Genomic DNA, 240,788 nt, shown 5'->3' with positions numbered 1-240,788 from the left:
GAATAACCAAACCGCTTTTATAGAGAGGGGTAACGGAGTTTATGAAGAAAGAAACGCACTAAATCCCACATTGTGAGGCATACTGGTGAGCTTTTACTACAGCTATAAAGCAAACTCACTTCACAAATAAATATTTTGTAGCATATACAATTGTTCTTATAATTACACGTATAATAGTTTGAAAGTCATTAAAATGAAATATAGACTATTAATAAACGGTGAACTGTTGGCATCAATATTTTTTTTGGAAAAACAAAGAATAATAGAATAGTCGACTAAGTGGTCTATAAAACAAGAAAATGACTTTTTAACAAGTTTGGTCTCATAATCATGTTTTTTGTTTGAAAACAAGATAATTAAAATCATATCATAATACTGCTAGCTCTGTCAAGGAGTAAACTATCACATTTGTTTTTTTCACAAGGTGTTGAGACAAAGTCACACAACTGGTAGACCTTGACAAAACTACATTTGTTTTGAGAAAAAAAATTGGGTGCATAGTTAATTTATTCACTTTTTTAAATTTTTGTATCAAAAATGTTATTTTATACCCTACCAAGCAGATTGAGTGGCTAAATCTTACTGTGGATATACTTTATTTCCAGTTTGCGTCACTAGGTGATGGGCATTCAGACAGACTTTGCAGGTCATTATCATTACACAAACATTGTGAAACGCAGTCCTGTGCAGGGAGAATAGAAGGCCATTTCCGTACAGTGGGGCTCTCTTTGAAATTCCACCCTCCGCCTTTGTTGTGCACAGCGAGGGGCGGGAAGACAAACAGGTCCACATGTATAAAGAGATCATCCCAGGGCTGAGAGGCAGGAGACTTTCCAAGCATCGTGTCGAAACGCTGTGGAAACTTTGGGATTCAGGATTCAAGGCCACTTTGGACTTTGTCACTCGGTCGTTTTTTTTCAGCAAAACAGAAGGGATTTTCTGTCCGTGTGTTTGCAGCGCAACAGTGTTTACAGGGAGAATCATGAAGTTACCAGCGCATCGCTTCTTGGCTGTGTATCTCACGCTGTTTGGATACCTTGGGGACGTTTACGCGGGGACAGTCCTGATGAACTCCAACGCCATCAAAAACTTGCCCGGAGCTTCGGGTGGCAAAGGCACAAACACTGTCAGTCCGAGTCCGCGCACCTCACCCTCCGGTAGCGTGGGGCACAAATTACCCGTAGACACCTTGCAGGTAATTAACTTTCCCGTGCGTAAAAGTCAAGCCTGTGCGCCCCGAAAAAAAAGCTAGGTTTTAAGTAAGTTTTATAGGTAATATATCAACATTTCTATGACACGCTGCCTTTGTTCTTGTCATACTATAGCAGTCGGGTGTTTGCACGGATGATGAAGACTGCGGAGGTGATGAATTCTGCAACGACGTCCGAGGCGCCTGCCTGCCCTGCCGTAAGAGCCGGAAGCGTTGCGCACGGGACTCTATGTGTTGTGCAGGAAACCGCTGCAGCAACGGTAAGCAGAGGCATCCCATCCAAAATAAACACTAACAGTGAGAAGTTCCTGTTGGTATTCTCATAGCTCGGGAAAGTTTGCTTGTAGTCAGTATCTTGCATGCATATTTACTGATATCCATTCATTCTAATATGCCCATGTGCCGGATAACTTGACATCTACTGTGGTAAATACATACCCTAAATGCAGTTTTTCTTTTGCCCTTTGACCTAGGTGTTTGCCAAGCAAATGATATAGATGGTACCGATGCATCCATCATCACCGGCTTGCCCAAACACAACAACACCATGGAGCATCAGCCCAAGAGGCCACATGCTGTGAAAGGTGAGTGTCCTGCAAAGAATCAGCAGGCTTTTCTTGGTTCAAGTAACAACCCAAGAGACTTTCATAGAGGTCTGTTTCATGCAACATGTTTTCATCGCTCTCTTCCTTCTGTCTCCAGGCCAGGAGGGGGATACTTGCCTGAGATCTGCAGACTGCTCAGAGGGTCTGTGCTGCGCCAGACACTTCTGGTCTCGCATCTGCAAGCCTGTGCTGACGGAGGGCCAGGTGTGTACACGCCACCGCAGGAAAGGCACCCACGGCTTGGAGCTGTTCCAGCGCTGCGACTGTGGTGACGGTCTGGCTTGCCGACCAGAGAAAGGAGAGCGAGACCAAAGTGTCAGCAGGACTGCAGCCCGGAACCTACACACCTGTCAGAGACGCTGACATAAACGCGCGGACACACAGACAGAAATACACTCTCACACAGACACTGACACACAACCAGCAAACCCACATATCAGTGAGACACTGACCAACACTTCTCAACCTTGCATACACCAGAGATGCTGACATACAGACATAGACACCCAACACCTAAGACATTCTTTCCTGCCAAAGTTGCTGACTCAAACACAGCACCCGGAAGGATAGACATGATCCCTGGAAAAGTGATACACCCAGAGGGATGCAACAGTGCAAGGCGGACTGATCCAATTCCCCATCAACAGATGAGGAGTCGGAAGTTAGGAAGTGACATCTCAGAAGTCTTTGGAACATTGATTCATTTTCGTCGGTAATGGCAGAGCTGTTTTGTTTCTCTTTTTATGGAACTTCGAGCCTCAGTTATTGCAGTAAATTACTGTATTGTAAATATTATCCTGGAGGTGGCACTTAATTGAGCTATTGAATTCTGTCAACACCAGTATTATAAAGACATGGTGCTGCATGCATTGTAAATGTGTTATATATATTGTTTTATAAGAAAATGTTATATATAGAAAATTTGAATATATTTGTTTTTATTAAACATCATGTGATAACCTTACTCCTTCTTTCTGCCACTCATTTTTGACAGTATTTTTTCCCCTGCTCCACTGTGTTACAAAAGAAAAAAAACGGGGGAAACTGTTTCAGTGAGGATGTGTTGAATGTAATTTCTCCTGCAGTAGTTAGAGTCCGAACAATTTAGTCCAAATATTCACTTAAAGGTTGGTACGGTACGGGTGGGAAAAGTTTTCTGGCAAAAAAACAACCATCCCCCTCTGGAAAGCAAGAGTTATTTGAACAATCACTCAGTGGTGTTTAACTCAGAGCCCAATCAGTGGTTGAGGCTGAGTAGATGGTTTAAATGTTTGGCCCAGATATGCTTCTCAAACCCATTATACACAATTGCTGAGATATGTGCAGACACACACTCACAGAAAACATACTTACAACAAACATACTACTTTAATGAGTCATTACTGGAGCCTCAACAGGCCACATCCTGCTACGGAGGCAGAGGATGGTCCATCAGGGCGATGTCAGTTGAACATTAAAAACAGGACAGGATGCTGCTATATCAAATGATAACTGCAAGAGGGGTAATAAGTATGTATGTCCTGGTGAGTGTTTGCCACCTAACCCTTTGGTGTTGCTGGCTACTTTCTAATTATAACTTCCCGGCCTTCATGTGCAGCAGAGCAGATAGCTAGCTATCCAAGCTAAAGCCTCTAATTACTTCATCTTACTCAATCTACACTAGAATTCATGAAATGAGGTGCACCGCAGGACTTTTGGGTTTCTGTGATGCAACTCGAGAAAAAAAAGGGATCTTGGTTCTCAGTCTTTCCTGTTGCGCAGCACATCCCATTTCCCGGCTGTTGTGCAATGGATGTGCTGTAATGTGTAGGTTATGAATCCACCCAAATACACCTTGGTGTCTGTAATTAGACCTGTTTAGATTAGAAGATGGCAAAGAAATTACTGTACTTTCTGCTCGATTCTCGTGTCAGATCAAAAGGAGCATGAGACTCTCTTGATATCTGACCTGGCCAGATAACCTCTTTATCCGTTTTTACATCCATAGACATTAAATTGAAGCTTGTCTGTGGAAGACAAGGTTAGGTTTTGAGTGTCATTGAGGATCAGCCGTAATGACCCTATAAAATACAATTCAATGTTTAACAGCACATAAGACTACCAAAAAAGTACAAACAATAGTTAAAATTTTCTGTTTACATTTGCATCAGGAATAATAACATAATCATATAATATATGAACATGTAACACTGCCAGGAGCCATTCTGCTTGCAAAATGGGAACAATACTTATAATAGCATTATAATACTTTACAGTTTTGCTGATTATACTTTAAACAATCACTGAGGTTACTTGGATTTTGAATGCAGGACTTTAGCTTGTAATAGTGTTTTTACATTGTGGTATTGTTACTTTTGAATAGTTGTTGCGCCACTGTTGAGAATAGATGCATTGACAAGGAGGCAGGCAGACATACAGAGAGACACACTCCATTTAAACAATTTAGTGTCCATTCTTCAGAGTAATCAAGAGTAATGGGAGAATTGTCAGCAGTACAGTATACCATGCAGGCTCAGCCAAGTCATGTTTGTGGGGGTCCTGGAATCTTTGTGTGTGTGCGTATGTGTGAGCCTGTCATCATTACGCCAACCACAGACTAACACTGGCCACAGGCATGTGCCCAAACTCAAGGAAGGCCAGGGTGAGTGTGTGTGTGTGTGTGATACACAAACATAGCTACAGTACATTTAGTGGAATCCAGAGAAACAATAGCAACAACAACAGCATCCACGACAACACACACACACACACACACACACACACACACACCACACACACACACACACACACACACACACAAACACACACACACACATGCCCCCGCATGCCACCGAACAGCCATTACACATATACAAACACATTTACACATGTCCACACATGTCCACACTCACACCCACACACCCTTATATGGGTGAAGCTTGGGGTGTGAGAGGTTTGGAGTGACACCACACTCGCCCACACAATGGCATCCTAACCAGCAACATTTTGTGTTGTCATACCACAAGAATGAATCAGCATTTCCACTCAACGTGCATTTTCATGCTACTGTAGACTTTCAAAAACTGGAAAATTTTAACTACAACAAACATTTATATCAGCATCAAGTATGCATGCTATGATTCATGACAATGCTGAATTACGCTTGTAAAGTCTGTTTCCATTCTATGCATTTTATGTTTATTTTGTTTGCATAATCCAAACTTCAAATGAATCAGACTGTGATCTGACATTTATCAAGTGTATTTTGATAACACTTAACGAGCAATAAAACCCACAACGTATTTGTTTATACTGCTGTTCTAAAATCTGCTATCTCCCCTCACAATCTAAGAGTTACAATAAAGCTTTTCTCTGCTTGAGTACCTGGCATATCTGCTATTGTTATTCTAACAACGCTGCCAAACACCCTTGACAGACATCCCTGAGTTAACAAACCCATGAGTGAACCATCAGAGATGAAAGGGTAAAGAAATGAGGCAGTGTACACAGAGGCAATGCATGTTATTTTGTCAGATGAAAGAGATGGCATACTTCTTGAATGAGCATTCGGATCAAAACCAAGCTCTTATGTAAACAAAATTTCACAGGGAGGTGTCAGACTTCTGGGTGCTGGCAACAATCACTTCATAGAAAAGAAGCACAATGCTCACTATTCATCTTTGTGGGATGACAATCTGCCTGATTGAGCAATAAGGGGAAATCTATCTGTCCTTGGGAAATAATAATTAAACAAAGGACAACTCATAGAACACAATGCGTTGAGTGTGTGAATGCAGGTGGAGAACAGGTTTACTCCACTGATCTAACTTCTCGGTGATGTAAACACAACAGGGGAAACAAGGGTTTTCACAGAGTGAGGTGATGACGTATTGCACTTTAATTGGGTCTCAAGTTACGTTCCAGGTAATTCACCGGTGACAATTGTTTTCACTCACCTCCTGTGTATGTGTATATTGTATTTCCCCTCTCTTTGCCTCTGTATTTGCACAGATTTGAGCCCAATTTAAAGGCATAAGCTTTCATTCCAGGGGTGAGATAAGAAGATCAACATCACTAATGTCTGAGTGTTGCTAAGCTGGAGTCAGGATGTCTTTAGCTTAGCATAAAGGCTGGATGCAAGGAGGAACAGCAAGCGTGGCTCTGGCACCTGACACACACACTGGAACATTTGATTGTGTGTTGGAGGCATTTCATGACAAAGAATAATTTATCCATTTGTTGAGCACTTCTGTGCAGTGTCTCCAGCTACGGTGTAGTTTTCCCATATACGGCTAGTTAGCACAGGTTTTGTTTTGGTCTTTGTACAAAGCACAATGGCAACAACAAGAAGACAAGACGAGATGCTACACCCAGTGACCTCACCTGGCAGGTGTTCATCAAGGTCTAAAACCACAAATCGTTGAACAAACAAGAAACAATGTGTTGATTCATCTTTAGAAGTGTTGTTGGCATATTTTTGGCTATACCACAACAGCGGGGCCAGCCCTATAATCTAGAATGTCTCTGACTGACTGACTGAGTGATCATATTTCCACCATTGGTCAGCCGAGTGCCTAATCACTAAGTTGAAGTTTCTAGTGCAAACAGGTTCTATTAGGGGGTGTTTACAGCCTGCAGTGTTGCCAACTTAGCATATTGTCGCTAGATTTAGAGACTTTTTTCGAACAAGACTGGGTATAACACTGGGACATGGCTGGACCATGTACGGATGCCAACCAGGGGCTTAGGGCTATGCCTCTTGTTATGGGCAGTCTACCAAGCTGCTCTGGTTTCCTGGCTGCTCGGGAACTGCAGGGAAGTGGAGGAGCACTTCCAATACACTGAGCCTCGCCTCCATTATGGCAAATACACTACTTACATTACACGTATAATCATTACTAAAGGAGGCAGAGGAATAACTAAACATCTGACACACCGAGCAGAGAGAGCAGGAGAGTGATCACTAACTGCTAAAGAAACTAGCAGATCTGAAGAGCATATAAACAACAGAAACGTCAGCAGAAGAAATATTAAGAAATAAAGGGTTTCTGCCCACTGAAATGCTAGAGGGCTTTTAATTTCAGGCAGACTAGAGACAGACTTGAGACAGACTGTGCCAGACTATTTCTTCTTGCATATGACTCCCCCGAAAGAAGCATAATTTGGGAAATACGCTTCTTTCAGGGAGTGAGAGTGTTCTTCCCAAAATGTTGAACTGTTCTTTTTAAATATCAGCATCATCCTTGTGAAACATTTCCACTTAATCCGTGTGTGGGTCTCTCCCAGTGGGGACCTTGAGGCCCAGCCTGTCTCTCGCTGTTATCCCAGGGACAGTGCTGTGACACTGGGTTCACTCGCCAGGGGAGGCTCATGGATGACTGGTTTGATCCATCCTCATGTTCCTTCCATCTGCAGCTGACACCTCCTCTGTGGTTTCAGGTCTCTCTCTGATGATGTCATACCATGTTTGAGTCCCCATTTACCACATGAAGGAAACGCCGCTGCTCTGACTTCAGCTGTTAAGGCCCAAGGTTTGTAAGTTTGTTGGGCTAAAACAGAAATAAGTGGTTGTATTATGTTGAGCAAGCTGCCTGTTACAGTAACACTGAATGAAAGAGATACCTGACCACAATACCCTGTGTTTTGTTATGCTCTGCTGCCTTCTGAACTCATGCACTCATGTTTATTTTCCCTTTGCTGCTTGCTTCTATGTGCAAAGCCAGTGGTGGCGGGGCACAAGGACCATGTAGGCACTTCACTTCATCCCCCACCACCTGTATCCTTCAGGTGGATTCTCTCACTCTCTCCAGTCCCACCATGTGTAACATATCCCAGTGCTTACACAGCTGTGACCAATTCAGTGCAAACAAACAATCTGCCCATTGTTTATACAAATAATATCCCAATATGCGATGTCTGCCCACTCAGCCAGACAAGCAGGGAGCGAACAGATGCACCAGGAGGGGGGGCAGAGTTACAGCTGGGGATAAAAATGCCTACTCTTCATTATGGTTGGTCCAGAAGCTCGCTGCTGGCGGCCTGGGTCTTGGGCTAGGACAAGGGCCAAGGCCAGAGCTGGCTGAGCTCCTGGCTGCTATGTAAAGTCTGCCTCAGCCACAACCACATTGCGCAAAGCTGCTTCACACATATAATTTACTCATTATTCACGAAGTTTCGAACAAGTCAAAAAAATATATTGCAGAGTGAGAGAGTTGGTGGAAAACTAACATGGACTGAGTCGCTATTCAGTAAAAAATAAAGTTATATCCAGTTATATAACATTGAAAGATGGCAGGCTTATGGAGTCACAGTCAATTAGCACAGCTGATTGAATAGAGGTGACCGCAGAAACCTTATACTTTGAAAAATAACTTATAGTACTGAGGAGAGACAGTTTAACCAATGATTGGCAAACCCCAGTATGAGTGCACGGCATGAGTAGGCATTGGTGGTGACCATGCCTAATCCAGTATGCTCACAGCAGACAGACTACTTTTTATGAGGAGCAGGAAATAGGTGTCTCTGAGCCCTCAGTTCATTTCATAAAACATCCACAACAGGAGATGAGTCTGTCTGCCTGAGACATGGACAAATATCTCTGCTTAAGCACAAGCATCAAAAGTGCCGAATGTCGCGTAATGGCATACCTTTACTCAACAGGGAAACATCCTATCAGACAATGACACAGTAATGGTCCCAGCGCTTAAACCATTGTCCCATTAACAGTCATCAGGCCTTATTCAGAGCTTTTTTTTTGGCACTTGCAACCTCCTTTCATGCCCCCCCCCTCTCCCCTGCAGTCCATTTCTTCTCCTTCATCATCAAACTCTTTAATGTCCCTGCTTGTTTTTCCTCCTTTCAAAAACACTGTCTTTAACCCCACCAAAGAAAATGGCTGATGCAAAATCTCATTTGTGACTTTGCAAAGGTGGAGTCCGTGGTAATAGAATGAAAAGGAGGAGGCTGGGGCTTTGATCTCCCTTGGGGGCAAATGGATTGGATTGTCTTGCCCCTGCTGGTGGGGCTAAGCTGGGGACAGTGTGAGTCGCAGGGGGTCATATCAAAGGTAGTTATCTTCAGAGGGTCTTCTCAGTGGCACATTAGTACACTATCTAAATGTTGATTTGTTCACACCAACATCTGAGGAGCCCTAAATGAGCTGACAAAAGGAAACACCCAGTGAATGCAAATGAGCAAAGTGGTCAAGTTCACTTCTCTCTACAGATGTGTGCACAGCTCTTCACCTCCTCACTGTTAATTTTTACTATTAAGCCTGTCCCAAGCGGACAAGATAAAAAGTCTATAGATTAATTCCAAACAGCAAGATTTCCGCAAATTACAGCCTGACTCAAACCTTATTTATTTCGTTATGTACTGCCTGGTTCTTCCACTCACAGGACCAAACCTTAGTGGCGTAGTATGCTCATTGTCTATGTTGTGGGAAAGGAAATGATTGGGAACACCCTATAGCTGCAGCAAACAGCCATGTTGAGGTTGCTGACTGTGTGTGTGTTCCTACTTTGTGGGTGGGAAACATCATATTACTGTCACTCTCACAGCTGACATTAAGAGAAAGGTATAAATCACACAAACACACTCCAGCACCCAATGTCAGCCACAGCCAGAAACAAAGAACTAAGTTTATCGTGCATGACATCTTTTTCCCTAATTTGATAAACTGTGACATTGAAAGGATCCATTCACAAATACCCCTGCTGGTACAAACTGCAAACTACACATGCATCTGTTGAAGAGATTCCACTGTTGCATTAAACATCACCCTGAAGCCATAGGCTTCACACAGAAGAATAAGTGGGTATTTTTTTAAATTGTAGGAAAGGAAAAAAAAGGAACAATTCAAAAGTTTCTTTACAGTTGTGGTACTCTATATCTAATCATAATTTGAATGCCATAAGCTCTCAATATTCAGTGTCAATGCTGTTCTTCACCAAAAGAATACAGGAGTCAAAGGATATATTTCCATATTTATTATTTCAGAGGCTGCCAGGCTTGTTAGAGCAAATTCTCAGCAATAACCATAAAAGAGGGAAAATTAGACTCCTTGCCTGGTGTCACAGTTTGCCATTCTCTGTGTGCATGGCCCAAATGTGGGATTGCAAATAAGCATCTCTATTTTTAGGGACTTTAAGACCAGTAGCACCCGTCTGGGTCATTCCATATCATTAGAAACAGCTCCAGAGATGAACAAATTCTCCTGGCACTCAAATATAATTCTGGTCTTTAAGCCTATACTACCATGAAATCAAAGCCAAGCCTAAAACCTCTCTCCATCCTTGGTCTTATTTTTGTATCTCTACTGAAATTTGGGTTGACACGTTGATTGAAAATGCCCACTTCTTTGGTTATCTTGCGCATCAAATGTCCAACGCAGCACATTCCCAAGGGGCTTGAATCGCACTCAGAAGCCTCAGTCTAACCCCCTGTTACTGAAATGTACATTTCAGCCCTTCTCTATACTCAGTCATTAACCATGCTAGCTGTCTTTCAGGCTCTTTTCCCTGTCTTTGGCTGCTGGTAAATATTTGCTAGATGGGGATTGCATTCCAAATTGGTACTCCAGTGTCTCCTTTGCATAATAGTTGTTGTGAAGGCATCTATTGTCTCATTTAAACTGACCACATAGTGTATTTTGGTGATGTCGGCAAGAGTTGGCTTCTCTACAACCCTAATTAGCATTCCTTCCAGATAAAACAATGATCACTTGAATACGACTGAGCTAAGCTTGCAGGAAGTGATCTAAAGAGCTGATAGGAACCCATGATTACCAAGGAACTAACTCCAGTCCTCCATGCATAATGTTTTAATTCAACCTCACCCCCCACCACCTCATTTTGTCCCATCACTAATCTTGTCTTAAGTTATCTTCAAACTACCGCTTTGCCCTGCGGCTACAGGCCTTATCATTTATTGATTATGTCTCTTAGATTAAAGGACCTGCTTTCATTTCCACAAGAATGTGCCCCACTCTTTGTGTCCATATGGAAGCATTTGCCGGACAGATGGGTTGTTTTCCCCTCCAGACAAGGTCCCATTGGTCAGAAAGGGATTCACAGGGACTTGGTAAGTGATGGTGCTGTTGATATCCAATTGCTGCTGGCTTTGAAGTCCAACTACCAGGTGATCTGTATTTGATTATTAATAAGAGAGCGAGAGCAATGGAAAATGAGAAAGAAAAAAAATGAACAACTCTGAGTGAAACTGTGAAAAAAGTTGTGACAACACTACAGTGAAGCTGAAAATCTGAACATTAATCGCCCGCGCCAGTTTTACGACAAGTCATCTTAATTCCTCCAGACAATTCAGGGCTGTCAAATGGCTGCATAATACTACCTCAAACCCCCTCAAGCCTCCCAGACTTAATCCCATGTGCTGAGAAGCCGAACTGCCTGAATGTGGGTTACACACAAATGACGGACATTTTGTCTTGGGGTAATTACTAATATGCCACTGTTGTTGCCCAGGCTGCCTGTATCTGGGTTTTGGTTTAAATGTTGGGTTTACTCTCCCTGGGCTGTGTGGTTTGCAGCAGCTTAATCACAAAGCCACAAGAATCTCAGCCATTTTGATAGGAGCCAAACTGGGAAGGCTTCATATGTAACACTGTTTTTGCTAGTCCTACATATAGCAGCCTTTTCTGCAGAGTCAGCGGGGCGACTAAATTGAAATAGTACATGTTGACAAATTGAAAATGTGCAAATAAAATGAAAATAAACTGGAGGCAGTTATGGACTGTAAAAGGTTACGGATTGTAAATCTAATGAGCAAGAGCTGAGGTTTACTTGTGCAGGAATGGAAAGACATTTTTTTTAAAAGCTCATTTTTAATCCACATGGAGTGAAATCTATTTAACTTGTTATTTTAAGGACCTCAGCAATGGTGACGCTAATGCCGCACTATGACATAATGTTGCCATTTGGCATTGTTATTGGGCAGTTTCCTTGTTTTCTTGCTTGACAAACAGAGTCAGTGACAACAACTGGAGCATCTGGAGACAGTTTCCAGATCAGTTCCGGCTTTGGAATGTAAGATGAGTAAAAAACCAAAGCGTGGTTTAAAGATTAAAGAGAATAAACTGATAAAAGATCTTTGAATGGACAAAAAAACCACAAGCTTCTGTGAGATAACACAGATCAACAGTCTGTAAACAAGCAAACCTGAAGCTTGAGATAGACTTCAGCAAGTGTCCTGATCACACACGATATTTCCCAGCACACAGGTGTTTACAGTCCTGTCCAAACAACCTTGTTTACAAAAACAACAGCGTGAAAAAAGGATTGAAAAAAAAAAGTTACAGGCAACAAGGCAATTAACGCCTGTGTACCACGTCGAGTGCCTCAGCTCACTACTAATGGTTTGGGGCTGAGTACCAACTCTGCTTTTTATTGAGCGTTCTACTTGCAAGACGTCCAAATATTGCCACAAGGGAGGTTTTGAAACGTTGGCTCACTGGAGACACAGAGGCTTTTTTGTTGTGCTGTGCATGTAATTTACAATCAAACTTGCTACTGTTGACTCCCGTGGTGCAATCACATAAACTGACATTTTTCAACTTGGTGCACTTTGGATGTTGTGCAGGAGCTGTGAGACATTCAGCTGGGTGCCAAGAGTTTGGGCCCTCAGAGCTGCAGTTTTTCCACAGAGGAGAAGAGCTGATTCATTTGTAAAAAGCTAATTAGTGGCTCATGTATGATAGAGCTAAGGTGAATTTGTTTTCTTTATAATTTGAAGCACTTCAAGCTGCAGTTATGACAGGTGCTATTAAGTTTCGAGTTATTATTTTTGTCATAAATCCAGTTCAGTTATGACATTTCTCATGTTTGCCTTGTGCTTCAAGTTTCCCTCCCGTCATTTCACCACATGTTCAGTCCCTCTCTTCGCTGTTCCTCTCATCTCTGTCTCTCTTCGTCTTCCCTTCTTCCTCTTCTCCTTCCCTCTGATCTGTCACACACATTTTGAGGAAACTAACCCCTGTTCCTCAGAGATCTGTGAGTACATCGTGAGGAATGTGTGTCCTTCCTGACATTACAACGCTCTTTATCAACTAACAAGAGGAGTAGGAGGGGAGCGGGGAGGAAGAGAGGAGGATGTTGAGATGTTAAGAACGTTTTGGGAGCAGGAGGGAAAAAAAAGAGAGCTCTTTGTGGCCGCTTATCTGACAGGATATGAAGCAACTCAATGGCTTTGGCATTTGGCAAAATAGTTTCCTTCAATGGGCATTCACTACAAGAGGCATCCCCTGACATGAGGCCACATATGTCTGAGCAGCTGAGAGAGAGAGAGAGAGAGGGAGAGAGAGAGAGACAGAGAGAGAGAGAGAATTTCAGGAAGAGAAAAGACAGCCGGAGGCTGTTTTAGAAGTTCCGTATTTTGTTAATTGCCCATGATAAGATGCAGCAATTTGCCGGTAGTTGTGATGATTATCAATGGCAGCAATTTAACAGATGTTGGTGCACTGTTAGAGCTTTTAAACACATCAGTCTTTCCAGTGCTGGCTAAAGGACAGTTCTGACAAATTTCTGAATTCTGGAGCTGCACTATGAGCAAAGGAGCCAAATTGTTAATGGTTAAAAAACCAACTTTAATTCACTAATGTTTTTCCTACATGCACAAACACACACACACGCACACACACGCACACACACGCACACACACGCACACACACGCACACACACACAAACATGGTTTCTGAGTATTATTTTTGTTAATGGGATCTAAGGGGACATCGTTTTCCTGATGTGGTGTAATTGAAGCTGCTGTATTAAAGGGTTGTGTTCCTCTCCTGCTGCTGAGACACAAAGTAATGCAAACCCCATCCCAGTTATTAACCCAGGAAGTCCCCACGGTGCACTGCACTCTAATGAGAGAGGCCAGTGCGTATTTTATTTTTTTTCATTTAGATGTTGCCCTTTTGACCCCTGTGTAGCTTATCCAGTGCTCAGTGGTCCACCTCGGGCCCTGTGAGAAACTTTCTGTGTCTCAGATGACCCCTTTTTCATCTTTTTTTTTTTTTTTACCTTTTTCCCTTCGATGAAATTAAAGAAACGCCCATAAACTGCACTGCAAGTTCTCTACCCTATTTTCACACATTTCTGCTCTTCTGTTTAATCTTATATTATGTCCACTTTTGGAACAGTAAATATTTGAAAGTGAAAGGAACTAAAAGAGAGACTCTAAGGCTGATTTCAAACCCTTGGCTTTACCTTTTGAACTTCATGAGAAAGATACACAACAGATTTGCTGTCTTTAGGATTAGCCATGTCATCTCAGAGAAACGTGTTGATACCATCTCATTATGTGGTTCAAACATGATTTGTATCACAAGCAGTCCCCATTCTGTCATTTACTTACACTCCTATATCAAAATGTTTACACATTTCTTCGCCTTTCTTCTCTGTAGCCACAAAACACCCAACATATTTCATTAATTGTATCTGTAGGTTTACTCTGAGTTTTCTTTTTTAATCAATTGCACATAAACATTTTCCATCCATTAAGAATTGAAGTTTTCATTCGCCAACATTTGCAGATAAATCTAATTGGCACTGTCCACACCCCGCTCTCAACACAATAGGCCTTCTTCTCACAACACAACAGCTCCTTGTCTTTAAACAAATTAACACTAATGCATCTTAATGGGGTTGAAATTACAACCCCATGTTGCCCGAGGACAATTTCTGACAGGGACTCTTCTTGTTTTTCTCGATCGCACCAAACATCTGGAGTTTACCATAATGCACTTTTTATTGGTCCTCTGACTCTCCCTCCATTTTTCACCTGATTGGCTGTGTTTCTTACAGTGTACCTCCAGAGGAATGCCATCACTGTTGTGTATCCAAAGGAGAGATTAACTCTACAGCACTCAAAACACTTCTGATTTTCTCACACTGGGGAAAAAAAACAGTCGCAGTTGTATTGTCTCCTTTGCTTTGATGTAGGACGTTGAGCCCTGACGGACGTATAATATCATTTACAGTCAAAATCAGGGGTGGTCTTTCCTGTTGTTAACAGCTCACCCTCCTTTGTGTTCCACTGATTCCAAAAGACCAGATTTTTCTCAGGCTGTTGAACATTCACTGAATGGTTTAATTGCAAGCAGACTCAAAGAGATGGATATTTGAATCATGCTGAGTAAAATATGGCTCCATCTGGATTTGATAAGCCCATAAATGAATGCCATCTGATGCTGATTTTACACTTTACACTTCAAACAATTACATTAACTCCAGGGCACCTACTATACTTTGACTGTGGAGTGAAAAGGCACTAGACACGTGATTAGAAAATATGTAGTTTCATGTTGGAAATTCTTCATAGCTCCATTTGTATCAAGTTGGAAAAAGAATAAAAAACGTAACATGTTTGCTAAGAATAGAAAATCAGTGAAGGAAATTAGCTCCTTGATAAGCGAGAACCATTCTGATTTGTCTCAGGGCTGGGTAGTCTCATCCTCACAGAGAAGAGATTGAAGCGTTTCCACTTTTTAATACCAAAAACAGTTTTTACCCAATGTTTGGAGACAACAATTATATTTGCCAAAAGATCTACTGCAATCTCTGACTCAATAACATTTACACACCAATAACTCTGATCACAAGAGTTCATGAAATATGTGTCAAAACAGGTTTCAGAGGAAGCATGAATCTATAATTACATAGATGGTATAATTACGAATCAAGCGCATATACAATTCATGGTATAATTATGAACCTCTGCAGCTATAAGCCACTAATGAGAACTGGGAGTGAGGAGTTATTCAACACGCAGACAGCTAATTACTGTGTGGGCCTCGTTAATTGGTTATGCCCCCTGTTTAGAATGGGAGCGTGATCAGGTTGGCAGATTTATGGCGCAGTAGCACACGTACAAAACACTGAGGTTTTGAAGAAGCATGTTGTTTTTTGGGTATCTTTCAACTATGTTTCCCTGAAAAGGTATGAGAGAAACGTGACTGTGAGTGTGAGGGCTTGCCTACGTAGCACAGGGAATCTGGCTCGCAGTGACTGAAGTGACACAGATAGTTGTGAAATTTTGCACTTTTCCCCTTTTTTTTTTGTTTTACAACAAATGAGAATGATATAATCTGCCACTGTGTGTGATACTGAGACTTTCACACATGATAAGATGAAAAAAGCAGCCGTGCAGAAACAGCCAAACGATTAGCTTTGTGGTAGTAAAAGAGAGAGAGAGAGAGAGAGAGAGAGAAAAAAGCATTGGGATCACCAAAGCAGCTTGGTTTTGTATGGAAACAACTGTGGCTGGATGTTTGGTTCTCATGGAAGCCACATGACAGGGAGGTCATGAGAGAGACAGCAGGCCCGGCGCTGTGTGCGATCTCACCACACTCGTTCCCCACCGCACTTTTGATGTTTCCCTCCTCAACTTTTATCATTGGTCCTCCAGAGACCCCTACTCTCACTGTCAGGAAAGCAGACGCGCACACGCACGCACGCACACACACACACACACACACACACACACACACACACACACACACACACACACACACACACACACACACACACACACACACACACACACACACACACACACACACACAAACACACACTCCTTTCTTCCTTCTCCATCTGAGCAGAAGCTTGGCTACTGCCACCCATTTCCAGCTTCACAAAAGTATTTTAACAAGCAGAGAAATCATTTAGCGGACACTTTCCTGGATCATAAAACTCCAAATGATGGCTTTGGGATCCTGCGCTTTTATTGATCTGTGCTCTCCGATCAAATGTATACTTCCTGGGCCAGGCATGGTCAGCTTGGAAGAGAGGAAATGGGGGTGTGGGGGGTTGAGGATGACGATGGGGTGGAGGAGATGAAGTGGGGGGGGGTGCTCATGTGAGGCTGAAATGTGAGCCGGAGCCTGTGTCGCATTAGTCTTAACGGGCTGTGTGGCAGACGCACTGGCACCACAGAGCGGAGAAGACGGGTGGAGGAGGAGGACAAGGAGGAAGACGAGGGAGGCAAATTGCTGGACACCCGTATGCAGGAAAAGTATGTGGAGCTAAAGCAGCGGGAAGGAATGTCATCATCCCTATTGGAAAGTTTTCTGGCACCTCCCCACAAAAAAAAAAAGACACAACAGAGAGGGAGAATGTCGCTTATCCCTCGATCTAAGTCACCTTTGTACCCACAGCACACACATCATCACACATCCCTTGTCAGCCCATCATCCCACAGGGTCACGGTCAAGCTGGCGCTCCCTCTTTCTCTGTGTCATGTTGTCTCTCTCCTGCTCTGTAATTTCCTTTTTTTCCTCTCGTCTTTCCCGGAAAGAATGTGTCTCCTGTCGCTCCACCAGTCAGTGTCAGGGGGCTAAACAGCCCATTTGGTGTCTGACTCAGTTACGGAGTCCCAGAGGTGCCTGAAGGATTCCAAGAATTCCAGCTTTCGCACCCACAACTGTGACGCCACCTGAGGGAATGCCATAGAGATCATACCAGACACTTCCTGTACACACACTGGATTCATCTTCAAGCAGCAACATGAATCAGGGTGAAAAACAAATGAACTGCACATGAAACATGTCTCTGAGTGGAATATTGTGCAAAACACTCTTGCTGTGCGCATGGATGACTGTGAATGGAAGAAAGAGTGATGATGACAGAGAGGATGAAGGGGCAAGGGAGGCAGAGAGAGAGCAACATTGGAAAGGAGAGACAGAGCCAGAGCGAGAAGAGTGGAGGGGGTAATGACTAGGTCTGCTCAGGACAGAGGAGGCGACAGAGGGGGAAGCGTCTCCGATCGTCTCCTCGTGGCTCCTCTTTGGCGTCTGTGATCCTCGGACCCTTCACGCAATCTCCCTTATTACAAGGCTTCCCCTCTCCACACGGGCACCACTACAAAATGGAGCAATTACATTTAATTAGGCTGCAGAGGGTAGCTAGCCTGCCCCATCCCAAAACCTCAGAGAAGCGCAGACTTCAGGTAACACAACGGTCGGGGAGAACTTCAAAGAGATGCAAAATTACAGCGCCATTAGTGGAGCCACCACAGAACTGCTGTGAAGCCAGGGAATCATTTGACCCAGAGAGGTAGATTCAAAGGAGTTAAAACTGAAAAGCAGAGCAGCAGAGACAAAAACATCTCAACAGCCAAAGATTAAGGGGCAGACTGAGCACTTCTCTAAACATTGTTTGTGTTGTATGGGAGACTTGAAAAATTAAGGAGTCTTTACAATGCCTATTAGTTATCCCACACCCCTGTAGCCTCACTGGAAGGATGCTCTTTTGGGCCATGTGAAACATTTTGTGGTTTTACCATAAAAAAAACAAAACAAAAAAAAAACAAAACAACATTTTTGTTCCAAAACAAACAGACCAGGATTAAGTGTCCTAATAAACCATTCAAGCTGTCCTAGAAAGATGATATGTGAGGCAATCCCACTTTATCTGCCTGCTGTTTGTTGTGAAGGATTTTGGCTCACAGAGGGCATGATGGTCCTAAAAATTTTTATTGATGCTGACTCACTAGGCCTCCAACCAGGGTGGAAAATTCTGACTTGAATGCTGTTAGATCTGCTCCTGAGACAGAGGGACTCTTGTTTAAATGCACAGGTGAGGTGAGCTAACAAACAAACATGACTCATTCTGCGTTTTTCCAGTTTTTCCTGTTGGTTGTAATACAATTAAGGAGATTAAATAGAGTGATGAGTCAGGGCTTTTTGCAATGACATATGCACACGCACGCACACACATGCACGTACACACACACACAAACACACACACACACAAAATTAAAGGAAAAACCTGCAAAAATGAAGTGAAGGAACATAACAAATGCAAATGCTTCCATACAGGGCACAAAGGCCCTTTGTTTGGTGTGTGTTCTTGAGCCTTTTTCCAACTTTCTCATGTCGTCCTCCCTCCCAACAATCTCATCCAGCATCAGAAAACTGTGGGTGAAAACATAAACACACCGTGCAGGCCAACAGCAATTCATGCTGTCCCCACATAGTCACCACAGCCGTGACGGGTAGCTCTGTTCTTGAGGATGTGCAGCTCGTGCATCATTAGAACATCAAATGAGAGAATATCTTTTGGAAGAACAGTGTCCATCACTTAAGTAGAGTTCAGAGACGTCTAGGACGCATTCTTACGTCTCCTGGTGGCCCAGCTCCTTACTAAGACACCTTATGTTGGTGTTTGCCTTAATTTGTCACCCATCTGTATATTATTGCATGAGAACTAAACAATGGTAGATAGTTCTCTTTCTATTTACCATGTGGATTCTCCGCCATTGAAACGTTCTTTCACGCATGTTAATGTGTCTTTTGAGGTTAACTGCGACTCCATAAAGAAAGGGCCAGGTCTTTTTTTTCCCACCACAAATTAGTCTCATGCTGCGTCATGATTTACTGTCTCCGTTATAGTAATCACAACCAGATCTGCGCTCACCGTAGACTACAACTGCTGGAAACTTTGACAGACAGCCAGTCGTACTGTTGTCGCCTGTGTCACCAGGGCTCTGGGTATGAAAAAAAAAGCACCAGCCAAATGTATCCACCCAGTGGATTCAATATTTTGTTTTCTTCATGTGGTCAACGAGAACGAGTGATTATAGTAACATTCCTTATAAAATATAGAACAGAAATAGCCATAAAATAAGAAAATGGATACTTCAGCTTCAGAAACAAGACTATTGGAAAACACTTAGGTATGCAAGAAACACACTGGAACATTCAAACTAATGAGGAAGAAGATACTGAAGAGCGCTTTGTACAACAAAGAGTCTCCAATAACCCTGACAAGATAACTAAAATATTCTCAACAGATCTCGCAGGAAAAATGCTGCCTCCCCTTGATTAAATACAGTAGGCCTTGCACATACTCAGAACTTAAATGACACATTAACATTTCAAAGGGCTATTTATACTGAATTGTGAACCGTAAAAGCAACCCATATTCAACACAAAAACACATGAATTAAATGCTCCAGCAGGAACCTACATCTAAATATGAAAAATAACACCCTTGCTCTCACAGGAGTTACCTGTGTGTGACTTCAAGCTGAAAAAACAGCAGAAGGAAGTGTTGATTTATAGTGTGACTCACAGCGCAGTGCAAACCTTTGAGTTCGAGACGACACTGCGTCTCGCTCGTGTGTCCCAGGCTTTGCCGTGCTGCGGCTGGATCGTGACAACAACATGATAAGACCAAAAGAATTCCAGCGTTCATCAGCCGCTATCTGAACGAGGCCTGCCTCCACTTTAGGCAGCATGGATCTGTTTAAAGGGAATTTGAACTTAAACGCAGTGTCTGATGATGGGTGCAGCCTGTAGATACAGTGAGTGATATACATCTTTGGATAAGAGAAAGAGACACAAATAGATGAGAAGTCGGTGAAGTGGGACAAAGACAGGAGCAGTATCTTGTCTCTGAACGGTTCATGGAACACACCAAGGATATGAGGCATGTGGTGCCCAGCTGCGTTTAGCCTGAGGCAAGTCAAGTACTTCCTGGCAAGATGCAGTATATTGCTGCAATAGAGGTATTCCTAGAGCATCAGTGAGGACAAACTCATATATTCCTCTAATTACATACAATAGATCATCAAGATTAGTTTAGTTGAAGCTAAAATTTTGGCTGAAATCAAAAAATTATGAAATGGTATTCACTTCTCTGGGGGTACTGCTTCATGCCAAAGCCCACAGCCAAACATCCAAACAACGTCTGGCATGTTCCCCCCACAATACGTTCCTGAATGTGAGCAGACATCTAACCGCCTCCACAGCTGAGAGACAGCGCTGGCGCTCACTCATCTATGCAAGCATGTCATTGGTCACATGTGCATGGCATTAACAAAGACACAAACAAGGCAGGGGTGTACCACAACCCTATGATTAGGCTGATTTATGAAGATGTCAGAATGCACTCCACAAAAATATGATCCACTTTCCCTAAAAAGTGAAATGGATGAGGATTTAATCTATCGGCCTTTCTTGGTGACATCAAATTGCAAATTGCTCTGCATTATGGAGGCCACGGTGTTCTTTAAAGTGACGGCAGAGTTTGAAAGAAAGCTTAAATTTGAAAGAAACTCTCATCTAAGAAGACATTTTACAATCAGCACATCACTATGGCCACAAAGGTCATAAAACTTTGGGAATCCTTCTCAAACTGCTGAAGTGCCCTGACAATGACACCCTGCCTTGACAAAAGGCCTGACTGCAGCTCTCCATCACATCGCCGATCGATGAGATCTAGACAGACACAAAATACACTGCGGGCAGTATTGCCACAAGGCCCTACTGTATCATAAATCACAACTGAGACCACCATGCTACCAAACCACACCAGGCTTTGCTTTAGGCTACTTTTAATGGGAATCACTTATGCTCAAACCCCTGTAAATGATTAAGAGCTGAGGTCATGAGTGACATTTTACATGTCGACAGCGTCTCTTACCCTTAAACAGTTTTCAGATGCTGCTTTTCTGCATCACTTTCACTGATATCTTGAGAAATGTCTTTTGCTAAGAGATCCAGAGTTGATCCTACAGCTGTCCAACAGTCTGATGTGCAACTTTTATTCCCAGAAAACTGTAATTTAGTTTGCCACATTTTGCCACATTCGAAGATGTGCAATTTGGTTGTGTCAATATACGTTATTGCAGGATCATATCCAACCCTACCTCTTAACACGTCTTGCAGATTTTGAGAGGAACAAACCATAGCCCTGATTGGCCAAACTTAACAGCCGTGCTCCATGGGAACCTGGACCATACAGGTTGCATAACTCTCCCTCTCAAGAGGTCTCTCTCTATTTCTTTTTCTCCCTTGTCCTCCTTTCAGTAAACACCTCTACTTTGACAGGAGTGGCAATTTTCATCTCACTGATTGAAGACTAAAGCTGCTGCTGGTCCGCCACACAGACTCCTGCCCTGCCTTGCTCCCTCTCTCACTTTGTTCTATCAGTCATTTGAAAAGAACCTCCCCCATAATCTTAATCCTTCATGTCTCAAGGCCCCTTGAGAGCAGAGTCTGAGCCCTCAGTGTCTCCTCTGGCCTGTTTTCATTTGCTCTTGAAAAACTAAGCAGCAAAAGCGGCACAGTTTTAACTTATAAAAACTTCTTCAGTCACAAAGCTGTTTTTCCAGCAGCGTGACTTTGTGCACAAATCCCCACATGCAAGATAATAAGTATATTTATACTCATGGACAACAAACAAAACTTCACTAACTCAACCTTTAATGAGTTGACTGGTCACAATAACACAAAGAACCACTTCATTTCTCCTCTCTTAATCTGCCAGTAGCCTGTCCCTTTAATAGCACTGCTTAATTGTAATGACTGTGTCTGTTTGTCTTGGGATGAATGAGGCTCTTGGATAGAAGGGAGGCGGCAGGCCTAGACCACAGCAGTAAGGCTGGGCAGTGGTGACGACTAACAGCTCATCAGTATTGGAGACGGACGGCACCTCATCAAAGACTAAATCAACTAAACTGTCCCCCCACAGATTAGAGCCATGAGTGGCCGAAGCCTCGAAGCAATGACTTGGGATAATCTCAACCTCACCAAAGCCTTAACTAATATGAAGAGAAAACACAAAACTAACCACAGATTGTGTCTAGACGGAGCCTTAATCTACTCTGATGACTTATTCTAAGAACTTGCAGATGAACATAGTGACGTTACTGGTCTAGTTTAGGAAGACGATTACACATAGAGGCACACAGGCACCCCTAGCAAAATGCACACAAAACCTTTATGACAAATGATTTATGTCTATGGCACTTTTGTGTCAGAATACGACAGGCACAGAAATAAACAGACAACTAATATAAAATAAAGGTTTGTTGCACAAAAGCATGTCAGCAACTACTACAATCAGTTTTAAGATGACATGAGGTAAACAGTGACACACATAAGACAGTTCTGAGCTCCTCAAGCAGTTAATTTCAAACACTTGTAGCAAAAAGAGATTGCGTCTTGTTTTTAATCCAGACTTTAGAGTGCCTATTAAAGATGTGCCTCGGGACCCCAAAGCTCTGTGATATAGATTAGTTTCAGAAGAAGTCTTGAGAAAAAAAAAAAATCAATTATAAACTGAGCTGACCCTGAGGTGACTCACTATAAAAGTCAACTGGTGTCAAATTGGAGCAATTATCTACTTCTGGCTGGATCATTAATTTAGTGGAACTGGTTGTATTTTTACTTTTGTTTTTCTTTAGTTACATGGATGTATAAGGCAGCATGAGAATTGTTAGGTTTAATGGATGACATAATTCATTGTTGGCCAAACTGTTACGGTAAGTTAGTGGATGATCAGCCTCATACACAAATGATTTTAAATTTTTTGTCTTAAACTGGCTGAAAAAAAAAAAAGTAAGAAAATTCTTCATCTGATTAAAATGAACAAACAAAAAAACAAAAACACTACTTAATATTGATTCACTATTTTGTAGCTCAGGACCTGCCACAAACTTTAACAGAATACTTTCAAAGTTCAAAGGCACCTGCAAAGTTTTTCAGTTCATAATCTCTGCGTACAAACTTTTCCAAAATGAGGCTCGACATGTTCACGTGAACGCTACTAAAACATGTTCAGTACATGTAAATGAGGTAATATCAAACATTGACTGGCAAGAATGACAATATTACTACAATCTTACTCATTCTATAGCTACATTATTACCTGTTGCTTTTAAGGACACATACTGGCCTATGAGCCAAGTGGCATTTACAAAATATGAGGCATTCCCAGTGGCTGGAAGAGGTGGAATGAATAAACACTGTTTGTTTAGATGGACAGGAGAGCAGCTACAAAATAATAATTAGTTCTTAGGATAACTCCAGACTGTGGCATTCATTATGGCATGTGATGATAACACTATGTGTGATGAGAGGAGCAAAACAACATGTCTCCTTTGCATTTCCCCCACTGCCTCAGTTGATGTTCCTGCATGATGAAAGCATCCCATAATCCCGCTGGAATGACAGTGGACAAAACATGGATAAGAGCGGGGAGGAAATTGCAGTACAAACAGCCTGATGAGTGCCAGAGACACGGCCCAATGAGTATGGTCTGATCTGTGTTTGCACAGGACCGAAGCATGCAGATTGAAGCTCAAAGCCTTTGTGCGCGAGTGTGTGCGCTGCATTGAGCAACAAGTTGAGGTTGGAGTAACAACAGCGAGCGAGGCCAACAGGTGATTCAGGAGAAGACTCTCCTGCAGGGATGGATTCCCATGGGATTTGTGGCCAACTTTTTTCCCTTTGCCTGTTTCCTCTCATAGATCCCAGAGGTGTGATCAGAATGACTTTAACTAAGATCTGTTGTGGATTATTGACAGGCAGAATCTGACTCACAATAAACATCTCTTTTTTCACATGAGTTGAGCAAGGCACAAGGTTTTGGATGATAATCTTTTCTTCCTCTCAGAAAGCGTCTAATTGCATTGGCTGGCAAGCCCACACAGAATGGTATGCAGTTATGAATGGTGTGTGAACGCAGGTCGTTTTTATGTGAAGTGTATGTTTGCTTTCATATTGCATAGAATTTGCCCAATAACACTCACATCTGCTATTAACTAACCACAGAGTTACCTCAGGCAAAAATACAACATTTTAACTCTTTATGATCTAGTCTGGACAGCAATCAAATCTTAAAAAAAAAACAACAAAGAAGACTGCAATTTTTCTGCTCTAGAAATTAAATTGTAGGTTTAGAATTAAGAATTCAGCTCTCGTGGAGCACAGACATCCCAAACATCATATTAAATTGCTGTTTTTTGAACACTACATATAACCAGCCAGCCAGTGGCTATTCAAACTGTCCCAGACACCACAGACACAGATATTAAAAAGACATTCACATCCAAAATCATTGTTAGAGCAGCTGTAATAGGTGGATAGTGTCTATTCCCATGCTCGCATTGTCCCTCCACACACAGCCATGGCTAAATCAGTGGCGCCACAGCCGCAGAAGCAGGTAGTAATAAGGCTCTGGATGGTGGCCCATAGATGTGTTAGCTGATGTGTTACTCAGAGGGCCCCTATGAAAAGACCCCAGGCGCCTATCCCAGTGCCTGTCTCCACAGCACTAAGCGACCATTAGGCTGGATTTAAAGGGCAAGACATTTAGGCTGCTGTCATCTTCTGTCAGTCCACCACAGGGACCGCGCCGTGGTTAAACAGGCTCGTAAATAAACACCACACGCATACAAGCAGGGAGCTGGGCTGTGGTGCTGCTGCTGCTGGTGGTGGGGGAGTCGACCACAGGTTTGGACCGAGGCTCCTTTCAACGCCCCTCTCCCCACCCCCGCCAGCAGCTCCAAGATTGCCAGACCTAACCTTCAACTTCATAAGTCATCGACTAGACTGACGGCTCCCCACACAGTCACTCTGTCCCTGTCTTGCTTTCGCTCCTCCATCTTTCTGTCTCCTCCTCTCCCCCCACATAGACACTTTGCATCTGTCTCACACCGTCCGCTGGCTCTGCTCAGACGTAACAGCAGTGATGGAAAAACTGAGGGCTTCTTTCTGAGCAGCCCTGGGGTCTCATCACCCCTCCCTTCTCCTGTCTCTCCCCTGTCTGTCTTCTTCTGGAGTGGGGACCACACAGATGTTCCAAACCACATCCAAGCAGTCTGGCTGTGATGAGCACATTTGCACACAGAGTGTAAGCTAACAATCTGCCAACAGCTAAAATGTGTCTAACTATGGCCTAGAACTAATCTTTGTCTAAGACAACGGCCACTGGAACTAAAACTGAAGCTGCTTACGTAACTCTGGTAGACTTACTGGGAGACACACACATAACGGCAAATTATCACATGGAATATGGGATGAGCTGTTGCTTTGGAAACAGGGCGAACAACTTAATAGCTCTGGGTTGCCTGTTGAAGACTCTCAACTGTCAGCAGTAATGTTTTGATCATCAAAAATAAGACCAAGTATAACAATGTTTGCAGAAAGGCTTGTGCCTGAAATCACTCAAGAAATGAATATACTGAGCGAGAAAGCCGTGGATTAAGAATGTATTACAGTCAGGAACAGCTTAAATGGTGTGATTCAGTCAAACTCCACTGAATAAAGAGGAATATAATAAGAGTTACTGAATGCCACGTCCTCTTTGAGTAATCAGCCATCTTTACCAGCCTCACAGACATCAATGCAAGTATGTCTCAGCCCCTGTCATTTAAAACAGCTACTGTTTTAATGCACCAAAAACTAGTCAAACCCCTCAATTACTCCTCATGTGAATACTGTGTGTGTGTGTGTGTGTCTCTCTGTGAGAGTGTGTGTATGTGTGTGTGTGTGGCGTGCATACTCATCTGCAGTCTGTGGTTTGGTATGGTTTGGCGGGTGTGGGAAAGTGTGGTTAGAGCTATACTCACACAAATAGCGGTTTTCAGTGTGAGCAGACAGTGAAATTCTCATTTTAAGACAACAACACAGTGTGTACCTCGAGGCTCGCCAATGGCCAAACCGCACAATGTTTAAATCATTTTGGCTTAATTGCTTTTTAACAAGGCTCCCTACTGTGTTGACATTATACATTAACACTGTGGGTGCTGAAAGCTCGCAGTCTGACAAGTCTGGCCTCGTACAGCAGCGTCTGACTCAGAATAACACAGGAGAGGTTTTTGATGAAAAACTCCATCATGTGCTGTTTATAAAATCAACAACAATGGGCAGAAAAAAATCTCCAAAAGGTGTTAAATTCTATTTTATACACCCACACCTCATCACATCAAAATCACCTTTTAAAAAAAAAAATACTGGCTTCGTGTGCTAGAATAATGTCTCTACTGTGTCTAATAGACTGAGCTCTCATTGCTGACTTGCACTGCCGGCAGATATAGGCTGAGATATGATCTGACCTTGTAGCCAGTGATAGAGCGGTGCATGATACATGGTACAAACACAGGACTACCAGTCATAAACCCCTTCATTAGGAGAGCCAGACAGTGTGGAGCATGTATTTTACTACACACCCAACATTTCGGATAGAATATAACCTTTGGGCGGGATGTCGTAGGACACTGAGCTACACTGAGTGTGTGTGTGTGTGTGTGTGTGTGTGTGTGTGTGTGTGTGTGTGTGTGTGTGTGTGTATGACCTGTCTGTCAGCTAAACCTTACTTTGGGTTTTGAGTACATTTCCAAAATAACAATGTGCAGCATAGAAATTATAAAGCACTCAAGATGTACAATATATAGTTATGGAAACCTAAAAACCTCTGAGATGACTTCTAAAATGGCATTAAGTCAGATGGCACACGTTTTGCACACACGACGGCCGATGAAGGTATAGAAATGTCAAAACAAAAAATTCGGATACATCCTAATATCCTTGAATTAGTTTGAAAGCAGGTCCCCAGATAGCTCTGGCTGCGGTCATCGGGTGCCTATTTTGGAGAGGCACAGTCTTAAATAGCTGCAGGAAATGAGGAGATGATGATGGACTTGAATCTACCCTCTGCCTCAGCGCTGCTCTCTTAAAATAGGAGTGATCTGTTGTTCTCCACATGCCAGAAAGAGAGGAAAAAAATAATCAGAATGAAATAAATGTAAACAAATTAGGCAGGCAGGAGCAGCAACAAGTCTCTAATGTAAAACAATATCGTCATGACCATAATTATGTAGAGCAAAAGCATAAAAATCAATTAATTTAATGAATATTTGAGTAATATTTAATGGGCTGAAGAAGAAGAAGAAATTTAAAAAATGATAAAAAGATCAACATAAGCAACAAGAAAAAAAAAGTTGTCATGACATATGACTTATTTCAATCCAGCAACTATTTAATTACAGGTATTTTCATATTTGCTATTTTGGTCAAGAGAATCATCAGCATCGTTTACAGCATGTTGTCATTTATTAAAGTAATAAACCCTCACAAGATGAATAACCAGCCATAGTGCAGGGCTTCTATTGTCTGAAAAGAATAAAAGTCTAATATATTATCTTTAATTTCCACTCGGTCAGTACCACCTCTTTGTTAGTAATTTTCATCACTTCATTTGCCTCATTTCGCAGGCAGCTGTCAAGCCACAGCTGTGAGTTACAGGCGCCATCTTGTGGGCGTGTGTGTACAACATCTGTGTTCACATGAGGCTACAAATGCATCATGAATTAATTACATGCTTTCAGAGCATTCAGGGCACGTTCAAGGCCATGGTTTCCTTTTCTTTTCTTTTCTTTTTTATCATTTCACTCTGATAAAAAATTTCAAAATAAATGGGCAGTTAATATATGTAAATCTCTACATTATTTAATGTTCTTCTCTCAAATGCATCACAGAGTAAAAAGCTGGTAAAGTGAAGGCGAGGCAATGGTTTTATGTAACAATGACTAATGTGTCTGAAAGTAAATGGCACAGCATTTCTATGTCATCGAAATATTCATTATCACCTCTCTGCCGCTTCTCTTCTTAATGATGGGAAAATCAAATGTTGTGCAAAAAGTTTCTGTATGACTGACAGAAGGAATACCAAGTGACTGAGAGATAACCAACACGTCATAACTGACATTTAATAAATATAGAGTCACACATCAAGAGGAGCAAAGGCAAAGAAAATACTAGTGAATCTTTGGGACTGTTGCTGCTGCCAATGCTGGCGGGACAAAAAAGTACATAATATGATGCAAGGCCTGCATGGGAATAACTTGTGAGGAGTGATTTAATGCATTTTTGCTGCAAATACTTTGTTCCTTTAAAAAAAAGAGAAAGTATCCTTCATGATGTTCTTGCTGGCCATTTATCATTTCTCAGGGTCTCTCTCTGTGGGATTAACAGTTTTGGATGCTTCCACGGGGTCATGCAAGGATTCCTAAAGTTATTCTCAGCTGGCTTCTCCTGCTATCTCTCCGATCAGAGTTTCAACTCCACCGCACTCCCAAGGAAATCTAATTAGTAAGCAGTGATGTGCTGAAATGTGAAGAAGCTGGGTTAAGTGTAATCTTAACAGGTGGCTGAGCTGCAGGGCAAAACTGAAAAGGTGAGAGCCAAATTGATCACCAGTGAAATTAGTGCCCCCGAGAGAATTCACAGAATGTTTATGAATTGGACTTAAGTGTAGTTAATCAAGTTATGGCCGATGGGGTAGCTTTGATGAATTTAGCATCGATCAGGAAAGGGCAAAGCTCAGTAGCATCACTTGTCTGCCGGAGTAATGAACTATCGAGAGCAGAAACATCAGAACTTGATAAGCGCCTCTGCTGTGTAAGCACCAAAGAAAAGGGCACAAGAACAATACAGTATGTAAGCTCAACTGGCACTGACGAAGCAAGGACAATACATACCTGTGTCGCTGCTCCTCATCTTGAGTATGAGACTGACTGATGACTCTTAATGTTGTCTGTATCTTGGTAACTTTTAAAATGGAGGGTAGACCACCAGGATTTGTTTCTTCAGTGGTTTTGACTTCATGTCAGGTGGCGTCCTCTGTATTTAACAAAAATATATTCAAACAAAATTAACATCAATCAATCAATCAATCAACAAAATCTTTTGTATTAATCACCAAAGATCTAAACAACACTGATAATATTTTTTACAAAGTAACACAAAATCTGCGCTCTATCTCCCCTGATTTCCCAGTCTTACTCATTGTTGTCTGCTACAGTTCTATTAAAGGTGCATTGAAATCTGTATCTCATTTAACTTGCAAGTCACTTTTAAAGAAAAGAAAAGATTTGGACTGAAAGTCAAAATATTTCTGGTTGACAACATCAGTGAAAGATGCACTGCAGAGGAAACCTCATGCCTTCTCTACTGAAAACAGGGCTAAGAGAAAAAGAGACCAATTATCTATCTATCTATCTATCTATCTATCTATCTATCTATCTATCTATCTATCTATCTATCTATATCTATCTATCTATCTATCTATCTATCTATCTATCTATCTATAACAGAGCATTGTACTACTGAGAGCAGCTTAGCATTTAAAAGTTACTCAGTAATCACAGCATCCTGTATTGTACCTGCGTGTGTAACAACAGCCCGGAATCAGGAAACATAATAACACGCACCTTGTTTACCTACAAAGAAAATAATCAAAGCTTCAGCTTGTTAATAAGAAACCTTCACCCGACCGTTTTGCTGTTTATCAAAGAAATGACCCTTACACCAGATGGTGTATGTTTGATATAAACAGTAATGTACAGCTCCCTCTAATGTGGCTCCACTGTAATAACCAACCTGTGACCAGCCCCAGTCTCCTGCAGCATTGAACTATTCCCATCTGTCCCTGTGCTGGCTGCAGGGCAGACCTGATCTAGTTTAATGAGTAAAAAGCCAGAGTTCACTGAATAACAAAAATAATAACACACCGGATGCACGGTACGAGCTGTAATTTCCCCACTAGCTGTGGTGTGTGCTCACATAACACATTACCTCAGTATTTTGGGGGTCAGGATTATAAAATGTATGGTAATATGACTTTTTTTTTCATGCGTCTTTGTTTCCAGTTGTATTTATATCCTCAGCTGATTTTGCAAGAGTAAATAAATAAGTGACCTCTAATTTTATTTTGGAGATAGATTTTGGAGGAAACGAAGAGTCCTGCCCTTCAGGTCTGAGCATGCACTAAGCAGTGGTGACGGATAGGTATTATGAGGAGTTTCCTCCTGCCTCCGTTGGGGATTTGTGATAATCTCCTTTAGAATGAGTCATGGGTAGATTACCATATTGCCTGCTGTAGGCCAGGATATCCTATATAGGCTATGCTAATAGGTGAAACTCAGGAGGCTCGCTGGTGAACTTGGAATGAGAACAGTTCTTACCTGTACCTGGCAAGCACATTCCTGAGCAAGTGGAAATGGAATTAATGTATTAGCCACTCCCCCTGTGCACACAGAAAATCAAATCTTCATGCTTATGTTATGGCTTCAGCTATCAAACATCTCACACACATTTGACATGCAGTATTTACATATGATAAAAGTGTGGCTGCTGTATTTGCTCTTTCACACACACTCGTAGTAAAGACCAGCAAACATGAGTGTACAAATCAAATAGTAATCTTAATACTGTGTCTAATCTGTGAGTGATAATGCAAAGACTTTGGATTCCTTATGAAGACGCTTGTTTCATTCTGGACAATTATCAATGCAACAGTGATAATAGTGATAATAACGAGTTATACTCTTTGCAATAGTATCACGATTACATAAAAGTTTTTTTTTTTTTTTTACCCTTATGCTATCCAGAGTTTAAGCCTTCTGATATCAAATGCAATAAGATGGCATGAGAAATGTGTTCTTACAATGCCAGCAGGGAGTCATTACTCCACAGGGTTATTACGCATCAGAATACTGACACTTGTATATTTGAGAAAAGTAAAATCTGAATTCCAATTCCTATTGAGCTTATGGTCCTACTTTACATGCACTATGAATATTTGATTAAAAGGTGATTTAATATTGATGCATTTCTGTGAAGTTGCTCCCACTTCTTCTTCCTGTCAAATAGAATGTTAGCATATCAGGAGGTATGTGGCTCTATCTGCTGCAGAGATACTACATCCTCAGCAAGCAAATTAATTTGTTCACTTTTTAAAGAGGCGTCAGGCGTATCTGAATGAATGCAAGAGCTTGTTGCACTGATTAAACTAAGGGATAAAAACAAGGCCTCAAAAGGCCAATTAGAATAAGCAAGCTGTCACAAGCTAGCATAGAGAAAGAGCATGACCCTGTACCTTTGTTTGGTGCAAACATGGTACTAACTTTGCAGACTCCCCGGTGTATGAATAATCACACTCCATAAAACCTTTAGATTTATGAATCTCTGTGAAGCGCAGCAGTATTTCTGTGGCATGATTTACACCCAAAGGTCTATTACAGAATAACTGTTGCAGAAAATGACTTCACATAAACACAAACTGTGGCAGAACTTGTTTTGGAGAATGTATAAATACATTTAAATGAACCCTAATGTGAAGATTATATAAGGGGTACACAAATGCTGTTTGTGATCTGCTCATAAAGCTGAATTTTACATATCTGGTTTACTACGAAGCCTAGATCACTGTGACTATGACAATTTACAGACACTTTTTTATCAAACTATCGTGACCTCAACGATTCATTTTTGGAAAAACTCGAAATGCACCTGGACATTTGAATTCAGGTTACATCTAAAATCTTTTTTTTTGAGGAAGGTCACAAGAACTCTTTTTCAAATAGTCTAACCACTGCTGTTCTTAAACCACTGCTGTGTTTGATGACAGCAGTGCCTTGAGCTAAGCTAACGTTAGCACGCTAACATGCACACTTAGCTTAAAAATGCTGTGTTCAGTGGGTATGTTTACTTTATTCACCATCAATATTACAACAGATTTTGAGAAATGTGCAACCACTACAGATGTCAACCATCTGTGCAAACCGACTATTCATGCTTGGAATAACTACAAATGTACGTGCTTATCTGCAGTAATATTTCATCTTTACACGGTGGAACATTTGAAAGGAAAGTGACGTGAAGTATTTGGGGGTTAAAATGTCAGACCATTACAATGAAGTGCAGTTATTGTTACCAATGAGTAAATAATCTTGCCAAAATTTAAAGTGAAATCTAATGAAACTCAAGCTTTTCTAGGATGTATAAGGATGTCTTCAGAACCGAATAGTTGCAGTCAGCCTCAATGTCCTTCATCCCACTCACATTTTTGCCATCTTCCTTCAAAGGCAGGAGCTCTTGGCATTGTGAAAATGTTTTTAACATAGCGAACCAGATTCTGAAATTGAAATCTTGTCTTGCTACAGATTTGTGCTGGCTGGAGTTTTAAAAGACTGGATTTTTGTTTCTATAAACCTTATGCCTTCACATTATATTCTGTCTTTTATTAGGTTCAGATGTATTATTCAATTTGATCTCATTCCACTTTAATGTACCTGTTCTAGACTTTGTGGTGCCTGTGGTTCTTTGTAGATCACAGCAAATTAGGTCATTGCGTTGTTGCAAATTATCACTTAGTTTTTTCCGGCTTGTCTCTTGCCTATACAAGCCTTGTTTATGACAGACAACACTGATAGTGAACAGTAATGATCTGCTTAGACATTTTCTGAAGGTGTGCAACATTTCATCATCTATACACAGTATTGTTCTATAAATATTAAATGCAAATGACAAGTAAATCCCATTTGAGGAGACATTGGATTGTGGCTTCTCTCAAACCTTTCATTACCACAGGGATATATGTCCATTCTTAAAGCTGTAATTTAATCTACTGAATGAAATGATCAAAGTGAAGAGTAAAAAAAGGCTTGGGACATAATCCTTTGACAGATGGAAATGCTCAGTAGAAATGCTTCCATTATTTGTTCGGCCAGCTTAAATCCAATTCATCAGGAGGGTATTCCAAAAAGAGATTGGTGGGGTATGTCCTTGAGGGCACAGATGCATCTACTGCTAATTGTTTTTCTCTCTGGTTAAGACTGCTGATATTTTAGAATACGTTCTCATTTTAAGGCTTTGTTAAATAGTACAGACAAAGCTTTATGAGAAAATTGCAAAAACAACCCATGACATCAAGCACCATCTGCACTGAACAGGTTTTTATACAACGCTGTTCTGTCAGCAGTGGTAGTTCCTGTGAGTGCTAATGCAGCATGTAGCTGGTGGCGCTTGACAGACAGTGAACATGAGAGACCCGTCTTGTCTGTGCAGATCGAAAAAACGAATCCACATGTTTAACAGTTGAAAAAGACACTGCTAACAATTAAAACAGGCTGATATTTATGCTTTTTTTTGCAGGCCTTGCTGCCATTTATTTTTTTATTTTTCCATCAGCGTAGTGCAGAGGTTTGTTTTGATCCTTTAGGACACCAGGCTTGTTGTTGTGGGAACAAGGTTCCCTCCTGACCTATTTTCTGAGCAGCTTTTCAAGCTACTTCACTTTGGCATTCAGCTCCTGCTCCTTTGTGAACGTCAGCCTACAAAGAAGTCTGTGAACTTGATTGGCATTCTCACGGTTTGATTGACTGCAGGACACTTTTTGTAAATGTCATTCTGGATGTGTCAGATATGTCAATCTCTGATAAACCAAGAAAACAAATGAAGAGAATGTGCCAGAGATTTTCAGTGCCTTCTGTCTTTTTGGCTACAATCACTGCCATCTTTAAACACGTTTCTCTTTTTTTTCCTTCTTTTTTGCAGTTTGTGTTGACAGGTGAGAAAGTGCAAGAATGTCAGTTTCTCAGACTTCCCGGCATACTTCCCACTGCTTTTCAGTGATACAGTAGCTATCCATATCCCCATGTTTGGTGACCTGTCATTGTTCTTCTTTAAAGTGAAAGCCCACTGCACAGAGGAGGCCTCATTCTGACAGACCTCTCTCTGCAGACATTGTATTTTTATGAGCTTACTGTCGAGTTCTACTGCCGTGTGTTACCTTATATTCAACTTTCATGCCCGTTATGCAATTTAAGGACCGTATCTTCATAACCCCAGACGTTCTTCACATTTTCATAAAGACAAACAATGATGCACTTCAGTACTTTCAAAACTGTGAGCTGCAATTAACATTATCCATGCTGCTAGAGCACCTTGATGGAGGAAGTCGCACAAATAGTCAAGGCTTGCAATTATGCTTCACAATACACATTAAAATAGGTTAGAGCTTTATTTTTGAATGTAATACATTTCTTGGTCGCCATTTTCCCCACTTACTGGGTCCTGATGTGTCCGTTAATAAATTATCATGAACAGAGTGAATCTGAATCATGTAAAGGTGTTGAAAATATCACATTCTCTGGTTACAAATGTCCATATAAAAACACTGTGATCACTCTGTCATAATTCACTGTCAAAACACAACAATGAGTCGTGTGGGTATTATGTTTTTAATGTCATATGTTAAATTCTTCATCTCTGTTAGATACAAAATAGACAAAAATAATTTCATATATTTATCCAGAAATTTTCAAAAACATTGTCAAGTGATCACAACATAAAATAATCAATGACAATCTTGATTATTTGCAAGTAAAATTCTATTAGCAAAATAAGTTTCTTTTACTTTATCATAGACTATATAATCACAATTTCTTCATATGTTCACCATGATTTCTCTGTAAATATCTTGAACATTGTAGTGAAATTAATGACAATCTCTTTGTGATCTGTTTCGGGATGAAAAAAAAAAATTGAGGCTGAGAAAAGAAAGTTAAACATTGAATCACTCAACAAAAGAGGCCCATCTTCTGAGTTTAAAAAAAATTTAAATTAGGGTCACGGTTCACATAAAATCAAATTTTTCTTTGAGGCACTCATTGCCTTGCAGCTCTATGTTCCTGTCTGTAATAGCCCTGTCAGTGATAAATGCTCAGTAGAAATAAGCTTCAACATATTGTGGTTAAACAAAAACTGACTGTAAGTGCAATGGCTGGTGGTGGACAGTGATCGGAGCTTATCCAGTTGAGGCACACAATCATTTTTTTTAATAATCCTTTTCTAAACAAAAAAAACATGATAAAGATAGGAAAATAACAAAAAGATAAGTAATTTTCTGCATGGCCAGTCAGAGTTTTGTCATTGGTATGTGCAGGCTGTTCCAGGGTCCCATCCATAACTCCTCGTCGTCTGATAATGTGTGGTCACTGTGGGACTCCAGTGTCTCCCTACTGTTCTTGTGGTTGTCAACAGAAGTCTCTTGCTCCTCAGTCACACACGGGCCAATGCTGTTTCTGTCAATCAAGGCCTTGGCAATACCGGTTTTAGACCCAAAACTTTTAAGATCAGTGATGGTGGATCCCAGGGAGCCACAGGAGGACCGGGTGTTGAGGTTGACGTCCACGTTAGAGGGAACACATGTACCTGTTCCATTTTCTGTGTCGTTTCCTGAACCCTCAATGCTAATAACAGGCGGGGGTTCTTCGTGAGTCACACCTAACTTGTCTAGTTTTTTAAAATGCTTACTCAGACGGCACGGAGAGCCCAACTTCAGGTTGTTTGGGTGTAACAGCCTCCTAGTTCGGACGATAGTGCCATTTTGTGCGAGGTAGATATTCCCGTTGATGTTGCTGTGGCTGTTGGGGAGTCGGTTTCGCTGGGTGTCTGTGGTGCTCTCCTCTCCTGTGGAGGTGGTCTCATTCTCCCGATCTAGCACCAGCTTAAGTAGCTTCTTTCTCCCAGGCTGAGGAGGAGACAAGGTCAAGATAAATTTATAGTTTTTCCAGAAGGTGCAGTGCATGCCAGTTTCTCAACACAACCACTGCAGATAGATGGGTTGTACACCAGCTACTGAGAACCCAGTATTCACAGGGAAGATAATCTTTTTCTTTTGCAGAAATTATGCTGATGTATTTGAGGACTGAGGACTATAGTTTACTGAAATAAAAATGTGTCCTCAAACCTCATTAGTGAAAGCAAGAAAATACTGTCAATGGATCACGAAATGCTGTTATTACTGTAAAACAACTACAAATTATTGTTTTGCTAAAAATATTCATACTCTAATGTGAAGGTTCAGAAAATGAGAACAAATCCCAAATATCTGCAGTTCTGTGTAAGAGCTGATTTTTTCCACAGAAAGCAGTGATACTGTATATTCCTGAAAAGTAAAACTTTCAAAATCAGATGGAAACATTCAGTCAAAGCAGACACTACTGCAACATGCAAAATCTCACAGCAGAAACAAGAGCATGAAGTAAAGTAAAGGCATAAAAAGTCACTCAGGAAAGATCAAAGAGAAGAGTAAGTCAAAGATGTAAGAAAGAGAGCAAAATTCTCATATTTTGCAGCAGGAAAGCATCAAAGTTTTTCCTTGCTAAGGAGAAATGAGGAAATAGTGGATGTTTGAAACACTCTGTAGTGGCAAGTAATATTTCTTCACTCCCATGCAAGGGTAATTGATTTTATTCACTCTTACTTCACAGCGAACAATATATCTCTCTAGAAGGCAGTTGAGTTTCCTTCAGACTCTGAATCAGCATCTGACGTCGCCTTGGTTTCTCCTGAGTCCTTTGACGCACTGCTGGCCTCTGATCCGGAGCCACTGGCTGAGGATCTGTCAGAGGAGATGGCGTCCTCATCCACCTCGGTGATAGGGGACAGTCCTCCGTATGTCTCTAAAGAGGTGTCACCAATGCTTCTGACCTCAGAGCTGTACGTGGGACCAGTGTAGGGGGCAGAGGGCCCTGGGTCTCCAGACGCCACACTGGACCGCCTAGACGATGCTTCGTCGCTGAGCTCACTGGCCGACTCTCTGCTCTCATCAGCAGTCTCAGATTCTTCCTCATCCTCTTCTTCACTCTTCTCTGTGATTGTGTCCTCAGATCCGCGGCTCAGGATGGACTTTTGGGAACGCCGGCTGCCACTGGTGGACCGGGAACCCGCTGAACTCTCCACGCTACCCAGGGAGCTCTGATCGGTCATCTGACTGCCAGAAGAAGACCCTCTACTGGACTCAGACCCAGCTGTTTTCCTCTGGCTGGACCCACGAGAGGAAGACCCTTCACTCCCAGACTCTGCGTCGCTGGCTGTCCCTGTCCCTGACTCGACCTCACTGAGTTCCTCACTGGACTTCTCTGACGTGACTGCACTTCTTGATGATCTGGTTCTCTGTGATGACTTAGCGCTTGAGACAGATTCGCCACTGCTAGCGCTACCACTGCCACTCTCACTTGCGCTTTCACTTCCTCTGCTTCCACTCCCAGTGCCACTCCCACTCCCAGTGCCACTCCCACTCCCACTGCCACTCCCACTGCCACTTACGCCTGAAGCGCTGCTCCCCTTGCTGGCCTCAGTAGCGGATGATCTCATGGAAGAGCGGGCAGAAGACCCACTTTCTCCAGTGCTTCCCGAAGCCTCTTCCTCTTCAGACTCTTCATCAGAGTCTCTCTCTGTTCCTGAACCCTTTTCTGTGCTTGTTTCCTTCTCTGTTGCCGTACCTGTTCCTGATTCTGTTTCTTTCTCAGATTCAGAATCTTTCTCAGACTCTGACTCTTTCTCCGTTTCTGATTCTTTCTCTGTGGCCGATGACTTCTCTTCTGACTCGGACTCTTTATCTGACCCTGATTCTTTTTCAGTTCCAGATTCTTTCTCACTGACAGATTCCTTCTCAGTTTCTTCTCCTTCAGATTTGGACTTGCTTTCCTCATCAGAATCCCCCGGCTCTTCCTCAGGCTCTTCTTCTGAGTCCACAGTGCTTTCGTTGGCATCATCCCGGTCTAAATCTACTTTCAGGTAATCTCTGTCAACACTGCTTTTCTCTGAGGATTCCTCATCAGAGCCTTTCTCCTTACTGCTTCCACTTGCACCTGCCTCTGGCTCACTTTCTGTCACACTAATAGACACTTTGGATTTCCTTTCATCCTCACTGGTGACTTGTGAGGCCTCCTCGTCTCTCTCACTGCCTGTGGCCGAGCCACGACTCACACTACTCTGCGACTTCCTCCGGCGCTGCAACTTGTTGCCCAAGTTGATTTTCTTCAAAACTTTGCCAAGCCGGCTGCGGGTATCAGACTTGCTGTCGATTGGTCCCATAAGTGCTGGTCCGTCAGTCAGGCTCTCCTGGCTGTCAATACGCCGGGCTGACATCAGTTTGGCGTAATCCTTGTCCTTCTTCCCGGCGCCAAACATCTTGAACATTTTGGCTTTCTTCCATGGAGACGGGCCAGAGGGACCAGCATCAGATGGCTGTTCTCCTCCCTTGCTGGCTGCCAGGAGTTTGCTGAGTTTCATGACAGACTTCAGTTTCTTGGCAGCCTTAGAAGGCTCGCCCCCCTCTGCTGGCTCAGCTTGTTCGATTTCATCCTCTGGTGGCACGTCTCTAAATGCAACCTTCTTGGATGAACCTCTACCCCGCATGCCGCCACGGCCCCTGCCTCTGCCCCGGCCCTAAGACAGTCATATTTAATTCAGCAAATGTTTGTGATGATAAAGCCACACTGTTGAAATGTCACATAGGGTTGATCCCACTGTTTCAATAATACACATGACACACAACCCATTAAGGCAATATTGTCACTCTAAGGAAAGGTAATACCTCAGGGCCATGTGGACTGTAGTAATACCCATCATCTTCCATGATCACCTCTCCATACTCATCATACATGGGAGATATCAGCCTCCTCCGACTGCCGTACTGAGGAAGGTCATACCTGAGGAAAAAATGATGGTTAATATGCCTTTTAGAATTACAGTGGACTTACTTGAGCATTTACCAATAGTTTTAATGATTCTTAAACCTGTTTAACAGAGTGTAGCTAAAAAAATCAGCATGGAGAAATCAAATACCTGCTATGGGAATGAGAATGATAGGAGATTAAATACGCGCGTGACTTGGTTGGTAAACTAAAGGGTTATTTAACTGCATCTCCTATACCTTCCTCTGTTATATTTGGCTGGCACCGTTCATTACGCCTTTTTTTTTGTAGATTTTGCAGTCTTTGTTAAAATAGGCAGTAATTGTTGTAGTGCTTTGCTGCACGTCCTAGAAATCACTTTGCGTATTTCGAAGGATATAATGGAGAAAAAAAAATCATGAGGCTTCACAAAATATTCTCCACTGTGGGTAAAAACAGTGGAGTACATATTTGTCCTTGTTTGTCAAGGGAGTCTAATAAATTACAAGAATGCAAACATGTAATGTCCAAAGGCCAGTTAAAACAACTGAATAAAATCAAGTTGTATAACTCTACCAGTATGCTGCTTTGTCTGGCTACATGACTTTCATCAGTGGAAGAATGCACAGATTTTTTTCAACTTTCATTGAATTGAAAGACAAGGAAAAAGAGAGATTCAATCATTCATTCTATTATTTTGTTCTTTCAAGGTTGATGGCCAAATGTACAAAACGTGACCTGAAAACTGTGCAGAAGAAAAATTTTGAAAATATAAATCGTATATTAAAATACTGTCGACCATTGGGTATTCTCCATTAGTGAGGTGGATGGCCTTAATTGGCTTAGATCATTGATATTGAACATGTGAATTACTCTTCAGATTGTACAAGGGGGAGGGAAAGAGGTCGACGTCACGGTCACTCTGTTAACACGTGAGGGCCTGGTGATAGCTGGATTAAAAGCTTAACTGTTGTTAAAATGTGCCCCTCAATGCAAAGAGACACGGATCAAAGGTATCCGATCACAGTGATGGCACACTCACTGGCAACTGCAGCTTTTGCTATGAACTTTGTGACATACCATTAAAATATAATTACAGCCTGTTGCAAATGAAGGCTGGTGTGATTCAGACACAGTAATTAAAGTTATTAAAGATGACAGGAAAGGTAGGTCGGTGAGTGGATGCAGAGACAATTACAACACATTAACATTAGTCAGATTTTCTTTCAGCAATATCAGGTGTAAAAGCTTCTCGCTGTTTTGATAAACTTGTAGGGTAATTCCCCAGAGTGGTGCAAGTCACCTGCAAGAGAGTGGGAGCATTTAATGAATAACAATTACTGTGCAGCTGTTCCAGCTTTGAGTTCATGTTTTTCCTCTTTAGACCGTATGGGCAACGTAACAGGCAAGCCAAAACATCCTCTCTCCGCTAAACCATGGGAAAACACTTTCAGGCCCTCAGGTACCTGATTTAAGGCAGCATAAATGATCTCATTTGGTGGGAGAAGAGAGGATAAAAATTCTGATGTATGTAATGCTGAAGGGGCAGCATAAGTTATCCACATCATTTTAGTCTGAACATCTTTGAAATGCTCTTCATCCCCCAAGGACCTCAGCACTGGGAGCTGGAAGGCAAGGTCACGATAAATAGGTTGTAATGATGGAATTTTTTTTTTTTTCCCTTTAAATGAATCGATGGAGATCAGTTCCATGGATTAGAGTAAGACTGCAGAGAGATGAGACTATTATTGGGCTGCATGCTCACCCTTGGTCATAATTATAGTAGTCCTGTGTGTAGTAGTCTTGGCCCGGGTCAATACCTGACTCCATGGACAGTTCCTGCATTTCAGTGAGGCAGAAAAAAAAAAATTACTCAGCACTCTTTACAGAAAGACAGCGGAAGAAGAGCAGCAGGATCAGACAGGGTAAATATACAGCAGATTGACTACAATCCCTGCGAATTAAGAAAAGCAGTTTCTACCTCAGGTCTCAGAAGAGACGGTCTCAGCAGTTGCTGTTGCTGCCAAATATTAGTACAGAAGAAGGATAAGGTAATGGAAGGAAGGGATGCTCAAGAGAGACACAAACATAGGAAGAGTTCACTCTACACATTTCAGATTTAAAGCCAGAAAATGCAGGTCTCTCTCAAGTTTACTGCTAAATCTGTTATACACCATGGAGGAGCAAGGTGAAAATATGATGAAATATTGATGGAAATAAAGGAAAAAGAGGGAAGGAGTTAACCAAGCAGTGGAGTAAGAAGGTAAGAAATTGCAACAAAAACATAAAACGTCCTGCGTCTGTTGGATGTTAACATTTGAAGGTGACAAAAAGAGAGTTTAATGTCAAAATTGTCAGAGTCACAACAGAGTCACTTTGTTTGGTCTCTGATTATGTTTTTTTTCCCAACAGAGGAGAAAAACTCATCCAAATGCTTATCTGCCGTTTGACAGGAACATTGGAAAATACAACAGACTTTTGAACCAAACCTAAACTGTAATGTCAGTGTCAGAAGTCCTATCACCAGGATCTCATCTTAATCTCATTCAGTGTTTTCCATCAAGCGAGTTATAGATAAGAATAATAGGATATAAGCTGCCTCAAGCTGCCTTGAGAGTGACAAAAAGTCTTGGCACAACAATAAGATAAAAACACATCACAACAGGAATGCTTACCTGTCTGCCGTAGCCTCGCCTGCTGTGTGCCGCAGAAAGGAGAAAATAAGACAAATAATAAATATGGACTGACAGCAAAATATCAAGTGCTTTTAGATGAATTAAATGTTAAGTATACTTAAGGCTGGCGCGTCTACATTCTGCTGACCAGTGAGGAAATTGCAGCTTTACTTACTGTGCATTTTCATGTGTTAAATTAAAGAGTTGCAGATATTCTTCAGTTTTAAAGAGGGTGCCTAAGGCCACAATGTTATCACGCTGGTGTGGGCTGTTTTTTCTCCCGTTATCTCATCCAAACAGGGAGAAAAAAAAAGATACAATAAACGCAAATATCAAAGAGGCTGCGAAGATTGGAGTTTGAAAAAAGTCAGTGTTTACACAGACATATCTAGAGCATCTCCTAGTAGATATGAAACGGACATTGTGATTCATGGAGGAATTACTAACTCAAAGAAAGTTAATAAAATTGTCTTTGGTTATCACGTCATAATGTGCAATTTTCTCTCCACAGACGGCAATGTTTTTTTTTCTAAATTGAAGTTAAGTAAATCTTAGGAATTCCACTCTATCAAACAGATAAAAAAACAACAACTCAGAGCTGCTCTTGAAGGCAACGGTAGTGCATCTGCAGTGAATTCAGTACAAGTCAATGAGAAACGGGGAGTAATGGAGCAGCCCGACTGAAACCTCCAGGTTCACAAGCGTACAACTGTAACCTGTCTGGGCCCATAAATAATGACGACTTTCACACTCAGATATATGGCCAAGCAATGATGTGAGCTTCCTCTGGAGAGCTGTAATCTGTTATTATGGGCAGGGACCAGGGGACAGGGCAGAGCCATATGGCCACACCTCCCAGGCAGAGTGGATGATGGGAGTGGGATCTGATGGATGACCTATTGGCTTGGCTGCCGGCTACTGCTGCTTCATACAACATCAAGAAAAATGGCTCAGTTGACAGCAGCCATAGGAAGTTTGCACAAGAGAGGACTTGGGGGAAGATGTGTGATAAGGTAATGTTGTAGAAAAAGAGGTGGGAGAGGTGAGGTCAGAATTACAACAAGACTTGAATATTGAAGAAATCTGTGTATCATATCTATAATAGGGTGGATCTGGGCTCTTTATATAAGTAGCTCTTGAGTTTGTCACTGCAGATTTTTATGCACTTTAACCAGGTGTTATTATTCTGCTGCCAACAAATACATTCACCAACAAAACAAAGACAACTCATTAGGGCAGGAATCAGCTAAAGGTATAATGAAGCAACATTCTGAAGCAAAATCTTCAAGTGTTAGATGAGAAGTTGAATACCACTCTCATGTCTGTAAAAAAAATCTGAGGCTTCATCCAGCAACTAGCAGTTAGTTTAGCTTGACATAGGCTACATAATGGAAACAGGGGCAAGCCTTATTCTGTCCAAAGGAAACAACAAATGCATACTAGCACCTCGAAAGCTCAACAATACACTTTATATCTTGTTTCTTTAATCTGTACAAAACCAGAAGCAGAAAGCTGTGGATTTACAGAGGGTTATTTGCTGAACTATTTCTTAATCAAGTACAATCCCCTGTGAAAAAAAAAAAAAAGTTTGTTTAAATTTTAGTTTGATTTTTGTACAGAATAAATAACTAAAATAAATAAATAAAGATATAACATGTTATTTAGTGAGTTATTACAGGTGCTGGTAGGCAGATTTTCTTTCCTTCGAATGGAGCCTGGCTAGCTGTTTCCCTGTTTCTTTGTGCTAAGCTAAGCTAACCAGCTGTAGCTACACATTTACCGTACGGATATGGCAGTGATCTTCTCAGCAAACTCTCAGTAAAAAACCAAATGAATGTATTTCCCAAAATTACCAAATAAGAACTATTCCTTTAACAAAAACATAATGTGTAGTATATGTAGTATGTGGTGTTAGTGAAGGTCGATGTTTCATGCAACAAAGGATCTCTCTGATCAGCATTTTGTTTGTACTTGGATATTAGCTATATCTTACATTTTTGTACACCATATAGTCTTTGGTTTGTATTTTCTTGAACCCACTGTGCTGAGATCTGGTTTGGTGAGTCATCTTTAAAATTTCTCCATAATTTTATTCTTAAGCTATTTTTAAATCCTGGGTTTTGTGATTTTCCCTTAGAAAAGTGCTCTGGAAATAAAGTTTAGAAACACTTTAATCATCAAAATTGGGAAAATGTTACAATTCTTTTTCTCTTGTATTTTTTTTTTTTTCCATTCTGTTGCACTGAATTATCAGCCGGGACACAAAAGAGTTTGATAAAACCAATTGTAAAAAATGGAATATAAAGAATACCATCCATTCAAGCTTAATGCTTTTTGAGTTGAAAAAAACAGCATGTGAGCTGCTAGCCTCTTTACAAAAGAGATTACCCCATGTAGTGAACACAGAATACAGAATTAGCAAGCCTTCGATCTGCCCATCAAGGCAATGTGTGATGAATCAAACATTACATTTCTCTGGAAGGGAGGTATGCTAAGACCATTTTCCTTAGGGCATGGAGGGTGAAACAAACGAATGAAGGGTATGTGGGAGAAAGAGAGAGAAGAGAGGAAGCGAAAAACCTGAGCACAGAAAAAATGGAAGAGAGGGGACAGAGGCTGCATTGCAATGAGTGTAAAGAAGGTAATAGAATCTCCTGAGATCCACGAGGAAAGATTAACAAGAGGAGGCCACGGATTGGAAAGTATTAGAAATAACTACAGGGGGAGAAGAAGTGAGCGAGAGAAGCACAGACAAATGGGACAAGCAGAAGGTCAGAGGAATGGAAAAGGAAAGGAGAGGGTAACGGTAGTTGACAGTCCCACAGGCAGCGGCCCTAGTTAACGATTGATTGGTTCTCTAATTAGCCTTTTCCAGTGTGCAGCCAAACATCATAGTGACTACTTTATCATGCTGAGAGGATCTCTGCACACATGTGAACAGACAGGTCCCCCAGAGGTTGGCTCTCTTTAATCAACACGAGTCTGTTGGGGAACCAAAGTCAATGTATTTTTATAGGTGATGCTTTGTCCAGCATAAAAAGATGTTTTCACTTAGAAGTGTCTGGCCGCATCATATCTGCAATGAATTTTATTACATTTAAATTAAAGGATTTTCTGTAGTCTGTCTTTGTATAATATCTAATATTTTTTATTTCATGTAATGTTTGTTTCAGTGTATGCATTTCTAGATTTCTTTTTGTATATTGTCGAACATCTGTGAAGTTCTGTCTCACATTTATTCATCACTGCACATAGTTCCTGTTAAGTACACCCAAAAATGCAATATATCAGCTTAAATCACTGCAACAGGTTTATGAATACGTCTCATCAACAAATGTGTGATCATCCTTTCTGAATACTGTGAAGCTTATTTCACAGAATTTGCATACCTTTGGGAAATTCTTATGGTAATTTTCCCTCATTTGAAAAAACATCTAACATAATTTTTTCTTCTGCGTAATTTGGATTCTGCAGGAAGTAACAGCATCCTAAATTTTCATGCACTTATCCCGGTGAAGACGGAAAAGAGCAAATTCAAATTCAGCAGTATGCAGCCAGGAAACAGTTTGGGAAACAGACCTCAGGGATGTGGGATTTAAAAATTTTGGTGATTAGTAAAATTTAAATAAAAACAGTTTTGGTTATGAAATGTTAATGTTACGATTATGAACTTAAACAACATACTTATCACGTGATGAACTGACTAATCTGTGAACTCTGGGGTATATTTTACACTAGAATTGATCTCATAGTTCAGATCATTAAACCATACAAATAAAATAAGCCAAAGGTATTCTGTATATGCAAGCCTCTTTTCTGTTCTAATTCAAGCCCATAAGCATATTGTACAGTCAGTATGGCAGCACTGAGCACATTTCTTGGCAGGTGGCACTACAATTTGATTTTCACACAAAGTATTGAGTAAAAAAGCATTCTGTTACAGCTTATATAAAATACTACCAACTGTGCAAAAAAAAGAGAAGTATTTAGAAGTAACAAACAGGCATGGAAATGTAAAAATGGAAATAATGAGAGTTTGGAGACAAAGAGAAAAAGTCAGAAAACTGTGGACTGAGAGGAAAAGTGTTCGCTGTGTTCAGCAGTGTTTGGGCTGTTTGAGTTCAATTGGCTTGTCTGCTGAACCTCTGCTGCCATGTTCAGTTGACTCGTTCCATTTTCAGAACAGTTCATACTTGCTGTCGAGTTGATTTGGACTGCAGAGCTGGAGTTGGTTGTTTTTGGCGTGCTCTGCTCATCATAGGGATCAGAGCTTTGCAGTTTGTTAGCACCCTCTGATTCCTCAGTCACTTGCGGTTTCTTGTTAAACTTGGGCACCTTGCAATTTTTGTCTACTTGGCTGTACAGGTTGGCAACAGACCTCTCTATGTCGGCTAGATTCTGGATGTTTTTCAGGATCCCTTTAAGCTCCTTCCTCCCGACATCAGTTTGTGATGAGGCGAGAGGAGGGCGGTGTTTTCGTTCTGAAACAGGGCGAAGCGAGGACAGGGGAGGCAAAGACGTTGGAACGAACTGGACGATTGGGCGCGACTGATCGCTAGCAGGTGAGGGAGGGGGAGGAAGAGGTGGTGGAGGTGGGGGAGGAGGTAATCCGTCAGATAATCTGTCAGGTGGAGGAGAAGATGGAGGGGTATAGTAAGGTTCACGAGGGTGGGGGGTTGAAAGTGGAGAGAAAGGTGGACTAGAGGGAGGAGATGTGGGTGGGGGCGGTGGTTGTGGCCGCTGTGGAGGGGGAGGCGGAGGATTTTCTGGTGGGTCTGGTATGATCTCCACCATGATTTGACAAGGCTGCACTGTCATGTAGCTGGAGATGCTGGAACTGAATTTACGGAGGACAGGTGGAGTTGGCCTCTGGCTAGCCAGAGGCCATGACTCCTCTCCCTGAGAAATTAGAATACTGGGGGGCACGTCTCTACCTACAGATGTGGGGCTGTAGGGGTAATCCATGATGGAGAACAGGGTTTCTGAAGTCAGCTCTAGCATGTCATCGCTGTCTCTATCTCTGACAAGGATGGTAGAGAATGAGCCTTGGGAGTCTCTGTTTTGCTTGAGGGTTCGTTCCTGGAGGGCCTGTTGCTCAAACTGCCTGGCTTGCTCGCGGACCGACAACTTGGTCTCTTTGCTGCCACTCATTTGAGGCGTGTCTGAACTCTGTGGCCTTCGCTCGCCTCTCATGGCTGCTTGGAGTATCTGCAACTCCCAATCGTCCGGGTCCATGAGAGCTTGTCTCCTTGGCTCCTCGTAACCGTGCAGTCCACCATGAATGCGAGCGGGCATTGACCAGACATATCCTGACTCTGCCAAGTGGGAAGGAGAGAAGGAGAACCGTTTTCCAGACGGACTCTCCCCCCGTCTATAGACATCAGGACTGCTGAGGGGACTGTTGTCATCGTAGACAGGGTTGTGGGTCGTGAGTGGGTTGCAGTCAGAGAGGAAGGTCACGTTGCTCTCTGACTTGGGTAAGTTGACATGCAATGCTCCATTTCCACGGGCTGCAATGGCGCGACGGGCAAAGGTGCTAAAAATCCTTTGGTGGTCGGCCTCCTCAATGACAGACTTTTTAGCCCTGCCCCAGTGAAAGGTGGAGGTGAAAAGGAAAGAAAAAACTTGAAACAGGTGAAGATTGATGGTTTAAGGGCGAGCGAAGCAATGAAAAAAGGGTGAGGCGAAAGCAACAGTGCTATCAGGACTCTTAGTACTGTGACTTATTATGTTTAATTCAACAAAGCAATTGGTTTATTGATTTAAATTGCTCAACATAAGGATCAGTTGCAGCATAACAACATTTACAATGTTACGTGATCAAATACTGAAATAGTAACAATAGTATGTCCAGAGATACACCAAGCTTTGGTCCAAAGATACAGTATAATACAAATTCACAACATCCAACCATACTGGATGCATTGGTGCAATCAGTCACAGCACTAAGAGATGTGAAGAGATGTGGCGCATAGGACAGAACACAATAGGAGATGACTGTCTAATGGAAAGGTAGAGAGAGGACAGCTGTTATAGTGAAAGCTACTAAAGTGAAGTCCCTAAGGAAGCTTCACTTTTCCTGACTACATGGAAGTAAATGGATTTAACTAAAGTAAAAAAAAAAAACTAGAAAACCTTCCCAACTGCTACCACATCACCAAGGTCAATTAACAAAACAGGCATTACGAGGGTATTAACGATTAATGAAATCCTACCATTTTCATAAAGGTTAGGTACATACCATAATCATATCTACATATAGTCTGTTCATATGCTCAGCAAAAGCTATAAGCAAGAGGGAAAACAAAGATGCCACTCCCGTGCTATATTTACAAATGATATTGATCATATGCATGGACCTCATATGTTTTGGGATTACTTACTGCAGTCTGAATCCAGAGAGACAGGGGAATAGAGATGATGGAGAAGATAGAAACACAGACAGATGGTAAGAAGACTAAAGCAGAAATGTCAGAGGTGTTAACGAAAAATGAAGACAGGGAGGAAGTGTAAGCCCAAGGGTACATCGAGTTTCTGCATACTGAGGGGAAATACTGTACTGATTTATTCGCTGTGTGCCTCTGAGAGTATGCACAAACACAACACGTGCACAATCACTCATGCAAACACACTATCCTTCCTTGTGTTTCACACACGAGTTTCAAAGTGTTTTAATAGGGTTGTTTATAGGACCAGCTCCACTTACTCCTAGTGCAGGCTGGAAAACAACCCCTAAATAAACGATGCTCAGCTACAATACAATCCCCATGAGAGCTTTTCTCCTGCTACAGAATCAAAAGCTTCTGCTTGTTGTTGAGTGTTGGTCAACATTTGTCTCTTGTCTCAAGTTCTTTACAGCTTGCTATTAAATTTTCATTTTCTTTCTTTCTTCTTTCTTTTCTTTTTTAAAACAGCAATTGTGATGTTAGTAGCAGTATTGCTTTAACAGGCTGTAAATCAAAATTACGAAACCCAGCAGGGTCACCAGTTTCAATTCAGCCTCATTTACTCCACAAGCAACAGCATTTCATTACCTGAGTAGTATTTAACGTGAAAGCTGAAATCCGATCGTGCTGATGGCAAAATACTCTAGACATAGGCAAACTCTGGAAGTATTCAGTGTGGGTACTAATCAAAGGTTTAAAATAATTTAAAACAACATCAATTATTAAGCTCAGACCACAATGTGTATTTGTGTATTTCCAGTAAACTATGTGGCATTTTATGAACTTAAACACACTCTTACCTTGAGAAAGGGCTTTGCAAAAATGCATACACAGTCAAATTAGAAACACATCCATAAGCTAAAGTCTAATCACCAGCTGTGCTGCGGCATACAGAGTGGTTTGCAGACATCTAAAGTGGATCATGGTTTGAAAGCCAAAGAGCGGAGAGATCCATTGACGCAGTTACTAATATGTCTAAAGCAGCAGGTAGATTGGATGAAATTCAAAGAAAGGAACCTGCCGAGCACTATACAGCACCTGCTTGTCATGGGAAGAGGTGGGATGGGTGGGATAGGAAATGTATAATAAATGGTCAGGGTTGACTCACATGCTGCTGTCGCCCAGCTCTTCATAGAGGTTAGTGCTGGGAGCAACGGCAGGAGGTGCTTTCCCTCCCGGTGGTAGAGCCATCTGAATCCTAGCAGTTTTGGCACACTCTGCCTGTCGCCTGTGCAAAGTGTTAACATTTACAGTCACAAAGACATGTGATTGTAGTCCACATGGAAAAATACATGAAGAAAAAAACCCCACAACAAACATACAAAGAAAAATCAACCCAAAATACCAGCCTTTGTTGCTTTCACATTTAATGTAGTTAAGAATTTACTCCCTCTCTCTAGAGTGTGGTTAAAAAGTGAGCAGCGGCCAAACACATCAGTTATGCATGAAATCTCTACCATGAATTAACCATGTGTTTTCACACGGCATTTTATTGTAAAAAAGGCACATGCAGTAACTGATGGTAAAACTAAAGATGGTGTTATGTTCTGTCATGTCTAAAGAGATGTTGGGGATAGGGAAAAAAAACTTGGTATAGTGGTAGCTTGTATCTAGGCAGCATCTATTCTTGATATATATAAATATGTATATATATAAAAGGTTTGGACAGTTAAAAGCTGAAAAAATTTTTTTAAAGCAAACTTACAGAAATGAGCCATGATACATTATTTTAACCTAATTCACTTAACTATGAACCATTTCAATTCATCCAATTTCTTATGGCTGACATGCTAGCTAGCAATTGTTGGCTGCATGGTTGTCACACTGCAGCCATCTCAGTCTCCATGTGTCTACAGCATGAAAATCCAATATTCTCTGCCATTTTAGTCCTGGTCCAAGAAGGTTTTAGATTGCAAGGGGGCAGTGAAGTTATGATGATATAGATCAGTAACTCATATCATGAAGTCTCTTTTGATATCTAACATCTAAAAAGTTATTGTATATGTTTGCAATGCTAAATTGCTGTGAACTCTGTGTTTGTGGTGGCATGGCAGATTTCGATGTTTTGCCATGAAAGAGGAAGTTCTTGTAACTCAAATATACATTGTCCACTGCCCCAAACTTTACATGTTGGATAAGATTCCAGACCTGAAGACATTTACGTGCTAATATGAAGTTATAGTTATAGTTACAGCTATAGTTTCCACGCAGGAAATACCGTCTTACTCGTTAGTGCAGTGTCCGCAAAAATGTACAGCTGCGTGAACCAGCATCCCACCAGCACCCCTGACATGCATAAGGGTGTGAGGGCCCGGTCAACGCTGCTTGCAGATTTAAATTATACATAAGACACCAGTGAACTGATGGGGAACAAATCAGAAGGTTTACAGCAGAGTAATGAGTGTAACGTTAGAATTGAGTAAAAGGATGTTTAGTACACAGCTATGAGTCTGGTTGGCTTTGAGTTGATTTTTCATCAGATTTTGAAGAGAAACTGTTCTGCCAAATTGAACTTTCATTCTAGAAATACAAGATGAATCAGTGCTGCTTCCTGTCATTATGCTAGAGCCATTTCAAAAGCCTGGCATTAGATAGCGTCATCATCACACATGCAACCAATCTTTAAATAACTGAATGAACACACATTCTCTCTCTCTCACTCACTCACCCTCTCACACACACACACACACACACACACACACACACACACACACACACACACACACACACACACACACACACACACACACACACACACACACACACACACACACACACACACGAAGAAAAGGAATTATTACTTACTCTTTGAACCTGGTGATGGGTTTGGATGCAGCAGAAAGGAGAGGAGACAAGAAGAGAGTGAGATGGAGACAAAAAAGCTGCACATTTACATTATTTGGCAAAAGTGTAACTTTAATGCAATTTTAATGCCAGAAAGTATTTAATGTTGGCAGGTCTTTTTAAGACATGTTAGGGGAATAGTGAGCATTAGCCTATTCATGCAATCCTTACTCAGACAACATAAGATCTTTGTATAACATAGTATGTTAACGTATTCAAACACTAAACTGGAGAAACAGGAGAAAAACTTTCTGTATGTTCTCCAATTTCTATGCAAAGCAGGAAGCACTCAAGCCTCAAGCAGTGACTGCAGGGCTACAGGCAAAAGTAGCCATTGCTTTTAAGTGAATCTTCTTCACTTCATATCGCCATTACTTATTCACAACAAAAATTCAATTATTCCACATGAATAAACAGATTCATGTTTTAAATATAACATTCATTCCCAAATTTAGGCAACGGTGAATTATGTTGACACACAGAAATGAGAAAATGATTTCCTGAATCATTCGATTTTACCAAAGTAATGTCGCCACCAACAAAGCGCCATCTGCTATGACAGTTTGTGTGTTAGGTCTAATGTCACCATCAACAGCTTTCTGCTGTGTGTTTAGTCTATGCATTTGCATAAGGACAACCACTCCGCCCATCTGCCGTGAATAAACATTTCCCAAACATCACCGTTTATGGAACACTTGCAGCATACCAATGATTACAGCGGATAAGAACCCAACTCCTGCCAACTAAGAGTTCAGTTCCCTCACCAATGTGAACGATGCTTTTTATGTTCATATTTTTTGTAAACTGCACAGTGTGTGATGTGTGAATGAGAGCGATAAAGCTGGAGAGACAGAGGGAGCACTGTTTATTGCATGTGTGTCGGGCAGAGATGATTAAGTAGTGTGAAGACGCACTGTGACGGTCACAATTGGCTGTAGATATTTGTCACAAATGAGTGTTAATTAATCTGCTTTCACAGAGCCTGAGCAGGGAGATTAGCCCAGCAGAGTGCGCAGTCAGCATGTCTGATGAGAGAGAGAGGAAGTGAGAGATAGAGAGACACACACACACACAAAGGCAGCAAACAAGCGCTGTCACTTTATCTTAAATACGTGACAACAAATACACTTTTCAAAAAAGCTGTTAGTGGTTTTGCTGGCTCTATTCTAACAGGCCACAGGGTGGAGGATGTAAACAAAATTCAAACAATAAATATCTGATTTGTCTGTGAGGAGCAAAACTTTAACCAAAACCGAGCACAGCACATTATCTCCCAAGATAATGGTCTGCTTAATTAAAATATATTCCCCTCTTAATATCATGACAACCAGTTAAAGATGATTAATCGATTACAGAAGCCACTGATTACCACTGAGGCGAGAGTACTCACTGTTTGTAGGTGACCATGACGATGAGGATGGCGGGGATGCAGCAGAGGATGATGATGATGGCCAGAGCCAGGAGAGCTCCTTCTGTGTAGCCCACAGCCTGAGCCGCCTTCTTCACACTGGCCACAATGTCTGGAGAGCGGATTTCAAGGATGCGGCCTCCCTCGCCAAGGTACGGCTGGAACTCCTTGTTGATTTCCAGCACATTCCCATCCAGAAATCTGTAATAAATAAAAGAACAGGAGGAAAAATCCTGTAAACTCTTGAATATCATTTTTATGTTGAAGCTTCTATCATGAATATAGTTACAATATATCACATGATGAAATGAAAACAGCTTTATAGCAAGTTGTAGCTCAGTGTTTAGCTGTCTTGCCCTATAACTTGTTCACTCTCACCACATCCTTTTAGGTAGCAGGCAGCTGTTTCCTGTGAAAGAGCTCTAAAAACTCACCGTGCGCTACCTGCTCAGCAACAAATGGCAGACAGACACAATTACCGACCAACTGGTGAACACAGCGGAGCATTTGCTTAAATACCTCATTTGCTGAGAGACAATTATTTCAAGGTCAGTGACATCTGGTAATTTAGATCATCACATTTTGAGTGGCGCAAAAGCGACTGGGGATCGACACATAGTTCACACACATTTATTCTATCTTTAAGTGCAAATGATAACTACTGATGACAACTAAAAATAAATCAGCTAAACTCAGTGTGACCTTTCTACCAACATGTGTTGATTCACACTTTCAATTACAGACCTGTGGCAGAATTTGCATCTGTGTTGTAGTAAAATGGACATACATATGAGCAATCCACCCATTGTTGTTCCAGTGTTATTTTGGAACAATAACCAGGTGCTGCAAAGTGGCTTTCAAACATTCAGAATTACAAAGGAGAGAGCAGACCGCCACATTCAATTACTATCATTTTTGTTTTTCTATAGGTGAATAAATGAGTGGAGATGAAGGTTATTATCTGGCCTCTCTGGCAATATATCCTCTAGAGTTCTCAAATGGTGGCGAGTCCTATGTTCAAGGTGGCATAAGGACACTCAATAATGCAAGAACCCACTCAACATTGTTGTCTTTCTCTTTCCCCTCTGTGATCTGACAGCAAAGTCGCAGATATATAACATGCAATTACCCCACAACATTGACAGACATGCACTGCATGCATAAAGAAGCCTTTCTCCTCTATTCTAAATGGTTTTCCTGACAGTCTCTCTATCTAAAGAAGAAGATTCTTATTAAAGGGGGATGTAGCAAGCCTCTTTTAAAATTAGCTTGACTCTCTCTGAAGCTGCCACTTGTGATCAAGGCGATGGTCACTAGTTTTGGTTAAAAAAAAAAAAAAGACACCCTCCACTCAATCCCCAACTTAAAAAAGGCTGTGACATTCATCTGACGGTCAAAGACACTGGTGTAATGTTTATAGATTAATTCAGTTCACCCACAAATCACCTCTAAATGTCATTTGAGTGGGGAATTTCCACATGAACTGAAATTGTCCCACTCTCATTCCAAAGAGAGAAGGGAGGTTCCTTGGGAGCCACACACAAAAAAGAAAGGGCAGCAAACATATATATGTATAAGGAAAAATAAAGACAGAAGATGGTGTCAGACATCTCAATGGAAGGTAAGCAGGAGAGCATATTTGTAGAGTGAAGGGGACAACTGCTTCATATTGACTGGCAACTCTCATGCTCTGGTGGAGCTGTTTTTTTAAGATTGGTGTCAGATTGGCTTTTACAGAACGCTGAGAAACATAAAAAAGGTGAGTAAAAGATTGTCCTGTTGTGCTCGCTTGGGTCAAATTTTTTTTTCTTCTGATGAAGTGTCTGTTAAGCACTTTTTTCTGTGGTGTTTTAATATTATGAGAACATGGCCTCTCTGTGTCCAAACAGTATTTTATCAAACTGTTTCAGGCAGACCATGGTGACACAGGAATCGACTCTATCTCTGTCCCCAAATAAAAGGAGTAAGTCCAGAAATAATAAGAATAATAACAAAATGTATTACTGGCATATTACCATGCGCATGGAACAATCTCAAATGCGCTGACATTATGGATTGATGGGCTGATTGAAATACACCATGCTTTACTCAGACTTTGCCCATCCCTAACTTCGCCCCCTCCTGTTTGTCCCTTAAATCTGCCCCTTAACTTTGACATGTGACAGATTTGGTGCACCTGCAGGATAATCAAAGTCTTATAAAGAACGTAAAGGCAGTGAAAAGTGGAGACACTGTAGAAGAGGAAGCCAAGCAGAGCCTGAGAAAGAGATATTTGCTGACTCACTGTACGGACAGAGGGCAAAGAAAGACTGCCGGGAAAACATGCAGCACATCGGAGGCATTGGGATATCAATTTAAACCAAATGCTGGCTTGGACTTTGTGTAATAAAATTCTCCCACTCACTTGAAGAGCTCCTGGCGTGAAATAGCCCTGTTGGTGAGCGGGTCAATGGCGTACACCATCAGGTCCGACTTACTGTAGTCCTCTAGTTCAAAGCCATCGCCATGACGACGCGGCCCAATTGACTCTACAATCACCTTGGCACCTGGAATCTGGTCCTGGACGTGGCGCTCCAGAATACTGAAATGAACACAAAACCACTACTCAAACTCATAAAGAAAGCAATAAAGATGTAAATACTAAAAAGCAGTTAATGGCTAGACTTATATAAGCCAAAATCCAGTTCAAATTAGTTCAAATAATTTCTGGCACCTCTGTGCCCAAAGCAATATGAGAGCTACCAATCTTAAGTACTGCACTCTGGCAATGATTGTCCCATTGGGCAGCAGTTTGCCTCTCCACACTGGGCTCTTGGCAAAACAAGACTCTGATAATCCTTTTCAGGCAGGGAGAAATCCACACCTCAAATTACAGCCAATAAAGGAAAGCCTTGCTCTCTACCTTTGCCAAACAGGATAAACAGTTTGAGCACTCAGGTAAAATGGCTCTGGCTCATCACCAGCTCTGAGCAAAACCGCAGACCCTTCAAATGACATCAATGCAAAGAGCTTAACATGACTAATGTGTGTGTTTTTTCAGCCTAAACAGCAGTGTCACTTGTGTGGGAGAGACACAGCAAGCTCTTGAAAAACAACTATTAACACCCATTTGCCTTTCAGATGAACTAATTAGGCTAAACACTGTGCCCCAAGAGCTGCAGAAAGATGTTTCATGAATCTTTATCATTAATTAATTTGGATTAGAAAAACAGACTCTAGAGGATAGACTCACCTGTCTCATTGGTTAATCCACGATCTTAACTGTTTGATCATTGCTTAATGAACAACAAAAGATGAGTTTGTGGCACATCGATTTTTATTAGTCCATGTTCACTTTTAATAGTTGTTTGGCACAGCCGAAACACACACGGCACTCCAGTCCTCAAAAACAATTTTATTTACAAATGAAGGTGCCACCTTGAACCAAGTTCACCTCATATCATATTGGGCAAAACAATGCACAAAAACAGGCAATTCATTTTCAGTGTTAATTCTACCTATCAATCAATTAAAAAGGAATATTAGAGGGCAACAAAATGCACTGTAAAATAATATATTGAATGGATGAGGGTGGGAGAGGAGATGTGGTGACAGGGAACTGTTGGAAGAAATACTGTCAATTTTACCTTCTCATTACACAGTAGCTTGCTTTATCTAAAATTAGCACAAAAATGAACTCCTAGCAACACCGATATTGGTTTCGTGTCATTTAACAAAAGGGTAATTTGGTTTTACTTCCATATGTCAACCATGTTAAATGTTGTCTTACCTAATGAGCTGCTCCTTATTCTCTTCCACTAAAGTCGGGGGAACAGTGGATACAACAACTTGCATGTCCAATGCATTGACGACGGAAACCTGAGAAAGCAGAATAGCAGGAAGGAGAGAAAAAAGGACCAGGAAGTAAAGGAGAATATAGCAGAAAATAGAGATAAATAATGATTAGGCCAGTTATTCACAGGTCCTACGGTGAGCTTGGTCAACATACTCAAAAGCTTCTATCTGTGAACCAAATGAGACCTCCTAATTGCCTGCTTGTATTGGTGCCATGTGGCAAACTTAACAGTACCTAATTCTGATGCCACAGTTAAGTGCATAGGCAACAGTCTCTGTGCTCTGTAGCCAAATCTCCCATGCAGCTCCAGTGAAATTAGGTTTCCCCTTGAAAATTAACGAGCACCACGGTTAAGCACTCGCTGCTCTTTCATATCCAGGCAATGTCCCAGACCCTCCTTCTGTCTCGTTAGGGGCTTGTTAGCCAGACATATTTCAATGAAACGAAAAATAAGCCTGCCCACAGTCAAGACAGATGAGGACTGTACTGGGGGCAAAGCTGAGTCCAATCGCAGCGGTGACGTGGCGAAAATTATTGGGAAAAAGAAATGCACACTGAGACGAGAGATCCACATTTAGACAAATATACAGACACACAGAGACAGGTATGTTTATAGAGTTAATATAGTGAGATAGTTAATATATATGCCTGAAAAAGAGTCATCAGCCAGTGGCAGAGGCCACATGTTGACTGCAACCACAAAATGTAGTACTAAGTAAAGAAAATCATCAACCAGCCTCATAAAGAAATTCATATGAAGAAAAACTGACACAGACTTTCACTGTCTCTCACGTTTACAATATATGGTTGTGCTTCATAGCTGGCATCTGGTTGATATATTGACAGAAATATTGTTAAAACAGTCATTCATGTACATAATTCTACCTCATAAAACATTAAAACAAATAACATGTTAGAGGGGTACTCCAGTGATTTCGTATGCATACACCTCCATGAAATAGCAGGGCTTGAGAGAGAAATCAAAATGGTCAAAATCTGTGCAACAAAGGCCAAGTTATTCATATTTGTACTCACTCTCTAGGATGGATCTAACTTCACAACACTGGATATAATATAATATAATCTGAAAGTGCCTTGAAACGCAGACTTAAATAGAAGAATAATTCAACATTTTGGGAAAGACAATATTCGCTTTCTGGCAGAGAGGAAGAGGAAGAAGATCAATACCACTCTGATGTCTGTTAAATATAAGGCTACAGCTAGCAGTTGGTTACCTTAGCTTAGTATAAAGCGTGCAAACAGAGGTAAACAGCTAGCCTATCTCCAAGCCTGATTATCATTTTTCTGCCTTGTTTTTTGTATAGATGAAACAAATGAAATGAAATGTAATTACTGTGTTTTAGAGGGGCTGCCAGGTGGATTTTGTTACCTTCCGACAACGTCATGCAAACAGTTTCCTGCTGTTTCCAGCCTCTTTGCCATGTAAAGCTTACTGGCTGCTGGCTGCAGCGTCATCCTTTATCACAAAGACATGAGAGTAGCATCAATCTTTTCATCTAACTCTGCCAGGAATCGAATAAGTGCGTTTCCCAAAATGTCGAATGAGATGACTAAAGTGATGTAATTTCAGTAATTTTCTCAGACTTGACAAAGCTCCTCTAGAGCCACAGATGATATTATACAGCAGTTTTCACAGCCTGTGCAGCACTCCCCAGTGACTACTACACTGATTTTTATATGTAAAATTTTCCTTAATAAGGCTCCTCTGTATCGAGGTATTATTACTGGCATATCACCAACTAATCCTACACTTCAAACAATGTGTACCCCAGAGAGACCCTGCTGTGGAAGCCACACACAACACGCAATCAATATGCCACTTGTGTGACATGTAAGTCAAGGACGAACAGATTGTTCACCCCACACATCCAGTACATGTACACTATATGTAATGTATATATTTTATTGAACTTTTCAAACATGCATGTGCACCGTAAAAGGCACCTTACTGGATACTCACCACCACTTCGGCACTGCTGCTGAGACCTTTTCCGTAGTCGTCCGTGGCAATAACTTCAAACTTGAAGTAGGACCTGCGCATGTTTCGAAACATCATGGCCGATTTGATGATACCTGTGTAGGTCTCGATGACGAAGCTGTCCTGGCCCTCTGGTGTGGGAGGGATAATTAGACGGTATGCCATGGCACTGTAATTTCCGGTGTCCTTGTCAGTGGCCTATAACACACATGTACCACACACACATAAAACACCAGGAAAACATCAGTGTTGTGTGCTGAAAGCAATAAGAAAAAGTGAAACTAGTTATTCAGACCATAATGGAAAAAAAGTGGACTTCCTGAGACATTTCAGAGCCAGCATGCACCAACCACTGCTTCTGCTCTTCATCACGATGGTGGCTGTTTGGTTCCAAGCATATTGCACTTTTGGCCAGTTCCCAATCGGCAATACGACAGTACATAATTTGCCTTTGACAGTGGATGGGAAACACCTGCTGTGACATCAGTCAATTGGCCTGGCAGAGCAATATGCTTGAAAGACTAAAAAGAAATCACAGCGGTGGGGTTATCTTTCTTGTGTGATTTAGTGTCGATTTGCTCCTATGGTGCATCAACCTTGGTGTTACTCATCACACAATTATTCTGCAGACATATGACGAATCAAAATGATTCAATTCTCTCATAACAGACCATCAGAGCACTTCTTTTTTCTTGGGGGAAGCATTTCCTTTCATGCATCCATGATTTGTTCCCATAGTGTTAAGTTATGTTATGTCAGAGCAACTGATTTACAACCATTATAATGTTATAACCATTAACCATATAACCATAACCATTACAATAACTACAGCTGCCTGGAGGGGGAAACACTGATTGAGCATATTTCTATTTATTATTCACTCATCACAGCAAACCAATACAAGAGGTGAAAGAGTGGAGCTTTAACATTTTGTCCTTCCTGCTGGTGGAGATATTTGCTTATAATTTTTTTTCACATGCAGGTGTTCTGTTAAAGTAGCTGACAAGAGGGAAGAGAGCACCAGCTGGAGGCTCATAAATGATCTTTCTTGCTGCTGCAGCTTTACCCATTGTTACCAACTGTAAAAGGCTAAAGAGGAGGCAAGATTTCCCAACTTTATATTTAAATTGCTTTGTGTCTTTAAACCTGCAGTAACTATTTTTGTTTGACAACTTGGGGATAGAATATAGAATAGGATAGAACCAAGTTGTGAGCCAATATTAAGCCGATATAGAATACTTGTTAGCAATTTTTGCCTATTTGCTCCTCCATTAGATATGGAGCAATATTATCATTCATTTGGAGTCATGTTTTATTAACTCTCTTTTAGCTGGATAACTGGATCTTGCTCCACTATGTTCACCAGCTCGATGCTAACAGTGTCTGTCTGCCAACTGGTGCTGAACTAGTAACTAAAACCAAAGTTGTCGGCCAGACAACTAAAAAAAAGGGGTGAAAGTCAATTTAAATTTCTACAAAGCCAAGGGGAGCTGCAGTGTGATAACTCTCTGTCAGTTCGCCACTATGAGTGACGTCTTCAATATTAGACATCATCATCTGATACATTGTGCTTATATCAATATTGATTTTAGGTGCTTTGAATTGAAAATTTTAGCAATGGCTTCAATTTATTGTTGATTTTGGGACAAATAAATAAAAATGATTTCATCTTCAAAAACAACATAATTTATGAGGATCATAAACCGCATGAAGCTTGTCAGAACACTTTAGGCAAAACCTTTTTTTCTCCCATTGACCTCTGAGGCACAAGTTGCGAATGGCCACTGATCTCACTCTCAGGCATCAGTTTCAGAGTGCTTGTCTGTGGCGAGTGACACTGATTAATAGGAGCAATCTATTTTTTTTTCTCCAACTATTGGCAGTGGGGGGGCGCTGCAAATTCTCAATGAAAGGGCTGTATAAATCACCAGAGTGAGATATCCTCATCGGGTAAAGACAGTTTTCCTAAATACATATAAGAGGATCATATACTGAATGTAGGGCAAATGTTTTGAAAGCAGCTATGGAAACTGGGGGAAAAAGTGTCACTGAGTGAGGTTGGTTTGCAACCTGCCACAAGGCAACAAGCGGACATGTATGGATCCTGATGGTTTACATTAAAAACACTTCATAACACCAAAGAATGACTTTATGAAAGAGCTTTGAAAGCTTAAGGCATCTCCTAAATGGTCAAAAAGCTTTTCACAATGTTTAAGATAAGAGGCAGAAGCAGTGAAGGAGGGAGTCGAGAAAGAGTGGCAGTTATTTGGCTACCAATGAATCCTATTACTTACTGATGAAAAAACAGGGTGGAGTGAGTGCCACGTGGTGCAGGGTGTAATCATGTAATCAGACTGTTCTTCTGAACAGCACACTTAAACATTGTTAATGAAATATTTTTTTCATTAAACCTTTCCACACCACTGAAATTAGACTTTAGAAGGAAATAAACCAAACCTGTCACTGACACTTGTAGCGTACATACTGGCCTGGCATCAGTCACAAGCCATTAAGGAAGTTCATTATAAGGACATGCAGAGTTGCGGACTCACAAACGACACTTTGCGACTCTTTCCACCATCAAACTATCAGATTGATAGGAAACAGAGACAAAGGACCCCTCTTCCACAAACAGACCATGCTGTTAGCATGGCCGAACGACACAGAACCAGACCAAAGATCAAAGGGTCAGCTCCAGAGGATCAACCAATGGACACCAGATAACTGGAGAAGTGATATTTGATTGTTTCTTGTATAGGACAAGTAACAACAAAAAGGACTGATTAACACTAAGGTGTGAATCCTGGCCTGTCTGTGCCATGCATGAACACACACACACACGCACACACACACACACACACACACACACACACACACCAACCTCCCTTCCTCTGTCCCTCTCTAGATAAGAGTCATAAACTACAACCCACATTCCAATCCTGGGTAGTGACAAGCAGAACACTCTTCACAGACACAGATCAAAGGATGCATGTAAAATTAAATATCTAACTATTCTCTAACTCATGAGATGTTCCTATGTAATAGTTTAATCCCGAACTTCTATCCCATAGAATGTTTGAAATGTAACATGTAGATTTTAAGACAAGGTCCTTCATGTGACCATACTGTCAGCATCCTTCACACAAGGTAACACACTACATGACATCCAGAATGTGCATATTATTATTATTACAGTCAAAGAACTGCTGTGTAATCCATATGTATAGATTATTAGCTTTGGGAAATGTTTATATTGTTGTTTGATCAATTAACCACTTGTATCATAATTAATATGAAATCAACACTCCTATTACTCCTCTCTGCTATTATTAGTGCAAGTAGTTTTATGTTATTTCATTTAATGTTTTCTTTGGTCATGGTGGAAGAAGGATGTGCAAGTTTATAAGTAAACTGTAGATTTAAACTATTCTAAAGTTCAGTGGAAAATTACTCTCTTCTCCAAGTTGAAACACAGGAGAAGATGGGTGACGCCCCTGAAACATGCGCCAGCCCCAGGGGATAAAACAGTCGTGAACAATTCACACAAGCCCCTTTTTTCTAAGCCTATTTTCTAAGCCTGTTCAGAAGCCAAAACCAGGCCTAAGCCTAAATCAGGACGACAAGAAGATGCGAGAAGCGAGAAACGATGCAGAAACTAGAAGCTGAGAACTTTGCTCAAAGCTCAGAGTCCCGGCTCAAAGCCCGGCTCTGTAGCCATGTAAACTCTTAGCTCTAAGCTGCTCGCCACAAACTCATGGCTCTTAGTCATTTTGCACTTTTCGCGTCTTTTATTTTTCTTTGCCACAAGCTACAAGTAACATGATTTTTGTCTACATGCGCGATCTTTTATTTTTATAAGCCAAGTCAAGACCAACTGAACCAAAGCAACAGAAGTGCCTCAGAGTAATTTTGTAACTTTTAATCATCATCAAGTTTTCCTTTTTGAAGATTTTGACAACTTTAGAGTCATCTGGTCAACGCCAGTCTCCTCTAAAGTTATCCAACCAAAGTGAAGAGCATTAGAGTTTATTTCGCATCAACCCGCAAGAGACGCCAGCAGATGACATCTGCACGACCGCCTGCAGAGAAGCCGAGCAGAAATCAAGAGTTCCCAAGACAGAAAGTCTCCTGGCAAACTCTACGAGAGCTAAACCGCTGAGACACCGGCAGAATCCGTCATCGTGATAACGGGACACGGCCTCCAGGAGAATCCACCTAGACCCCGCGTCTCCAGGGTTACCACGGCAACCACAGCCACCTGGGTTCCAGCCGAGGGTCTCCAGCTACAGCGCAACTCACAGTAGGCCGGTCTTAACACTCTGCTCATGACTGGGTTGATGTCGAAATATAGCAATATTTAATCATCAAACCTAATTCTTAGATGTAGCATCATTAGCTGTATAGCCATAGTGTATAGCCATAACATATTCTCTCCCACCATTGCCAACTCATCACACTGCTCATTCATTATTATTTTCATCTTTATGATTATTACACCTTGCATTTACTCTGTACATAGTAGTTTAGTTAAATAAACTCATTTATTTACACCCAGTTGTTGTCCTGTTGTATTCTTTTGACGTAGAGACTGGAGATCCATTGAATCGAGAAGTCATGGCTTCCGATATGAGATTGATAAATTTGGCAATGAAGTAATTCATTGTTGTCCTCCTAGAGGACTGGTGCCCCATTTCAACGAGAGTAAATCATTAAATATAGCGTTAACGCTACACACTTCTACACAAATGCTACTGCTTGTGACTATATTAAGTGACTTTTCTTATTTCTGACTAAGGGGAAATAGCACAGTGCCCAAAATGTCAGAATGTGCCAAATGTAAAAGATATCTCTAATGATTATCTCCAGAGAACAGGGGCACTCAGCTTCATTAGTAATTAAGACAAGTACAAACGCTTCACACTAGCCACACTCCAAAGAAGCCTTGGCCTTGGGGAAATTATAGATAGCACTTGACCCATAATTCAGCACTTTGGTGTCTATTCCAAGTTAAAGGAAAGACAGAAAGGGGATTCCAAATTGGTTGGGTGGTTTAAGCCCCTGCAGTGTTGAATCGATTCATGTTATTTCAGTTTGACATCTGAGCCTACACAAAATGGTTTTTATATATTTAGAGGACTTAGGCAATGGACATGGTTATTCAGCCATTATTTTCAGGTATAAAAATTGTAACAACTTGGGCGAATAAACTAATCCTGTTTCATTCACTCTGGAATCATTTCTGCTTAAATTAATTTTTAATTTGCTAATATATTCATGCTTTTTTTAAATTTTATTTGTTGTCCCTCACACTCCAATATTACCTTGTTATGCAGAGGTGAGTTTTTGTATGCCTCAAGCATACAAAATTAAGCAAATTACTGTTTAATTAATTTTGAGTGGTGAATTTCCAGCCTGTAATTTCCAGTGTCATCGCAGCACCCTCTAACACAACAGCTTTAAACACTAAACATTGGCTGGAGTTTCATAGAAATTTACTAATGAAAATAAATACTAGGAAATATTAATGACACCTCTTTATTAGTTCTCAAATGTTAGTGTTTGTGTCAAAAGACCTGCCTATCAATGGGAGCAAATTTAAATTTTAGGGATGGAGCTTCCCGTTTGAATTATACATTGAGGCTCTAACTAATTGTGAAAATAAGGCTTAGGTTATTAAAGCTGATTTTCAACTGAGCTTTAATTTTAACGAAGGGATTTAATGAATGACGCAGCTCTAAAGAAACCACAGGGGCTGGATATAAGGTATAATATAGCATAACCCTGCATGTCACATGTACACTTATATACCTTTGTTTTATAGTAGACATACACATTTCAAATAGGCTGATGATTTCTTTCAGTCTGTGCCCAGAATGGCCTCCTATGATCTGAAGTGCATTTGTAACAATAATTTAATGTCTTATATCTACATTTATTTGACATGTAATGATGTTGTTGAGTTAGTGTTCAAATAACGCTTACACTGACCTGTTCGACATTTTCTGCAGAGAATATTATTGCCGTTATAGATTATTTTACTGTCTGCATCTCTTCACGTAGTCATCTGATGCATATATATATATATATATATATATATGCGCTAAGCCGAGGTTTAAAGTTGTCAAAAGCAATAAAGAATGATTCACACAGCATTACCAAGTCCTTGAGGAGAAGTTGTCTGTGTCCTAAAAGAGCTTTTATGAGTTATAATATAAAGATTAAGGATAAGCTCATTTCCGGCAATAAAAGCAACCCCAGAGTTTTATTTGAAACCATCAATAAAATGAATTCAATCCTCGGTTTCCCCTGATATTCCCATCTTTTTACTTTTAGACAGCAACACATTTCTGGCCTATTTTGTTAATAAGGAGAGGGATATACGATCAGCTTCCTCCTTCAAATCATTTGATAATTCTTTGGCTGATTTTCCTGCCGGACAGTCTGAAATATCTTTTATGAATCTTCCTCCGTGACCTTTGTACTCCTTAACTTGCCCACCAGATATTACACCTACTTCTTTTCCTCAACATGTTCCAGACAGAGTGTGTCCAGTGTGCATTATATTGTAAACAGCTCCCTTGTTTCTGGTCAGGTCCCAGTTTAATCTAAACTGGCTACTGTTCCTCCCAATGATATTTCCTTTCACCTTCAAAATATTGTTGGGCGTCGATAAAACTATAAATAGACTATAACTATGTTGCTGGTCTGTTCTGTGTAGTGATCACAACACAGTTTACAGGCAACAAGAGGAACAACCACAGGCATTTATGTTTTTTCTTGGACAGATTCTTTCTTTTTGTTGTTAAGTACAGTAGATGATACTGAGCTGAAAATCAGGTTCAGGGTACAGGGTAGCTGTCCTACAAGGCTGATTATCTCCTAATAAGGATTAGAATTTCTTTCAGATAATTTGCAACAAAATAGGAGTTGTGATTATTGGCACTGATAGCATCATGTCAAAGATACAGCTTAGTCTTGGTTATCCTAAGTCAGTAAGTCATGGTGGAGGCTGATGTGGAGTATATGTTGTGTTCTCTGACACTGCTGCCGTCACTGAGGTGGAAAAATCCAACTGAATTTTCACTTGTGTGTGTTGACCATGGTACGCATTGAAGTTATTCAGCCTTAAAGCACTAGTCTCAAATTGTTCATGACACAGGCTTTGGTTGGGGAAAAACATATAGCTTTGATGTGAAGCACTTAAACCCAACTACTATTAGCTCGTTAGCTTATGATTATAAATCATGGACCTTGCAATCTATCACTATTGAATGATGAATTGTAACCAGATGAAATACATAATTTAGCAAAAATGGAAACTCATGACAATTGTTAAAGTGAATTTCTGGCCAGGATCATAATAATGATCTATCAGTTTAGATCTCTCATCTGGACTTTGGATGGAGGCTGGAATATAGGAGAACAACATTCAGGGAGAACTCAGTACCAAAATCAACCTGAAAAAAATGAGAGATAAAAACGGTATTTTGAAGAGTAGGCATGAGATAATTCATCCATTCCCAGTGGAAATGACACCCTGACATAGCCTGACATATTTGTATACTTCAATTACAAATGAGACACCGTGACAGAAAACTAGAAACATGAACCCAAGACAACGAAATTGTGAAAGCTATCATTTGCAGGCAATGGTTCGCAAGGGCTCTGTACACAAACACAAGCCTAAGTATACACTAACACCCACCCACGCACACAGAAAATAGACATAAGGTGTAGTACACATTATGACGAGTGAAACCTTGTTGGCAGAGCAGGCTGATAATCAGACAGGATGTCCAGCCATGCTTCTGTGAACATACTGGGATTACACCGATCAGCTCACTCTGATCCCACCTGCTCGTGGACAAAGCAGACAGTGGGCAGAGCGAAATTGAGGAAAAGATGTAGCGAGCGATAGGGGAGGAGATGAAACTGTGCCGCAGAGAGCATATCGGATGAATTCTCCCACCACGGCTGCAGGGTGTTGAAGAAGTGGGAGCAGAATCAGGCACTTTAGTTTCAGCATGTCTCCATGTATGCCGATACAAAAACCAACAAAAAAAAAAAAGAAAAGAAAAAAGAGCAGAGCTGATGTTTTCTTACCACTATCTTGAGCACAGAGCTGAAGATCTTGGTGTCCTCTGTCACGCCGCCTATGTAGAGCTTCCTGGAGAAGACGGGAGGGTGGTCATTCTCATCGTGCACCTCAATAAACACCTTGGCTGTGTTTGCTGCAAAAAGCAAATGGCACAAGATTTGAATGCATTTAAGTAAGGAAGTCATTCTTTAGCCATAAATACAAATTTAGCATGTACCTACAATAGTATGAAACCTACACCACCTTTGTCATTTCATGTAAAACAAACACACATATTCAAGAATGTGATAAAACCAGGATGGCTGCACCTTCAAAATAAGAATTGGGACACACAAGTCCATAAAGTTTATATCATCACGCCACTAACTGTCGAATAAACACATCTCTGAAGTCATCCGAATTGGCATTGATCAAATGTTCCACAGTTTAGCCTCCAAATTGTCATGTCAATATAATTTTTTCATGGCCATCAGCTGGTCCACAACTTCAAAAGAGAGCTTGAAATCATTACCCAGAACATCTTGAGTTAGTCATCACTGAAAGTATCACAGTTTGTCAACAAAGCTTTTTCAAACAAGATACTGTGGCTAGCTATGACCAATTTTATCATAAATACATTTTTTTTTTCATCTGAGTACGGTTGTTTTGACCAATTTGGACCCTCTCTTTATTCAGCAATAATTTTCAGCACTGCAATAACTACTTAAGAATATTTGAAATTACATGCTGTAAACAGGAACATATTCCTTTAGTCCTAACTCAACACTTTCTAATAAAACTATATGAGAAGCCATTTTGATGAAGTTGAGAACTTTGAGTCAATGATCAGGAGGTTAATTTGGTTTTTGTTACAGAAAATATTCTGATTCAATTCAAGAAACACTGAGTTTGAAGTATGCTGATAACTTCTCACTGCCCCCAATATAACAACTGAGCTATTTTGCATTCTGTTTACCAACCAATTAGTAATAACACTGAGTGAAATATGGCTTTGTGAAATAATAAAAAAATTGCCTTCTAAGCCATTATTTTAGGTTAGATCTACCTTGCATCATTTGTTATTGAGTTTGTTTTCTTCACAACTCATTGCATGACAATACCACCAATAAATGGCTCTGAAAGTTTAACAAAACAACCATTCTGACCATTATTGGGAATAATATTTTGAAGGGCAGGTAATAATCAAGCAGCAAGAGTTTTCATGAAGTTACATGTTTCATGCAGAAACACTATGAGAAAGAAACAGGGGAAAAGAGGAAGAGAATTGGCTGTTTTAATAGTAAATTTGCCGGTTAACTGGTCTTTTTGTGCAAATTTTGAAATATTCATCCTGTCCCTTTAAAAAGATAAACACACACTGAGTACAAGCTAATTTGTCACAGATACACCTATGCAATGTACAGCATAAATATGTACAGCACAAAATCATTCCAACACTGCAGTTTAGGTAAAAGAATATGTGCAGTGTCAAGGACAATTTTTCTTCTGGCGGCATTCAAAAACGCATAGTCGTGGCACTGGAGCTAAGGATGCATCAGGGGAATTGAACAAACAAAAACACAGCACATCAAATTACGGACACAAAAGCTGTAGTGTTAGGCACAGAAGGAGGACTCCAGAGGATGGGGAAGGGGTCTGCAGAGTTCCTCTCTCTTCCCTCTCTCTCTAGAAAGTGGCTGTATTCCATCCTCCAAGTCTCAGGACGAAAAAAAAAAAAAAAAAAAGACAAACACAGCCTCCGCCTCCCCCTCCCCTCCTTCATCTCTCACATACACACATAAAGATGCATGAGAGACACTGGTCCATTAAGAAGAGGGATTGCTGCTAGGGCAGAGTAAGCGTGAGTGTGCCTAAGCGAGTATTATCATTTCCAAAATAAGTTTAATTAAATCTTATTATATGTTTGCATGTGAATATCTAAGTATGTACATACTGGGCAATGTGTATTACATGGACAGTGCATGAATGTTAACGGGGCTAAAATAATCTGACAAGTCAGTCCAGTAATGCTCTGATAATTTAAACTCAATAAAGACTCATTAACGAGAGGAGAGATGTTCCCTGTCATGGAGCCCTGATCTGCATTACAATACTACAAGAGAGACAAGTGAGAAAAGAAACGGTTTCTCCACACTCTGCCAAAAGAGGCTGTCAGCCTGAAGATGCCAGTTAAGCTCTCTTCCTTGTGTGTGTGAGAGAAAGCTCTCTACTTTACATCCATCAGAGCAGTAGTGTGTGTGTGTGTGTGTGTGTGTGTGTGTGTGTGTATTGTGTACTTGTAATTGCTGTCAATGAGTGACAGACACTGCGGGAGGGAAAGAGGAAGGTAGAGTAGGTCACTGATTATTCATTGGTAGCTCAAATTGATTGAGAGTGAGGTATGAGCCCCATTTGATGTTAGTTCTTCATCCATCATTATACAAAACTTTTGTCAGTAAACTGGATATGAACCAGCCTGATGATATTCCAGCTGAGGCATGACCATCAAAGAATGCAGCCCGAAGGTCTCTCCATGCTTCAAACAAAGTGCTTCTCGGATGGTCGAACAGTGTTTGAAAGCTCATTTCTGACAGCGGATGCTTTCTGGACCAGACTGTCTGACAATCATGCCTGCTTCACGCAGCAGTGACAGGTATGAGGAAAACAAGTTTCAATACTTCCATCACTTTTTGTGAGCACAACAGAGTGCAACATCATGAATGCCTTCGAGGAGAGAGTATCTGAAAGGATGCACCATTATCCCCATTTGTGCAACTCATTGCATCCAGACTACAAAGACAAAGACACTGAATTCTTGGAGCGAGATCAGGGAGGCTGTGGGACGGAGCCAGGAGGAGGCTGTGACGTCAGGCTTTCAGCCCCGTCTTCCAGTTTGGCTGTCGCTGGCCAGCATGTTGTACGATCTAGTTTCCTGCACACTGAGGCCTTGAGAGTGGGAACACACAGAAGCTTCATTAACTGAGAATTCGCTATGATTAATGTTTTGTCACCCACGCTCGTTTTTGGGGGTGGTCTGCCTAAATTAAAACAAATGGGCTATTTCTGATTATTAGGCCCTTGTGACAAATTTGGACACAACGATTTTAAGATTTATGATATCGTTGGACTGACATGCTGCTTTGACGGAGGAGATGAATCATATTTCTAAGGTTACTTTTTAGTAATCACCATGACTGAAAGCTGAGTCAGATCTCTATACATATATGACATGTTCATATTCAACCGCAGTATAGCAGTGAAAGTTTTACACTGCAGGTGGGAACAGAGGGTGGTTCATACATTTTAAAAGCATTGTGTAATTCTAAATGCCATAGCGGTCAGACAAGCTTCTTTCCCAACATGCTTTAGAAAAGCAGCTGCTGAGCTGAACACGAATACCACCCAAATACAACATATCCCTAGTCAACTGAAAATCGGCCTGATACCGAATGGAGTGTAAAACTGAACAACCAATCACAGGCTGCAGCAAACCTGCCCCCAAGAATACAAATGGATCAGTGCAGCGTAGAGAGGTAACGGTGCATAAAGCATAAAAGTAGAGCTAAACTGTACACACTGTGACACACTGTTTTCTTTGTTTTGATCCAGATCGGCAGCCTAACAGTGCAGATGGCACAAACAGGTTTAATATGTAAAAGTGGTAGACTGTACTTTTGATGTCAGTTTAACAGCATTTTGGAAAAGCATGCCTGTGAGGTTCCAGCGAGATAGCATGTAATATTTCTGTTCTTTGATATTTTTCTTCAGCATGGCCACTGTATGGCAGATTTAAGCATGTAATAATCCCCACATACTGTAAGTACAAACATATAATGCAAAATAGCTCTATGTAACTGCGGTAAATGTGAAAATAAATATGAAAGATAAAAATATGCTGTGCGGGAATCATAATCTGTCACAGTGAGGGATTATGATAAAACATAAATGCAACACCTGGAATCACATGAAACATGATTTCATCCCCAATTTCCTGCAATTCAACCTACACATTCACTCGTTTATTTCTTACTTTTAGAAGGCACACGCAGGTTGGACATGACAACCATCATGGAGTCTGCCTGCACCCTGAGGACGTAGCTGGTCACATTCTCATAATCCAGAGGTTTAGCTGTGGAGATGACACCTGTCCTGTTGTTCACCTGAAAATGACCTGGAATCAAACACATCACAGCACATGACAAACTGAAAAAAAAAACAAAAAAAAACACACACACCACACACAGTATCTCTGTGGTGAGCTATAGCAAATGAAGGCATTTGTTTTATATATTAGAAGACATTTTCTTTATGTGAAGTTGTAAATCTTCACACATGCTATACAAAATAAATATAAAAAAAACATCCCAAAAATACTTGTCTGTTTTTCCCGCCTTTCATTAGCATGGACAGATCCTAACTCTGGTTGTGCAAAAAGGTCATGCTATAGAACGCCTTTGCTTTCCCTGAGAATATTACAGCTAGCGGCTTGGAGGCAGATTTATAAAACTCTTATTAGGTCTGCCTGCAATTTCCAGGAGCATCTAAGGCACTTAGTACTTGAGGTACATATGGGGAAGGGGCTACACCTTCCTTCTACACACTCTCCAGCTCAGAGCTACGTCTCCTACTTTTTCGCTTTAAGACCGGAGCTAACCTCAAACCTGTCAGGTGATCTCTCTCTCCCATGGTATAATTATGCTCTTCAGACTTTTCCAACAACTGTTAAAAGCAGTTTGCCCAAAGTGTGCTCTTTAGTTCTAGACAGCTAGGACAAACATTACCAGGGGTTACGATGTGACATATGATCACAACATTTTCTAAATACTCTTGCAGCTTCTTCAGGAGTTCAGATTCTGCATATTTTGATTTGGGTAAAAACAGTTTTCTTTAGTGTGATGAAAATCTTATACTTCAAATACAAAGTCTATGTCATAATTTGAGCAAGTGTGTTTGGCAGAGAGTGTTGGGAAACATAATATATATATTGCGTTGTGTATAGAAAATATTCACTTGGAGTGTGTGAATTGTAGGCTTCACCGATATGATCTGTACCACATACCTAGTTCATTTCCTTCCACAATGGAGTAAAAGATAGTTTGATTGATAGCAGCAGCCAGAATAGTCCCCACTGGTGTGCCAAATGGAGCCAGCTCACTAACTGGAGGAAACCTGGAAAGACAGAACACAAATTATAAAACAAACGGCATTAGGGCTAGAGGGATCAATGAACCTGCCTGACCTAGTGACAGACCAACACCACAGTATAAAAAGGGTTAAGATGAAAAAAAGGTTTTCATAAAAGCTACAGTTTCTCTACATACAATTTAAGTAAAAAATATCATTAAGTTAGAACTTAATTAGTTCCAACTGATTAAGTCAGGATTGATTTCAGTCATTGAATTCTCACTTAGCGCACATAATAGTATCACTACAGAGTGAGTATTACTCAGTGTGACTGTGTAAACATTTTGCAAGTTATATAACCATTAATAACCTTTAACATCTTGGAAAGAACTATCTGCCAGAGGCGTAGGTTTTGACCAGCAGTAAGGTTAAGTGCTGTCAGTTCTGTATATATATGCATGTTTTTATCTTATTTTATTAGGAACAGTATTCATTTTTCCTGCCTTTTTCCTTTTAGGAATTCACTGTTTGAGTAAGTCTTATTGAGTGTGTACTTCACAAATCAGCTTTGAATCAGAAATATGTTTAACAATATTAATAATTTATCCAATATGAAACTGTGAAACAAAAGCAATTTATTGTTCCACTTATTTTGTTTTGCTTTGATTTCTTTAGTCATTTCTTTAAGTAGTTTTACCATTGACTTCAATTTCACTCAAGTCTCCAGATAATGATTAGGCGCATTACTTTTCCCTCCCTGGTAAATGAATAAGTGATTTTTCTCTACGGGAGCCCAATGTATTTTGGGAAAAAATGTAACTTATAAATAAATAATCCACAACGATTTGGACTGATGCCAGTAACTCAATGGTTAGGACAGGAACACTCACAAGCCTGGTTATGGTTTAGATGTATCAGCAGAAGTTTTTGTCTTTGTATCCGAGTGTTGGTGAGGAAGCAAAGCTCTCATTTTTCTACTTGGTCTTTGATTTGACTCTCGACTATGGTCACAAGCTTTGGGCAGTGACTGCAAGAATGAGACTGAAAATTCAAGCAGCTGAGATGAGGTTTCTCTGCAGGGCAGATGAACTCTCTCTGTGTGATAAAGCAAGGAGCTCAGTGATTCAAGAGAACCTCTGTATCGAGCTGTTGCTCCTTTATATTGAGGGGAACCGGCTGAGGTTGTTTGGGCTCTTAGTGAAGATGCTTCCTGACTGCTTCCTTCTGGGGAGGTGTTTCGGAAACAATCGACTGGGAGGAGACCCCCGGGGCAGACACATTATGGACGAATTTGATATTTCGGCTTCCTGCGAGTACTGGGAGTACTGAAACCCTGACCAGGAAGAGCTCCTGAAAACTAGAGTAGAAAGGAAAAATAGATCAACACTTTAAATTGCTGATTTATTTTTTATTGTTAAGGTAGTGAGAGTTTAAATCCACAAATGATTGTATACTTGCTGAGTTATTCAATGAGCAAGTTTGACCAAAAACCTTTTTACCAAATGTAAGTGCCATGCAGACTTTTATTTTCAGATAAAGAAATAAAAAATCCAAACAAAAGCTATGACAAGAAATGCAACACGAATTGTTCTGTGAAGAGATTTGAGTGTTTTTGTCCTGATAAGCATGACTGTGTAACAGCTAATGACTATACTTGACTATCAGACGTAGAAGTGTGTAATCATATCCAGCAGATATGATTGTCACCACTCTCCACAGAAATTACAGTTGCCATAAATAGCAGGGAACCCTGTCTTGGCAGTTTGCCGGTGAGGGATTATTTAAGTTGATAGTGTCATCTCACTGTGACACCTTCTTGTGATAGTGTGACTGCTTTCTTGCTTACTCTCTCATCTCTGCATACAAGGTAGGGGTGTGTGTGTGTGTGTGTGTGTGTGTGTGTGTGTGTGTGTGTGTGTGTGTGTGTTTGTGTATGTACGTGTTTGTGCATGCATGGTGGTATACCGTCTTCTGCAGTTTTCATTTAAAGTTTAACTTTATTCACAGCAGTGGTAAGAAGTTTGTGACAACGTTGTGGGAGTAATACTCACACCATAATCTGTGACAGTCAGAGTCTATTATAAACTCAATGTCAGTGTTTCAGGGTATATTTGGGAGTAGACGCTATTTTTGGCGGTCCAAGTTATACACATAGACCGGAGGTGATTAGACGCCTCCAGTCCATGTTTTTGCTGACCCCTCAGTTCCAACAAATTTTACTACATGAATAATAAAATTATCCAATGAGCGAAAACGCGGTCATCCTAAGTTTCCCTTCAGGGCTGATTGTTATTTTATAGAGTAACTCCCCCTTAAAAGATTGCACAAGGGAAACTGAACCAATTTTCCAGGGTGAAGATAAAGAGAGGAAAGAACTTCATTCACACAGAAACAAAGAAGTGTATTGTCTTTGCTGAAAGGATACACCGCTGTTGAGACAATAAATGACACTGTCTTCGCTGCTCACTGGAGTAAAACAAACACTCACTAACTTTTTAGACAGTTGGCAGGTATAACAGTCACTATAGAATATGTGTTTACCTCTTGCAAAGTTTCAGAGGCAAACAAAGGTATAAACAGTACACTGTTGAAGGACACTGAGTGAAAAAGACCCATCTATCCATCCTGGAGGCAACAGTTACTGTCTCAGGAGAAAAACAATCCCCAAGGACATCTCGAGTTGAGAATAATTCTGCAAAATGCAAGCCTTTCTCCTGGACAGAGGACGATATAGCATATTGTTCTGAGAGATAATATTGGTGAGTGCATGCTGCAGTGTAATGACTGAACTGCAAGCACTCACCAAAGCCTTTCACGAAAAATACTGTGCCGTTATTGACATGAGAATAATAGGCTGTTTGAATAATACTAAATTACTTCTGTTCAATTTCCCTCTCGGTGTACTGTTGGGCTGTCACTGAATAATTGCTGTGTCCGTGACATCCAGGAGCAAGAAGCTGCACCATGCTCCACAGCGATGAGAACCAATTTATTAATGTGGCCTTCACATAAGAAGATTACCTGTTTGGCTCAGACACACAGAGGCAAACCCTCCAACAATGTGAGCACAGTGAGGTGCAGCAGAGCACAACATGTGACTCTTAATCAGTCACAAAAATGTGCCATTCACTGGAAACAAGGGTGACACAGTGGTCGTCACTAAATGTATGTGCCTTCACTTTTAATACCCTTTTCAGCAGTCTATTGTCTGTTCCGGAGATCAACAGCCCAGAGGTGGCGGTGTTACTGGCCAGATGACACTGTTTTCAACACACATTAACAACTCTCTTGCTGTCTTGACAAGTTTCACACACCATCCCTGTTTATGATACAGGCTTCTAAGCACCTATTCAACTGGTGTCTGGCTATTCAAAGCAGAATATGTCAAAAGGTGAAGTACCTGCTGTGTAGACCTCTGCTTAACAGGGTTGGGTTTAAGTGGTTGCTGCAATGTTTTTTTGATACAAAAAATACTTATCAGGGTGGATGATGTGTCTGATAATATTTTACAGAACTGTTTCTTTATTTAGTCAGTAAGAGTTGTGAAAGAAATCGCATCTGTCAATGCTATTGTCACCATTGCCTGATGTCCCATTTCATGTGAAAGCCAGGTAGTATCAGCCTCACGTGTAGCATGTGTTTAGTTTTTCTGCTCACTCCACTCTCGAGAGTTACTAAAGCTAGAAAAATTAAAAACGGGCCTTATTGTGGAATCTGATTGAAGCTGATGTTGAAGCAAGCACCAAAACCCAATCTTTAAAGTTTTATGGGCCCTCTAATCAAGGCAGAATGCCTCCCAAATACTTATTTTTGAGCCACCAGACCATGGAGACATTGTAACATAAGCCACTGAAACTCCAAATTCATCTCGTCAAAGGCAATGGACCTCATGCAAAAACATTTTCGTATTTATATCTGAAACCTCTCTTACTTTTTTCTGTGAGGTTTGCTCCGGTAACAAGCCGGATTCTCTTAACTGGACAAAAAACTGTTACATAATAGCAAAAAACAAAACTCTCACATTCTGGGAGACAAAAAGAAAACACACCTAGAGTCTAGTTATATTAAGGTACACGAAGCAATTGGAAACTATTAATAGTACAGCACAGAAGACCTCTGTACTATTCTGTTTCAGAATTGAAGAGTGAATGGTCTGACATGAAGTAAGAAGCTAAAAAATGTCTTTCTAATGACTGATATGAGAGGTCATGTGAGAGTCACAGATACATTAGACAAGAGCCAACGATAGATCATGCTACTGTCAGGTACAAAAGAGGAGGATATTGGACAGAGATCTGCATAATATCACTGAGAAGTGAGCAACTGAACTGCACAAGACGCTGTGCCAAAATATGCCAATAAAACTAAGATGAAATTCTAAACAAGTGACACAAATTCTCTTAAATCACTTATACTGATCTTGTCCCTTGAGAACAAGTCTTTTCATATGAGCGGTTCTCGCATGAGGCTCTCTGACTCTCTTGGGAGCTTTTGAGGGTTTTTCCAAAGATTCCAAAACACTCAGTGTTCTTGGAGCCCAAATTTACTGACTATTTTCAGCATTCAGCTTTGGATGCTGCAGCTCTGGTAAAACTCTGGTCTGGAGCAGGGCTGGATAACCGGCGCTGACCCCATTCATAGGTTTTTCTCGGGTTGTTCTTCGACTGTGAGTGGGGTACGAAAGGCTGTGCGGACCTAGTATGGGGCTGCATGGTGTGACTGCCAGGAAGAGGCAGAGCTGACATGTTATCACTTCGCTACAAAGTGGCTCTGCCTGAGGGTTGTAAGCTGCTGAGAAATGCCAAGGGGGTGTGAAGGTGTATGAAGTGTGCAGATTAGTATAAAGGTGTATCCACGTGTAGACAGAAAGGATGACAGAAAGGTGAGATACAGTAGATTGGGCAGATTGAATGGCAAATAAATAGCAATACGTGCTGTGGGCAGATAAGAGTAAGAGTTGAATGATGATCTAAAGAGCTAGTTGAGCACAAGCACTCTAATAATATCTGATAAATAAGTGGGGCATGTATGAGCTGGCTCATACACTGAGACACTACTTGAATATAGAGAAGGTAAATAAGTTGTGTATTCAAGAGTCAAGTAGTAGGTGAATTCAAAGAGTCAATTATGCATAATGCAATACCATGTACTACTGAGCAGGGCCAAAGCCACTTTTAATTCCTTTCATATTCAGATGAGGAAAAATCCCATCCAGACAGAGAGAGCGAGAGAGACACGGAGAGATAAAGAGAAGCGGAAGATGCCGACATGTCTACAGGCAGCAGCAGAGAGTCCTGGTGTCAACATGAGAGACGGTGAATGACACGCCACTGAGAAGTGCAGGCGGCACACAGGTGTCAGCGAGCGCTGTGCCCCAGGGCCAATGGTGGAGTGATGCTTACGAGACAAGGCAGAGCTGTATAAACCTTGTCGTGCGCCACAGGGGCCACACTGACTATCTTTCTACCTCGCCTTTCCTCTCTATTCAAGCACTGCATCACCGACTGAACAAGCAGCGACGGACATCCCGGGCAACGCAAGGAGTGACCTCCCCTCAGTGTAAGTCTCTGGTGGATATATTGATGCAGTGCTGCATAAAGATCTTGAACAGCAACAAAGGCAGACATGAGTCATTTAACTGTAATGTGCTTAGTCACAAAAATCAGCAAAAACAGTGTGTGAGTGCCCATAAATACAGACTTGCAAATGTGTTACAGCACATTTCTGCTTGACTGTTGATGGTAGTGTTACGCTACTCATTTTGTTCAGCAATTATGAATCAGCCTAATTTGATGACTGTTGAGGTGGATATGTGCTTGAGAGTTTGTTAGTTAGCTGTTATGTCACCCTGGTGTTAACTTGTTTGTTCCTGCCTGGAAGCAAATTCAGTCAGCGATAAACAGGGACTCTTCTGACTCCAATGAAATTACACATACAGAGTGCATTTCAGCTCCTCCTCATAAACAAGCAGACAAGAAGAAAGAACATTGCTGTGAATACAGAGCTCACGCTCTCCATTAAGAACACAGTTCTAAGTAATTCTGACAACCAAAGCAAAGTCTGCTCGGTGACAGGACACAATTTACACAGGAGATTCACCTCAAATTTCATTACAGTATTTAACATTCAAAATGATTGGTTGAATACCTGAATATTGTAGCTATTTAATCACTAAATCCCTGTTCTAGATGATGGAGACTTATTTCAATAATCTAAGCATGTACTGCATCATGTCTCTTTCAAAATATTTTTTACAAGGATTGTTTTCATACCATGCAACTGAGGCTGTAAAAAATATGTATGCACTAAATGTCACTCTGTGCGCATGCATCTTGCTTTTTGAAACATCGTGGCCCACTGAAATCAAAGTCCATGCTGAGATAAAGAGTCCAGCGCTGCTCATTTAATGTAATATTATTTTAGTTTGAGTTTGAGCTGTAGTGTGTTATTGACTGAAGGGTGAACTTTAAAGATTATGGGTTATGTTTGGCAGGGCCGAGGAGAGATGGAGAAGTGGAGGGGAGAAAGGTAAACGAAACACAGATAAAAAAAGAGCTATTACGAGATCCTGAAAAAACCCATAGATATTCAAAAGGTTTTGGAAAATAGTGCAGGGTCTGACAGCCAGGGTATTACTAAGCTATTTCATTTGGCAGGAGTCAATTCTATACCTAGAATGTGCAATATACTACAGCCATTGTGCACAACTGTGAATGTGCAACTAGGCACACACAATCCCACAGTCTCATAAAGGTTACTGCATTAATGTTGCCGGTCAGAAAGTACAGAATAAATTGCATTAAAACATCATAAAGGATGCAGGAGCACGCAAGAGCTCTGTGCTACCCACTAAAATAAAAAAACACTATATAAATTCAAATACTCCATCTACAGTATAACACAGTGTTAAGTGTGATGGTAGGCAAGAAATAAAATCGAGGCTTATTGCATTCTGCATTCCTTATATGTTGCACATGTATTTGTTTTGAGAATGCATACTATAAGAGAGCAGGGCGAGTCTTTCAAACAAAAAACTATTTTCAACCAAAAAAAGAAATCCGCCCAGAGTGAGGCCTATGGATTATCCAAAGAAACAGGGATATTGTTTCTGGAAAGACATGCTGCTGCCGAGTTCTTCAAATGTTGGTTCTGGATGAACAAAAATGTAAAGTGGTGGTATCTCAACTCAAAACCTGGAAACATTAAACCAGAGCTAACTGCATGGCCAGACACCATCAATGATAAGTGAAAATATTTTTTTTTGTGCCTCAGGCAGCCTCGGCATTTAACTATAAACATTCAGGAGCAAAAACATGTCAGCTGGTGAAGATAGAATATATTATACGTATGCGTTCATGAATAAATATTAAGGATATTTTACATTCCTTGGATCAAATCCTTGACACTGGCACAACAAAGGTTAATCTCTGAATCTTTGCATAAACAATTTTTTATCTTTGGTCTCTGTGCACCTTACAATTTATTGTGGTGACCTTCGCTAAAGTGTGGACTGATTGAGACATTAAAATAAAACACTCAATTAAAGCAACAAGAAGCAATTTTCTGACTGCTAAAGGGCAGAATGCTGAACCCAGAAGAAAGGTTTGGCCCTCCAACTCCTAATTAACATGTCTCGATGGCTATGGGGGTGGGGGTGTTGGGGTCAGTGAGAGTTGAAAGAAATCAAACATACAGTGTGGAAACCAAAACAGCAACCCAGTCAAAAATATTGCTCTCACCATCATTGGCAATTCCTGACATCAGTGTAGGTTTACCGTTTTATATTAGATTTGAAAGAAAATAACTCGTAAGAACACGTTAATTGCCTCTTAGTAGTTATTCCATCTTTATCGAATGGCAGTTAACAGCACAATTGTAACAGTAAATACCTACATTGTCAGCCTCTGATAAGGTAAACTATGTCATGTTAAAAAGAAGGCTAACTCTTCTCTTTGGAGAGAGAATTAATGACAAAACTTTGTTTTTAAGTACACATATTACTTAAAATATAGTATATATATGTGTTTCTTGATGTATTTGTTAACAACTATAACTCCTCTAATGATTGTAAATGTAAATATGTCTTCAAAAGTTATAATTGTTGGCAAACACTCTACACTAATAAACACTTTCAATTTCTTCTTTTATATATCACTTTCATTTGGCAATGTATTTATAAGACCAAGTAATGTCACTGTTAATAAAGGAGATGTGGGAAGTTACAAATCATTCTGCATCAAATTCTCATCTAAACATAGAATTTGTCAGTTTTGTGCATTAGGTGTAAATATGTCCTTCCATCACCCGAGCAATGCACATCTTATTCTAAATATGAAACCCCTGCAGCTGGCAAACACAACATTATGCCCATGCTGTTTTAATTCAAAACTATTACGATACATTATATTTATACCAACTGAGGCTCCCTCTGATTCCTAAATTTGTGTAAACCAAATTTAACACTAGGAGATATTAGCACATTTTTTATGAGCTGCTGACCTACACTTACTGAGAGGATTTAACAAAAAACTGCTCTGGTGCTAACAAACATCTCAGAAATCCAACACCTTTGACATAAAGTAAAGCTTAAGCATGTATTCACATTAAACTATCATGTTCTATAAAGAAAAAAAAAACCCTGGTCTGATCATGTTCCTCGAGCTATTCCTCTGATCACTTATCTTGCCACGCCAGACCCAGATGTCTTTTGTATTCACAATGAGCCATTTTTCTGGATTCTACAAGAAAGACAGGGGCTTCAATCAAAAATATCTTCAGGACGGTAAGATGGAAAACATTAGCAAAGCTGGAAAACAACATTTACTGTGTAGCCAGACATGGCATGCCAGCTTAGCCATCTCAGCCATCTCAACCCAAAGGATATCAATTCACATATCATCCACAGGGTCATTTAGAACACAAGTGGAGACCTGGCCAGTGAGTGTTTTGACACTGGTGCATGAGGTTGTTGTCCAAACTGGGCTGGTCATTGAGGCTTGCAATGTGATATCACCCAATGCCATGTAGGTACTGATGCCATACTGAATGTTTTATTGTCAAATTATTGTTCCTGCCCAAATGATCTATTCTACCACACCAGCACCTTGAGGCCTCATATACAGAAAGACATCAATACCTCTCTCTGGCAGAATACCCTGGGAAATATTAGTAAGTGAAATTGTGTGTTGGACGAGATATCACAAATTGCATAAACTGTTTTCAAATGTTTCAAGTGAACACCACAGTCACGTTTTCTTATCGCCATGTTCACGTCGACATGGGAGAGATTCCAATTTCAACAACTTGCAGGCGTTCACATTCTCTGTTGACTGTTGTATGAATACAGAGATGGACATGTGAGGCTTAAAACATTGTCACCATATCTATATCAATTACATTTTGGTTTAATTAAACTGAATGGAGGACTTTGGCTGATGTGTGCTTTGTTTTCAGGTACTCCTATATTATCAGCTGCCAAATCAGATATATCAGTTTCCAAGTTAATTAGGTGCATGTATTATCAAATATCAATTTTGCTCTTGAATCATACAGAGCAAAGTAACAGTGTGTATTAAATTGAGAAACTATTTACAGTTAATGTTAATAATATTCCTTTAATTTAGTATGCTTCTTTGTCACCCTTTTTGTTCCTATTATCTGGACAGACAGGTATAAATGTTCCCTTTTTGTCTGTCAGACAGACATCTCATTGTGTTCATTACTCATACATGCACTGCAGTTCAATTTCTGAATTGGACCACAGTTCATAGAAGACTACATTATCTTCCCTGTTAACTGTTAAATATGCTCATATTCGATTGAAGTTCTGCGTTAGTCATAAATATTGAAATTTGGGTTAAAAAAAAAAAAAAAAAATTAAATTGCACTCGTCTCTCACATTTCCCGTGTCGTGTTTCTTACCATCCCTTGTTCTGTTAAAATTAGGATATTATAGAGGAAAAACAACTTGCCTGTCACAAAAATTAAGCAACAGGGAGAGCTGGAATGTCAGATGAAAGACGAGTGCTCTCATCTCTACCAAAGCTTACACAATATCTCATGCAATAATGTCCTGCTTCACTATCATTCTCAGTAATAAAAGGATAATGTGACAGCTGGCCATTCTAGATAGAAATAGCTGAGCAAACACCTCAGAAATCTAAATAAAAACAACCTGATTATTCAGCACAGCACAGTGGTGTTGAAAGTTTGCATCCATACAGTATATACTTTTTTTCTGATTAATGATACTTATCTGAAAAGCTAGTGCAAGCCTTTAATAATGCTTTTCTTCCCTGGCTTTCAGCATCGACCTTTGGCTGATATTTGGGACATGTGCATTGAGTGTGACTTGGCATCTGTTAGACAGCGAAGTGATGCCTGCCTGTTTAGCAGAGACACGTGAAAGGTCAGTGCGCTCCTGGTACTTAGAGGTTCAAGGCTCAGGGCACCATATTCAAACCTGCGGCTGAAAATCAATTACGCCCTTCAGAGGTATGAAAGACCTCCACTCCGTAAAGCTGTTTAGAGGAGGGAATAGCAGGATAGAAAGACAGATAGATGCATTGAAAATTGCTAGGGTTGAGGATTGCTTCTTTTAAGTGTAGATTTTCAGTAAGGAATGACGACGGTGTGTGGGAGAGCACACTGTAGGGTTTACAGCTAACCTTTTAAATGCCTGGCAATGAGCATGGATGACTAGGTTGTGAGGACCTCTATCACTTGTATACACGTCTGGGAAAACAACAGTTGCAAGAAGGCTGCCAATAAAAGAGCTATATGCTATGAAAGCATGTCATCTGCCTAATTATGTCAGAATTAAAACCTTGTCTGAATTGGATATGTGACATGGGTGAATTTGTTTTCTCTAAAAAACGATAAATGCTATTTTCCTCTAGATGACAGGAACAGTTGATGGAGGGACCAGAGCTGAGCTGTTGTCTCCCTTTAATTCCTCTAAAATGAGCAGCAATTGTTAAAATGGAATCCATTTTTTTCTTTAATCTATTAAGTAATTTATTGCTTTTTGATTAGTGGCTAATGCTTGTGGAGTCCAGGGTGGCTGGTATTTCAGGCTACAGGATATCTATCTACATCAGGTGTTGTGCAGCCATTTGTGAGTCAGGCCACTGAGAACATTAAATCAGTGGTTCACCCTGGTCGGATATCTATAGGAAATTTACACAAGAAGGCTTTATGGTCCATAAACGTCAAGAAACTGCAGAAAATAGATGTCCTGTACAATAGCACACAGTTTGAGCTATTACCCCTGACATTCACATTAATGGTCAAAGTAACAATGTCTAATGGAGAAATGGGAGAAAGTCAGGTTCAAGGCTGAGGAGAATTGAATCTCTATACCATATGAATGACACCTTTAAGAAGTGGTAGAGTGTACGCTGAAACCATGTTTTTTTTTAAAGTATGTATATACATGTATGCATGGATCAGCAAACACTTAGACTGTGTACACTAGTTATGTAATTAGTGGAGCGGCAAGCATAAGTACTGACAACATGTTGATGGTAGTAATACTCATTGTTGACACTGTTTACTATGCTGACAGTATTGCTCAATAATGGGCTCCAGTGCTTTTCTCAACCTTGCACGACTGCTTATTTATGCAACAGCTATGTATGGCACAACATCTGCTGTCTGGGACTAGTGTAATGCTGTAAAGGAAATAAATAATAGTGTGACATTTCACTCCCAAGTGATATTCTCTTCAAGTAGTAAAAACACTAAGTATGGAAAGATGTTGCAGAGGAAACAAGCGTTATAAAAGTCTATCAAGTTTACTTTGATACTGTAGCATATCTTATACAACCACTCCTGCATCCAGTGGTATGTTTTTATGTGACTCAAAATAAAGAACCAAAAAGTGGTTAATATACAGTAAATACACAACTGATGAAATTAATTAATAATTAATATCTAATTAATGTGAGAAAAAAGTTTACACCAATCAAGTGAGGACTTTATGTGGAGAAATACACAAATCTGTGTGGGCGCATGCACATATTATCAGAGTTAGCCACACAGTAAGAAATACACCCCCTCGCTGAGGAGAAAATGAAGGCCTACTGGCTGTACAGTGAGGAGAGAAGCACAGGGAAGACAAAGTGAGAGAGAAACTGACAGCGAGCGATATAAGCTGAGAGGAAAAACTCAGGGGATGCGGGGGCTTGGGGGGCTGAAAAGAAGAGGATGAGGAGGAGGAGAGCAAAATGACATACTCTGAAGCGGTGAGGCGAAAGTCTCATGTGATTTAGAGTAGATTTAGAAGGGGAAGTGCTGTGGGGAGATAAGCAGCACGGAAAACTGCTCAGACCACAGGTTTCCAACATCGGGCCAGAGAAGTAGCCTCAGTACAAGAGGGGGGATTCACATAGTGGGAACATATTAGATAGCGGCTTACCCCTCCTCGGCTCCAGTCACATACCCAGGGGAAAATAAATATTCATTCCCTTCCCGTGTGCCCAGTACTAAAGACTTCCCCAAAGGGTTATGGCTGTGAGTTTCCATGTAAAACAGCCATTCACAGTGGTTTAATGATAAGGCTCCAAAAACATTTTTTTTTCTATCCAAAATGTAATATCTTTGTTAATGTACATAGGCTATAATTAACATATTTAATATGACATATTCAGCACTTAAATGAACCATGATTAATCATATACAGTACACCTCTATGCAGTCTTTTTTATGCATTATGTATATATATATTTATATATCAGGCAGATCTGTCTACCAAATCAAATGCTCCTGATTTTTCCCTAGGCTATATCAACAAATGACATCTGCACTGCACTGCAAGGAAAGAGGAATGAGAGGACAATAACAAAAGCCCATCTACTGTGTTGAAGAGATAGAAAAGTATTAGGATGGAAGAAAAAGCTTTGGAGAAAAAAAACAACAAAAACAAATCAGATTCAAGAAATTTGACAAAAATGACAGTTAAAACCACGCAAGTACTTTGCAAAAGTTTTGCCATAGTTGCAGCAGATGATGCAGCTATCAAGATGAACTTATAAAGGCCATGGAAACTACTAGTAAATCCCTCCCATTAAGCTCTGAACAAGAGGATTACAGAGTAAATCACTCATCACCTGGCCAAAGATATAGCTCAGATCAACACAGTTGATTGGAACTGCACTGATGGGAGGTTCTTATAGCTCATGTGTTTGTTCATACACGTCCAGCAGACACAGAGAAACATGACCATTCAACCAGTTATTTCTGTCTACCTGAAATAAGTTCAATATTCACTCTTCTTTTAGTACCATTCTGGTCCACCAACTTCTGAGAAAAATATATGGATTTTCAAAGTGCTAGATGCTTGACTTTATTCACCAACCAGTGTTCACTTCATACTGGGCAGGTAGTGTGAACTCGGCGTCTACAGTATTATATGGGGAGATGATGAGGGCTGTTAGACTCAATCACACACTATTCTTGTGGTCTGGAGAACTAAAGTGGTGAGCAAAGAGGCTTAAAGCTTCGCAAAGCTGCTGAGTCAGCTAATAATTCCAGCACTTCAAGCAATCTTTTCACACACACACAGTCCTTGGCTTGGGTATTATCCAACAATACCAACAATACTGCTTAATGCATGTTTAAACATATTTTCATCCAACAGTTGTGAACTTTATGAACAACAAATGTATTTATACATAGACAACACAAGGTGTTTTGCTCAAACTCTCTGAAAACTAAGTGGCAACATGCTGCTACAGTAAAAACTATGGTATAAGCCATTTATTTTAGCCAACAATGACTGGGAGCCCCTCATTTCCCTCTGACAGATGGAGGGGACCAACCATAAAGCAGGAGCAGAAATCATTAAGTCAGCCAAAGCCCTCCAGAGTTGTTTTAATTGTGTGCGGTGGAGCTGTAGGCATAGCTTACCTGATGGCTGCAATAACTAACTGCTTTCACAGAGACAGACGAGATCTTCTGTAGACGTTTAGAGAGAGATTTGTGTTCAGAAGGCTCCTCTGGGAGAGGACGATGGGGAGAGACAGAGAGGCGAGAAACGAAGAGACAGTTCATTGCAGAATGAGCAGATTGGACGCTCTCCGCTGGAGAGAACCTTGTCCAGCAGGAGAGGCTCCAGCACCTGGCTAATGCTTTCATGGCTCATAATTTACACAAGGCCTGCCACTGTGTGTGGTTAGCATTGTCAATGTGACACCCTACAGAGGCCTGTGCCTATGGTCGAAACCTTCCGTGTGTGTGTGTGTGTCAGAGAGAGCACTCATTCAAAGTGTTAATCAATGGCCTTTCAACGGCGATGCTGCTGTGCCTGTGTATCAATCACAGAATACAGCTGAGCAACAGGGAAACGTGAGCACACACACAAAGTACCGCATTACAAACTATCAGGACAGGATGTACTCAGTGCACACACACTCATCCGTATGAGAAAATACACACATACAGACACTTACTAAACCAAGCAAACATTCACAAAAGGCAGTGAGATGGGCAGAAAACCATACCTGTGCACAAACAAAGACAAACACACCTCAACTGATGTGCTGACAGGTTGGGAAGGCCTTACATTCCCTGTCTTATGCATAAAGGCATATCAAATTTTGTTACAGAAGACAGTCTGCCAAGACTCCCTACTTTGATTGACATACAAGCTATAAATCAATCCACTTAAAACAAGGTTTACTTTAGCTCCTAGAAACTGCATGGTGCCAGGCAACTTTGCCATCAGACCTTTGATTCTGGCGAAAATCTCCCTAACACTGCAGACAGGTACCTACTGCAGCATAACATAATAGATAGCAACTGTTCATGTGCGCACTCACTCATCGTGGAACATTTTTCAAAGCAGCTTCAGCTGGGGTGTTAATAATCCATGTTTATTTTTAATTATAAATGACTTCTTGGTCTCCTCCTGAGTCACACTAACATCAGTACAGACAAGCTCCACCCAGCCCTGACCCAGTGCCGCCACATATCACATGTGTAGCAGCCAGTCATCCCAGAGTAGTATAGATTATATCCCCTCAGTTTAACACTCTAAACACTTAATCTTGTCAAAAGAGACTCTTAATGAACTCAGAGGGAAGCCCTTCTGCTTTGCCCTCAGAGAGAAACAAATGTGGTTTACAGCAGTGATGATCTACAGCATCTACCCTGAAGCTCTAATGCATATTTATTCTCAACACTCATTAATCAGTCATGTGCAGAAAAGAGAGCAAGACGGAGACAAAGAATCAGAACTGAGGCCACTTTTCTGAGTGTTGACAATGAGAGCACGGTAGTGTGCAGATAGCTACCGTTATTACCAAATTATAAAATCATGAGGAATAGTGACTTCACAGCCTTTCGAGGAAGTTCAGCGTAGAATATATAATTTACCAAGTGATTAAATATTAATTAAAGTATTAGAAGACTTCAAAGAAAGATGCAACCATAGATGTAAATGGGTGTCAAGGTGTATTTAAGATATCGCGTCAACTTCTTCCTGCCTTTTTCACTGTCTGTCCCTGTCTGGCGCTACAGCTTAAGCTGCTCTCTGGTGTATGAATTTACAGGCAGAGGCAGCAGTGTCAACAGTGTGTCAAGGAGCCTTACTTATACTCTTCCTGGGTGAAGATTGGGATGCGAGAAGGCTGAAGGACGGTGATCTCCACCAAAGTACTGTTCGACTTCACCGGCTCCCCATCATCATAGGCTATCACAAACAACTGCAAAGGGACAGAACACACATAAACAATATACAAATACAAGCACACACCTATTACTTTTTTTCACCATACTACTACTCACTACACAAATAATTCCTTTTCTGAGGTTGCCAGGCTTTTTTTTTTGCAGACATGTTCAGCATCCTAATAAAGATAGAATGGCAAAATAGGATCTGGCAAGGAGCCTGCAAAGCTCCCAGAGAATGAGCATGAATGTATTGATCTACATTCATAGACTGTGGAGAATGAGGCCTGGGGGAAGCAGGGGGAGTGGGGCGGCAGAGAGGGAGTAATAGGCAGAAAGAGAATAAACACAGATGAATATTTAAAGAAACCGAGACAGGAGGAGAAAAAAGAGGCTAGAGGTAGACAGACAACATAGGAGTATAAGTGACGCATCATCATTAGGAACCAATATCCTGCTAACCACAGATGTTGCTATGCAAGGTCACCTTAAATTGGTAAAATATCTTTATGTGAGCACCTAGGAGCATTTGTTTAATCTATAAGAAAACTGAATATCACTGGTCACAAATACAAAACAAGCAATGACATGACTGAGACAAATCAGGAAACACAATGATAATTTGAATTTAAAGAGTCAATATGCACACGTCTGAAACACTAATCTGAGCTGCAAATTATGTAACATTAAAACAAACAAGGCAGAGCAGCAAACGTCTACAGTAAGAAATAGTAGCAATAACAGTAACAGTAAGAGCACTCTGTGATTCTTGTATTTGTGATATAGGATTTGACTTTCATGAATGTACCATTACCATCAATTATACTTGCAAATGCTACCATTATCATAATTCATCATCATTAACTATTAGCCACATCAAATCATTGTTGTCTTTTTAAGCAAAAATATGTATTTTGTTCAGAGGCTGATCTGACATCTTAATCGCTCAAGCCAACACTGTTTGCTGCCACAGCTCCCTCCACCTCCACCCATCCCCCTCATGTGCTTCATTTTTTGCTATTGATGATTTAATTAAGATAAGATTTCATATTAATGTATGTGCTTTTAAGAGGGGGGATTAGCTCAGATTCCCTGAAAGCATCCTCAGAGAGCAGATCCCTTTCTGCAAACTGTAATTGTTCTACCCGTATAACCATTCAGTACAAATAGACAATTCCTGGACATACGCCAAGTGTCTCTGACAGTATAACATTAATATCTTGGAAACGGCGCACTGAAATTACAAGCAGCAGCTTGTCACGGCTACTGTCACCATAATCACCGCCACTCACCTTAAAGGTGACACTGGGCTCTTCATTGAGGTTGACCCTGGTGATGACTCTTCCAGTTTTCTCTTCCACATCAAAGATGCTCCCACTGTATGGTGACCTGTCCTGGTCCACTCTGTAGCGGACAAAACTGGCCGGAGTACCCTGGAGGAAGGAGACAGAAGAACATGAAGCACATCACTCCAATAACAACCCACTTGTCTGGATACCACCTTTCACATTTTCAGATGAAGCTGTGAAGATGGAGAGAGGTGTCAAAGTAATGAAGCACTGTAAAATGTATTCAACCCATAAGGGTATAGCAATATTGAATGCTTAGGAATATAACTCTATTATTTTTGCATTTTATTGTTTATTAATGCGACAGCGCTGGAGTGGTTTATGTAAGAAAAGGTTGCTTTTCTGTGTAACCTGAAAAATTACCATAATGTCTCACTTCATACTCCTATCCATTTTAACAACTCTTAGCTTATCATAGCCTTCATTAGCCGGTCCTCATCAGTAATATAATATAATATAAACTCACTGTTATTCATTGATTCAGACCTCTTCCCTTTCATTTGGAATATGAAACTTCTCCATTAAACCAACCCCTCTAGTCTCCAGACTTACATTCATTAGCGAGAGCCTGGGCTTCAATATGACCCTTTGATTATGATTAATCATTGTTCCTGATTACTAATCATCTCTATATCTTATTACATTCCAGTTTTATCCCTTTGGACCTCAAATTCAGTCTGATTTTTAATAAGCTTTTTGAAGCTCGGCTCCCTTGCCTGAACTACTTTTGCTCCCCAGGGACGGGGTAAAACCCGGGGCTAGAGAGAGGTAAATCCTGTAGTAGCAGTGGATCCCTCGGGAGGCTTACTCACACAAATGTGTCTCTAAAAGGTTACAAAACTATCTGAGCGAATTCACTAAGTGGATCCTCAGAAAAAGGGTCTCATCTCTAAAAGCTCTTCAAATTGTTTTCTAACATGTAATGGAAAAGAAGTCAGGACAGGATCATTAATAAAAAAAACACACCTCCCACAGAACTATCTAGTATAGTGACTTTAGGAGTGAGACCTCTACAGTGACGGCAGCAGAGATGGAAAAAAGTGATTTGCTCGAGGCTAAACGTATACTGTTATCAACTTCTTCAAGTTCTTCCCACTTGTGTAATTAGTTTGCCTTTCTAAACTTATACGTCTAACTTAGCCCTAGAATCACAGGAACAGAACAAAGCAAACAAATAAAGAAAATGTTCACCAGGAAATAATAAGACAATATGCCAAACACTACACACTACCTTTCAAAACTACAAATCTTTTATTTTCCTGAGCAGAGTGCACAGTTTCAAAGTAATCAGTGTTTCCAGCTTTAGAACAATCTTTGGTATTGGTAATTGGTAAATTTTCTTGCAGCAACTCACAGCAGCTTAGAAATTATGTTTAAACATGGGTCACATAGTTAATGTACTGTAGTTACAGCGGCATTGTACTCAGTCTCTGTCGACAGACTTTCTCAGCTTTACACCTTTTCTTGTCTGGCATTCATCTCACAGACTATGAATGTTTTATGTCCTCTGCTGGAGTGAACTCACTGTGTCATTAACATTGCAGATGAGCAACAAAAAAATGTGGACATACAGCATTTAGTGGTTCAGCATCAAAGTATTTTTTTGTAATAGCAACCTTGAGCAAAGTTTTAAGACAGATTATTTTGAATGTATTTTTGTTTTGCCTGTTTTTTTAGATACAGTTCTCCTTTAGTATAAAATAGCCAGGTCATGAATTAAAGAACAACCTCAGAAGCACTGAGAAACAGGGAATGATGCTTCAGAGAGACAACAGCCAAGCTTGAGCTGATAGTTAGCTGATACACATTAATACAACTTGTTTGTGAGATGATTATTGATTGATCTGATTTGCATTTGACTAGAAGATCAGTGAAGAAATCTGTGAAAGGGCAACAGTAAACTTTCTCTGCTGTGACAAACAACCAGAGGAAAAAGACACTTTCATTTTCAGTTACAAAAAACATACTCTTCAAATCTTGTGCTCAAAAACATTTGTCTCCTCTCTTTTATTAACATTGACGTTGAGTGACACTGCCGAAAATACAGCCAAGTTTCAAAAATCATTGGTATCACTTCTCCCAAGGTACAGGTGGGTAGATATTATGCCTTCTCTCCAAAATGTACAAAAACAAACAAAAAAAATGAGCAGGAATAGTCTACATCATTATAACCTTCAGATATAAATATGTATATATATCGCATCAAGAATACAAGCCAGAGTGAGTCTCCTCACTTCCTTCTTTTGTGTGTGCAGGTTTTATGAGCCTTTGTAATAGAGGGAGAATGTGTGTACTTAACAAGAACTACACTAAACCCTATTCCACCAAACAGAGGTGTCTATGACAGGCATCTTGTCAATAAAATGCTTTGAACTCTCAAATCCAGGTCAATAAGAGACTGGGTTAGTCGGCTCCTGTTAGGAAACCTAATCTATCTGTCTGTCAAACCACTGTGAGGCTGGGGGGAGTGGGGGGCAGTCTCCCTCTGGGAGGGATAGTGAGACGTGTTGCAGTCACTATAGCACTCTGAAGATGTTCTACCACCCACAGCTGGGACTCACAGGCATCCATATCCCTGAGAGTTTTTGTGCCGCAGAGAGTACACAAGCTCACCAAGCTCTGGTAAAACCCCAAGAGCAGGAGGGCCACTAATAACAAGTATTGACACGAGTCCAGCCACACATGACTTCTCTGAAGAACTTGTTGAGAGTTGGAAGCTTTTAGGGAAAGGCAGAAAGGACACTTGGGAATTTCTACTTCCTTTTTTCATAGTTAAAATTTAAAAATAAATTCAAAAAAGAGACTGTGTTATAAGATATAAAGCTGATTTGGTGAAGTTTCTATAAAAGGAAAAAAACATTCTGTGTCACAGCCAAAATGAAAGAGAGGATGTAAGCAAGAAGACTGCTGAGTCACCAAGTGCAATAAAATTTCAAGGAGTGCGGCGCTGCCAATAAAAGAGGTTCAGATGAGGTGAATGACATGGAAGCAAACATTCCCAAGGTTGGCAGTTTCCTAAATATACATGTTAAACCATTGACAAACCAAGGAACCAACCCCCCAATAAATGTTCATTGCTCCTGCATTGCCTCCTCTTAGTCAAACAATTTCTAGTCGCAACAGGGTGGCACAATTTCTCTTCTGCATTGTGTAATTTTGTTCCTTGGTTTGCAGACTCCAAAAGGAAAAAAAAAAGAAAAGAAATCTTCATAGCTCCAGTCCCAGGAGATCCTGCTCAGATATTGTCAGGTAAAGAAGTCTGAGGAAACATGACACTGTCTGAGGCAACTGGTAGTTGACTCATACAAGTGAAGATGTTAAACAAGACCCCCTCACAATTAGAGCTACTGGTGCGGAATGAAAATATAGACAGCACCGTAGCTCTAATGAGAGCATCGTAGTCTTGAAAACATCTTTAAAATGCATCATGTGAAATGCTACGGCTAAATTGGCTGACGTTCTGCAAGAAACGTGTAGTGAGAAGGTAAAAATCAGCCAGCTAGGCTTTCATCTTTGCTAACTTTATTAGAGACAGAGATGGAGTCAACACGCTTCATGTGCTTTGAAATTTAACCACCAGTGTTGTATACACTGCATATTTTAAATATAAATTTGAACTATGATAGATGCGTTTGATTATACTCACAGGTGGGTCTTGGTCGTCAGCAAACACGGTTGTGATGACAGTTCCTTTTTCTGCATTCGGTGCAACCATGCCCTTATACAGGTCTTGGCTAAAGATGGGAGAGAAGTCATTCATGTCCTAAAAACAAAAAGAGATGCAATAAACGTATTGGTGATATTTGGCTCAACATTGCAGTTATTTGATAGTTTGAAACATTATTGGGTCGGCACAGAACAAAATGCTCAGTTACCCTCCTTTGACAGGTAATAAAGAAGAGACACGACACATATCTCTTTGGTGACAGAAAGATTTGTCATTAAAAGGGCCAAATTAATTTATCAGTGTATCATAGTACAACTTTTGCTGATGCTGTCTGCATGCGAAAACAGTAATATTGTAGCAGTGCAGATTTTGCAGCTGCTTCTTTGTTTGATTTCAGTTAACACTTCCAGCAAGTTGGAGCAACATTCAGACAAATGTTCCCACTGCGGTAATTCACCGTCCTCTGGGCTTTGTCCCTGTAGTTCAAGAACTGTGCATCTGAGCTGAATATTATCACATTTACTTACACACACACACACACACACACACGCACACACACACACACACACACACACACACACACACACACACACACACACACACACACACACTATGTACCACAGCATTACAGATGAAAATAATCAATCCCTATTCTACTGTCACGGTGCCTTGACTTGACTCAATGTATTCACTATTAATCATGTTTACACATACAGAACATTAACATTTAATGAAATTATGAAAAAATTATAATACTGCCAGCTGTGATATTAAATGTTTCATAGTGTCACATTTTTCTATGTGTCATAGTTACTGATGAGCACATATATCTATAGTACTGATGACAGGTAGGTACGGTAGATCAACGTATTGTCACTGCCAGGTAAGATGATACAGGATAGACAAGTAAGATTTCAACGTGTTTTTGCTGACAGGACCTTTGGAAAACTGGTGGTTAATTCTAAGTATGTCTCATTCCTTCAACCACACGGACAAGAGAACACACAAACATCAAGGGGACATCAAACTGAATGAGAGGGCTGACAGGGTATCATAAAAATCTATAGTATATGAAAAATAAATTCTAATGCTGGCCCTAACAACCACAGTAACAAGACACTCTGTGAACGCAGCCTACTTATCACATACTTTCTCTACATAAGACCCCGTCCGGGGGTTTTGCTGGGATTCAGTGATTATGGCTCCTGAGAACATGTGAAGAACTTAAAATCACCACTGCTTTTAATCACCCTCTCCCTGTAAATAATGCACGGCAGAGCTCTGCCATATTGTGGTCCTGCGACGAAATGAAATCTTCTTAACTGTGCAACCCTTGCTTTAGTGTGTGAGAATGAAAACTCCAGTAAGCCATTCATATATCTCTCAGGAATAGCTTAGCTCTATAGTATAAGTGCTTCCTTTCTCTTGACTTTTCCCTTTACTTTCCACTGTTTTGACTGAGCAATGGACAACAGCATGTGTTCTATAAACTCTGTGGTGGAGGCCAGCCTCCCTTTGATCTATACACAGGTTTAGTGTTTCCTAGCAGAAAATCTATGATCCAGCTCTTGCTTTGAACAACAAAGCCTGATCCTTGTGCTGCAAGTGTTCGCAAGGAGGCTGTGAATGAGATGCATTCACAGACACACTTAAAACATGCATGTACATGTGTTGTCTTTGCATCTTCATCCATGCACACACACATTCACACACATGGAGTCTGTAGTACATTTCTCGAGTGCAAGAAAAGAAGAAAAAGTTTGGGAGATACATTCAGAACAGCAAGACACGCAGGACACAGGAATCCATCACTGCAAGGCATCCGACGAAAGAGACAACAATAAAACAGTACAAGGGGAAATCAAATACAAGTGACTTCAAATAAGTGGAATCAGTTCTATCTCTAGTCCCTGAAAAGGCTGTGTGGATCTATTAGGCTCATTCTAATTCATGTCTGCCATTTCAAATAGTGCACACTGGTTTGATATCAGTGGTTTTGCAGTGCCTTATCCTATCAAACACTGTTCCTGGGTGACAGCACGAACACTGCAACAAAGCTTGTCCTTATCAGAGGACAAACTCACTCTCCAGGTTTGCAGGTCATGTGGCGAGCTGGCTTGAATAAGCTTAAGCGTTTCCTACCATTCAATCTAATATAGAGAGCTTAAGGGGTGGACTGAATTCATAGACAGATAAATGTGCACGCACGCATTCTGGAGCACAGAATTACTCAGAGAGCAAAAGCACACACCCATTAACACACACAAACACTCACGCATACACAGATGAATAGTATCACAACACAAGGCGTCTAATCCTTTCGTTAGGATTCAGCTGTTAATCTCTTGAAAGGTTGGAAAGGGAACACAAGCTCCTGAAAAACCTGACATAATTGCTGTCACAAAGCTAATGAGTCATTCAGATCTGGAATAGCACTTTGTGCAAGGCAGAATCACCTATCCATCACTTCTCTTTGTCCTAATGATGCTGAGAGGACAAGCAGGCTTGGAGGCCGAAACATGTTACAAAGGAAATTCATTCAGTTTTTGCACTGAATGGCATAACACTGGATTTCATATCACAATAGGAGCACAGGTGCCTCATTGTATAATATGTATCCAATCCCCTTTTGGACTATGGCTTAGGCCAGCTATTATTACAGTAAAACTCTGCTAATGACTCACCACATATTCACTGCCAGTGCTGCAGATCCTGAGGGACAATGAGGATAGATGGAAGGAGAATAGACAACTGAGAGGTTGCAGTGGACTGACTATCCGGGGGGCTCTTACCGTGATGCGGACCGTGACTGTAGCTTGCCCTGGAGGCATGACCCCTCCTTGGTCGACAGCTTCCACCTGGAAAGTGTAAGAAGCCCCCATGCCCATAGCTGCCAGGTCCTCGAAGTCCAGGGTCTGCAGCACAGCTAACTCCCCTGTGACAGGGTTCAGAGAGAAAAGCTGCCTGGCCGACTCGGTCTTGACCCGATACGTGACATTGGAAAAGAGGTCTGAGTCCACTGCCTGTGAGCACGAGGAAGAAGAGGAGAGGGGCAAGTGGGAAAAACAATTAGAGTGCATTAAAGACAACACAGGACATGTGTGGAATAAAAGTGGGGTGATGGAAAGAAAGAGAGGAAGAGCCATATATTTTCAAAACTGGGACCTTTATATATAGACATATAAGCTGGTGGGTAAAGGCTGTGGAAATAAATATTAATGTTTCTATTTTAATTTTCTTTTTAATGCCGCAGGGGTTACTAACATCAATCATTAATGGGCTCTGATTAAATTAAACCACTAAGGATAGCTTAAGATGGTCCTTATTGCATTAAATCACAACTCCCAAAGTAGATATAATTTGCATAAGCTTCTGTGATAGGAGATTATTAGTTACAGTATATGGACAGAGGAATGCATATTGTTGTGTGGATGCACCCCTCACACTCAAACACACATACAAGAATAAGAGTCTCTTAGGTTGTACTTAAGCATAGATGTGCTTTGAGCTAGGTGCTCACATCAGAATGCTAGCAGGCCTAATATTAACCATAATAACCATAATAACCATCTTAGTTTAGTGTGCTAGCATGAGAACATTTGATAATTAGCATTAAAAGAGAAAGTACAGCTGAGGGTGATGGGAATTTCATTAATTTTACTGGTATTTGGTCATACAGAAACTTTCACCTGATGACGGCCCAACATAAAAGATTAGGTGATGATTTTTTTTACATTCCATTTGAAAAGCTGTCAAGATATTTCAGTAAAAACCAAAGATTTCAACATTGTGGTGGCGGCAGAGGAAAAGTTGGGGATCACTCAAGTTGTTAGAACACATGAATATCTGTACAAACTTTGGCGGAGCAGACATTAAGACATTTCATAAGTGAAACCTTTGACCTGCTGGTGGCACTAAATGAAAAAACATAATCACCAAAGTCGTAGTAACACCCCTGAGAAACTTAAAAATCTGTAGTAAATGTCATGGCAGTCCATCATATGGTGAAGATATTAAACTGAGTCAAAAATGTCTCCTTCACAGTGGCAGTACAGGGAAATTTAGAGGATCATCAAAGGTAGTAGGATCCATCCTTTGGGAACCAAGAGGTGGACCAGCTGAGTGAGCTAATACATACATACATCAGGTAGGTTCCAACTCAACCTCTTCCTCCTCTCAAAGTCTCTCTCACTGTCTCACTTTTTTTCTTTAGGTGTCTTGTCAGCCACCCCATCCTTTTAGAGTTCAGGTGTCGTTGTCTAGGAGATTAATGGTGTCACAGTGACACTGTCACTCACACCCCTCACCCTCAACCCTGCTGTTTCTCACTCTCCCTTCCAACTTTATCCCTCACTGAGAACTGTCACTCACAATATGCCAGCAATTACTCGCCCCTCTGCTCTGCGTTTTCTCTGCATGCAAAGGGTTTCTCTATACTTCCCTTCAGTGCAAACATGTGCACTGACATTTGACAGTGGTGACTCTACCTAAAGACAGATGCCATCACATTAAAAAGTTTCTTCTGCATTTGTGCATTTATTAATGTTTGTTAGGGAAGATGAAAAATTATCCTCTGCTAAAGACTGTTTATGACTTCAAAAATCCAGCTTTAAGTCTTATTCTGTCTAAAAATGCCTAGAGAGCTGTCATGATGGGAGAAAAAATGTATCTCTCTGCTGCGTTTATAAGGCTGTGCATGTTTCTGTCTGTGTAAATGTTTCCATTTAGAAGCATTTGACATTTTAAACACTAAATTGCCTGCACTTGAATTTAAAATATGCTAAAAGCCTGTTAATACAACAGTTGTTTGAAGCACCTGTGCTGTATTATATAAACGGAGACAGGAGACATATAGGGATGGATAAACACAAACAGAAGTACTTACGCTTAGCTGGAGAACCACAGTTCCCACAGGGCTGTTCTCAGGTACGTTCACCACATACGTTTGCTGGGAAAAGACTGGGCTGTTGTCGTCAATATCTGTGATCTGGACTGAGAGGGTCAAGGTCGTCCGACGTGGATCCACTGCCCCATCTGAGGCCTCTACCACCACGTCATATTGGCTCCTAAGCTCCCGATCCAGAGGCACTCTTGTATAGATGCTGCCATTTTCACTGATTATAAACAAGTCAGGATGATTCACAATCCGGTAGCGCACTTGGCCATTAGCCCCTGCATCTGGATCTGTGGCCTGGAGAGATAGAAAATAATCAGAGAGCTCTGTTATTGTGTTTGCCCTCAGTCCATTCAAATGCCTGCTTCTGAACAGGCAAACCAGCCTTGCTTTTTCAGAGCAAAGCAGCCCTTAAAGGCGAGGTAAAATCCTCAGAGGGTAAAATCCTCAGAGAGCAAAATGCTTGTCTCCTCAGCAAAGTTCAGACAGCCAATAAGAAAGCCACGTGCTATTCAGAAGACCTGCACTTAGTTAGATCTCTGCTCACACAAGGAGGAATTGTTAAGGCTTAGATCAGAACATCTTGCCCCACCACAGTCGTTCAGTGAATGTGAGTTCGGTTACTCCAATTCACACTCCTTGCTTAATGTAACGTTAACTCCCTCTCCACTCAGAAGATGTAAACTGGCTCTAAGTCCTTGGTATTGAAGTCAGCCCCTCAACCTCCATCGAGAGAAAGAGGTAACAGCTACCTGACTTCCCATCTTTTTGACCCAGACACTGAAAAGATAGGTAGTTTATCCTTTAGAGGATATTCATGTTCTTCTCAGCCACTGATGCACACCACATTCATCTGTGCTCATCCCTCCAATGGGGGGGACTTCAGAAAGAACCTCACAGTGCTCCTCCCTTGAAGTGCTTGAGTTTATAGCTATGGACATGGAACAGTTTGACAAAGAAAACTGTGATCACTGCATCAATGATTACCTTAGGGAACTAGACAACAACCTAATTGACTTGCCACATGGAATCCAAAGGGAGAAAATTAAATTTGTGTGGAAGACAAGCTCTAAAGCTGTCCATACATTTATACATTCACTACCTCCCAGTGTCAGAAATGACTACAAAGAGCTCCATCAAGCACTAATAGAAGGATTCTCTTTTACTGCTGATGAGATCGCATCAATGGTTGAAGCCTCCCAAATTAAACATTCTTGTCGTGAGCATCTCAGAGATTATTAAAAACGTTTGAGGCATGCGTTCTTTCAAGACAGGAATGCACAAGGCTTAGATGAAAACTCCATCTTCAAGTCCTTGTTCTTACAGAACTTTCATCCATGTGTACACGCCATAGAATGTATATAAAAAGCTACGCACCCACGTTGTACTGATGACTTATCAAGGTAAACGCTCAATGCATGTGATAAGGAGGATGACACAGATGGCTTGTGAAACCATGGTCATTTCCAAGGCAAGGGGGAACACAAGTGAGCCTGCCAGCTCAAACATGGAGGTGTCACACAGACCTACTGCCTCAACTAGGGGGGCGACTAAAGGCAGCATAGGGACAGTGAGCATAACTGCACTCCCACAATAGCAGCAGGAAAAAGCCATATGCAGAAATTCTGGCTCAGGAGTGTGACCAGCCAATAGACACATCAGACAATGACCACATCATCTCTGACCACGTTCCATCAGACAGTGACAACACCTTCAGTTTGGGTGATGTCTCATTTCAAACAATCACCATTTAATGCTCCCAAAGCAAGTACAACTACAAAGATAATTCATTGCACCAGCCTATGTGCACTTGTTGAAACAGTAGTTTGAGCCAACACAAACTAAATTACAGGGACACTGAAATATAGCATGGATGATCAGATGGAAGCGTAATAGTCGGCCAATGTTGCAATAGCCATTATCTTACTGTGGAGTGGGACAAAAAAAATGAGTTAGTGGGCTCGCTGAATGAAACATTGCTGAAGTCATCAATAAAGCCCCTTTCCCTCCTGGTGCTGCTGAGCTAAACTGACAACCTGTGGGAAACACTGAGAATCCATTTACATTCATCAATAATAGCAGAGAGAGATAAATATTCACCAATACACAGCATATGAATAACAGATTTACTGAAAACTGAAATGCAGAGGTATTTCCCTTTAGGCAAACTATGAGGTTGATGTGATCCATTACATGATCCATTAGAGCTCGACTTTATCCAAACGTCTTACATACTGTATTTACAGAGGCTCCAAGTAGAAAGCCATGTAAGTTATAGTGCTGCAGCCAAACCAAAACAACTCTCTCACATTTGAGGCTCATATCCTGTTCCTCATATTGAGATGAGTGTCTGACAGAAACTGATGAGTAATCATGTTTGAAAGGCCAGAGCCCTCTATCATGCAAAAGAAAATCCCAGGCTCAATCACAATTTAATAGCATGTATGGCATTCATAAAATACAAAGAGTAAAATAAAAACAGAAAAAAGAAATGGTTAGAGAAATGAAAAGCTGAAGAGAGGCACATGCTGCTACTCTGTGATATGATTTTTGTGGGGCAAATTACAAAGTTTAATTCCTGTGAGGATACGACAGGTCATTATTATGCCTGTGCATATACATTTGTGTGTTCACACGCCAACTGTCACCAGCTTGGTGGTAATTCTTTGTTGCAATTGAGAGAGAGACAGAGAGGGGAAGGGGGAGAGAAAAAAAAGACAGAGGGAGATCAAGTCTCATTTCATCTGTCTGTTTGGAAATAATTGCTCAACCTCAGTGCAAGTAAGGACAAAGCAGCACAAAGGGGGGCAAGAAGTCCACATATGGCTGCTAAAAGCTGCCCCCAATTTGTTGTACATGGAGTGCCTGTCAAATATTCAAAGCCAGGGCTAAAAATTGGACCCCAACATTTATCCTTCACAAAACATCACTAAAGCACATCATGTCAATATGTGCATATGGATCACCACTTCCCTGCAGTGCTAACATAACAAAAATTCTCACTCCTTGCCTTGTAAAGGGTGTAATCCAATGAATTCACAGTCAATAAAATGAAATAACAAATTTGTTTATTTCTATAGTCATCAATAGACAAAGTTCTGTATGTACTATGGAGGTCTACACAGGGCAGCCCACAGGTTCTGGCATGACAAACACGGAGGTCACGTTGAAAAGCTTGGCCTTAGTGCACACTGTATAGCCTTTGGTTTATAGCTCATCCAAATTATTACCACCAAATTATCGTAAATATTTTATGTTCATTTGAGTTATGGGAGTTTTTCAGTCAGGACCCAGAAGTTTGGGTATTTGGTGATGTTAAGTGGCATAGACATCTGATTGTGAGCGGCAGAACATCCTGCAGGTGAGTGGCTGCAGCACAAAAAGCAGCTTGAGCAGGTGGGAGCAGTCTTTAGAAACAGGCCCACGCAGACCTCTGATATATAGTAGTAGAAATTTGTCTCCTTTGTGCGCTGCCAGCTTGGGTCCAGTGGGTTTTTTGGTCTTTTTGCATTCGCAAAAAGGGTATATTCATCTTGCTTTGGATGAATGCAAAAAACCTAAAATTTTGTCTGAATTGCCCACTTATACTGCAGGCAGAGTGACGTGTCATTTTACTCTGGGCACAGTATTTTCAAACATAAAATTAAATGATGATGTCTTCCTCTCAAGTCCAATCGAAAGGTATGTGCATTAACCAAGTGAAATGCTCAGTTGGTAGCAGGATAAAACCATCAAAATTTATCAAGGTATCTGCTTGGTAAAAAAATAAATGCCGTTAAGTTCAACAGCCTCTCCAGTTAGCAAAAAATCTACATGATGCTTCTGTGACGTGTCTGACATGAATGCTAATCCATTTGTCCTCCGGTCATCTGCATGCTCAGATTATAGCTCCCTGTTATGAGCAAACAGAACGGGCTTGTGTGGTGTAGGATTTGTCAGTCACAGAACAAATGACTCTGTTAGCGCAACCAGCAGTGCTGTCAATTGTGATAACCAAGTAAATCGTCTCCACTCTATGTGAGTGTGTGTAAAATAAGAACAGGTGGGAACCAGTTCCAATTACGATAATCCAAAATGCTTCAGGGCTAGCATTAAGACACTTAATGGCATAATGCATTTGCACTGCAGCCATCTTCACCTTTGGCAATTGCCTGAAGCATTGTTACTCCCTCCAGGTAAATTCAAGATGCTACAGGAAAAAAGAAGAGCTGATATTACAGAACACATCACATTTAAATGTGAAATTATTGAGGAGACAGTACAGTATCTTCAGATCTTTATCTTATTCATTCTTTCATCTGCCATTTGACTTTTACTTAGCATGTCATGTGACAGTGACCTGTAGGCTACAGTTTTGATAGGGACAACAACCGCTAAGAAAGAAGAACTTGTAACAGACATGCAGTTGTACACAAAGCTCTTCAAAAAAAATCTCCACATCACAACACGTTATTCAAGCCCGCGGAAAGAGAGCTAGCAGTTAGAGAGCATTTGTCAGCCTATCAGGACGGGTGATGAAACACAGAGAAACATTTAAATGGCGTACGTTAAGTGATGATGCTCTGGCTCCACAACTTTTTGCTTTTCCCATTTTCTCTTTCACCGTCAGCACGTGAAGTTTGGAAAGTCGTCAATGTCACGTGTGACCCCCGGTATGTGAACTCGACAGATCTCAGCAGCAGCATCTCCTTCCCTATACAATAATTTAGTTTTCACCTTAGATAAACTTTATTATTAGTTAACAAAGCAACATTTGATCTACCTAATGTTTCTCCCTCTTGACTACCTGTGCACCTTGTGGTTGAATTAATGAAGGCAAGTGTGAGGTAAGAAAATGTGACAAAGGGGCATTTTCATACATACATAATATACACTTATATTGGCAATTAGAATCTAAATGCCACATCTTTGTTGCTGAAATGAGGTACATTTATTCAACTAAGAGCCAAGAGCTATTATGTAGTATGACTGTCTCTCTTGCACCCTGTCTGCAACTATAAATAAAATGTTAGAGAAAGACACTTAACAATTGTGTTACAGCCCACTCTGCAGGGTATGGTCTCTTCATATACTTTGCAATGAACATCATCTCTTTGAATGCAATTCAATATGTGCTCCTTGCATGAGAAATAAGGAACATGTGTCTCCACCATGAAAGGATTAAGCGGACACAAACCAGAAAGAAGCTATAAAGGGGGTACTAGAAACAGGCTGTGATTCATGGCATTATGGCTGGTTTGGTGTGTGCTTCTATACACTGGTCTTCAACTGTAATAACTGTGTCCAGCTGCTGGCGTGTCAACAAATTTATTTTCATTTTGAAGCTAAAGTATTTCTTGCTTAATTAAGACACCCTTTTCTATTGCACCCTTTAAACAGAGGAAATTCAAAATGACAATGGAAATGAAAATCTAAATACAATTAATCAAATAAAAATAAAAGGAACATTTGACAAAAGGATTATATATTGTGTATTGTTATCGAACCATTTCAGTGTAGTAAATTGATCATATAAGGGCAGATATAGGTTTAGCTTAGATTTGAAAGTGGATAAAGTTGAGGAGAATTGAAGAATATAAGGAAGTTTTCATCTAGCACTGAAGCTAAATACTGCTTCACTGCATTTGATTCTGACTCTAGGCACTACTAGATAACTCCTTCCTAAAGATCTGAGGGAGCTACTGGGTTTTTATTCTTCAAGCATATCAGAAATGTTTTTATGCCATCAGCCATTTTTGGCATATTTATGCCATAAGCCATAAAGTTGCATAATGTACTCAGTTCTTGTGGTCCTTGCTAGCATTTTGAGCGGACTGCAATTTAGTGGCTTTTGGAAAGACAGACTAGCTCAACAGTGCATCAAGCATGAGATGAAGGGATAAATAAAGACATAGAACCTCTAATTCTTGCCATTTGTTTGAGATGATAAAAGATTGTTTGGGTTGTTGCACTGATATGCTGCTGAAAGATTTTCAACATGGTGTTTAGTCTTTATCGCTGAAAGAATCAAGCCAAGGACTAACATCTTTCCTCCTTGTTGACTAGCACAATTACAGCATCTCTATTTTGTCTTTATGTAGCTGGACTCTAATCTATTAATTATTATTAGTTATTAACTGCGCATTGACACAGTAAGCCTATAAAAGAATAGTCATTTGGTGAAAGAGCAAAGAATATCTGGGTGTCATCTGCATAGATATGCTGAGCACTACTTTCTGGTAGAATTTGCTCAAAGGGAGCAAAACAGACATTTGAAGGGTATCTATAGTCTACCATCAGCAAATTTTCTGATGTGATGAAAATGTGAAAATGACATGTCCAATTCATGATATTGTTACATAATGTAATCACTGGACCATTTATTTTCTGTCTACAGTACAGAGATTTTAGGGAACCGTGCTGCATTGGAAAAAAAAGAAAAAAGAAAAAGGGCCCCATCCACTCTTGATCAGCTACAGCAGGCTAAGCTGTAGCCTTTCTATGTGCATGTGCATGGAGAGCAGGATTGTGTTGAGCTAAGTACTTTAATGTACTTTTCTTTTCAGTCAGAAAGGCACAACCTCAGCTCAAGTTGGCGAGGCGCCAGCTGAGAAAACCTTGCGAGGCAGGATGGGGAGAGAAAGAAAGATGGTAGTGGGAGCTAAGCCCCAATCTAGCTGCTGGCTGCATTACTGTGGAAACACTCGGGACTGAGACTGGAGGTAGCTTTACCTCATGCAAACACCAAGCTTCCTTCATATGTCCTTTTGTCTTATTTCACAGTTCATAAACTCGTAACTTTTACTGGTAGTCCATTTTATTACCCCCTGAAAAATGTAATGGCATGCCTAATGCTGAGAGTATATATCCTGGAAGCTGACCGAAGTGACTGATATCAAAGTGCCTATTTACACTTGGCAATTTTTTTGTTTCCATAAGCAATTACAAGGACCTGACAAGGAACTGAAATGGCACATTTAATCAACATGTACTTGATGAGTTTCTGATGTCATCACAAAACTATTTAAAGTGTTTAATTGCTAAAAGGCTATTACCACACACTTTTGTATCTACTTGAAATGAAGATGAAGATATTTTGGAGAGATACAGTGTTGTGAGGTATATCACAGGTACATTAGTATGTCAAACAGTGCAATTCAGTGACTCAAGAACAACGCAATCAATTGCACATGCACATAAGATGGGGTAAGTCATATCATATTGCTTACATTCATTTAATATCTAAATAATGTTTTAATCATCTCCCATATAATTATTCTATTTTATTATGCATCAAAGCATAGTGGTGAAGACAACATCCAAACCCAGGCAAAACTCATTCCATTATTTGACGATAGAATCTCTGATTTTGTAGCAGTGCCATAAACCACCTGCAGATCTCCCAAATGTCTCCTAGTTCTCTGTTTTGAAACTTAACTTCAAAGTTAGTTTCAGGTAGTGAAAATGAAATAGGGGCAATAAAAAAACCAAGGCCAATGGATGTTACTGCTCCATCCAGCACTTTGTAGGTATGCACTTTATGTGCATACTGACAGAGAATGTGTCTTGTCATTATTCCATGATTAATCCACTGACAAACATCAGGCCAATTAATCTACAACAGTAATTAGAAAAATCTGGCAGCTCAGTGGAGCTGAACTAAGCCAGTCAACAGCTTTAGGTGAAAAATCTGTCCAACAAGATTGATCAAAATGGCAAATGGTTATTTTTGAAGGTGCAGTCGTGGCTCTGTGTGCTAGGCAAAACATCTGGATATACAACAGTGGTAAGAACAAATTATCTAAATGCCTGAAGAAGGGAGGGATATGTAGAGGTTTGGGAAACAGCATTTTAGTTATTTCAAAAGAACAACAAAAAAAGAAACAATTCTTATAAAACATTACACTTACCCTGACTTGTCCTACGAACAAATTGGCCTGTTCTTCTTGCACAGTAAAATTAGTCGGTGTGGTGAGGTTAAACACAGGATCGTTATCATTGACATCAGTGACGACGATGTTCACAGTGGTGGTGGATGTCTAAAGAAAAAAAAAAAAAACCACAATAAAGACCAGTGTTGTTCAGTGTTCCTTTACATGGAGTATTCAAATACAGAGATCATAAACACAGCAGAAACACAATACTAACTTTGGCCAATATCATCCGACTTTGTGATGACTTTGGAAAATGAGATTCTCTCATGCTTAAGTAGCAATTTGAAAAGCATTAGGTTTAAACAAGGTTGTATGCTAAAAACTCGCCAATAAAAAAATGATTTTAAAAAGTACTTTTGACTTTGTCAGAACTAAGATTAACAAATAGTATTTAAAGACAAAAATGATAACTGGGGTGCAGAGAAATGGCTCAGATTAGTATGTGATATGTCTTTATGAGTGTGACCATTAGTTTTCGGGATGCATAAAAACAAAGGTGGCCGTTCTTTTATTACTGGTTAATAAAAAATCTACTGTAGTTCTGCATGAGTAGACATTTTTAACTGGGCATTTCCAAAAATGCCAGGAAAGTGGCATTTAAAACCAATTTCATAACAAACAACAAAGATTTTAGCACTGGTTTGCAGTGATAAGATCAACCATCCAGAAAAACTGAATGCAAACACTGTAGATTAATTACTAATTAAGCAATGAGTTTAGGTAAGAAGGGTACGGGTTTTCGCTGCAGCAAACCCTGCAAGGTGCACTGTTAGACTTACAAATAATTCTTGTTTTATGGAAAATGTCCTATTTTATATGAATAAAAATAGCAAATTTAGAACTATACCTGTACCCTAAATGTTAAAAAGTCATTTGAAATTTCAAATTGTAGGTCAATCTACTGTAAAACTTTTTAGTTGTCAGAGAGAAAAGTGAGCCTGGAAGATATGGTAGAACCTTTAAATCATATTAATAAACAGCTAAACACCCTTTCATTGCATATGTACTGTTGGTCAAGTTCTCATCAACATTTATTACTGTATAGAGGTATAGGTAGACTTATTCAGTTATTCTAGTTGGCACTGGCTAATGTGTATTTTACTCAGATTCCTGTCAGATGTCACTGTCACAAGCAAAGCAAGTGCAATAAATATACTCTCCTTAAAATTATGCTATACTAACACTGCAGACACTGGGAAAATATGCTGTGATAAGAGGGACATAGTCACTCCTGATATTTCTGTCTATGATTATGTCTGCCAACTTTATAATGGTACACTGATCAAATCTACAGATCCCAAGAAGATGAATCCTACTGACTTTAGTGATCCTCTGACATTTTGTCTAGCACCAATATAAGGTTGACTTTTTGTTTTTTTTTTGTGAAATATCTTGACAATTATTTTGTCTTTATCTTGCATTTCACACAATCCCATGGAATTTGGAGCAGATAACCAGGGTGCTCAGATGATGAACCCCATACACTTTTGTTGATCCCCTGACACTCTGGTGACACCCTGAGGTTGACACTCATGGCTAAGATTGAAATGTCTTGAAACTGTCAGAGGGATTGCCAAGAATCGTCAGGATGAAGTGTAATAACTCTTGGTGATCTCCTGACTTATATTTAGCACCATCATCAGATCAAAATTGAAAGATGCCTGTCGCCCTCATGAGTCACTAGACATGTGGCTGTATATATATACTCTTAGTCTTGTTAAAACATAGAAAACAACAGTGCACCAACCCCTGCGAAAGTGAATGATATCATTATTAAATATGCGGACGTATAAAATTTCAAGCACTTACATACTATCATACTGATATTATGTGGAATCTGAATGCCAACGCGACTGCTTTACTTGCAAAGGCACGAGAACAACTCTGTTCTAAAAGGAAGCTCTGAACTTTTAACATTGACAGAGATATACTTTTTTTTTTGCATATAATACATATCTATTTAGAATGTGAAGCGTGCTGAACTGTATTCTTCTTGGTACAAATGCATTGATGGTACAGGTCATGAAGAGCAAATTGCACAAGGTTGTAATATTGTGTGACCGAGTATCTGGGGCATGAAAGCACAAAATCAGATCCATCGCATCTTCCTTCTTCTGAGTCTAGTTTTACTTTTAGAGCAAAGGTTCAACACGCCAAGAATGTGGAATTCAATTACTCAACAAACACATATCAATGATGGCCTTTTTTATGGCACTAGAGGATGTCATAGTTGTACACTGTACTGTACTCATGTTCACAGTAAACTAAATTATGCTTGTATCTCTATTTTGTAAAGAGAAGTGTTTTATGTGGGTTTGTTTGGTCTCAAAGCTCCCAGGGCAAGGCAAATCCCCTCCAGCACCATCTGAGGTGTTCATTCATTTGCAGGGCCACTATGTCGCATTGTACCGCTAACCTTCAAACAATGACACAGTACACACACCTATAGCACTACTATAAATCAAGATAAAAAAAAAAAAAAAATGGCTGAATATGCACAATCTGTAATCTCTGTGCACTGGGACAAGGCTGTATGCAAATAATGGTGGAGATGGTCTCCTTTGGGGGAAAAGGGATGGGTGGGTTATGGGAGGAGTTGGCCCTTGCAAGAAATAATACTTCCCAAGAAGACAGCTGTTTGAAGTTTCCCTGGCAGATAACACTATGGCGGCACATATCATGAAGTGAATGACCTTGTTAATGCAACCTTCATCTCACTGTCTGTAGGGAAACCCTTCACCATCATTTTCTTTGTTCGAGCCTCTGAGATGTACATAATCAGTCTTCTCATGCACAAATTAACACGGCAACCCATGCTGTAAACCATCACACTCCATGTCTCTCTCTTTTGCTCTTTCGCTACTAAAACTTGAGGACACCAAAGGAGGCAGCGCACCATCAGTGTGGTGATGGGATCTGCTTATTTTTCATTTCAGAGAAGACCTGAAGCCAATTAGCGTCTCCATCATGGCGTGGGTGTTCTTATCAAAGCCAAAACCTCTACCTCTATGGCCACGAGTGTGATTAATGAGCTGCTATTATTTATTTAACACAAAATAGATGGAGCTCTGTGATGTCTCGTCTTCTGTCTTCACTGTCTGAAAGATCCAGAGGTGGCTGATGGTGCTGCGCCTTTCAAGTGACAATCCTGACCAGAAGCCATGTTGCAGGGACTGATATGATCAGGCTGTTACAAGTCATGCACTCTCTCCTCTGAGGACAAGAGGAAAAGCTTCATCCGATATCTCTGGTTGAGTTTTTGAAATCTTAGTCTGCTTGGCAGTTATGATCACAGCTTGTACTGTTGAGAATATAAATTTTGAATTGGTCACACAGATTAATTTATTCCATGCTTGAGTTGATGAAAAGTTGAAATTCAACTAGTATCGTGAGGAAATGTTGGTGTGTGCACGTGTAGCTGCAGATTGGCTTGCGCCTTTTGCTTTGCGCCTTTTGTCATGTTTCCATGGTTACCAAAGTTCTGTGCTAATTACACATTTGCATCCCCCGGTGTCTCTATTCTTCTGTTCTTTCCTCTTGTGCTTATTTTGATCCTTCCCACGTTTCCAACCTTCCTGTCAGCACTCCACCTCACCTCCACCCGCCTACAACCCTTTGCCCCTCTCCCTCATTCGACTTCCTGTTGTGACAGCATTTCGTCCAAGCTGTGACATTTAGCCTGCACGAGTCAGCCAGTAATTTACTCTGTGGACAAGATGTTTGGCGCACGCACACACACACACACACACACACACACACACACACACACACACTCTACTCTACAGGTAAAGGGTGTCAGTTTTTACAATCTGTCCATCAATATTAGGACAAAGGGGCACCAGCATGTGGCTGCCTCCTTCTGTGAGGTGAAGCCCCGTCTTACACTCTCTTTATTTATTTGCTCTTTCCTGTAACACTGGTCTTCTTCTGTGGCACACATACAGGAAAACACCGGCAGCATGTACGCTGGGGAAAGTTGCCATGCTTAAAAAAAATTCTGGAGAGGATAAACTCACAACACGCTGGTGGTTGAGAAAAAGTAAGTATACTGCATACAGGTACCTTAAGACCTTGAAACTTGGGGGAGAACCTCTTTGAACAAAGCACCAAGTGTAATTCATTGTTTTCTTCAAGACAAAGCCAAAGTACATGATTGGCCACTTGCCCAGAAACAACATAATATTAACCAACTGAAAAAAGAGCAATGCATGAGCTGTGCACTCTATAAAGATCATACCCATCCTAAGGAGAGGGGGCCTCCTGAGAACATCTGGAAAGCATCTACGCATGTTTCTTCACACAAATAAAGGATAAAACAAAGAATGAATGATAACTAATGATTCATACAAATTTTTGCTTCCCCACACATGCTTCTTATACAGATCCACTCAACCAACACGCACAATCTGTCAACAGATGACACAGAGCTGTAGCTCCAAGTGTTTATGCGTGTGAAGGTGAGAAGGAGGCAATCAACATCACTCCTGTGACGGCTCATCAGCTAATGTTCATTACCTATCAGACACAGCATCTTAAAAAGGAAACCACATTTCACTTCTGCCTGGAACAGAGACAGCTGTAAAGACGGAGCCAACTGAGGTGAAGTCTAATTAAATTAAGACGGTTTATATGATTATCAGCTCTCGGTGGGAGACGGAGCAGCCAGCATTCACTTTCGGTTATAGTGTCTGCTGTTTCTCTAGGCTAAGTTACAAAGACAGCTCTGTAAATGTACAAACTCAAAGAGCCGACATTGTATGGATAGCAGCCCTTTAAAGGATTTTGCATAGTTATTAAAACTCAGCTTGTGAAAATGGTTGTTAGGTCTTCTGTGGCACAAGAGAAGGTTTGTTAAGTCTGAGAAAGCCATTTGTTGCATTGTGGGAAATGTAGGAAATGTATTACAAACTGAATGTTTGGATATCTTGGCCTCTGCTGCTTCAATTATTTTTTTTAAAGAGTCATCAAATTTTATTTAAGTGCAGTTTAAGAATTAAACATTGATCTAAATCTAAAAAGTGCAATACAACACTAGTGCTTCTTTCCAATAGTTTCAATTGTGATTTGAGCTTGCTCTTATTCTTGGGCAAGACCTTTAAAACGACATCACTGTTCAAAATCTGTGAGGCAACAGTGCTTTGATAGCAAACTACAGTAGCTCCTGTGAGATGTAAAACAGGAAACAGGCAAACTTGGTGGATTTTAAATAAATTTAAAATCTCATATAGTTGTAATTGAGCATTTACCACTTGCCAGAAAGAAAGACATTAATATTATCGCTGAGTAGTAATTGCCCATTGCCTTAGTAATTGCAATAACACTTTGAATAAAGGGAAATGACTAATAGACTTACAAACCCTAACGTCACTCCAGATGAACAAATCTGCGCTGTGGATAAAAATAACTAACACTTGCACTATTGTATTCACAGCAGCCATTTTTTTCAACTGCCTTTATCAACCATAAAGAACTCCCACTATGGTTATCAACAGGTAATCAAAATCATAAAATTTCCACATACAGTGGGTCCAAAATCTGAGACCACTTTTCCATTGGACCCTCTGTATATACCAGTACATGGACTTATATGGGCAGCCCTTATTATTCTGGTGTCGCATTGGTTTGGCACACTAAAGTGGCACTGCTGACTCCTAGTGCTACCACAAATCTTATGAATCTGTGAAAAATAGGGTATTAAACTCTGTGAGCTTGAACGCACTATTGGATTTTCCAGGCTAATGAACCACTTGAGTTCAGTGAGCCAAATTTCCGAGCTAATAAGCTTATATGAGAAGATCTTATTTGTGCTTAACGTGTTCAAAATGTTTGAGGATCGACGACCCTGAGGAATCAGGCCAGTAGTTTAATAAAGTGGGTTGTGCCTCACCCCTCCAGGGTTGCCGTCAGAGGCTGTGACAACCAGACGGTACTGATCAGTGGTCTCTTGGTCCAGAGGCTTGCCCAGAAGTAGAAGGCCAATCCTGTAGAGAGAGGGGTCAGAGAATACACAACTTTGTTTAGAATCATTCATGTATTTCTCGTTTGCGTCATATGAAGCAAGAGCATTCATTTAGAGAGAGGTTGGTTCAATACTTTTGAATACTTTATTGCTGATGCAATAGAGGGTGATTGAGAATGCTGCACCTCAGAGTTTATTAAATTCAGGATTAGACAGATCTATAAAACACTGTCGCTGATAGAGGAGGATGAGTTCTGGGCAAAGAGCAGGTGGGGTTTAAATGCTCCCACTCTGTCTTTTTCTCTCTGTAGCCTGACTCCTGCTCCCAAAGCACATGGACTACAGAGAGATTCATGTTGTCTTTCCAGTGACTGCAGCAGACACAGTAACCCCCCCTTGCTCGTTCACATGGTATAATTTGGCACTCTGGTATTCCAAACACAAAGCGTGGATGCATTCCCAAGCAGAACGCTGAATTATCTTTGTTTGCGCACACAGGTGCACAAGACACGTGAGAGCAAGCACACCCACACACACGAACACACACGAACACACACACACACACACACACACACACACACACAGCTTGCACAAAACAGTAGACTGAGTCCCTCCTCACACTCGAGCTCTGCCAAAACCGCAAAACGGAAGGAAAGACGAATGAATCTGAGCGCACCGTTAGATTAATGCCCGTCCCATTTCCCTGGTGTCCCCCCTGCTCCTTCACATTTCTAATTTAAAGCTTCTGTGGCCAAACAGTCCAAGCAGAACCTGACCGCTACTTTCTTCCTGCCTCTCCCGCCAATAACTGTCAAACTGTAGAGCCCCATCTTAAGATCTGAAAGGCAAATTACCGAGACCTCGATTAACATTGTCTATTTCACTGAACCACTTGCTCCAAGATATGGTGAACATATTGCTTTGGATCCAATACACCTGATGGCTGATGGTTCAAGAGGGCTAACACAGCTTTTTAAAAACACCATAAAAATGCAGTGCACCATCCTTCACTGACTGCTGTGCTCACACTTATTTATACATAGTGCTCTTGGTGCTCAATGAAGCTAAAGGTAGAGGAAACTTTGATGTAGATATGATAATGAAGATATACAGTGATAATTGTCATAATTGCAGTGTTAATGATGATGATCTTGAGGGTGATAATGACAAAGATTAGAATGATTAATGCCACTTAACACTGGCCCGGGGAGTTTACCCCCGACTACAGCTCGAGTGCTGAACTACACTTGAGCGGTTAGGTCTGAGAGGTTCACTGATCATGTGTGATAGCGTCCTGCCCACTCTCCCCAGCCACCACAAATGAAAAGATGCTGTCAGACAGACTGATGCTGTCACAGTATCGTCTAGAGTGACAATGCTGCAGGTTACAGGCTATCCATGCCGGTCACACCAACAGTGGATCTCCTATTCTGCTGAAGCTGTGTCTCTATATGGGAACTTGGACTTGATGACCAGGACTTAAGTTCCAGGTGGCATGAATGTTTTACATGAGGTAAACTAGATGAACAAAGAAGACTTGCATCAGTAATTTGAAGATTTCAGACTTTCAGATGTCTGATTTGAGGCTGATCTAGTTCATATATCTGTATTTGAGAGTGATATATTGGCTGTTTTTTATATGGATTCCTTAAATTGGTATTATAAAGAATTCACACAGACACACAAATGTCTCTCTGGTGGACAAATTATGTAATGGAGACACACTATTTCAAACATATCTTAGATATTTCTGTGCTGACATTTCCTACTTATCAGATGACAGATACACCAATACCAATATATCTGAGAAAATGAACTAATCAGCTGACATATTGGCCCAGCTAACATATATTTAGTGGCTCGTCAGGAGGGGCATGCAGTCAATTTCCAGTACTTATATTCTGGATTTATTTTGTTTTATTAATTTTGATACAAACCCACACTGATGATATTCAAAGTAACTGTAATAACACTTGGCATATCTTAACAGATCATCAGTCCCTCAAGACCTGAATTACTTGAGACTCATTTATGATGTGTTACATTTTGATCCTGCTACTGCAGGTTTGTATGTCATTACTGAATGCTCTGTGTATAGCGCCTGGTGCCTGACGGTATCAGCCACTGATTCAATGGTGCGCTCTGCTCACAACCATAATGGTGAGTCAATTTGAAGCAGAAGCATACCTCCCTCAGGGGAACCTGCCCCATTTATAGGGAGTTATGGACCCGAGAGCTCATTATTCATAATAGCTGGATTGAACAAGCCCCATATGTAGCTTGCATCTGAACATGCAGCAATGCAAAAAATCTCTTCACTGAATCACACTGGATTTCTGAAGGGTTGAAAAATGAGAGCGTGAAGTAGGGCTCTGTATATTGCACACTCATCAAACATAGCAGCTAACCATTCTTTGATTCATAGTGTGCTATATCAGCATCTGCTTGAAGTTATTATATTGCTAGGTTGCTGAGAGCTTGTGATGTGATTGTAATATTTCTGCCACACAGACAATGAACCGAAGGAGAATGTGTGTATCTATTTCAGCAAGTTTTCTGTCATATCTGGTTTCAGAGATTACTGTGGCAATGCCAATAATAGCACTCCCTCCGTTAGTTTGATCGTGTCACCATGTTTTTGCTCACCATTACAGCGCCACTATGAAACCATAAAGTAAATATCCCTCTATAAAACAAACAATTTTAACACTGTGGAGCAGATTAAGCGTAAACAAAAGGAAGGGATATAGTGCTGCAACACAGCTTGTCCTTGCATAGCTGGGAGCCTGAGGATGTAGACAAAAGAAGCTTTAATCAATTAGTGAGAAACGTGTCTGGCATGGTCCTGCATTTTCATTCTCCCAATGCCTCTTCTCTTCATATTTGTTTGTTTATTTAAGGGAAGGTAAAAACCACAGACTGCTTTAATATTTTATGCCTTTTCTTTGCTCCCAAGTAGTAATTGAGTGAGGTGGGCTTTTTAAATGCCGATGTTGATTATAAGAGGTGGGACAACATATTTGCATGCCTTTTCCTCTCCAGAAATATTTGCTGTAATATGTCCTGGCTTCTCTCAGATGGCAGAAAAGCTGAGATGAGGCCAGAGCTGGAGAGAAAGAGGAGAGAGGGCGAGAGCAGCACCAAACTCGTGCCATTAAATAAAATTAAATTCAATGTAATTATTTCCATTGAGCTGCCTACCAGCTTCTAGTAGCTCTGACCTAATTGCCCTGGATTGGTAAAAAATCATGTCTCTTACTGTTTTATTTTAGCATACACAGTAGAAAACTAATGGTATTCTGTTGCTTTATGAACAGAGCTCGTCGTTTTCACTTCATCATAGCACCAAGCAATATATTAGTGTGCAAACTAACCAATCACAAACCAATAAACCACTATTCTAAGATAAATTTGCTTATATAATAACAGTTAGTTAATGCATTAAAAAACACTGGACTTGTTACATATATTTGACTAAGCTGCACCAGCTCATCTTTGGCTGTACATAGAAGATGCTTTAAATTTTTCTGGATCCATAGCCTTCATATGTTTGCACTCTATTTACCTAATATTGTTATTTGTCTAGTCCATTATGTTGTTTTACTGCTGTAAACATGCATTGGAGTCTATGACATGCAATGCATGTTTACCTTTCATGGAGGAGGGATGTCATCCATGTCCTCTTCCTGAGGTTTCTTCCCCTTTTGTCCCACTAGAGGATTTTTTGTGGTTGAGATTTTTCTTATTCAAATGGAGGGTTGCATTCTATTACCGATTGTGAATCACTTTCAGGCAAATTTGTGATTTTGGGCTATACAAACATAAAATGTACTTGAGTAGAACATTGGTATCATGGTCACAAACAGCTGAGGCAGCTACTGAGTGTAAATACGTGCCAACAGCCAGCACCACTGCTCATAAACAAAATCATATAATGGCTAATAAATCTCCCAAAACCAATAACTGGCAAGTCAGCAATATTACTACTACTACTACTACTACTACTACTACTACTACTACTACTACTACTCGCTACCATCACAACTGCACATCCCCAATCTTCTCATTCCTTTTTCCCCATCATCATCACTCACTCTGGCAACTCTATATCATCAGAGGGAGGCTAATGATGATACTCAGACCCTGCCCTGGTCTGTCTGACTCTTCTGTGACTATCATTATGAAGGAAAAACCATCTGCACATATTACTACTTTTGGTCTATGCAGCCTTTGCACTTCAAAGAACGACATGGACCACAAAAGCTCATCAAAGGATTTCATAGCTGAGTTGTTTGTGTCTCTCAGATCATACACTCAATAAGATGTGTCACAAACCTGAGCCATACACAAACTCTCAAACTAATCTCAATGGTTGACTATTGTCCTTGCAGAATAGTTTGCCAGGGGCTTGTTATGTTAGTTGGACTGCAATCTAGCAAAGTAGTTTGCATCGGTTCATTTTCCATACCTGCTTATCCTGCTCGTCTTGCACTGAGTGAGACGTGTGGCACACCACATATAGACAGACACATTCACACCAATAAACTATGAGCACCTGTATTTGAACAATGTCTGAACTTACGTTTCAGAGAGGTTGAAGACGTTCTGGGAATCCCCACTAAGAATTCGGTATGTGATGGGATCGTTTTCTCTGTCTGTGGCCTGGGGAAGAAAAAAAGAAAAAAAAAGCAGGAGCTTAAAGGTCATATAGTACCATGAAAGCTGAAGGCTATGAGATATGATAACTAAACAACATGGATGCTTTACTGGAGTGACAGTGAGCAGACTATATGCTGGAGAGGGAACTGTGAGAGCCAAAGAAAGACAAAAGGGGACTCAGAGAGCACAGACCTCCGCCAAAGCCAATGTCAAACAACATAAACCAGACAAAAACTTTTAGTAAATATTTCAGATCTGCCCCTAAATTTAATGGGTTCCTCTCTGGGCAATACCCCATCCCTTCACCAAGTTTGGTTCAAATCAGTTCAGCACTTTTTGCATAATCCTGCTGACAAATAAACAGACACAGGTGAGGTAAAAATGTGTTGATTGTATTTCCTGAAACTGCAACATAATTTAATGATGTGCTAAAAATTTCATCATGTTAAGAAATGCAGCATCATACCAAATGCCTCATTAACTTGCACATGCCTTGTGTGAGAGTGTGCGTTCGTGGGTTAATGACTCACTTGCAGATTGAGCAGAATAGCTCCTATCCTCATGGCCTCACTGACTTCCAAGCTGTACGTGAAGAGGGGGAAGCGTGGGGGGCTCTGGTTGTTGGGTGGTAAAACCTCAATGTACACTGTTGTGATGGAGCTCCTGGCAGAAAGAAAAGCACAGATCAGCCCACTGACAGCATCAGTTTCTCCTTGACAACCTCTTGTGCCGTACTGAAGAACCTTGCCCACAGCATACTGAAAAATGTTCACGATGTATCATCCCATATCAAAGCCCTCTTGTTTGGAGTTTTGATTGCAGAAAAGAAAAAGAAAAAACAGGTTTTAGACATATTTTTTTATAAGTAGGATCTTTATCTGGTTCACAATGGTATCATGGATGTTTTTCTGTCAAGCCATAGTACAAACCTCTCATTTACAATTTGTTCATGAGTGTAAAATCAGCTTGCTTAAAATCAGCCTGCTTGTTCACATTTCTTCACAGCAGAACACATGGAAATGGAACTGACTGCGTTATTTATTCATTCACCGTGTGAGGCATCTGTTGTTCAAGTACTACAAAAAAAGGTACATCTACCAATGTTCTTGAAGATGATCTGATCTGACATGTGAAGCAAAATAACCATTTTGTGTAGTACCCTGTGTCATTATGCCGAGCTGTAGTTTGTCTAGCTAAGTCTGGGTCATTGAATGTGTCTATGCCAGTCTTTGTTTTGCTTGTTGAAACCAAAGTGGTCACCTGTTTCCACCCCCAACTACAATGTATAATACTCTGGTCTGAAATCTGAAATACTTAGCTCTTACACAGAATGAATTTTTTTCTTTTCAATCACGAGATAAAGAGGAGACAATGTATGAAACATCTCATAACAGAATTTGAGTATTAGATGGAAAAAGACCATCTGTTTTTTGACTCACAACAGCTTGTTAGAAATGTTATTTCTCCATAATTCAGCACAGAGAAGACTTTCTGTGTCATTCTGAAGCTAAATTGTGAATCACTATGAGCAAATATTGAATTAAATAAGACTTGTAAAACAACACATGCTGTGTTCTCCAGCCCCCTACAACCAAGTGGAGAAATACGAAATGAATCTAATTCTGAAACATCTTAGAAACAAATTGGCTCCTTATAAAAAAGTAATGCAGTGCATATCACATTAATCACACATTAATCACATTAAAATAATAAACTCTTCATTCTACTAATGTAGAAATCTTTTAATGTCCAAAATAAAATATATATATAAAAAAAAAATCACAAATAAAAAGAGAGAGAGCAGCGCAGGTGGCTACTATACCTTCTCTGGGTCTCTGGTGCGTTGTCAGAGGCCTTGACAGTCAGGGCGTACGATCGCCCCACAGTTAAAGTGACACCAGGTGCCACAGTGATGCGTCCAGTCCGATTACTAATGATGAAATCTCCCTGGGCACCAGCCAGTATCTCATAGGTCACCAGACCATTCAGTCCCTCATCAGCATCTACTGCTGTTAACTGGGAGAAAGAAACAGATCCATTTTATACAAAGCTTTTTACAAAAGCATTTATACAAAATACACAGCTTCCAGCAACATGATCACTAAACCAGTCAAGCAGTAAATATATCTTAGTAGGAGGTTGTGACTGACTTCAGTCAACTTGCCAACCTTGAATCCATTTTGGTGTCCTATTATCATCTAATGGATACGTGACCTTTGTTTCATGTATGGTCAGGATGAAATGGTTGGCATTTAGCTGAAAGTATATATACTACTGAGGCTGTAACCTGTCTGACTTTTTCTGCTGGCTGCAATTTTTTCCCTCCTAGTGATTGCAGTTTGGTGACCTTAATGATCAATAAAGTTTGGACTGGATGGAATTAATTCCATGCTACCTTTCATATTAGATGGATTACGATGTTGTGGAAAGACAGCTGTGTGACAGTTTTTTTTTTTTGAAGATAAAAAAAAAGGCATAATATATAAATTTATCTTTTCTTGGTTGCTCTGTTACAAAAATGAATTAACCAACCACTGTTTCCTTCAAGCCAATTAATTTAGGGCATCCTGCTGCTTGTAATTATGAGCCCTTGTGGTGTAGTTGGCTTAATATGCTTTAGGCCTTCAAACTTTAATCCAAGCTACCCAGACCTCCTTTTTCATGCTCCTGACGTTGAAGTAAAAGCTGTAGCATCAAATAAGCAGCAGCATCCTTAGGGAGCCTGCAGCTCTCATAAACGGCTTAGAAAAATCGGTTAAGCGGTCATACCAGACACTCTGTGACCCCTGGCCTCATTTCAGGGAGGGTGAAACGGCTGGTTTTTAAGACAGATTAAACTTGACCTTTAGAGTCTGACATTTTTTGGAGAGGCTGTGCTGAGAGGACAGATCAACTGAAAGATGAAAAGATCATATTTCGACTATCAAATGAGAGACAATGAAATGATGGAACTCCACGCACTAAAAAATACATCAGAATGGGATTATGGATTTACATTTTGAAGACTGTGTGTGCGTGTAAATGTACATGTGCATATCCTTACACATGTCCTGTATTTGTGCTTTGGTGCTTGCTTTAGTTTGCATTAGCATGTGTGCTTGCATGACAGAAAAAAGAAAAGGAAGTCCCGACCTTTTAAACCAGTACACTAATGAAATCAAAACCAGCAATGTTCCTAATCAATAAAAATAACCAAAACAGACTGAAATAGGAAAAAAATACTATTTTTAAACATCCCAATCTTCTTAATGCAATGGGAAAGATTGATAAATGGTCATCATTAATGTCTAGCACAATGAATTAGCTGCAGTCCTGATAGCGGCGGATCTACTGGGTAAAAGGTTCCTCAGGCCTGTGCACTGAAGACAGAGATAAAAACATTCTCACTGACTCGTCTGTCATGACTGCAGATGAGATGACGGGAACTGTTCCAGGGGTTTGCCTGTCAACACAATGCTCTGGATTGTTGTGGTTATTTGCTTTCAGCATGAAAGAACGTGTGTGTGTGAAAGATTCTGTGTGATGGCGACAAACACGGAGGCGTAAAGCAGTGTGCCAAAGCAAGGGACCAAAAGCGAAGAAGGAAGTCGAGAGAACGATTGCTGGATTGATTACCTGTAGCACCGTCTCCCCCGGCTGCATGTCTGTAAAGACTTCCACACTGTAGGAGACCTCGGCAAACGTGGGTGTATTGTCATTGGCATCAAGGACCAGTATGTTGACAGTTACTGGGCTGCTCTTCTGGACGCCATCTGATGCCACCATCTGTAAACACACAAAAGTGAAATACGTACTGCAGACAAGTTTACAAAGTCCGTTTGTTGAAATAAATCACAGAGAACTGATTTTTTTTTTTTAAATTCAAGCTTATGCTTTCAGGATTTTTGTTTTGTTTTGATAAGAGAACATGTCAAACGTCAACATGTTTCTCCCACCACAATAAAGTCACTAACACTTGCATATGTTCATTTTTCATTCCCAAAAGCCTTTAAAGAGATAAGAAGAGAGAGCTTGTATAAAGCTCGCCTAAAGGACAGTTTGCAAACGGAGCAAACTGCATGTTTATTTGTCACTGGCAGCTCTGATCTCCAGTACTTGGCAAGGGAGAAAGAAAATGGACTAAGCAAAACAACAAATGAAGTGTACGGAGAGGAGATCTAAACAACTACTGTGGCAGCAGCAAGAAATACACGTTTCTGTGGGGGAAATTGCTTTTTCCAAAAAAATTTGCATTCAGCACTGAAATGGAAATGACATCTTTCTGGTTGTACTGTATCAGGAGGTTGCCTTTAGTAGCAGGCAAACATTCACAGCAAAAGGAACCCAGAAACACAAGATAACATATACGACAGCACCTATTTTCTCTCCCATCAAACAGTGTGTCTGTTCTCCATCCAGCCCTAGGACAGAGACACCAAGCAATTTTTGGGAGCCAAGGGTGAAAGCAGATTTGGATTTACTGAGTCATCACTACTGTAGGCATAAGCAATCCACACTTATACTCATGTGCAGGTACTGACATATGTCTGAATGACATATGTAAACAATGTCATGCCTGCCTCCTCACCCCTCTCTTCCTACTCTCTCTCACCCACCAACAGTAGGAACCGAAAAAAAACATACACACGATAATCTTTCAAGGCTGATATTTATCTAAATTGGATCCGGGTGCTCTCTCTCCTTCCAGTCCAGGGTATGCAGAGTAATTATAAAATTAATTTGATGCAAGTGTTTATCAAAAGACAAGATTTCTCTCAATCTTTGAAATAACATTATCTCCATGAAAGCAAACGCACAACCTTCAAAGCCTCTTTGCAGTTATCTAGTAAACATAATGTTAACAAGCTTTTAAGCATGAAATTCAAAGCATTCACTTGTAGCGTCTGATAATATAGTCAATTAAGATGTCATGTTTAGTCTTGCAGATCAGTTCGACCTGTTTCAGCTTTAGAGTTGAGGGAAAACATCTGACTCACGTATTGAACTGATTGTATTGACTCGTGTATTGAACTAGTCGTATGTGAGATTTGGAAACAATTGCAGACATTGAAATGTCATTGCAAGACTTTGTATGCAAAGTGGGTAGTGGGTCACTGGTGTCTTTGACTTTTATTGATCAGGTTCATTCATATTAAATTAAACAGGCTGCGTAGTGAAAACAGCACGTCAGCAGAGCAGCAGCAGCTTCGGTCCTCGGTCAGTGTGTACACAGGATGTGTTCAGGCACAGAACTAGTTGCATTTTGGCAGTGCTCAGAAAACAACTGAAAATCACTTTGGTTACACATGTAATACACAAGCAAAAAGATTTGAAATTACTCAGATGAAGCATGAGAGAAAACTGGAGCTGCTGCACATTTTGTGAGGGCAGCTGTGATGATCAAAGTAAAAGTTACTTCTGTCAGATGAGTGTCAGATGAAACTGAAAATGTGGCTAATATAGAGCCTGATAGCTCATGTTAATAGCTTGTGTAACATGTACTAAAGAAACGATTAATGAATCTAGTGTAAGAGGTGAGGTCAAACGCATGTGTGTGGAGAGGTTTGGTCATTATAAATCATCTGACTCAGAGGCTATCTTTAAAGCATTTAATGTAAAGTAGGTCTCCACAGCTAAAATATTCACCAGGCAATAAACATCATCTCTTTAAACAGTGATGTGGGGGATGTTTCAGAGAGATAGACAGGACAATGCTGCTGATGATCCAGAATTGGAACTTCTCCTTTATATCTGAAAGTGAATGCAGCAACCAGTTTAAAGAGCTGAGGGAGCCATGGAAATCTAAAAATGCACTTTATTGAACAGTCACCACTGTAAAGCAGAGGCACCTTGTCAGCTTTCACTATAGTGTGTAGTCAGAATGGATCCTGAGCTTGAAAGCTTCTTGAGCACTTACACAGAAGCCATAGAACCAGCGTTCGAGTTCCTCATGCCCCGATCCACAGAGAAAACTACACTAGATAAACTTTGCATGCACAGCATGAAAAGGGTCAATTCTGTACAAATGCAATAAGCACATCAAATCTTCACAAATGTATGAAGCTAATGAGCAAAGCACCTCTCTAGCATTAAATCAGAACCTACAGTGAACCGAATTATTCCTGTTCAGAAGCTGCTGTGCTCTCCAGAGAACCATTCCCACAGAGCTCACTGTTGATTTGCTGATGCGCTCTAATCCAAAGGAATCCCCCTCGATCGAAAGAGATGCTTTATTTCCCCAGAAGCTGCCATCCCACTGAGCAAGTTACAAGGAAACAAGTTACTTTGGTGAACCAGGCTGTTGACGTCAATGTAACAGCAGTAAAACAGAAACCTGAACACTGAAAACACCAAACATACAGTAGAAAGTTTAATAAAACTGAAAATCATAAACATTAAGAGTAACCCACTTCAGAATCCTAATGGGACATGAAAGTAGCTGAGGAGTTCAGAGAGACTGTACAGATTATATACTACATGTACTACTTTTAAAAGGAACGGTTCAACATTTTAGGAAATACGTTTATTCACTTTCTTGCCGAGAGCTACCGTAGCTTCAAAGGTGCTGGTATGTGGGTTTTGTTACTTTTGGACTGAGCCAGGCAAGCTGTTCCCCGTTTTCCTATATTTACACTACACTAAGATAAGCTAAGGGGCTGCTGGCTATAGCTTCATATTCATTGATAGATATGAGAGTGGCAACAATATTTTCATCTAACGCAAGAACGCAAGTAAGGGCATTTCCTTAAAATGCAAAACTATTCCTTTGAAATTGCTAAAATATACAGTAGGCTATTGTCTTATAATGTCAAATCCCAAGCCAAACAATTAGATATACAGTAATCACATTCATAATTTTGTCTTGATTGGCCATTTTGAAAGCTTTGTACTATTGTTTCAGTGTAAATGATTATTTATATGAGATATGATTGTGTATGTACGAAAGCTCAAGCCTCTACAACCTCAGAACCACAGGCAAATAGATATAACAAAAGAAAATTATAAGCAACTCTTGAATGTCAGAGTGCATACCTCTGCCAAGGCTAAACATTTCTTCCACCAGATCTGGATCATTATCTAGGTGTGCACCAAATTGTACAAACTCATAGATCTCAAGATCCAAACATTATTTCTTGAGAAATTGAAAAAATGTCTAAAAAATCCCCTCTCTCACAATGTTAAGGAGAGTAGTACAAAATTACTGGATCTGCCCTTTTAACCAGACTGGCACCGAAATTCTTCCCTGGTCTGTGCCCCATCCCTCCACCAAGTTTGGTACAAATCGTTTCAGTACTTTTTTGCATAATCCTGCTGACAACAAACAAACATGCATGAAAACATAACCTCCTCGTCGAGGTTATAAAGACACATGCTGCAAATACAGAGGACATAAGCAAATAGAGAAACGCTACACAACACCAGAACTAAGCCACAACATGATGCAGGTTTCCACATATTAAAAACTGCTAATGATTAAAAACAGGCGTATGCCAGACATAAAGCCAGTATCTTTGGTTAATATCAGAATTACACAATCAGAATGTTAAGACTAAAATAAAGGCAAAAGTCTTGTATATTTTTCAACTAAACATACAAAACTATAGAGGTCTGATGTGCCTCTGATTCACCTTTGGAAACAGATTTGTAAATCCAAGTGAACAGACTGTTGTACTTCACTGCTGTCTGACCACTGATAAAGGTCATATTGTTCTGGAAGTGTCAGGTCAGCTTTTCGTCTGCAATTGCCTCTTGGTATAGAGTTAACCTGTGACTTCTATTAATATACGCAAAACGGGAGATGTAGGTCACAGGGCTTTAATACTGTCTTGCAAATAGCTGCACCTAGTCTGAGGCCTACCGTCAATGTATAGGCCATCTGCTTCTCCCGGTCCACAGGTTTGAGGAGCCTCAGGTAGCGGATTATCCCAGTTGGGGTCAAGCTGAAGATTGTGGTGTAGTCATTCAGGGTAATCTTCACCATTGGGTCTTTCGTCTTCCAACAGAAAGATATACAAAAAAAAAGAAGAAAAAAAAAAAAAGAAACATGTTACCATGACGACATGAGTGTTTCATCATTTTCTAACTAAGGCCGCAGCTGTGGGGCTGAGAAAACCTATCAAACAGTACATTTTGATCTGCCAAAGAGTTGAAAAAGTAATCTGTTGGCAGGTCTCACTTCTGTCTTCAGAGAACAATGGAGAAGGAGCTGAAGATGGAACCAGAAATCATTAAAGAAAGATAGAAGGGAAATGGCTTCATCTGAAACAGCCATAGACTCATTATTATTCTCGTTCCTTTTTAGCGACAAATAGTGTGCGCATTTATCAGTTGTTCAAAAAAATATCGATTTTACGGCTATTGATTATGGTACCCAGATGCTAAGCAAGCTTGAAAACATTTTTAAAAATAGCCATTCAGACATTTTCAAAAGATGTATCATCACTGCTGTTAGACTGTGTTAACAAATAAACCTGGAGGCCACTGTGGTTCATTGCTGCAAGTCTGCTTCGATTCACGTCCATCAATGAGTCCTCTTAAGAGAGTTTGGTAAACATCAGGACTGAGTGGCTTATTGATTTTGTTATCTCTGTTTCCACTCCACTTTGATTTGTTAATCTTCTCCAAAGACTGAGTAACGGGATATTTTGAAAGATAAACTAAAGGTATTGGTCATTCGTTTCGGCCTGCGTGGATGACTGTGTGTTTTTCTCTAATTTAAATATGACTCTGTCAGTGCTGTTTGGTTATGGAATATAAAACGTTTTAAACTCTGCAGTGGGTGAACACTGACAAACATGAACCCAAACAATCACAGTTTGTTAATTGTGTCAAACAAATGTGTCAACCCCCCCCCCCTCATTCAACTATACACACAAGAGTCAAGTCATAAAATAACAAATCCTTTTGAAAGAGTAAAGTTGGCATTCAAAGAGAATAATTGCATAAGTTTTGTCTTACGCAACTGAGGAAACCACAGCAAACACATTCATCTGCATATAAAGAAGGAGAACACAGCACAGCAAAACACTCCAAACACACACTCCCATTAGGATACAAAATCAGCGCATCAGTTAGATTAATCTATGTACAGACCCGTCAATACCGGAGAACTGCTTAGTATTTAATTCACTGTTTAAAAAAATGTAAACACATAACATATAATTTCCGCAGTTGTGAACACACTGGAGTGCTCACATTTCTTCTCCAAAACAGTGTAACAAAGCTGATAATTCTATATTGAGGATATCTCCAGCAGTGATGAGTGCGCTCAGTTTCTTTTTACTTTTCACAGCGTGATGCATGCATTCAGAGTAGGGATGTCCCGAGTCAATTAGCAGAATAGGGATCAAGCTGATAAAACCTATCCACTTCTGACTGTTTGTTTAATCTAACTTATTATGCTACATGTATGGCAGCAAAGCCACATCAACATTACAATATACCACTTTCTAATGTGCAGCACAGTGGGAAGAACAGTGGACATTAGTCTTAATTAATGGTATCCACATTGACAGCTTGCAACAGTGGGCAAAGCCAGTGCTTTTCAAGTACACCAAACAAACAAAATAAAACAAATGCCTCAACTCCACATTGACCCTTCTCTCTCAAAGATATTATACAAAACACTTCAGGACACTAAACCAAATATTGAAAGAAACCAGTTAAAGCTATAACGCAGATTTAATGCAGAGCTATTAAGCCATCAAATCCCTAAATTGAACCATTTACTGATATAAATGTAGGCCTACTTTAAGCTCTGTGCACAGAGCAGCTGTATTATGCAGAAAAACATAAATGTCAAATTAAACCTGTTATCAGCAGATATTCAAGATAAAAAAACAAAACATTTCTCTGAGATAAGAGCAAGGAACTTGATCTGGACATCCCTATAGTACACTGTGTGTGTGTGTGTGTGTGTGTGTCACTGCATCTGAAAACAACCCCTTTACCTACAGGTGTATCACCAGGATCCAGCTACAACAAGGAAAAAGATACAGCAGGAAAACAACTCATGAACACGTTCGTTTCTGTGAGCACACAACATCAACACATGAATAAATGTGGATCTTTAATCAATATCTAATCAATGCACTACAAGTGTTTTGTGTTTTTATGCACATATGCCTGAAGTGTAGGCAACAGTGAGCATAGGATGACAATGGCTCTCCTCTCTTTACCTCTTCAATGTCATTGTCCAGAGCTATGATTCCCAGGGGGGCAGTGAGGTTGGCACTGGCTGAGATAGTCGTACCCACAGGGGAGGACTCACTCACGTAGCCCTGATAGGTCTCAAACTGGAAATACGGTGCCTGGTTGTTCTCATCCAGGATTTCGATAATGAGGTCAGCATAGGATGGGAGGGGGTGACCATTGTCCTGTTCAGCCTGAAAAAGAGGGCAAGAGAGAGGAAGTCATAGTCAGTCTTTCTACATTTATCATGTAAAACTGAAACCCAGTCTGTTGGAAATGTATTAAGAAGTGCTAATAATGAGTTGTATGATGAGAGCTATACACTCAGAGCTATGGCACCCCAACTCCTGTGCAGGCACAGGGACAGAAAGGCGTAATATCTCTGAGTGTCATTTCAATTACAAAAAAGCTACATTGACTAAATTCAATCAGGGGTCCACTTAGGATTAGGCCTTAGTAATTACCAGGGCACTTAACGCAAATACCCTCATTTGTAGGAGAGGGACAGTAATTAGCGGCTTTTGCTACTCCGTCAAATGGTTGACCAATGACTGAAGGAGGCTCAACGGAAATTTTACTAGTACAGTCAATGCCAAAATTAAACACTTAACCAGTAAGGGAGTGCACTAGAACTTCCTTCCAGTTTGGTCCGTCTCCACTGTTGATTGTGCAAACTCAACTGAACTGATTTCGTTGTGTTCCTGTACAGCGCCTCTATTTTGCCTAAAAGCTTGTGTGGAACTTATGTGATAAAAACCCCCGCTGCCACCTCTTCGTCTCTTCTGCATGTTAATATCCTTCTCCAAAAACAGACATGCAGCAGCAAGCCATGGAAAAAAGACTCTGTAACCTCGCAAGACGGCAAAAGTCAACAATATGGGATCAACAGTAAAGTAAAAACTGTTGAATCAGGTAATGGTCAAGTCTTGGGAAAACCAGCAATATTCTCCAAAAATCCCCTCCCTGCTACATGAATCAATAGACTGTTAATCTATAAAATATTACAAAATACTAGAAGATGCAGTATAACTGGACATAATAAATGTTACAACACAGCTTGCACATAAATCCCAGGATTTTTTCACTCTCGGAAAAAATGCATGACTGAAATATTGACTCACCTGCATCCAAAATCTCTTCATATTTGTGTCACGTACAGTGGAGCACATACCAAACTGTACCGAACGTAAACATTCCTTCCCCTTCATTTTCCAGCACAGTTGGTGGGTGACAAGACTGCTCAGGTAACACAGTGCATTACCACAAATCAAAATGTGTGTTGTCTCGGCTATTCGAACAGTACGAAAAAAAGAAGAAGAAAAAAAAAAAAAAAAAACGAACAAAAAAAAAAGAAGGCTATACTTTCACCCAAGTTACGTCTGACTACCACAGCGCAGTGAGACCAAATCAGATGGATGTGGTGTGGTCAGGCTGTCACTGCAATCTTTCCCCTCCTAAGCATATATGTCACTATTGCCTCCCACACAGGGATGCTTCAGAAACATTAAGGCTTTGAAAATACAGATGGAGAGGGGGAGTGAGGTGACATCACTTTAAGCCATGACCTGGAACTAATTCTGCACATTAGCTCGATTTCACTGGGCTTGTGTTGCAGAATACCGATTGTAACAGAGGAATATAGTTCTACTGCTGAATATTAAAGTGCAGGGGGCAGGAAACTCAGTAATTTCTTGTTTATTGTCTTGTGTGTATACCCTACAATTGCAGACCCCTGCTATGCACTTTTGGAACATCCAGCTGTGTTTCACTCCAGTCGAGGTTCGTACCTATTTTTATTGCCATCACAATGTTATGCCACACTATCTTTCCCAAACATCTTCTACCGTTTTCCTTTATCTGTGTGATAATAAGGAACACCCACACTGCACTGACCCACACATGCAATCTGCTCACTTAAACACCCGAGGGAAAAGTGCTGTCATTGACAGACAAAGTGTGCCTCGATGTTCTCTCTTTTTCTCGACATTCACACAAAAATATTTGTCTGAGAGAGAAAAGACGGGGGGTGGGATTACAGTGTTCCCTGGTGATTTAGCTCTATAGCGGTCTCCCTATTTCTGGGAGGCAGTGCTAAATGACCTGCACCCCACTGCCACAACACACAGGCCTGCAGGAGATTCACTGCTACCAAAAGTCACTGTTTATCACTCAGTCTTGATTCTCCTGTTGTGACTCCATCATCCTTAAAGTGTCATACTGCATCTCTTCGCCCTCTTTTTTCTATTTAACCCGACTCTCTCCACTTCCATCTGCCTTTGTCACTTGTCTTCATTTCATCCTAGTCATCTCTGTGGTTATGGCTCCATCAGGATCAGTGATGGCTTTTGAAGAACAACCGATGTGTTTTCTAAAATATGGTAGAGATTAGCTTCATATCTCCTAAAGCATTAGCTATGTAGACCACATACTGCGCTGCATCCGAGCACTCTCAAGGTACCGAAGTCTAATTCTCACTTTCCTCTTCCTCTGAGTCCCAGAGCAATGGGTCCTCCGCCTCTCTATGAATCAGGTAGATAAGGCTCCTGCCATCCTCCACACACATCTCACTATTTATCTTGGTCTTTTCCTGCTCCCCCTTTGAACTGTCTCCCTTCCTCTAGCTATGCACAATCCTCTCCAAGACATGCAAAATGCCTCTCATATGATCAATCTCCCCTTCCTCTTGTGGAAATCAGCTCTTCCTCTCATCTCTTTGCTCCCCAGCTATCCTGGTAAACAGCAGGTTACACAGCGCTCAGAGGTGTCTAGAGGTTAGTGACGGGTGGATGGAAAGTTCATCTGGACTGCTGCTCTGCACCAGCAGCACCGAGGCAATACCTGACTCTGCCCTAAATTAGGATTCATGACAGCGCAGCAGCCTATCCTCCATAAATCATAATATCTTTTTCACCCCCATCTCCAAAGCAGCTACAGATAAGGTTAATGGTCTTCAGGACTGAGGTTATCTACGTGAAGCAGGTAAGGGTGCATGCTAAAGTTATCCAGATATGAGTTAAACTTGATGTGGCACAAGCACATTAAAAATATGAGGACTGAATTGAGGTGTTTAATGAAACAGCCTTGTTTGCTTAATGTGGGGGCAGAAGAGCAATCAATATTCTACCTTGGGCTGAACTCTGGTAAAGATAATCAGTCTCCATCTCATTCAGGAGATGTAATTTATGCATGTTTTGTTTCATCAGTCTTGCAGGACTATGCGCATCTGTGAGTTAACAACACTGACAGATTTTCATTTTATTTCGCTGTAATTCTTTACAGCAGTCTCTTATTTTGTTCGGCTGACTTATGACCTTGCATTACACTGAACTGAATGGCTTTTTGTAGTGGCTCTAGGTTCAATTAAATGTCCCACAGGAAATCTTGCCATCAATATATGCGACTATAAAACAAGCGCTGATTCAACAATTAAGGTGCAAGTGAGTCAAACTGATTTTTTTTCGTTTACCTTGATGATGAGTGTGAACCTTTGATACAAGTCCCTGCTGATAGGCTGAAGAACGCGCAGCTCTGCAGTGGTTCTGTTCAGGGAGAAATACTCCGGATATGTGACTGGATGACCTGCAGTAAGGAATAAGAATAGTCACAGTCAAAATATCACATACCAACTGATCCAAATTACATTAAATGTGTAAAATCAGTGAAGATAACGTGAAGAACCTACCAACCAGGATGTAGTAAAGAATGCCAGGTCTGTCTGACGGGGGCTGTATGTTTCTGTCCATGTCCACTGCCCGGATCGGAGGAGTCACATTCAGTGGATTCAGTTTGCTCTGCAACAGGAGGTGGGGGAGTCAATCAACAACACAGCAAGACAAGCCGATGCGACTCCTTTTTTTCTTCTGTTGACTGTGTAGCTGTAGCCTATAGTTGTGCAGATACTGTCTCTTTGAGAGCATCATTATGCAGAAACAAGAATGACAGTTTCTTATGAAACTGAAAATTCATCTTGAGAAGGATATCATCTGCCGGTCACGGAGGCCAGGCTGGTTGTTGGGCTGCAAGGGCCAGTGACAGGTCAGTAAACACAATAATTCTACAAATAGATAGAAGTAGTAGGTTAGGTTTTTTAAAATAAACTCTGACAATTTTGGAATACATTTAGGATTTTTATTCATTCTCTGTGGCCGTCATCTCCCTTATGTTGGCATCTTTATCACTGTTGAAACACTGAGGCAGCCAGCAGTGGGCTGTTGCTGACTTGTTTTACATGAATAACAGTTTTAAAAAAAAGTGTGGCTGAAAAGCTCAAAGAAAAGAAGGAAAAATACAGAAAAATACAAATGCTTCAAATAGTTGTGCATCTAGCAGCAGCAGTAATTCTGCAGAGCAGCAGAGTGAGTTATGATGTACAACAGGAAATCTTATCTACCTCCTTTTGCTGTGAAGTATGTAAATAAAAGGCCAACTAAACTTAATCATAAGATAATGTCTTATCTGTTGAACCAGTTGGCTGGAATAGCTCACAAAAGTCCAGGTCTATGAATGCCAGTGGTGGAGGAAGCATTTAGATCCTTTACTTAAGTAAAAGTAGTAATACCACACTGTAAAAATACCCATTACAAGTAAAAGTCATGCATTGAAAATGATTAAATAAAAGTATGTATAAAAAGGGGAATTTGTATTTAAAGAATTTTACAAAAGTATTTAATGCAGAAAATGTGAGTGTTATACTATTATACATTAAATAATTTCATCATGCATGAAGTGTAAAGATCATTTTAATGCTGTATTTGATTAAGATGGAGCCAATTTGTCACCACATACAACCGCAACAAAGGAATATTTTCATTATGAATTCAACTCCTGATTATTTTCTTGATTGACTGATTGTTTGGTTTGCAAAATTTCATCAACTAGTGAGAAACATCCATCCCAATTACCCAGAGCCCAAAGTGACACTTTGATGTTTGTTTTGTCCAACCACTAGTCTCAACTTGAAAATGATTAAAAAATAATTAAAATTACTTATTTTAATTTCAAAGGAAAGGCAGCAAAGCAAATCCCTACATTTGAGCTGTAACCATGAAAGGTTTGGCATTTTTATATGAAAAAAGTGACTTTTCATATGTTTTGTATGCAAAGTAACTAACATGACACGTGTTTACTTGACGAAATTAAGTGCTCTCAATAAAGAAGAAGCTGCTCTGTGGTAAACCAGCAGATCTGAATCAAACATGAATCTTAGAGATATTAGACAGTTAGAATCATTTTAAGTTAAGTGCTTATGTCACGTCACAGTGTGTTTGTAAGCATAAATGTTTCTGGTAATGTGACAGTGGGCTAAAACTAGGAAATGGGTGAGGGGACTTATGTCCTGCTTGTACTTGTTTAGCACATAAAAGTTATCCTTGTGCATAGAATATCAACATATGACTAATAATTTAGCATCACGACAAAGTGTGCGACTTCAGCTTCCCCTGTACTCCGTACGGATACACACACACACACACACACACACACACACACACACACACAGGTCCCTGAACACAGTATATGTCAATGTGATCATTAAGTGGCACTTGTGATCCAAAACGAGTTTGTTAGCTATGTTTTTCTCATGCTGCTTACACAATGGTCTATATATGTGTCCTGCCTTGTGGCTTTGTTTAATTAGGCGAAGAGTTGATTCATTTGCACTAATTGACAGCTAATTAAAGGAGTGAGGGAACATCCAATTGACGTTCCTCCGAGCTGTGAGGTCTTGACTGCAGGGGATGTTAGAGAGAGAGAATTATGAAATATTGAGTCTTGTGAGTACCACCTGCCATTAGAAGTGACCTTAAACATATGGACCTGTGTGTGTGTGAGTGTGTGTGCGTGCGCGCCAGGCACAGAGTGGCACAGGAAGATTCCCGGTGGGCCGGGCTGGTTGCTGAGCTGCAAGCGCCGTTGACAGTCAGTGAACACAATTATTCTATGAATAGATCATGTAGGCTGTGGGGTTAGGTTTTTCAAATCAACTCTGACAACTACTGTGGGTATGTTTATGACTTTTATTCAAAATAATAATAATAATAATAGGGAGGGGGGGGGGGGGGGGGGGCAAGATCATTAGCACTGTGTGTGGTGATCAGCCAAGTGAAGCAGGCCCACTGTGGTTCTGTATAGCTGTCATCTCTCTCACTGCCTCCCCAGCTAACTACGTTCAGTAGAGGTACTATCTAACCCATTGGGGTATATTCAAAAAAGGCTGCCAAGCATTAAATACGAAGACTTCTAAAACTACAGATACATTTCGGACCTCCCTTCAATTGCCAAAAATTCCTGATGTAGGCCAGTGCCATAGCAATCATAGTCCACAGCCCACTGGCCATTTATTAGGGTATCAAATTAATATACCAGAGCTATGAGATTGATCAAGGATGGTTTGTTTGTGTGACTGTAGGCTACTTTACTTGCTCATGCATACTCAGGCATCATCAGCGCTAATTACCCAGCCAGCTCTTCCTCTACACTTTTGCGCCAACATATGGCTAAGTGGGAATATGTCTAGCACATCACAGTTAAAGATACTTCTCCTCATGCAAAATGCCTCCATATGGTTGATACAGTATGTGTGAGTATGCTAAGAGGCCTGTGCCGAACTTCCTTAGCACAGACAGGCACATGGCTAACAGCTCTCTGGCAGGAAGAATCCCTCCCTGAAGGGGTATATTTATATCCCTCAGCTCTGGAGTAATCCTTACACCCCTCCCCAACCAGCCCTCTCGCTTTTACAATGTCTGGAGGTGCGCTAAATCAAATCCCCCTAGCTCTGCACAATGATGATTAGCTATAATACCCTCCTCCAGCAGTCATTATCCAGGGGACTCCAGAGCCCACATTATATCCCCCCAGGGTAAAAAAATAAATACAGATCAACTTAATAATGCCTGTCTCGCCATTGTGATTAATTACAATACACTCATCAATTATGAGAAGACAAATCTCCCTGTGGACAGATGTTAGCATAATGGTTACACTGCAGAATGGAGAAAAATCAGAGACCAACAAAAACTGACTGAAAATTGGAAAGCTAATGTAGGCCGGTCCCAAAAAAAGCACTTAAGAAATGATAATGTGCACTGTTTAAGGAAAGTAAAAGGAACAGAATAGGAGGTAAATGTTATGAAACAGACTCACTTATGCTTAAACAGTAGCAGTATTTTGGAAAAACTAAAAAGTATAATAAGCAGACATTCTGTTGAGAGTAATGTAATCATGTACAGATACAGTAAAAGGTAAATGTAACTTCACTGTAACATCAGGGAAAAAGCAGCAAGACAGAGAAAGAGGCCAACATTTCCTCACACTGTAGAAAAAGGATTGGTTTTTTAGCCGTTGCTGCCAAGTCCTCAATACTTATCAGTCATAAATTATACATCACATGGGCAAATTCTGAATATAAAGTCCCCCCCCCACACACACACACACACACACCTCACCTCACCTCACCTCACCTACAAGTACCTGTACTGAACATCGATATACATTTTTTGTTACTCCCTCTTTCTCTATGGGTCTCTGTCTATAATTTTTGATTTTCTCAACCAATCTATATAGCTCCCCATGTGTCTTTATAGGAGGCTATTGTGTTATTTAGTCTCTGTGTGCAGTTTAATTAAATTCAGTTCTACTCCCATGTTCAAATACCCCAGTGCACTTAACCCATACTTTAATGCAGTCTTATTTCAATACTACTTCAAAGCAGTATTCTCAGCTAGGCATATCCCATAATTTTATCAGGCTGAAGTTGGTGCCGGTAATGAAACTATAAGTTGGTTTGCAAACCTTTAACAAATAACAAAAACCATCTCGGTATGTATCAGCAGAAAAACTCAAATGCTCTGACAACACAGTAATTCTTTCAAATTCAACACATTCGCCTCCTTAAATTGAGAGCATGAAAATAATTATACTGGTAACTCCACAAAATATAAAATTTTTAGTCTTCCAAAAGCTAAAATGCAGTCAAGCACGTTCATACTTTTGGGTAATTTAGAGTTTCTTATTTACACCTCTTGTGAGTCGGTGGACTGCAGGAGGGAACTGGAACACTCATGAGACCCAAGTGACGACGGGGAAAATATGCAAACACAGATGTGAACTGCGCTGACTCCAGTGCAAACCAATCAAAAATCCAATCAAATTCAATCCACTTCAACACAGGTTAATCCAATCCAGTCTAGTTTAGACTAGACTAACCCAAGCCCTCATCAGCAGTCTTGACTGCAGAACCACCAACCAAGTACATGTTGAGTTGAGACTGCTGTTTTCAAGATGAGTCAACATGAAGTAGTCATAATAGTGCTCTGAATCATGGGAAGTTTACATCTACAGTCCCATGGCAACTGGCTGCACTACACCTGCTGATGAAGATCAAGTGAAATGATCAAAAGCTGTGCAACAGGTGTTTACTATTCTAGTCTAGTCAAAATTTGTAATTCAGCCCAGTTCACTTCAGTTCATTCTAATCTTGATCTTTTCATGCACAGAAATACACAGTATATCTCGTATAGACTTTTAAAGAAATAGATTAACTGTGAATAGATTATTAGAGTTTCTGTCAGTGCATCACTTGTTCTCGCCATCTCAGCCTCTTTATCTTTTATTCTCAACTGCACAATCTCCCTCTCTCTTTTTCTTGCTTCTATGAATTCCAGTGGTGTGTAGCTGTCATCCCAGGTCAACTCAGCCCTCAGCTCTAATTGCCAGTCCAACAGACCGGAAAATGCCCCTGGAATCGCCATGCTGAGACAAAACAGCAATGCTTACTCTACTTCCAGGTAAGCGAGCAAAAACAAGGTGTAAGCAGACAATTAGGCTATTTAAAAAGGTGTGGCATAGTTTACCATTATTACAGGAATGTACCAATGTAGCACAAATCTGAATGATATGTGCATAATGTACATGCATTCGCTGGATGAACACAACCCGCATGTATAAAAATACAAATATGCACATACTATTAACAGGAGGAATTCTGTTAAAATGACCTTGTGTTTGCACTTGCCTGTCTGCCTGGTTCTTACCGGTTCAGTGAATTCAGGGATAGCAACGCGGTAGGTGAGGGGATTGCAGTCACGGGTGTTGTTCACCAAAACACAAGGGAGGAACATGGGGCCCAGGTCGTCTCCGTCCAGAACATCCACAGTCAGAGTCGTGGTAGCCGATCGTCTGTTGGGGGGGTATGGAGCACGGTCCTGGAAGACGAACACATGCTTTCAATCTTTAAACTCCCAAAAGGTTTGTTGCTATGTGCACTGAGGCCACACACCACTCGAGCTAAAATCAATATAACATGTTAAAACCATAAAAGATCTCTGCAGCTGTTCTTCAGCACATACACTAGTCCTTGTTATGGAAGCTCACAGTCGTGCATTGATTCAGTTTTTATTCATCATTGGTTTGGCAGCATGAAAGGGTACTGGAACACATTTTCTATGCCAAGTAGATTATTACTGAAATAGTTTCTGCAGTGCATATTGATACAGTGCATCAATACAGGGTCAGCTATAGAAAATTTGAACATAGTGTTATCACAACAGACCATAATCACTGCTAAATATAAATCAATTTTAAAATCTTAATGCAATAAGGAAAAACTTACACAATTTAAAAATAGATTTTAGTGTTTTGATATAAATCATCCAAACAAATCTTTTGTTAGGGTTTTTAAATGCATGATGCTCAGTGAACTTAGCTACTTAATTTCATTCTTGACAGACAGTTTATCAACTAGTACTCAGGTCAAAAGGCTCCCACTTGCTTTTGTGTCTGAATGAAAGAGATGTGATATATCGAACATCAGACCACCAGTTGGAACAGTACTACTCTCTACATTCTACTAAACCTTTGCTTCTTATGGAAATAATTCTTGGTAATAAAACATATCTTTTCAGCAGTTATCCTAAAAGATACTGTTGTTTACCGGAGTGGTAGCCTGAGAAGTGGGCAGTACAGCACTTCAAAGATTTGTGTTTTCAGTGTAATTGAACTCTTGACACAAGCAGCGCAGAGTTCTAGTAAATATCATGTCTTCTTCTTTCTCTACACTCATGTCCTCTTCCAAGAGAGAATGAAATCTTCCTGGAGGACCTCTTGCCAGACTAAAGGGCTGAGTCTTTTGCTCTCTCGTGCAAAAAAGGGAAACAATAGGATATGAGTTGACTGCAAAATTATCACCTGTCCTGCAGTACTTTAACTTTCCCATTTAATATTATAGCGTGCAATATCTGATCACTTCTTGTTCAGGTAAGTGATTAAGTAATCACTGATCAGGAAATGATTATAATATCATGATAATTGTTGTCTGTTTTTTGTGTAAATTGAGACCCTCAGCTTTCAAACAACACAAGACTTTGAAACATCCAGCAACATCAGGACACTGTAGGAATGGGAAAGTCTTAGATCCCAGCCTCAGTCTCTAAATGAAGTCAAATTCTTGGCCAGTGGATTTGCGGTGGCTCTTGGTCAACAAACATTTGCTGCCTCATGCCTATGGGTAAGAACCACAGAAAAAGCTTAGAAACGCCTTCATTTGAGTTCATACTGCTTTAATGGTATCATTGAAGGATTACTTCTTTTACAATATTTTCTTGGCCATGTTGCCCCATGAGGGCATGAAGGAAAATGCCCTCCCTCAAGTAAAACCCATAATTAAATCAACATAGTTATACAAATCTGCTCTGGTATATACAGACCACAAACAGTTATCTTAGAACTCAAATCTCAAAGACAGCTTCAATCAATTTTTATGGAAATAAAACATTAAGTTGTAATGAAACCTTGGAGGATTCAACCCTCTAATTCTGGGAGGATAATTCTGATCCTGAATAAGTGTTAGTTAAATAGGAGTTAAACAACTTGCTTGTGAGATGTCCTTCGACTAACTGCCAATTGAGAGATCTTAAATTACGTTTTGCTAATATGTCAAAAGGAACAACATCTCTCTCATAACTGGTAAAACTTAAAATGAAGAATATGATGAACAAATGAAAGTTTGTGAACACAGCTGCTGGTACTATATGTGTTTATTGGCATTAAGAGTTCTTTGCCCTCAAGGTCAATGCTGAAGTAGAAACCTGAAAACAAGTTGCAAAAGAACTGTACAAAGCTCACTTACATTGGCTTGGACCAAAACCAGGTAGCGAGTTCTCTCCTCATAGTTTAGCCTCTCCGCCAGAATGATGTGTCCTGAAAGAGTGTTTGCGACACTCACAGTTCTGTTAGAATCCTGAAAGAGACAGAGGTTGATATGATAAGTCTGAAAGAGAGGTGGACATCAGCAGTAAGTCATGATTGTTGAAGAAATTTACAGTGGTGCAGAGGTTTGTTTATCATTGTGTGATTTGTCCATATACCGGGTCATTGTGGTTGTAAAGGATGCTGTATTCTATATGTCCATTGGGTCCGTCGTCAATGTCTGTAGCGCCATTATTTCCTGAGAAGCCAGTGAAAATGGTTGTTCCAACTGGTGTGAGCTGCAAGAAAAATGAGAGTGGGAAAAAGTCAACAGCTCAAACAACCCCTGTGAGTACAACATCTACTTACAGCAGAGAGCCCATGCATATAACTCTTACTCTTGCCACTCCACCCCATTAGTATAAAAAAAAGAAAAAAAAATCAAAAAGGGAAAATGTTGTAGTCAGCAGCAGTTGGTAGGCTCACGCACACTGCTGACAGAATAACAAAAAGTAAGTATGAGAACCACTGCTGTTCCCCAGAGCCCTCAGCAAAGTCCACAGGACCAGGCAGTGGGCAGGAGTGCTTGTTTAGGGGAGAGGTTGACAGCAATGTAGAATGACTCACTAGTGACCAACTAGCTCTGTTGGGGCAGCTGCATATGGCTATGATAACACAGTGTGACAGGAATTTCGCACAGGCAATGTACAGAGTGTGAACAACGGAGACGATAGTCGTAGCTGCCAAGAACTCAGCAGGGAATTATCTTCTAATCTCAAAACACTCGAGTGTAAAGTCGGAGGATTTGATGAATTGTCATGAATGATTGCAGGTGATGCAGGTTTGGTGTCTGGATGTATATAACTGAATGATGCATGCTGCATGCTCTCCAGACCTGCCAGCTTGAATGAATACATATGTGTCAAATGTACAAATGTACAAATTGAAGAAAAAAATAACAAATATTTTGACCTTCATAACTTACAGGGAAGTAGCACTTAGTGCAATAAAAATGTATTTCTAGGAAACCTCAGTGTCAGGGGAAAAGAAAGTTAAAACTGAGTTGACGACTTAATTTGATTCTTCAAGAAAATTTTGACAGTCAATTTGGCTCAGATGCACAACAACTCTGTGTGGGATTTGAAAATCTCAGACTTTGGTGAGCCCACTGGTCGTATCAAAAAAGATTCTGCGCGAGGCCCTCCCTTGTGGATGTGACCAGAGGATGAAAGAAAGATAACCTACTACAACAACAAATTAAAATTCTGCAAATATTGTTTTGAGTCACTCCCTTACCTCGTTTACTGCGACATAGTAGCGTGGCTGCTGAAAGCGAGGAGTGTTGTCATTCCTGTCCCTCACAACTATCCGCACCTCGTGCAAAATGACAGTGCCAACCAGCTCATTGGTGCACTGGACCTGAACCACAATGGTGGTGATGTAATTGGGAGGCTAAGAGTGAGAAAAGAAAGGCATGTCATTGAAGTATTACAATGGAAGTTATTTTCTAATTCCCTTTTTCCCCCCAGCTGACTGGGGTTATAATAACGTTATAATACAAATCATATCTTTTGTTCAACAGTATCTTTCATTTTTTAAAGAAGAAATGTATACTTCATCAGAGAGGATAAAATGAGAGTCCCACTAACCTTCATTGCCTCAAACACTTTCAGTAAACAAGCCAATTCAAACAAACAATACATACAAATCATGATCAAAGCAAAAAGAGGTTTTGGCATAAATGTTTGTTTACCAGCATCCACCAGGGTTGTAATCATTAACAATTAACTTTAATTAACTTGTTTCTTGGTGAACAATACCCTGACATTGAATTTATCCAGGCTGGATCTGTAAAACAGCAAGACCAAAATTGCTACTCAATCTTCCTCTCAATTATGATGCTTGCACATTACTGGTGTAAACAAATCTTTGCTTTTATTATTTTAAGCTGCCCTGTGCAGCCTGATTTAGCTTTTTGAATATTGTATGTAATAAATTATCAAAATGTTTGATCAAACAAAGAGCTGTGAGCCTTGTGCCATGTTCTGTTCAAATGTTTATTGGACAGCAGTAGTTTGTCCCGATGCCACCACTACTTGTCTGACATAATCTGAATTTAGAAACGGATGATCTTTCCTGATAGTGTAATGCCGCCTGGCTCTCTCACCCTCTCTCCCTTTCACTTGCAAAGGTTGGACTCTCAAATGCTCCTCCACTGTTGTCATTCCTTCTGTTAATTGGCCACATTTCTGCGCTACTCCCATTAGTAGCTTCTCGTCCAGCTCCCTCCCTTTAGACCATAAGATCTAACCACCCACTTCAAAAACAGCTTCTTTCCCACTGCAGTCAGAACACTTGAAACCCAGTGCTAACCCCTCTGCACCTCACAGCTCACATCTTATACTGTACCATTTAGCCTGATCTGTATTCACTGCAGGTTTACTGGATACTTTGGGGAACTGAACTGAACATATTACATACTGACGTAGACACGAATGCCTGTATTTATTTATTCACTCACTATATTCTGCATTAGAGGTGAATTATCATACCATACTGACAGAAATTACCACAAATGATCTCGTCAAGTGTCTTTTCTTTGAAGCTAAACAGGGAAAAACATCACGTATTCAAATTTGATAGGAGAAACAGGGTAATGACATAGATGAACTTGTTATTATAAGATTAAACTCTAGTAAGAATCAAGGTAGACTGCTTTACTGCATTTATAATTTTGATATGATCGCTATTATGGAGGCTATCAAATTTGCAATATGTCATTTCACATGCCAAGTTTGATTTATCCCTTCTCTCATCTGTTTACTGTGTCTTACTGTGTTCATCCAGACATGCATCCTGGTTGTGATCAGGATTCTGGAGTATGCAGGTTATATGTGCTGCGCATGTAAACACTATGCCTTGGATTCAGAAAGTCCTTATCCTGGTTTTGAGAAACCTACATATGCTAGCTGCAGGACTTTGACAGAAACCAGGATTCTGTGGCAGTTTTCTAATCATTCTCTGCATGTGTGCAGTTGCTTCATCAACACGTTATGTAGTAGTCAATAAAGTGTTCAGAAAGCCAGAAACCACGTATTCATACCTGGATAATGTTATATGATGATGCATACAGAGAGATGAAGAACTGGGTTTCTCATGTTCCACGTAAACACCATATCCCAAATATAATCATAAACAGGATACTGTGTATGTGCATACAGACATACTCACTGAAATGAGCTACTGCAATAATTCTGGTATACTAATATGTTTGTATGTATATATATTCTGACACACCTGACACAAAAAAAAGAATCAACTGAAAACACTATGTTTTTTTATAGTAAGCGCAATAAAGCAAAAATAAAATGTTCTGAAGCTAAAATAATAGTGGTGAGTAGCTGGCTATTTTTCTCTTCATAGCATGAGCACAGTAAGAAATTGAAAATGAAAATTTTGTTACTGCTACTGTGAAAAAAAAAAAAAAAAACCCTAACAATGACACCATAAATTGCCAATTAAAACATTTGAATAGGTTTTATGACTCATAAAACCTCATTATTTGAATGGCCTCCCACTGGTCACAGAAATTACAATAATGATGACTAATCACTAAATTTAAATGGCCCGGATAAAAATGAATGTGAAAGAACTAATTTAGCTATGATTACCATATAAACAGACACTGTGTATGTATACAACTTCACTGAAATTCATACACGAGAAGCTACACATATATATGATGGAAAAAAATATTTACTTTAAACACCAGGGCATAAGTGTGACTTCCTGGTTTATCACTACAGAGCACAAGTGCACTCACATCTCTGTCCAGAACGCGCCCGGTGCTGTTGAGGTAGAGCCTCTGTCGTGCTGGTTCCAGTATCACCCAGTAGTCATAGTTGTCCAGCAACATCAGCGAGATGGTTCTGCCTGGGTCCTGGGCTCGGCCATTTATCTGCATGTTTTCCACCAGAACTGTACCTGTGAAGGCAGAGCAGTCACCATTTAACAAATGACCCAGTTGTACAAGGACAGTCACTGTCACAGTTTTATTCTTACAGTACAGTATTAATAGTTAATAAACCACGTTGAAAAAGAAACCAACCTTTAATTAAAAGATTTTTCAAAAGGTGTTTTTGCCACCTCTTGATTTAACTTTGTTGTTGAAACGAATACCGAAACGTAAAGGCACAGGATGAGAAAGGTCATTACTTCAAAAAAATCAGCTGAGATGAAAAGAAAAGAAAAAGCTCAGTTTTGTTGAATAAAGTCTCCCTGAAGCTTTATATACTTATTTGAGTGAACCTTTTTTCTTTGTTTGGTGAAACTTTTAGGAAAAAAACTGACATGAAACATGATTTTTAAAATTCATACCTACACTGACCGTTCAACAACAGCCTGTGAAGACTTTGGGAAGACTACCTTACTGATTTCCATAGACTATCCCACATCTTATGTAGGCAAATCTCTGAAATTTATAATTATCATCCTTGAGGGAGTCAAAACTTGGTTTATATTCCACATCTTTTAATCAGTGAGTGATTAAACTCTGCCACAGCAGCCCTGTGGGAGAACCCTCCCAAAGCAAGTTAAATCTAAGGATTGCTTTACTCCTAAGTGTCCAAATTAGTGGATTTATGAAATAACTGGTGGTTCACTAAAAGAGAAGAAAAATCCAGGACGGGCAGTGGCGAGGTATTTTGATTAAGATCAGTGGTTCAAAAAGGAATTAAAACTCATGCTTAAATAAAAGTGCACCGTGCTGGAAAAGTCTCAGTTAAAGTTAAAATCCACCACTACAAAACTGTTGTTTCAAAAGTTTCAGTGAAAGTAATTAGTAAGCTGCATGCATATTACAAATATTAACAGATTAACCGTTGTGGAAACCATTACGGTTTATGCATGGGATTGGGTAATGTTTATACAACTGTCAAATGCCGTTGCTTGAAATAACTCCCTTTGGTTTGTAAACCTGCTCCTGCCACATTCCTGCGTCTAGCCATCCACAGCATTCACACAGTGAAAGACATGTCGGGACCTACATGTACAACAATGCCTGAAATCTTTACATCGCATTTAAGACGAAGACGTGTGCTGACGATAAAGTTACCACACCGCAAATAAACTACTAATGTTAGCAGCTACTGCTACTTCAAACTGGTTTCACCTCCACCCGGTTACTTAAGCCATGTGCTGTTTTATTTAGAGCCACATGCACCCATGAGAGTGTACTGTATCATACGAAAATTATTTTGTATAACTTTTGTATCAAATGGTGTACTGTGTATCTAGAGACGTAATGAATTGGCTGTGGGGTAGAGATAAACACTACGGGTAACATAATAACTGTCTTCTGACCACCATAAATACAGACAACACCTTCACTGTTTATCTCAAACAACTTTGCAGGAAACAACATGAGCAGGAAATATGAGCCAATCTGCAGCAATCAGGACAATGTCAGAGGAGGGCAAATGTTTTCCATCAGACAGTCTTTAAAAACACATACCACTGTCTGTAATAGAGCCAGTACCACCTTTTGTAGGAAACCCAGAGCCTCTGCTACCTATGTTTGGATAAACATGATTGATTCTGATGTGCTGTAGAAAGGCAATCCATGCCTTGCAGACATACTGAGAGAAGAATGTCATTACACTCATTTGCCAATTTGAATTTTACTGTTTTTGCTTGTTTGTACTTTTATATTTGTACTTCAAATGGCAGTTATTGCATCTTTACAAATATGTTACAAGTTATTAATTTGCAGTTTGAGGTAGCTCATTTCATAGCAACTAGAGTCAATACAACTTTCAGTTAAAGAGAACAAGGCAATGGCTCAGTCGTTGAGAGTACATAAAACTTCCAGCCATTCAAAGTTATAGCACCATCAGAAGTAGTTAGGGTTAGTGCTGAGTTCTTCAGTGGTTCGTGTTTCATCACTGTATCTCTTACTTTACCCTTCTTATATTCAACGCGTTTCATGTGTAATTAACACTTTGCCTATATATATACACACAGACATACAGACACACACAGATAACACACACAAATATATATATATATATATATATATATATATAGACTTAATGGGCACTTGACATGCCTCACCTATGCCCCGCCATCTACCAGCTGTGGTGGCATTTTAATGGTCTTTTTTAATCACTGCCCATAACATCTTGTATTTATCCTTTCATAAAGCAGGTTTATACATTTTGCAAAGTCACTCAGACTCTTAGATAGTGAAGGAGCAGCCCAGATGGAGGTGTGATGGAAGCCTTTGCATAATAATTACAACAACCACTCCTGCATTTTTATGCTACTATTAATGATGTTTGCAGCAGTCAGGGTTTGATGCATTTGTGTGTTGTGATCACAAGGACCTATAATTATCTGTCTCACTTGGGCTAAACTCCATCTGAAAAATGGATCTTCTAAGAATTTAATTTAAAAGTCAAAAGACCCCCACCCCCAAACCCCCTTGTTGCTGGTTCATTAATCTAAAACACAGCTTTTCATAAATATATCTGCCTCAGTAACTTGAATGGTGAGCTACATCTTTTTGAAACTCTCGGGTCGTAAATTACACCCCTGATAATATTACAAGGGAGGGCTCAGAGAGCCTCCTTCTTTCTCAAGTTAATTGAACTTCAGCTTTTCTGCTGTGACAGCCAATACTCCCTCTCTTCTGGGCACTTCCCTCTCTCAATCTCAGTCACACAAAAAAAGTTGTTGTCCTCATCAGTCAAGAGTCTGCCAGACTCTGTCAGACCTTTATAAACAAGTGCTACCCAGAGTTTTACCATGCTGTATATGTCCTTGTTTACTAAATAAATAGAATCACTCTCTCTTTAGTAGCCTGTGACTCGGTCAGGGTCATCTCCGGTCAGAGAAGGCTCTGATCTGCGCTTCACAGTAGACTGACTCCACAGAGACAACACAGAGGGCTCACTTTTATCCCAAATATCAATAGTGTTGGCATCCGCAGTTGATGGCAACAGATAAGTGTGGAGGCTTGTTTCTGACAGGGCTCCAGGTTGAGTCTGAAAAAAAAACTCAAGTTGGTTTATTAGTATTAGCATGGGGTCCTGTTTGAAATAAACTGAGCTTAATCCGCAAGATTAATTCATAATTGGTTCAGGGTGCCACAGCCCAGTGAAGGCTAAAAACAAGCACTTAGCTCATGACTATGAATTCAAACTGCAACAAAACAACTGTTGTTGCTAAAGGACGGAATGAGTCAATGAAACATAATTCCTTAATTTGACAGAAACCCAATAAAATTATAAGACGTTTTTTTTTTCTTTTCAAATGAGAGTAGATGTAGAAATGGTGGTACATTGTTAAAGGATGGAGGCTACAATTCATTATGTAAAAAATTGCTGCAATTATTATGCACAGGCAGCTCTCTACTGAAAGCTGCAGGATGTAAATTCACAACAATTTCAATTATAACTCATTAAGTATGAAAGCTCTTCTTAACAGGTGTTTAATGTTCTCTATCTTTTATTAATGCATCACTTGAACGTCTGCTGAAAACATTTGCAATTTCTTCTTTGTGGACTAATGTTCTGGAGGAAACTGTAGCAGATCAACTGCTGGCTTTTATGTACAAGAACCCTGTCTTTCAAAGTTTATCACAATACTGAAACTTCCCTCCTGAAGGCAATGAATCAAGGATATTCTTTTATCAGGCAATGTGAGACATCCTTGTCCAGTTTCTATACATCTTTGTGCAGCGTTTGATACAGCTTCAATACTGCTGAGCAGACTTAGCGAGCCAAGCACTGGATGGGCATTACCGACACAGCGCTTTACTGTTACAGTCTTAACTGGCAAAGTTTTAGTATGGGCCTGAGTGACTATATAGGTCATTTCAGGACGTCTCTGCAGGGACCCCCCCTATTTTTATTCCATATTTTCAAGCTGCCTTTCAGGTGTCTATATATATTCCCACATTTATGTGGATGACACAGATTTACTTGGGCTTTGACCAAGCACAAATGTGCTGTGGCCACAGCTGTCTCTAGGACATCAATTACTGCTGCTGATCAATGCCAAAATTTTTTCAGATCCTCATGACCAGCCAAGACAAACAACCCCTCTGATTTCTAACCTGCAGCCCTCAAACAAACAATCTCAGTATGAATAAACTGGCAACCAGCTGTCTGCTATTACCTCCTTTAACTCTGGAAAACTGAAAAGATTAAGCATTCCTCTCCAAAACAAACCTGGAGACTGGAGAGTTATTTGTGCCTTTGTAATGTCCCGTCTGGATTACTGTCATTCCCCGTCCTCTGGAAATGGTAAAAAGTTTCTTCCTGGCACTAAAACGAGAGCATATTACCCCTTTCCTGGCATCACTTCACTGGTTACTTATTAATTTTAGAAATGGTTTTAAGATCTTACTGATTACTTTTAAAGCACGGAGGGGCCTCCTTATGTGCCAGCTTGCTGGCTGATGTCCTGCTGAAGTTCCTGTTTCCAGAGTCTAAATACCAAAGGAGATCAGCCTTTGCAATTAAGATGGCTAGATGAGATAACTGAGATGATCAAGGCCCAGTGTCCGGATAATGACCAATATTAGGGTCTAAGACCGTTTCTATTTCCAACCTTAAATTTTTACAGGTGTTTGCTCAAATAACACTTTGAAGCAAGTGCATGTACATGATTGGTGAGAGCTGCTTAACGTCAGCTGTCCATGGTGCTGAAGAGGACTGTCCTAATACTGGGATTACATATATTAAATAAAGCAGACAATCAAAACATTATTTCTCAGAGCTTTTTTTTCTTCTTTTTATAGCATTTTAGATAATACATGCTAGTAAAACATTAGTTTGTTCATTACCATTGACATACTAGATTAAACAAAGGAGAAGATATCTATACGAAAAATAAATGCAGCAATTTAGGTTATTATGGAAGCAGAAAGGAGCGTAAGGATTATCTTATTTTTGCCTTTCATATTTTCTGCTTTGCACTCATTAAATAGGTGCTGGTCAACGTGTTTTTTCGGATGCAAGGATCCATCTCCCTCCAAAGGCAAAAACTATAACATACAGGGCATATTCAGCAATAAAAATAAATTAAAATATACAATGACAATGTGAAAAAAGATGTGTGCATCAAAGTCTTGTGCAGTCATGACTGTGGAGCCTGTGCAGTGCATCACTGCTGTCTGAGCGATGGTGCCTGAAATGACTACGAAGATGAAGAAGAGGATGATGTAAACCTGAAATATCTTAAAACTAAAAATTTCTGTGTGCTCACTGTGTGTGGTGGTCAAGCATTGATTATGGAAAATATAGTGGAGAGAGCACACTTAAAATGCAGTCAAATTTTAAGACTAGACCCTGACAGAATGTGTTTACTTTTCTTGTGAACTTTACGTTATGCTTAAACACAAAATATTCTCTGAGATGTGTCATTTGTGATTGCTGTGCCCACATACAGGCTTCTCTTCTCACTCAGGCATAGTCTCCAAAACACATACAGTACAAACATGAGCACCAGCTGTCAAGGGACTTGCTGTGCTGCATACATTGCCAAAATTAAAATATGTCTATTACAGCCACCACCAAACGAGGAAGGATGTAATATCACTGCCATCTTAGCACTCCAAATACTTAATAACCTCTGATTACTTTTGATATAATTTGACATGAAAAAACATCTGTCTGTCTAAACTACATTCAAAGAGACAAAGGAGAGAAGCAGCAGCTGTTTCATTGAGTAAACAGATTCCATGTGCTCTGAGAAACAGTGGTGCAGAAATCGCTTCCTCTGGAGAAATGTGAATTTTATTTATTTATTTTTTTACTTCCTTATCATACTGCATTAGGTGTTAGTCATAAGTATGCACATGCTATGCTTATATGGGGGCCTGTGCATAATTTTGTCAATGCAGGGCATAAAATGAATGCCCTGCCATCATCCTCCCAAATTGGGTTAATTTCAGCCTGGGTGAAACTATCAGCTTTTCCCATCACTTTGGCAGGCAGTTAATTTGTCTCTGTGGATTGCCTAAAATAGCCCAAATACAAACATCATTTCCTGACTGCAAATTGAAATCACTATGGTACAATACCATGGTGATGTCAAACCCACTCACAAGTTGCTGCATCTCTCTCCCTGTTCTCAATATTAAATCACACATTCTCTTTAACATCATATCTCTAGGCATCATATAGATTTTAGTATATTTAGGACACATTACCACCAAGGGAGACATTTCACATATGATGGCAATGGCAATTTTGTTTATATAGCCCATTTATATCACAAGTAAACTCTGTGTGCTTTACAATGATAGACAAAATATAAAAATATAGAGAATACACAGCAATAAAAAACCCCAAAACATCAACAAAACAAAATAGAAACCACTGCCGCACATGTAACAAAATTAACAATAATAAAGTGCTGTCTTCTGGGCCACACACACACACACACACACACACACACACACCTCAGAGAACAGGTAAGTTTGGTTTGGGGTTTTCTGTTCAATGTGGAAATAGTAGTGAGGGACCTCAAGGCAACAGGCAGCTTGTTCCAGAGAGCAAAGCCACGGTAAGTGAAAGCACCTTCACCAGATCCAGAGCTTATCAGATGCCTGCACAGAGATCTTTCATACTCTGATACAGGATTTTACAACTCCACTGAAAACCATTTTATCTTTCATCACATCGTTCATGTCACAAAGGAGTATTTGATATGTCACGGCAGCAGCTTGGCTGACGACCCTCCATTGCATTACTACAAAAGTTGAGCCTAGTTCAGTTTTCTTTTTTTCAACTAAAATGTCAATTTCATCGTTCGCCACCATTCTCAGATCCCAACAGACACAGGCTAGCAGGCTAGCTCCATGACCTGTGGCATTCAGAAACCTACAGTTATGGGTTCATGATCAAACCATAATGATATTCCAAATAAATAATTAAATAAATGAGCTAAATTATTTTAACAATCAAAATTATTATGATTATTATAATTACTAAAACATTATACCTCTTAAATGGTAGGGTTAGCAGAGAAGGCCCTGATGGACCAAAGTGCCGATGTTAAGGAAGTATAATGTTTACATGTGCAACATCTTTGTTTAGCATATCAACATGCTAACATTTGCTTTTTCAACAGTATGTATTTGCATAGTTTTGCTGGTATTTAGTCATAAACTTCAGTATTGGGACAAATTAAACTTTTGTCCTGATGATGGTGCTAGAATCACAGGGGATCAACAAAGTAATTACAAATAATCCTGATGGGGACATGATCCAACACTCAAAACCACAAATGTCAATCTCATGGTGGTGCAATAGAAAAAGCTCTATGAATGGTTGTACAAAATTGAATGGCACTCAATTCAAAAGCTGGTGAGTTATTTCAGTCTGACCAAAGTGAACTTATCGACCAACACACAGACTAATTTTGCCCTCCATAGCATGGACATAAATTATTATTCAAGTACACATGGTACTAAAAATAAAATACAGCATTATTTGTGCACAATGATCCAAAAGCAAACATAGATTTCTGTGACTACATCCAGCACCAGCAACTTTATTTCCTCTCATAATGTTGCACAATCTTAAATATGATTTGTGTGCAGTTTGCAAAGCTGCACCTCACGCCTCTGCAGGATCAAGGCTGCAAATGATGACCATGCTCAAAAGGTTTGAAAAAGAACATCTTGAGATGGTTGCCATTTATTGCTACTGCTACTTATTCCCACACTTCACATTCTCTTTTAAGGCTGGTTGGTTTTAGTGAAACAAATAATTTTGTTGCTACAAAACAAAGTTTGTTGCTAGTAATCCCACTTTCTTATTTATTTGTTTATTTTTATTTTTAACTTTAATATCAATTTAAATATTTTACTGTAGGTAAACTAACTGACAACTTCTGAAGAAAGACAATAATTTAAAAATGTTTCACACCTTTGCAAATAAATCAAAAAATAATTTTCAAAACCGAATTTGATGTTTCAAACAAATATTTTTATGGGAAGTTACATGTCAAGCTGTAATAGAATTAAATGTTGATCAAATGTGACATTGTTATTTAGTTTAGTGTCTCACCCACATGTGCCACATAGTAAGGATAATTTCATTACTCTTGGTTTAATCATTTTCCTTTTGATAATAAATCAAAGAAGCAAATTGGTCCAACAAATGATGTGAAGGGGTTTTGTTTTGTAGGCCAGACTACAGTGTGGAGAGGCCCAGTCGAGTCATATTAGTAAATGTATGAAATACACTGTACAGTAGATGGTCACATACAGTATGTCCCAACCATTACAGGGGCTTATATGGCGATTAAATGATCTATACTGTAATTCCATGAATGTATGTATGGATGTATGATTTGAGCTTTGTGACATGGCGCGTTATACTGCTGGGACTACCCATCAGAAGATGGGCACACTGTGGTCATAAAGGGATGGACATGGTGGGCAACAATACTCAGGTAGGCTGTGGCATACCAACGATGCTCAGTTGGTACTAAGGGGCCCAAAGGGTGCCAAGAAAATATCCCCCACACCATTACACCACCAACACCAGCCTGAACCGTTGATATAAGGCAGGATGGATCCATGCTTTCACGTTGTTTACGCCAAATTCTGATCCAACCATCTGAGTGTCGCAGCAGAAATCGAGACTCATCTGACCAGGCAACGCTTTTCCAATCTTCTATTGTCCAATTTTGGTGAGCCTGTGCCAACTGTAAGCTCAGTTTTCTGTTCTTAGCTGACAGGAGTGGCACCCGGTGTGGTCTTCTGCTGCCGTCGCCCATCTACTTCAGGGTTTGACATGTTGTGCTTTCAGAGATGCTCTTCTGCATACCTTGGTTGTAACAAGTGGTTATTTGAGTTACTGTTGCCTTTCTATCTGCTCAAACCAGTCTGGCCATTGTCCTCTGACCTCTGAACTGCCGCTCACTGGATATTTTCTCTTTTTCGGACCATTCTCTGTAAACCATAGAGATGGTTGTGCGTGAAAATCCCAGTAGATCAGCAGTGTCTGAAATACTCAGACCAGCCCGTCTGGTAACAACAACCATGCCACGTATTTGCATTAACAAGCAGTTGAACAAGTGTACCTAATAAAGTGTATATCAATCAAGTGATGTCCAAGAAATAAACCTGGCTACTTTGATGCAGGAGATTGTTTTGTGGAAGAAGAGCTAACTGATGATGCTGAAAAGTACATTAAGCCATCAGCACTGATTCTAAAGTGACAGCATTAAAATAAATAGCAAGGCTGCTGTTGGCGAACAATAAAAAGCACAGCCTATGTGTCTGGAATAGCTGTGCCTTTTGAAATTCAGTCAGTTTGAAATCTAAAACTGGATAAATACTTTATGAAAAAATATATCACTTTCTTAGACGAATACAATACCTAAAGGATTCTGTTGGAATCCGACTTCTCCCATGTGGACGAAAATAGATACTGTGACACATTTTACAAGCGCGTGAGATATAATATGCAATAACCACACAAAACTAAGAATGGGGTTTGCTTCTTCACATGACAACAGGAGTGAGGGCTGAGTGATGTACAAAAAAAAAAAAAGAAAAATAATAATCACATCATATAGTCCCAATCAGTTGAGGTCTATAGCCGCCAAAAAGTACCTGGAACTTTTGGTTAATAAAATGCAGCGAGTACTCGACCAGTCAGAAATGTTCAGCACTGCAGACCACACCCCCCCCAAAGTTCCTGAACCTTTGGAAAGTACTACCCCTCGGGACTTTTTGGGGGTCAATCAATTACCCCGGAACTTAATTTAGACCCTGGTTCCTGTGGTCAAAACACGCATAGTTCCTCAAAAGTTCCTGGTTCCTGGGGAAATGTCCTGCGATGGAAATGCAGCTTATATCAAACAAACATGTCCCCTATGTCTGGAGAATATGATTTGATAGACATTCTCTGTAGCAGCACAATGCTTCATTTCTGTTATGCTGTGACACATTTTACCTTTTATCAAGAAAATTCAGCTCCTGCAATTTGGATATTGCACTTGGCCATATTGCAATTCTGATAATTAATACTTTTTCACCATCTGTCTCTAGTGTGAAAACTTGAGTGAAGGAAATACTGTAAACTGTTCAAAGCCTCTTACAGCCTCTGCTAGTCAGACCGACTCAGGGCTCGTATAATGTAAGCTCATTAAAAATAAAACTGCATTCATCCAGCAGAAACAAATATATAATTTGCAGTTCATAAACATGTGACTGGGGAACAAGTTGTCTGCATTTAGATGAAGTCAATATGAGAAACTTAGTACAGCTTGATTTCTGATTTTTTTTTTCTTTTGGCCATTAGCGGCATTTTGTTTGAAGAAAGAAAATAACTGGCTGTGCTTTCATATAACACACACTGTTTTCCCACTGTGGCATGTGTCCGAAATCTCTTCAAGCTGAGGTGTCATGTACAGTTTCACTAATACACTTGAGTATTTTTCAGTCTTCATTCAAAAATATGGCAGAGAGTACCATGTGGGAGAAATCTCATTGCTGACCAACCACGGTTTTTATACTAACAAGGTTATTGCAGTGCATGTAAATTCCAATTTACTGTTGTAACCTGATTTCTCCCAACAAACTGACTATGTGTACATGCACAAAAGAAGTCAGTTATAAAGAAAATGGCCACCCACAAACAGAAGGCATCACTGTATCCACCCGCTTAAATGTCAATGTCACTGTTGTTTTTTGGGGATTTTTCATTCCATCCATTTGTGACTAACAAGGGGATTGTGTGATTACTGTCTATGCCCAACTAACAGCAGACTGATCAAAAAAGAGTGGAGGAAAACAAGAGTGGCTCAGCCTTGGCACACAGCTGTGTTGTAGGTAGAAATAAGCACCTTTTAAATGTCGCAGAAGAATATCTTCTCACTTGTACCTACTGTGCTGTCTCAATATAGAACCAAAGACAATTGTGCCATTTCTTATGTTTTGAAGATACATCAAGAATTCTGCCAATTTGATTTCCAAGAATTAAGATGGAAAATAACAGGACTAAGAGATTACAGCCATGCTGGTGTGTTAGTGTGTGTGACTTGTTGAGCGCTTTGTCCTACAGAGGTTGAAAATTATCATGTGCTCTTAGTGCAGTCCAAATACCATCACAGTTTTACAACCATGACTGTGAGTTTGAAATAAAAGTAGTCGTGTGAGCATCATATCCAAAACTGATCAGATGCTTCAAACTCCACAGTAACCTTTCTATTGTGGAACAAAATATAATGTATTCTGCTTGCAAATTTATATTGCTTGAAAATTAGATCTAAACATGAACCATGAATGACCAATCACTTTAATGTTGGTTCAGCCTAATGTGAGGATTAAACTAATCCATGATCCCATTACAATGTGCTGGAAATTAACTGATGAATGCTCCATATCTTATCTACAGAGGACACAGGAACATAAATACATCCCACAATACCAGCAGCTTTCTCTTGGAAACATGATGGAAATATATATATATATATATATATATATATATATATATATATATACACACACTCACAGGAAACGTCTTACAAATTATTGTATAATGTACTATATACAATCAATAATCCAAAACGAGGGGCCATGACAGAGCAGATACCTTGGTACCTTGGACATTTCTGTTTAGAGTCAGCTGTGTGCGACTCCAACGACTCAAGGAGTTTTGAGTAACCTCAATTTCATTGAAGAGACAACAGTTATGAGCCAGAAAATACCAGGATCATTAAAATTGCCCCAAGCAGCATTATTATTATGGTGTCCACAAACTTGGCACAGTTTTAGTGGAAAAGCTCCGGGATCTCTCCACTGATGAAGCCATCAATAGTGTTTGCTCTGCAACTTTGAGGGATGTCATGCGAGTTATATAAAAAGGTTGATTTTTCTGTATAAAAGCTTCACTCATTACATTACATAATCTTTAAGCAACTTTTACTGTTTTATGGTGGTTTCGCATGTAGAAGCCAACGAGCTACTGTTAATGTTTTGCAGTAATTTTCTTTAATCTAAATCGACCTCCCCACCATATTCTGGGGAAAACCAGCACAGTGAGCTTTGTGTGCTCACACCAAGGATAGCACTCATGAAATACCTTTAAAAGGAATCTGCTGAGAGAAAACAAAGTTGCTTGGGTGGATATACTGCAGACCATTAACATGTTGTGATTTTCTCTCATCAAGCATAGGTAAAAACTTTAAATTAGATTAAGCAATCTGAATCAGAGATTATTTGCACCTCTGAGACATTTTCTATTGATATTTAAAACCCAAGAGGATCCAAGTACGGTGATACAAAAATTATACGGTGCAGCGTAACACATGAAAGGCCTGTTTCTATAGCGTAATGAGGATAAGCACAAAGTGATTTACAACAGGAACAGAAGTAATTATGCGGACCGTTTATCTCCACAATATACCGTAATTGCTGTCTTTATTTGCACATCAAACACTAAAATATGTTCTCCACTTCTAAAGAAAAACAATAGCATTAACAAGACTAGTAGTCTAATTAAGGTCATGTAGACGAGGAGGTAGAGGTTGTTGGAGGCCACTTTAAATTTGATAAACAAAGACCTTCAGCATCTGGAAACCAGACAGTTTACCATAAATCAGGTTACATAAAAATAATGGTTTCTTAGGTGCAAAATTACAGATTTTGTACTGAGGTAGTCACAGTGTAATGTATGTTGTGTTTAAGCGAGCCTCACTGAATGTCCCGCCCTCCTCTTTTGCTCTCTAATCCACAAGGAGCAGGTGTTGTGCACTAATCCCAGCCTTTCAGATAGGCTCTAATTATATATTGATGACCTAGCAATCATCTCAACTAAATGTGATCACAGAATTGAATAGAGATCTGTGTGTGTGTGTGTGTGTGTGTGTGTGTGTGTGTGTGTGTGTGTGTTTGGGGGGGGGGGGACGGGACAGAGAGTGTGTTCAAATCCTAAATCAGACATCTGCATAAAATTAGAAAAAAAAGTGCAATTTTCAAACAAATGCAACGCGTCCCCATTCATGTATCTCTCACACACACACACACACACACAAAGTCTGCAATCAGTCTCCCACAAACACAGACAAAGCAGACAAAACAGCAGTGCTCGTTTGAGCAACAGATTCACAGCTGTGTAACTGCAGCCCACTTTGCCCAGATGTTCCCTCTCCTGCTAAATTGCAATTATGAAGCAGGTCAGAAATGTCCAAAGTCCTGATCAGCAAAACTAAAGCCAGCCTTTTGAGAATATCAAATACATTTTCAATATGTTTTTAAATGAAACCATTTAAAAAATAACCTACACACCAAACAAACTACACTGAATCGAATTTTAGACATACTGTCAAAAAAGATGATTTTTTTATGTTAACTGATTTTAAGGTTAGGAAAAGGCTTCCCTATCTCTGAAGCACAATACAATCTCTCAACTCTATCAAGGGTTAGTTGTATAGACAGTGTTATTTCCATGAAAAAGATTATTCTAGGTCAAAAAGTAGTTGTCTTGAGTCACTACATGGTTTCGCTACATGTAATCTCACTGCAGTTTATAAGGCCGATGACTCAGTGGCTATAGGGCCCTGGATGTTGCATAATCTGAAAATCCTGTATGAAAGCGACAGACTGAAAAAAAGATTTGTCGCACTGATCTAAGATCTGGGGTTGTTTTTGTTGATAAGATATTATCACTGGGATTAAACTGTTGCTGATTCTACTTTGTTGCATGTAGCCGGGTAGCTAACCCTAGCTAACCTGCCTGTAGTTATCATGTTAATGTGAGCAAACAGACACCACAGAGACAGATTCATTCGTTGTTTCTTTCAGTTTCTATCTTCTATCTCTGTGTTGAAGCTCAAACCAGACGTTTGTGCTCTACCTGAACCATGGTACTGACAGTCCATAGCTGTATGGGTTTTAATGTTTAATTGGCCTTGAATGTGTGGGTTGTCTTAAATCTGTTTCTTGCCAGAAATGCATAGCTTCACACCAGCCAAATATATTTCCTTGGCAAAAAAACCTCTAAGGAAGTTGGGAGCCGAAAGAGTTAACTCTGTTCACTTGTGGGTAATGGTGGAGCACTCTGCCTCGTTCTCCTCTTCAGCCAGGGATCAAGATTTTTTGCACCCCACTTGGTAAAAGAGTTACAAATTATGCCCTTGCTATTTGTACAGGACTGCACTGAAAGCGCCATACATCAATTTGCTCCCCTGCTGACAACTACCATTGTTTGAAACCAGTGGAGTTGAGCATTACTGGTGTTGGAAGATTCATCATAGTAAGGCATAGTGCTACATGCCTGGGAGGTGTCTAACTGGAGTGTTAGTGTTACTGTTGTGATAACCTTGGATAATAAAGTTCAACAAATTGAACTGACTTCTCAGGAGGATATGACCAAGTTTAGTTTTAAATCAGGAAAACTGGCCCTAAATTTGAAGTATACATTTCATTTAGTGCAATTTTCATTCTCAAAATGAGCTTCAAGAAGTTCAATTTCTGATTTAAAACCCACTGTCCAATATGAATGAATTCATAAAAACAATCTCTCAAGGTATTAATCTCTATCCATATTTTAAAGGGTAGTGGTCTCTACAGGTGGACAAAAATGAAGATGTAGCATCTGGAAACAGAGAAAAAAGAATGAAAGAGGCACATGTTAAGAAAGGGGAAGCCTTTAAACTGACTAACTACATGTTAAGGTGAAAGAATGAAACCACAGAGAGTATAGTCAAACTAATGACAAGCTCGATAGAGAGAAACAGTGTGAGGGATTGAATTAACTTTAAGGAGAGAGCTAATGAGTCCATGGTGGCTGAGAAAAACACTCACGGAGGCTGGCTCATCTCATTAATTGTTTAGACCTGCTAACACATTTAACACTTTCTAGGGCTGCCTCCCAGCCCTCTGAATGAAGGAAGCAAACCAGTAGACACAGGACCTGATATTTTCCTCAGGAGAAAAGCCTGCACCACTATGAGAGCTAGTCATCCTGGATGAGATGAGAGACCTTTAAACAGACTGCATGGTATTTAGCTCTGGCACTCTATATTTTCTCTGTTTACAATCATTTTAGTCCCGTCTAAACCTTTAATGCTGTGTCAAGCCTGCTCTGTGACCAGTTGTCTCGGGTCTAAAAAATAAGAAGATCTCGTGCCACTCACTTACTGCAGGGAATGAAACTCAGACAGGCGTCTGTCCAAAAAAGTGTTAATTTGAGGAGCGTGGAGTAGGCGTTCGATGGTAATATTTACTTAAATTGAAACCGAGTTAACTGGACAGGTTTTAATCTACAGACCGTGCATAGGAAATGCTGATGTAGGTTTGCTTAGTCAAAGAAAAAAATCTGCTTAGCCTGCCTGCTAATGTTATTATAACATAGGCTATTTACCTTAAGTAACAGTCGTGCTGCTTGGTTGGGGAGCAGTGGCACTCATGCATAGAGTGTCAAATACAACACATTCCTGGAATTTATAGAATGCATAATGTTTCAGCATATTGCTAGCACTTCAATCCTACTTGAAACTGCCATTCAGTCAGATAATACAACTAGCTCTGTCATCATCCTTCCTCATGGAATGAAGCCACGCTTTGGACCGTTTCTACCTCTGCACTGTGACTCTTTCTTGTTGCAAGTTTCCAGCAGCGTAAACCCATGAGTTTGACGTCATTGTTTTTCATCATGCAACTGTCAGAAAAAGATGCCGGCATGGATAAAAGGAACTGATGGGTTCACAGGCATTGTGATGGTTCGGATACTAACAAGATGGTGAAAGCAAGAAGTTGACAACAGACCAGAGAAAACAGCTGAAACACTGCAGAAGTTTTAAGTGGCTCACTTTGTTCGTCTTCACACAGACTGCTGAGAAGTTGTCACCTTATTTTCTGTCTGATCAGTTTTGTGTGGTTGAGTTTGGTGCAGTTCAGAGTCGAGCGTGAAGAGGCAGAGGCGAGACAAGGACATAGTTTTCTCCTAAAAGAGTGTACTTCTCATCACATGAATGATCAGTCTGAGTACTGAGTGCTTTGCGTTGGAGTGCCTATTGATAGAGCGGCTCTCAGATAAAGTCTCAATTTTCATAACTTATTCAAATAAAGACTTTTTATTAAACATCTACAGATATAACAATAGAAAATATGAACCCCATGCAAATTGCAAGAGACTGGACTCATAACCATCAAATAATAAATACCTTTAAATTAGAGAGTCATGCCGGCTCATACTAGGCCTCAATTTGCACTGTGCTATTTAATAGGTCATAATATTAACAGCTTGCTCTGAGAGCATGAAGTTTTTATCATCAACTTTTCTTTTGCATAGCTTTAAGACTTAAGACGATGACTGTAGCCTTAATGAGAGACCTATAATAAATCAATCAAAGAGCCTGTCATAACACTTAAGTGTAGGTATATCGCAGCAGCTATATGTTGAAACTGGAACACTGCCCAGACCAGTGCATGTGATGGAGACACAATTCCTTGGCGAGAAATTCAACATTTAACAGTTTTATGGATCAATCTAAATCCCAAATGGATGGAAATATATATTCTGGCTCATCTGAAGAGAAACACTGGATCATAGCAACACCTGAGAGATACTGAGAGAAAGAAAAGGTGCAATAACGCAAGAAACCTGCATTCTTCTGCTGCTGGTGATTAGGTTCAATTACCCATCAAACCACTTGTTTGGAACATTCACTGTTTCCAGCGAGTAATATTTAAGGTCAAACATGCATTTTAGTGTCTGATAGTTACTTGCATCATGATCCTGTGGAAGATTTTTTACTTTGTCTCATTCAAGTGGAATTCGGCCATCTTCAAGATGCCATGATTTATCAGCATCTAGAGTGAATCTACCTTGGCAGATGCACCACATAAAAGAATGCTAAATTGACTTCTCTTTAATAAAGCCCTTCAGCAACACTCGTTTCTGATTTCCTATAAGCTGTTGCTCAATATGCAGAGGGTTGAGAGGATCCTCACACGCTTCGGGCAACAGTTGATACAAATCATGAATTTGCAGAGACAAGATAAAAGCTATGAGACTGCATCTTCATTTATGGACACACTGATTTCCCACTGCTGTTGTAGGAGGCTTTCTGTCAGTGAGAAAATACACTCTCTCTTCTCTCCCTCTCTCTCTGCTGCTTTCCAGCTGCTTCTATCCAGTGAGATAGAAATCTCTTCAATCTGATTAACTGCTTTTGGGTTTAGCTCATAGGATGAATAAGCAAAGGAGCCTATGGAAAACATGCTTTGTCCTCCCAATAGAAATCTTCTCCGCAAGTGAGTGAGACTTTATGTGTTGTGTCTGGCACCTGTCAGTGGGTCTGCAGATGCAGCAGCTTGGATAAATTAAACATGTTACGCTTCATTTGAGCAACTGGGTTGCTATCCCCTTGTGAGTATCCGTTTTTCTAAAGTGAAAACCTCCAAGAATAAAACACAGCAAGCTGAAATGAAAAAAAAGCTGGAACCAAGAACATGAGCTTATTTAACATTGTCTCTGCCAAGGTTTATTGTCTTAACTGAGTCAAATATAAGTCCAGCCCAGACAATCAATAACTGAACAGCTGTTGAAAAAACAGTACCTTGACAGTTGCAAATGTTATCATACCTCTTCAACAAGGACTCTGACTCGTGAAATCTGTTCTGAGGAGCAAAGGGAAACAGGATTATATATTTATTTGTTTGTCCATTTTATCTGACCTCAGGCAAACAAAGTCAGACAGACGGGTGATTATGTTGTTTGCTTTCCCATTCACTGTCATGAACGAACGTAAAGGCAAATGCTCAGAGAAGATGGAATCTTATTATGTGCCATTTGTATGGTTTCTGTGTGACAGAAGAAAAGAGATGAAACACATTTAGAAGGATAATTGCTTTGGTCAATAACGGCGGGTTGCCTGTTTTACATTCCATTACGGGGAGGACGGGCTCTAGGCCGCTTCATCGAGGAGAGATAAATAAAAGGATGGTGGAGCCAGAAGAGGCCCATATCCCAGGTAAATGAGTGCTTTATGAGGAAGATTAGCGCAAATCCCTCACACACAGAGCACCAGCACATGTGGGCAGAGGGAAGCTTTGGGATGCAGGCTTGGTTACCTCCATCTCACACATTCCCCCGGCAATCGATCAAAGCCCCAAATCACAGCTGCACGCACAGAGAGGAAGGAGTAGGTGAGACAGTATGACAGGCTGGATTGGAAGCTATTGCACTGACGAATGGCGGCCTCATCTGACACAGAGCCACCCAATCATACTCTTGGGATTCAAATATGCACATAAGGCGTATGCATATATGCACACAGACAATTTCCCTCTCTAAGACACGCAACTACCCACAAAGCAGCGCCCAAAGCACATGTAGCAGGGAAGTGAAGCATCTGTGACATACTATTCACACTGTATAAACAAGCTCTGGATCCTATCTGCAGTGAGAGCTGCTCATTAAACTCTGTTAACCTGCAGTACTAATATCTGCAGGGAGAACTGAGTGAGACAAACACACACCTGTTCCATTTAGGGAACTGTATTCCTCATTCCCTCAATGTACATATAGCTCCTCCCTGAGCAGCACTCAGCGCTCCCCGTCACATACACACACACGCATTCGCACGTACACACACTCTCATCAACAAAATGCAGATGGCAAACGCTGAAAACTCGTAGCAAAGAGTCACGGGGTGAGGGAGGAATAGAGAGGAAAACTACAGAGAGCTGAGAAGTGGGTGCAGGTGATTGAGAAGGCAGACGAGGATGAGGAAGGAGAAGAGAAGGAGGAGCAGAATAGTTTCACCTGACCCACTCAAGTGCTGCGTGTTTGCTCTATGCATCAGTGATTCTTGTGCTGCTGTAGCACAGGAATACCACAGTAAAGACAACCTGCGCAGGGAGCAGACTACTCATTAATGGAGCCCCATGTCACGTCTGTATGCCAAACACCATCTGTATTCACTCACTCAGACCCACACACACACACACAAACACACACACACACACACACACACACACACACACACACACTGACACACCTCAGTTTACTGTGGTAAAGCAGAGCAATACACACACCAAGAACAACTAGAATTTATTATCTATAATTTAAAATACAATCAAAATGACAATCCAATGCATCTGACAAAACATCTCCTGTTACCAACCCGCCCCAAGTGCCATCAGCGGAGCGACTGTACTCTCTTACACCACAACACTGAACAGGGAAGTATTAATATGTATTGCATTACCAAAGCAACACTCACTGTAGTACAGAACCAATCCCAACAGTGTAATCTATGCCACTTGAGTGCAGAGGCATTTGCCATACTGGAATACTGAATAAAGAGGAAGTAGAGATAAGTAAAGAGTGTCGTGGGCGACTGCTTGCTACATACCGTTGGGGCTCTCCTCGTCAATGGTCACTATGGTTGCAGGGGGGCCTGGTCGGGACAGCTTACATTCTGCATACACAAAGGGAAGAAGAAAATTAACTTAAAAGAAGCTGTTCGCTATATTTAAATAATTTACTCTCAATTTACTTAATTTTGTCCTTCATGGCAGCTTATGAAAATGACTGCATATTAGGTTGAATAAAATACAAGAATTACAAATAGATTCAGTATCGAAGCAAAAATGTGGCGATATACAACAGTAACATATTCATATCAACAGTACATTTACTTAAGCACTGTACTGAAGTATAACACTGAGATACTTGTACTTTTCTTGAGTTTTATTTTATGCTACTTTGTGCTACACTTCAGAGGGAAATGTACTTTTTGCTGCATTTATTTGACAGCTATAGACTTTACATTTCAAACAAAGCAAATCAAAAGCTTTTAAAAATGCAAAGCATTGTTAAAGATTAAACTTGTGGATCCCAAACTTTTTGCCTTGTGACTACAAACAAAGCAGTGTCTACTTGGGGCCCCTCGGCACGTTTCAGATGTCTATGAGACAAATGTCCGTTGAGCCCCAAAAAATTAAAATGATCCAATATTTCACAGAAAAAGCAAAGATTGATGAAGTAATATAAAATCATGAATCAGTTACAAGAACCCATTTTCAGCAGAATGAGCAACTTTGCTTTTGATACTTAAAGTAGATTTGGCTGCTAATACTTCTTTACTTTTCCTGACATAGAATTTGGAGTAAAGGATTGATATACAGTATTCACTGACTGTAGCCAGCAGCAATGCTAGAACATTGCAAAAATGACTGACATACAATCACTGGCCTTGTAAATACTTAATTGGTCTGAGGAAATAAAGCTCAAAATGTTGTTTCAGTGTTTTTCTGTCATGCCATAAGTTTTCACATTGACACTTCTTTTTATAGAAGGTGACATCAACGACTGCTACCACACAAACATCAACAGGAATGGACTCTACGATACTGACACCAGACAAACGAGATGGTCAGAGTATGAGGCAACACCATAAGCCGAGCACTGACGAGAGTGGCTTCGCAGATGGAGGTTAGAGCAGCTAGATGGTACAAGCACACAGGACTCAGGTAATGGCAGCTTGACAGACAGCACCAGATGGGGCAGCAGGAGAGGTGGAGAGGAGGAGACAGGAGGAAGGGAGATGTCTAGTGTTGAGGAATAGACGCTGCAAGGCAACGCGCTCTGCAGCTGATGTGAGGAAACTTCAGGAATATATGTCTTTCAACAGGGAAGGGGGGGGTAGAGGTAGGGGGAAATAGTGAAAGACATTATAGGAGTAATATGAAATAAAAGAAAAATAGACAAACTGATGTTTGACCTCTTACCCTCATACTGCCAGTCTGAAGGTGTCAGGGGTTAGTGGAGCCAGAGGGAAGCAGAGCAGAAGCATGAAAGAGAAGAAAAGCATGAAACAGTTGGTTGAAGAACAGCTCTGATGTTAGCAAAGGAGAAAAAAGATCATTATAAAAAAGGGCAGATATTAGAAAATAGCAGAAAAAAGAGGCAGTTTCAGGGAGGAAACACTGTAGAAGCCTTCACTAGAGAAATGATGGATGTTAGTGAACCACACACAGGTTTTTTGCAAATATGGCCAGCAGATCCCTTCTTGCTGCCAGCTGCTGCCGGCTGACATTATTCCACAAGAGAGGTAGACAGGAGCATTACAAAAATGAATCAATTTAAAAACCAAAACACTTTTTCTTGGTAAATTAAGTGGTGGCTTGTGTTCTGGAAAAGGAAAAAAACAGCATGGAGCAACACTGAAACCCATATTCAAGTTTTTAAGTGTCTTTTCCCAGCTCTTCTCTCTTCTTCTTTTTTTCTTTCTTTTTTCTTTTTTTTAATTCGCTCTACCTCCATTTTGGAAGATATTGAATCTCAAGCAGCCTGCTTTCAGGTGGTGTCCTCTTTCATTACATGTAATCAGAGAGGGAAAGAAAAATAGACACATGGTCAATGACACCACACCAGCAGTCAGCGCTCTAGTGTTTCACACCCGCCTTCTGTTCCCTGAGTTATGTTGTGCAACTATGCACCTGTTGCCAGGTGCAAAACAGTAGATAGTTTTCTTATTAAATATGCATACCCATGAGCCTTCACTAATGTGGTGGTTTAAAAGTGCATAATAATCAGAGATAAAAACCTTAGGATGTGATGTTGCTGCATGTTTAATTATTGCTGTTTTCAAAGTGCAGATACCCACAATAATTTGCAGTTAAATGGCAATGAAAACCTGGGGCTACAATATGGAATATTTCATGGAAACCATTAACAGCATTAACAGCTTTTTGTTAGTTTTAATTTGGTCATGATGTGGACTTTTTTGTAATGCAGACCTTAAAGCTGAGATTTACATCCATGCAAGGATCTTGTCTTGGTCCATATGTGAATCCTTTGTCAGTACAAGGAATGCAATATGTTTTAAGATACACAACCTTTTTCTAGTATAAAATCCTTGAGGAACAATTATCAGCACATGCTAATTTCTGAGGTGTACACTGTTCATTTTCAGAGTTCCATGACTTTATAGCAATTAGAAAACCTGTAACCATCAGCTGAGGAAATAGCAGGATGAGGTTTTCTTTTAATAGTGACAAAATGAACAAGGCAAGTGGGTCACACCTCGCAATCGGGAGACATAAACAACACGCAACATCAAAATAAGTATGCAAATCTGCTCTGACAGAATATACTCTGCATGAAGCAGAAAGAGTGTGCACATGTGTGCGTGTATGAGTGTGTGGAATAAAAGTTGCCTGTGCTGATTTTGAGAAGCTTTTCAAGGTATCACAGACGGCCTGTTTTGTTAGTTTTGCATGTGTGTGTTCAGGCACGTGTGTGTGTGTGTGTGTGTGTGTGTGTGTGTGTGTGTGTGTGTGTGTGTGCGTGTGCGTGTGCGTGTGTGTGTAGCTTTAAGTGGTAGTTGCAGCAGTGAGAGAGAAATGTGAAGAGTCTGCTTTGAAGACAAAAGGCAGAACCAAGCAGAGATAAAGAATAGAGCCTCCATTTGCAGTGCTAACAGTCTTCTATTGCGATCAGAGCACAAACATATATTGCACTGAGGAAGTAAGGCACACACACACACACACACACACACACACACACACATGCATGTGAATACAAACGCATACAGGCACAAACTCGAAGCAACAAAGCCTGTTCAGTCGTTTGCAACAAAAGTGAAATGATCAGAACCTCACCACATTTACACCTTTTAGCAGTGGGGGATATTTTCTAATGACACTACATTAAGCCTTCCTTCCATTTAAAAAGCTTTGCAGAGTAACATGAGAGTATGAAAAATGTTTTCCTTCCAATTCACTTCCCAGTGGCTCGTTGTGCTCATACAAGAATGAGCCAAATAGTCTTACCCGACCCACACACCCCTCCTGCAGCACTCCAGATAATGCTGGATGAAACTTAAGACCCTTTCAAATAATAGTAAACATATATGAAAGGAAAACTAGTAATACATTCATCCACCAATCTGACAGCCCATTATCAATCCTAGAAAACTGCATGCTTGATTTAGGATCTATGGATCAGGTTGACTTGATTCAAAAAAGAGAAAATTGTAGCAGAACAAAGTTAATTTGTTGCATGGAAAAGTTTGTGTTTCAAACTGCAGAGGAGAATCAAGAAGAAAATAGATGCAGTTGTTTCAAATGGTAACCAGTCAAAAACAGCACAGAACAGAATAGTGGGAGCTAGATAAAAGACAAAGTTGATCACACAGCTCAGGGAGAGGGGTACGCAGCAGCATGGGGTGCTCAGTTACTGAGGTCTGTAGGTTTTCAACAAGACTGTTCACCAGCCTTGCACTTGTGTGTGTGTTTTTAACAGTAACCTGATTCTAGAATAGAAAGTCTGCGCCTCTTATCAGCTTTATTTCTTGTATAAAATATTCTAGTTGCAAGGATTTTTTTTTTGTTAGAAAGAGCTGTAGGCCTTGGTCTTGACATAAATCAATACCATTGGAAAAGAGTAAGCTTACAATCTGTAGCAGTGGATGAAAGAAATGTTCCACAGTTTTACAGTCATCGCTGCATCTTATATACACAATGGTCAAAAACCACTCAGTGAGCAGTATTCAGCCTGATCAGACATTGGAAAAGGTAAAGACTAGAAGGCAAATCAAATGCAAGGCTACCTCATATAGAATCCTAGCTGCGAAATTTCCAACCAAGTTATTTCCAATCACTGAGTGAGAGCTGGACTGTGTCACAACACCTGTACATTATACTAATACAACATTTCTGCAGCCTGTGCTTGTACATTTTCATGTCAGCAGTGTAGTAATATGCAGTTTGATTGGTTGGTAGACACTATCAGCATAACAGTAGCTAACATGTAACATGGCAGCGTAAATAGTTTTGATTGTGCCCTTTCTTCTCAATAGGGTCAGGCTGTAATGTGTCATCAAATGTACACATTAATATTGTGCACATGTGTGAGAAAAGCGGAATAAAAATAATATACTGACCGAGGAGCCTGGATCTCCAAACCTCTCCAAACTCACTTCAACGATGAGAGAAAAATAGCTCATTCTTGGCCAGAACTGAGTAAATCTCTATGATGTTTGGAATATTTAAGTATTATATCAGAGGTTCAGTCACAAGCCCAATGGTTAAGGAGAAAAAACGTAAGGCCTAAATAGTAAAGTCCAGTCAAGGTAGGTAGATTGCACACTGTTACATGTTTGTACAATAATTTGATTCGGTTTTTTTTTAGCTTCAAATGGAACAACTAAGGCTTGAGGTCATGTTTTGCCCTTAACAAAACACAAAATCTCACTATCAAATGTTGTACTTCCACATATTTCACTAGCTTTTACAGTGACTGTAGTGGCTCTCTGCAAGTCCTCAGCAGATACTCAACAAGCTGTTGTTCAGTAAATCTCTCTGAGTTCTGGGAGGTGGTGGAGCCAGGGATTCAAAAAGAAAAAAAGAGGGGAATCATAACAATGCAACAAGCAGCATTCAATCACTAATAGGTAATCAGTGCACTGTACACTTCAGAGGCCTTATCAAAAGATAATCAAAATTTTCTAATTTTGACCTCGGGGTAATTTGCTCTCACCTAAAGAGATTTTCTCATGAATTATCCACACAATGTTGACTTGAAGACGTTGAAAACTTCAATTACAAAACGGTAACTGCTTGCGGCACAGAAGGATAAGGGAGAAAAAAATGGATGCAAGCAAGCTTCAATCAATTTGTAAAATGTTTGTGATTGAACAAAACAACAGTCTCCCCCGCACAAAAACCATAGCATTCGACAAAAGGACTGGGAGCTGAGCAGAACTGATCAGACAACGCAAATAAAACAATTAAAATGCCCGTTTAATAGTTTCCTTCTTAAAAACAGCAACTGCGTCATACTTGAGGACTTTTAAACACACTTTACTTCCTAAACAAATAGTGAATATAACACAATGAATCAAAATGTTTAAACTGTGTTGAGATTCATTTTGGCTCAGGCAGTGGTAGGAATACTTTAAGAGTCAACCTAAAGGTGTTTTGGGGAATGCAAAGGGTGTGTACGTACTCTTATAGTGGACAAAATGAAAGCTTTCATTTTCTATACATTGTTCTTTCAAATTAAATGGTCTGAGATGCAGACAGCCTCCTGAGCAATTCAAGTCTTCACAAGGCAGCTCATTGACTGCTACATTACTGGTGCAACAAGGCAGTGGCGAGATGAATTCTGCTCACTGACATTTAGTTTCAAAAGGCATTTTTACCTGCCACTCGATTCAATAGCCTGTGCTTTCCTGTGCCTTCATCTGCAAAAGCACCTTTTTAGCAACCGATAAATCAAACTCCTGCTAGCAAGAGGGGAGATCTCAAAAAAAAAAAAAAAAAGACTTAACCTTAAAAAACTAAACCTAACAAGCAATGTGGTCCGGGAGGCTGCACTGCACCAATTACTCTGACACACCTTTACAACAAACCTACAAAGCATCCGACTTAAATAACTAAGCAATGCAAATCATTTCACATTTACAGAAAAACATACTTGCTCTCTCTAGATGTGGCCAGGCACTCATCAAAAACTGGCAAAGGAGAGACGGTGAAATAAGAGAGAGACAGAGAGAGAGATTCTTGAGAAAGGGCAGATGCAACAGAGAGGAAAGTAGGAACTCATTTCTCATCCTTTAGATGAATGGCAAACTGCCAACTCAGCACAAGGTTCCTCTTATCATAAAACGTCTCATACTGTATATCTATATACAATCATAAATGTGACTATCCTTTCATATAAATATCAGGCTCTATGTGATGATAAAGGGATGTCTGATGGAGCCTATGTAAAGTTCTTCTTTCAAGAAGAGGAAAATCTGGATGAGATCATTCGAGATCTCTTTCAGCCATAGAGCTGCTGGTCCACCTGAGGGAGGGCTCTCTGCCGACCTCTGGTTTGACCAGCATCTTACTTAAAAAACTTGAAGGTTGGAGGTTAGAGTTAGGACTAATTCCTGGATTGGCAGAGAGCCGAGGACAGTGGAGACAGAACAAACAGGGACATTGTTTTAATTTCCCAGTTGGATTGTTTATTTTGCATGGATCTATGTCTAGTGGGGCAGAGGGGCATTCTGGGACAGGTCCAGAAGGGCCTGGCAAATGACATTGAGATGGACAAAGGGCAGCTGTCCAGTGGCACACATTGCCAGGTAATGGCTGCTCATGGGCAGACAGCAGGTCGAAACAGATGAGCAGTCTGTTGTAGTAATGGGGGCTGTGGCCAGTTGTCCACAGGGGCTGGAGCATTACATTATACAGTAAAGGTCCATTGTTGTTCTGAGTACAGTCCACAGGTCATTCCTTTGTCATGTCTCAAGGCCTGTAAATGTTTAGATGAGTGAATCCTGTTGTTCATATTGTAGATTAGATTTTTTGTTTTAATATAAATGTTGTTTCATGTTTGTTTTGTATAAATAACTGTGTATTTGATGTGTGTATCCATTATCACATGGAGGGCCAAATGCTTCAAACAAATTATTTTGTACGTTTTGTTTTTTTTAAGACATACACTCAAAAAAACCAAACATTATTAGCCTCACAAAGGAAGTACTACTTATAGCATGTAAGTAATAGAACAGGCATTGCTCTATAAAAACAGCTTTTTATACCAAATGTAGAAATGTTTAAAGCTAGTTTCATTACAAAAATAATTTCTACAAGAGAAAACGGCTGCCTGCACATATGCAAAACAGTTGCCATGTTTTAACTGTAACATGGTTATCACAGCCTGCAATGAGTTGCTGAAAAAGTTCAAATTAACACAATTACAACAATTTAACAGTAATTAAAAGAAATTGGTTTTCAATGGACCTTTATTAGCACTGAAGATTTTATGAATACCAGTCTATAGTCCAGATCTGAGTGGTAGGTTTAGCTACTTGGAGCTTATAGAGTATTAGGACTTCAGATGTTGACTGTTGCTGTGACAACACAGGAGAAATTAAAGCAATTTGGCAGAATTCAATCTCCATTTTTTCATATGGAAATAGTCTCAGGCAGTGTAGTAAGGGAAACAAACATGGCACGCTATTTTTGAAGTTGCATTTTTTGAGTCATTGCAAACATTTTAGTTGCATACTGCCTTGCATACCTGATGAGGTTTTTCTTAGTTTACCTTTTGATATGTAGCAGTGCATCGTTTTTTTTCAATGTAACATTAGTATATTATGTGGTGGACTAATTTTTTGCATCTAACACTGAATTTGAAAAATGACAAAAAGTTGTATTATCAAATCATCAGGGAGAAATGTCTTACATGTGTAAAAGAGAAATTCATTTAGCTGGAGATTTTAAATCATGACAGAAAAATCATTTTAACATGGCAAGTACACATGAGAACATACGTTTTGGGTTGTGACAATCGTGGATTTATTCCAGTTTATGTACGATTAAATTAATTCTTGCCGGGACTTTTACGCCTTTACACACTTGCACAGCAATACGCAATTCCAAATAGAAGCCGAGCATCTGAATCTAACAGTAATTTGTTTTTCTTTATGGTGAAGGGATTGTTGCAGCTTTGATCTCATGCCACTGCACTTCCCCAAGACAACAAATCTGACACAGTTACAAACCAATAAGGATCACAGCAGCAAACAATTCAAGAATTCAAACACAACTCAAAACAAAACAATACTTCGAAATCTGTGAGTCAGTTTTCTTTTATGAACCACCAAAATCTTACAGCCCCAACCCCCTTACATATAGACATTCAGCCATCCCTTTACTTGAGAGGAAAAAACAGCTAAATCAATGTGGGGACAGACAGTGCTGTGTGCTTCCTCTTGCAGCGTGCCTATGTTTGGCACAGGAATGCAATCACTGCCTCTTTCTCGGTGTCTCTCTCCCAATCTCTCTCTCTCTCTCTCCAAATCTCACCCTCTAACAAATCGTTAGAGGTTTGGGTTTCTCTATGGGGCTCCTGTAATTGCGTGTATGTATTTATTTTTAAGGGTCACAAGTGGGGAAAATATGTTGTTATGAAACAGAAAGAAAATGAGAAACAGGCAGTGAAGAAAGGGAAAGGTGGGGGTGGGGGGTGGGGGGTGAACAAAGCAGCAGTAGTGATTGTAGCAATGATGAACAACTGAAATTGGTGGAAATGAATTCCTGCAGCATCTTGTAAATTAGTGGCTGATAATGGAAGAGAGAAGGGGATTACTTTACTGATGTGTAATCCCTTGCAGAGGCTCCCCCTCCTGCTCTTCTTCAGACTCCCCACTCACTGCTGCCTATCTTGTCTCTCTGTGAGGTTAACCACACAGGAAGGAGGGTAAAGGTTGCAATCACACTCCCGGTGAACAGTTCAGCACGCTCACAAACGGAGCACCAGGATGGGCAAGTTGGTACAGATACCAGGCAGCACAGGGTCCAGTCTTACCAAGAGTGGCCCCCTCCGTTCTCATGCTCCCACAGCCTGATTACAGCCTACTGGCGAGCAGATTAAAAACCCCTTCCCGCTGTCACTCCACTACTCCCCCACTCTACAGGCTTCTGCTGTAGCCAGACACAGTCTGCACATCTGGCCCCTAATCAGACAATCCCAAAAATAGACAAACAATTGTGGGTCAGAATGGATGTGCAGATGGGAAGAGAGGGAAAGAGAGGGAGACAGGCAGAGAGATAGGAATAGTGTGAGACAAGAAGGTAGGCTGATGTCACATGGCAGAAGTGTGCATGAGCATATTAACTAATCCACACCTCGCCACACACACACACACACACACACACAGACACACAAATACAGCTGGGCATGTTTGTGTATACATGCATTTGTCTGACGTGGATTTATCGACAGAGGGATTTGGAGGTAGAGATGGTGTGCATCTGACCGCTGTGCTTTGGATTGAAGTTTGACCTTTGATTACGATTTGTTAAACTGCTAGGCGTGCTGCTCTCCACTCACTCCGGGATCGATGGACATACATGAGATGTGCTGCAGGATTTACGTGCACATGTAGTCTAAAATGATCCTCGGCGGAGTCAGAAGATACGAAATCAGGGGGAGAACATGAGAACATAAAAGGATGGCACATGGAAGAGAGGATTATTATTGAAAAATGACAGCAGGAAGTGTGTTAAGGAAAGGAATAAAGGGATATAATACAGAGGAAATGTGGCAGGAGAACAAAAGAAAGGAAACAGAAAAAGAGGAAGAGAACAATTCTTGAATTTTCTTAATGGCTACACCCTATTAGTTGAGACTAATCACTCATTATTGGTCATTATTGTCTTGCCAGACAAAGAAATCCTTTGCTCAATAGTTGTTTGCGGTCATTACTTGAAACTAGCACACAGTAGTATTCATAAATACAGTTTTGTCTTTAATATGCAACACATTTTAAGAGAACCCTGCATGAATGCATTAATGAAGAGGAACAATACCACTGAATAATTGCTTTTTTCCCCCAATTAAATCAACTAATTGATTAGTTTAAGAAATCCTAATGTTTCTCAAGGTCAGCCCTCTTTTCTCACACTGTGTCCACATTCATATTAATCAGAAGTCTGAGATTCATAGTGTCTCCCTGCTAATTAAATAAAGACCTGAAAGACACTGTGACATCCGCTGCCTCCACAGCTCCCTGCTGCCTAAAAGTTTCTGGTGGCTATTTTCATTTGATAGACAGACAACAAACAAGTTGACAGAGCCAAAAGCCAAGGGCGCCTTGAGGTGAGCAGAGCAGGGAGATTTATGAGTGAGAAGATGAGGGATGTGGTGTTGAGGGAGGGGAAAATCCCCACTCTAACTGAGATCATCCCTGGGTAACAGTGGCGAGGAGAGGCAGCAACAGCACCCACATTCGCCTTCACCCTTCAAACCACAACAACCCTGATATACTCTATCGCACCCTACATGATTACTTCTGTCTGCTACGAGTCAAATTACAGGCTGCAGCCACATCCATAATCAGCAGAAAAAAGCCTTTACGGTGGTCACAGGACAATGTCAGATTTAAAGAAAAAAGCAGGGATGAAGCCCTGCCAGGACAGTGTGTGATCATAGTCAGTACAGAGACCATTTTGATGGTCTACTATTGCAAAGTAAATGATAGTAAACATGGTGTTACCTGCAAAAACACACAGAGGATGGCAATGCAACAGTAACGATTTAACTTCAAGAAGTACATGCTCAAGAATCAAAACATGTTTTTTTTCCCCATTTAAAGGACTGCCTGAAGTTGAATATAGCGAAACTGATTTAACAACCTTGTCTCCTAGAAACTCTTACATACTAATAATACATGTTTTTTTTTTTTTTAAGAAGTGTAATGCTGCCCAGATTACATTTTCCAAAAATACAATGCCTAATGCATTTATCAAGTGGCAAAGTGCTGATACTGAACCTTGCAGCAGACCTTTTACTGACAATGTATTTAATTTGCTTCTCCTGCAATATCTGCTTGTAACAACTCAAGCATGGTTAACATTTTTCTGGTTATGTTTAGGCACCCGCAGCACTTGGTTAAGGTTATAAAAGAGTTTGTGGTGAAAAAGTCAACACTAACTTGAATCACAAGACACAACATGATTACTCTTAACATTATTGTTTTTGGTGCTTAAACCTAACCACACGGAGGACCAGGTAGGGATTCCCATTTTAGTCTTGCGTTTTGAACCAAACTGACCTCCTAGTGTGCAGTGTATAAATGTAGCGTTCCTACATGAGAACAAAAGGTTGCCAGGGAACATAATCCAATTACAATCCCCAAAAAGACAATTGACAGAGCTAATTAGTAGTATATAAACATAGTTTTGCAGTGACGGGTGGGTTCAAACAAGTAGAGGCAACTTGTTAATTTACCTGTTTCACAGTTTCTGGAAATGTATGGGAGGTCAACTCTGATTACTCCGAAATATATATAGTCTGACAACTTTAAACTGTAAAGCACAATGTTCAAAGAAAGACATTTTCATTGAACTGATTTTATATCAAAAATGTAACTAGAAATAAGAAATTACAAAACACTGCTGCTATGTCTGCACGTTAAAATCCTTTCTCATTTTCCATGTGAATATTCCCTGGAAACCTGCTGCCTCTGTCTCTACACTCTGATGTCTGAAGCTAAGAGAGGAGAGCTGGAAAGCACTGACACTTCTGCAACATTAGCATACATTAGCTCAAGCAAACACAAGTTTGGTGAAGCAGAGATTAATTTTACCTCAAGGTCAGTGAACCTATTTAATAAGGACAACTTGTCCTGCATGTCCACCGGCACCATATGAAGCTTTGATAAACAGACACTTAAAATGAATAATATCTTTGTGTACTGAAGCCATTGCAAGTTCTAAAATAAATTACTCATAAACCCATATTCCATAGGGCTATTCTTGAATTCCACAGCTGTTATGTTTTGGGTCAATGGTCTCCTCACTCTTCAGACACACACACAACACTACTTGTCTATTAATGTGGTCAGAGCCTCAGAGTGAAATTCATCTAAAGAGGAAACCACAAGGCACTTGTTCACCTTCAAAGGCTCAGTCATAAAGCAAGTCATTTCTCTTCTAAAATGATATCATACAAAGCCATGAAGAAAACCTCTCAAAATAGAATCTTGATCTAAATGACAGTAAGCAGACATTATACTCCAATCTAAAAATGCTTTAGTGAGCTTGTCAAGGCAGGCTGGGAAGCAGGAAAAGAAAGAAGGAAACAGGGTTAGGATAAAGGTAAAATCACAGCATCTTACAATTAACCTAAATATGCAATATTGCCACACAGGGGAATTAAAGCATGTATCTGTGCACGTGCAGCTTCCCCTCAGCACTGTCTTTAAAGACCTGCCAATCTTTTAACTCTTTTAACTCGCATCTGCTACAAAGTCAGTGAGTTGAGACTATAAATGCTAAGATTCCCACTGTAATGTGGGAACTTAAACATGAAACTACAAGGGGAATCCTCTTAGCACAATCAGTGAACTGTGTAGGAAGAAAGCTGGATTTACGCCCTCTCTTTAAATAATGTCTTTTGAAAAACATGTAAATTTCAAAGGGAGGATGGGGAGAATACTGTGAAAGTAAAGGCCTTTGCACTGAAGCATTATGCATGGTGTGTAGAAGCTCACCTGAAAGCAACATCTCTATGGCCCTCCTCAGCTTCAATGACTTCAAACATTTTTCATGAAAGTTTTATGTACTGAGTTAAACAAAATCTATCATTTCTATTACAATAGGAAAATATTTTCAATAACAGACTCATAGATGTCTGTCAGCAATATATGAGCAGGTAATATTCATATGTATGATTTTGCAGACAGCATTCACACCACACAGTCCTGAAGAGGTGGAAAGTCTCTTTACAGACCAACAATATTAAATATTACCAGTGAATAGATACAAAATATATAAACATATTTAGCAATAAAAGACCATTGAGCTAGAAAATAATTTTTTTAATAATTCAGAATGAGTTTTACCTCTGGCCTATTTAGCGTGAGTTTGTAAAATTGCTCAAGTGATTCACACCTCAGTTTGGCACATAATGTATCAGAAACAACAGTGTAATGCTGTTGTACAAAGATTTTTCCACAAATCTGGCTTTCTGACTGAAGAAAGAAACATTGCCTTGTCCACATTACAAGTTACTACAGTTAACTGAAGAAGGGGAGGCCTGAGGGCGTTCGCCTCAGTGCTGGCTGCTCATACCTTCTGTGTCCTGGCCCCAGCTGTGGGTTAGCAAAGAGAGGACTGCCATTCCTGTCCCCAGCCATCTGACGAGCCACCACCCCCGTTGCATCTTCTGTCAAGCCTTATTGCCTGCCCACCTAGACATGACATAAAAAAAAAAAAAACGAAAGAGATGATTTTTCATTTGTGTCTTTTCATGATTTTTCATTTCAGAGAGCCTTTCAGCCCTCACGCATGCACAGCTGTGACCCCCCCCCCCCCCACACACACACACACACACACACACACACACACACACCTACCTACCTACAGCATTATCATTAGGTCAGTATTTTTGAATGACACATTAATTTTGAAATCCAATATTTTTTTGACAGTAAATGACAATCCACTGCATTATCTGAATCGATCTGAATGTATATGTTACTTCTGGATTACTCCAAAATCAATCATGGAATTAGGGTCTTCAGTTAATTTACCTCCATGTGTAAAATCTTTGTATAATTTGATGGGGAATTCATGCCGTGCGCAGAGCCCAGAACGATAGCAGTGTACTTCATTTTGGTGAAAATATGACTCAATGTAAACATGTTTTAATATGTTCAGAATAAAAGATTATGTAGAAAGTGTTTTCTGAGCAGCCTAGCCCCTATTACTTATGACTACTGCAATCAAATTTAAGATGAACCCATCCACTATTCTTGACCACCTTTTGGTAGGTCACAGTGACCTCTGTTTGTGACAGATGAAATGAAATTCCCTCTGGGCGTTCCTGATATATCGCATTCAAAAGAACATGTCACTGTGACCTTCAACTTCAACTGACCTTTACCCATAAAAATCTTATCAGTTCATCTTTGAGACCCAGTGAATGTTTGTGCCAATTTTGAAGAAATTGCCTCAAGACGTTACTAAGATATTCCGTTCACAAGAAAGGCACGGACGGATGTATGTAGGGATGGACAACATGAAAACATAATGCCTCCAGCCATTGCTGTTGCCGGCACGGAGGCATAAAAACATCTTTCCAACTCTACAGGGGGTGAATATTTCATACACACAAGAGGAAATACATTTCAGGTGGAATTTATTTGGGATAACGTTGTGCAGACAGGTGAGCAAAACATCCTTGCCAGAAGTTATAACCTTGTATCACCAAAGTTCCAAGTCACCAGCTCTGAAGAGTCAAACTGTCAGCAAAATGCATCACAGACATTGCATCAGCTCCATACATTATGGTGTCTGAACCAAACTGACAGACAGGATTTACAGTAAATACACCTATTCAGGCTCTAGTGGAAATTACAAGCAAAGCTGTGCATAGAGATTGTATGCTGAGCCTTCCTTGGCGAGCATTGCTCACGCAGATCCATAGCACACACCCTCCAGTCTGAGCTACAGGAAGGTAAGGTGTCACTACGAGGAATAAGAGGGTATTTTTTTTGCTTCTGTCTGTCTGAGCTATTTGATGTCACACCTTCTTCACAAGGCTTATTCTCAGAGCAGGCAATAAGCTGTGAAATCAGCTTTCATAGCATATGCTAAGGGGACGGGAGGGGACTCAGACATCAACACTATCATATCAAAGCGTGTTTGACAAAATCAAAATTTCTAACTCAGACTAACGCTTGTTCATTTGCGAGGGTGATTTCCCTCTCTTTCGCTTCTCTCTCTGCTCGTTGGCACACATTGTACAGTTTGTATTTGGTTAATTGCCTTCTTCCAAATCTGTGCAGACATTGAACCCACTGTACCCAAACGACAGACATCTTGCATGTACACTCTGTGGACAGCAGGAGACAGCTGTGTTCTCTGCTCTTACAGTGCAACAACAAGAGTGATTTCACACTGGTTTCCTATTCTCTCACTGCCTTCTCATCTCTCCGGCTCCCAGTGGTGTTCCCTTTTGAAGCGGATTTGATTTCCCACATTCGTACATCTATCTTTCTTAAGGGGGCTGAGTAAGATTGCTTTGATCCCTTTCACATGAGAAAACTCAGACCTGCACAACCAGCCACCCCAAAGAGACAAGTCATTTCTCTCCACAGCTTCCTCCAAATCTCCTCTTGGTTGACATGGGAACGCTGTATCTCATTTACATAGGCTAACAACAATGTTCCTTCAAACTTAATGAACAGGGAAACTGGAGAGCTTGCTGACTGAGTACTGAAAGAAAAATGGCTCCAATACTCTTTCTGAAGCAATCTTCTCATAATAACCCATTAGTCACATCATGAACACATATCTGGATTTTAAGCAATTCTACAAAGCTTTGGTGAAAGGCTAACGGCGACAGTTCAGTTCCACTCTGCTCTATGTTGCTGCATATCATGTACCTGCAATCCAACCACAACTCCCTCCAACTTGATTCTGCCAAAAGAATACACCTATATGTTTATACAGTATCTCTGCCCTCATATCTCTTCAGCAGAACAGGGGAAAAGTGCTTAAACTTAAGACACAGAGGGTGGACAAGAAGGAGCAGACGGTGTTCAAGGTAAGGTAAGGAGAGGTGAATGAAGCAATCACAGTTATGGATTACACTGAGAGTGAAGATGCAGTTCTTTATCCCCTAAGTGCAGGGGCTTTGCACTCCCTGGAAGAAGAAAAAAAAAAAAAATGCAGCTTGTCTCTCTTTCTTCTGCTGTCTGTGTTTCTTCGATCGCCTCTCATCCGGCATCGAGTTCTTTTTCCACCTCTTCCTGTTCATGTGCTTTGGTGTTGACAGGCTGTCAGAGATGTCAGGATATTACAAAACACAACTTTTATTAACGCTTTAAAGCCAAACATGTCAGCAAAAGCAGGAAACATGATGTTATTAATGATGTACTGCTCCAAGTGGAAATGAGTATTGATAACTTCTTAAATATTCAGACTTAATAGTACAGTGACAGTTAATGCCAAATAGTCACACAGGAGCCTCATGGGAGATTTGGACATGGGTTTGGTAAAAAGTGACAAAAAAGGTCCCAATCAATTGCTAATTTGTGGTAGTCATTAGCTGCTAGAAGCAGCTTGAAGAAACAGAAAAAAAAATCAATTCAATGTTCAATTTCTCAGTATACCACCCAGAAGTGAACTTGTTTTCTTGGCAGCTTTGTTAGAAGAAAAGTCTTTACATGTTTGCTTCAGTGTTTGGAGCAGATAAAACCACTCAGAAGTCACAACTCACTTTCAGTTCATAGGATGTTGAGTCAGTAGCCTAGTAAAAGGAAGGGTTGTTACTTCGGCTGTTGTTCATAGGACCAGAGGATGCTATCTGAGCAAAGCACCATGACCAGCAAGGTTTCACCTTCATGCCCAATTCCCTGCTAACGGCAGTGCTATTATTCTCAGAAGTGAAAAGACCGGCTTTGACTCATGAAGATGAATGAAGTGTGTGAGAAATAATTATATTTATGGCTTAAAAACTTTTAATTTTCTTTTGGCTGGTTTCTAATTTCAAAAAGTTAATTCCAAGTTATTTTTCAATTTGTACAGCTTTTGAGTCTTTTGAATTTATATTGACAAAATAATTAAGTTAAACCCAGTTTTCACTGAAACATGAAACAATAAATTGCAGGAAGGGTAAAGACATTTTATAAGGTAAAAGCTAATGTACTAAAGAGTCGGTCTGGACCTCTGCAGAGACGGGACCTCTACATAATCAGCAGCAAAATGCATATCTCTCATGTGCAGACTGCATCAAACAGTGTAGTGCTGCGCTGTCCCCATGAATTGTTTTCTCAAAATACATCTATTCAACTCTACAAAACACCTGAAATTGCCAGACAGAGAATGTGGATCTGAGATGGTGACCACTCAAGCAGTGAAATAATGACACCTCACTGTTGTTTTCCAGCTGTTAAGTAGAGGTGTGGATGCCGCCTTGCTTTGATAGCTGACAGTGGAGGAGTTTTGAGTGGGTCACTCTACCACCAGTGTCTGTTAAATATGTAACAGCACACTCATCCACTGTAGCAGAACAAAATGGACTAGAGGAAGAGAAGCCAAGATTAACTGACATAATCTGACTGACATGCCACACTCTAACAATCTCTGACTGTTACTTATTTCACTACAGTGTAAATACGAGTGCTGGGATATATGGGTGAAATCATTATCACCGTATTAACATGGATATTTAGTGATGGACATGCAGAGTGATATAGCAAATATTTGAAAAATTAAAAGACATAAAATAATCAAACAGGATATTTAGGGCAAAGGAAAAAATAATCTCAAATTCCACCTACTTCAAAGTGAGAATTTGCTGTTTCACTCCATTCTATATCATTGTAAACTGTCTTTGTGTTTTGGACTGTTAGTCAGGCTAAAAAAAGATATTTGAGGATGTCACCTTGGAGTCTGTAGAACTGTGATGGGCATTTGTCACTACCTTCTGACATCTTTATAGAATTAATTATTAAAATAATGGACCGAGTAGTCTATAATGACAATAACTTAATTGCCACCCTAGTAAATACTAACACATTGTGCCAGTGTGTTGCCTCTGCTGTGCGTTTGACTTTGTCGTCTTTGTCCTTCAGGGCAGGTGCAGCCCAACAAGTTACTGTAATAACATTTGTCAACAGCACAGTAAGTAGAGTGTCAACAGCACAGTAAGTACAGTGTCAAAAGCACTGTAGATGTGCCAGCTTTAATGGTTTAAAATGATCCAACCTACAGATGGAACAATAAACCATTGAGTGAAAACATTAGGATTTTTTGTTGCAGCAGCTACACATTTTCTGTTTGTTTTGTTCTGCAAATTATTAGTTTTAAACTTTAAAACATCAAGTCTAAACACCGTACTACCAAACTTAAACTGAGATGCGTAGCTATGGTACAATAAGTTTATCAAGGTTGTGAAAGTAGGTGGTGACACTGAGTTCCTTTGAATCCCCGTGCTGTACTTTCAGTAACAAAAGGCCTCATATGGTGACTGGAGAAAACAGTCATTTCTCAAGTGATTTGGCATCCTCATCAGTCTCATACGTTTATCAGCCTCCTCCCCTTAGTGCAGGTAATGAAAATTTTGGACTCATCAGTGTAGCAGAAGCACCAGATTTACATCTTGAGCGGATCCTCCCCATCTCTGTTTACCGCACAGAGCCATGTCATCCGATTGATCAAGTGACTGAATGAAAAACAATGCACTATAAATTATACTAAGATCTAAGTAATAAAAACAGGGAGACGCCAGCAGCACATGGGTTCATAAATTAGGTATCAGTGAATGTTATTTTACTCAATTATGCCAGAGTGCTTAAATAAACTGCAACACAAGGAGTATTTGTTTAATCACCGTGTTTACAACCTTATCACATCCCAATTTGAATTACAATAGCAGCAGACTGTCCTGTCATATTCGAATTTAAAACACCTACAGGCCACATGCTTTGTCATTTTACATTTACACAGAAGACAATAAGATAAAATAAACAATAGATTGGAACTGGATTGGAAACTGGAAACACTGATCAATTAAAAATGTTTAATAGACCCTGAACCCTGAACAACACACGAGAATAAAAGCTTGGAGTAAGGAGAAAGGGGCCGAGGCAGGGAAGCAAATGGGTTTTTGGATTATTTCATAAGATTAAAAGCATTTGATTGGCTGGCTGGGTGACTAAGCACTCTATCCATTCAGCAAGAAAACTGATGCTTCCTGTGTGTAGTTTGCAACATTTTATGTACTTACTAACATGCTTGTCAACCCTCCTGCCATTGCGAGGGGACTCTCAGTTTGCACCAACTTCACCCAGTGTCCACCCATGTTGTACTTCTCACATATTTCACCCATTACCAAATGCATTCATGTATCCACAGCCACAAGACATGTTCAGACTCTCATCTGTCCAGACTGGCCGAGTTGGCACAGAGCCACAGCAGAGATGTTCTGCATAATTCCAGACATCCTGAAAAGAAGAATTTCCTTACTCAACAGACAGGGTTTTACTCTGTAAAATATGCTTACATAATATGCTGTGTGTTGTTGTAATGTCTGATGATTTTTCCAAAAGCTTTGCCAAGCTCTGAGCTTTTTAATGCAGTAGATGGCAATGTTAAATGTACTGTAACATCTCCTTCACTTTCAACCACAAATTACCTCCTAGAAAATATCAATGCAATTTTCATGCTGTGATTTCATAGCTATACATTTAATCACAACGATAATACAGGAAAATGTGTCATTAAATAATGAGGCCACTGTAGCTACCACTATTTGTCAATTAGTCACAAATCATAAAAAAATGAAGCACATTGTAGAACTATTCTGCAACATCAAACCATTCCAAAAGTCTTGCTTTCATGGAGGGTGGTATTAATCGCTGTTAATAGTAAACATCCTTAATATTCTAGCAACATTACCACCATCTTTTAAAACTAATGATCGACCTACGAAAGTTTAGTCTTTTTCCGACCTCCAGTCCAAAACCGAGACACATTCAGTTTATAATGATATAAAACACAGAAAAGCAGTAAATCCACACAGTGAAGAACATGGAACAAAACAATTTTTGCATCTTAGCTTCAAAACACATTTAATCAATTATATAGTTGCTGATTATCTTTCTGTTGAACAACTGATCGATTAATTGACTGTTTCAACTTTAAAGAATTTCACACAGTTCAGCATGGTGCAGCTTCAGCCCGGCTTATGTGTGATTAGGACTTCAATTCAGATAAATGCTAGCTGGCTGCATTTAGCCTGACCCCTGAGGGCAATGTGGGGTTCAGTGTCTGGCCTCTCAACATGTGGACAAGAGGGGCTGGGAATTGAACCATCAACCCTGTGATTAACTCAGTGTTTCCTCTAGGATTTTTTACACAGTAGTAACAGTGGGGTTAGGCCACCATTGCTGATGGTAAATGACCAAAAAGTCTCAACAGATAACATCATAGGTGTGTAATGTCTCACCTGAAAGTTGATCGCAACAGCCTGAAAATCAAGCACGTCATATACCTGTCACAGTAACATAACACCAACTGCTCAATGCTGACATGTACCATAAAACTAAGGAGTGTAAACAAGTGTGATACCACTTTAAGATCACACACGGACACACACGTGCGTACGTATTCACAAAAGTTCACAAAAAGCCAACTGTATGATTATTAACTAAAGCAAATGTGGAGTCAGTTGGATTAGGTGTGCTAGAACCAGTGCAGAGCTATTCATTACCTACTGTGAGATGTAATCAGTGGTGGCTTTAAGGCCGGCCAGCACATGGCTCAAGCCCAGCTACAGATACGTTCAAACACTACACAGAAAGATCAGGCTAAACATCCAGGCAAGCAGCTGCTACTAAAACCTTATCAGTCTGTTCTCCTGTGTTTATCTATAGAACCCACCTACACCAGTTCATAGATATCAAAGCAATTCATTAACTGATTACTCTGAGGTATTTGATCACTGAGACAAGGAGGCTTAGAGGACGTGCTCTGCACTGCTGGGCCAGACACGCCACCATACTTTCAGCTGTACCAGCCAATCTTAGTTAACTACGAGAATTAATTGTTCAAACTAGACTCGATATTAGTAAACTGCACACGCCATGCTTGTGTTTGCTAATTTAACTGATCAGTGATATTTGAACCAAAGAGAACTAAAAGGATGACTCGGCAAAAAGGATCCAGTTCCTGGTGAGTAGAGCCTTCACTCGCTGCCATTTAGGAAACTGCTTTTTAATTTGCTCTTAAAGTCACAGTGAAATGAAAAATGGGTTTTACACCTCATTAGCTTTTTTCCATTTTCTAAGCCATGATACCAGCCTATTTAACAGTAAATGGCAAAAAATTAACATTTTTTACAGATTTCTCCTATCAAAGTCTCAGTTTTACTTCCTATGAAACAGTGCAACTCAAATGGTTCACCTTATAGAACAAAAGTAAATAACTTCAGTCAGTAATGTCTTTTGGCAAACGTCTACTTTGGCTACTTGCAACTCTCTCCCTCACAGATTTCAATTTGGTTCAAGCTTCTGAGCGATCACTGCCTGCATTTCAGCCTGCTCTGATCTTTCATTATAGTCTGACAAATTAGGAAAGCAGGAAGTTCCTAGAATGCTGTTTACTGACAATTTTATTTTAAACGTATTGCTTAATGGCAGAGACGAACACAATTAGAAAGACTGGGGCTAAGAGATATATCAACATGACAACATATCATACAGGGGCCTGTCATTACCAAAATTAGTCACATAGTTCTACAAACTCATGCTAAACAAACAAAGCATTTAATTAAAATGTTTAAAAATTTCTAACAACCTCATCACATTGCTCTAAAATTCAATATATTGCTGGTGTTCAGTCACTAACACTGCAGGTGCTTCCCTCTGCAGGATGATGTAACTGCCATTATGAGTGATTCCTGAGTGAGTGCTCATTCTGTGCATGTGGCTGTGGGAGAGAGTAGCCCTCAGTGCGAGCAGTGATCTCAATGTGCACTTGACACAGAAATGAAAAGCTATTACGCAGTTAATGTTCATTCGGTTTCCCTAATTATATAATTTTTTCTTTCATCCCACCTGTGTCACAAAGTGCATTTTATCATATTCCCTGTGAAGAACTGTGCTTAGCTGACTTGTGCTGATGCTAAACACAGCCATAAAGTTTGGGTTGTTTAGCCTGGGTATTTCTGCTGAAAAGTCTGACCCTAATGGGAAGATGTATAAACGCCATTATTTGCTTTTGCAGAGTTGCTACTAGCAAATGAAAGATTTAATGTGGGCCCTGAGTGCTCTCATGATTATTGTGATGGACTGGGATTGTTTTAACATGATAAACTCTGTGCACTTGTTTATGCAATGTACTTTTACAGACAAATATACATTTGACAACAGAAAAACTAAGAGGAAATGAGGGCTCCAGTGGTTATCATGACTGTTGCATACCGCAACACATAATTGCGTATCCTACGTCATTAGAAATACTTAATCAATAAGTAAAGATGTGGTGATGATGAGCAGTATCCAAGAATATTTCAAAGTTGTCTACACTGGTGAGCCTCACTGACAAATGCTCTAGCTCTGTGAAGGTTTACACAAGAGCCACTCAGGCACTGTATTGAAGTGTTAGTCACTTGTGTTTTGGAAGCACTTATAACATGCAATCACTGTAGTTACGCATGTACAATAAAGGAAAATAGACCTGGACTAATTAAAATTGAAGCATATTCCATCAAATGAGCGTGAGCTGGACGACTGGAAGACACCACTAAAACATCCTCGGTGCAAAGACACAGCGTAAACCTTTCACCTGACTAAAATGCACCAAATATGTCCACCTCTTGTTGTGTACACCAGTTTTTATTAAACAATAACAAAGCCCTTCTAACTGGGTGACAAATACACTGAAGCTACCCGCTTCACAATGAAAACCTCTGACTGGTTAGCAGTTGAAAAGCTTTTAATGTGAAGGAGCACATAAAGCATATATACTGTAGCAACATAGGCATGAAAATAATCTCCAAACCAGTGATTCTGTTAGAATCAAGTTGCAAGCACTGCGAACTTTAAAAACTACACTTTCGCTACGGTCATCAGCACAGCCACACAGATACTGAGCCAGTTTAGCATAAGGCAGAGCTTTAGTTTGAAGGAGGACACCGTCCAAGGTTGGACTCCAATAAGTCATGCTGCCAAACAGGACAAAGATACCATGGGGTTGTTTATCCACTGTTGTGGCTGCAGTGGAAATGCATGTATTCACTCCTTGGTGAAGCATAACACTATTACGGCTGGCTATACCAATGGTACGTCAAAGTAACAAGCAGGTATCCCCTGGAAAATGTCAGGCCAGCTGGAAAATGTACAGTATTTTTGTCATAATCACATGTTAGGGCAGCTGATTGTACACTACTGTGTTTTAATGATGTGGAATAAAGGCATTAGTGAGAGATGCAACCAGAAAAGGGGTACAACCATATAATTACAATACATACATACATACAATACATTTTGACAGGTTATTACATGTTATAAAGTAAGCAGGATAACATGGTAAGTAGTAATGGCCTAGTGGTTTTCATGCCACTGTATCATGTAGTGTCAGGAGAAAGTGATGGCTGCAGGACATGAAGGAGCAGCTGAGGGGGAGGCAGCAGAAAGTCAGCATGATACGGATGAACAGCAGTGGGATGCACTACAATCTTCTGTTGATGTCAAGAATATATTATTTTTGTTTTGTTGAATAAATTAAAAAGGAAAAACTTACAATGAACCATAATTGGAGCAAACGCAGAAACCACTCGGCCCTAGTACATATATCATACTTAAATGACCATATCTTTTTCTCAATTATTTTTGAATAACCCATAACAGGAAGCTGAGAAGTAAACCTACATGCAGTGCAGTGAGTAGATAATGCATTCAGCTGCATCTAATGTCAACAGAGCCTGGTGGTCTGCTAAACCTCTAATTTTGTCTAATTCAGAGCGGGTGAGGCACAGATCTCAGAGGTTCTAATCCTAATGCCTTAGTCATCTCATGACCGCATTCTAAATCTCTAAACCCTCGCTGAGCTCAGTCCATGTGGGTGCCCCGACCACTCTGCACTGCCTGCTTAGCATCAACAATGCCCTATCCATGTCACAAGGCACACTGCTCTGCACAATAGGAACCACTTAGCCACATGGTCTTAAACACACGCAGCTGTTGCCAAACAAAAGAATGTTTTTGACTTTTTGAAAATCTTTCACCTCAGTGGGTGACTTTTACCCCTGCTAATCGCAGCCTGCTAATGGCTGCGGTTGTCACGGGGTTTGTCTTGAACCTTTCACACATAACGGAAGGACTAATCCCTCCACAGAAAAATAAAATCCAAAAAGGGAATGTTTAGAATTATAAAGCATGTGGTCACTTTTGTGTATTCATCAGGATGAACAATGCAGCTGAAAAAAGAAAAACATAAAGAGATGTTTAAGTAAATGAATACAGTGTGCTTGAGGAAGGGTTCAGAGGACTTGGAATATACAATAACTAATGATTGAGCTACTATGCATTGCTATCTGCCACTTGGCTGCAATGTAAGGATGTCACGATACCAGTAATTTTGTAGTTGGCAATAATACCAATGAAATTCCATGATTCTCGACACCAAATTCATGACAGTGTGAAAATATTCATTTAAAAAGTCAGCGTACTTTTGAAAGACTGAGCAGTAATGACGTTAGCCTACAAATTTAGCACACTGGCTTTTGGTTGTCTTTAACTATAATGACTGATATAAAAGACAGAGTGCACTCCTTTTTTTATTGAAATTGGTCTTTTATGAGCCAACACAGCCCTGAGTAGCATTCAGGTGAATATGTCAGTGATTCTTTAAAAAGCAGTAGAACCACAGTCAGGGACTATCTGAAAGCCTAAACCCAAAGCGCATCTTTGACCTCAGCCCCATGTACTGAAGATACTGAAGCACTAAAACATTCTAATACAATAGTCTACATCAGAAAGCAGTTGATTAGAAAGAGTCAGCCAAACCACTACAATGTCTATTAAGCAACCTATCACATGGTAGGAAAGAAACTGAATTCATATAGTGATACTAGCCATTGAACATACAAAATTTTGGCATACGGGTAGATGGTGTTAAGTAAGGGACATTTGGGTACAATGTTAGGAATGATAATGTGACAATATTTAGGCATTTAGTTAGAATTTTTTTTACATCAAACAGTCTGGTCAGAGTAAGGATCTATGTGGGAGGTTAACAAGTGACATCTCCACAGGGGATTCCTTTCCATTCACAACATGACACGCTTAAATGTAATACTATAGTTTTAAATCAAGTGATTTCTGAGATAAAGTTTGTGGTCGCTACTCATATTTATAGTTTTATAAATTAAAGGCAAACAACACTGTGTAATGTATGTGCATGTCACTTAATCTCTAGTATGTACTTTAACCAGGACAAGCAGTATATTTCAACTTGTCATCATTGTATACGCAAGATAAATTCGGTTGAAAATGATGTTTCCAGCTAATTCACACATTCTTACAATTCTGGGGGTGAATAAATGGTGTGTAAATGCATCAGTAGCAATGTTGTGTATTAGACAGTAATGGTGAGAAACATGGCAGAGTATAACTTTCAGAAAGTTTGGTCTACACTGTTGTTTGCACTGCTGCAGTGTACCACAGTGTTTAAAGCATGGCTCAAGGGAATTTCTGCTGTGGTGACAGGCACCACAGATGTAATGCCAGCCACCCTCTAGTCAAGAGCTCACAGCTGGAACACACCCAGTCAGACTCAAGTCACAATAAACAAATAAATATTGCAAATGCCCTAAATTCAACTTTCAAATTGAGTCTTATTGCTTCAGATTTTTTTTTTTTACTTTTTCAATAAACTTCCCATTACAAAGTAAACTGGTCAAAGGCCAAGATACATATCATTTTTCTTCAAGCAGGTTTTAGCTAACAGCACATAGTGTCCCAGCGGCAGTGCCACTAAATACCTTTCATGACAGGAAAAAAATAAACAAATGTTGACTAGCTAGTTACAATGATGATACGTGATACGTGATCTACAGTTAATTAAGGAAGAGTATGAAATCCAATGCTTCACTGGCTTTACTGCTTGGCTTCTATACAATACCTCAAGTCTCTGTAAGCTTATTAACTGCGACTTACTGTCCCAACATTCCTTATGCTAATTTGTTTTAAGAGCATCCATACCTACATATGCATTTTATCCTTGAAATACTGCCTTTGTTTAAGCTCTCACTAGACTGATAGCTGACAGTTATCATGATGGTGAACCCCAAAGTTTGTCAGGCATCTGCACTGTACCAGGGAGTTATTGCTGATAAACCAAATGTTTTATTCCATAATGGATAAAGTAACACAGAATGCCACTCTGTTGTCGTACATGGACATCATGCCAGTTAAATGTCAAAGACCTAATGTGGATAAACCAGTGAAATACCAAACAAGGGATCTGACTGTCAACATCTGAATGAGACAGGAAAAATACTTTTCTCATTATGATTATGTTGTGGAAAATTCTTTTTTTTTTTCAATTTCATTTCAGATTGCTTTTCATTTGTATGAATTGCTTTGGGCTTTCTGTCTGTTCAGAAAACACCACCTTGTGTACATCATCGTCCATCGCGACATTTTACTGTGGATATTGTCATGCACCAATTCAGTGGACATCGCCCAACTGGAATTGCAGAGGTGAGATGAGGATTTGAACAAAGAACTGACAGCAAAGACACTGGTAAAGTAAGCACTGAATGCAGAACAATCACATTGCACATATATTGAAATAGTTCATTTGTTTTTCACATATAATAAGTAGACTGACATGCAAAACTTTTGACAAATTCATAATTGACAGTGATTAGGGGAGCAATAAGAGGGCAGAGATGCAGACGATTTGAGACTGATTGATGAAAAGGAAAAGATCCACCACTCAAGATTAGTGTGATTATATCAAACTTCAAACTACACTGACACCATTCCCCTGATGCAGACATCAGATCATCTGTCAATCTCTTGCACCATACCTGTGTCTTTGACTCATTTCTATGTCCACTGCAGCCTGTGATACGGGTTCAGTACTAATGGTTCCCATTCGCACGTTTCACTCCACTACAGGGGACGACGATGAAATAGAGTTTATTACCTCTGATATCTGACACTGAGCTGCTGATCTGATAATGGTGTTCTTGCTGAGCAAAACCCACCCTCCCCCACATGGAAACAGAGAGCGGGAAGGCGGTAAGTCATAACACAGGCTTGCAACCTACAGCATCTCCTCTGAATCTGTGAAAGAGCATCATTGGAAATGAAAACACCAGGAGGAAGGTGAAAAGAAAGAAAAAGCGTTTCACAACTGCTCCTCTTCCTGTGCACTTGGGCCCAAATCATTTCAGGCATCACTACCCACGAGTCTCTTATCAAATAATATTGAAATGGTTACCCTGAGGTGTCCATTGTGCATATGAATAAAGTCATATTTGCTGAATGATAAGTAAGTTATGTTAGTAATGCACTGTGGGGAAAATATTCTTTATCCTATGATGAAATCCCATTTTGTAACTCATCCTGTCTTTTCACTCTTTGAAACCTGAGAGCAAAAATTCTAAAAGTGCTCTATAGTGCTGACCTGTCACCCTTTATCTAATTACTTCCCTGACCTTAAAGTCTTGCCTGCTTTTTGGTTTAATCTTGGTGTTTCAATGTGTTTGACAGATCTGGATAATATCAAGCCAAAGTTAATGCTGCTCTAAGAAAGCAGATAATGAATGTTTGTGCTTTCCTTCGTGTGTTTTTGTATTTGTATTTTTAAATGCAAATACACCCTCCTGATCCATTTTTAAACATTTAACCAATGAGCTTGAAGGTGAGTGAGAAAGACAGGGGAGGGAAGCTGGAACATATCCAAAGACAGACAAATGCAATGTCTCAGTGTTTTCTCTAGGATTTTTAAGCAGCTGGGGGAGCTACGGGAGCTGGGGGAGGTGGGGCAGCCCCCCCAATCAAAATGTCAATATTAATCAATTAATAATCAAATATTTATCAAAATGTACACTATTCATTTAATATTTTTTCTTTCTGGGTTTATTTAATACTTATGTAATTATGACAGACATCACAATGTTGATACTGATACTAAACAAATACAGAAGGTCATGGTTCAAAACTATAGTTTTTAAGCTTAAATCACTGATATGATAAGACAGAAAGTTCAGCTGGGAGAATGCCCCCTAGCAGTGATATGGATGTAAAGAAGACATCTCACTCTGTTTCTATGAACGAAGGAAACACTCTTCATCTGTGGTTGTACAGTGATGTGAGAGAGTGGAACCTCACAAACCATCTTTGACAAGTGCTTAACGGTGTGTAGCGAGCACACAAACCGACAACAGCTAAGTTTAATTTAGTCCTTACATCAAGTTATGAACAGAACATTACTAACATTAGTTAGTGACAGCTGATACAACGTACCACTGGTATCATTTGTTATTTTAACCAGACAGAGGGCTGCTCAGCACCGGCTAAAATGAGTAACTGCAGCTGCTGTTTTCTATACTGCCTTGCTAAAGAGTATTAGCGTCGGACCTTAGTCAACCTGTGCATCTTTCCAATCTTATTTCTCCTTTCTGTCATTTCTGTTATTTCTCATCTCTCCCTCTTGTTGGGTGCATGGGTGTGTCTCCAAGTCCTGTATCCTTCACTTCAAATTGAAAGCCCTCTGCAAAATCATGTGATTGTGACTTCAAAATGTTTAGAGTAGAAACACTGCAGAGAATATCACTCTTCCTTTATCTCGCAGTGCCTTATGTTACACATTTTAGCATTAAACAATACAATAAGCCTAAAATTATCCCATATTTTAACTCCCAGGATTGTTTTCTGCCTTTATTGCTCAAGGGCTGCAAAATTAGTACACTCTTATTTGTTACACCACCAGAATGCTTCTTGTGAGAAGCGCTGATGCAACAGACAAGATTAGTCAGTCATGGGAGTGTTGCAGGCTTTGTTAATTACCGTTTTATCACGTACGCGCGCGCGCACACACACACACCTGGTGTGAGCGCATATAATGAAGAGGTGAAGACTAAATGAAAGCAAACTGCTCACCCAAAGCGATAGGAGCATGAGGTGGCTTGAGCTGTGTCATTGTTGACTGCTAAGCATTGTATTTCAATACTGAAAGATAATGCTGAGGTGGAATAACACGGGAAGCCATCCAGTTCCCTTACAAGCCAGCCCCATCTGATACAACCTGCTATGTCTAGTTGAGGCCTGCAACAAAGTGAGATGATTAGTCTCTTTTAGACTACCACCTGTATATGCCACACCCTGCAGGCTTTCCTCTCTATGCTTTGGTGTGAACAAGGGACTCCATTACTTCGAACGGTAATTCACCACTGCCTAATTTATCCCCTCTGGTCCACTTTTTTTATAGTCTTTTTAGTTCGCCCTATTAATACTTAAAGAGAGGATGCCTCGAGCTGCCTGTCTTCCATCATGACAGTAAAAATGGCATATATCTTTTACCAGTCTTGAAGCTCATACCAGTGGTAAAGACCTCACATTTATCAAACTGCAAATACCAAAGCTGCAGTGCCAAAGTACCTTCATATGTAGTTCTTCTAATGGCCTGAAAAAATACTCAAAGAAAGTTCAGGATCTTAATGCGAATTCCACACCATCTAATACTTGTCTTGGTGGCCATTTTGAAAATGGCTGTGAACCCAGTTTTAAAACCTCCGCTCACAAACCTACAGATGTTACAGATACTACATCCATTCTTTTGTACAGTCTATGGTAACTACAATGCAACAGGAGGGGTCGAAATGGAGTTTTCTATCAAGGCTTTAGATATGAAACTCTTTGAGATAAAAATGAATCAGCAACTACTCTAATTGATTAAGTAATTGAAAAAGTGTAAAAAAGAAATTCTTCAAGCAAAAATGCCAAACATCCCTCAGTTCTGGCTCCTTCAATGTGAGAATTTGCTGCAGTGTTTTCAGCTTTTCAGGATAAACTGAATATCTGTGGGTTTTGGACTGATAGTTGCAGCCATCACCTTGGGCACTGAAGTGAATTTTTTACTAGAAAGAGTAATCGACAGATTAATCAACTAGTTAATCTTAAATAACATTACAGATGTGCTTCTAAATGACAAGGTGCACTGAAAAAAAAAGGGACACATGCATGCTGACACACATGTGAACATATGGTGCAGAAGCCATTTGAAGCTGACTGTCTAACATCCAGGGACAGGTGTCTAATTACTAATCAGCGTAGCGATGCCTGTTAGTTTATAATGAAGCATCTAGACAACCTGTGGATTGTTCCACAAATGTTAAAGCATCAACTCATCTGCAGTTTTCCAACAAGTCCTTACTTCTGACCTTTCTACACTGGTGTGAATAGCTAAAAGGGCCACTTGAAAAAAATTGCACAGCACTAATATTAAAGTAGATTGGCAGAAAAATCTTCACTCAAGGTCCACCTACCAGCCTCCTATGGCGCTTTTATACCTTTTATCTTACAGTAGCAAAAGTCACCTGATAGCACTGTCCACCAAGAAAACTTTTCTACTTGTAGTAATAGCAAGAGAAGCTCAGATGTCACTCATAACATTAATAATGAGGTCCATTTCATTTAAGTGTCACTGTTGGACAAGCCACTAGAACTGACACCTAAATGGAGTGCAGCTGCCATTAATGTTATTAACTACTTACCACTAATGTTATTAATTAATGAATACCCTATGGGCTGATAGTTGTAGGATTTTTCTGTTAGCACGGATGTTTAGTTAATGGGAACGTGAAGTCTCAAGAGAGTCCAAACTGTCACGGTCAAATGAACTTGCTTTAAACATGATTGCTCTGCAGGGCTCTACAGCTGTTTGTGGCACAGTGTTAATACCAAAATGGACAACAACATTAAATCATAAGGTATAGGTGCAATATTATCATACTATTTTGGCATGGAAAAGAAATAATGTTTCTGCTTCCAATTCATCTCAGACACCTGTAGGGTCCCAAAAGCCAAGTGAACCACTTGTCTCCATTGTGACATTCAGGTTTCAAAAGTCTAAAAAGAGCACATTTCAGGAGCAAATCAACCTTGTAACGTCTCTCTTTAATGTGCTGCTGAGAGCCTGTGAAAGGAGAGCGCCAGTGAAGGAAGTTTTGAGGGGGCATGCATTACCTCCTGCAGCGCCATACTGCTCACACTCGCGAGGGTAGTTATTGCGTGGCAATCGTGCTCTCCGTAAAGTGCTGTGGTTGATATGCATAAGAGGCGGGATACAAAGTCAACTAATAACAAATGCAGCTGTCGACGCTCAGCCAGTCAACTGATACATTCATTAGGTTTCCTCACCAAAGAAATAAATTATTTCAGCTCAAATACAAATCAAAAGCTGATTGAAATGTGTTTTTTTTGAAAAACGAATAAAAAAAACAGAGGCAGTCAGCGTTAGAATCTCCGAGGTCTGACAAACCCATAACTGCATTTTTACGTTCAACCACATGCATTAATGGGATCTCATCCTCAGATAATCCAAAGTGAACGCTGATGCGCTCAGTCAGTGTTTGAAAACTTCACCCTCCAGAGATTAGCAGCCCAGATCAGGGCAGAGTTGAGGTGAAACACTGCGCCTTGCCAATGGATTACTCATTTCACGGCAGGGAATCGACATGATACGGTGAAAATGTTGGCAATGCAAGCCTCCCTCAACAAGCGCCTGTTTCGCGGTCAAAGAGACAATTACTCAGTGACAGCATTGATGGGGGTTACGTGTGCGTATCACATATAGTGAGTAATGCGCGTACGAGTAATAACGATAGTCGTCCAGAGAACTAAAATAACGTCTTACCATGTTTTGGCTCCAGAAGCACTCAACAAAAATCCTTTTAGGCGGGCAGCGGAGCCACAGATACCGGCTGGCAGGGCAGCTACAGCCTGCTCACACGGGCACATCAGTACTCTGCTGCCCCAGAGTCTTTAGCCCGACACAGCAAGAAGCAGCAACACTTTACCGGAGGACTGTATCCCGGGTCTAATGCGAGCAAACTGCAGGGTGCAGCCCTGTTCAAGGCTCCCCCCACCCCCTCTCCATCTCTCTCTCTTTCTCTCTCTCTCTCTCTCTCTCTCTGTCTCTCTCTGTGGCCATGACGTGCAAAGCAGGTAATCTTATTACACCGGTCAGTAAAGGTGAGCCGGATAAAGCTCCGTTGCCCCTCCTCCCACCTCATATCTGCTAGATATGCACCTGACCAGCACCCCCCCACCCCCCCACCACCACAGAGACAGATGGATTACATTCAACAGGATATCATTCCTATGGCATCAACAGGAAGGAAAAGAGTCACCAAACCCACTGGTGAAGGTCAAACAAATCCATAAATTATTACAGCGTGAGGTCTGCAAAGTCACTCTCTCACCACAGTGAATGTGTAGTTTCTGACTGAAGGTCAACAAATAGCCATTAACTGTCAGTTGTCAATTATTTCAGAGTCAAATCCATTAGTCTGCTCTGTCTGCACCGATTGGAGTGGAGCTGAGAAATAATACCAGTGAAGGCAGTTAGCTATGATTCACTTGTCACTTTGCAACAATCACTGGCCTTTCTTCCCTCCAGCTCAACCAACAACAAAAAGCCTCCCATTATAGTCTAATTAGCTGCAGTGCTGAATAAGTCCTGACTTATGGTTGCAGGGAATATTCAATACAACAACTTCTACACAACAGACACAGCTGGGGGTCATGTTCACAAAAGACATGTTAACAGTGTAAAAATTTCAGACATTTCTTCTGACGATATAAAAATACCTTTCCCACGCAGCAGGTGCATTTTGGTGAGATATGAACTTGCCAGCATCTATTAAGACTTTTAACAAAAGCAGACACTGAAATACGAAGCCATAATAACTGAATTGGCATTCAAAAAAGGGAAAATGACAACATTCAGACCATGGAAATTCAAATGAAATGGAAATTGAACTGACACTCTTGAATTTATGCATCATCAAAATCATATTATAAGTTACGAACCAAGCTGAACAGATTGATGGGTTAAATACAAATACAGCTGCAGAGTGGATACTTATAATACAGTAATACAGAATACAGTAATGCTATGTTAAAGCTAATAAAGCAAGAAAATAGCAAGAAAATATAACCTGCACCACAGGTTTTCTGTAATAAGTTCAATAGTGCCTTGTTGTCATTTGTAAAATATTTTGGGAGAGGAGTTGGAGTATGGATCTGCTGTGGCAGGAAGCTTAGAAAGTGAGTAAGACAGATCCTTTGTCTCCATGATGAACAAAATAGTGAAGTTCAGGGGCACTTTTCAATCAACAGCAGCACTTAAGAGTTCGGGTTAACCTGCAAAATGTCACAGAAAAAACATAAAATAAAAGAATCATGAGTGATGAAAGACACTGGTGGATAAGAGATGAGAGATGAATAGTGTCAATTATAGGGTACGAGGGCTAAATAACGTGGACAAAAAAGGTTGAGAGCCCTGCTCTAAATAATACTACTGACATGTATAATTCAGAGAGGAATGGATGTTCATTCTTGGCCTTTGGGAACAGTAACAATCTGAACACAAAGGTCCACTCACTGACATTTGGAGCTTTAAACTCTCAGTCTTCATTGAATGAATGAGCTCAGATTATTTTTTATATATGTATAATTTAGGACTATGGTCTCATTAGAGAGCGTTTCATGTTAGTTTGTGTTTGAGCCTGGTAAAGGTAGAACAACTACCTTTTCAGAAGAATGAAGCTATATTTTTTAAATTTCATTAGTGTTAGGTGATTTGTAATTTCAAAGGCATGTAGCACATTTTTAACACATCCATTATAAAAGGAAAGACGACAAGACAACTGCATATTTAGTCTGTCTATTATTCATGGAAATGCCAAATCAAAATTTGTACAAAAATAGCTTTCTAACTGGCATGCATAGGCCCTGGATGAGCATGAAGAGCTAATCCGGGTTAAGTCATCACTACCTCCACTTGGCCTAGCTTGTTTTTGGTATGAGGAAGGCTTTGAGCAAAGGCTCTCTAATAATCAGCCCCTGCCATGGTACTAATTCTCCCTCTCATCTCGTCTCTGTTGCTGCAGAGAAAACGAGAGGCCAGGGTTCAGGCAGGAGTGAAGACACTCCACAGAGAAGGGTGATTAAGGGATACGCTGCTCTTGGGAAAAAGTCTCCTCTCAGTGCCCCAAAGAAGTCTTCTTAGTTAGAAAGCACCAAACTGACAGCTTATCCAGGTTCATGCTTCTGTGTGCACATATGGGTTATTTGCATTAAGGTGTTTTGTATGAATGATCATGTATGTGTCTGAGCTCATATGTTACTTAAAAAAGAGAAAGGAATCGGTGAGAAAAAAACACTCATTACAGGCACCTGATTAATAAGGTTTCGAAACTAGCTATTAATAGGCCTTTCACTCTTCATTATTCTATTATTCATAATATCACTCTTCAAATATCTGCAGTGTGTGTACCCAGCCTAATACTGTTTATGTAGAAAGGGAGTATGGAAACAATCTTTTTTATATCAGAAAGGATCAGTTTCTGTGGCCTGAGTCGGATGAGTAGTAACTAATCCAACTAAGACTTCCATAGCTTTCTTTCTTTAAAACTAATTATACATGCACAAAATACTTTTAACCAGGAGCAGTTAAGTTTACTTTGAGGTGCCATGTATTCTTCTGAGAACACTCAGAGTTGTATCAGTGTTTGTGCCTTTTCCTGTACAACCAGGGATGCCTGAGGGTCCCTTTATGAATGATGCACACTACTTATTTGTATTCAGTTGAGGGTTCAATCACTGAGCAGCCAAGTCTTCTTCAGGGAAAATCATTCCTATTAGTGATGGTGCATTAATACAACACCTTCAGTCATTTCTTAAAAGCTCAAGAAAAACTGATTTTGCCTAGCAGATGTAAAAACTCCCTGCAGTGACAGACAGCAATGGTTTAATTATTCTCAATGAATACCTTCTTTTCTCACATTCGGGGACTGCAAAAAGTGTCGATTCATTTTTTCTTTTATTTTTTTGGGGGTAGAAGGTGCGTTGTTTACCTACTGAATTTTGCCGACACATTAAATTGGTTTTGGGGGTCATTAAAATGTTTGAATATGAGTTGTTTTCAAAGAGCGACTGGATATTGTCAGACTTGAATAGACGCTGTTTGGGTAATTGGTTGCACAGCATCTGCAGCATACTTTAGCACTATTGGTTTATTCCATAAATGTGAGATTCAAACAACCTTCCAGTCAAAGGAAAGGAGTTGCAAGTTAACTGATGCTTCCTTGTCATTTGAGGAAAAGTCAACAGGTGGTCTGTTCTTCTTTTTGAGCTCTTTGATTTATTGTTCCATTGATTCATTCAGAGGCTTGTTTCTAAGAGAGCGTGGCCATACTTGGATGAGCAGAAAATGAACACAATTCTTTGAGATGCCTTCTTTCTAAAATCTCTTTGATATTGCTTTGTCTCTTTAAGGTGAGCTCTTAAAGCATATTGTCAACAAACTCATCAAAGAAACACCAGTGGTGCTACATGCCCTGTGAGAAAGAAAAATCAAGAGCAAAAAGACAGTGGCACAACTAAAAACGCATGCTTCATCTTGAATATTGTTTTTCACTTGGGACAAATTGAACAATTCTTCTTGTTGAAGCGTCATTTCCCTGGACTGTGTGTACGCACTCAGCTGTTCAGTCCTAAAATCCTCTGCCTGTGAGCTCCCTGTAGGCAATCCCATGGGACTTTGTACATGCGCATAAAAATACACATGCACTTACATACACACATTCACAGATAAATAGATATCTAAAACTGCAAAACAGCTGAGAGGCTCACATCTTAGCCGTGCAATTGAACAGCAATTTGAAATAACCGGTAGATCATTTATTCTGTGATTTTAGAGGTTCATGTTGCCAATATAATATTAACAAAAGAATAAGGAAATTTTCCTCTCTCTTCTCTCTCTTTGTACCATCTATACTGCACCAAGTACCACAGGTTCAAATTGAGAGATGAGAGGACAGCTTCCAGATGTGCTGATGTGTCACACCATGTGTGAAGAAAATCTAGGGTAAGATGGGGGTTGCTTTGCTTTTTGAGCACAGCTCGGTGCAATGACACATTCTCTCTTTTCCTCTCCCATCTCCTGGAGGCACATGAACTGGACTTCATAAAGCATTCCCCAAAAATGCACCACCCCTGCATTCACTCAGAGGGCACCAGCATGACATTGTAGACAGAAAATATTTCCATATTTTCTTAACATTTTAGAGCTTTAATTTTGGAACTCGGCTCTGCACAAGTCCAACAATATTTCCCCAAAAATTAAATAGTGCATACTTGAATGGTGAGTTTGTGTGCGAGGTCGTTAGCATGGTTACACTGATGTGGGCAGCAGGCAGCCTCCCACACAGACTGGTGTGTTTGGTGCTGTCCATGGTGCTGAAAGAAAGCCTGCTCTTTAGGACAAAAACACTGTGTGCTCCTATGGGTGAGCTCTCTGCCACATGTCTTTACTATCATGTTATCTCTAACAGAATTTTTTTTTATGAATTATGCTGATTTATCTAAGAAAAATATTCATGGAATTCACTTGACAAGTCAGTATTTGTAATTGTCAAGCTAATAAAACGATAGTAAGTGTTTAGATCAGATGGTAAAATTGCCAAAAGGTGGGGTCAGCTAGCTTCCATGGTTGAGTGAGACACCCCCTTTTAAAAAGGAAACCAACAAAGACACACACACACACACACACACACACACACACACACACACACACACACACACACCCACCCACACCCACACCCTTAGGGCGCTTGTTTCTGTGTCTTCAACTTTGGCTTATTCTGACTGCAGGCTTTACACTAGCCCCCACCCGACCCACTATAAAAATTGAAATTGGCTCTGTGCAAATGGAATTGCCGAAGGGAGTCTGAGTCGCATAAGTGTCAAGGGACATTCATAGTTTGGCACTGACAGCTTGTGTGATATTGAGAGGTCAGAGCAACTGAGACAGTGGCCAAGCAAGAGGGAGAGAGGGAGAATGAGGGAGGGAGGTCAGAGAGAGCCAACAAGAAAGGGTGTGTGTGTGTGTGTGTTTGTGTGTGTGTGAGAGAGAGCGAGAGAGAGAGAGAAAGAGGAGGGAGGGATGTCAAAGAGAAACAAGTGAACAAGAGAAAAAGTAGGAAATAAAGAGGCATGGAGAACAGGTGAGCCTTACAAATAACCCAGATATAATGGGAGCACCAAAACATCAATACAGGCAATTGTCATATTGTATCCTGTCCCAAGTCTAATAAACACTCAGGTGTGTGAGAGTAAGTTGTAGAGGAAGCTGAACTTGCTACTTCAAGAAAACACTGTCAATAGTCTGAAAATGTTTAAGTTGAAAGGTTGCAGAGTTTTCTATCAGACTGAGTTCATAATGAAGTTATTCAGCTGTTATTCTAACCAAAATAAAAGAGGGGGTTGAGGCCAGAGCAGTGCAGCTGACTCACCAGTTTATCACTGAATATCCACGGGCTTAAGTCTGCACAGGGGGTGGATTTAAAAATAACTGTGACTAGTTTGTTCAAAACACCATGTTGTGGTGTTTCCCTGCTCCTTATTGAGATTGGAAATATGCAAGATTGTGAATTTAAATCCAAGAGCTAATCTGACAATGTCCTATTCAATTGAGTTGAAAGTGCATAATTATGCAAAAATATATAACTGCTCCCAGATTTGTGCCACTGTGCAAGTATTTATAGTACAGACCTGGAGTCAATTTATATTTTATTGCTGTCTGAGTTTTCTGCATGAGAAATCACCCTTGTGTAGTTTTTAGTGTGGTAAATCCTTGAGTGGCGCAACTGTATGGATAGTCATGTCAATCATCCCAATCAAACAAAAACGTCATCAGCAAAACTACTCGCCACATGCAGTAGTGTCCTTAGCCTTTCATTCCTTCTGTAAGGGGAGATCTTAAACCTGTAATAATTGTTTTTTGGTCAGTTGAGGGCAGCGGAAAAAACTGAAGATCATTCTTTAACCAATTAGTCTCTGGGCGCCCTGGTGGCTCAACTTGTAGAGCACATAGCATTATAGCTTAGTTCCAACTGCAGCGGACCGGGTTTAAGTCCGACCTGAGGCCTATTACTGCATGTCATCCCTCCTCTCTCCCTGATTTTCTGTCTCTTTAAACTAATGAAAAGGAGAAAACTGCCCAATAAAGTAATAAGAAAAAAAACAGTCAGGACACTAACTAGACAGAAAGTGTACTGTTGGTTAATGAAGGCATTTCGTGAAAAAAATCTTGCTGTTGCGGCTAAAAAAGTGACACTATGAGAGTGGTGAGATAAAATCAAAAAGATGAGCCAAAAGACGTCAAAACAGTCTGACGAGCTTATTGAAAATGTAAAATCTCAGGGCCAATTCTCTGGGAGCACCATTTTTGACATAAGTAATCCACATGATCCATTGTTAATCTAGGAATAATGTCAGGTACAGGTAACAGGTAAACTGGTTGCTGCTGTCGGAAATGAAAATAGCTGCATTGTTATTTCAGTTATAGTTTTTGTAATTCTTTCTCTCAGTTGCCCTACAGCTGTGTGACAGCAGATACTCATGAGACATGATGTCTTTGGGCTGCTCACATGGGCATAGAAGCTAAAGGGGTTTGATAATTGGAACAAGAGGGGACCAGAGCGCAAGCACCAAATCTGTTACTAGGAATCCCAGAGGCTATAGAGACCTACACTGAGGGTTGTAATGAAAATGATCCCTCTTACTGTTTTTTTTATCCCCTTCCTGCCTTTTCTTCTCCTCTTCACAGCGCACCATGGCAACCTTAGGGAGAGAGCTATTTTGACAGCTACCACAGGTTATTACTTTTACAACCAGGGGCAACCAGACCTCCAGAGAGTCCATTAGCACCTAGAAGAACAGCTGACTCCTTCAACTGGCTAGCAGAGACGTTCAACTTTTAAAACTGGACAGACTTGAATCAAATGCTTATCATCTATCAAAACTTGACAGTTTGTGCAAACTAGGATCAATTAAGTGCCAAAGTGAGTGCTTTGGGAGGACACTGATTGGTGTCAGAGTTTGTGCACAGAGGCAGGATTGCATCTTTTATCACTCCCTGCAAATCGATACATACCCAAAGCAAGACAGTGAAGATGCATTGTTGTTTTCCCAAAGGGATATAGAAGATAAACGCCCGGCCAAAATCTTTGCAAAAAGATCTTTTTTTTTGGCCATTGGCTTATATAATTGACAGTTTAACAAGATACAGTTTCAAACTTTGTTCTCTTTTTTGCAAAAGTACAAAAATTTAATGGAACCTACAGAAAATCTTTGAATATTCCCCTTTCTTACTATTTTACACCATTAATCCTACATCTCTCCCCTTCTCCCTAATTCTGTGAGTCCTGTTCTCCCTTGATCTCTCTTACTTTGTCTCTCTCTCTTTTGAATTGCCACTCCTTATGTCTGGCACCACAGATAAGATGCAGGAGATAAAGGACGTAGATGCTATCGGGAGATAAGACTGAGACAGGCTGAGATAAAGAAGTAGCAGCAGGTACAGAGAGGATGGGGAGAGAACAAAAACAATAAAACCTCCCGTCACTGAACAATGCCCTTGACCTGTGTGCTTTGTATGATAGCAGCTACATCTGCCTCATTGTTAGTGTTCATATGAGAAAAAAAACATCTTATAAAATGGTCCCTGACAAATCAAAAGAGAACTCAAGATTACCCGAATTCAGCAAAATGTACTTATCTTACATTGTTCTCCATGTAGACATTATTCGGGCCATTTTATTTCCACCAGTATAATAGCTGTGCTTCTCAGAAGCTCACACCTCAACTATAAAATCATTCCATCATTTCCTCCTGTAAACACCCCATGTGGCAGCTGCAGGTTCATTTCTTTGTTCACTTCTTCGCTGTTTTCAAGTGTAAGTGTGCGTGTGTGTGAGTGTGTGAGTGTATGTGCATGCATGTGTGTGAAGAATAATATGTAATTTCAAACAAATGCCTTTCACACACAGGCGATCAGACAGAGGTGATGTGACAGAGATTGGAATTGAAGGTGGTGGAGTGGGCCCATTTTCAAGAACTCCATAGCTGCAACATCTAGAATACACTGGAGGCAGAACAGGACCGGAGACAGACAGCCGTCAGATGAACAGCAAATGAAACGCATTAGAATTTGGCCTTAATCATAGCTTTGGATTTAGTAGCGAGCACTCCATTTTATTACTTGTCAGATACTGTTCCTCCTGCATATGCCCTTTCACCACAGACAACAACTTTCTGACAAGTCCAAAAGACAAAAATGGACTCCTCTTTCAGCATGATGTGAAACTATTTTATTCTTATTTAAAACACTTGTGAATAGGTTAAATTCTTTTGTGCGTGGATATGAAAGTTGTTTGGTTAACTCGAAAACTGAATGCATAGTCACAGTACAGCAAATATGACAAAACTGTGAGTCTCACTTTGTGAGATTGTTTCCCCTCCCTTTTTGTAGTTAAAAGGTGACTGACCAAGCAGGAAAAATCAACGTGAAGATGTTGTAATAGAGCCCAACTAACATTAGATTTTTTAAGATCAGAAAGGCTATGGTAATTCAGATAACCACTCTTTAGAACTGTGGAGAGCAGAAAAGCATCTCAGTATGCACAGCACGTCAACAACAAAACTGAAAAACTGACTAGGGTCAGAATTTGGCCTCAACGGCATGAATCTATGGCAGAAACTGCTTTGTGGCAAAAGTTCATGCTGGTGGTGTGGGGTTTATCAATCCAGCCCAACTGTATATTGTTGCTGACCATGTGCATCCCTGTTTGACCACAGTTTACCATCTTCTAATGGCTACTTCCAGCATGATAACTCACCACGTCACAAAGCAAAAGTAATCTCAAACTGACAACGACTTCAGTGTACTTTAACAGCCTCCCCAGTCACCAGATTTGAATCCAGTAAACATCTTTGGGATGTGGTCGAAAGGGAGATTCACAGCATGATTGTGCAGCTGACAAATCTGCAGAAATGATTTGATGCAAATATGTCAACATGGATCAGAATCTCAAAGGAATGTTTCCAACAACATTCATGTAATAAGGATGTGGACTTGGTAGGTTGACAAACAATGACAATCGAACCATTTCCTCTCCCTTGATCTACGTTATTCAACTGACACAGATTTCACTGGTCAAACAATTTTTGACAACAAAATAAAATAAAAATTACACTATTTATTTTTTCCATTGCACAAAATTAGGTCTGTGGTGTCCAAGCAACAGAAACAACAATTTAATACCTACTTGGTTTTGTACAAATATCTTGCACATAATTTCAGACCGCAATATCAACGAAACAAGTATGACCTGACAAACCTGTTCAACACTTAACAGCAGAGTAAGGAGATCATCTCACACCAAAGTAAATACTTCAAAGTTTAATTACTTCACCAAACTCTATCACACGGTTGATGTAGATGTAGCAGTTTATTCATCTAAACCAACTTTCAGGATTTAAATATCAAGAAGGGGAAAGATTCAAAGTCATTAACTTTTAAAACTCACAAACTGTTGCTGGGAAAATTCGAGGTAAAGATCAACATGACAAATGACAATGAAAGTGTTACTATCCTCTTCCTACACCCATCGTCTAAGCTGCGACATGTCTGAATACACTGGTATGACCAACCTTCACTTCAAAACATGAACTGCAGGTCAACATAGTACAGGCAACAGGATGCCAAGACACACGCATGCACACACACGACCAAGCTGTCAGACAGCACAACCCCCCTCAATTGCTGTTTGTGTTCTGCCTACTGGAAACATCCAACTGAAATTGGAGATCAGTCATGAACATGCCGCAGTTTTTAACATCCCATTAAAGGAATGCGATGCGGAGGAAACTGTGCACTGATTACTGTTTTGTCAGAGAGATGCATTCGGGGCTTGGGTGAGGAGGGAGATTATATTAGTGTTACAGTAAAGCTGTAGAAGAGTGCTGAATTGGATTGTCTCTCAAAGGCACGCTTTTCTCTCTCTTCTATTCTGATAGAAATCCCATCAAGAGGCAGGGACTGTTTTGAAAGACAACAATGACAATTGTGATTAACAATGAGATGAACATGATGAAGCCAGTGTCCCTAGTTCAGCTGTGGCTCTGACATAAATACTACCTTCGCTGTCCATCCTCTAATGTGGTTCAGGCAGATATTAGTCCATCGATTAAGACCACTGAGGTGAAGTCAATAAGGCAATCTCAACTGTGATTTCACTTATTTATACAGTCCTGGTCAAAATTATTGGAACTCCTGAATTTCAAATACATAACTCAGAATATCTTCAGACACAAATGTAAATGATCCAATTTTTTTTTTTTCAGAATAATTTTTAAAAAATATTCAAGGTTAATGAACAAAAGATAAGATTGTTGAAAAGGAAAAGGTGGACATTTATATCTGGCCAGCAATGAGTCCTGACCTAAATCCCAATGAAAACCTTTGGAGAGGGATGAAATCTGCCATTGAAAAAAGGGGGACCTGTAAACTTAAGAGCTTGAACGTATAGCAATGGAGAAGTGGCAAAAACTACCAACAGACAGGTAAAATAAGCTTCTAGATGACTACAAGAAGCTTTTAGTGTTCATTGTAGGCAAAGGTTATGCAACCAAATATAAACCAAGGGTGCCAATAAATGTGTCCAGGGTACATTTTGTGTTTGTATTACTTCACTACTGTGCAAGTTTTTTTTTCCCCTCACTTGTTCAGTAACATTGGGAATATTATTAAACTAATCGGGTTATACAAAATTGGTTAATTTGCATTTTTTTCTAACGATATTCTCAATTATGTACTCTAAATTCAGGGGTGCCAATAATTTTGACCAGGACTGTTCATGTAATGTTGCCTTGCTTGTCCAATCTCAGATCTTGAGCCACGTCTTAGCCCCACCTGAGCCTGATGTCTGTGCTTCACTGACCATGCTATCTACAAGTATAGCCACCTGAACCCCGTCAGCTCCGTCTCAACTCGCCTTTACGCTCCAACCACTTGCTCAGCGTATATCTTCTATGCTGTGGTACATGCCCCACTTCCTGCACCACTGCCTCTTTATTTATCCCATCTCTCTTCTCCCTCCTCCTTGTTCCTCAGTTCACACACAGACTCTGAACCTGTCACTCAGTATGTGGATTGCAAATCTGTGTGCATGGTCCTTGTGTGTGTTTGTGTGTGTGTGTATTTAAGTTACTAGGCTTGTTATCTTCAGAAGTGGTGGACCAAAAGCTAAATTTAAAACCAGACTTTTCCTATTTACACAACAAAGAAATGGCAGAAACTGAGAGGTTGAATGAAACAGTTAAAAACAGAAAGTGAGACAGAGACAGAGAGAGAGAGAGAGAGAGAGAGAGAGAGAGAGAGAGAGACAAGGAGAGAGAGATATCCAAACTATCAACACATCGCATCTTCCTAATTTGCATCAAGCATCTTTTAAACATTTTCCAGGAGAAACTTTGAAAAACTGCATTAATTACAGTAGGAGACAAGGATTTTACACAACACAAATATCAGCTGAAACTCTAACCTGGTGTGAAAAGCCATTTTCATAATAATTCTATCAATAATTACATCAATCTCAGTTTCAACGTGGCATCCTCCAGCAGCAATAGATTTGTGCTTTACTGAGCTACTGTAAGTAAGTAGAAGACTCCAAATTTTATTGATTTCTGTGTTGTTTTTGTTCCTCCCTAGCATGGGTAACACTTTGGTGCCAGGCTGTGTGATTGACTCACAACAGCTCAAATGTTTGTTGCTGTGAGTTTGCTTTAGAGTATACTTTCTGTCCTAGTATTTAAGGTAAGGTTACACCTGGGTAAACTCTAATAACGGTAAGATTCTTACTCTAAAGACAACCCAAACTGAGCCTTGGACACTGACTATCTAAGGATGGTCAACGCTGATGGGGGGGACCTATGAAATATTTACCAGATGGACCCTGGACAAGCAGTTTTATGATAGCAAGAGATTTGCTTGAGACAGAAAGCATCAGCAAATGTCAGGGTGAATCATCTAAGGGACATCAATAAAACATAACAACGCAATGCTTTAAAAACCTCAATGGTCTATCCTGTCTGACTCAGTATGTCTCTGAGATGTCTAACTCTAATCCACCACAGCAAATTGACAGTGTGAATGCACTGGCTGAGCAGACTATGCAAAAGACACTAATGCACACATGCATGCACGCAAAAGAAGAGATTGGCCAGAGATTGAATCTATTACAGGTTACAAAAATTATTTCTGCTTAACCAAAAGATGAACATCTCAGAAAGAAATACCTGATTTGAGTTCCTGTGATCACACCACATCTCGCCCTTTAGTCAAATTCACACAGACCTATAAAGAAAAAGAAGGAAAGTGTTAGATCCACAATTCACAACATCTCCCTTCAAACAAAAGCAGAGGCGTAACGTGTCGGCCAACTTCCAGTTAATGTGTCAGTTAATTCTCACACAATCATTTACTCACTTACTTTTGAGTGAGTGTAATTCATAATCTCTTTCTTAGATAATCTCCCCTCATTCTTCCACATGTCCCGTCAGTCTCCATTATACTGTTCAGTGAGGCGTACAATAACTGCTCTACAAACACTTGTGCAAAGATGGAGCACAGCCTAGTGCTGTGCAAGATTATGAATTGTGGTGGATCCTGGGTGATGTATTTCTGACACCTTTATGATAATTATCGGCTTGGCTGGAAAATTGGCAAAAAATCAGTTGATTTATCTTTTATGTGATTTGAATGTCATTTTCTGGAACAGAGCTTAACACTTTAGACACAGTAAACTGAACACTATGAGAGAAATGTCACACTGTGCTATAAACGTAAGGGTTCCTTCTACATCATCAGATTACATTTTGCAGAATTGTCAGTTTCAAATATCTGAGCCATGCACCTTCATAATTATTGCAACACACTGGTAAACACCTAGATGAGCGTGTTTATCAGTATGTTAGAGAGCATAAAGGTCTGACAAGCATATCACCTCTTCATCTGAATAGAAATAACTCCTCATTTCTCTATTCCGCTGTCTAGCCGTTTCCTTTGTTGTTTATGCTGTGTAGTTTGGAGCTTTAATAAATTGTCGGGAAAACTGCTTTGTCTTTCGGTGCAATAAACTCAACCTTGGTGGTAACCTTATTCTGTGTGAAACGGCATAAAATTCAACATATCCGTGCCAGTTGTCAGCATGCTGCTGTTTAGCCTAGCTTAGAACAAAAGCTGGAATCAAGGAGAATCAGTTACCTTAGCTTCATGAAGAGTGAACCAATATACCTCTAAACACCATAACTTTCTTATTGACACATAATTAACAGATTCAAAAGATAAAATCTTAATGTCTGTGGTGATCCCCTGATTTTCTTGTAATGCCATGAGCAAATCCACATTTTTGGTCGAGAATGAAATGTCGCCACAACTTTTGGATGTATTGAGATAACACTAGGTACAGAAATCCTGGTAATACTGGTTCGCACTTGCCTAACACCGTTTTTCACTAAGGAGAGTCACTCATGTAACATAAAGGCAGAAATGTTGACATATAAATATTATCTAATAATCAATCAATCGATTTTCAAATGAATGCATTTGTTCAGTTATCTGTGCTATGTGCTATGACACCAGCCCACTCAAGAGATAATTTTCGGTATAGTTTCCAATGGAATGATATGACCTGCAGTGAGCTTAAGAATTCAAGCAATTCTAACAGCATGGAGAGACCTTAAGACTTATTCACCTCATCAGAGTAATCAAACAAATTAAACAGCCATTAGACAAAACTGCAGAGCCCCACTGAGACTGAAGCAATCCTTTATCCACTCAAAGTGCTCAAAACACCACTGCAGGTATTTATAGGCAGAGGAAAAGCAAATGCGATGCATGCGCTTTTTCGACAGATATGAACTCAATCTAATTCTTGATTCATGAAAATAAATATAAAATGTCAAGTTGTCATTACAAATCCCTACGTGGAATCAGTCATGTCACTATGAAGAGGAAAAAGGCATTTGCGTGCATTAAGGGTGGCTGATGGTGAGTGAATTATAGAACTTGTTCTGAGACAGATTGACTCAAGAAACGCATCAAGGGCCACATAAAAGAACATCATGCAGCGTTGACATTAGCATGTATGAATATGAGAGAAAGAGACAGACATACAGAAAAGAGGAAATTGGAGAGGAGATAGGCCGTATCAGATTTCAGAATGAGGTGCATTCAAAATAATGTAAGTGTGAGCTATAGCTTAAGAAAACGTGGGAGTGGATAAACACATGTCTCAGATGCCTCCGCAGACGACAGTATATGCCCCCGTCACGGATTGCTTCCCAAAGCACTCATTTTGCTTCATTTCCTGTTCCATCCTTTAGTAATGAATAGCATTCATCACTGCATGGATGTGTCTGTGGCTGCATGCAAGGAAAAAGACAGGAGGGGGGAAGACAAAGACAATGGAAGGACGAGTTATTGTCCTTCTGCTCTATGCTGACATGCTGTACTAATGAAATGCTCAATCATTACAGTCAATAGGGTCTTGACATGCAAATCTTTCGTCTTTATAATTACACCCTGATAGTCTCAAACACATCCTGTCAAGAAATGGACAGTTGTCAAGGTTCAACAATCAGAGCGACTGAGGCAGATAGGCATGTTCTCTGGAAATGAGTCAGAACATTCATTAGCCACGCTGTACTGATGTAGTCTGGTGATGGCTTGGTGGATCAAGGCTCTGTGCAGCCATTGTCATTGTCATCGCTTGCTGACTATACAGTACTTCTTTATACTTCCCATCCCCCTGTGGTCCTGAGGACAAGATTCTGCTGCGCTGCACTGTGCCATGCAGTTTCAGCCTGGATTTCCCTATGAGCTTAACAGGGAGTGTAGCCCTCTCATTGTTTAGCACTTCAAAGGAAACAAGAGAAAAGAGAGGGGAGCAAGAGAGAGGGAGAGAGAGGGGAATGATAGACACTGGGTGAGAAAGGAAACATGAAAAAGCAAAAGGCAGAGGGGAAGCAGCACAGGAACAGAGAAGAGGAGTGGGAGGGGAAATATGAAAGAAATAAGAAGGGAGGAGATGGACAGAGTTTGAATGTAAGTAGTTGCTTTCACAGCAGCTAAACTGCCAAGTGCTATATCCAGTATGTCTGTCCAAAAAGAAAAGATTCAAGCAGGACCCAGAGCAAGTCTATGAGGTTGCACTGCAGGTTCTTGCACTAGTATGTTTTTTTTTTTTTTTTTTTTTAGAAAGTACAGGCCAAGTGTCAAATTGAAACTCCAAGCTCAAGTTTCCTAAATCCTGTAATAGTTAAAAATCCCAGTTAGAAATCCCATTTGGTGTTTTGTTTTTGGCCATCCTGCAGATAAACTAGCAATTTTTGAAGTGCACAGCATTTTTTTGTTGAGGCCATATGGTTCTTTTTTTCTGCCTTCAAGATGGTTTCTCCCTCTGGCACTGGTATATCCACCACCGCAACCGCCTTTGACATTTAGCAGTCTTGTCTAAGGGCCAACAGGTCTGCATAGCAAAATAACAAAATTGGTGGTTTTCTTAGTGCATTCCCCAAAAAATTAAAATAAAATTAAAATTAAAAAAACACATGAGGTTTTGTAAACTGACTGACACCTCTGTGGATAAGATTGGTTAGTTGATACACCTAAAATGGCAAATAAATTGCCATTAAAGGAACAGTTTCGCATTCGGGGGAATACTCTCAGGAGGAAAGTGTGAGTTGAGAGTATCAATATTATTCTCATATCTGTGTGGTCAACATGAAGCTAGAGCCAGGACACAGTTAGATTAGTTTAGTATAAAGATTGGAAGCAGGGGAAAACAGGTAGCAAATTTGTGGAGTCTCCACTGGTTGCCAAACTCACAGTAACTCCAGGACATCACTGCACCCAGCCAAGAAATACAACCAAACATTCCTCCTTGTGAAACCAAAACTTATTTTCACACTTTTTGTACGGTTAAAACAAACAAGAGCTTTAGTGGTGCTGACAGGTAGAGGTTTTTTTTTTTAACCTTTGGACAGAAGCTTCCAGTCTTTATGCTGAAGTAAGATTACCATCTCCTGGTTGTAGCTTTGTGTCGAACACACAGATATGAGCTTGGCATAGATCTAAACTGTATGCTTATTTCCTCAAATGTCAAACTATATTCATTTTAGATACCAAATTCTCAAATTAGGCAACGGAAACACTTATAGAAATACTGTCGTCAGGATAAAGGTTACGGAGAGATCACTGTCATGTTAGCAAAGAAAAGAACACCATATTAATTCACCAGCCCAACCTCTTAAACACCTCAGGTACATTTGTGGAGAGCTCAAAACTATGTCATAAAACTTATGTGTATGCGTGTATGCTGAACTTCAGTTTAGAGGGTAAAAACAGCCATGCTTAAGTGCAGAAAGGACAAAAATTCAGGGAAAATATCTGCTTTGTGAAGATAATGAATTATGGAGGTGCATGAACATCATCCCCCACTGCTCCACCACACTCTTAATTACCTGTCTCATAGCCTGGCAGTTATGACAATGACAGGGCATTAGTTAATCCATGTAGCATTAAGAAAGAACAGCACATCTGCATCTAATTACAATTCAATAAGGACTCTCACATCCAATATCCAACCTGAACTTTCTGGTTTTCTAGTGGGTAGTTTGTCATTTCAGTGATGAATTTTCATGGATTCTGTTACCAAGTTAAAAGCATTGCTTTATTGACATCGAGACAACTAATTACTGCCATTCATTTAATCTCAGCAGATAAAGGGACATGTTACATTTAAGATTGTTTTCTAATCAACGTCTTGTTGAATTATTTTCAAAAGCTAAGATTAAAGGACTTGGTCCCCTCAGAAATGAGTCTTGTGAACAGGGTTCAGAAAGTTGAAACCTTAAGATTCTCAGCCAGAGAGAGAGAGAGAGAGAGAGCGAGCTGTTGACTTAAAAGTAATATTCATAAAAGGAAATATGAGGAATGATTATGCGACTCATCTTTGCTGAGCCTCCTTGTGTGCATCTTGCAGCTTTGACCATGTTTAGACAGAGAGGCCCCACCTCAAACAGCTTTATGGCAAATCCCTATACAGAGGCAGAATGCTTGAAGTATGCATAATAATTGTTGCATTGCTGTTTCTACATTTGTCCTTGGTTAAAGAGACAGTCTATCTGCAGACTCGAGTAATTACAGTATGTACTCTACTGCTCTGGTTCTTAGGAGACCTGCATGAGGTAAACATTGTACATTGTCACAAGCTTGAATCAAAATATTCAACAAGCTGGAGGGTGGTGTGCAGCATTTCAAAGTACCAAGATATCAGATAGTGACTTTCTAACTGTGGTGGCTAAGTCAACACATGAATTAAATATTTTGCTCAGTCATTGTTTATAGTGTTACAAAAACACAAAACTAACACTAATCTGGTGTTTGACTGTAGCTTTTAATGTCAGCTGTTCACTCACCCAAACCATGCACACCTGAAAATTTAAAAGCTTGTCAAAGCCAAGACAAACAGAGATAACAACTATATTTTCACGAGCTAAATCCCTCAAAACGGTGTCTCATCTCAGGTTCTTGAGCTAAGAGTGGAAGACCAAACACAAGCATCATACATCTGTAACTCAAACCTTACCAACATTTGGTAGGTGGACATAGGGAGGGGGTGCAGCCTGGCAGGAAGGTCTGCCTGTGAGGTACTGTTCAGGATGAAAGTGGACCCTTGACCTTTGCAGTACACTTCTTTATGGTTTAAACATTTTTTGCTGGCAAAACTGTGCTAGCAGGACATATTGCTTTGGAAAACAATTAAGGATTAATGAAATCTGGGTTGTGCTAATAAAATAGCAATACAAGCGTATACATCTGTTCTTGACAATACACTGAATTAAGTTTTCCAGGACTAAAGCAACCTCTATTACAAAAAGGGCAGATGCTGCACACCTACCTAAGCAATGGGACTGGAGAACATCTTGGCTGTGTACATACTTGTTCATCTATAATAACTCCATGTTACAAAGAAGCAAATCAAGCTCTGCCAAAATAAAGAAAAGAAAAAAAAAGAAAAAAGTAAAATTCATTGCAATTATCAACAGCAGTGACTGGCTTTGTTTTTGCATTCAACAAACAGTATTGTCAGCGCTCCAGAGTGGGAAGACAGTGAGGGATTATAATGTCCTTGACAATGCACTACAGCATGGAACTCTGCATGTGTGAACAATTAAAAAGGACTGCAGTACAAACTAGGGAAGAAAAACTCCCCTATTGGTTTTCATAATTATTTTTTACTTATCATACATGCCAGAATATCTAAATAAAATAATTTGAACGAACGAATATAGAAGGTGTACAATTCAAAAATGCACAACCCATGCTGTACAATATTTGAAATGTGACCTGCTTTTCTGTACAACTGTAAAATAAATCTGTCAGCATACTGTCAGTTAAGTCAGTGAGTGGTTGCTTACGATATGATAGCCGATAGCATTTCTTAAAATAATCCCCTCACACCTGTGCACAAACGCAGTCACCCTGCATGTATTGTGACACCTGACTTTATGGGATCATTCATCAGCACCATCATCACAGGGTGCTAAAAGCAGCTCAGCTTTATGAATTAATTCTGCATGTGACACTCACAGTGACAACCCTGGACCTGTGGTGGTAGCCATTAAGCTGAGATATTCCTTGTTATTAACACGTGTCATGGCTGATGTGCTTTAATGGACAGTAAAAGCCATTGAGACACTCTCTAGTGAGAAAACAGCCACACTCAAACTGCCACTTTAGAAAAGAAGTGTGGACAGACTTAGTAAATGAGAGACAGCAAGACAGAGATAGAAAGAGACAGAGATTTATAGTGGCAAGAAAAAGTATGTGAACCCTTGGCACTGAGTAGAACGTATACCACTACCAAGGCCAAACATTTTCTTCATTATTTAGTCAGTCTGCACCAAATTGTACAAACTCATGGATGTATTTTTTACATCAAAAGCTATTCATGATTTCCTGGGAAATTGACGGAAATGTTGAAAAACACCCTCTCTCTCAATGTTAAGGAAAGTGATAAAAAAATTCCTGGATTTGCCCGTTAAACTGAATCCACACCAAAATTGAATGGGTTCTTCCCTGGCTTCTGCCGCATCCGTCCACCAAGCTAACCACAAAGTGCTTCCTCACTTTTTGCTTAATCCTGCCAACAAGCAAACAAACAAACAAACCAACCAACAGGTATTGATAAAAATACAACTTACTTGTTGGAGGTAATTACCTTGTTTTGTGCATTAATTTGTCATAAAATATGCTCTGCTTGTCATCTAAGTCACAAATGAAAACAACATAATGTAATAACACAGAAACAATTATAATATTTTATGTCTTCACTGAACACAGCCATTAAACATTCACAGTGCTAGTGGGAAAAGTAAATTAACCCATGGATTTAATAACTGGTGGAACCTCCTTTGGCAACAATAACCACACATAAGAGCTTCCGGTAGCTGCTGATCACCCCTTAGCCATATTCTTAGGATGTCTGTTGTGAACGATTCTCTTCAGTTCATTCTACAGCATCTCTGCTTGATTAAAGTCTGGCCTCTGACTGGGCCTGTCCAACAGATTTTCTTGGTTTTAAAACATTGCCAATTACATTTACTTCAGTGTCTACGATCATCGTCCTGTTGCGTCACTCAACCTCTGAGCTTCCAGGTTTGGTAACTCCTGACTCCAGTTAGCTTTTGTTAATGCTATTATCTGAGGGATTCACATACTTTTTCCAGCCTACACTGAATATTTTCATAATGTCTTCAATACTGACAAGAGTGACACAATGATTTGTATCAGTTACAATACATTGTGTTTGTTCATTATTTTCAATACATTTCATTAGAACAAATTTTAAGACAGATTTAGACATAAATGAAAATAATTCCTACTTGTTCTTGCCACTGTACATTTACTCCTAGAAATTACAACAAAAGCATTCCAACTCCATAATCAGAGTAAAAACACAAGCAATCTGCAGAGTTTCATCTTTCTCAGCACAGTGATGATCGGAGATGGCCGTGTCTCAGATTCCTGAAAGCACAGTTTGAAGGTTCTGGTTTAAGCTCAAGGTCTGAAGCACTCGCCACCTTCAAAATTACATCAAGCCATTCACTAAGTGTCTACAAAGGGTCAAGGAGGCAACAACATTACACTCTTATGCACATTCTATCCAAAGACTTGCAACAGCTCTGTATCGTCTTCATACACTGAGCCTTTCATTTCTTGCAGCACTTTCTAGTGTGAACAAAAACATCCTTATTTGATAAACTCAATACTATTCACTACCAGGCTCGCCACTGAAAGGTTTACATGAGTTGTTTGATAATGTGTGGTAGCCTAAAGCCAGTAGGAAAAAGAGGAGTAGGAAACTAGAGGGACTTCATTGATATTCATCATTTTTCAGAGGGAAGCTCAGCTCTTTTACTTGAACTCTTGCTCTTTTGCTCTCCTGCATCCAGCACACAGATGACCTTTGAGGCACATGTGCAGACACAAAACACTGAGAGAAATGAGGCTAAGTTGTAAGACCGGGAGTAATTTGAAAGATTAATGAATGTTGTGCAGTCCCTCTGTTCGTCCTCTGTGGTGTTTATTGTAACATCTCTGTCCTTTCCCCTCAGGTGTACCTCATCTGTGCTGATTGTTAAAGAGGTTGGGCACACTAGAGGCCTGTCTCCCTCCCCATCCCAGCAACAGTCTTTGTTTACTCTCATACTCTAGCTGTGTCCCAATTCATGGGCCCTCCCTTCAAAGGCTGTATTTGAAGACCGACTGTGTCATAGCGGTGCGACTACGCTGTCCTATTTCGCAGGCTCCTTCAAATGCAGCTGTCTTTTCCTGGCCAACTTATCCCAGGATTCATTGCACACCAGTAATGAAAGCAAACAATGGCGACAGAGAGCCCAAGGAATACACTTAAAAATGTACGTATTTGGTTTCAGCTCAGTTCAACAGCTAACTCAACAACAACGACGCAATGGTAAGGGCGGACACGGCTGGTGACGCGAAGTGAATATCCTCTGTAGAACAGACAGTCTCATTTTGATTCGGCCTTCGCAACCTACAACAGCTACGAATGACCTGTTGTAAAGCTGTAGAGTGTTTACCGACTTAAATACTACATACACAAATATAACTTTAAATGTTACTTACTTTCTGACTGTTGTAAAAACAAGAGTAATCCACCTGTCTTGATCAGGTTAGTGTTGCTCCCCATCACAATGGTTAGCTAGGGCAGGAGAGGTGGACACAAATGCAGACACTAAGGCGGGGTGATGCAGTGAAGCAAAAACGGGCTTACATGCAGCCGGGTGGAAAAAAGCTGAAGTTCTGGAAGGCAGGCGAGCAGAACTCAGGAAATTCAAACTCAGGTATTCCAAACTGAGGCAGCAAAACGTATGGGGAAAACTCAGAAACAAGCAGAGGAAACTAAAAAGACGAACTGACAGAGAGTGAGGAGAACACAGGGACAGGTTAATTAGGAACAGGTGAAACTAATCAGGGCGGGGCAGGCAATCAAACATATGGTGGGAAACATGAGGGCAGGATGTAAAACAATCAAAGACACAAAAGACGGGCGATTTTCAAAATAAAAACGAAAGCATAGAAAACACTGACAAAAAAAAAAACAAAAACAAGAAATGACCACAGGAGCAGGGAGGGATGTAACACTCCCACTGTATTCTTAATTCAAAACAGATCCCTTGGAGAAGATATTAAAATGACAGCTGCAATAATCACTATAAGCATGGCCTTACATTGGGTATAATTTAATTACTAGAGTGGAATGAATATCCCTTTCATGAAGAGATGAATGGTCATTTGAATTGTATGTGGGCCCATCTGAAATGCATAATAAGGAATTTTCAATAACCAGACGACCAAGATGATCACTTACTGGGCAGTGATTATGTTAGCGGTAATTATCATTGACCTTACTTTGCAGGGAATGACAGACCGTGACTGTGCCGAAAAAGCTTAATACACCATTACAAAGCCAACAGCACCGCGAGGAGTCTGTGTGCTGGCGTCTATATTTTCTGACTACAGCTTGTAGGTTCCTGCCAAAACAAGACCTCAGTCTGACCTGCCACTAAATAAAACAGACGTAGCCGTTGGGTGTTCACGTGTTGCTGTGCCCTACTGTGGTGAATTCTGGAATAAAACATGTGCTTGACGTGTTTGAGCACTGCATTGTTTTGCAAGTTTTTCATTTTTGTTTAAGCTTTTTCCACAAAAACGCTTCCAGTTTAAAAAAGAATGCTGGCCATCGATTGCTCTCTGAGGCATTGGTGGCCTTTTCAAAAAGGTGGCCCAGATTTCTCTCTGGGTTCTGCAAATGAAAATCGATCACAGGAAAACCATAAACATAAATAGACCACAGCTATTTCTCTTGGACTGGACTGAGTTCCAATGTATGAACTTAAGGTCACAAAGGAAAACATCCATAAGCTAAGGTGACATGTCCAATTTTGCTGGATAACCCATCATACTGAACAATAAGGTAAGAAACAAAAGCTGCAAAATGAAAACACATTTAAGGGCACCAGAGCACATTGAATGGATTTTGTGTTTGGATACAAATAATTTATATTGTGCTTTTTCATCATAAATTCTTCACCCAACTATCTAATGGACAGGACGGGGAACATATTCTGAGACGGACTCCAGTGAACGAATGTGTTGTCATCGTCACAAAAAAAAAAAAAAAAAAAACTGGCTACCATGATTGCTGTGGGGTTTATTTAGCTCTATTTGGTTATGTAAAAAGGAAAAAAAAAACTGGGGACCTTTAAGTAGTCCAACTTGAAAGGGAGAAAGAGAGGGCTTCAATAAAAACCTGACATCAGTGCAACTCCACATTTCACAGCTAATTTACTAAGATCATAAGGTGTGTGTGGCTGCTGCACAGTCCTGCTGAGTGCCATTAAAAACTCTGGCCCTTTTCTCACATTCGGAAATCTATTAATGAAGCCTCTAGCAGTGAGGAAGCCGCTTTACTCTCAGCCTTAAAAGTGCAAAGTGGCATTTTTTAAAATGTCACTGTCATATGTTGCTTTGATAAAGGCTACGCTTACTGCACTATACATACTTAGGGGGGTAAATGTCATCCCTCAGAGGAAAGGGAACAAAATAGTATTTTATCTCCTCTGAGACCCCTTGATCTGGCAAAACAGTTTGAAGACAAAGAGGTGAGTTGATTGCTCCAGTAGTGAAAGGTATATATATTTTTTTTTTCTGAAGCTTACAAAAATAAGTGTTTGTGCAAGTTCCTGCTTAACTAAACAAATTCTGAGATTGATTAATAAAGAACTGTATTTACACGCATGAATCACACCGGCTTAAAACTGCACACAGCCTTCTGCGATCTATACAGATTCTACCAGCATTCAATTTTTAATGACTCCATATGCAGTAAACTGTATGTACAAAGTCGAGGGGCGCATGTGGCCCTTATGTGTCTGTGTTAAATTCAATCACTTGCGGTTTCGGCTGAGTGCTGGCAGGTTGACAGCCTTTGAGCACGAGGACTGCACCGGCTGCGGAATCCCTTTTTACCGCCGCCAAGGAGGTTACGTTTTCACCCGTGTCTGTTGGTTTCTTTGTTTGTTTGTTTGACAGCAGGATTACACAAAAACACGAAACCGATTTTCACCAAACTTGGTGGAGGGATGGGGAACGGGCCCAGGAGGGAACGATTAAATTCCAGTGCAATTTTTTCTTCACTTTCCTTATTGTTAGTTGGGGCATTTTTTTACCTTTTTTTGAATTGTTTGGCCTTGATGCAGTTATGCACTATGTGTCACTGAAAGACATATTATTACATTCAGTTTCAAGTTGATTGGAATTCAGTTCCAAACTAATAAATTGAACTTCAAATAAAGTTATTGAGATTCACTTATCCAATGCAATTATTCAAGTTAAACACTACAAATTCAAACTATGCGATTTAAATTCAGTTTTTTAATGCAATTATTCAAATATAAATGATTCAAATTCAGCTTCTAGGGACACATATTTTACAGTGATGAGTGGGAGGGAGCGTAATTGCTTGTGAAATTGTCATCGCACCTGGAACACATTCTAACACTGCTCAGAAAGTGATAACCTTCACAATGGGATGCAAGGTTATTCAGGCATTTGCTCCCCCCCATGTCTGCCCTCCGAATAAATGTACTGTCAAACTTGAGAAAATATTTGAGACCCCTGTTGTGGGCGTTCTGAGAATGGTGGCTGTTCTGGCCAACTGGCTTTTAGATGCAAATGGACATTTTGGTGGATAGATAGCCCTCTAGCGTCTGGTACTATCAGAGTTGTCAGGAGAATTCATTAGGGAGGGACACGGGGGGAAGAATTAGACAAGAGCAGAGCACATTCTGCCAAAAGGTTTGATTTGGTGTCCTCTCTAATGGATGTCCTACTCAGATCAGAAAATTGGGAAAGACTCCGGTGGGATGGAAAAGAAGTAAAAATAAAAACCACAGAGGAATGCACATGGAGCCAAGCATGATAAATTCAGAAGATTCATCCACTTGTGTATGTTTAGTTTGGTAGTAATTATGTCACAATAGGGCGAATTATATAAACCAGCACATCATCAGTCCCAAATGCCCTTCAGTGATGCTAAACATCGCCTCATTCTTGAGAATCATAAAAAGCCAATGGAAAGTAGAAAATGGGAATTTTTTTCCTGAACTATATTAATGCAACGTCAACTGACTACTTGAATCAAGAAGATACAGGCCTACATTTCCCTGTTCAATGTACACCACTGCCAGAAAATGATTTATGTTTAACTCAATGACTCATTCACTGATGTACAGCTGCAAGAATCAAAACAATTCAAAACCAGATGTCCTACTGCCTGCTGTTACAATAAACATTTTGTTGCTGCTGGTGATTTTAATGAAAGACATCAACCAACGTTTACAAAGGGGAACATTGTGACCTTAATACTGTCTGACATTTTAGAAAAAACAAATGGCTCTGAAAACAATTGAACATATGTGTACATATGTGATTATTAATCCTCTTCTGGGAAAGAAAAAAAAACATGAAAGTATATAGTTTAAAGTTTGTATTACTGATTAATCTGTAATACCAATTAAATCCATTTTATAAAAATTAATCTGTATTTGTATTTTTTTTTTTTTTAATATTTGGAATATGAATCCATCTCTTTGGTTCTTTCCACATCCTTTTCTTTTTTTTTTGTTCTCATCACAAATATTTCTGAGACTAGTGTGGCCTTGAGTCTACACTGAATTACAAAATGTAGCACAAGTAATTCAGAGTGCGTCTGTTTCATACTCATGAGTTCTCAGTCCACTGCCTGAGGTAGGATCACATCTGAAACACACAAGATGCAGTCTGAGGGTAGTTCTGAAGGAAAGAGCTGATGTTTAACTAAATCCGTTCTTATTGTAATTCAGTGCTGAAGCTTGAGGGATATTAACAAATCTATCCAGTTAGCCTGTGGAAACTGCTTAATGGCTGAGTGGGAGCATATGTTCTTAGATTTAAATGCACATATTGTTCTTGATACAATCTACAATGTCAGCTCTCTTCAAAATAGAGTGTTCCCAGAAAAAGTCAGCATATTGCATGCTGTCAAATTTCATCAAAGCAGCACTGTACATTTGATTGCTGTGAGGTACCTGTCTCATGCCAATAAGACCATGTTTTCCTTTAAATCATGTTTTTGCCTTTTGTGAAATGACTGAAACAGACTGGCAAGTTGCATTTTCAATCCCTGTGGCAAAAGGAGTGATTACTCTCACATATGGATAAAAAAAAAAAAAAAAAAAGAAAACATCACTTATTTCACTGAACCAAAAAGTCATTTTCTCTATTGAATGTACTACCACTCACTGGTGAGGTAATGGGCCTTGACCATGTGCATTTACACACTGCTGTCAACCAAGAGCGTCATAACCCACATACAGAAAAAACACCAAATTCCTCATCTAGTGAAGTGTGAAAGACGATGCAGAAGCACTGAGGTCCGAGGCTCGTGGGTAGGCTCTTCACGCAAAAGGTTCAGGATTTCTGCTAAACAGAGCAAAGAGCATAAAAAAAAAAAAAAAATGGGACTTTTTTTTTTTTCAATTTAATTGAGTCGCTCACATTAACTTCAAAGCGACAGAAGTAATTCCCACTCTTTGCTGGTGTTCATTTTCCCAAGTTAAAACCTTGTCCTCTTCATTAAAAGTCCATCCCTCCTCATCCCCTTGAGCCTGTCATGTTCAAACAGTGTTCCCAGCTCCTTGCTAGGCTGGATTAATGAAATATTTGATATAAAATGTCAAAATAAGGGAAAAGCAGCTTGGACCAGGGACCGCAGTGATTATCGCTAGGAGAGAGAAAAATATAATGAGGTACAGTCATCTTTTTGCCCCCGTTCTTTTTCCTTAACTACAGCCTATGCTATACTGTGGTGCTTGAAAGCTGAAATAGATTTTTACCTAAAAGAAACCTAGCAGCCACCCCAGAATGAAAATGACAAAAACGGAAAGGAAATCTTGACCTCAGGTCGAAATGCCCTGGTGTTCTCAGACATTTTGTACGGCTTCATTTTCATTTAAACGAGTTTTTATAAAGGCAGCGAATGGTTACCAAGAAATGAAACCAATGGTCAAGAACTGTCGATCTAAAATGTTACATTGAACACACCCACACTTTTCTGATGTCAGAGCTGGGGAGCTTACAATTTCTATAATTTTCTGAAAGAAAATAGGCAGGGTTTGAAGTAACTCGAATAACATGACTTTAATGTTTAACATTTCAACACTTGACTGCTTTCACACGAGTCCTACCACAGGTATGAACACACCTCATACAATCAGAATAAATGTTGGATGTGGAATGATTTGAAAGAGTAAATGCCTAAAACCCATTTGGCCGATGCTTAAAGTGTTAATTCTGGCAGGATTTAAATTGGCTGGCTCGCTCATACAGACAGCATTAACATATTTTGCATCGCTCCCTACTGTTCAAGATGGAGAAAAAAAACAGCAGAACAGTCTTTCAATTCTACAAACTACAACTCTGATTGCATGATTAATTGTAAATGAACTGCCAAAAAACACAGACGTAAGATGAGTGAGGGCTGTAGACTGTACATGCAAGAACAGTCCTACATTGCAGTACGATCAAGAAATGAGTGGAGGTCCATGTCGCTGCCAAGAATCCGAGCCAACTGGAAAAGTCACTACATGTTTACCAAAGTGCCAAGAAAACAGAGTAAAAAAACTGCACAAAACCACCCACACAGTTGACCACCACCTGTCAGACAACTGCAACCCACTGACCAAAATTCTCCAATCATTGCAGGGTGACAGTCAGACACAGCTGAAACACTCCTGCAGACATCAGTCTTCCACTCCTGTTCCCCTTTCAGCAGCCACCTGTATGTACCGTATGCCTTTTCAAGCTGAAAGGCCTGAAGTGGCCCCTCATTATTCAGTGCCATGACATGTACTAGTGTATTTCAGTCTACAAGCTCTTCACCTAGCTTCTACAGTTACAGAGAGAGGGGTTAATTAGGTGAAGGTGCCCCTAATTGAGTGTCTTGACCACTCATGACTCACTCACTTCCCAATCAACAGGCCGCAACAGAAGCGGGTCCACAGACACGGCCACAGGAGTGCAAGAATCATAGCGAGGTCGTACCCTCAGTTCAGCTATTTTAACTTATATCTTTCCAGTTCCAACATATAATCTCCAGTGCCTTGTTATTTTCAATCAGAAAACACGACAGCAGAGTTGTATGGGTGAAGTCAGTGGATGGCGTTGACTCAATCGGTGTGAAGACGCTGAAGAACAAAGTGAAGCAACTTTTATTTCTCTCCAAACATACTGGCCTTGCATGATGTTTGAAGGCCACAAGATAACTGCATCCTTGCCGTGTATTTCTGCCTCAAGAACCTTTACAGATGTAAGGATTTCCCGCAACCCGACACACTCACACATGCACTAAACACACACAAAACATTTGTCAGGAGAAATGAGATAAACAGATTGTGGTTTACTCTCATCAATTTGCTTGAGACCTGACAGTTTTAACTGCCGGCATCCAAACAACAACAACAACAAAAAGAAAATGGGGGCACACAGGTATACATGCATTCAGAAGACTGAACTGTTTTTCAGAATAACAACAGTATGCCTTCGCTGTAGGTCTGTCTGCTCATTTTAGGGTGGCTAATGGCGTTAGAAATGAGGCTCTACATTGGTTTTGATCAAGTCAAGCTCTACTTCATCTGACCTGATTATCAGCAGACATCAAAACAATGATGTCCCCCTTCTTATGATGAATGGGTTTATTTTTTCAGGCCACATCCATCACAAATACGCTTTGATTAATATTTATTCTGAGACTTTGCTGTGAGGAGGCCTTGTTGGAAAAAAATGCCATGCAACAAAAAAGTTTTGGAAAGGATATTTTCTTTCAAGTTATAGGATTCCATAGAGTGACGTGACAGGACAATCATGCAAGAGACAAAATAAACCCAGCAAAGCAAAATTGCTCTTGAATCAATAGTCTATATCCCAAGGACCCTGCGGGGTGACAGTGAATGGGCCTCCAAATGGGCTCTGTCACCTGGAATGAGGAAGCTTTATTTATTCTAACCTCAAACTAAATTTAAAGTCACTTGCAGCTGAAAACGACAACAAACAACAGTCTTCAGGCGTATGATCCATCCATTTTATGCATTAAATCTCCATCTTGTACATTTAGAATTTTTCGCTCTTGTTAGAGGGCAGAGCACAAAAGAAACTGGCTGCTGTGATAAATCTGTTACCTGTCTACATGCAGCCAACCACCAGGTGGTACCCAGATGGACAAAGCTGCAATGTTCAGAGTGATTTTATAATTCATGTGGGTGAGACACAATTTTCACAATGTAATACAAGGGGTTGAATTTTTGTTTGTTTTGTGCACATATGCAATGAAAGTAAAATCCTGTGATGTTTCAATTATTTTTTTTTTAATGAAGTACAATGTAAAAGAAACACATGCTAAGATGTTCTGCTCCGCATGCAGCTAAGAGTTGGATATTGTTTTCATGCTGAGAAATAGAATGAGCCTCTCTAGATAATCTTTTGAAATCATCCTCTCCAGAAAAAAAAGAAAAGAAAAAAAAAAGGACAGCACAGGTCGATTGTTCAAACAGCTTAAAAGAATATTTACATTCAGAGCAAAAGCAGTGAAAATTCAGCTTTCTCTCTGCCAACAAGGTTCTGACAGCCATTACCCACATCTATTAAGTTGTAACCAAGTACATGTACTACAACTACTGCATGAATACTCACTCTTTAAGTTGCATGTTACTGTCGCTCAAACGCACAAACATTCTGAAAACGTACTTTTATAGTCAAGTCTTAATACATATACATACATTTATGTTTTTGAGAGTTTATATGTAGCAGCTGTAACAGGAAAGCTGAACTGAACATCATCATGTTAACCTCTAGTGGGTATTTCTACAGCTTGTGAAACATCAAATGTAAGTTTTTGAAGATTTTGTACTTTACGACACTAAGGTTTTCGAGGCACCCGACCATGTGTACTTTAACAAAAATGCATAAGCCCTTGTAATTTTATCTTTATCGATTAATTTATTTTTGCATTGATGAAAGGATAAGTCTTGTGAGGGTGCTGCAGTATACTTGCCCAGAGATACAATACTGTCAATAAAACAACAGATATGTTAATAACGTTAATGGCGCCCACATTTATCCATAAATATTCACCAACAAAGCCTTATTCTACATTGCTAATTTTCTTTTATTGTTTCCTTTTGCCCTCTGCATCCCCCTTTTCTTTAGATCACTGTCCTTCTCTCTCCAGGATGACAGTTTTTGCAAAGAACACACTAAGATAAACCTATTTCTCATTGCATAATCATATTTCCAAAAATTCAACTGTCTTTGATGTTTTATGAGCACTGCTCATCTGGACACTAATCAGCAAAATTAATAATGTGACTGATTATTTGTTTCATATTTGACATCAGAGACAAAGACTGGTTTCTCTATGATCAGACTGTTTTTACAGACAGAGAGACATTAAAACTGCTAAGTAAAACATGGCAATGTTATGAAAAAAATACATAAGAAATTCTTATGAACACGTCCAAAGGAGGGTGATGTATCAGCTTTAGGGGAGAGTGTAACATGAAAGACAACCAGGATGGAGCCACACTAATCATCCAGTCTTGTCTCTAATCACATTTACTTCTTTAGTTTGCTGCTTTTAACCCAAAACATGGAAACACTCCACACATTTTCAATCCAGCAAAGACACATGTGCATGTAACTAATGTATACAAATCAGTTTCAGAAGTTTCAATATGGAGTACAACTGTCAGTGACTGCAAGATTCACCCAACATGTGACCTTAGTGGTTTTCTCACATTTGCATGTTATTTCACCCAATTACATCTGTCGAACCAGCCGCAGCAGAGAAGAAACTGGGGGTGTGAGGGGTGTGTTTGCACCTGGGCCGGATCTAACTATGAAATTAATTTAAGGATGGTGTCATTATGCGTTTTGTCTGTGTTTTCCAGCTGCATAAACTTCTGTGGAGTTTATAATAATAATCTTTATTTATAGCTCACTATTCAAAATCCACGTTACAAGGTGCTTGACAAAGGCAGCAGAATGAAATAGAGACATAATCTTGTTTGCATCTCCACATTTTCTGCTGCTTTATTGTGCTGTTAATTCTATAAGAAGTGGCAGCCGTTTCATTTATGTAGCTTAATATTAATACTTGAAGTCTATGGGCACCCGTCAAGGGCTACATCCTCCAAAATGATCACACATTTGAATCTACAATTCTCTCCAACAATTTCAATAAAAAAAAAAAGAACATTATAACCTTCATGAAGGAGGATGTATTGCAGGGCTGTTGTGTTCGACTGCATTAGTGTTCCTAATAAACTGTAAACTGAGAGTAAATATCAGTTACAGGCTGCAAGGTGGCTGACTGGAATTCATTGGTTGCATTCAGTGCTGCTCTAACCTGGAGTGGTGTCTATGCCTTGGAATGCCAATACAGTACGACTACATATCCACCTGGTACCCTAAAGATGTTCCTTAATTTAATCAAAATGATTTATTTTGTCATGTATTATCAGCAACATAACATATGTTTCACACCTCCGCTTCCCCATTTTAAAAATTACTTCTACTTGAGAAAATACTTCTGATGAAGGTCTAGAGAGACCGAAACGGATGATCAATAAATCGTGATGCTAAGCAAGAGCAGCGTGCGGGATATTCTTCTTTTCAAGACTTTTACTTGAGTTAAATTTCTTTAAAATAACAGTACTTTTACCTGAATGCTATTTTCCAGTACTCTTTTCCACCCCTGCTTTCGCTCCCACATATATGACACTACTATCCCCCCACAGAGGTCCATCCTTTGAGCACTCCATATTAAACAGTTACTATAGCTATGCTGATGATTCGCAACTTCTCATTTTTACTATCCACTGATCACATGAATCCTTTAAACTCCCTAATCAACTGCTTGGTTGGCTGTAAATGGTGTACAATTGAACATGGAGTCTTTGTCATAAGCTGCCTGAAGTTTTGCAGTTCCCTGTTCATGGGCCTTCAAGCTGAACCCACCCACACACTGCAGCGCATTCAGAGAGCGATGCAGAGAGCTGTTTAACTCACAAAAAACAAAAAAAAAACAAAAAAAACTTATTGAGGTCCTCATTAACCTCCACTAAATATCCACTGCTTTCAGAGTACAATTTCCTTGGTATGAAGAAAACTCTTAATGGCATTGCTCAATATTACATATTAAGAATGCTGTCATTTTATGAATACAGCCGATATCTTGGGTCTCATTGCACAATCTCCGTCCCTCATGGAGAGCATTTTATTATTTTATTTTTATTTATACACTTAAAAAGGTGTAATGTGTAATATAGTGCTACTTGCTCCACCTCCATAGGGGGCAGCATTTCACATCTTTGCCCCTGTCCAGTTAATCACATTGTTTTTTTTCCCACATGTCCTTATAATTTATTATTTATATGTGCATTTATTGTTTACAGTTGAAATTGTTGATAGCACTGAAGCAAATTATGAGTACTTGTAATACAAACAGTATGTTTTTATTTACATATGAAGGCAAGTGGATACTGCACGACACATTGGTGTCAGGCTACAGCAGCATAAGGGAGGGATGATGACATCATCACAAAGGCAGAATCAGAAAATAAGGTTTATTGCCAGGTAGGTTTTTGCTTACAAGATATTTGGCTTGGTGTTTGGTGCAGTATACAATAAACATTAACAGGAAATCACTACCAAAAATTAAAATACTGCAACAATCAAAAAGATAAATATACACATATTGAAAAAATAAAACTTTGAAAAATACTATGTACAAAAGTGTTGACGGAATACATGTGCAAAAGGTCGCAGTATAGACAATATCTGTTCTGTGCAGAAATAATATTCCAAGGTGTTACTGTAATGTGTGTTGTTGATGAGGCCAGACGCAGAAGAAAAGGCAGGTGCTGGTCCATCACTGGGGAAGACTGGACTGGAATTCTAATCCTGATACAGACAAATGTGATAGGACATTTTTTTTTTTTTTTAGATCATACAAGTTCTTTATTTTCAAACATTTTAGGTCTGTTGTGTGTGTATAATAAATAGTAAGGATAGATATGAATATGCTAAAATAAATACAGAATTAGGCAGTGGATCCTGAACCCGCTGGTTCTGAATCAAACAGTCTCTTTGTCTTACTTGTAAAAAAAGTTACTGAGGCATCTAGCTGGACAACAGTCGCAGGAACAGGCTAAATTATACAAAATCACTAAAACGTCTACATCATCAATCATACATTTATGCCACTTGAAGCGTTTGTCGGTACAGTTTGTCATTTGCACTAATGATACTTTCCGCTACAGACCAACATTAGATGTTACTCACCGGTCTAAAAAAAAAAGTTGCAGCTCGGCATCAGACCGCGTCTCTTTACTCGCCCGGAGATGTGTCCAGCAGTGGAAAGCCACACCAGGATTTACTCGTGTTTTCTTCTTTTCTTTGCTGTTGAAAGTGGTTTCTTGTTGGGACAGTCCTTCAGGATGAAGATAAAGATCGCTTTCTAGGTGCTTTAGCCATCTCCGCATTTCTGTGATGCAAGTCAGGGGCTGTAGTGTAACTTCAAGCTCTGGAGGAAGCTCTTATTCTTCGTGGGACTGAGGGCAGACTAGACACTACACTGACTCACAGCATCTAGTGTCATAAAGTGGTACTACAACACGGCCCGGGACGCAGCTAGTTGGTTAGCATTCTCATTTCAGTGGATATCTATAGAATACCATAGATGGAGGTCTTGGTTATGACATCATCACCGTGGTTCCTTCACATACTATTGATAGTGATAATTCATTTTTTGAACAGCTTAAACTAAAATTTTGGCCAGATCTTCCACATTACACCTTTAAAGAATGGCACAGCATGTCCTGCTGATGGTAGACCCTCATCAACAACATCACATAAAAGCAATCTAAAAGCCTTTAGTTTAGCATCCCACAAGCATTGTTGTTACTGATTTCATATATATATATATATATATTCCGCTGAAGTGAAGAGGTCTCAGACATATGGATCCCATTGCGCACACACACACACACACTCACACACACGCACACACACGCACACACACGCACACACACACACACACACACACACACACACACACACACACACAGATAGACAGATAGATAGATAGATAGATAGATAGATAGATAGATAGATAGATATAGGGAATTGCAGCCTTGCGTTAACAAAGCTGCTGGCTAAGGATCATATGCAATTCAATAACTTAATCAGCATAAATCTTTATGCTCTGCTTTGACCTGAAATAGATGTTTTACGCTGGTCATGTTTTTGTAAGTCGCCCTGTCTGGAGTCTGAAGTTCTAAATTCTAGTCAAATTAAGAGTCAGGACGATGATCAGAGATAGCTGTTTTTATCTCAGTAACAAATATCAATGGGGGGTTTGTTTAACAACAAACACGAGAGGGATTCCCTTCTATGTTAACAGTTGGAGAGTGGAAACAGTGGCATGACTGAAAATACTCATTTATCACGCTAGATGATGTCGAATGCAAGCAAGGCACCAACTTTAGACACTGACAATAATGCTACATTCCCTGAGTAAGTTGCACACTTCCTGTTCTTGCAAAGTTGCAGATATAAGTTCTGAACAGTGTACATTTTAAAATTACTTACTAAAATGTCAAACATTTGAGAAACCAGTTGGAAGGTGTTTTGAGCAACTGTATGTATTTATACTCCTTAGAGACATTGGTTTTATTTAGAAAATATCAGAAGCCAAAATATTTTGGCCAAGATAATTATAAAGATTTCTGATCCTGGCACATGAATAAATCTGACTGGCTGTCAATCAGCCAGTTAGAGCTGATATTCTTACTACATGTCTCAGGGAAATGAAGATCATCACAGTTTGTATTCATGTCCTCTTAATTTAAAACATCTGAGTCTTTGTAGAGAGATTGGTAAAGAAATTAAACTACTCCTAAACTACTTCTGACACTACCTGGAGCTTTAAGGCTTTAAGTGTGTGATTATTCTTAGTAAACTAAACATGTCATGTGGTAAGAAAAATACCAAATAACTTTAGATTATGACTTAAAGCATAATCAGTAAAATGTCACCCTGGAAGCGCATATTATGCTCCCACAACCTCCGATTACCTCAGAGCTCCATAGCATTGTGCATATCTTGAAATAGACATTCAAAAAGAGGCTGTGTGTCTGTGCGCCTCTGTGTTTGAGTGTATGTTCAAGGGAGAGCGAGAGAGCATGAGAATTTGGAGACGTTTTATTAGTGAGGTGGGGGGGTGGATCTTATGTACTTCAAGATTTATCCCTCTGAGACTAAAATCCTTCACAGGTCTTAGCAGGTTGCCGTGTGTCTTGATGTTTTTTTTATTTATTTTTTAATTTCCTGTGATATTGCCAACAGTGTAACCTAGATGTTTGGAATTGTTGGTAATTGTGAATGTAGAAATTCATAGGTTTTAGTTGAAGCATCATTATACTGATGGCGTTTCTCCTGGCGAGGCTGTTTGAGTGCACAGCAACATCAGCGGTGGGCTCTTCAGCTTGTGCATCCACTGAGTGCATCCTTCAGTTTACAAGTATCTAAAGTTTCAAATTGAATGACCTGTCCAACATAGCTGCAGCAAAGACCACAAAACCAGTCAGAACTAGATGTAGGAGCATAAAGCAGTGATGTCTTCCACACTGTTGTTTGTCTTCTTGTAATGTAGATTGCCAGTTTGGTTAAAAGTAGCTTTACCTCAAAGCTGCTCTGAGGAATATTTTTATATGAACAGATCAAATGACTACATGTAATATAAAAGCGAAAAAAACAAAGATAATTATCACCTGGTTCAACAGTTTAATTAAGCTCTACTGAGAATTTCAGCATTTCACTGGAAGTCATTTTATTTGGTTCTATTAGCACAACCTTACTGTTTTGATTCACTCTCATCAGTAGCAACAGGCAGCTTTTGTAAACTACCTACCCAGCACTAAGTTAGTGAGTAGCTGGTGAACGTAGTGGAGCATTTAGCAGCTGAAGAGCCAATTAGTTTCATCAGTGGCTGGTGGAGACCAAAACAGAGCTAAAAAGGTGAGCTCAAATTTGACTTAATTTGCTGGGTGGCATAAACAACTCCAAATTAATGCTAATGTAGATCCATCCTGCAAATATGCAACTGTTGTATGCATTTGTAAATTAGTATTTTAATTCTGTGTTTACTGCTCATTGCACTGCACCCCCAGAGTGGCCAAAAAACAATAAATGCAAGTTTGAAAATTAACAGAATATATTTACCATGTCAATTTTACTCATGATGTGCCTTTCAAGTCACATTGAAAGCATTAAGAACACAATGTGTTTTACTGAAGTTTTAAACCAATCAAGCCAGATTTAAAATGTTAAACTTTCAATATTTTCTTTAACAAGCTACACTCAGATGTTGAAGACAAACTCTGTGTTGGCTATATCACTTTACAGAGCCTTTCGAATCCAAACTTTTCACAGGGTTCCATGTTGAAACTCAATACAGTTCACAGGTGAGATTTCAAGAAATCACAGACAGACCGACTTATGAATTATGTTATTGAAAAATAGAATGAGTAATTAATAATAAAACTACCTTGTAATGTTGGTTACAGTTTGAAAGTGATTTTCTATATCTGGAGTCACCTAGTTAAATTCTTTATGTAATATAATTCACCACATTCTATTCTAATCATCATCATCATCATCATCATCATCATCAGGTACAAGTAAAAGTAAAGTCACACATGATTTACCAAGCAATCATCTTGCATGGTAAAGTTACAGAACATATACCATTACCTGTCACACCAGCCACAGATAAATACTCTTACTGAAGTGTGAAATTAAAACATGACCACAATGTTATCTGTCCATGCCTACAAATCATGCAGTCAATGTTTAGTCAAGCTATAATCATAGTATGGTAATTCCCATCCTTCCCCTCTATTTGCTTTTTGCACAGTACTATTTGTTTGGAGCTGGGGCAAATATTAATTTATGCTAATAGAATTTCAATCAGCAAACATATGGACACTTGCAAACTTCCTCCAAAATTATAAATGAAAATAATCTGCATATCTGCTTCTCTCAACCTGGCTCCCCTCAAAAGTCAAGCTGTCAGCGGCTCCTTGAGCAAAAATTAAAAATGAGAAATTCTTTCCTGAGGCAGCTGCCAGAGGGAGATGGCGCTTAATGTATACTTACTCATGCACTGGTGGGATCCTGCTCATTTGATGGACTTTAACAGAAGGGCAAGTAAACAACAAACCACTTTCAGTCACTATCTAATTATTGATTCAAAGGGCAAAAGCCCAAACTGCAACAGCATGATGAGTGCTTAATTTTAGCTTTTGCAGATGGTGTAATTGGCAAGTTGGACTTGTAGTTTGACACTGTTAAAATTGGAAATTCAGTGAAGAGGAGACTCTATTATGTTGCCTTTTTTTTTTTTTTTTTTTTAATAAACACTCACAGAAACATCTCATAAGGGTTTCATATGGAGGAGAGGTTAAACATCATCAACATCAACATCGTCAGCACAACTCTTGTTCCACTGTCGACCACGACCCTTCTCAAAGACACTCAGGTAATCATTCTTGAAGGAAGGAACTTCATTTCATAGCTTGTATTTTTGCAGAAAAATCAGGGATTCCAAGCAGAAGCTCAGCATCCACATGCATACTTGTTTAACACTTAAAATTGCCTACTCTCAGCAAGAAGTTGCTGCCCAGTCATGAAAAGTTACTGCAGTCCACATGCAGAGACTTAACAAGAGGGTGAAAGCACAGGAGCTTGAGGAACAAATTGCCCTTCAGCATTCTGTTGGGTTCTGCTGTAGATTAGCTGACAGTGCTCCCTACAACAATAAGGTCTGCCTGCTAACCAAATCTGAAAGAATGGGATCCCGCATTGTCTATTATTTCATGAACCTGTTACCCTGTGCAAACAGGTTGTATCAGGAAGAACATAACCAGTCATTGTGTTAGAAAGTGACAAGATAAATTAAATAAAAGAGCAAGAGAGGGAAAGAATGGAGAAACAGCTGCAGTGCATTGTTTTTCATATTCAGATCAAGTTCCCTTTCTGTTAATTTTGAGACTATTGGTGTCGCCACACTGAGATAACTAATTTACAATCATCCTCTGCCTTAATGCTTCAGTGGAGACCTGGACACAGTTTCTGCTACAGCTGCCAACCACAACGGTTAGTCAAGCTCTCCTACGACCTAATGCAGCAACAAGCTTTTGACTAGAGAGTTACACCTCAAAACTTAGCTGATGAAATGTAGTATTCCTGATTTGTAGATCACAGCAGCCCATAGGTCCTTCCATCAAAATTTAAATTATCTACAGCAACTGCAACCCTCCTTCTGCAGCGCCAGTAGTAAACTTCTGCATTTCAGTGTGTCAACTACCATGGCACTCTTCAAAAGTTACCCTTATTTGTTCAAGTTCTCAGACGAATCTCTTTGTTGCCTCCCTGTGGTTGCTCTTTTCTTGCTTATTTTCTTTCCCTTTCAAAAAAAAATAATTATATATATATATATATAGATACACACATACACACACATACATACATACATACACAAAAAAAAAAAAAAAAAACAAGAACTAAAGCCTTGATCACTTCTACCTGACACAAAGCACAGACAGCCATTAGTGCTTGCTACTTTTTTTGTGCATGACTCCCCTCTGTTACTTCTTTATTTCCCAAAGCAATGGAAGATCCGTCTCTCTCACCGGCCCCGGACAGAATACTGCAGAGCATTGCAATTTCACGCACTCACGACAGATAAATCTTTCTGCTTGGCTGGCCATGAATCTTACACAGGCTGAGTGGCCACACAGTATGGCACTGTTGCACCTGACGGCAGAGAAGCTGCTCCCTTTGATACTTCGCATGCACCTGCTTTTGTTGGAATCCCCTTTTTTATTTTCATGCCATCTAGGGTACAATTAGAGAAAATGAAAGAGCCGTGGGGGTACTGAACAAGTCAAGCATCATTTTGTTAAATACGCATCTAATTGCAATTCTACTCGAAGAAAGTAAAGCAAGAAGGATTTAATTAGCAAACTAAGATGAACTGACCCCATTTGTTTGGGCTTGCAGCGGGGTGCATGTCATGAAACACAAACAAATCCATTATTAAAGTATCATACTATATTTTGCATCCAGCTCACACAATATGCACACACACACACACACACACACACACAACCAGCCATTACTGTGAGCACATATCTTTAACCTTCAATAAATTAACCTTTAGTTTCTTTCCAAGCTGGCTTTCAACCGTCTTCCATACCCCCTCAATCATCAGATACTATCCCACCGAGCAAGCCATGACAATGGGCTGCCTATGGAGCAGGACACAGGCAGAATATCAATAGAGTGTGGCTGGCCTCAGCCATACTACTCTTCATCTCTCATTTCCCAAATGTGAGCCTCTGGAGAGAACTGGCCCAACCCTACACTCATGAAGACATCCTGCAGCAATGCTTTTTACATATTCGCTGCACACTTCTAGGGCACTACCCAAACCTGTAGCTGTTGGGAAGTGTAGTAGACATAAAATAACATGACGTCAGAGATCAGAAGAGCAGGATAGGAGCTTTTTCTTGATGTTCAGACTATGCTCATGCTCCTGGATACAATATCAACATATGTGATCTCACTGATTCAGTCATATGAATACCAACCAGTCTGCAGCAACCTACAGTTACACAAAGTGAAATGAAGACAATAAACTGTGTGCTATGGCCTTAAGTCTAAAAACTTGAATTTAACAAAACGTGGTTGAGGTCTGAATCAAACTGCACAGCCCTGAGCTGTGTCCCTCAGAATCCAGAGCCACATAGTTGCAGAGAGGGTTTCTTTATTCTTGCCACTCAATACTAAACAAATTACAATGGCTTTTGTGCTTCAGTTGCTTGCAGTTGTGTAGATGGATAGACTGCAGTTAAAGGCATGACACAGTGCATTACTATGCTCTCTGTGCACTCAGTTGCTGGGACCAGAGTGAAACGCATGTGTACAGTTAAACCATAAACTCAAGGCTATTTCTTGAGGATTTACTGCTTCCCTGATGAACAACAAATTGTACTTTCTTTAAAGCTGATGCAGAGCCAGTCTGCTTCATGATACGCTCATTTTCAGAATAAACGTCATGGCCCTTAGTGTTTGATTAATTTTGTTAATCCCCAAAATAAGAGTGCGTTTCATTTGAAGCAACCTCATGTTATACGTCTAATGACAAGAAAGATGTCTCCTTTGGCTTCTGGCGTGGGGAAAGCTAAAAAAGGATGGCACCGTCCTACACGATGCAAATCACATGTGTTCCCTAAATAGTGGCACTCCGAGGGAAGAAAGCTCGCACAGGAATCATTTGACCAAAGATCAGAGTGATGGTCGAGGCATTTAACAGCAGTTTTGACCCTGGTATCAAACATGTTGTCAGGGCAGACTAAAACACACATCCCTGAAGTATTGAGCTCTGAACTGGCAGGCTTCACATTCTGCAAATTACATTCGCCTTCACGCGTATGGAGCGTTGGATCTTCAGAGCGCTTCCGTAGGCTGACGTGTTAATTAAGCGTGTGAAACACAGTGAATGGTCCCTGGATAAAGCGGCACAACGTACAACATGAGGGATATCTTTCCACTGACGCTATGCCTGTCAAATATATATCGAAAGGCTGTGCTATTCACAAGGATTCCGATGGCACCTGCGCGTAACAGGCTCGCACAGAGGATGTCATTTTCCAAATACCCACAGTCATATGCTCAGAGTGGATTTAGCTCTCTGACACAACTTCTCATATATAATTAACCCCAGCAGCCTTGAGAAAACTCAATAGTGACAAAATGATTTTCTTACCTCAGGGGCGCACCCGCTGTATATGTATTCCAAGTGCACCAAAGGTCACTGCGCAAATATTCAGAGGACAAGATGTAGGAGTGATGAGAAGTAGGTTAGCCTGCACAATACCTAATCCTGTTCTTAGTGTCCTTCAGACGCCGTCAACCCTCTAATCTTCAAAGCGAGAGGGGTCGGGCACAGCACCGGGCGCTCAGAGACTCCGTTAATAATCTCAGCACTGCCAGTTTCTGTTTGGCTCACTTTCTCCTGCGCAGCCGGCAACACAAAGTTATCCGTGTTTATTTCACTACTGCAGGCGACCCTGAACATAAAAAAAATAACAATAAAAATGTCAACGTTTTCCAGTGAAAAAGTGGGAGAGGTCGGCGCAGTCTTCGCCGCTCTAGCCTGTTTACCATTCCTGGCAGGTGGCAAGTCCAACCACCCGCTGAAGAAATTCACACATCATCCAGCGGGATGTGGAGACGGCCGAAGCCACAAAGTGATTCTCCAGGCAGATTAACCCGTGAGTTGTGTTGGTTTTTCACACACCGCCTCTTTTCTTGCGCTCTGGCGCCACCCAAAGTTGTGTTGGAGCTGGTTTATATCCGAACGCAGGGATTCCCAAACGTCTTCACGTCCTGCCCCTCTCGCAGCAGATTTAGGCCATGCGCCTTAAATGGACGAGATTGAGATTTAGAGACACAGTTCCAGGGAAGACTTTTTTTTTGTTGTTGAATGATATCACTTGGTGCAGAATTTGACATCTGATTTAATTCTCTCATTGTTATTCCGTCCAGAGGATCAAATGAATTAAATATCAGTCAAATGGAACAAATCCAAATCTTTCCAGAGCCTCACTGAACGCCCTCAATATACAGCTGGTACCTCTTGTGAATTTATGGGCCAAATCAAACAAGAAAAAAAAGGTATCAGGATGTGCGTCGTGACTCCAAACATTTCTTAATATCCTTTGAGATCGTTTTTCCTGTTGTCAGTCTGCCAGTCATTATTTCTTTGTGTTGCCTCAGACGCCGCCATTTGTCTCCGCCCCACAGTTGTCCTCCCTATTTCCCACCTTGAGCCTTCACGTGACTGTCACACCCACTGCACCTGTTCCCAATCCGCCAATCAGCTCCCCAGTTGGTGTGCTGCTGTCCGTCATTGCCAAGGCTTTTTTTTTTTTTTTTTTTCCTGTGAATTCCTGTTCCTTCCTGCCTGTTATGATCATTGATCATTCAGCTGCTCTTTCTTGTCTTCTGCTTATTTGGACTCATCACCTGTTGATTAATATTGTTTTGAATATGCAACACATTATAAAACATTTACCCCCAATGTTCTTTTTTGAGACTTAAAGCTCAGTTTAAGAGCTAAAAACATACATAACATTATACATTATACAAGCTTAATATTGAGCTGATGTTTCGGAGTCTGCTACAGAAAATTCTGCTTTACTTCTGAATGGGAATTTTCATTATTTTTTATTCCTGTAGGCTAAATAATGTTAACAGTTCTTTTTATGCAAGGCAACACCAGCAAAACCCAACCAGGTTTTTTTTTTAATCTCTGTTAGTGTTGTAAAGAGTGGGAGGGAAAGGTGGGAGTTCTGTAATTGAGTGAGGAAGAACTGAAAATAAGGTCATGGTGCAAACTGACATTTTGGCAAACAAAAGGAATGCATATATTTGTTAATGCACAGCCCACATATAAAACATGAAACACTACCTTTTTTTATGTAATAATAATGACGCTTCCTGGGCATTTCTGTATTTTTTCACCTTCATCAAATATGTGCAACTCAGTTTGCAGCAAAGGGAATACTTACTGGTTTTACTTCTACACCATATTGGCTTTTAATAAGGTCAGAAGATGGGGGAAAAAAAGGTTGACTTTTACACATGGGGTTGCTGTTAAAGTCAAAATATGAGGAAATAAAGCCACTGTCAACAAACAAATGATCCCAAAACCAGCCATCAAATTAATTTGGCAAATTATATATTTCCAATTACTCTGCTGGTTTCCTGCTTAAAATGTCTGCCTGCTGTTGCTTCTTAATGAGTAGATAAAGAGGTAGAGAGGAGTTAAATCAGGCTCTATATATATACATGTACTCCCACATAGCACAGAACAATTTACAGCTGACTAGGCACATTAGAACATTACAGCTGACATTATGAGATGTTTGAGTAAGAAGGAACTGTGTTCTCAGAGTGCCATGTTTGCTGGTTTGCATGTTTACTGACAATCTGTATAATATCTATCCATCAGGCAGGACTGCAATGATCAGTTGTGATTTGTCTGTTTGGTTCTGTCATTACTGTAAATCTCACTAAGCAGAGTGAAAACACACTCGGTGTCTAGCGCGTTAGATGTAAGTGCTGAATCGGCACACGAGTTTGTATAATATAAAGTGCCTTCATGTGAAGTCTTTCCAGTTATCCCACACTGATCCCGTCTAAACTCTGATCTACAAATTACAAACTTCCAACCTGGTGTATGCAAGTCAGTATCTTTAACTGTGTCAAGATTGACACAGAGTTATGTCTAATTACATTTCTAAAAATCCATTTCTTGATTTATGCTCTACTGATGTTATTATTTTATGCAAGACTCATGATTTTATGGGAGACTGATCTAATTATATCACGGCCATAAGCACTGACCCTGTTAATGCCTAGTGTCATGTGCACCAATAACAACATAAGTGTGAAGGTCAGACCAATTAGACCTATTTCGTAATGCATTTGATAAATAGTTTTAGGAAGCTTGACATTACATGAGTGGTCTTATATTGTCAGTTTGGATTTTCAGCAACAAGAACAATTGTTGTCAGTGTGCTAGATCTTCGGAAATGATTTTATCCGTGTGTTACTAGCTTGAAGGCACAAACTTGATTTCTATTCCTTTTGAAACTGGTGTAAAATAGTGTCAGTTCGGTCATGTAATGTTCTGGTGGAGGCTCAGATAGGTGCTTCCTGGAATTATGCTGCTGTGTTCCTGCAGCTCGTTCAGTGCAATAAACAGCCGAGGTGTTGCCATTTAAACTGATTACATTGAGTGTGTGAACAATGACAGGTCACTACTTTACCTGGATGGTTACCATGGTTGCCATGTACATATGAAATACCTTTTTATTCTGAAGTATCATCTTATTTTGCATATGAGGGACATTTAAGAATGTTTGTGTCATGAGGACAAATTCACTGATTCTTTACTGAACAAAAGTTGAAGAGCTGACATCCATTTGCTCCTTCAACAGGGCTCTGATTGTTTCTGACCTTCTCTCATGTATTTTGCATCATGGCACAGATGAGGTCTTTACCTAATTTGTCATTACTTATTTTCAGAAACACAACAGTAAATGAGAAACATTTTTTTCTCTAAGAGAAAAAATTTTCAATTAATTGAAAAATGTCTCTTGATTTGAAAATGTTGTAATATAACTCATAATTCATAATAAAGTAAACCACAAAATACAAATAAACCAACCTGTTTCCTGCACAACAAATTTTAATAGTTATCAATCAAAATTTCGAGGCTTCTTCAAATTCAAAACAAAGAAACAGTTCAAAGTGTCACAGCATATGCAACATGTGGGATGAAGAGAAAGGATGTAATGTACATTAAAGAAAGTCGTTAAAGAAAATTAAACAATTCATAAAGGTGCATAAAGACACAGTGGAAACATAAGGTTTGCTTTAGGACGTCGGTCTAATAGAACGTTGAAACTATCCCATATTATCAGTATTATTTAATATTATATTATATATTATTTAAACAACATACAACAAACATAATTTTTGATTGCCATAAACCAAACCCCCTGATATTGAATCATTGTAAACATACAGGAAGCAGCGCAGTGCTGTCATAAAGACGAATAATAAACTTTTATCTGAACAAATGTACTGTGTGAGGTGTTTCCCATCTGTGAAACCCTCTGGGCGCCAGGAGATTCTCGCTCAATTTAGCATGAGAGGGAGGCTGAGGAACCGTTCAGCGATGGACACCACAGACTGTGCGACAGCGTGATTGAAGATGCCCAAACAAAGATTGATGTTATATCAAGATTTGTGAATTTCAGGTGGGAATGTTATCAGGGGTTAAAACCTATATTTGAATCTGAGACGGGCATTAAAGCAGCTTATGCTTCTCTACACAAACTAAATGACTGAGCTCAACACCGGTATTGAATGCAATTAATCACCACGTAGATGCTGGAGAAACCTTATAATGCAACACAGGCTACTTCTCATGAAAATGGTCCTTGAGGTGTCCTTTATCGATTTTCAGGTGGGTCAGAATCATTCTTCCATAAACACCGAGCTTAATCATAATAACTCAACCCGTCTGGTCCAATCAGAGGCTCAGCCAACGAATGCACAGAGATGTTTAATCTAATTAAAATCCATTTGTGGTTGTCTGACAGAACCATTTGCCAACAGATTTAAAGGATATAGGATTGTTGTTAAAGCACAAACAATAACAGATATTTCAGGGGGAATTAGTGCTAAATGGCTCAACACGAAGCACTTGGCCAAACCACAAATCTCACGGTAAGCTCTCGATGCATAAAACATGTGGATTATATCAAAGAAATGTTGAGGTTTTTTTTTTTGTCTGTAAGAAGTCACAGTCCTTCCTTGTTATGCAGATAAAGATGTCAGATCTGGGTCTTCTTTACTATGCTGTAGCATTTCTTGACAGCTTGAATGATTCATAGCACTCCACCAGAGCTGCACATCCATCTGACTTTGAATCCAGAGCTAACACTGCTCTGATTTACATAAAGGATATTACTCTCACTCTCATTTTTTACTAGAAATCTGAAATGTATTCACAGTATTTCTCCCCTTCCTGTTCACCTTATCTGTCGTAGCACGTGACCTGTTGGCTCCATCCTTGTTAACGTAGTGTATACATCTACTCTTTCATTTTTTAAACCAATTGTGACATCTGGTTACCTGCTGTCAAATGTATTGGCTCCAAGTTTTATTAGTGCTCAAAATGAATGCCATCACAATTAAGTAGTTAATTAATCTTTATGACAGCACATCATTTTTCATGTGTGTAGCCTTCACCTTGTTGATGCCAGAGAATAAATCTTCATTAATCCACAATGACCAAAAAAGACACATGTTTTTCACCTACTTTTCCCATCTATTTTGATACAAAATAAAAAAAGAAGACAAATATGTTTTTGTCTGAAATGTTCAGTTTAAGAAAAACAATCCCTTAATAGGCTTTTTAAAAAAAAATTAGGGGCATGTTGTCATGGATTGGTTGTAATTTTTCATAATTAATTAATATCTTGGACACTGTGAACATGACACAGATATCGCGGCACAGAACAAAATGTGACACATTTAGTTAATATGCCCAGAGTGAGTTTTCACTGTGATAAAAATATTCAATGCTTTGTCACATCTGATTCTCTGCCACTAAAAATCTTATCCTTTCTTATATCACTGCTGGTGATTCCACAAACCGCTTTCTATAATCAGATAATGAACTAGTTAACCTCCCAGGCAGCCCTCTGCTTGGTATGCATGAGGCACCACACATGTTAGGAAGAGTTTTGGACTGAGGATCAAATCAAACAAGAGCCTGGCCAATGACAGGTGGTTGCCAATCACTGTGTGTGTGTGTGTGTGTGTGTGTGTGTGTGTGTTAATGGCAGGCGGTAGTCAGTCATGAATGTGCCAACTGATTTGGCTCCTCATTCTACACTGTTTACAAGACAACTGTCAGGACCTGGGGGAGAGGGGTGACAGAGAAAGCATGGAAGAAGTCATATAGACAGCCATTCTTTCCATCCGTCATTGTCATTGTTTAAGTCTAATAACCAGCATAAATACATCATAGTGAAACAAATGAGTTCATGTAGAGCAAATTAGAATAGATGTAATAGAATCAGTGTGGATGTATAGTCAGTGAGTCAGATCAAAGTAGAATTGATCTGTATACTGACACTGGAAATCTCTTCATTAAAGTGCAAATGACAGGCAGAGAGAGAGAGACATACTTGGGTTTATGAACAACTCAGTTAAACTGTTCACATAATGAGCCATTCTCAAAATTCCCAGGCCAGCCAGTCAATAAAAAGTCAGTTAAAATGTCACATATTTTACTTATAAAGTGTAATGAAGAAATTGTTCTGAAATTATATTTTCCCCATGATGGTACAAGGGCTCCGGATGAATGTGAAGATTTGGCAGCAGGTTCAGATACACAGGCGTAGAATACTGGTTTTATATGTTTAAATGCTGTGAACACTGCAGTTATGAAATATGCATCAGAAAGACCACTATCCAAACCCTCACTTCAAAGGTTCTTCCTCACAACTCCCAACAATGCTCTAACATTCACGTTAGGAGGGCATTGGGTTTCAGCCACTTGAGGTTCAAGGGCTGAGGTGCCTGTAACACTCCAGTGTTCCGTAAACAGGATGTACAGTGGAGCACAGCCTTCATTTGTGGCTGATTAAGATTCACAATACTCATCACGTGAAACTGCACAGGATGGGATTTTCACATTTTTACTAGTACCAGCTACTGATTGAATATTAAACAAAGTATTTCTAGTAGTCTTATTAGGAAACTGCGTTATTAGCTTTACAAAAAAATAATTCATAAATAGTTTATAACACACTGTAATAAAGTGGTGAACATAAAATGACACGTGTGTTTGAGAAGAATTATAATGCCTCCTGTACAGCAGTCATAATTGGTGCATGAACAGTTGATGAATGACTGATAACCCTGAAGAGTTGTAATCATATAGTATATAATCATAGCTTCAGTACTTTGAGTTCACCAGCATTTACAAACAGCTTCAGCTTATTTGTACATGTGTATGAAAATATATCAAAATACACTGCAAAATAGTTACCAGTCATTATATAAATATCAATAAATTTGATTAATGTGTTAATTAATAAGTGAAAAAAATGTTACTGTGTTATATAGATTTTGATAAATGTATAATAATTAATAACAGTTATAAGATATTATATTGGCTTATAACAATTTGACCTTATAGAGTGTGTGCACACTAGGTTTAAAACTGAAGACATGCTTACGACTGTGTTATATTGTGTTGAAGCATCTATTAACTGTTTATACAACATTTACGAATGCTTCATAAGAGAAATTCAACTTTTTGACAATACACATTTATATATATCCTTATATCTGCTCACACCTGCAGCTCAGTGAGTTATAGTTAGTTACCGAGTTACCAATTATCATTGTAATTTAATAAGATTATTGCAATGTCTTATTAACACCTAAGGCAAATGAAATTCAGTGTGCAGGTTTTGAGAGATACAGCAGAGTAAAGACCAGCAAAAGAATAATTTACCCTGGATGAAAAGGACCTACAGCACAATGACCATTGTAACAGAACTATAGCACTGTCAGACTCGTGTGTGAGGCGAAGGAGATTGTTATAAGGAGAAACAGTGGTGTCTTGTAATGAAAGGTGAGCTCATCTTCAATGGTTGCATTATCCATCATACAGCAATTCTAAATTATGCAGTGCATGGTATATGATGTGTCAGATACATGCAATCCATAATTAAACTATTTTCAGTAATGAATTAAATGCAAATTAGAATGGCATCCCAGACAGGTATGATTGTTGGATAGTGAGTATGAAGCCAACACAGGTATCCTCAAGGATAATACATTTAAAATTACATTTGAAGGTTACAACTTCTGAAACTATAATACATGGTACCACATAAACTGTACAACACTGATTATTCAGCATTAAAAGTTGATGTTGGCAATGTGAAAAATGACAATGACATTACATGAAACTTCCATATCCTGGCAGTGTCTTTGTGTTTATTTAATGCAGTGGTACGTGGAGGACTGCTGTATGTCAGCGCTGGAATCAAAAGTGAGAATTACAATCCTAAGAGCAGGATGGATCAACAACACTAATCAATGATGATGAAATAACAAAGCAAAATTTTTCCTTAAACAGTACTTACCTGATCTTGCCAACCCTTCTGCAGTGATCCTCCATGATATGACTGTCTGTGAAAATCTCTATGAAGCCAAATGTACAGAGGGCCTGTGATTCACCTGCCAGGGGAACGGCAGCCAGTGGAGCTGTAGGAGGAGCCAGGGGATTTGGACTCCTAATACTGTGGCACATTAAAAGCTCTGAAAACACTGACCCTGTGTGCTCTGCCCTGGCCATGCCAACACTTTGGCAATGAAGTAACTATGTAAATGTAGCTTGTAATTTGGTAATTGGTTGGTATTAAATAATAACAGTGGCATGTATGCATGGAACTGCAGATTTTTGCTGAGTTTATTGCACACTGTAAATAGACAGTAGTACTCTCATGTCTATATG

General features: G+C 40.0%; 2 protein-coding genes across 5 annotated transcripts; one reads left to right on the top strand and one right to left on the bottom strand.

Annotated features, from left to right (window-relative positions):
- Positions 1 to 699: 699 nt before the first annotated feature.
- Positions 700 to 2,779, top strand: LOC130181511 (dickkopf-related protein 1-like). The gene is made up of 4 exons (XM_056395777.1): positions 700 to 1,195; positions 1,326 to 1,470; positions 1,684 to 1,794; positions 1,913 to 2,779. The coding sequence occupies exons 1-4, from the start codon at positions 791 to 793 to the stop codon at positions 2,176 to 2,178; spliced, it is 927 nt and encodes a 308-aa protein (XP_056251752.1). The 5' UTR covers positions 700 to 790; the 3' UTR covers positions 2,179 to 2,779.
- A 31,825-nt stretch (positions 2,780 to 34,604) lies between these two features.
- pcdh15a (protocadherin-related 15a) lies at positions 34,605 to 233,055 on the bottom strand. Of its 4 annotated transcripts, XM_056396137.1 has the most exons (39): positions 232,437 to 233,051; positions 204,157 to 204,214; positions 173,333 to 173,451; positions 161,486 to 161,500; positions 160,108 to 160,173; positions 140,540 to 140,700; positions 138,013 to 138,168; positions 136,896 to 137,015; positions 136,658 to 136,768; positions 134,565 to 134,735; positions 129,215 to 129,323; positions 128,999 to 129,111; positions 125,520 to 125,726; positions 123,200 to 123,334; positions 118,978 to 119,127; positions 117,185 to 117,378; positions 115,893 to 116,025; positions 115,286 to 115,365; positions 110,632 to 110,725; positions 104,721 to 104,849; positions 96,823 to 97,128; positions 94,730 to 94,960; positions 91,917 to 92,033; positions 88,214 to 88,354; positions 86,844 to 86,956; positions 71,188 to 71,297; positions 70,159 to 70,299; positions 66,155 to 66,282; positions 58,034 to 58,249; positions 55,987 to 56,075; positions 54,622 to 54,798; positions 52,200 to 52,418; positions 50,771 to 50,779; positions 49,074 to 49,193; positions 41,520 to 41,541; positions 40,826 to 40,864; positions 40,610 to 40,683; positions 38,766 to 38,880; positions 34,605 to 35,912 (listed from the first exon to the last, which is right to left on the bottom strand). In XM_056396137.1, the coding sequence occupies exons 3-39, from the start codon at positions 173,421 to 173,423 to the stop codon at positions 35,298 to 35,300; spliced, it is 5,217 nt and encodes a 1,738-aa protein (XP_056252112.1). In that variant the 5' UTR covers positions 173,424 to 173,451; positions 204,157 to 204,214; positions 232,437 to 233,051; the 3' UTR covers positions 34,605 to 35,297. The 4 variants fall into 4 exon arrangements, with proteins under 4 accessions (XP_056252112.1, XP_056252110.1, XP_056252109.1 ...); XM_056396135.1 differs by lacking the exons at positions 34,605 to 35,912; positions 38,766 to 38,880; positions 40,610 to 40,683; ... (3 more) ...; positions 50,771 to 50,779; positions 161,486 to 161,500 and having other exon boundaries at positions 52,196 to 52,418; positions 232,437 to 233,055; XM_056396134.1 differs by lacking the exons at positions 34,605 to 35,912; positions 38,766 to 38,880; positions 40,610 to 40,683; ... (4 more) ...; positions 204,157 to 204,214; positions 232,437 to 233,051 and adding an exon at positions 191,645 to 191,856 and having other exon boundaries at positions 52,196 to 52,418.
- Between the last annotated feature and the right edge of the window lie 7,733 nt (positions 233,056 to 240,788).

The sequence above is a fragment of the Seriola aureovittata genome, chromosome 14, assembly GCF_021018895.1.
Source record: "Seriola aureovittata isolate HTS-2021-v1 ecotype China chromosome 14, ASM2101889v1, whole genome shotgun sequence".
Taxonomy (NCBI): Eukaryota; Metazoa; Chordata; class Actinopteri; order Carangiformes; family Carangidae; genus Seriola; species Seriola aureovittata.
Note: the sequence above shows the minus strand (reverse complement) of the source record. Positions and strands in the feature narration are given on the sequence as shown.

What these genes read in the sequence shown, in the direction of transcription:
- LOC130181511 (XM_056395777.1), top strand. Translation starts at nt 791, where the DNA reads ATGTATAAAGAGATCATCCCAGGGCTGAGAGGCAGGAGACTTTCCAAG. An exon ending in TACCCGTAGACACCTTGCAG is followed by an intron (nt 1,196 to 1,325) that starts GTAATTAACTTT and finishes GTCATACTATAG; the next exon opens with CAGTCGGGTGTTTGCACGGA. An exon ending in GAGGCCACATGCTGTGAAAG is followed by an intron (nt 1,795 to 1,912) that starts GTGAGTGTCCTG and finishes TTCTGTCTCCAG; the next exon opens with GCCAGGAGGGGGATACTTGC.
- pcdh15a (XM_056396137.1), bottom strand. Translation starts at nt 173,423, where the DNA reads ATGCAACGGGGGTGGTGGCTCGTCAGATGGCTGGGGACAGGAATGGCA. An exon ending in CTGACGACCAAGACCCACCT is followed by an intron (nt 88,355 to 91,916) that starts GTGAGTATAATC and finishes TCCTTCCTCCAG; the next exon opens with GGTACTCCGGCCAGTTTTGT. An exon ending in CCTGCGTGTGCCTTCTAAAA is followed by an intron (nt 66,283 to 70,158) that starts GTAAGAAATAAA and finishes TGCTTTTTGCAG; the next exon opens with CAAACACAGCCAAGGTGTTT.